This window comes from Balaenoptera acutorostrata, chromosome 15 (genome assembly GCF_949987535.1).
Source record: "Balaenoptera acutorostrata chromosome 15, mBalAcu1.1, whole genome shotgun sequence".
Classification (NCBI taxonomy): Eukaryota; Metazoa; Chordata; class Mammalia; order Artiodactyla; family Balaenopteridae; genus Balaenoptera; species Balaenoptera acutorostrata.
This window is the reverse complement of record NC_080078.1, coordinates 77,703,137-77,948,882: the sequence shown is the minus strand read 5'-3', so window position 1 is coordinate 77,948,882 and position 245,746 is coordinate 77,703,137. Positions and strand designations below refer to the sequence as shown.

Below are 245,746 nucleotides of genomic sequence, written 5' to 3'. Positions count from 1 at the left end.
TAAATAAATTTAAAAAAAATTTTTTTAAAAAGGTGATTTCTAGAACTTAGTAACAATGCAAGATACATCCTAAGTGATGTAAGAGTATTATCTCATTTAATTATCACAGCAGCCTCATAAGGTATCGATACTATTGCCTATCCCCTGTTTACATTGTAAGGAACCAAGGCACTGAGAGGTTAAATCACTTGCACAAGATGTCACAGTGCAGAAGTAGGCAAAGCTGGGATTCAAACCCAGCACCCTGGCTCCACATAGTCCAGACTCTCCTACACACACACACACACACACACACACACACACACACACAAACTTATATAGTGCCACCAAGTCCTTTCAGTTTTTAGGCAACTCTCAGAAAAGAAACCTCCTTCCCCCAGACTGGGTGTGTGGAGTCCCCACCCTCGGCCAGTCCCATCCCCATTGTCCTCACTGCATCCCAGCCAAATGCAAATCTGCATCCCTGGTGACAGCTGGAAGCTGTAGGCTGTCCAGTTGTCATGGCGATGGTCCCCAGCTCCTATAAACAGTCCTACCTCCTGGCTGCTGGGCTGGCTTACTCTTACCATACTTAGAAGCTGTTCCCTGGGCCTTGCTTCATACTTGACCCCTTCTGGGTGGCTGGGTGTGCCCGAAGGTCCACATGTCTATCCTGTTCCCGCCGGGGAGCCACAGGAAGCTTGGAAGCAGGGCACCTGGTTCCCACCTCCCTTCCTGCCCCTTCTTGGCTATGTGACCTTGAGCTGTCGCTTCCCCTCCTGTGCCTGCTTTACAGGGTGGCCATGAAGAGTTAATGAACTCAGTCATTCGTTTATGCAACAAATTATTACTGAGCACCTACCATGTGCCAGGCAATGGTGTAGGTACTGGGGGTACAGCAGTGACCAAGATAGACCAGGTCCTCTGGGATTCAGACAACAAAAAAGTTCTGGGAAGGAGATAATATAGCTGAATGTGTATGAGTGCAGGGATCAGGGCAGAGACTACTTAGGGTGGTTGGGGAAGGCCTCTCTCACGGGTGACACTTGAGCTAGACCAGAATAAGCAGATAGCCATGCAAATATATAGGGAAAGAGTGTTCCAGGAAGAGAGTGCAGCATGTACAAAGGCCCTGAGGCAGGGATGAACTGGACTCTTTAAGGAACAGAAGGCCCTTCCCTCAGAATGATGATTATAACGCTAGGAAGGCAGCTCCAAGATATGAACTCCAACACTGCAGGTTGAGGGGGAGAAAGTGAACATTGACAAGGGATGCTGCTCATGATGGCAGGATGAAGATGACCTCACAGCCAGCTGCTGCCAGTCCAGCTCCCAGCTCCTGGAGGGCAGCCCTCGGACTTGGAGTCTGAGCCTCTGCACCAGGTAAGAAGAGTAAAAGAACAGAAATAATACAACATATTCTAGATGCTTTACATATATTAACTAAGGGAGAGTTCACATCCCTAAGGGAGAGTTTACTGTTCTCATCATCTCCATTTTAGAGATGGAAAGCTCAGGCAAAGAGCTACTTGCCCAAGGTCAATGGCTGTTGACTGGCAAAGCTGAAAACATACCTGGCTTCAAAGCCCATGACCCCAACCACCATCCCAGATGCTCCATAAATGAGCAAAGGGACTCAGTTCAAAGCCTCCAGGAGTGGTGGGGACAGTGGTGAACTAAAGCATGTGCCCTTTGTAGAGGGTACCGCCACCCAGCTCCAGCCCATCTTTGGAGGCATGTGGGAATATAGACTCACTATGGCAAGACGTTCTAATTTTCCAAAATACATCAGATTTTTATGTGAACTCTCCAAATTTTAAAATGTGACTGAATTGTTTATTTTATTTTATTTTTTAATGTATTTATTTATTTATTCTTGGCTGTGTTGGGTCTTCGTTGCTGCATGCGCGGGCTTTCTCTAGTTGCGGCGAGCGGGGGCTACTCTTCGTTGTGGTGCGCGAGCTTCTCATTGCAGTGGCTTCTCTTGTTGCGGAGCACGGGCTCTAGGCACGCAGGCTTCAGTAGTTGTGGCTCACGGGCTCTAGAGCTCAGGCTTAGTAGTTGTGGCACACAGGCTTAGTTGCTTCATGGCATGTGAGATCTTCCCGGACCAGGGCTCGAACCCGTGTCCCCTGCACTGGCAGGCGAATTCTTAACCACTGCGCCACCAGGAAATTCCCATGAATTGTTTATTTTAAATATCAAGCAGTCCAATGAAACATAGCATCACTCTAGATATCCAGGTGGGACCATCAGGGACCAGTGCAAAATGATAACGCAGGGCCCCTTGTTCAAAAATGATTAAGAATCTCAAGACAGGGACTTCCCTGGTGGCGCAGTGATTAAGAATCCACCTGCCAGTGCAGGGGACACAGGTTTGAGCCCTGGTCCGGGAAGATCCCACATGCCATGGAGCAACTAAGCCCGTGCACCACAACTACTGAGCCCACGTGCCACCACTACTGAAGCCCGCGCGCCTAGAGCCCGTGCTCCGCAACAAGAGAAGCCACTACAATGAGAAGCCCGTGCACCGCAACGAAGAGTAGCCCATGCTTGCTGCAACTAGAGAAAGCCCGTGCGCAGCAACGAAGACCCAACACAGCCAAAAATAAATCTAAAAAAGTATATTTTTTTAAATTATATATATATATAAATATCTCAAGACAGCAACGATAGAGCAATAAGCCAAGTGCAGGGCCCTGTACAACCGGCCAAGTTGCACATCTATGAAGCCAGCCCTGCTTCTAAGGTAGGCACTTCCTAAATACTTGTTGAATCAAATGGAAGACAGGGGAAAAGGAAGGAAAACAGACATGTATTTGGCCCCTTGATGTATCAGACACAGCTTTATATAATAGCTCACACTTATCAAGCAGTCACTACGTGCCAGGCACTGTGTTAATGCATTTAAACCTCACAGCAGCACTATATTATTATTCCCGCTTTCCAGATGAGGAAATTGGGGCTTAGGGAGGTGAAGTCCTCTGGTTATCGTTAATACTTGATCAGTCGCAGGGTGAGGAAGAACAAATGGGGGGAAGGAAAAGTAAGAGAGAGAGAGAAAGGCAAGGGGAAGAGAAGCCACCGCGGGCCTGTCTCCCAAGCTGGGCTGCACTCAGGTCTCTGCCAAGACCGAGTGGAATCTGGGGAGGCCGCCGCACCCCAGATCACAGTGCCATCCGCCCCAGCTTGGCTCCTCTCCAGCGATCCAATTACTAAATGCAGCCGCATTCTTTAAAAATGTCTCTCCTCTTATGTAATGCAATAGTGACAAACGCCAAACAGATGGTGCTGTGACAAGCTTTTTGAAAGTTGATCAGGAGCTCATCTTTCACAATTAACGTACGGGCACTTAAACGAGCTTCAGTCAGCCACAAAACTCCATCGAGAGTCCATACAGGACTCGACGATCGGCCGTGCTCACCTCCTCACCGGCCGGGGGTTGATATGACAAGTGGTCACGTTGACTTGTGAGCAACAGTCAGAAGATACTTGGTTTGGACAGAGTGAAGAAATGCCTTGGGCCTCTCAAAGCCCCAAAAGCTGGAGCCTTCCTCAATCTATTACCAAGATTTTTTTCCCCAAACTTTAATGTCGTCTTCGAGAGAGCGGACTGTCTCTCTCAGAGGGAAACGGGTTAGTCACAAACAGTGTCAGATGCTGCCAGTGAGCTATTTTCCCTACCCCCACCCCCATCCATCTTCCTCAGTGTTCAGGGATGAGATCATTTCATTTGGAGCCAATTATAGATGGAGAACGCTGGGGATGTGCAAAGAAACCTCCTTGGAGCCCTTCCCTCCCACCAACACAGGCTGTACCCTGCCGGGATGAGCAGGAACAGGAGGCTGGATGTCCGGTCCCAAGTTCAATCTCAGGGTGTGTGAAGGCCACGCATTCCTAAGCCACAGAGCTTGGATCTGTCAAGCTAGGATGCTGGGCCGCTGGCTAAATGAAATCTTTTGGTCTCAGAAGTTCAGAGCTGGATGAGTCCAAGGAGATCATCACTGTACAGATGGGGAAACTGGGGCTCAGAGAGGGGAAGGGGCTTGCTCAAGTTCACACAGCTAGTTGGTGGCAAAGCCAGAGAGCTGGATGGTAGCTCCTCCACCTCCCATGAGGAAGAAGTCTGTCGTCTGGGACCTGTCCAGCCCACTTCCTGCTGCTTCTGATAGCAGCACCCTGAGTTTTCCTAGGGGAGCTACCCCTTCCCCTTGGTCCATGTGGTTAAAGTAGGACTAACCCCTCTCCTACCCCCAGGACTGACCCAGTCCCAGCCAATCAGAGCCCACTGCCCTACTGGTTCAGGGAAGAGCATGTACAATGAGCCAGGTCAATAAGCAGCAACCCCAGGACTTTAGCCAGAGCTACGGCCATTGGAAATGAGAAGCTCTCTTCCACTTGGCATTACTAAACTGGGAGGAAGAAAACCTAGAGATGCTGATGGCCATCTATGCCACCACAAGATGCCTGCTAAGAAAAACGCCAAACAGAGGAGAGCAGGGCCAAAAGGTAGCGATAAGACAGCTTCAACCTTGAAACCCCTGGATCTAGCCATACCCAGGAGATCTATCCTGAATATTTTAATTACATGTGTTATTGACATGTAATTATTGACATTAATTACATGTAATGTAATTTCCATTTTTGCTAAAGTTGGTTGAGTTCTGTCACTTACCCCTCAAAGGTCCTTGACTTGAAGTGCTTAGGTGTGGGGCAAGACTCCAGGAACATCACACTGCATGCTTCCCACCTCTGTCTCCAACACATTTCTGGACTTTTTTTTTTTTTGTATTGGCTGGATGGAGATACCTCCCCTTCCCCTAGCAGATTCCCTGACTCTGCAAAAACTCCACCTGAAACTGGGGGTAATGAGTCAAATCCATTTCACCTGCCTTCACTAATCAAGGCCTTCCATGTCCTCCAAGCAGCACGTAGCCTAAACAATAAGACGTTTGACCGAGTTGTTTTCCAGGAATTTGGAGGTGGCTGTGTCTAGTTCTAGCTGAGCCTGTTAAGACGGGACAGGACCACTGACCCTTCAACTGGGTATTAGTGAGTGTTCCTTTGGTGACTTTTTGACGTCAGAGGGTCGAAAACTCCACCCTCAGATGGTACTAAGTGCCTTCATTTTCTAACATACAGAGGCCTGTAGCTTGGTTGCACCTGCGCAGAACAACAGTGACTGCACCTTTTTCCAGTCACCTTTCCCTACGCTCCCCATGCCTCAGACCGCCCTGCTGCTTTATTGTTTATCCCATAAATACCCTGAGCTCCTTTGGGGAGGCAGATTTGAGACTTGTTCTCCTATTTCCACGAGGTTTGCAAACCTCGGTATCTCCGCGTTGTGGCTTGCTGTGAGTCAGGCAAAATGAAGCTGGTTCGGTGACACAGCAACACACTCCAGAAGGAGTACCCAAGGTAAATGTCCCATTTCATGTTACCCGTAACCCGATGTTTCCCACCGCAGCCTCTGCCTTCCTGTTCGGTCAAGAGCACAGGCTTTGGAGCCCAGTTCGAATCCCAGCTCCAGCATTTCCTGGTAATGAGAACTTGTACTGGTCCCTTGACTTTCCTAAGCCTCAGTTTTTCCTTCTGCAAATGGGAGAAAGATCATCCACCTTCCAGGATCCTTGAGGGGATTAAAACAGGCATCACTCCTTGGGGGCTGGTTTTTCAACGGTAGCTATGAGGGACTCCAAAAAGTTTATACTACAGAACCTGGGCATCTCAGACATTTAGTCTGCTTGGGAAGACAGCAGCTAAACACACATAAGATAATTTCCATGTAAAACGACCTCCTGCGGCCAAAACAAGTGTAGGGGCAGAGGCAGAGAAAGCCTGCCTCTAGGGAACCTGGCCTGGATGTGAATCGGGCAGCCCCCTCACTGGCCTCCTGACCAGTCAGCACCTCTTTCCCCTGCATTGCCCCAGCTCCTCACCCCAGACAGACACACACAGGTGCTGCTGAAATGCTTGCCCAGTGACTCATTCACACTCCCAGAGATGGGGAACAGACAGTGATTCCCAAGAGTGCCCAGAGTCCTGATTTAGGAAGGAGGATTGAGTAGCAGGAACATGTGGGCCAGTCCCTGCCCAGCCCCAAGGACAGCGGAAAGATACACCTCTCCCCCAACTCCATGCTCGGAGCTCCTGGGTCCAAAGGCTGGGAAAGCTGGGCCAGCACACTCGCATGAGGAGCGGGAGTGAGCCAGGACTCCCCCATAGTTCTTTATTCACTATCACCGTGCTCCCCAAAGTGAGGGACTCATAAATGAGATAGTTTTACACGAATTCAGGACAGGGCTTAAATAATTGACTACAAAATGAATGAACCTTGAAAACATTATGCTACGTGAAAGAAGCCAGACACAAAAGACCATTTGTATGATTCCATTTATATGAAATGTCCGGAATAGGCAAATCCATAGAAACGCAAAGTAGACTAGTGGTTGCTTAGGGCTGGAGGGGTCTGATGAATGAGCAGTAACGGCTAATGGGTTACAAGGCTTCTTCTAGGGCGACACAAAGAGTTCTAAATTAGACCGAGTTATACGATCTTACGAATATACTAAAAAAGACTGAATTGTACACTTTGAGGGAATGGTATAATATTGTGAATTCTATCTCAATAAAGGTGTTAAAATGCTTATTAATTACAGTTGACTCCCAAGGGGAGAAAATCCGCTCCCTTTCAAGTCCCTTGTAATTCCTCTAGTTTGTCAAGGGCCTAGTCTCTATTAGATACTAGTGTCCCTCACTCCCTCTCACACACATGCTAACGTCTTGTTTGAATAACGAGAGAGCAGGCTTCATGCTCGGCTCCTTGGGCAACAATACCTCACCAGACTTGTTTGGTTTCCATTGTGTTTGTTTTTCTGATTGCCTTCTAATGATGGCAACTGATCATTCACCTATTCATTTCATTTATTCAACAACTATTTATTGAGCATTATGGTGTGCCAGACACTATTCTAGGCACAGGGGACACAGCAGGGAACAAGACAGACCGAAAACCTTGCCCTCCTGGAGCTGATGTACTGCTAGTGCAGAAAATCTTAGCAGTAGGTGTAGCTCATGGGTTTCAAATCCCCACTCTGCCACTCACTAGCTGTGTGTCCTGGGGCAAGTAACTTAACCTCTCTGTGCCTCAGTTTCCGCCCATGTAAAACGGCGATAATAACTGCACCTAACTCAGGATCCAATGAGTCAGTATGTGTAAAGGGCCAGGACAGGGCTTGGCACACTGTAGGTACTTAATAAATGTTTGCTACTATTATTTATTTTCATTTCTAGTTGTGATTTTTTTTAAATTTCCTATTTATACACATATATGTAAGTATAAGCTTCCTTTTAAAACAATTTATTTAAGTAAATAAAAAAAGGATGAGGTGGGGTGTCAAAAAAAAAAAAAGGTACAGGTAAGGAAAATAGGGCAAAATGAAGAAGGGTGTATTTAGGAGATGAAATTTGGGAAGCCCTGAACTAGAGGGAGATGGCAGTTAAGGCTGTGACTCAGCTGGCACCCAGTGGAAACACAAAGCTATTTTCAGTGTCAGCATAAGGACAAGGCTTGTTCCTTCAGTCTCAAATGTGCAGGTTTCTCCCCACTCCCTCATCCTGGAGGATCCCAAGCCCTGGGGGTTTCCCTGCCACCCAGGGAGGCTTTGGAAAGAAGGGCTCTGGACAGACGGGGGTCACCGCTGCTAGAGGAAGACGAGGCTGTGGACCTCGGGGCAGGAACAGTCCCGGAGCTGCCCAAGCCTCTCCCAGGTCCCTCGGCACCGGGGGTGGCCGGCCGCTTGCCACAGCGACAGCTGGTGCCTGCAAGACATGGGGCTGCTTCAGCGGCGTCATGACTCTCCTGGGCGCCAGGGATATTTGTTTTCGGGGGCCCCTTCTCCATGCAAAAATATTTTAAATCAAAGTTTACAACTGCATTATAAAAAGATAAATATAATCCGGGCTGGAGTCAGTATCAGATCTTCACTACGATTACATCCTATTTCTTCTGATTTTAAGAGGTTAAAATTAAAGCATTTTTGTGGAGCCTGAACATGTGTGGGCACTGGGCCCTGCGTCTACTGTGCCTGATGAAGAAGTTGGGTTGGCCGCAGAACTGCTGACCCTAGAGGCCCCCCGGGGCAATCCAGACTTGTCTCTTAGGGTCTGGTGACACTAAGACATCCTTAACCTCCCTGCGCCCCCCCTTCCCTCCTGTTGGGAGGCAACAGAGTGGAGTGATTAAGAAAGGTTTGGGAATGGTGGGGTGGGGAGGTTCATGACCCAGCTCCTAGGAGCCTCTGGCTCTTCAATGAATAACAGATAAGTATAATCTCCGCCCCTCTGAAGTGTTGGGAGGGTTTGATGAGATGCTGTGTGCAGAGAAAGTAAAAATGATCCTGACAATAATAGCTAACTATTTCAGCAACAAGAATGAACGATCCAGTGCTACAAGGCAGCCACGTGCACGGACCTCGCAAACCGCATGTCGAGCAAAGGAAGCCGAATTCTAAAAGGTACATCCTGTACCACTTTATATATGTGAAGTTTGGGGGGGAAAATTTAAACTGTGGTGTTTAGGGATCTGCACCGAGTTGAGTAAAGCTATAAAGAAAACTGTACAGTGGATTACCGTAAAAGTCAGGATGGTGGTCTCCTCTATGGGGAGGGGAGGGGCTGTGGTTGGGGGCGGGACTGGGGGGCTAGCCAGGTTCTGTTCCTTGCCTGGGCGGTGACTGCCCAGATGTGTCCTCTTTGCAAACATTTATTGACCTGTTCATATATGTTTTAGCCAATTCTCTGTAGGTATAATTCACATCCTTTAAAAATGCAAATAATGGCAATAATAACACACACAGATTGTCTTATGTGCCAGGCACTGTTCTAAGCTTCTAAGCACAGTGCCTGGCACCTAATAGGCACTTCACAAATGATAGCATTTAAAGTTACCATTGTTATTGCCATCCTCAGTGTATAAAATGGAATGAATGTCCCTTGTCTCAACAGGGCTTGTGAGGCTTGAGTGGGAGCTCACATCTAAAGCACCCACTTGGTGCCCAGCACACAGTAGGTGCATGACTATAGCAGGTGTTCCTTCTGCTTGTCCCAAACTCAGAGACACTTCTCATGCTAAATAAACCGTCCTAAAATCCCCAACTGGCAGGCTAACCCTCCCCGGGGCTGGGCCCTTTGCATGCCCGCCCTCACCAGCTGCCCATGGAAAGAATCTGGCTGGCAGCTCATCTCCATCCTCCCTTTGATCCTCCTCCTCTGCCCAGTCCTGCCTGGTGAGCTCATGCCCCCAATCAGACCTTCCGTCACCTGTTCTGTGAGCCTGGCCTGGCTGGGGTGGGAGCAGGGAAAGATGCCCCTGCCTGGCACAGACCTGGCTCTACTTTCTATCCCCACCCATGCCTGGTAGAGGCAGCAGTGCCTGCGACCCTCATCTCAGCCTCACCCAAGTGCCATGTTCCTGGAGTATTTGCATCCAAAAAGAGAAGTTTGGGATTAATCAGAGTTTTAGGGCTAGAAAGGCTTATTCAAAGATGGATAAGTAAACTGAGGCTCTAATAAGTGAGCATCTAGTCCAAAGAATGAATCTCTAATGGTAGAATCTCAGGTCTAGGACGAGTAAGTGGTGGGGGGGAGAGGTTGGAGGAAGGTTGGCTGAGAGGGCCTCCCTATTGTCTGCCATTTATTTATTGGGCACCTACTATGTGCCAGGTTCATCACATTTATCACATGTCATTTTCACAAAGGACATATATTATTATACCCATTTTATAGGTTAAACATGACAAGAGCAGCTTCCACTACTAAGCATCTACGAGGAGCCAGGTGCTGTGCAAAGGGCTCAGGATCCTTCCCACCATCTGAGTGGTGGGGACTGTCAGGGTAAGAAGGGTTTGCCCAGAGTCACATACCTAGTAAGGGCCAGAAGTGGGGTTTGAACCCAGATCTGTGCAGTCCCAATGTCTCTCGTTCAGATACATCTGTCCCTAACACCCCAACAGGCACTGGCATTCCCTGCTCTAGGTTTACAGTGAGCAGGGCTGCTCAATTTTAAAAGTCAGGAAACTAACATCCTTAGACATGGCAGAACTCCCTGGAGAGACCCCAGAGAGAGCTCTTGTTCCTACAGTCTAATAATCCCTGCATGGAAAAGCACAGTCAGTGGGAAACAGTCTAGACTTGTCTTTAGAGCTTGGCCAAGGAGTCTGAGCAATTTAGGTTCAAAGCCTGTTTCTGCCACTCGCTAGGTGTGTGACCTCGGGCACCTCTTTGTGAATCAGTCTCCTCATCTAGAAGGAGAGGATCCTGAAAGTATCCACTTTGGGCTCTTGGAATGTTTCAAGGGCATCCTGTGTGTCAATGTGTCCTCACCTCCTTCCACGCTCCCCCTTGCTCATTCCATGCCAGCCTCAATGGTGGCACGCTCCCGCCTCAGGGCTTTTGCACTTGCTGTTCCCTCTGCCTGGAATACCCTTCCCCCAAACCTCCACATGTCTACCTCCCTCATTTCCTTCCGAACTCTGTTCAAATGTCACCTCCTTAGTGTCACCTTCCTTAAAAAAAAAAAAAAAAAAATCCCCAGAACTTCCCCGATTCTGCTTTCTTTCCCTAACACTTATCTCCCATCTGACAAATTACAGATTTACTTGCCTAATGTCTGTCTCCTCACAGCAGAATGTGTCTCCGTAAGAGAAGGACCACAGCTGCTTTGTTCACTGCATCTCCCCAGTACCCAAAACATTGTCTGGCACATGCTCAATAGTAAGTGCTCAACAAATATGTATTGAATGAATGCATGTAGAGCTTAGAATAATGCTTGGCACATAGTAGGCACTCAATAAATTTTAGCTACTCTTGTAATGCTAAGTGCTTTCCAAGACATCTGCCCTTGTGGGAGGAGTCTAGGGGGATGATAACAGCCAAATCTGGGTCAAATCCTGTGTGACCTTGACTAAGCCACAATGCCTCTCTGAGCCTCTGTTGCCCCATCTATGAAATGAGGGTAACCAAACTTGGCTTTTAAGGGAATTGTAAGGATTCAACAATAAAACCAGCTCCCTTTTCTTGAGTACTTTCTGGATGTCAGGAGCTATGCTAAGTCTTCAACTTGCACAATCTCACTTCACTTTCATTATTGCCCCATGAGGAGGTCCTCTTATTATCTGCATTTTCAGATAAGGAAATTGAGGTCCAGAGAGGTTATGAGATTGCCCAAGGTCACACAGCTGGAAATGGCAGGAGCTGCTCCTCCTCGGACACTGGGATCAGAACCCTCCTGCGCCCCGCCCTGGCCAGGAAACAGGCTCCCGCTCCCTGGGCACCTTCATCTCTCAGGCTGCAGAGAGGCCCCAGGCTCTACAGTCACACTTCCCCGTGCCCGAGTCCCACGGCTTACCCTCCGGCCCCTCCACCATCCCCGTAGCAGCGCCGGCTCCTGGCATCCTGGGCAGGCCACTCACACCTCACACAAACTGTGTGGCCCTGGGTCAGATACCTTGTCCACTGGGCATGGGGTGCCCTCACCTGCTGGCAGCTCCCTGGAACGGGCCCCAGCCGGAACTGGACACAGTACCTGCAGCCACACAGGAAAACACCACCCCAAACACCTGTGAGCACTTATGGAGCACCTACTGTGTACCTAGCCCTATGTAGGCTCAGGTTGATACAATTTCTCCCTGCTACAGAAGAAACCTTTTGGGCAACTCAATCTGTATCCATGAGACTTGGCTCCTGCTTTTTTAAGTTAACATCATTGAGGGCTTCCATGGGCCAGTTCTTCAAACACCTTATCCAAAAGATTATATTGTTTACTTCTCATCTCTCGCCCCCGCAGTAATGTCAGCTCCACAAAGGCAGGAATTTGTATCTGTTTTGTTCACTGTTGTGTCCAAGTCCTAGACTAGGACCTGGCTCGACAAAAATTTGCCAAATCATTTGGTCCAATGGACTAGGGAAACCCTGCAAGGTAGATCTTGGCCCCAGCTTACAGACTAGGAAACCGAGGAGCAGAAAGATAACTTGCCCAGAGTCGCACAGCTAATAAGTGGTAGTGCCTAAAATGGAACCGCCTAACCCCAAAAGCCTCAATAAGCACTCCACCACATTTTGTAAAAGATCCTATTTTACAGAAAAGATTCACTGCAAGAATTATTTAAACAACTGTCCCATTCTGGAGTATCTGAATTGAGACCCAATTTGCTAAAATTTTACTTCGACCCAACTTTTTCTACAAGTAGCGGTAAATGGCACCCCCTGCTGGAAGAGATGCAGCTGGTCAAGGACCCCAGGAGGTTATTGTGTGGGGCTGCTGCCCCCTGGTGGCTGCAGCCTCTGGGAAGCCCAAGGAGTGGACAGTTTTCTTCCAGGAACAGCCCAAAGCCAGCCCAGAGCCCTTTCCTCTCAGCTGCCCCCAGAACGCCTCAGGAACCTGTCCTTGCCAGAAGCCTGTGATAATTGGAATTTTCATCTTCCCAACGTTCTTTCTCTTGCCCTTTTGGTGGTTTATTTGGGGAACTCTTGTCCTCACCCTATGTGGTCTTGGAGGGGCAATCAATCAGGATGCCTGGTCCTGGCTCCCCATACCTGCCCCTAGAGTGGGCAGATAATTCATGCTGACCAATCAGAGGTCTCATCATCTGGGTCACAGTGATTGGTTCAGGGATGGGCCTAGGATCCAAGCAGGACCAATCAACCTCCTCCAGAAATTACACAATGAGACTGGGAGGAAGGACCCCGTCAGCTGGGGCTGCTAAGCTGGGAGGATCTGGGGCTGCTGGTGGGCATCTTGGCTACTACAGGGAGAGAGGCTGCTTGAGAATGAAGCCAGTATATGAAGGCAGAAAGGGGAGAGGGAGTCCTGATAATATTTGACCTCTTGGCTCCGGTTCATGCTTGAAGTTAGATTATTTCAAAACTTCCCTCTCAGTTATATGAACCAATAATTTTCCTTTTCACCTGAGCCAGTTTGATCTGAATTTCTGTGCCTTGCAGTGAAAGGAATCCTAACAAATAGAGCTCTCCTCTCCATCTCCCTTAGCACTGCCTTAGTTCAGACCTTATTCTTTCAATTAATATTTGTTGAGTATCTATCATGTGCCAGGCACTGTCCTAGAAGCTTGACCTCATCACCACCATCAGCAACACACTGTCTGACTCCAGTCCCTGAAATCCACCCTTCAAAGGCACAGGGCTACCACCCCGGTCCAAACCACCTTCATTTCTCATGTGGACCATTGCTGTAGCCCCCGCATTGTTCTCCCTGGTTCCTTCCTTGCCTCTCTACGATCCATTCTCCAAATAGCATCCAAAGGGACCCTGTGAAAACCTAAGTCAGATCCTGTCATTCCTCTGCCCAAAACCCTCCCATGACTCCATCTCATACAGAGAAAGTACCCAACTTCCCACCACAGCCTATAGACCCTGTGTGATCTGACCACCCCCCTCCCCCCAGTGTATCATATTTCCTACTCTCTCTCACTCTCCCTGAGTTCCAGCCTGAACTACTTGCTGATCCTTGAACACCGGGCATGCCCTGCCTCAGGACCTTTGCACTTGCTAGTCCCTCTGCCAATCATGCTCTTCCCCCAGATAACCTCTTCAATATCTTAGTTCCTCTAAACAAGGATGTCCCTGGCACACCCACCCTCTTCCCTGCTTCATTTTTCTCCATAGCACTTAGCATCATTTGACAGGCTATGTGTTTGTTTATTGTCTGCCTCCTGTGAGGCAGACTCCATGAGGACAAGTATTTCTGTCCTTTTTTGTTCCTTGCTGTAACCCCAAGGCCTAACCCATATAAACAACATAAACATACCTGTCCTATAAACAATAAACACTGAGTGAATGAGTAAGTGAATGAAGTTGAATAGAGACCAATCATTAAGGACTCAAAGTTCATGTTCATGAGTTTAGAAATGTAACAGGACAAGAAATGGGGAGATGTTAAAGCTATTAAAGGAAGAGAGAGACATGATGAAAGTCTAATCCAAGGAAAAATGTTCACAAATTTGAGTTTGACTTTGGGTTCATTTGCTTCCACTTACCCTATTATCTCCTGCTTCTTGGGGACACCTCGCTTTTCTCGTTCTTTCCCATAGCTGCCTGTGGTTATCAGAGCAGGGACTGTGGGCCAAGGAGAAAACAGAGTCAGGTAGCCCAGCACCCCCCCACCCCCGCAAGGCTATGACACCACAGGAAGCACGATTAGGTATTCCTGGTGTCAGAGTCATGTCTATGGTAGCCCTAAGGAGACTGTGGGGTCTTGTAACTGGGTAGATAGTCCCCACAAGTACCCCTTATGCAATGATGGAGGCAGGATCATATTTATCTCTTAGATTCAGGGCCTAGCACAGCGGGTTGTATAGTGAGTCTCAATAAAAAGTTCTTCAAATGAATGATTTTGATGAATGAATAAGTGAGTGAGTGAGAAAAAAAGAGATGAGTTAATAACTGAATGGATGGATGGGTGGCTGAAATGATATAAGAAAGGAAGAATGGATGGGTGATGAGTAAATGGGAAGATGGGAGGATGGAAAAAAGGAGAGACAGAGATGATAGAAGAGATGATGAATGGAAAGGATGGATGAAGACATGATAGGTAGATGGACAGATGAAGGGATAAAAGAACCAGACGGATAGATGAATGAATAGGTGGGAAAATGTAAGGATGGAAGAAAAGGGGGACAGAGGTATGGACAGATAAATGAATTAATAAAATTATCTTGTTGGGCCAACTTCCAAGCCTCTTCCTTCCTGGAGCAGACAGAGGAGAACACAGAGGAGAATTGAGGGTCAGTCCATGAGAGGTTGGTGATTCCTTAGGGAGAAAAAGAGCCAAAAGAAGTCCCTACCCCTGCCCATTCCCTGAGTGATGGGGCTGAATCAAAGATATGGTGTTGAACTAATTAATGCTTGTGATCTAGAGAAGGTAACACACTTAATACACAACTTCCCTTTTCTCTTCTCTTCCAACATCCAGTGCTGCTTTTGGTGTAGCCTAGAGCAGTGAGGAGAGCCCCAGAGAAGCCCAGGTTCTGGTTCCAGCTCTCCCTCTTACAGCTGAGTGATCTTGGTCCTTTCTGAGCCTCAGTCTCCTCGTCAGCAAAATGAGTATAATACCAGAACCTATATCATACAGTTATTGTCAGCATTGAATAAAATGATGCGCGATGAGCCATGTATCTTGGGCAGGTGTTGTGCCTCCCTGAGCCTTGGTTTCCCCTTCTGTAAAATGCATAGTAACACTGGCCTCACAGAGTCAAGTAATGTGGCCAAGTGCATGGCAGATAGTAGGGGCAGTCAGGAAAATCTTCCTGGAGAAAACTGACATCTACACAGGAAACGATGAACCAGGCAAGTTAGATGTGGGTGGCAAAGGAGAGGGAGGAGGATTTCAGGCAGAGGAAATGACATTCCTTCTTTCATCACCCCACTGCCACCATCCTGGTCCAGACACCTTCCTCTCTTGCCTGTACCACTGCAGTCACCTCTTCCCTGGCCTCCCCGCTGCCCTCTGACCCCTTTCAGTCTACTGTCCCCACAGTGGTCAGAATGATCCTTTAAAATGTAGACAGAAGAAGGAAGATGAGGTCAGAGGAGGTAAGAGCCAGAGCACTTGAGCTTGTAGACCATGATGAGGAGTTTGGGCTTCATGAGGGTGTGGGGTACCTATTGGAGAATTTAAAACAGGAGGGTGACACTGCAGTAAGGTTTGGTGAAACTAAGGACATTTGCTGAAACTAAGGGGAAAGAGGCCTTTTCTTCCAGCTGCTAAGCTGGATGCAGGGAAGCCTGGAGCTATCAAAGACCATTACAGGGGGAATGCCTACCTGAGAATGAGGCCAACTCATTAGAAAACAGAGCTGAGAGATGGAGAGAGGTTCCTGGCAACATTGCTTGAGCTCCTGGATCCAGCCATGCCTGAATGCAGATCCTGGGATCTTAGTTACATGAACCACACATTTTTGCTCAGGTCAGTTTAAAATGAGTTTCCTATCATCTTCATTTAAACAAAGCCCTGACTGATTCACAATGGGAGATGAGTAGAAAGAAGACATCGAGACGCCTAGAGGAAGTCAGAGCTTCTTACCTCATTCAGAGGGTGAGGAGGGGGATGAGGGAAAAGAAAGACAAAGTCCCACCCTAAACTCAGACCCCACATGGAAACTTATGGAGGGCCCTGCAGTCCAGCCAGGCTGTTCCCTCTGACAGCCACCCCCAGGGCCACCCCAACTCACGCAAGGACTGTTGGCACTCCACCCCCTGGTGGCTCCAGTACTCCACGCAGCCAGCCCGCTCTTCCAATGGGGGGCAGGGAGCACCCCCGTTCCTTGGCTCCTGCAGGACACGCCTTTGGCGGAGACGGTAAGAGACCTGGCAGGGCTTGACACAACGACTCCAGCCGCTCCACTCTGCCACGACGCAGGAGACCGCTGGAAGAGAAGGTGGCGTCTCCAAGGACAACTGCTATGGAATTTGGGCAGCGGCCAGGTCTTGTGCACCTTTCCCACAAGCCGAACCCCCCAAAACACCACAGTGAGCACCAGAACTTCTGCAAACCTGAATCCATGTGTGCCTTAAAAGTTTCTCTATGACAAATCTGTATACGTCTACCTAAACTTAGAATTCCACATTTTATTTACCCATCATCCTGTTGGCGATCATTCCAGTGGTTTCCATCACCCATTCCTCCAATTAACATTTCCTAAGCACTTATGGCAACTGATTTCACCTCCCTGTGCCTCAGTTTCTTCCACTGTCAAATGGGTATAAGAATAGTATTCACCTGATAGTGTGGCCTTGAGGATTCAACCAGATGTGACATATAAAGCGTTCACTCCTGACACACAGCAAGTGCTCGGTAAACACTAGCTATTCCTCTGCGGCAGTGAAACGAACCATGACTACACTAGCAACAACGTGGATGGAAAGAAGCCTCTTGCAGAAGCTATTTCTGGTGTGATACTATTTAGATACAGTCTTCAAAACTGCAAAAGAGCGCTATATAGTGTTTAAGAATTCATATAGGTAATATATACATTACATATATATGATACCATATATGTGTATATCACATATATATGATATTGTATTGATATACATACCTAAGTATATATATGTCAATCTTCACTATTCACAGATTTGGTATTTGTGAATTTACCTATTTGCTAAAAATTGATTTGTAACCCCCAAACCAATATTTGAGGTGCTTTTGTAGTCATGCACAGACATACGCAGAACAGCAAAAATTTTGAGTCACCCAACATGCACATTTGCAGCTGAGGTCAAACAAGGCCCCGATCTGCCTTCTTGGATGGAGGGAGCCAGTGGCGGTGTGGTGCAGTTCAAGGAGCTCCAGCTCCGGGACCGGGAGGACGGGGTTTGAATTTCAGCTCTGGCACCTGTTAGTGGGGCAGTCTCGGGCCAGTCACTTAACACCTCTGAATCTTGTTCTTCCCTTTTCTAAAAGAGAAGCTACGAGAAGGAGTTGTTTTTAGGATTTAAGATTATAACCTGTGTGAGATAGGTGTGTACATATTTCCCCTAGGAGCAATGGTTCAGTACTTGTCAATCCAGTGTTCATGGGGATTTTATAGACTATAACAACCATCCATCATGAGAACTGACTGTATATATTTTATATACATTGAATATATATATGTGTGTGTATATATATATACATATATACACACACACACGCACACCCCTCCGCAGGAATTATAAATACCAAATTCAGCATAGCGGTTACCTCTGAGGAGAAAGGGAAGGAATGCAGAAGCTCCAGTGGTATTCATCTAGGCTTATTTCTTAGCTTTGCATGAGGGTTTATTATATTGTTCTCTCTACATTGGGCTATGTCTGAAATATTTCATCAAAGAAAAAGAAGGCAGTTGCTAGGCGGCCATGTCCATGAGGTGCTCCCCTGTGCCCACCACAGTCAGGGGCCCAGTGAGTAGGTATTTTCTGATGATGTGGCATTTGAGACCTTCAGCTTCTTCACCCAAGTCCACAGTCCCAGACCAGGACTGGGCCAAACCAGACAGGGAGGGCCATCTGGCCAAAACGTGGGATCTTCGGACTTTCCCCAGGGAGAGAATTTCTTGACAAGAAATTGACAAGCCATTGACTTCCCTGGTGGTCCAGTGGGTAAGACTCTATGCTCCAAATGCAGGGGGCCCAGGTTTGATCCCTGGTCGGAGAACTAGATCCCGCATGCATGCTGCAACTAAGAGCTCTCATGCCACAACTAGAAGATCCCGCGTGCCGCAACTAAGACCCAGTGCAGCCAAACTAACTAAATAAATAAATTTTTTTAAAAAAAGAAATTGTCAAGCCTTTCTTGACAGGCCTTGACAGTCACTCTCCCCCTCTCTCTCTCTCTCTCTCTCTCTCACACACACACACACACACACAGACATTTGTGCACACACAGGGCACTACTGCTGTCAGAATTAGTTCACTCATCCCACAAACATTTACCGAGCATCTCCTGTGAGTCGGGCACTGTCCTAGGTGCTGGAGACACCGTGGGGAACAAGAAAGACCAGGTCTGTCCTCATGACAAACATTCACCAGCTATGAGACATATCCCAGTTCAGCAACTTGAAAATGCAAAGAAAAAAAAAAAAGGGTACATTCCTGAACTGAGGGAAGGAGGTGATTGTGTTGTAAAAACAGACAGTGTTGCTTCTGGCACCTCAGGAAGTCACATACTCCTTGCGTGGCTCTCAACTCTGAGCAGAGTTGAAATGCTCAGGGGAAGGAGGGAAGGAGGAAATAAAGTATGACAGCCTAACAATCATCTATTGCTTTCAACACCCACCTAATAACGATGTCAATTATGTCACTGCTGCTGGACCAGGCAAGTCAAGTCCCAGACTTCATGTAATCCTCACAACAACTTTAGAGTCCTTCTTTGTGCCCTGTGCCCCCCAGGGAAGCCTGTGCATCACAGAGGCCCCCTGGCCGCTGATTGAATTTAGCCAGTGAGGCACCCATGGGGAGGAGAGTGCAGCCCAGGTGTTTATCGCCCCTCCACCCACCTCACCCTCAGTCCTGCATGGAGGGGACCCTCAGCCATGGATCCTGCCCTCACCAGGCTCCTATAACACCACTTCCCCCTGCCCGCACCATAGCGAATGGAACCCTTGTCAAATTATGTTCCATTCAACTCTTCTGGGGGTACCACCTGTCACTCACCAGAACCCCAACTCCTACATATATATATATATATATATATATATATATATATGTGTGTGTGTGTGTGTGTGTGTGTTTGCGCTATTGTCAAATCCATCTCACAGAAGAGGCAAGTGGAGCTTAAGGAGACTGAATATCTGAGTCAAGCCAAGAAGCTGGAGTTGCACAAGCTTGGATTCCAGCTATAGTCTCACAGAATTGGTGCAATGACAGATGCGAAGCACTAGGAAGATAGTAAACACTCAATACAACAGGGCACTCTCTGCATTTATTCAACAACTATTTAGGGCCTACTACATGCCAAGCACTGGTCCGGGTGCCGGGAACACAGAGGAGCAAAGCAGAAAAAGCCCCTATCCTGGAGGAGCTGACATTCAGTAGGGGAAACAGACAAGAAACAATACAATATATGAGGTAATTTCAACTAGCGATCCATGCTCTGAGAAAATCCAAAGAAGGATAAGAGTAGCAGGTGCAGGGCGATAAGAAACTGTTTTAGATAGAGGGGTCAAGGAGGGCCTCCATGACAAAGGACATCTGAGAAGGTAAGGGAGGGAGCTGTGTAGGTATCTGAGGGAAGTGTTCCAGGCAGAGGGAACAGGCAGTGCAAAGGGCCTGAGGCAGAGTCCAGGCTAGATGCTGGAGGGACAGTGAGGAGGCCAGTGTGGCTAGAGCATAAAAAGCAGGAAGGAAAGTGGCAGGAAGTGATGTCAGAGACAGGCGGGCAGTGATAGCATACAGGGCCTTGATGACTATTGTAAGGAACTTGGACTTTATTCAAAGCATGAAGAAAAGCCACTGCCAAGTGCTGAGCAGAGGAGTGACATTATCACTATTAAGGTTTTAATAGGATGTCTCTAGCTGCCGGGTGGGGGTCAGGGCAGAATCAGGGAAACCAATAAAACAGCTACTGCAGTTGTCCAGGCGAGAGGGTATAATCTACAATAGAAAAATCTGCTAGTGGGGACTTCTCTGGTGGTGGAGTGGTTAAGACTCCGTGCTCCCAATGCAGGAGGCCTGGGTTCGATCCGTGGTCAAGGAACTAGGTCCCACATGCATGCTGTAACTAAGCAGCCCACCTGCTGCAACTAAGGAGCTAGCGAGCCGCAACTAAGACCAGGTGCAACCTGCTCTTAGTTAATAAATAAATAAATATTTTTTAAAAAGAAAAGAAAAAAATCTACTAGAAAAAGTGAGTTTAGTGTCACTGGACGTGTTCACAGAGTGGCTGGACAACTGACAAGGAGACGGCAGCCCAGATTCAGGCACTGGCTGGGCAGTCGGACCAAGGGAATTTCTAAAGTCCCACCATGATCCCCTGCCAGGCAGGTGAGAGATTTTGCAGAAAATTAGGCAGATGCCACCCTACGCATATTCTTTCCATGTCGCTGGCATCTGTGATGTCACCAAGCAGCATGCACAGCTGACACCCCCAGGGAACTGTCATCACATCTCACCTAGACCTAGGGTCACAACCTCGGTACCTTCATGTGATTATTCATATCTTGTCAGCCTCCTCAACTAGAATGTCAGCTCTGTGGAGGCAGGGGCCTCGTTCCCTGCTGAATTCCAGGACCAAACACAGTGCCTGACACATAGGGACCCAGTAAGTAACGAGTCAGTGAATTCTGAATGAGCAAATTGTGCCTTAGCGACCACAAAGGCAATGTGACCGCAAGTTGGCATTCCAGAAAGGTACCACCAGATGGCAGTGTTTCTCAAAACAAAGGCCATCCCACCCTTTTCTGAGTAACGGAGAAATTCTAGCTTATCAGTGCAGCTGAAAAAGGGAGATGGGAGGAGCTTTTAAAGTTGCTCTTCCAGCCCTGGGGACCCAGATAACATCATGTCAGCAGAGCCTGCTGGAGCCAGGCTGAATTTCCCACAGTCCCCTTGGATCCCTCTGCCCTGCCGCCAACAGGCCCAGGCTCAGCAGGAATTGCCTTTCTGGACAATTCAAACCGGACCTTTTTCTCTGAACCTCACTGCCCAGCCCCCTGACCGTCCATCCTCCTCACTGTCTAGCAAAAGGATTTTTCTGGAATGCAGTTCTGACCTGTCACCTGAAATCCTTTACTGGTTTCCATCTCCTGTTGAGGTGGTTTCACAAAAGTTCTTTTGTAAACACTAGTGGCTAAAAATGTGTTTCCCCAGTGCATCCACAGTCACCCCCCGCCTCCTCCTCCTCCTGTTTGATGTCTCAGCACGCTTTTACTTCGAGTTCCCTGAAATGCAGGGACCGCTACAGCTCAGAAGTGGGCAGCTGTCATTTCTGCCCTCCCAGCCTCCTTACCCCCATCTTCTGGTAACATCGCCTCGGTTTTCTTTTGAGGAACCAACCCTCCCCACTCTCAGTCCACATAGTTTGGGTAGGGCTGACCTCACCTTCTCATTCCTGGGATTGGGTACATATGTGACCCAGACATGACCAGTTGACATATTCCTTCTCCCTAGGCTCAGTGATTTATTGGATCATGAATGAGCATGCAACCCAAACTGGGCCTATGAGAACCATCCCTAGGAGTATGGCTGGAATAACTAGGAAAAGGATCTCTCATTCCCCTAGGGACACCAGTTTGGAGCTACTAGGTACTGTCTTTCTCAACACTCGGTGACAGCATGCCTGAGATTGAAACTAACACAAGCAGAGCTGAGAGGTGGAAAGAGAGTCCCAATGACATCCTTGGAGTCCCTGGATCCAGCCATGCCTGAAGTCAGAATCCATGGATTGTTCTTCAGTTACCTGTCCCAATACATCCCCTTATTAGCTTAAGTAATATGAGTTGTGTCACAACCCTCAGAGTACTGACTAGCACAATGAATACATAAGTGCATAAATAGGGACTTTGATCCCTACAGGGTTGAAGTAAGAATTAAGGAGCATAAAATACTTGAAAACATTCAGTAAGGAACTTGAAAAACATGAAGTAATGGTGTCCATCCTTTAAGGTTTTACTAGCCGTTCCAGACCCACCCTATTCCTGACCCCACCCCATCCTCACCAATCATTTCCAAGCCTCCTCTTGCTCTTACTGAGCAAGCCACCCTGTCTCCCAAAAGTAGAATATAAGCTTGAGGGGGACCAGAGTCCCATCTTTCTGGCCCCCAATGGTCCCAGCTGAGCTGGGCACATAGCAGGTGGCCAGCAATGTAATTGAACGGAAGGTGGGCAAGGTCAAGGGCTCCTGTTTCCCCTGAGGGCTCGAGCTTCCCTCCTGCGACATGCTTAAGTCCTCCCACCCTCAAGCAACGATATGGTATTGTGATCTGGAGCCAGACTGCTGGGGTTCAAATCCTAGATCTACTGCCTAATAGCTGGGCAAGTCAGAGTAGCTCACTACCTCTCCATGTCTCCATGCCTCATCTGTAAAATGGGCATGATAACACCATCTATTCCATCGGGCTGTTATGAGGCTTAAAGGAGACAATTTATTTAAAGCACCTAAAACAGTACCTCTCCAGCAGGTAATAAGTACTCAGTAAATGTTAGTGGTTTGTTTTTTTGTTTGTTTGTTTTTAAGCCATCCTCAACACCTCCCTCTACCACAATCAATTCCTGAAGTCAGTCAACTTTATCGCCTAAATCACTCATGAAAAAACATATCTTGCCTCCTAACTGGTCCCCATGTCCCCTTCTGCTCTGCTCCCCTGGGAGGTGGAAAAGTGAACTTTTCCCAGGTCTATTCATAAGACCTCAGCTCTGCCCAGCCTAGACAAGGGGCCAGATCCTAGACCTACTGCCTTTTTGACACCTTCCCAAAGGAGCAAAACAAAGAGGTGGGCAAAGCTTTTATGTAACCAGCCCAAGCTCTTTATGTAACAGGAACCCCTGGGGAGCTGATAACATCGTGTGATTCTGTCAGCGTGGATCAAACCGTGGGAAAGCATCACTGATCCCTCTGCCTGGTTCCCTTCCTGGGCCCCCACTCCTGCCCTGTGATAGGGAAGCCCCTGTGGGTGCAGCTGAACCAAGAACCTCAGCCCTACACTCTGAATGACCCCGCGGCTGCACGCACTCTCTGCACGGAAAGCAGATGAGTACAAAAGCATTCCCAAGATAGTCCTTCTGCAAGTTTAATCTGGGGGAGTCTCATCTGCTATGATTTGGGAAGACAGCACATCCAAAATTACTTTTTCCTCTCTGCTACCTGAATTTCCACCATTCGCCACTCAAAGTTGTGAGAAGCAGCAAGGGGCTAGAAGAAAGGGGATCGCCAGGTCCAAATCCTACTGGATCACCTTGGCTGGCCAAAGCCCGCTCCTCTCTGAGCCATGCTCTTCCCATCTGCTGAGCAGGGACATTATTATAGACCAGAGCCCCAGAGTGCTGTGAGACAGTAATCAGGTTGGATGAGACACCCAGCCCACAGAGTAGGTTGGTGATCAATAAATGTTGGATCCCTTCAATTTTGAATTTTTTAAAGCTGCCCTCATTTAAATATAAGTTCCTGAAGGAAGCTCCACTGATATCTCCAGGTAGAGGGGTCCAATCAATCACTCTTCTCCCTGACAAAGGTAAGTTAGATCATATCCACTTGACAAGGTGACAGAATTTAGATTTTTGGGTACAGTGGGTGTGAAAAGGTTATTCCTGGAATTTAAAAAGGATGGAGTCCTCCTCACTGGCGGCTCAACAAAAGTGGACCCTAATTTCAAAGCCTGGTGGATACCACTCTGGCGGGGGTCTCTATAGGGAATGACCTGGACCCTGGTCTGGTGGCCATGGCTGGCACGGGGACCAGTGCCCGGGCGTTACTTGCCCAGGGATCAGTACATCCCATCCCAACCCCTTCACCACCACCACCACCACCACCCCCCCACCCCCCCACCCCCGCCCATTCACCTAAGTTTTAACCTGTTCCCCACACACACCCAGTTCTTCCGCCCCTTCCGGACCACCCAGCCTGTTTCCTCTCTCTGCTCTCAGCGTCCCTCCACTCCAAACCCTCTCCAGGCTTCAGCCTTTCTCTCGGCTTCTCAACACCCCCTCCATTTGCCTTGTGACCTCCCTGCCCGCGATGTCGTGCGTGGTCCCGCTCCCCCCTCGAACTCCCTATGCCCCACGCCCTTCCGCCAGCTCAGGTTGCCAGATGAAATACAGGACGGCCAGTTAGATTTGAATTTCAGAAAAATAATAAGTTTTAATATAAGTGTGGCCCGTGCAATATTGAGGACATACGTATACTTTAAAAGTATTTGTTATTTATCTGAAATTTAAGTTTAACTGGGCATCTTGGATTTTTATTTGCTAAATCTGGCACCCTACCCCAACCCAAGCGCCCCCTGCGCCTTCGCAACCCCTCCACGCCTCACGAGCCCTGATGATCGCATACGCCCCCTCCTCCCTCTTACCCCTTCCAGCCGCGTGCGCCCCCTGCTCTCTCTCGCCCCCTCCTCTCTCGCACCCCTCAGTGCCCGCACAAGACTATTTCTGTTGGGGGCCCTGCGTCCCTCACCCGAGTGCCTGGCTCGCGCGCCTCTTCCACAAGCCCTCCATCCTCGCGCGGTCCTCCCAAGTCCCGCGCGAGGGGAGGACTCTCGCACCCTCTCCTCCCAAACGCCCCTCTACTCTCCTCGCATCCGTCTCCATTCCGCCCCCTCCCCGAGACTCGCGCAGCGGCGTCCATGGCCCGAGCATCTTTCTCCGCGCGCACCTATCCAGCCCCACTCTGCGCCTGGTGTCCTGAGTGTCCCCGTCCCCCTTGCTCCTGCGCCCCTCCAGGTCCAGAACCCCCTCCGAGGGCGGCTTCCTCTCTTCCTTGTACCGTCGCACCCCGGGACCCTGCTCCCCTCCGCGCTGGGAGCTCCGCCCAGGCCACGTGCTCCCGGGGGCGCACCTGGGCAGGCCCGCGCGTAGTCGGGGCAGCAGTCCCGGACCTCTCTGCACGCCTGATCGCAGAAGCAGCGAGGGGGCCCGCGGGCCGCGCAGGTCGGGTCACGGCCCGGGCAGCAGCGGCCCAGCGCGGCGCAGCCCTGCCGGAACCAGAGCGTGCCCGACGGTCCCCGTGCCCAGGACACCGCGGCCACGGCGGTCAGAGCGAGCGCCAGCGGCAGGATCGGCGCCGCGCCGCGCGGGGCCATAGCCGGGCTCAGGCTGGGGACCGGAGGCCGACCGGGACCGACCCTAAGCGGCCCGCCCCGTTGTGGGGCGGAGGCTCCTGGCCCGACCCCTCCCCAGACCCACCTCCTACCTGTCATGGAACTGTTATCCACTCCCATTCGTCCTATCCAAACTTTGCGCAGCTTGAGGCGGTGAAATATCAAGATAATAGTAATAATAACCGCAGCAACTTTGCAACGTTCCCCATTGCCCCCAGGTTCCAGGGAGTTAGAAGCGATACAGAGGTTCATCAAAACAATGCATTATAATAGATAACAATAGTGTATTGTTGTAGCAATAGTAACAGTAATAGCCGCTATGCCATAAATATAATAGCAATAAGACCAACAATAGCTGCCAATATTATTGAAATAGCAGTAACGGGCATTATAATTGCCAGGTAAGCAGCTTGAGAGCCAGGCTGTGTACCAGGCCCTTTGTGTATCGTCAGTATTGCCCAAAACTGAGTCCCTTGGATACACCTTCCTTTTTTGCTATATTCCTACCACTTTGACTATTATTTCCTGAATATTTATCCTTAAGTTGAACCATTTTTTAAATTTTTAAATGATTTATTTGTTACAAGCCTGTATCACTCAACAGGATGAGAAGAGGGACTTCCTTGGTGGTCCACTGGTTAAGAATCCGCCTTCCAATGCAGGGGATGCGGGTTCGACCCCTGGTGGGGGCACTAACATTCCACATGCTTGGGGCAACTAAGCCCACATGCCACAACTACTGAGCTCAGGTGCCTCACTGAGGCAGCCTGCGTGCCACAAACTACAGAGCCCACACGCCCTGGAGCCTGTGCCACAACTAGAGAAGAGAAAACCTGCACACCACCACTAGAAAGAAGCCCACACGCCACAAGGAAAGATCTTGTGTGCTGCAACTAAGACCCCACGCAGCCAAAAACAAAAAAGGAAAATAAAATAAATAAATAAAAGAAAAAAAGAAAAGTATAATAATAATAATAATAAAAGAGGATGAGAAGACAAGCCACAGGCTGGGAGAAAATATTTGCAAAAGACACATCTGATAATGGACTATTAGCCAAAACGTGCAAAGAACTCTCAAAACTCAACAAGAAAACAAACAATTGGATTAAAAAATGAGCCAAAGACCTAAACAGACACGCACCAAAGAGGAAATACAGATGGCAAATAAGCATATGAAGAGATGCTCCACATCACGTCATTAGGGAAATGCAAATTAAAACTATGAGCTACCACTACACACCTATTAGAATGGCCAATATCTGGAACACTGACAACACCAAATGCTGGTGAAGATGTGGAGCAAAAGGAACTCTCATACGTTGCTGACGGGAATGCAAAATGGTACAGCCACTATGGAAGACAGTTTTGGCAGTTTCTTACAAGACTAAATACACTCTTACAACACAAGCCAGCAATCATGCTTCTTGGTATTTACCCAAATGAGTTGAAAACTTATGTCCATACAAAAACCTGCACATGGATGTTTATAGCAGCTTTATCCATAATTGCCAAAACTTGGAAGCAACCAAGATGTCCCTCAGTGAGTGAATGGATAAACTGTGGTACATCCAGACAATGGAATATAAATCACCGCTAAAAAGAAATGAACTATCAAGCCATGAAAACACATGGAAGAAACTTAAATGCATATTACTAAGTGAAAGAAGTCAATCTGAAAAGACTACGTACTGTATGATTCCAACTATATGACATTCTGGAAAAGGCAAAACCATGGAGACAGTAAAAAGATCAGTGTTGCCAGGGATTAAGGGGGAAGGAGGGATGAATAGGTGGAGCACAGAGGATTTTTAGTAGAGTGAAAATACTGTGTATGGTACTATACTGATTGATACATGTTATTATACATTTGTCCAAACCCATAGAACTTACAACACCAAGAGCGAACCATAGAATAAACCATGGGCTGTGGGTGATAAGAGTGTGTGGATGTAGCTTCAATTTATCGCAACAAATGGATCACTCTGGTGGGGGATGTTGATGGGGGAGGGGCTGAGCAGGGGTGGGGAGCAGAGAGTTTATGAGAACTCTGTACTTTCTGCTCAATTTGACTGTGTCTAAAACTGCTCTTAAAAATAAAGTCTATTTAAAAAGAACACATATCACTACCCTAAGAGAAAGCCAATAATATTTTTTTTCATAAATAGAATGAGACGGAAGGAAGGTTGGAAAGAGAGAGGACATGTAAGACAGAGGATACTGTAAGTGAGCTAAATCCTCATTTATTGGAGCAAAAATCAATAGATAATGTCTAAAGCTGATAAATCAACAAATGTCCACATGAGTACATTATTTAAGTCTATGGAAATAACAACTAGAAGAAATAGCTACAAAGGCGAGACACAGTTGCCATGCCAACTAAGCATGTGAAGATAGTCAAACTTCCTAATAAGACATTTCAAATGTAAAAGTACACAGATACCATTTCTTACCAATTAGGGAAAATCAAAAATGTTGATTTCTATTTGAATAGAATTGGGGAGGGTATGGAGAAAGAGTATTGAGTATGAAGTTGGTGGACAAGTACATCAGCACAGTCTCTTTGGAAGACAGTCCATCAATATCTATCAAAATTAACAAAAGTGTGTATCTTTGGACTCAGGAATCCTTACAGGTAGAAGCATGTGTGCAGGAAAATGAGAGTACCAGGTTCTTTGCTGCTTCACTATAATATCAAAAAGTTGCCATCAACCTCACCATCCCTCATAGGGGCTGGTTAAATCTGTTACGATCCATCCCTACAATGGGGTATTGTGCAGTCTCCTAAAATAACAAAGCAGTTGTTTATGTACTGATACAGAAGATCTTGGAGATACATTATTAGGTGAAAAAGAAAGGTGCGTGACAGTGTTTGTAGCATGTTATCATCTCTGTTTTATTTTAAAGAATATTTATATTATATGCTGACATATGCATAGCATATCTCTGGAAGAAGATGTACTAAATTGTTAGGAGTAATTGCCTTTGGAGGGAGGAGCTGGGTGGTACCTTTTGAAATTTTTATGCCATGCCCTTATTACCTATTCAAATAAATGTGAAAAAAAAAAAAAGTTAAGTGATTGCCCCTAGAGAACTGAATAGGGGGTGGGAAGGGTAGAATGGGATGGTGGCTTTTAATTACATATATATAATAAAATATATATTATATGTATGTAACAATATTACATATATATAAAATATTGATTTACAAATGTTTTAACTACCAAGAAAAAAGAAAGAAAGGAAAAAAGAAGAAAGAGATACAGAAACAGAGAACGGTGGTCTCTATTGATGTAAGGGTCAGTTGGGGGCAGGCAACCACTCCTGACCATGGCATGTCCCCTTGACAAGGACCAGGAGCTTCCTGTAGTTTCCAGCCTCCTTTATCTGGTTTCTTTCTGTCCTGCCAGGTTTGAAGCATCCAAGTAACTGGTGACCCAGTTCCCAGAAAATCTCCCTTGTTGTCCTTTTGTAAGGGCCCTGGGGGCTGTGGGGCTCTTGGCAGATGCCACATCTGTGGACACAAAGGGAAGCTTATTCTCCTCTTAGCAGGGAGGGGGGACCCATCAGAATGCAGAGAGCCGTCCAGCTGAGGTGGAACACCCCTCTCTCCATGGGTCTGGGCTGAAGGCTACTGGGCTCTGGGTGGGGGCAGGGGGGCTTGTCAGTCTCCCTTCACTGCTCACGTCTGTCTCAGTTATCTGCTGCTGCATAACGAACCGGTCCAGAACTTAGAGGCTTAAAACAACAATTTATTATTATCACTCATAGTCCTGTGGGTTGGTTCGGTGGTTCACTTGGGGTCTCTCATGCAACTGCAGTCAGAAAGCAGCTGCTGCTGGGAATTCCCTGGTGGTCCCATTAGGACCCCGCACTTCCACTGCAGGGGTCCCGGGTTCAATCCCTGGTCAGGGAACTAAGATCCCACGAGCTGCTAAAATAAATAAATAAATAAATAAATAAATAAGCAGCTACTGCTGAAGTCATCTCAAGGCTTGATTGGGCCAGACATCCAAAACAGCTTCTTCACTCACCTGTCTGCTGTCTCGACTGAGATGGCTGGAACAACCAAGGACTAGTGGGCCATCTTGTCCATATTGTCTTTTCACGTGGCTAGCTTGGGCTTCCTCCCATCATGGTAGTCTCAGAGTCAAACTTCTTCGATGGCAACTAATTTATTCCAGAGCAATGTTCCAAAAGCCAAGGTGGAAGCTACAGGGCTTCTTACAACCTCAGAAGTCAGGCACGTCACTTCTACTCCATTCTGTTGGTTTTGCAGGGCCAGCCCAGAATGAAAGTGGGAGGGGCCACACCGGAGTGTGAGAGCAGAGTGTGTGGTTCTCTACGGGCCATCTTTGGAGACCAGCCACTATAGTGTTGCCTGCCAGGAAACACTTTCTTCTCTTCCTCCTCCTCTTACCTCACCAGCCACTCCTTCTTAGTTGCTTTGAGTGGTTTTTGCTCATCTTCTGGCTTCAGATTAATCGAGTGCCCCCAAACCCAGACCTGGCCTCTTCTCTGCCTACACACTCTCCCTTACTGATCTCATCTGGTCTCGTGACTCAAAACACCGATAAGCTGACAACTCCTGAATTTACATCACCAACCTGGACCTTTCCTCTAAAGTCTAGCCTCTAATCTCCAACTGCCTGGGACTTCCCTGGCGGTCCAGTGGTTAAGACCCTGTGCTTCCAACGCAGGGGGAGCAGGTTTGATCTAAGATCCCACATGGCGTGGCCAAAAAAAAAAAAAAAACTAACCATGCTACTGCCTAATTGACATCTGTGCTTGGGAATCACATGGGGACCTCAATGTTAGCAGCTCTAAAAACACCTTCAACCCCCTGCTCCCAGACACTTCACAAAAGAGTATATGTGAATAGCCAGTAATTGCACATAAATGGATCCGCCATAGCATTAGTCATTAGGGAAATGAAAATTAAAATCACAATGAGATACCACTGCACATCCATTAGAACACAGAAAATTACAAAGACTGATCATAACAAGTGTTGGTGAGGACAGGGCGCACATGGAGCCCTCATACGCTGCTGGGGGAATGCAAGATATGCTAAACCATTTCAGAAAATAGTTTCTTCAAATGTTAAACATGTACCCACCATGGGATACCATCCAGCCATTCCACTCCTATGCATTTACCCAAAGAAACAAAATATTTGTCCACACAAAGACTTGTACTTAAATGTTCAGAGCAGCTTTATTTGCAATCACCAAAAACTAGAAACAATCTAGAAAGTTCATCAACGGATGAATGGATAAACAAATCATGGAACATCCGTACATGGGATACTTCTCAGCAGTAAAAAAAAAGGAAAATTATTGATACCTATGACATCTCAAAATCATCACACTGAATAAAAGAAGCCAACCTCCATCACCTAAAAATGAGTACATACTCTGTGATTTCATTTACATAAATTCTAGAAAGTGCAAACTAATTTATAGTGACAGGAGTAGGTCAATGTTTGGGGGGCGGGGGGAGGAAGGGAGGGAGGATTGCAAAAGGGCACAAGGATGGATAACGGATTTGGGAGGTGATAGATATGTTCATTATCTTAATTGTGGTGAAGTTATTATGGGTTTGACATATAGCAAAAATAATCAGATAACACACTTTAAATATGTGTCATATAATGTATAATATAGTGTATTATACCTCAATAAAGTTGAATCAAAGGAAAAGAACAAAGGACCAAAAAAAAGACATGTGTTTGGATGAATACACACCAAAAGTTAATTATCGTTACCTTCAGGGAGTGGGAAGGGGGGGCAAGAACTATCACTTGTTACCTTACATGCACCCAGCTTCCTAGTTTAAATTTTTTCCAACACGCATGTATTAATTATGAGTTTAAGAAAAACAGCAATACATTTTTTGCCCCAAACCTCAGCCCAGCGCTCAGGAGGCCTGTGTCACATGCCCCCAGTGGACCAGGTTGTTCTGATAAACAGACACCTCCTGGAATTAAGCCAAGGGTTTCTGGGCCAAATTCCCATCTGGAGACAATGAAAAATGCTCTCCCTCAGAACAGGGACTTTATTTACACCTTATATCTACATTCCGGACTGAGGCCCACATGGGATGATTGCCCAGGAAGATAATGGGGTCATTAATCTCTGCCCAAGACTGGGCTCTCCCAGCCAACTTCCCATCTGAGTAATTAAACCAGCTGGCAGCCCGGTATCAGTCTCCACGGCATCTGCGGGGCAGAGGGACGGGGCACCTCTGGAGGCCGCACTTGACTTCTCCAGAGGGGCAGCTTCCTGGATGACTTTAGGACAAGCGAACTGAACAAAGGCTGGGGTCCTTGGTCTTGACTTGGCTAAGGCCAGGACTCAGGCAAACATGGACCTCTGGGCATGTCAGGGGTTTGGGAACAGCTGTCTGAGCTTCTGTATTTGTGACGTTGCCCATGTGTGTGCTTCTATTTTTCCTAACCTCACCCGAAACACTGGTTCCACTGAACGCCACAGGAGTGGGCTACCCCACAGCTAGTCTACCTCTCCCCCAACTTTCTCCCTTCCTCAATAACAGCATCAAGATGTTTCAGGAGACGGCAGCCTCCCCCTGCCCTCAGACCCAGAAGGTAAATCTTGATTCGGCTTGGCCCTCACTACCCAGAACAGAGTCCAGCATCCGCATCACCTGGGAGCTTGTCAGAAATGCAGAATCTCAGGCCCCATCCCAGACTTACGGACCCAGAATCTTCATTTTAAAAAATATTTATTTATTTATTTATTTGGCTATGTGGGGTCTTGGTTGCAGCAGGCAGGCTCCTTAGTTGCGGCTCACAGGCTCCTTAGTTGCAGCATATGGGATCCTTAGTTGTGGCATGCGAACTCTTAGTTGTGGCAGGCATGTGAGATCTACTTCCCTGACCAGGGATCGAACCCGGGCCCCCTGCATTGGGAGCGTGGAGTTTTATCCACTGCACCACCAGGGAAGTCCCCAGAATCTTCATTTTTTTTTAGCAAGATCTCAGGTGATTTGAACACATTAGTTGTCAAACCTAGCTGAACATTAGAAGCACCGGAGAGAGTTTTCCCAATACCAGTACCTGAGATTCTCAGTTGAGATTTTGATTCAGTTGATCTGGAATACAATTTGGACATCAGTATTTTTTACATTTAGTAGAGTTAAGTGCACTAACTTTAACTGGATAGATTGGTATTTTTACACACATGTACACCCATGTAGCCACCACCCAGATAATGACATAGAACATGTCCAGAAAGTTCCCTCCTGCCCCTTCAAGGTAGGATGACACACTGTCCTGATTTGTCCAAGACTGAGGGGTTTTTCTGGGATGTAGGACTTTCAGTACTAAAACAAAGAATGTCCAGGGCAAAGTGGGACAAGTTGGTCACACTTCTTGAAGGTCTATACCCCAGCCCACTTCCAGAGGTAACCACCATTCTGATTTCTATCCAGTGGTAATTTTAAGAGTTGCCCCAATGACTCCAGTGTGTAGCCCGGGCTCAATCCAGTGTGTACCAGAATCACTGGGAGACCCTGGGAAACCATTGCTGGGCCTCATCCCTAGCCTTTCTAATTCAGTAGGCCTGGGGTGGAACCCAAGAATTTGCATATCTAACAGGTTTCCCAGGTGATGCTGATCTTGCTGGTCTGAGTACCTTCCTTTAAGAACTAGCGGTCTAAGCCAATCCCAGTCATTCTATCTCCTTGCCAATGACGGTTTAGCCTTGACTGCAGGATGCTCTTCTGGCCACGGAGATGTGAGGAGAAGACCGCTGGGAGCTGAGGCAGCATTCCGGTAAAGTCTATTAAAGTGGTACCCCTGGGCTGTGTATATCAGTAGCCCTCGAGGGGCAGGGGGCTCTGGGAAAGACTTTCCCACTGATAGTGGGAAATGCACAGGAGGGGATGCTCTCCTCTTCCCTTGAAAGTTCAGTAGTGTGTGGGTGTCCCCTGGAGCTGTCCCATGACCTTGAGGCAACAAGCCTGAAGACTAAACGCCAACCACCCGGGATGGGGGACAGGAAAACGAGAGAGAGCCTGAGTCCTTAAAGAACTCGTTGAACTGCTGGATCAACCAACCCTGAACTGCCTCCTTGGGAACTTCTTTCCTTTTTATTTGTCACACATAATTGGCTTCTCTCTTATTTGTGTCCAAAGGTATGCAACACCCTGCTATTCAAAGTGTAGTCCTAGAACCAGCAGCATCGGTCTCTCTTGAAATCTTGCTTGTATCAAATGACAAAACTAAAACAATTTAGTAACGTGTTTGATGTCTTTATTGAAGGGCAAGCAATCCATGGAGTGGGGGAGTACAGCGCCTCCCAAGCAGTGGGACATTGTTCCTGAGGGGTTTGGGGCAAGAGCAAGTTTTATAGAGCATTAGAGGAGGCAATGTAAAACAAGGGGCACTTCCCTGGTGGCGCAGTGGTTAAGAATCCGCCTGCCAATACAGGGTACACGGGGTCGAGCCCTGGTCCAGGAAGATCCCACATGCCGCAGAGCAACTAAGCCCGTGTGTCACAACTACTGAGCCCACGTGCCACAACTACTGAAGCCCATGTGCCTAGAGCCCGTGCTCCTCAACAAGAGAAGCCACCGCAATGAGAAGCCCGCACACCGCAACGAAGAGTAGCCCCCGCTCGCCGCACGTGTGCAGCAACGAAGACCCAACGCAGCTAAAAATAAATAATATTTAAAAAAAATACAAAACAAGGAATGATGGGCTAGAAGGTCCTGCTTTCTAGGGTTAAGGTCAGCTCGTAAAGTTGGAGGATTGTGATTGTGTTAGGATTCCTTGACAGGTGTTCCCCACAAGTGCAGGCAGACTTAGGTTTGGATCTGTGACATGAGCCAGGCCACTAAAGCAGCCTTCACTTTGTGGGTCCTGATATACGAATTCACTTTATCACTAGAAATGCAGAATCTCGGGCCCCAGCACAGAATCTGCATTTGAACAATGCACATTGCCCCCACAGTAAGGCCTGAGAAACACTGCTCTAATCTACACAGCAGCACGTATGCTTTGGATTTTCTGGGCCTTTCGGTGGGCTGCCTGCCCCACCTAATAGCTGCATGAAATCATGTTATTGCAACCACGCAAGGGCTCCTGTGCCCTTGGTGCAGAAAGCCAAACTCTTGACAGCTGATGTTTGCAGCAAAGTAAGGGTTTATTGCAAGGCGCCAAGCAAGGGAGTGGGAGACAAGCCTCAGATGACTCCAACTTGCTCTTTGATTAGGTTTTTTTTTTTTCAAAGGGGAAGAACAAAGAGGTTGGGATTAATCATTATCTTGTGACATTTCTTAATCCTAGTTTCGAGAGTCAGAATGTCTCTGGTTTATGATTCTCCATCCAGGTGGTCCATGGCTTGGGGGTCTGTTAACTCACCTTGCCCTGAAGAAACAACCTGAGTTTGTACGTTAATGATGACATATCTATAACAGCGATTTTAGTACATTAACAATATTATTGACAACAGCAATTGTAGTCACCTGATTCTGGATGATGAGTGTTTGGTTAGCAGAGGATTGAGGTCAGAGGGGACAAGAAAGGGAATAAAGTTTTGGAGAGAGAGATTAATCATAAACTCAGTGAGGGAACTTGGTTTTAGGGAGACTCAGTGTCATGATTATTAATAATCATATGAAAAGATGCCATGGGCACTGCATCTAGAAACTCCCTGGACAAGTTTCCCTTGCATCTCATTGGTCAGAACTAAGCTGCGTGCCTTAATGCAAAGGAGGCTTGGAAGGTGAGTGGCTGGCTTCATCTGCCTCTAGAGTGGGAGACTCGTGACAGCAAGGACACGAGTCAAGGAAACAGCTGTTGAGTAGGAACCAGCAGTATCTACCACAAATAAATATTATTAATGACTTTTGCAGAGGTTGGACAAGGCTCAGAGGTGTGAAGTCACTTGCCTAAAGTCACAGAGCTAGAAAGTACTTGCCACTTTGTAGAAAACTGGTAAATTTTTATAAATGAAGGTGTCTGAGTCAGTGCCTAAGCTGGGCCTTGAATCCTGATGTCCAATATAGTGATCTAGCCACTTCCTCAAGCTGTCTTCTTCTCGCCCTTTGCGTGTGTTTATATCTTAAATAATATGCTTTTTAAGGACAGAGCTAACTCAGTGGGCAATATGTATCTATGTGACTTCCTGTACGGCTAGCCACACCCAGAGTGAACAGATGGATGCCTGATAAAACCGGAATTTTCCCAGCTGCTTTTGGATACCACCCAAGCCAAAATGCACATGGTCCCCTCAGACACCAGGAAAATGTTATTTTCACCATTTCCTGCCAAATGTCTAGCTGGCTCCACTGGTAAATGAGGAAGTTTAGGGTGGAGCCAGGTGCATGACCCTCTCTGGATGGTTAACTTTCCAGCTCAATTTCCCTCTCTGGCAGAGAGAGTCTGAGAAATTGGAGGCCCATTAGTTAGAGATGAGGAAAATTCCTCCGAAGCAAATGAAACACAAGTGTTTATAATGTCTGGAGTTTTCCATTTTTACTCCACGTTAACATGAGTCCAGATCTGATAAGTGGTATTTTTGTTTTATTTTGTTTTTTATAAAATTTTTTAAAATAAATTTACTTATTTATTTTTGGCTGTCTTGGGTCTTCATTGCTGCGCGTGGGCTTTCTCTTCCCGGGCCAGGGCTCCTACCGTGTCCCCTGCATTGGCAGGCAGATTCTTAACCACTGTGCCACCAGGGAAGCCCCTAAATTTATTTATTTTTTAGTGTATATTTTTGGCTGCATTGGGTCTTCGTTGCTCCACGTGGGTTTTCTCTAGTTGCGGCGAGTGGGGGCTACTCTTCGTTGTGGTGTGCGGGCTTCTCACTGTGGTGGCTTCTCTTGTTGCGGAGCATGGGCTCTAGGCACACGGGCTTCAGTAGTTGTGGCACGTGGGCTCAGTAGTTGCGGCTCATGGGCTCTAGAGCGTAGGCTCAGTAGTGTGGCTCACAGGCTTAGTTGCTCTGCGGCATGTGGGATCATTATGGTTTATCACAGGATATTGAATATAGCTCCCTGTCCTACACAGTAGGACCTCATTTATCCATTCTGTATATAATAGTTTGCATCTTCACACCCCAAACTCCTAACCCATCCCTCCTCCACGCCCCTCCCTCTTGGCAACCACAAGTCTGTTCTCTATGTCTGTGAGTCTGTTTCTGTTTCGTAGATAGGTTCATTTGTGTCATATTTTAGATTCCACATATAAGCAATATCATATGGTATTTGTCTTTCTCTTTCTGACTTACCTCACTTAGCATGTTAATCTCTAAGTCTATCCACGTGGCTGCAAATGGCATTATTTCATTCTTTTTTATGGCAGCATAGTATATCATTGTATATAGGTACCACATCTTCTTTATCCATTCATCTCTCAATGGAAACAACCTAAAAGTCCATGTCTTGGCTATTGTGAATAGTGTTGCTATGAACATAGGGGTGCATGTATCTTTTTGGATTATAGTTTTGTCTGGATATATGCCCAGGAGTGGGATTGCTGGATTTTGTGGCAACTCTAGTTTTTTGAGGAACCTCCATACTGTTTTCCATAGTGGCTGCACCAACTTACATTCCCACCAACAGTATAGGAGGGTCCCCTTTTCGCCACACCCTCTCCAGCTATTTGTTTTTTGTAGACTTTTTAATGATGGCCATTCTGACCAGTGTGAGGTGGTACCTTATTGTAGTTTTGATTCGCATTTCTCTAGTAATTAGCGATGTTGAGCATCTTTTCATGTGCCTTTTGGCCATCTGTATGTCTTCTTTGGAGAAATATCTACTTAGGTCTTCTGCCTATTCTTTTTTAAAGCATTTTGGGGTTTTGTTTGTTTGTTTATTTTTGGCTGTGTCGGGTCTTAGTGGCGGCGCGTGGTATCTTCATCACAGCACGCGGGTTGTTCGTTGTGGCGCGCGGGCTTCTATCTAGTTGTGGCGTGTGGGTTTTCTCTCTCTAGTTGTGGCACGCAGACTCCAGAGCACGTGCGCTCTGTAGTTTGAGGTGTGTGGGCTCAGTAGTTGCGGCACGCGGGCTTAGTTGCCCCGCAGCATGTGGGATCTTAGTTCCCGACCAGGGATCGAACCCGTGTCTCCTGCATTGCAAGGCAGATTCTTTACCACTGGACCACCAGGGAAGTCCCTCTTCTGACTATTTTTTGATTGGGTTGTTTTTTGTTGTTGTTGAGTTGTATGAGCTGTTTGTATATTTTGGAAATTAAGCACTTGTCGGTCACATCATTTGCAAATATTTTCTCCCAGTCTGTAGGTTGTCTTTTCGTTTTGTTTATGGTTTCCTTTGCTGTACAGAAGCTTGTAAGTTTGATTAGGTCCCATTTGTTTATTTTTGCTTTGATTTCTGTTGCCTTGGGAGACTGACCTAAGAAGACATTGGTACAATTTACGTCAGAGAATGTTTGGCCTATGTTCTCTTCTAGGAGGTTTATGGTATCATGTCTTTAAGTCTTTAAGCCATTTTGAGTTTATTTTTTGTGTATGGTATGAGGGTGTGTTCTAACTTCATTGATTTACATGCAGCTGTCCAACTTTCCCAACACCACTTGCTGAAGAGACTTTTATTTTTATTTTTTTAAACTTTTTAGCCACGCCACACAGCATGTGGGATCTTAGGTCCCTGACCAGGGGTCAAACCTGCACCACCCCCTCTGCATTGGAAGCCCAGAGTCTTAACCACTGGACCACCAGGGAAGTCCCCGAGACTGTCTTTTAAATGGAAGGTTTCTTCAAAAATGACATATTCTAATTTTTTTTTTGATGTGGACCATTTTTAAAGTCTTTATTGAACTTGTTACAATATTGCTTTTGTTTTTTGTTTTGGTTTTTTTGGCCCAGAGGCATGTGGGATCTTAGCTCTCTGACCAGGGATCAAACCTGCAGCCCCTGCACTGGAAGGTGAAGTCTTAACCACTGGACTGCCAGGGAAGTTCCAGAAAATGACATATTCTAATGATAAGTCCATTGCCAGCAGAAGTTCATATTCTAATGATATGTCCATCACCAGCATTGCCAGAGGAGAGTTCATTATTCCTCACTGAGAAAGGCCCTGGGCCAGATGTCAGGAGAAACTCACTATGTCCTTGAACAGAGCAAGCTCTCTCTTTGGGACTCAGTTTCCTCATCTATATAATGGGGATAGGGTTGGGGGAGGGCCCTTTTCCAACAGCTCTTACATCTCTGACAGCCAATGACTATAAGCTGTGATGCAAATACTCTTTTCCATAAGAGTCATAAGCTAGTAGACCCACAACAGTAAAAACCAGAGGGGACCAGCTCTAAGATGAGTTATTTGCATGGAACTATTTTACACCTATGTGGGTCATGGAAAGTTACCTTTTATGTTAACACCATGGCAGACACTGCTCCTTCCATATTACCAGAGTTTATTGTTGCCCTTGAACATTTTTTTCTATTTGTGGTAAAATACACATAACATAAAATGTACCATCTTAGCCATTTTTAAGTGTACAATTCAGTAGTGTTAAGTTGTGCAACCAATCTCCAGAACTTTCTCATCTTACAAAACGAACACTCTGTACCCAATAAATAACTCCCCATTGTCCCCTCTCCCCAGCTCCTGGCAAACACCCTTCTATTTTCTGTTTCTACGTGTTTGACTACTGTAGGTACCTCACATAAGTGAAATCATACATTTTTTTGTCTTTTCATAACTGGCTTATTTCAAGGATACTGTCTTCAAAGTTCATCCATGTTGTAGCATTGCCAGAATTTCCTTGTTAAAGTTGAGTAATATTCTGTTGTATGTATATACCACATTTTAAAAATCCATTCATCTGTGGATGGACATTTAGATTGCTTCCACATTTTGGCTATTGTGAAAATGCTGCTGTGAACATGTGTGTATAGCTATCTCTTTGAGACCTTTCTTTCAATTCTTTGAAGTATATACCCAGAAGTAGAATTGCTGTATCGTATGTCATATTTTTAATTTTTTGAGGAACCACCATACCATTTTCTAAAGCAGCTAAACCTTCCTACCAACAGTTTGCAAGGGTTCCAATTTCTCCATATCCTCACCAACACTTGTTATTTTCTGCTTTTTTTGTAGACATCCTCGTGTGTGTGACATGATATCTCATTGTGGTTTTGATTTGCATTGCGCAAATGATTAGTGATGCTGAGTATCACTTCATGTCCTTGTTAGCCATTCATATATCTTCTTTGGAGAAATGTCTATTCAAATTCTTTACCCTTTCTTTAAAAAAATAATTAATTAATTTTTGGCTGGTTGGGTCTTTGTTGCTGCATGCAGGCTTTCTCTAGTTGCAGCGAGCGGGGGCTACTCTTTGTTGCGGTGCACGGGCTTCTCATTGCAGTGGCTTCTCTTGTTGCGGAGCATGGGCGCTAGGCACGCAGGCTTCAGTAGCTGTGGCACACGGGCTCAGTAGTTGTGGCTCATGGGCTTAGCTGCTCTGCGGCATGTGGGATCTTCCCAGACCAGGGCTTGAACCCGTGTCCCCCTGCATTGGCAGGTGGATTCTTAACCACTGCGCCACCAGGAAAGTCCCAGGAAATGCTTCTTAAAATGATTCTCATTAAGAACTTGGGGGTAGGGTGAGGGTGGGTGTGCAAGACTTCACTAGGAGATTGTTCCTAAGAACAAGTCATGTCAAGCTAGCACTGTTTTTGATTTGTTTTTAATAGGGTCCATATACTAGCAGGCACAGAAAATGCACTTAGCAACATTTCCTGTAACTGTTGGAGAAAAGAATAGAAATGAGAGTAGATCATGGTCCAAGCCAGAATGAAAACACCGTGGCTGGCAGCAGCAAGCAGTTCTAGGATGCCATTAGCAAAGAGGTTATTTTGGAGTCCTTGTGTTCGAATCCCAGCTCTGCCTCTCTACCAGTCCTGGCCCACTGGAAATAGAATAACTCTAAGCAGAGTATAAGTCAAGAAGAATAGAGTGGTGCTCACAGAATATAAGGAAACCACAGGAGCTAGTGCAAAACCTTGGAGCTGGAAGTAGAGGGGGTACCCCTACATCTGAAGGGGCCAGGGAAGGAGCATCAGAGCCCAGAAGGAGAGTCAGGTAGAAGAACATCTGGAGAGGTGTCCCCACAGGGTGCGGCCAGGGGGATGCATAGGTCATCCTCACTCCCCAACCCCACCTCCATCTCCTGCTGAAGCTCCCACCACAGGGCTTAGCGCTGACGCTGATGTGTCCCTGCTCTAGGAGCGGTGAGCAAGGTGGACTGGGGTGAGGAGGGGACCTGGATGGACAAGGAAAGACATTGGTAGAGCCATTTACTAACTGTGTGACTTAGGTAAGTCACTTCCCCTTTCTAAACCTCAGTTTCCTCATCTGTAAAGTCAGGATGATAATATTACTGCCCTTGCAGAGTTGAGGTGAGGAATAAATTATTTTAAAATGTAAAGTACCCTAGATTAGAGGCTGGTAAGAAATTTCAATAAATGGCATCGCAGTTATTGTGCTGTTACTATTATGATTCAAGTAGGGAGAAATGGAGCTTAGAGAGGAATGTTTGGACTTGACCATACAGTGGGACAGTGAAATATTTGAGGCAGCCTAGCATTTACTATGATGAATACCACCACTCTCAGCAGGTAGCTCCTCTAGCTGTAAAAACACCAGGTCAACCTGGGCAGAGCCAAAAGTGACGACAAAGTCCCAGTCTGCACATTGCCACCATTTTAACACTGGAGCAAAAAAAGAAAAAAATGCTCTCACCCACCAGGACCACCCCCATCCCAAGCCCTCCCACCTGCAAACTGTGGCCCTGTGGTGCCAGTCTGTTTTAGCAAAAGGACCATTTGTTTAAATGAGCCTGCCAAGTGAAAGGATCCAGATTTCTCCTTTTCTCTCTTTTTAAAAAAGCCACAGATATAAATAAGCCCAAGATGGTCTGTTTCTGCCATGACTAACAGATAAAGGAAAAGACAGTTGCCTTCTAAACAAACCTGCAATTAATCAACATTGGGACCTTGGGAGAAACTAATCAGGGGACCAGCCCAAGGGACCACAGGACCTGCCAATTCTACCCATCCAGGCATTGAAGCCAAATTGTAAACTATCGGGAAATTTCATAAACCCCAATTCCCCGCCCCCCCCCCCCCGCCAAATAATCTGAGAGGAAAGTTCAAGTTGGCAGAGATACAAGTTACTCAGAAGGAATAAGGTCCATCAAGGCTTCATCTTAAAGAACAGATGCATCAGCCCAAGCCAGATGCTCCCTGGAATGAGGTTGCCAGATCTAGCAAATAAAAATACAGAACACCCAGTTACATTTGAATTTCAGATAAATAACGATTTTTTAGTGTAAGTATGTTCCATGCAATATTTGGGACATGGTTAAAATTATCTGAAATTCAAATGTATAATAACTGGGCATCATGTGTTTTATCTGCACCAGGAATGACAAGGGCGGTGCTGAAAGGGTCACAGCTCAAACTCCAGAGGTCTTACACTGGTGGCCTCTGGGCTATATGAGGCTCACACGTGTGCATTGTTCAGTCTTCACAGTTTATAAAATTGGAATCCGTTGCCAACATTTTAAGGCTTTCTGGCTTTCTTTAAAAATTGGAAGCTCCAACCATGTTGGTAGTAGCTGCCCCACTACAACGAGAACAGAAGGGAACATGGAAAAGTGAAAACTGATTACTGATATGTTAGATGAAGGAATCGTGGGTATATTTGTTTTTGGTTGGTTTCTTACACTGTGAGTGGTGGTCGCACGATCAGCAGCCCATGATTCAGGCCCAGGGAACTCGCCCTTTCTCAGGCTCCCCTGCGACAGCCAACCCCCAAAGTGCTGGCTGCAGGATCTGAAAATCTAGCCTAACTATGAAAACTCCCCTGTGGGCCATCTTCCTTCTTCCTAGCCGGAGAGTGGCAGCATCTCGCGCAGGCTGGAGAAACGTGTGTCCACAGCGCCCCCTGCAGACACAGGCTGGAGCTGCAAGTTCTGGAAGGGATAAAATGGGATAGTAACGAACAAGGGTGGGGTATGGATTAATGAAATAATAACACAATATGGCACATGGTAAGCACTCAATGAGCACACTCCTTACATCTCCCCAGCACAGATTTTCTCCCATCTCAATGTGGCAGGAAGATTTGTTTATTCACTAGATATGAATTGTGTCCCTATAATGTGCCAGGCCTGGGCTAAGTGCTTTACAGACTTGATTTTATTGAAGGCTTCAACTCTCTGAAGCAGGCATTATTACAAACCCCATTTCACAGATGAGGAAACTGAGGCTGATAGAGGTAAAGAATGTGCCCAAGATCCCTCAAGTAAGAGGACAAAGAAGTAGAACGAGTCTGAAGCATCAAATGTTTTGTGGGACTGAAGCTGGGGAGACAAGGTGCAAAGAATTTGAGCATCTGAGGCCTATCATTGCCTTTGGGGTTCAGGGAAGCAGTGATAGCAAAGCCTAGAGACTCAAGGTGGGTGGGAGCTCTTTAGGGAACTTCTCTGACCCCTGGCTGGTAGGCATGTGGGGCCACTTCTGACCTCAGAGGTGTCTCACCAACAAGGAAGTCAAAAGCATTGAACTGGACTTCCCTGGTGGCCCAGTGGTTGAGAATCCGCCTGCCAATGCAGGGGACACAGGTTCGATCCCTGGTCGGGGAAGATCCCACCTGCCGCGAAGCAACTAAACCGATGAGCCACAACTGCTGAAGCCTGCGCACCTAGAGCCTGTGCTCTGCAACAAGAGAAGCCACCGCAGTGAGAAGCCCGTGCACCACAACGAAGAGTAGCCCCCTCTTGCCACGACTAGAGAAAGCCCACGGGCAGCAACGAAGACCCAACGCAGCCAAAACATAAATAAATAAAATAACAAATAAATAAATAAAAGCATTTGAACTTTTCAGAACCGGAAATTGGCTCCCTCCTGTATCAGTCAGACTGCATTTCAGTAAGAGGCTGCAATTAAGCCAAGGGTTACAAACTCAAGAGCCAGACTGACAGGGTTCGAGTCCTGGCTCTACTACTTACTGACTGTGTGACTTTAGACAAGTCATTTTATCTCTCTGAGACTATTCCTTCAACTGTCAAATGAGGTTAAATAATACAATCTGCCTCATATGGTTGTTGGAAGAATAATGTTTTATTACATATGAAGAACTGCAATTAACACACAGTAAGGGCTCAATAAATGTCAGCCATTGTTAGTATTATTACTACAGGGGCTGGTATATTAAAGAGGGATATACACCATTGTGGGGAACTAGAAAGCACATGACCTGCCTAAAAACACATACATACATACATATTAATACATATATGCATAAAACGTTATTCAGCCACAGCTAATTATCAGGCAGGAAAATGGGTCTACTATAATCAGATCTTCCAATTTTCCATAAGAAGCCACAGTGACCTCCTTTCTATGCTCCAAACACAAAACCCAGCAAGCAGGTTTTCGCCTCAAAGCCTTTGCACTGGCCTGGAATGTTCATTTCCCACTGATACTCACACCACTCACTCCCTGATCTCATTCAGCTCTGTACTCAAATGTCCACCTTTACATTTCCATTTCTTTTCCGTTTCTATTCCTTTTCCTCACTTTAGTTTTCTCCATTGCACTTATTAAATAACATACTACAGTATATTATTTTTTATTGTTTCTCTCTCCACTAGCAATGTCATGTCCCATGTAGGCAAGAATTTTTTTTTTTTCACTATTGTATCCTCAGCACCTAGAACAGAGCCTGACACAGGGTAGATACTCGATAAATATTTATGGAATGAATCATGTCAATGCATTTTCTTTAAGAAACATTTTGTGGACTCAATATGTCTTCAAGTTACCAGGTTGAGTGCTGGTTCAAGGAATCATTTAGTCAGTTTTGCCTCTTTGAGCACCTACTATGTGCAAGGAACAGCTTTAGAAACTGCAGGGTATACAAAGAACTGAAAACACTTCTTGTTCTGGTAAAAGGCAGTTAAGTTGGAGAGAGAAAAGTCAATAAGTCAGAGTTTGTGACCTGATTCTGTCTCATATAGAGACTGAATTTCCTCATCTGTGCAATAAGAGTGAGAATCATGCTAGTTCTCACCTCACAAGGCTGTTGTGATGAGTAACAAAGTGTGCCAGTCAAGGGCTTCCCTGGCGGCACAGTGGTTAAGAATCCGCCTGCCAATGCAGGGGACACGGGTTCGAGCCCTGGTCTGGGAAGATCCTACATGCCACAGAGCAACTAAGCCCATGCGCCACAACTACTGAGACTGTGCTCTAGAGCCCGCGAGCCACAACTACTGAGCCCGCGTGCCACAACTGCTGAAGCCCGTGTGCCTAGAGCCTGTGCTCCACAACAAGCCACTTCAGTGAGAAGCCCGCACACTGCAACTAGAGAAAGCCCACACGCAGCAACGAAAACCCAACGTAGCCAAAAGAAAAAAAAAGAATAAATAAGATAAATTTTAAAAAAAGGTATGCCAGTCAAGTACCTTAGCAGTCCTGCCACAAGGCAAGTGTCTGATTCACTTTCTTTTTTTTCTTTTAATATTTATTTATTTATTTTGCTGGATCTTAGTTGCGGTACACTGGATCTTTGTTGCAGCATGCAGGATCTTTAGTTGCGGGATCGCAGCATGCAGGCTTCTTCATTGCGGCGTGAGGACTCTTAGCTGCGGCATGCATGTGGGGTCTAGTTCCCTGACCAGGGATCGAACCCAGGCCCCCTGCATTGGGAGCATGGAGTCTTACCCACTGGACCACCAGGGAAGTCCCAGATTCATTCTTTCATTTAATATTTATTGAATGGCCTACCACGTGCCAGGATCTGTGCCACGTGCCATGGAGGGGCCACAAAGGAGGGACAGCCGCTATCTACACTATCTATCTCTTGTGCTATCTACCATGGAGTCATGGTCTAATGTAGGGAGACAGATGACAAATATATATGCTACATAAACATACACATATAACGTATGTATACTGTATACACATAGGCACTATTTATTAGGCAGTGAAAAATAATATGAAGAAAAATATAAGGGAATAGAAAGTGATTGGGAAGATTGTTAGAAAGGTTCCCAGAGAAGGTGACATTTAAGTAAACCAAGGGAACCATGCAAAGATCTGGCAGGGCTAGGCCTGTTCATTCATTCCAGGTTGGAGTGCACCTAAAGTGATGGAGGACAGTTAGACCTGTGTGACTGAAAGAGAAGGGAGATGAGGTCAGAGGTTAATGGAGAGGAAGATGGTCCAGGCCATTGACTCCAGCTTTTACTGTGTGAGCTGGGGAGACACAGGCGGGTTGAGCAGGACACTGGTGTGGTCTCTGGTTTTCAAGGGCACTCTGGCTGCATATAGAGAATTAGATCACAGGGAGCAAAGGTGGAAGTACAGACCAGTAATCAAAGCTTGGATGATGGCTTGGATCCGGAAGATGGTAGCAATGGAGGTGGGAAAAGAGGTGAATGTCAGATGTATTTTAAAGGTAAACTGGGAATTCCCTGGGGGTCCAGTGGCTTCTGGGGTCCGGGTTCAATCCCTGGTTGGAGAACTAAGATCCCGCATGCTGCATGGCACAGCCAAAAAAAAAAAAAAAAAAAAAGGTAAACCAACGTGGGGAATGGAGCAAAACATCACGGATAACTAAGATTTCTGGCCTGAGCACCTAGACTGACAACTGACTGTGTTGCCGACACCTGGAATAGAAATGGTTGTGGGAGCTGCAGCCTTGGTGGGAGGGGGTCAGTTCGGGTTTGGACATGTTAAGTTGAATGCATGAAGGGAAGGAAAGAATGGAAATGTTGCATCCACACATAGAACTTTGAAGGTCCTGTCAAGAAATTGCTGTTAGTGATGCTCAAGGTGTCAAGGTCATTAGAGGGCTTTCGATTATGGTGTTCTGCATTATTTATTGCTGTGTAAATTACCACCAAAACTCAGTGACTTGAGGGAATTCCCTGGCGGTCCAGTGGTTAGGACTTGGCGCTCTCACTCCCGGGGCCCCAGGTTCAATTCCTGGTCAGGGAAGTAAGGTCCCACAAGACATGCAGCAGGGCCAAAAAAAAAACAAAAAAAAAACTTAGTGACTAGAAACACACTTAACCTCATTTTCTGTAGTTCATGAGCCCAGGCAGTTTAGGTGGGTGCCATTTCAGGGCCTCTCACAGGCATCATGGTGTCAGCAAGGTTTCTAGTCACCAAATACCAGGGAAGGATCTGCCCCCAAACTCAGTTGTTGGCAGGACTCAGTTCCCTGCACATTATTGGCTGGAAGCTAATCTCAATTCCTCACTAGCTTGTTTCACTGAAGTGAGCAAGCCAAGGAATAAGACAGGAAGGGAACTAGCAAGAGGATGTCAACAAGTCGTTAAGTCTTTTATAACCAAATATCAGAAGTAATACCCCTCTTGGACCTCCCTGGTACAGCAGTGGTTAAGACTCCGAGCTTCCACTGCAGGGGCATCAGGCCATGGTGTGCAGCAAAAAAAAAAAGTTAATACCCCTCTAGCTAGTTTTCTGTTCACCAGATGCACTAGGTCCACACACTCAAGGGACTTGGAGTCAACATCAGGAATCAGATTAGAAAGCACAAAGTCAAAAAAACCCACAATGGAATCCTATCTTCCTAAGATTAGTCAGATCAAGTATCTGGGGACAGAGTAGGGAAGTTAAAGTGAAACCAGATTAGCCCTATGTCACTAGTCTGTAACTTTCCATGTTTAAACATTAAAATTTTAAGTTTAATATTAAAAGATCTCTCTGCCCCTAGAGCTTTCTACCTCAAGTATCATTTGGTTCAAGGTCTCTATCTCCAATAACCAAATACAACCGTATTTTGATTCAAAGGGTTTTATTTTCTTTCTCCAAGTAGGAAGGCTACAAAGTTAGAAATTTTTCCCTAAGTTTAATATAATACTTGATTCTTCAAAACAGCCAGAGGCTTTCCAGCTCTGGACACTCAGGTTACACAGCAACCTCAGGAGACTGATTCAACCGGAACCTTCACACTTTCTCAGTGAAGAAGAGGGTCACCTTTTCCCAAGAGACCTTGCATTCCAACTCCACAGTTGAGAAACTCCTTAAAAGAAAATAGATACATCACCATCAGGACTTCATTCTGATGTAAACTGATATAAACAGCTACTTGTTTGGGATGTGGGAGCATCTAGACTTCAGGAACTAGGTGGATGTAGAATCAAGTACCAGACCAAGGAGACTTCCAACCTCTTGAGTCTGGCACCTCACTGAAGTCTGTGTTGTTCCTGATAACGTCAAAATGTACATCATCAATCTATAGCCTTTCTAGGTACAGTAAAGAAAGATAAGGGAGACAAACCCAGGACCACACCAAAAGTTATGTTGACTCTAGAGGGACTTAACACAAATGAAGCTCATGCAAAAGATACTTTAGGGACAAATGGGGGCATCTGAAATATAAAGTGGATAAGCAGACATTAGGGATACAAAGTGTTATTTGTTTAAAAAGAAAGGAGGCAGGAGATAGAGACTGCCTGTCTCCTTGGCTTGCTCACTGTGATGCAGCCATCTTCCTCAGTTCCTTACCCCATGGGTTGGCCCCATGGGGTAAGGAACTGAGGTTGGCCTCCAGCTAATAGTGTGAAGAATTCAACCTTTCAAAAATATTACAACCAATTTCAATCTCAACTCAAAAGATGACTTGGAGCTCCTCATCTCGTATTATCTGCCAAGGCAGAATTAACTTTTCATTTAATTTCTCCCCCTTTCTTAGGGAAAGACCTGGTAGTACCAATAGGTCAACAGTCCTGCCCAAGGACACGGTTTTCCCCTCCTGTTTTACCCAACTTGGAACTGGGTACTCAGGTTACTCCCAAATGGGCAAACCCAACACCTCTCTATCCTGAGCACATTCAGTTATCATTTTACTAAGGAGGGGTTAACACCTAGATAACAATTTGCAGAAACCTCACCTGCTACAGGACAGACTGAACCAAGCTGAGATCAGGCTGCAATCAACCTACTTACGCCCTGACGCACAAAGGGCTCTCGTCCTGTAGGAAGTTAACAGATGAAGCCAAGATAAATGACTTGAATGATGGAAGGGGGGAAAAACCCATAGGGCAAGCCCAATTCCCACTAAAAAAAACCCCCACAGAAAGTAGTCTGTTGGTGGTTAAGCGGAAAACACATAAACAGAAGTTATCTTTGTGGCCAATGCATCAGACAAAACTGGCTAATAGTTCAGTTAGATCAACAGGGTCGATCTGATGGGGAAAAAAGTTAAGTCATCAGCTGCAACGGCCATATGAGTCACAGAAAGTAGAAAACAATGGGGATAACCTCTTTAAAAGAAAAGCAGCTAATGGACGTGACTTACCAATTCTCTCCCAATCCTGGATCCATCATGGTCCATTCAAAGTCTGCTTTCTGCCAACAGTGAACCTGAGATGAAAACAGAAACATGACCACCAGTCAGCTAGATACCCAAAGGAGTGGGGGACAGAGGAGATGCTCAAGCTGGCATATCAGACAGAAACTGGCTTAGAGAAGTTAGATCAACATGGTCGATCTGTCGGGGAAAAAAGTTCAGTCATCATTTATGCCAGCAGTAAGCTTTTCGCCTCTACAGAAAGAACCCTGGGGACTTCCCTGGTGGTGCAGTAGTTAAGAATCTGCCTGCCAATGCAGGGGACATGGGTTCGAGCCCTGGTTCAGGAAGATCCCACATGTCGTGGAGCAACTAAGCCCATGTGCCACACCTACTGAGCCCTTGTGCCACAACCACTGAAGCCCACACACCTAGAGCCTGAGCACCACAACGAAGAGCAGCCCCCGCTTGCCCCAACTAGAGAAAGCCCGTGCGCAGCAACGCACACCCAAGAAAAAGAAAGAAAAGAAAGAAAGAAAGAAAGAAAGGAAGAAAGAAAGAAAGGAAGAAAGAAAAAAAGAAAGAACCCTGAACTAGGAATAAGATTTGGTTCATCTGTTTCTCTACCTGCGACTTCATGCAGTATTTCAGCACTTCTGTGTCCTGTTCTCGGCAATAAGATAGTAGCTAAGACAAACACCTCTGCCTTCTGTGCTTACATTTGATAGAGGCCAGCGTGGCTGGCAAGAATTGTGGGGAAATGGCTGGCTTTTACTTAGGTGACTGCAGGGTTTTGACTATGTGTTAGGATGTTACACTTTAATGCAAGATGTTATCACTTAAAACGCAACTTAACACTCTGGGACAGCAAGGTTTAAGGAACACTTCGTCCAAGAAGTCCCACCCTTTAAGCGGCATTTCTGGACTCAGTTAAGTTAGGGGGTTGGGAATTAAAGCAAATAGGCCAACAGAAACACATTTGGCTTTCCTTAAAAATGTCATCACACCTAAATGGGAAGGAAATCTAAAAAAGAGGGGATATATGTATACATGTAACTGATTCACTTTGCTGTACAGCAGAAACTAACACAACATTGTAAAGCAACTCTACACCAATAAAAATTTTTTAAAAATGTCATCACATTATCCATCCACTTGGAAACTTAAGTATAAAAGAAAGCTGTTTATTAAGAAACAAGTGAAGGAATGGCATCTGAAAATGTGCCTTAAGGAGCATAATAAAGACATTTAAAAATTAACACCTATTCACTTTCAAGAGATAATTCACTTATTGCACTTTGTAATAAGTCTAATAGGTATGTTTTTGTGAATTATAATAAAACCAAGCACCCAGAACACCTCAAAGAAAACCTAGTAACTAAAATATGCTAATTGGCTGCCCTTAATCATCTTTTCTTTTCCTCCAAGCTCGCCTAGCAAACTAAGAGGTTCCTCAGAGCAGGCATTTCCTACAATAGGCCAAAAGACAAATGCTTACTCCAGAGGTCAGGAGACTGAAGGTTGTTCATGTCTACACGTGGTTTCCTTGAAGGCCCAGCAGGGACCCCTTCCTCCAAGATCCATTCTGTACGCTGTGATCGCGCAAACCTGCGAACCAACAAAGAAAGGTCATCAAGCGCCATCTTCCCACAGTCGTTAGAGAACGTGGCAGCGCGCCTTTTGAGGCCGGTGTCTCAGAACTAACTGGCAAGTATTCAAAGACATCAGCATTGTCGATCTGATGGGGAAAAAAGTGAAGTCATCATTTACACCAGCCGAGGACTCCTCAGGCCCAAGCACAAGGTGCGGGCTTTTCCAGCTCTAACTGATCTCCCCAAAGGCGCTGAGGCCTATTTAGAGTCAGAGCAGAGGGAGCCACGAGGAGAGGGGGCCACCGGTAGGGGCGACGGCACAAAAAAGCGAAAAAGAGGCATAGAGATCTCGAAGCGAGGTTTCAACTCACCACATACAGTAGTAAACCCTGGTTGCCGGGATGGGACGACATGGGAGGAGAAACAGAGGAGCCCAAGTGAAGAAGAGACAGCGCCGAAAACGCAAAAGAACGAGCAGCACCAAAGCCTCCCTTATATAACCAGAGGGGACTCACGCCTGCGCACTGGACCCGAGGCGCTTCCTTCCGCCCCCCTCCTCCCCGACCTGCGCCGCGCGATGCCCTCTGGGAAATGTAGTCGCCGCACCGCCCAGGCGGAGACAACCTAATGGTTGTCAAGGCCACACTAGCCCCGCCCCTTCCCGGTACACACGAGGCCACCCGGGCTCGTCGGCCTCGCCGCCATGTCGCGCTTCACACGCACCAAGCTGTTCGCCGGGTCCCCGCTCCTTTGGGTACGGCTGAGGCCTGCAACGGCCTCGGGTGCCGTTAAGCCGCCCCCCGCAGTCCCCTCCCCTCAGCGGCGCCGGCCCGAGCCCGCCTGCCCCGCCGCCGCCGCAGGGAGCTGAGGTGACACCCGCGAGTCCGCCCGCCGCCGCGGGGAGCTGAGGCGACGCCCGCGAGTCCGCCCGCCCCTGCCGGCGGCCTAAGGGCGGGGGCGCCGGCTGCGCCTGGGCCCGGCCCCCTCGCTCGCCGCCCCAGGCCCCCTGCTGCTCCCCTCCCTTCTCCTCCGGGCCGGCCCCTCGCCCCGCCCAGTGTCTGAGGGGAAAGGAAACCGAAAGTACGCTGCGCCGGGCGGGGCCGCTGACCTACCTGGGCCAGAGTCCGAGCACCAGGCGGCGGCGGCGGCGGCGGCGGCAGAGAGAGGACGCGCCGGAGCCCGGTGAGCGACCCCCGCTCCGCGCCCCGGTCACGCATCTGCTCCCGCCCGCCGCGACCCCCGGCGCCCGCGCCGCCCCTCCACTGCCACTTCTGCCCCGACGCCCGCCTCAGCGCCCCCGCCACCTCCTCAGCCCCCCGCGCCCTCATCACCCGCTTCAGCACCCGTCTCCGCCTCAGTACCCGTCACCTTCTCAGCGCCCCCATCACCCACCTGAGTCCCTGGCCCCTCTCCTCAGCGCCCCTCTTAGCCCCCTCAGCGCCTCCATCACCACCTCCGCCTCATCACCCAGCTCTCCTCTGTCCCCCCATCTCCGCCCTCATTTTCTGCCACAGCTCCCCCTTCATCTTCCAGCGTCCTCACCTCCCATCATCACCTCATTCACACCCATCCTCTACAACCACCCTCCGCACCTAGACTCCCCATTTCCAGGCCCTCATCACTTTAGCAAACAGCCTCCAGCTGAGCTCCACCCCAGCCTCTCCTTGAGGCCCCCAAACCTCTTCCACTGCCCCCCACCTCCCCAGCGGCTCCCCGCTTCAGCTTTGCCCTGGCACCTTCTTCACGGCCGCACACAGCCCTGGCTCTCCCTTGACCCTGTAGTATCTCCATCAGGACCTGCTGGGCGCCTGGGTGCCAGGGACTCCCCCATGCTTTCTCATACTCTCTCAGGACCCTGGAGACTTCCCCCTGAAACCCAGCTCTAACCTCTTTCATCCCATCCTGGTAATTAATTTTCCTCTCTAATTTAACCACTACGCCAGCTTGACCATCACTGATTTTCTTCATCCTGCCCTTTTAGGCCTTGATTCCCAAAGAAACCCACTCTATTCTGCTTTTGTGGTAGCATTTCCTGTTCCTCTCTGCTCCTCCCTTTCCTTGCCTTTCTTTTTTCTTTTCTTCTGTTTCTTTTATCCCAGAAAATTTGTGAGTTTCTATTCAAGAGGAAGAAGGAATTTTCCTCTGAGCATTTTTTTCTAATTAAACAAACAAACAAAAAACCCTCTACATATTGAACCTGTGCCATGAGAGCTGGGTTTGATAAGATGAGGGATGAGATTCACCAAAAATATTCCCAGCAGGAAGGAAAGGGACTCCTTTCTCTGATGAGGGTAAAAGCTACTCCTCATGTAATGCCAGATCTATTCACAGTTTCCAACTGTGAATGTTTTAAAACTCAGTGAAAGGGACAGTCGAAAAAGTCCCTTTGCTGAGGACTCTCAGTTAGCCACTCTTTCCCTAGCCCCAGCCCACATGATGTGTATGAGTAGGATGGAGAAGTTTCCTTAAAAGGGGCTTCCTCTTCCTCTTACAGGACTACTGTTGAAAACCATCAAGATAGAAGAAAGAGGAGAAGGAAAGAACTGCAGATTTCTAGCTAGTCCTGAGGAAACAGCATCCTGTAGGTGCTAAGCCTCCTGGTTATTGAAACATGTAATTTCTTTCTCTTGATTCAGTAGAGCGGAGGGCTTAATCAGTTTGGCTGTGTTCCAAAGAGTAGTGTAGGGATAACTGCTCTCTAATTATTTATGTGCTATAGAGGACTGTAAGCTATAGAGTATTAAATAGTATAAATGCTGGATGGAATGGTAAATACATGGTTTGGGGGTTAATAAAAATGTACTTCTTTCTGTCCTGGCAACAATATTTGTTTGCTTTATAGGAGAGGAAGATGAAACCTAGCAACTGATTAAGTATCTTGGCTAAAGGCATAAACCAAACAGGAGTTTTGAATGAGAATTGATGACACTCCCTTAACCCCAAGAAAGTACAAGGATAAAGGGAAGGGGGAATTTGATCCTTTGAAATTTGATCCTAAATTGTGAATTTAGTGTTTTGTATCATAATTGGGCATTCACAGAGTTGAACACTTGTGCACATGATTAAAATCTATGTTTGACTCTTAATTAACGAATCATTAAGATGTAGAGATAGAAAGGATTAGCTTGATACTTTTTGGGTTTTTTTCCTGCTGGATGCTGTATTTCAAAAGGCACTGATAACTGTCAACCTGTGCAGACTTCCAGACACTGAAAGCAACGTGAACGTGGAGGAAATCAGGTGACTCAGACATGGAGGACCGAAGACCTTGTCCGGAGGCCAGGCCCAGGAATCCTCATATTAACCACAGAGGTGAGCGAGGGTTTCTACTTTCAGATGGTCCCAGACTGAGGATGGTTCCACTTACTATTTTTTGACTTTACAAGATGGTCCGAAAGCAATATGCATTCAGTAGAAACCATACTTCAGATTTTGAATTTTGAACTTTTCCTGGGCTAGCGATATGTGTGTGGTAAGATACTCTCTTGTGATGTTGGGCAGCGGCAGTGAGCCACAGCTCCCGGTCAGCCACTCTGTCCCAAAGGTAAACAACTAATACACTTACAACCATTCTGTACCCAGACAACTGTCCTGTGCTTTCAGTACATTATTCAGTAAATTACATGAGATATTCAACACTTTGTTATAAAATAAGCTTTGTGTTAGATGAGTTTGCCCAGCGGTAGGCTAATGTAAGTGTTCTGAGCACATGTTAAGGTAGGCTTGGCTAAGCTATGATGTTTGATAGATTAGGTGTATTAAATGCTTTTTCGACTTAATGTTTTCAACCTACAGTGGTTTTATCGGGAAGTAACCCAGTTGTAAGTTAAAGAAAATCTGTAATGGGAAGGAAATTGAGTTCCTTATGAATGAGCAGGCCCACCAAAATAGACTGCATCTCTCAAGTAAAGAATGGTTTATTCCTGGGAATTCCCAGATGGCCCAGTGGTTAGGACTCCATGCTTTCGCTGCCATGGCCCAGGTTCAGTCCCTGGTTGGGGAACTAAGGTCCTGCATGCCACACAGCATGGCCAAAAAAAAAAAAGAATGGTTTATTCCCTAGCTACAACATGAATGACTCTGAGACTAGACAACCGTCCCCTTTCCTTAAGAGAGCTTCTAAATGGGTGCAGTTCACTTTAGCAAAGGTAGTGTTGAGGTGTCAGAAATGGAAATAACTGTTTTTTGGGTTTTTTTAATATTTATTTATTTGGCTGCGCCAGGTCTTAGTTGCAGCATGTGGGATCTCGTTCCCTGACCAGGATCGAACCTGGGCCCCCTGCATTGGGAGCGCAGAGTCTTAGCCACTGGACCACCAGGGAAGTCCTCGGAAGTAACTGGTTTAGAGCAGCATTATCCAGTAGAAACATAATGCAAGCCAAAAACTTAATTTTTAATTTTCTAGTAGCATCATTAAAAACAAAAAAGGTGACATGCATTTTAAAAACTTAATACTAATTTAATAAAATTTGGTATTTGTCTTATTTAAGCCAATATATCCAAATAATATCATTTTATTATAATTGAATATATTTTACTATTATAGTACTTTTCTTGGAGTTTTTTTTCTTTCCAGTTTTATTGAAATATAATTGACATACAACACTGTGTAAGTTTAAGGTATACAGCATAAATGATTTGACTTACATGTACCATGAAATGATTACTGAAATAAGTTTAGTGAACATCTGTCATCTCATATAGATACAAAATTAAAGAAATAGAAAAAAATTTTTTCCTTGATGAGTATTCTTAGGATTTACTCTCTTAACAACTTTCCTATATAATATATAATGGTGTTAATTACATTTATCATGTTGTACCTTATATCCCTAGTACTTATCTATCTTATAACTGGAAGTTTGTACCTTTTGACTCCTTCATCCATTTCCCCCTCCCCCAACTCCTTGCCTCTGGAAACCACGAATCTGATCTCTTTTTCTATGACTTTGTTTTTGAAGTATAATTGACCTACAACATTATGTTAGTTCCTGTTACACAATATAATGATTCAGTATTTCTATATATTTCAAAATAATCACAATAAGTCTAGTTACACAATCTGTTACCATACAAAGATATAACATAATTATTGATTATATGCCCCACACTGTACATTTCATACCCATGACGCATTTATTTTGCAACTGTAAGTTTGTACCTCTTAATTTGCCTCACCTATTTATCTTCTCCCCCTACCTCCCTCCCCTCTGGTAACCACCTATTTATTTCTGTATCTATAACTCTGTTTCTGTTTTTTTGTGTTTGTTCATTTCTTTGGTTTTTTAGATTCCACATATAAGTAAAATCATACAGTATTTGTCTTTCTCTGTCTTATTTAGCATAATACCCTCTAGGTCCATCCATGTTGTTGCAGATGGTAAGATTTCATTCTTTTATGGATGAGTAGTGTTCCGTTTTTTATACATATGTATATACGTATGTGTATATACATGTGTGTGTGTGTGTGTGTGTGTGTACACCCCACATCATCTTTATTCATTCATCTGTTGATGGGCACTTAGGCTGCTTCTGTATCTTGGCTATTGTAAATAATGCCGCAATGAACATAGGGGTGCACATACCTTTTCTAATTAGTGTTCATAGTACTTTTTTTTTTAAATTTTTTTAAAAATTTATTTAATTAATTTATTTTTGGCTGCATTGGGTTTTCATTGCTGTGCACGGGCTTTCTCTAGTTGCAGCGAGTAAGGGCTACTGTTCATTGTGACACGCGGGTTTCTCATTGTGGTGGCTTCTCTTGTTGCGGAGCACGGGCTCTAGGCGCACGGGCTTCAGTAGTTGTGGCACACGGGCTCAGTAGTTGTGGCTCGCGGGCTCTAGAGCGCAGGCTCGGGTTGTGGTGCACGGGCTTAGTTGCTCTGCTACATGTGGGATCTTCCCGGACCAGGGCATGAACCTGTGTCCCCTGCATTGGCAGGCGGATTCTTAACCACTGCACCACCAGGGAAGCCCCAAAGTACTTTAATAATTTTAATATTTGTATTGACTCCCCCCAAATATTCAAATATTATCATTTTAAGATGTTATCAATATAAAAAATTTTAATGAGGTATTTAACGTTTTTTGCTGTTAAGCCTTTAAAATTCCATGTGTCATTTTACACGTCTTAATTCAGACTAGTCACATTTAAGATGCTTAATAACTACACATAGCTAGTCGCCGTGTATTTGATAGTACATGTCTAGAGTCCTAGGCACCAAAGCAAAGTTAGTTCCGAAAGCATCACTCTACTGTAGTGATTATTCTGTTTGCTCAGAACTTTCTAAAACGAAACTAAACTGAATGGATTCTTGCCTTTCCCTAAGTTTGCAACATGTCTTCTGAGTTTCAGTCATGGAACGAATGAGGAAGAACTGTAGAACTTTATTTTATGAGCTATGTGAATGTTGAAAGGATGAGAAATGATACAATTTTCCATTCTTCCAAAACACTGAGTCTTCTAATCAGATCAGATTATTAAAAGTAGCACTTTCTTATGATATCTTGGGAGTTTGAAAAGTAAATATAAAAGTAACAATTATAAAAATTTAAAGTTCAGTATTACAGTATTTATATTTTACCAAATTTTCCTTTATCTTGTCACATTAAAATTTTCTCTACAACGTACAAAACAAGGAAACATGTACATTAGTGGATTTAGGATCTGACGGCGTGAAATGGTACAATCATCTTGAATATGATGTGCATTTGAAACTTTCATAACATTTGTTATCATCCAATCATGGCGTACAGTCTTTTTGTTTATTTGTTTTTAAAATCTCCAAGTCATTCTGCTAAGTTGGGTCAGCTCTAGAATCAGTTTTAGAGAAAAGGAAAGTGAAAGAAGAAGGGCTTGGGTATGTTGGCCAAGGTCACTTATGAAATGTGTGGCAGATCAAGGAAGGCAAATTCAGCTTCAGCCACAGGATAATGTTAGCTTTCCTGTGTGTGCTGGGTATGTCTCCTCCCTCTCCCCACACCTCCTTGTGTGAGGGTTGGTAATAGATAAGTACTATGTCGATGAACTCGTGCTGCAGAAAGGAGGAAAAGTTAATTTTCATTTTTCAGTTTCCTGAATCAAAGTTTGAGTTTCATTTCTCAGTTTTCTGAAATAGAACTTGAGTTTTATGTTTCAGTTTCCTTCACAATCTATTATTTGGCTCAAAAACATCTTGGTAAGGGAAGCCCTATCTTCCCCTTTGCCGTCTGATGCTGAGGAAAGTTCAAAAAGCATTTCCCTTTATGGTTTTATCCCATTTGACATCTCTGTTGCCTATGACCTAATTGTTTACAGGCAGAACCAATGGCCCTAGAAATCAATAGGGTATTCCCAATAAAAAATTATTAGTATTTCTGCTAGTAATTAACATTAATGAGAGCTTTTTATGTGTCAGGTAGTATACTAAGCATTTTATAAACATTTACTCTTACCATCAGCAACCCAGATGGTGAAGCTTAGAGAAATTATGCAACTTACCCAAGGTTATACAGTAAGGAAGTACCTAGACCAAGGTTTGAACCCAGTCTGTTTAGCTGTGAAACTCATGCTCTCACTGTTGTTTGGTACTGGCAAGAGACTGAAAGCAATGAGATGACCTTTTTGAGCCTCTGAAATAATCCCAGCTTGTGAGGATTAAATGAGTAGTTATCCTCTATCATGTATTAGGCACTCAACAAATGTTTATTTTTTCTTTGCACCCTTTGAAAAAACAATATTTTCGTATTATATACAACAACCATTGTAAACTATTTTATATTTATCACGACTTGGTCAGAAACCTTTTTTCTCTCCAAATAAAACCTAAGCTCCTTAGTTGTTTTGGAAAATGAAAGTATGTTCATATCTTTGTGCTTACCCAAAATTCCCATTGTGTTTAGGGCCTGTGGATGGAGAATTACCACCAAGAGCTAGAAATCAGGCCAATAATCCACCAGCCAGTGATCTCAGAGGAGGAGCCAACCAGCCCGGAAGGCATCCTAGGGCCAACAACCATCCTGTTCCTCATCGGCAAAGAGAAGAGAGGTTTGGGGCTATTGGCAGGAACCCACATCAGGGAAGGAGGAACCAGGAGGGGCATGCCAATGATGAACCTAGAGGCCAAAGACATGGTCAGGAAAATGACACCAGGCGGAGAAATGGCAACCAGGAGGGAAGGAACCGCAGACCACCACGATCCGATGAAAACTTTCAGCAGTGGCGGAACCCCCACCAGAAGCCTGCAGAACAGCCACAGCAGGTGAAGAAACTGGGCTACAAGTTTCTAGAAAGTCTTCTGCAGAAAGATCCTTCTGAGGTGGTCATCACACTTGCCACAAGTTTAGGACTGAAGGAGCTCTTGTCTCATTCTTTTATGAAGTCCAGCTTCCTTGAGCTCATCTGTCAAGTTCTTCGGAAGGCTTGCAGTTCCAAAATGGACCGCCACAGCGTTCTCCATGTTCTGGGCATATTGAAGAATTCCAAATTCCTCAAAGTCTGCTTGCCAGCTTATGTGGTAGGGATGATCACTGAATCCACCCCCCATGTTCGAAACCAGTATCCAGAACACATTAGCAACATCATCTCCCTCCTCCAGGACCTTGTAAGTGTCTTCCCTGCCAGCTCTGTGCAGGAAACTTCCATGCTTATTTCTCTCCTGCCAGCTTCTCTTAATGCTTTGAGAGCCTCTGGTGTTGACATAGAAGAAGAGACAGAGAAGAACCTGGAAAAGGTCCAGACCATCATCGAACATCTGCAGGAAAAGAGACGAGAGGGCACTTTAAGAGTGGACACCTACACTCTTGTGCAGCCTGAGGCAGACGACCATGTTGAGAGCTACCGGACCATGCCCATTTACCCCACTTACAATGAAGTGCACTTGGACGAGAGGCCATTCCTTCGCCCCAACATCATTTCTGGAAAATACGACAGCACTGCTGTCTATCTGGATACCCACTTCCGACTTCTGCGAGAAGATTTTGTCAGACCCCTGCGAGAGGGCATTTTGGAACTTCTCCAAAGCTTTGAAGACCAAGGCCTGAGGAAGAGAAAGTTTGATGACATCCGAATCTACTTTGATACCAGGATTATCACCCCCGTGTGTTCGTCAACAGGCATTGTCTACAAGGTGCAATTTGACACAAAACCACTGAAGTTTGTTCGCTGGCAGAACTCCAAGCGATTGCTCTATGGGTCCTTGGTGTGCATGTCCAAGGACAACTTTGAGACATTTCTTTTTGCCACTGTGTCTAATCGGGAGCAGGAAGATCTCTGCCGAGGAATTGTCCAGCTCTGTTTCAATGAGCAGAGCCAACAGCTGCTAGCAGATGTCCAGCCCTCTGACTCTTTCCTCATGGTGGAGACAACCGCATACTTTGAGGCCTATAGGCACGTCCTAGAAGGACTCCAGGAAGTCCAAGAGGAAGACGTCCCCTTCCAGAGGAACATCGTGGAGTGTGACTCTTATGTGAAGGAGCCAAGGTACTTGCTAATGGGGGGCAGATATGATTTCACTCCCTTAATAAAGAATCCCTCGGCCACTGGAGAATCTCTGAGGAATACTGAGGGCTTGAGACATGCCAGAGTTAATGTCTTAGACCCCAGCCAGTGGCCCTCAAAAGAAACCCTGAAGCTGGATGACTCCCAAATGGAAGCCTTGCAGTTTGCTCTCACAAGAGAACTGGCTATTATTCAAGGACCTCCTGGAACAGGTAAGAGGAAATTTTTCAGAGCACATGACATCTGCCCTATGAGATAGGCAAGGGAGGCTTGACTCTAGGTTTATGGAATGTCTCAGTTTAAAACATTCCCCTGAAATGGGCATTGAACTTGTTTAAAAAGCAGCTTCTCATAGTGATTTTCCAGTGATTTTCCAGCATTGGTATGCGTAGTAAGACTGCTGAGGAGTCAGACTTAGGGAGATGCATTACTTCTGCTTCGTCGCAGGCTATATTAATTTGCTTGATCTTATATAAATTTAAGTTAAATAATATCAAGTATATAATAGCACTGGACACCAAATACTGCTGTATATGATTTGCATATGTTAACTCATTGCAACTCTGTGAGGTAGAAACCATTCCATTTTACAGATGAAAAAAACTAAGGCAAGGAGAGGTTGAATAATATGTTGAAGCTCACACAGATGACAAGTGACAGACCTAAGACTAGAACTCAGGCAGTCTAGAAGCCGGCTTCTGGCTTCTCTATCTACCACACTGAACTTGCTTCTCTTGGAAATATACCTCCCTACATCCTCCTCCCCATGTGCCACTCTCTAATCCTCCTCTGAGATGATAGCTACTATTAGCAGTTTGACGTGTCTTTTGAGATGTTTTCCAAAGTTAAAACTGATATATCTTTGTGTCTTTATGTGTATTTATATGTTTACATAGCACACTTTTCCTATGTTTTAAATAACAAAAACAAGATTATGCTCTATAGATTGGCCTACAATTTATATATATGTATATAACAACATGTTAGGGATATTTTTACATTCTTTACACTACAGTCACATTTAGAAATATACCTCACTCTTTTTTACCATGCCTGGTAAAACACACACACACACACACACACACACACACACACACACACACACACACACACACACACACACACACACACACCTACTAAGAAACAGCCTACCTGTGAGTTTGAGAGGGATGTGACAAAGGGGGTCATTTTTGAGGTGGAAATCCGGAAAAGTATCCATTCTACGGGGAAGGAAGCAGTAGGAGAGAATGGGGTAAATATTGAATTATAAAGATTTTCTTTCCTCTGGAGGACTCCTTAGCCATCTAGTCCGCCAAATTAGAAACATAGGAGTTATCCTTTTCTGTTCCCCACCCCAGCCAAACCATTAGCAAGTTCCAATCAAGTTTACCTCTGAAACTTCTCCACAGTCTGCCTACTTATCTCAACTGCTGGAGCCAGGCCTTGTCCTCACTCACTGGAAGATGTCAGGAACCTCCCAACCAGTCCATCCCTATTCCCCCTTGCCCGCTCTTACTCAGTTATCACTTTCCCAGGGAAGCCTCTTCTAATCTCATTGAGTAGGCCAGAATCCCAATTATTTGTTTTCTTGGTACCATGTATTTCTCATTTCCCACATTTGTGATTTTTACATTTGTTTGTGTGATGAATTATCTTTCTCTTCTGCAAGTCTGTCAGGTCCAGGAAGATAAGAACCATGGCTGTTTTGCTCACCATTGTATTTCTTGCACCTAACCCAGTGTCTAACACCTGTTTGGTACTCAATACATATTACATATTATTTGAAGAAAAAAAAGAAAGTAAGAAATTGTTATTTATCTATACTGAAAAGTATTCAGCTGTACTGAAATTTTTTATTTTCTTGTATTGCTCACTCAACACTGAGTATTTTTTAGGACAGTGGCTACCTTCTCAGCTTGACACAACGTAAGAATTTAGCTGTTTGTAAACAATTAATTATTGGCCATTTACTAATGAGCCCATAACTCTAACTCCAATGTTGATTTCTGTGAGTTTTTCACTCCTATCACAAAGGCAAGTCTACTGTGGTATAGTAAAAGCATTTCTAGGGCTTCCCTGGTGGCACAGTGGTTAAGAATCCACCTGCCAATGCAGGGGACACAGGTTCGAGCCCTGGTCCGGGAAGATCCCGCATGCCGCGGAGCAGGTAAACCCGTGCGCCACAACTACTGAACCTGTGCTCTAGAGCCCGCCAGCCACAACTACTGAGCCCACGTGACACAACTACTGAAGCCCGCGTGCCTAGAGCCTGTGCTCTGCAACAAGAGAAGCCCTACAATAAGAAGCCCACGCACCACAACAAAGAGCAACCCCCGCTCACCGCAACTAGAGAAAGCCCGCGTGCAGCAACGAAGACCCAACACAGACAAAAATAAATAAATAAAATAAATACATTTATTAAAAAAAAAAGCATTTCTAAATAATTTGCCATATGAGATTGGAAACAATGTATACGTCCATCAACAGAAAACTGGCTAAAAAAATGCCTTACAGCCCTGAAAAACAAAAAGAGGATTCTTTCTGTGTACTGATAGAGAACTACCTCCAAGATATATTAAGTGAAAAAAGCAAGATGTAGAACAGTGAAAATAGTCTGCTACTGTTTGTATTTTAAAAAGGAAGGGGGAAGGCTAGAAAAAGACTGTATATTCGTTTTTGTTTGTGCATAGAATGACTACCTCTGGAAAGTTACGCAAGAAACTAGTAACACTGGGTGCTTCCAAGAGGAACTAGGTGGCTGGGGACAGAAGAGTGAGGAGGACATAATACACCCATTTGTGCTTCTAGGATTTTAAACCATCTCAATATATTACCTTAAATTTTTAAATAATAATAATAATTTGCTGTATGTAATTACTCCTTTTAGAAAGTCTCTAAGTTTTTTAACTCTCCTTTTTCCTTGTTTTTTTAGGCAAAACCTATGTGGGTCTAAAAATTGTTCAGGCCCTTCTAACCAACGAGGCTGTTTGGCAAATTAGCCTCCAGAAGTTCCCCATCTTGGTTGTGTGTTACACTAATCATGCTTTGGACCAGTTTCTGGAAGGTAATATCTGTAGGCAAAATTGTTCTCTGTTGGGAGTTCCCTGGTGGCTTAGTGGTTAGGATTCTGGGCTTTCACTGCTGTGGCCCGGGTTCAATCCCTGGTCAGGGAACTGCGATCCTGCAAGCTGTACGATGTGGCCAAAAAAAAAAAGTTCTCTATTAAGACATTTGTAGTTGAACCGTCAGCAAGTTCAGTAGCTTTCTATTGCTCTTTGGATAAAGTCCACAACCTGAAAGGCTGTGTGTGGTTTGCTCCAGCCTAATTCTGAACCTCATCTCCTGCCTCTTCCCTTGTTCTCTCTAACTCCAGCAACCCTGACTGTCTACAGTTTCTTGACTTCCTCCAGCTTCTCCCTTGGCCCATGCTGTTCCCTCTGCCTAGCATGTACTTTTTCTTTCTCCTGCTGTCTCCATCTTGATGCATCCAGCCTGGATGGCTCCAGCTGATTCCTCAGGTCTCACTTCATGTGGACTTGCCCTCTTGGCCCCAGACAAGGTTAAGACTCCTTTTGTATTTTTTTCTTCAAATACTTAATTAGCATATATGTACCAATTTATTTGTATGTGTCTCTACCCTAGACTATAAACACTAAGTGGATTGGTCCTGTTTCTTGCTGTATTCACAGATCCTGGCACATACTAGACACTCAAACAATACTAATTGCATAAATGAATGAATAAGTATTTGTTTTTCCTTTGGAAAATAATGCTTAGACTATTATTTTCCACTCTTTCATATCCTCCTTTCACCTAGATTAAATCTTCCATATTCCTAGAGTACCAGTTTAAATTAGATCCTCAAAAATTAGATCTCTACCCCACCCAAACTAGTTAAGGTACCCTGTTATACACTTTTAGCATGTATTTATCGTATTAAGTTTTATTATGATAAAATGTTTAATATGTATTTTCTCTGGTAGACTGTGAGACATGAAAACAAATGAGGAACTGAGCCTGTGTTTTGACCACTGTATCTTCAGAAACTAACACATGCCTGGCACATAATAAGCAATCAGTAAATATCTGTAGAGTGAATAATAGAGAACATTTACTAATGCTTACTTTGGGCCAGGCCCTCCCTAGGAGCTATAAGGATACTCTCTCATTTATCCAGACTATAGCCCTATAAGGAAGGTATTAGTGTCTTCAAATCACAGACAAAGAAACTGAGGCTCAACTTAAGTAACCTGCCCCAGGTTACATAGCAGTAAGTGGTACAGATGAGACTTGTGTCCCCAAGTGTCTGATTCTAAAGCCTGTGCTCTTAAGCACCACACTTTACTTCTCTGCAGGTCACATCATCTCTGGGGCCTTCTTGTTCACTGGTGGGGTAGGTTCCCTGTAAGTACCAGTTTGTACCCTAAGGGACCAGCTGCAACAACATCCCAAACATATACAGCTCTCACCTGAGAGAATCCAGCATAGCTCCTCTTAACTGTGCCATGCTCTGCTTTGCTCCACAGGCATCTACAAGTGTCAAAAGACCAGCATTGTGCGGGTAGGTGGAAGGAGCAACAGTGAAATCCTGAAACAGTTCACCCTGAGGGAGCTGAGGAACAAGCGGGAATTCCGCCGCAACCTCCCCATGCACCTCCGAAGGGCCTACATGAGTGTAAGTCCCAGCTTTGGAGATCTGAGGTAGCTCAAGGGAGAACTAACCAAGATAGCAGTGGCTTTCTGGGTAGGCAGTCCAGGGGAGATAGGGAGGCTCCACAAAGCTGTGAAGGACCCTGGTTCCTTCCAGCATTCCATTCGGGTAATCCTACGGTGTGATCTTTGCCCTCATAATCCAAGATGGGGAAAGGACAGAAAAGGACACACCACCCCTCCCAGCCCCTGCCAGGGCCTTAAAGCTACTTCCCCAAAACCACCCATAGCACTTTCACTTACAGCCTGTTGACCAGGTAAGTATCATCTTCTAGCTCGGCAGCATTGTGCCCAACCAAAACTTTGAGTTCTTATTACTAAGGAAAAAAGAGAGAAGTCTCTACCACAGTATATTTGGCCTGTTTTTCTGTTGTATTATTTGTTTCCTTTTCTTACTAGTTGGTAGGAGGTTTTTAGACATTTTAGATATTAATCCTTTGGTTTTAAGACTGGCTGTTTCTGTGTTAGCTTTGTTTTCCCTCAAGGCAGAGACTGAGTTTGGGGCATGATGATACTTCTTCATCATTTCTTTCCCTCTGTTCTTGATAGATCATGACACAAATGAAAGAGTCAGAGCAAGAGCTGCATGAAGGGGCCCAGACTCTGGAGTGCACCATGCGTGGCGTACTACGGGAACAGCATCTGGAGAAGTACATCTCCCTCCAGCACTGGAAAAGCCTGATGAATGGACCGATACAGGTAGGGGCCATCTTGTGGGGCACAAGCATCTCTCTTGTCCCCATATTTGGCAGCACAAGTAGCAGTCCAAAGTATTAGCTATAATCTGCTAAGATGCTGCTGTGATGTGAAAAGTTCCTTTTCGTGAGAAAAAGGCAGCTGAATATACTAGTCAGAAACAAGACTCTGGAGCCAGTCTGCTGGATGTGAATACTGATTTTGCTCTAGGCAAGTTACTTAATTTTCCTGTTCCTGTTTCCTCTTTTATAAAGTGGGGATAGGGACTTCCCTGGAGGTCCAGTGGTTAAGACTCCAAGCTTCCACTGCAGGGGAGACGGGTTCGATCCCTGGTTGGGGAACTAAGATCCTGCAAGCCGTGAGGCGTGGCAAAAAAAAAAAAAAAAAAAAGTGCGGATAATAACATTAAGTTGAACCACGTGAAATTGCCAATATTTTTAAATTTAACTTGCAAAAATGGCAGTTTCTTACAGATCAACTTAATTCTTATAGGATTGTTATTGAATAAACAAGTCAATATTTGTAAACCTCGATTTAATAAGTGTGCTCTAAGTGCTTGTTAAATTAAACAAAATCATAACGAGGCAACCTAGCACATATAGAGGGCCTGGGACTTGACAGACTGGTCACACAGACTTGTGACTTGAGCCGGTGTGATCCTCAGGTCCCTCAGCAGTAAAGCAGGAATAATAATAATGCCTGCCTTCAAAGGATATTATAAGAAGTATCTGATACTATCTGTGTATTGTTTTTTTTTCTTTGTTGGCTGTACTGTGCGGCATGTGGGGATCTTAGTTCCCCAACCAGGGATCAAACCCGTGCCCCCTGAAGTGGAAGCACAGAGTCTAAACCACTGGACCACCAGGGAAGTCCCTGACATGATCTCTGTAAAGTGGTTGGCCAGGAATCCAGTGAGATGGTAGCTCTACTATCAATGGGTTGGTGATTTCCAGGGTTTCAAGCCCAAAAGCCTAAAAGGGTCAGTCAGAGTCCTATAAAGGACTGAAGCAGGCTAGATGTGAGGTGTTGGGAAGTAGCAAGGACTGAGGCAAATTGGAAAAGGGGTGGCAGCAGCCCACTTCAGCCATTTGTTGCCATTTAGGAATGCAGGCTCATTGCTCCCATAGCTCCTGATTTATTCAAAAGAGGCAGGAAATTTTTGTTTTTAAATCTATGCAAGTCATATTAAATGATCCAGTTGCCCAAACGTTGCATTTTTAAGAGAATTTTAAGGGAATTACCTCTTGATCCTTTGAGAAGACCTTTCCTTTCCTTCATGCTAGTTGTCATAGAATTCTCATGACTAATAATTCTTTCCTCAGGATAGCGAATGGGTTTGCTTCCAGGGCTGGAAGCGTTCCATGATGCTGGAGTGGCTGGGTCTGGGTGTTGGTTCTTTCACCCAAAGTGTTGCTCCAGCAGGACCTGAAAATACAGGTAAGAGGTGCATGTCTACCTAGAATCACATCTTAAGGTGGAATATGGTAAAGACTAGAAGAGCAGGACTTAAAAGTAATGCCCAGAATTTATAAAGAGCTATTATAATCAATCAGAAAAAGACAAATAATAGCTTAATAGGAAAACAGATAAAAGACTTTTAATAAGCACATCACAAAATAAATCCTCATGGTCAATAAACATGAAAAGTGCTCATTAGAAACGAGAGGAATTAAAACTACAGTGATATACTATTACACACCTACTATAGATTGGCAAAAATTAAAATGTTTGATATAATCCCACATTGAAAGAATGTGGAGCAGTGGGAACTCTGATATGAGGCTAATGGTGATATTAATTGGCAAAACCACTTTATGATAATAGGAAAGCAGAAGGAACTCAAATATCCATCCACATTTGTACACCAGATGGATAATTTACAATCTATTCAGATAATGGATACAACTGTGAAAAGGATTGAATTACAGCATATACAGCAATACGTGTGACTCTCAAAAACATGCTGAATGAAAAAAGCAAGTTATAGGAAAATATTGATATGTACAGTATGATTTCATTTATATAGAGGTCAGAAAAGTCAAAACTAGATGATGTGTTGTTGTTTGAAGATATATATACATTATGTATGTGGTACAGTTAAAAGGGAGGAATGACTAATATAGAATTCAGGTTAGTAGAGCCCACAAGGGTCTTCAAAGAAATTGGTAACTTTCTGCTTCTTAAGTTGGGTGCAAGGTACTTGGATGTTCATTTTATATATTTTTATAACCTTTATGTTGCACATTTACGTTGTATACTTTCCTTTGTATATGTATTTGACATAAGTAAAACCTTCCTTAAAAAGGCATACATTCATGTGATTTTTTAAATGTAGCAAAAATGTATGCAAGGAAACCTAAGTCTCTCTCCCCTCTCATTCCTCCCATTTCCCTACTCAGAGGTAACCACTTAAACCCCTAAAGAATGTCTTCATGCATCTAAGCTCTTATAGGTACCCTTTTTCGTCCTTTGACTTCAAGAGTCTCCATCCCTGTCCTGCCTGCTTTCCTCTTTTAGCCCAGGCAGAAGGGGATGAGGAGGAGGAAGAAGGGGAAGAGGAGGGTTCGCTGATTGAGATCGCAGAGGAGGCTGAACTGATTCAAGCAGACCGGATGATTGAGGAGGAAGAGGTGGTGAGGCCCCGGCGACGGAAGAAGGAAGAGAATGGGGCAGTACAGGAGTTGGCTAAAGTGCTTCTGGCCATGAGGCTAGACAACTATGGCCCCGGGACAGCAGCCAGGCAGGAGCAGGCTGCAGGAGAGTGGGAGGTAAACTCACTTCCTCGTAGCCCCTGAAAGTCCTAACAGAGTGGGAAAGGGGAGTTCAGTAATTACTGCCAGGTGGGTGTGGGTAACTCTCCTGAAACAGGCCTGAGAGCATCTGTTCTGACCAGAACCGCAGCCCCAGATTTTCACTCACTTCTGTTGCACTGTATTCACTTCATCCTCATAGTTAGCTTAATTTACCCTTTTACAACCTAATCTTAGTATAAGATAGGTCCAGTTTCCAAGAGTATAAAACTTGCGGCCTTTTAGAGGGGCCCTGGCAAGAAATGCTAACTTAGAAAGACAGGAAGCAGGTAGCCAAGTGCTGCTCTTGAACTTTTAGAGAAGCGCAGCACATGTGAGTCAGATCAAACACTTATGGTCTCAGTGCTTGGTGCTTTCATGAATATTCTCTTTTCAACTACAAACAAGTCTGTGCATTAAGATTTTAGAGGATTCAAGTAAAACAGAATGAAGTAAGCTATGTAGACTGGATGGACTATTCATCCTTCAGTCACTCTGAAATTTGATATTTCTCTTAGAGCCAGAATAGTATAAATGCTCAGACTTTCTGTCTGCTTTGGTAGAACCCAGTGGTCCTCAGAATTTACCGTGTCTTACTCTGACAATAGAGCACTGAACCCCACTGATGATTTAAGGGACTTCCAAGGGCAGCTTTGAATGCAGCTTTCTCCAGTCTGCTGGCTTTGAATCTGATCTCCTAGTTCAGTTCAACATCACTATGTGAGGGACAGAATCATGAGCCCAATACTTGGAAGCACGGATTGGGCATCTCTGCCATGTGGCCTGCGGAGGAGTTGAATTGTTTGGTTTTGAAGCGGAGGGGGGTCCATAGTATTGTTACATCTATCTGGCATGCCAGTCCTTCTGAAGACTCATGCAGAGCCAGGGGGGAGCACTTTCTCCAAAATGGTGCCTTCTACCCACTTGATAAAGGTACTATCTTGACATAACGGCATTAAGACCATCTTAGCAGGACCTGTATGGCATTTAACAAGAGAGACGCACCTCCACTACTGTCATGACATATGTTTTAGGAATGAGAAGCAGACTGTGGTCAAAGATGTTCAGTAAAAACTAGTGCCAGCACTCTGCTAAAGTGCTTTACATGTATTTACTCCTTCAGTCACTCCAGCAACTCTGTGAAGAGGTAGTATTATTATTCCCATTTTATAGAAGGGGATGCTTAGGCACATAGAGGTTCAGGTTCAGTAACTTACTCTAGGTCCCGCAACAAATAAGAGGTAGATGGGACTTTGAACCCAGACAAACTGGCTCCAGAGCCATCGTTTAGCAATGAAATATCTGTTGGGAGAGTGTGAGACACTTAGAGAAGTTCATCAGAGATGACAGCTCCTTTTTTAAATGTGCTCTGGCCCCCACCTCGGGCTTAGAACCAGGCCCACCTCTACTCAGTGACTCTGACTGGTATTGATATCTACAGACCCAGCGCAGCCAGAAAAAGAAAATGAAGAGGAAAGTGAAGGTTGAGCTTCGCAAGCTGAACACCATGACTGAGGCTGAGGCCAGTGAAATCCAGGATGTTTGGCAGCTGGACCTGAATTCTCGCTGGCAGCTTTATAGGTACTGTGCCCATCCACCCCCCACCTACCCCCAGCCCCAGCCAGCCCATGTAATTTCCCCAGGGGGTTCCTTTCCTGTTCCTAGAATATAAGCCCTTCAGATCTTCAACATTAGTGTTAACCGACGATTGATTGAGCACCCCACTGAGCTGAGTGCTAGATGCAGCCATGGGATAGAATAGACACGCTTGGTTCTACCCTCACGGGGTTTAGAGGCTATCCAGGAAGACAAATCAGTTAGTTCCACAAATAAAAAGTTACAAATAGGCATCAACACCAAGGAAGAAAAGAGCAAGGAGTGCTAAGAATATTAACATGGGAGCTGAGCTGATCTGAGATATCCAGGAAAGTGACATGGGAGGCAAGATCTGGAAGATGAGTAGGCATTAATAAGGCCAGTTGGGAAGGGGGAGCAGATGAGCTTGCAGGGACCACATGGGTAAAGGCCTCAAGGTGGGAGGGAGCATGTTTGAGAAATTGAAAGAAGGCAGCCAGCATGGCTGTGGCTCAGACAAATGGAAAGTGAGGTCAGAGAGGTGGGCAGGGGCCAGACTATGCAGGGCCTCTTAGGGCTGAAGAGTACCACTGGAAGGTTTTACAGCAGAGTGGTGACATGATCTGTTTTACTTGTGGAGAGTTACAAGTAATTCTCCACAATTACAAGTAATGTGAGGGGAGGAGTGGGGACTTGGGCAGGAATGGAGTAGGGACAGTTTGTGAGAAATTCTTCTTGAAGCTTTTAAAGTCCCTTGCTCTTGTCCAGGAATTAACCTCTGTTCTTTATCCCCCTCCTTCCTTAGCTCCTGACCACTTATATACATCTCCCTGCACATCATTTTGTTGGCCATTTTGGACTCTTGGGTCCCTGCACATCTGGGTCTCTCCTTTCTCTGTGGCTTGTAACTTCTCTAGGGTGTAGGTTCCACTTCATGCACAGGGCACACTGAAGGGGGTTCCTCCACCTTCTCAAAAAGCACATGGCTTCCTCTCCCTGGTTCTTCACATTCTCCAGGCTGTGGCTACAGATGTACCAGGCTGACACCCGCCGAAAGATCCTCAGCTATGAACGTCAGTACCGCACGTCAGCAGAGAGAATGGCTGAGCTGAGACTCCAGGAAGACCTGCACATCCTGAAAGATGCCCAAGTTGTAGGAATGACAACAACAGGTAGGAAAGCATAGAGTTCACTACTGATGCCAAATGCCTATCAGATTATCTAGGACAGGTAAAGAGAAACTTCTTTAGTAGGTTAGAGGAAAATACCATGAAAAGCTATTGAAAGCAAGCTGTGTTTAGGGTTCTCTTGGTGAAATTCACCCACTTGCTTCTACTGCATTTAGAACCTCAACAGCGACAACATGGGGATGGTGCTCTGGAGACCACCCAGCAGCACTCATTCTCATCCAGTGGTCACCGTGGCCCTGGGTCAATGTGAGGAATTGGTTGTAACTGACCCAGGCTCAGGGGTCACCAATCCAGAAGCCCAGTGGCACAGCGAGTCCAGTACATCCGCTCAGAGAAGTCTCTTTGTTCTCTTGACTCGAGGTGCTGCCAAGTACCGCCAGATCCTGCAGAAGGTGGAGCCTCGGATCGTCATCGTGGAAGAGGCTGCTGAAGTCCTTGAGGCCCACACCATTGCCACCCTGAGCAGAGCTTGCCAGCACCTCATTCTGATTGGGGACCACCAGCAGGTAGACCAGGGGCCCCTGGAAGATGGGCTGGCTCTCTGCAGGAGTGGAATCAGGAATCAGACAGGAAGACTCTGGTCTCTGCTTTACCAGTCCTCAAGCTTATTAGTGGCTTTCTGTGATACCTCTTTTCCTTACCTCCCATGTTCAATCTAAGAGCAGGTGCTCTTAGATTTGGGGCATGTTTTAGAGGTAGCATTATCCATTTCATCTGTTCCCTTTGCTACTTTTTACTCTACCGTGGCCTTTTAAGTGGACTGTTACAACAGCATGTTCCCCATCACACTGCTTCCATTTTTGCCATCCTCTAATCCATTCTTCATAAAGGAGCCAAAGTGAATCTTTTCAAAAAAGTAAATCAGGTCATGTTACTCCCCAGCTTAAAACCCTCCAGTGGTTTCCCTTTGCACTTAAAATAAAAATCAAGCTTCTGGGGCTTACCTGGTGTTGCAGTGGTTAAGAATCTGCCTGCCAATGCAGGGATCACGGGTTCGATCCCTGGTCCGGGGAGATCACACATGCCGCGGAGCAACTAAACCCATGCGCCACAACTACTGAGCCTGTGCTCTAGAGCCTGTGAGCCACAACTGCTGAGCCTGCGCCCTGCAACTACTGAAGCCAATGTGCCTAGAGCCCATGCTCCGCAACAAGAAAAGCCACCACAATGAGAAGCCCACGCACCGCAACGAAGGGTAGCCCCGCTCGCCGTAACTAGAGAAAGCCCGTGCACAGCAACGAAGACCCAGCGCAGCCAAAAATAAATAAATAATAAATAAATTTTAAAAAAAAAATCAAGTTTCTTAAAGTGGCCTACAAAGGCCAGTATTCTCAGGGTTCAGCCTGCTTCTCTGACCTCACCTCATACCACCATCTATCTCATTTCCTCACTGTGTTCCCACCCTCTGTTCTTTCTGCTCCCTCTTATGGCTTGCTCTTTGAATGACTGGTGTCTTCCTCCATGCTGGTGTCAACTCAGATGTCACTGTTCAGAGAGGCCTATGTAAAGAACCTCCACCCCTGGGCATTCTGTCACATCACCCTTATTTCTTGGCTTCATGGCCTTTGTCACTCTTTGTCCTTAGCCTGATAACACCTAAAGCAGTGCCTGGAACACAGAAGCCCCTTGAAAAACATTTGATAGGTGGGTAGGTGGATGGATGGTTAAAATACATTTTCAGTGGAGAATCCTCAGACGTGTTTCTCTTCTCAGCTGCGCCCCAGTGCCAATGTGTATGATCTGGCCAAGAATTTCAACCTTGAGGTGTCCCTCTTTGAACGGCTGGTGAAAGTAAACATTCCCTTTGTCCGTCTGAATTACCAGGTGAGAAGCTAGACCTTTGTTACTACCAAATGTCCAGGAGAAGGCTCCTGGGAGCCTGCCAAATGCCAACAAGAAAGCTTGGCATTTTTATTTCATTAAAATAATGCTAGTTTAGTAATGAAATGACTCTGTCAGATTTATTTTGTTTTTTTGTTTTAAAATACCACAAGTTCAGCCTGTGTTGAATTTGTGTCAGATGAAGGAGCTGTTTTATATTCTGCTCTTTTCTCCCTATTATTCTTTTCAAATGTTACCTCCCCAGATTTTCCACTAACAACTTAAGTCTTTAGAAAACTGTCCATTTTATTCTCTGCCCATGTTTTTAATGACATACATGTCTTGTTTCAGCACCGCATGTGCCCTGAAATTGCCCGGCTTTTGACACCCCACGTTTACCAGGATCTGGAGAACCATCCCTCTGTTCTCAAATACGAGAAGATTAAGGTGAATCTGCCCTACCTGATCTTTCTCTGATGCTGTCAGCAACCTAGGAGGTTATATTTTCCTCAGGACAAAAAAGGGCCTTCAGAAGGGAATACAGCCAGCTTTTTAAAAAGCTACCTATTGGGAATTCTCTGGCCGTCCAGTGGTTAGGACTTGGTGCTTTCACTGCCAGGGCCCGGATTCGATCTCTGGTTGAGAACTAAGATCCCCCAAGCCATGCGATGTGGCCAAAAACAAAAACAAAAAACAAAACAGTAAAAAGCTAGTTATTAAGAAGAGGAATAGTATAGAAGTTGAGAATACAAACCTGGGTTTTTGAATCCCAGCTCTGCCATTTAGTAGCTGTGTAACGTTTAGCAAATTATATACCAATTCTGAGGGTCAGGGTCTTCTTTTGTACATGAGAATAATGGTTGCTGCCTCATAATATTATTGTATTGAAGGAGATAAGGTATATAAAGCATTCAGCACAGTGGAATGCTCATAAGTTAAAGATTATGGTACAGAGTATACAGAAGCCTTCTAAGGTCCCTCCCTGGAACAGGGTCAGTGGCCAACGCACATGAAGATAGAAAAAACTACCATGAGTGAACCTTCTAACGTGTCTCTTCTTTTTCTTTCCAGGGGGTCTCTTCCAACCTTTTCTTTGTAGAACACAACTTTCCTGAACAGGAAATCCAAGAAGGCAAAAGCCACCAGAACCAGCACGAGGCTCGCTTTGTGGTGGAGCTGTGCAAGTACTTCCTGTGCCAGGAATACCTGCCCTCCCAGATCACCATCCTCACCACCTATACCGGGCAGCTCTTCTGCCTGCGCAAACTCATGCCTGCCAAGACATTTGCTGGTGTCAGGGTCCATGTGGTGGACAAATACCAAGGGGAGGAGAATGACATCGTCCTCCTCTCACTAGTGCGCAGCAACCAGGAAGGCAAGGTGGGTTTTCTGCAGATATCCAACCGCATCTGCGTGGCCTTGTCCCGTGCCAAGAAGGGAATGTATTGCATTGGAAACATGCAGATGCTGGCCAAGGTGCCCTTGTGGAGCAAGATCATCCATATCCTTCGAGAGAACAATCAAATAGGCTGCGCCCTCCAGCTGTGCTGCCAGAACCACCCTGTTACCCACACTTTAGTATCCAAAGCTTCTGACTTCCAGAAAGTGCCCGAAGGAGGCTGCAGCCTACCCTGTGAGTTCCGGCTGGGCTGTGGGCACGTCTGCACCCGTGCCTGCCACCCCTATGACTCCTTGCACAAGGAGTTCCAGTGCATGAAGCCATGCCAGAAGGTGATCTGCCAAGACGGGCATCGGTGCCCCCTTGTTTGCTTCCAGGAGTGTCAGCCTTGTCAGGTGAAGGTGCCCAAAGTCATTCTCCGGTGCGGCCATGAACAAATGGTCCCTTGTTCCACGCCTGAGTCAGATTTCTGCTGCCAAGAGCCTTGCCCCAAGGTCCTGAAATGTGGGCACAGGTGCAGCCACCCATGTGGTGAAGACTGTGTGCGGTTGTGCTCAGAAAAGGTCACTGTGAAACTCAAGTGTGGGCACAGCCAGAAGGTGAAGTGTGGCCATGTGGAGGACCTCAGGTATGACCTGCCAGTCAAATGCACCACCAGGTGTGGCGCCATCTTGGACTGCGGGCATCCGTGTCCCGGCTCCTGCCACAGCTGCTTCAAAGGGCGCTTCCATGAGCGCTGTCAAGAGCCCTGCAATCGCCTGCTCATCTGTTCACACAAGTGTCAGGAGCCGTGCATTGGCGAGTGCCCACCCTGCCAGCGGACCTGTCAGAACCGCTGCGTCCACAGCCAGTGCAAGAAGAAGTGTGGGGAACTGTGCAGTCCCTGCGTGGAACCCTGTGACTGGCGCTGCCAGCACTACCAGTGCACCAAACTCTGCTCTGAGCCCTGTGACCGACCCCCATGCTACGTGCCTTGTACTAAGCTGCTGGCTTGCGGCCACCCCTGCATTGGTTTGTGTGGGGAACCATGCCCCAAGAAGTGCCGTGTCTGCCACCAGGAAGAAGTCACCCAAATCTTCTTTGGCTTTGAGGATGAGCCAGATGCCCGCTTTGTACAGCTGGAAGACTGCAGCCACATCTTTGAGGTGCAAGCCCTGGACCGCTACATGAATGAGCAGAAGGATGACGAAGTTGCCATCAAGTTGAAGGTCTGCCCTATCTGCCAGGTGCCCATCCGCAAAAATCTGAGGTACGGAACCAGCATCAAACAGCGGCTGGAAGAGATTGAAGTTGTCAAGGAAAAGATCTTGGGCTCAGCAGGGGAAATTGCAATCAGCCAGGAACAACTTAAGGCCCTACTGGAGAGGAAGACTCTCCTCTACCAGCTGCTCCCTGAAGACTTCCTGATGTTGAAAGAGAAGCTGGCCCAGAAAAATCTGTCAGTGAAGGACCTGGGCCTTGTTGAGAATGACATCAGCTTCTATGACCACCTGGCTGGCCTATATGATTCCCTGAAAAAATTGCATGTCTTAGAGCAAAAGAAAGTGAGGACTCGATTAGACCAGGTCCATGAGTGGCTGGCCAGGAAGCGTTTGAGCTTCACCAGCCAGGAATTGGATGACCTCCAAAGTGAAATCCAGAGGCTCACATACCTGGTGAACCTGCTGACCCGCTGCAAGATAGCAGAGGGGAAGGTGAGAGGCAGCGTAGCAGAAGAGGTCTCCAGAGTCCAGAAGATCCTCGAGGGGACGTGTAAGTTCACCCGGGAGGATGAACAGCTTGTGCAGAGAAAGATGGAGGCTCTGAAAGCCACCCTTCCCTGCTCTGGCCTGGGCATCTCAGAGGAAGAACGAGTGCAGATCGTCAAAGCCATGGGTTACCCTCGTGGCCACTGGTTCAAGTGCCCCAATGGCCACATCTATGTGATTAGCGATTGTGGGGGAGCCATGCAGAGGGGCACGTGTCCTGACTGTAAGGAGGTGATTGGGGGCATAAACCATACTCTGGAAAGAAGCAATCAGCTTGCTTCTGAGATGGATGGGGCCCAGCACCCTGCCTGGTCTGACACGGCCAACAACCTGATGAACTTTGAGGAGATCCAGAGGATGGTGTAGGAAGATGACATACTGCTGCCTTTTGCCCCGGCCACCACATGGCTGGGGCCGGCTCCCCCATGAAAGAACCGAAGTTGGTTTTTTATTACTGTTCTTTTAGTCTTAGCACCTATTTAAGGATCCACTTTTAGGGCTTGCCCACATTTGTTTCTAGATTTACCCCTGCTCTAGAGTAAGCACTTTACCTCCAGAACTGAGAGCGAAGTTAACAGGTCTCTCCTCTTCTCTCTTGTGCAAGTTAGTGGACAGACTGTCTGGAGCACGTTTGGGGCTTCCACCTAGGGCTACCTAGTAGTATCTCTGGATCCTGACTCAGTCAGATGTTTTTTTCCGCAGTGCTCCAGAGGCAGATAGGAGCTCAGTGAAGCAGACTCATTCTAAATTGCCAGGACCTAACTTGCAGACTCACTTCCACTCTAATAAACAGAGGCCCAGAGGAGTTGTTTATGAACTGCTTATCCTTTCAAGGAGCACAAGAATTCCTCCTACCCTCCTCCTTGGGCACCCTCATTCCAGGAGACGGAGGCACGTGATAAGACAAAGACTTCACTGACTAATCCTGACGTTACATATTCACTGAGAGTGGGGGAAAGTGTGATAGACCACAGCTGGGGGCTTATGCAGCAGACCCAGGCCAACCAAGGAGTGATCCCTGTACCCTTCCTTGTGACTTGCACTTTGGGATGGTTGAGGTTTCTTTCCCTGCAGTAGGAGAGGCTCAGTAGCCGTGCTGGTTCCCCAGGGCCCTGAAAGGACTAAACTCTCATTTGGTACCAGCAGCGCCTATCCAAAGTGTGACCCTTTTGTCCCAACACCCTCTATTGCAGCTTTTGCCTGGGCAGGGTTAGCATGCCAGCAGCTTCTGTAGGTCCCAGGTCCATACCAGAAGCCAGCCCCCAGGCCCGCTGCCTGCATACATATTCCCTCAGTCCAGTGTTCCCTAGAACTGACACTTAGGCATCTCAGGTCTTTCTAATGTTGGCGAGAAAACATCCCTTTGCTATGTATTACATTTCCTTTTTTGTCTTTACTATGCACTTTAGCCTATAAAGCCAATTAATAAAACCGATTTAGAAAATCAGTGGTCTGTGTTTGTCCTCAACTGTTAAAAGCAGCTCAAGCAGCTTGAGACAGTGAGGATGGGAATGGAGGCAGTGCCTACGAGGAGGCCATACTTCTGTGTCTGTGGTATGGGGTTTTTCTTTTGGCTGGTAAGTCATTTTTACTCTTTGTGAAAAGAAATCTCTTCAACCTGTACCAAAAGGTATACTTGAAGTTTCCTTCCCCAGAGGCACTCCTATTAACAGCTTCATGAGTCCTCCCAGAGAAAATCGATCAATCTGTGCATATGCAATATCTAACCCTTAAAAGAGTACGTAGTTCTGCACTTGGCCTAATGCTCTAGCTTGGGGATCTTTCTGTAAGCACGTAAAAACGGTGAGTCTGGGACTGCCCTGGCGGTCCAGTGGTTAAGACTCCGTGCTTCCACTCCATGGGGCACGGGTTCAATCCCTGGTCTCCATCTTGTGTGTGTGCCATTATCTACTGAGCTGGAACCCTCTGTTGGCAACTTCTAGGTAAGCCTAAATGAATAGCATTAAACATACTCTTAATCTTGAGGGTATGTGCTACTGGATAATAATTTTTGAGCTGGAGGTAAAAGGTCTGTGTACTGCTTGAAATTATATATGACATAAACTACAATCACAATTTTCCCAAGGAGTGTCCTCTGGCTTTCAATCTAATTGTCAAAGGGACTTGTGATTCAGAAAAGGATGAGAACCACCATTCTACAGGGTACAACCTGTTTTTCTGCAACAAAGAGCTAATTTATCTGGTACCCTTTCTGGGTTGTTTTTTTTGTTTTTTTTGGCCGTGCCGCATGGCGTATGGGATCTTAGTTCCCCCTGCAGTGGAAGCGCAGAGTCTTAGCCACTGGACCACCAGGTAAGCCCCTATGTGGTACCCTTTCTGTCCCCTTTGAGCTTCCATCTCTCCAGTAGCACTTCCACACCATAGTAAAGAGGGTATGGGTTGAGGTATACTGTGATTTCGAAAACTTTAATTCCCAACTGTGCAATTTTGGAAAGTTACTCCATCTTTCTAAGCCTCTGTTTCTTTATCTGCAAAATGGGGATAACAGTACCTGCCTCATAGGGCTGTAGTGAACTGAATGAAACAGTGTTCAGTACACAGAAATGTCTGGCGCACGGCTGGTGCTCTATAAATGACAGCTTTTTGTTCTAGGACATTGACAGAACTTCTAGCACAAATATCCTTACTCCACATCCAGCTCCTCTACAAGCATAGAGATGCATACCAAGTATATATGGCAGTGCCAAGCTAGCAGATGACGTAGACTGTGCTATGGAGGGAAGAGACAGAAGAATAAGATATACAATTAAACTGGTCTCTTCAGCCTCCCAAAAATACTTCTTCCATTTGGTATTTTCTTTTTTTAATTTATTTATTTTTGGCTGCGTTGGGTCTTCATTGCTGCGCGCAGGCTTTCTCTAGTTGTGGCGAGTGAGGGCTACTCTGTTGTCGCATGCGGCTGCTCATCATGGTGGCTTCTCTTGTTGTGGAGCACAGGCTCTAGGCGTGCGGGCTTCAGCAGTTGTGGCACGCGGGCTCAGTAGTTGTGGCTCGCGGGTTCTAGAGCGTAGGCTCAGTAGTTGTGGCGCACAGGCTTAGTTGCTCCACGGCATATGGGATCTTCCTGGACCAGGGCCTGAACCTGTGTCTCCTGCATTGGCAGGCAGATTCTTAGCCACTGCGCCACCAGGGAAGTCCCTAGTATTTTCTTTACGTGAAAGCTAATCAAGAAAGGAGCCTTGGCTGACAAGGATGCTTAGGAAACAGCTATATACCACCACCACCCCCAACTTTTCCGTTTCTTTAATGTACAAATGACAAAGATGTATTAAAGTTTTAAAGAATTTTTTTTACAAACAGAGAAAAGAGAGACCAAACCAGGATGACTTCCCACAAAGAAGGGATCTAAGAGCCGCCCCATGAACTTCTTCAGGCCACCATGGCTACTTCCTTCTCTTGTACCTATGAAGAAAATGAGCAGGGTAAAGACCAACCCCAAGACCAGAAAGAGGAAAGAGAAGCTCCTTTCCCAGGAAAGCTTTCCTCTCCCACCCCACTCATAGCCTCTGGTCCTCCAGAACTGCAAACATTACCTGGATTTAGATTTAAAGTTTCCTCCTCGTCTCTGGTGGGGCAAGCCCAATTGTTTTCTTTCTTCAAAGGAGGGGCTGTGAATGAGAGAAGAAGGCAAAATGTTGGACAAGCAGGCAATGTTTCACCCCCCCATCCTACCAGCTCCCACACAAAGCAGCAGCACCACAGATGCGTCATTTTCAGGGCCTGAGGTTCTAAGTCTGTGTTCTTCCACCTGATAATATGGGTTTATGGAAGTCAGGGCCCAGCACTAAAACAAGACTGGAAGAGGCCCTTCCTTCTTGTGTATATAATAAAACTGCTTGGGTAACTTAGTTTACCCAGCCACCAACCCCAGCCCAGAGGATGTGGGGAGGAACAGCACATTCCCAAGAGCACACCAGAATCCTTTCTTTGGGGTTCTATCACTCCCCTGAGAGAAATCTCTATTTCTGAACCAAAAATGTGCTATTTCACCTCCAAGGCAGGAGGGCCTTAACACTTCTCTTACTCTCACCCTGGGAATCCACAGATGGGCTGGTGGGGGAGGGGGCAGACAGGAGCCCTTGAAATTATATACAGGCAGACCTCAAAGATATTGAGGGTTTGGCTCCAGACCACTGCAATAAAGTGAGTATCGCAATAAAGCAAGTCACACGGATTTTTTGGTTTCCCAATGCATGTAACAGTTACGTTTACACTATACTATAGTTTCTTAAAAAAGTGTGCAATAGCATTATGTCTAAAAAGAAAAACAATGCACATATGGTAATTTAAAAATACTCTATTGCTGGGAATTCCCTGGTGGTCCAGTGGTTAGGACTCCGCACTTTCACTGCTGGGACCCGGGTTCGATCCCTGGTTGGGGAACTAAGATCCTGCAAGTGTGTGGCGCGGCCAGAAAATAAATAAATAAAAATTAAAAAAATAAAAATACTCTATTGCTAAAAAAAGGCTAACCATCATCTGACAACGCAGGGTTGCCACAAACCTTCAATTTGTAAAAACTGCAATATCTGTGAAGTGAAATAAAGCAAAGTACAATAAAACGAGGCATGCCTGCATTATAAAGCTGTAGGTATATGAGAATTGGGAGTGGGGAAGGAAGGAGGGAGAAGATTCATAGCTTTCATCAGAATACCAAGAACTCCATGATGACTTAAAACCCTACCCAGCTCGATACTGTTTCAGAGCCTTCTTGCTTGTGTTGGTGAGTTCTTCATCAAATACAGATTTCTTCACCTGCTTTTGCTTCTTTGCTGTGCACAGAGAGAATGGGTTAGATATGGCCTTTTTGTCCCAAGCTCCTAAATCCCCTTAAGCTCAAGGTAATGGTTCCAAGTTCAGTGGATGCTCTGGCCTGATGTTTTATTGACATGGAAGCAAGACATCAGATCCCAGCAGAAAAGAGATAAGGAATCATAAGTACCAGGTGTGAAGAACCACTCCAAAGGATGCCTGCAGAGTCCAAAGGTGGAATGGACCACCTAAACATAAAATGGGCTGAAAACATCTTCCCCTCATTCTACCCTGACCCACTCCTCCAAGCAGCAGCTGGTAAGGATTTAGGCTCCAGAATCAGAAAGGCTTGAGTTCAAATCCTACTAACCACGGGGTCACTTCACCCCTTGGAGCCAATAAAGGACAGCTGTACACACCTACATACTCATTACTCAAAAAATGTGGGCTCTTATCATCATCCCTCCCCTTTGTCCCTGACCACAAGCACAGGTTTCAGGCAGAACCTTCCTACCAGCTCCTTCAGGCTCCCCATCTGCCTACCAGGGCCCCTTGCTGGCTCCTCCTCGGGCATTGCTCGGGCCCGCTTGGCTCTGCGGTTCCTCTTGGCCAGCCGCTCAGCAAACATCTGGGCCTTGAGGATTTCAAACTGGGACCTTTCGTCTGCCTGGGGAGAGGATGACATGTAAGTGTGGAACAGACCTGGCAGCCTTGACCCACATCCTCAGGCAGGGACCCAACTCCAAAGGGGAGGCTACTCACTGTCATCTCCCCCTTTTTCTTGACATCCTTCATAAACTTCTTCCTTTTCTTCTTTCCCCTTATGGCTAAGTCAAACTCCTGCAGAGCCTTGGCAACTGGGATGAGAAGAGAGCGTGAGAGTTCAGGTACCATTTTATAAAATCTTTTTTTAAACTTACAATAAGAAGTGTACATATTTAAAAGTGATACATTTAAGGGCTTAAAATGAAAAGCAGCAATCACTTCCTCTCCTGGTGGTTACCTCCATCTCACTAAATAACACGCTTGTTCCACTATTTCTTAATTAATCCACTTGAGACATTCATTATATATCTGCCTCGGATTATGAAAGATATACTTCCCACCCCTTCCCACAATATAGTTATAACTCTATTTATAACACAGAAACTTAACATACATACACCTTAATTTTTTGTCCCATCAAATATAGACAGTATTTCTTAAATGCTGGTACTACCTCTTTGGAGGGTAATTTTGCAATCCCTAACAAAATAATAAATACACATAGCCTCTGACCTACAATTGCACTTTTTGGAACTTACCTTGTAAATCAAATATGCTCGCTTAATTGTGCAAGGGCATCTGTATAGCTACCCACTACATCACTTGTTTATAATAGCAAAAGATTGGAAACAACCTCAATGTCCCTCAATGGGGAACTAATTAAAATAAACTATAATCCACCCATATGATGGAAGACCACACAGCCACTGAAAAAAAGGCAGCTATATATGTGCCTATATAAAATGATCTCCAAACTACAAAATTCATTGAAAAAAGCAAGGTGTAGACGATGTGAATTTGTTTGTTTGTTTTTTAAAGGGAGAGAAAAGGGTATATATCTAAATATCTTTCTGACTTACTTTTTTAAAATTGTGGCAAAATACATACAACATAAAGTTTGCCATTTTACCCATTCTTTAGTGTACAATTCAGTAGCATTAATGACATTCACAATATTGTACAATCATCACCATTATCTGTTTCTAAAACGTTTACATCATCCCAAACAGAAGCTCTATTACCATTAGGTAACAACTCCTTCCCCACAGCTCCTGGTAATCTCTATTCTACTTTCTGTGTCTATGTATTTGCCTATCTAGTACCTCATATAAGTGGAATCATAAAGATTTGTCCCTTTGTCTGGATTATTTCACTTAGCATGTTTCCAAGGTTCATCCTTTTGGCATGTACCAGAACTTCATTATGGCTGAATTAATATCCCATTGTATGTACCTACCACATTTTGTGTATCCATTCATCTGCTGAAGGACATGGTTGTTTCCACCCTTTGGCTATTGTGAATAATGCTTCAATTATTCAATTCAATTCAATTCAATTCAATTATGTATACTGGCATACAAGTATCTGTTTGAGTCCCTGTTTTCTATTCTTTGGGGTATAGACCTAGGAGTGGAATTGCTGGGCCTGATGGTAATTCTATGTTTAGCTTTTTGAGGAACCTCCCCAACATACTTTTTTCCTTCTTCCTCTCTTCTTTGGTCTGGAACCAGCTCCTTTCAGGCTCAGGGTTTGGTGCCCCCTTCCCTTTCTCCAGGAGTCGCTGTGCTGTGTTGATCTGTGGGGACAGCAAAAGGATGCCTGCCATGAAACCTACACCTGATAATACAGAACATGGCGGCTGCAGGAAGCCACTGCCTGTAAATGCTTGGGGCTCTGACGATACGTTTGGCAGACACAGCGTATCAGAAGGCAGACCAGCCGGGGCCCACGCAGTCTGCGTACTAAGCAGCCCTGCGGACCAGAGCCCTCCTCACAGCCTCACCTGGGCTTCTGACTTTTGCATCTCTTTTTCTTCAGCCTCTAACTGCAGAACTGCATACACATCCTTCTCCATTTTCTCAATCTTGTCCCGGAATTTGAGGATGACGTCTCAGGGGAAAAGAACAAAAAAGATTTTAAAATAAGGATGACTATGGTGTAGCTGATGCAAACAACGCAGATGGTTATTTTTTTTTAATTAATTTATTTATTTATTTTTGGCTGTGTTGGGGCTTCGTTGCTGTGTGCGGGCTTCTCATTGTGGTGGCTTCTCTTGCTGCAGAGCACGGACTCTAGGCGCACAGGCTTCGGTAGTCCTGGCATGCGGCCTCAGTAGTTGTGGCTCGCGGGCTCTAGAGTGCAGGCTCAGTAGTTGTGGCGCACAGGCTTAGTTGCTCCGCGGCATGTGGGATCTTCCCAGACCAGGGCTCGAACCCATGTCCCCTGCATTGGCAGATGGATTCTTAACCACTGCGCCACCAGGGAAGCCCTCAGATGGTTATTTAGTGACACAGAAAACTGGGTTGTTTTTTATTTTTTAAAGAGATTGGAGTTTATTTATTTACTTATTTATTTTTGGCTGTGTTGGGTCTTTGTTTCTGTGCAAGGGCTTTCTCTAGTTGTGGCAAGCAGGGGCCACTCTTCATCGCGGTGCGCGGGCCTCTCACTATCGCAGCCTCTTTTGCTGCGGAGCACAGGCTCCAGATGCACAGGCTCAGTAGTTGTGGCTCACGGGCCTAGTTGCTCCGTGGCATGTGGGATCTTCCCAGACCAGGGCTCGAACCCAGGTCCCCTGCATTGGCAGGCAGATTCTCAACCACTGTGCCACCAGGGAAGCCCTGTTTTGTTTTCTTTTTATGTGTGGCTTCTCTGCTTAACACCTCCCCAAAGGCTTCCTGATGCTCGTGGAATAAATTCCAAACTCCTCAGCGTGGCCCCTGCCTACCTCTCTGACCTCTGCCTACCCCTTGCTCAAAGGCCTCGGGCCTCTGGCCCTCCCTGTCTTCTACTCCCACATCAAGTGTGTTCCTGTCTCTGAGGTTTTGCCCTGGTTTTCCCTGCTTGGCACACTCTGTCCCCAGACCACCCACGGCCATCTCATTCTTGTCATCCGGGACTCGGCTCAAATGCCATCTGTCAGAGGCCTTTTCTCTGCAGCTTTTCTAAAGTAGGCACTTCTCCTGTCGTTCTCATTCACACCTACTATTAGCTTATTTATTGTGTCTTTTTCCCAACAGTGTCAGCTGTTTTGTTTCCTGCTGTATCGCCAATACTTAGAATACAATAAATAGCAATAGACTGAATGAATTAAATGAAAATTTTTTAAATGAAAGGAAATAAAAAGACCTATGAATGGAAAAAAAGGTCTTGAAAAGATGTGTATCTAAATGTTATGAGTGGTGAGCTCTTTCACACACAATTACATTTTTACTCTTATTTGATTTACTTTTTTCCAACACTGAATACATATTACTTTTGTAACTTAAAAAAAATTTTTTTTAATGATGTGCTTTATATGACCCCTACAGATGAGTAAAAAAGAAATGAAAGATATACAGAAAGAATAAGTACTGACCTCCTCCCCATCCTCGGCCCCCACCAAGAGGAAGTGGGGAAGGGTTAGTGGGGGTGGTGCCTTAAGAAGAGGCCTTCTCTTCCCAAAGGCTGGTGAATACCTATGACTAAGCACTTGGGGCACAAGTCTCTCCTCAGTCCCTTCCACACACGGAGAGAATGAAGCCCAGAGAGGCAAGGGGAGACCTGCCCAGGGCCCCTCAGCAAGGGAGTGGCAGAGCTGGGATTCAAATCTGGCCCCTAACTGCAAAGCGCCTGCTCTCACCCATTTCCCTCTGCCCGCTGCCCCGTCCTTCAGGGTCTCAGCTAGGATGCTCCCCCGCCCACCCGAACCGCCATGAGCCGCGGCACTGACGCCTGCTCACCCTGGGGCGGCGTCCGGGCCTTCACGGGGGCCTTGGCGGCCTTCACGATCTCCTTCAGCATCTTCCGCTCCTCCTCTCCCACCAGAGAGACTGAGCGCCCGGCCCGGCCGGCACGAGCTGTTCGCCCCACCCGGTGGACATAATGCTTGATGGTGTTGGGCATCGTGAAGTTGATGACCTGGAAGGCCAAAGTTAAGCATCAGTCAGACCTGGGAGTCGGCGGGAAGAGGGGGACATGAGGAGGCAAAAGGACTCCAGCAAAAGCTCAAGGAAGATGGGGCCCACTCACCGTTTTGACCCCCTCGATGTCAAGTCCACGGGCTGCTACATCTGTGGCCACGAGGATGTCAATCTGTTCATCCTTAAAGCGCCTGGAAACAGCCACAAACATGTTCCTGTGAATACCTGACCCTAATCAATACTCTGCAGAAGCCTGAGCCAGCGAAGAGAACACAAACCCTTCTGGAGTCAAGCAGCAGAGTACAGACCACCACAGTGGAGACAGATCCTAAATGTCAGCCTAATGACACTTACATGCCCCCCAAACATCCCACAACATAGAGCAAATGTAGTTTTGTGTATACCACTTTAAACAGCAATTCCTATAAATAGAGAAGCTTGGGAACCACAGAGCTAGACTATAACACGGAGCAGAGGCAAATGCCTCAGCATTCAAAACAGCCTTTAAGAAACAACTCTCAGCTGCCTGTGTGAATAAGGATCAGCGGAGAGTCCTAAAGGGTTCCTCCTTGCCTACCAAGCTGACTCGATTCTGCGAGAGTTAAACAAGAAATCACATGGAAAAGCACAGGGCCTGGCAAAGTAAGTGCTCAAGAAATACAAATGGATTTGCTTCAGGATCTCATTCTAGCAGACCCGGGTACGTCCCCTGCTCTGGACAGGCTGCAGAGATCAGAATGTGTGCTGCGTCATCCCAAGTCAATTTCCTGCTGTGACCCTGCTCAGCAGCTCCCACGCTCAAATCCTGGGGCAAGAGCATCATTTTCTACAAAGTCAAAGTTCTGACTATATCTAAGACATGACCTTAGAATGGTTAGGCTAAAATTTTTGAAGTGGGGAACTGTACTGTATCCCCTGGTATCCCTCAAACATGACCTCTGGATGGTACTTTCCGTCTTTGGAATGAAGAGAGCCCTCTCTGAAGGATGGGTGGGAGCCTCAGCCCCCGAAACTTTACCGGAGGGCCTCCAACCGCTGCGTCTGTGACAGGTTGCCGTGGAGCTCGCCCACCTGCAGCCCCATCAGCCCCAGGAGGATGTGCATGCGGTGGGCCTGCTTCTTGGTCTGGGTGAACAGCATCACGTGGTCGGTGAAGGTTCTCATCAACAGAGCTGCCAGGGAGAGAAGAGTGAGCGGGAGGCCGCCTCCAGCACGTCCTCCCTCCTCGCCTGCAAAGCGGCTACTGTGACTGGTTTGGGGGTGGCAGGTGAGACCCCTGCCTTGCGGAGCTCCCACTCCAGGGCAGAGCCGGAGAGGCCGAGTCCCACTTCTCGAGGGCGGTAAATGCCGTGAGAGAATGAAGAGAAGATGCGGCAGCTTCAGGGCTGGCCTGAGGAGGTGACAGTAGGCTGAATGACAAGACAGTCTCATCCACGAGAAGATTTGGGGGAAGATTCCAGGCAGAGGAAAGAGCAAAAGCTTGGGGGGTTTGAGAAAGCGAAAGCAGGCGGGTGTGGCTGGAGCACCATGAGCTAAGGCACCAAGGCCCGGGGCTCCGGGCAGGCAGGGGGCTCCGGGCAGGCCGGGGCAGGTCCAGGGGTCTTACAGGACTCGCCAGGGAGCATGGATTTCAGTCTAAGAGCAATGGAAGACACGAGAGGGTTTAAACAGCGAAGGAACAGGAGCGAATGCTTGTTTGTAAATGATCCTTTAAAATGGTCTGCAGTGTGGAGAAGGCACTTCCACAGGACAGAGTGGAAGCAGACGGCCAGGTCAGAGGCCGCTGCAACAATCCAGGTGACACAGTAGTGGCCTGGACGAAGGGCCAGAGGGGCAGCTGGAGGGAAGTGGCTAGGAGTTCAGCAGGACATAAAGAGGACTGGACGGTGGAAAGGAGGTGAAGCGATGAAGGAAAGGGAGGAAGAACTCGTGGTGAAAGTACGGAGCAGAGGAACAGCAGTACCACACACTGGGGTAGCGGAGACCGGATGGAGGAGTTGCCGGGGAAAACCCAACACTTCGGTGTGAAGCTCAGGGGAGTCGAGCAGCCCTCCCTGCTCAGTCCCACCCTGGGCTTTCACCTGCCACGATGGCTTCCCGGTCCCCTTCCCGGTTTGGCCGGATCCGGATGAACTCCTGCCGCAAGAAGGGGGCCACGTCCGTGTTGCTGTTCACAAATATCCGGACAGGATTCTTCAAGGAGACAGAAGCCAGATCTTTCACCTGCCAGGCACAAAGGCAGGGATGCTGACCAGCCTGTCAGGAGGCAGGGAGGGAGGCAAGCCGGTGCTCCAGCTCAGCCCGGGGTCCTCTGCGCCGCCCCTCTGTTCCCTACAGCCCACCTCATCCGTCATCGTGGCTGAGAAGAGCATGGTCTGGCGGTGGTGGGAACACATCCGGATGATCTCCTTCATCTGCTCCTCAAAGTACTCGTCCAGCATCCTGGCAAGCAGGGGCGGGGAGGAATCAAGACAAATGGACTGAGCTTGCATCTGTATCGACGAAGGACAGAACACACTGCACAGGCGATGTTTCGATACTGTCATTGGTTATGTTTCAGGCTCATTTATTTACTTATTTTATTAGTGTTATTTTACCCTTTTTTCCAAGATTCACCAAGAATTATCATTTGGCCATATTTGCTTAGTCTTTCTTTTTTCTTTTGCTGAATCATTTGCTATTAAGTTGCAGATATCATGACACCGGACCCCTAAATATTTCAGCATACATTCCCTAAGAACGGTGACTTTCTCCTACATAAACACAATGTCGTTATCACACCTGAGAAATTCAAGTGTCTGAATGATATCTAAAGTAAAGTACAATGTATATTCAGTTTTCCCTAACTGTCCCCAAAACGTCATTCTATAGCTGTCTTTTAATTTTTTTAGTCCAGGAATGACAGTTCCTACGTTGTACTTGGTTGTCACATCTCTTTAGTCTCCCTTAGTCTAGAAAGTCCTCTCATCCTTTTTCACACTCTGAATATGTCTAATTATTCCCCAGTGACTGGATTCAACAATCACTGCTGGGAGCGGGGTGGGGAGCAGCCATGCACCTCACTCTCACTCCATTCGGAGACAGACGGTCAGTTTGCTCCAGCATCGCAGTTTGGTCACTTGGTTGAAGTGGTGTCTACCAGTTCTCTCCACTAGGAAAGGAACCTCTTTCTCTTTGCAGATAATAGTCATCTGTGAGATTACTGTGACTCCAATTTTTTCAACCCACCCAATCCTTTACAGTATTTCTCGTCCAGTTCAGGCTGCAGTTGAGGAACAGGTATCACCTTTAGTTGTCGTGTCTCTTTGGTCTCAGTCTGAAACTTCCACAGCCTTTCTTGGTCTTTTGAGACACTGATATTTTTGATATTTAAAACCTAAATCAGATCATGTTCCCTTGGCTTAGAACGATCTCCTTTACCTCCTTCAGGCCTCAAGAATGCTCGGGGGAGGCAGTCGACCAGTTATTCAACACCTACTGTGCACCTGCTAGATTCTAGACACAGCCCTGGCACTGGGATGTGGCAGCAGGCAACACAAACACAAAGCCAGCCCTTCTTGAACATGAAGTTCTGGGGAGAAGAGGGACACAGCCACCACACGAGCATTCAGGTAACAATGCAGGAAGTCAAGGAGGCGTAGCACCTCAGAGAACATAAGGCAGGAAGGGAAGGACGAGGCGGGGGTGTGGGGGGAAGGGAGGAACTGGTTTTTTTCGTTTTTTTAAAAAAATATTTCATTTATTTATTTATTTATTTTGGGGGGCTGCATTGGGTCTTCGTTGCTGCGCACAGGCTTTTCTCTCTAGTTGCGGTGAACGGTGGCTACTCTTCATTGCGGTGCGTGGGCTTCTCATTGCAGTGGCTTCTCTTGTTGCAGAGCACAGGCCCTAGGCGCACGGGCTTCAGTAGTTGTGGCGTGCAGGCTCAGTAGTTGTGGCACACGGGCTTAGTTGCTCCGCGGCATGTGGGATCTTCCCGGACCAGGGATCGAACCCGTGTCCCCTGCACTGGCAAGCGGATTCTTAACCACTGGACCACCAGGGAAGTCCCAGTAACTGTTATAGAGTGGCCAGCAAAGTGACAGCTGGAGCAGAAACCTGAGAAGGTAAAGGAGGTCATTCCAAGCTGAGGGAACGACGATGCAGAAGAGAAGCCCCAAAGTGGGAGTGTGTGGATGGGATTTACCAATGGATATCCTGGGGGGTGAGGAAATGAGGAGACAAGAATGGCTCTGAGAATATGGCCTGAACAACTAGAAGGATGGAGTTGCCCTTCAGTGGGATGGGAAGCGGGGGAGGGGCACAGAGGATGAGAAACTTGGTTAAGGACCTGGTTAGTTTGGAGATGCTTCAGTTTGAGAGTAAACTTGAACAGCCTCGTTACCCTGCCACCTCCACAGCAGTCCAGTTCATTAAGGGTTCATTCTGTTGAGTCACGAAGGAAAGAGGTGAGCAGATGGGACACGAATGAGAGAAAGGAGGGAAGAGAGGGAGGGAAGGAAGAGGAGGAAGGGGGGAAGGAGGGGGAGCCTGCATCACAGTAATCGAGGCTATTGGTTGAATCCTCCCTATGCACTGGTACTTTACTGGAGTTACTCCTTGAATCCTCAACACCATGAGGTGGGTACTTATCCCCCACTTACAAACAAGAAAAGATTTGCTTTGAGAATCTAAGTAACGTTTCCCAATCTCAGGAAGCGGTAGAGCCAGAATTTAACTTGCCTTCCCTCTTAACCATCACATTACAGAAAAAGAGCAGGATAATCTGGGCTAAGATGGACAAAGGCTCAAACACGAACAGCTGAACTGGTCAGAGCCATGTAGGACCAGGCAGAGTGCAGGTTCCCGTCCCGGGGTGTGGCCCTGGGGACCCCACCATTTCAGGTGTACCTGTCAGCCTCATCCAGGATGAGCACCTCGATGCTGCTCAGGTGGAAGGAAGGGCAGTTGTGGAGGTGATCAATGAGCCGGCCCGGGGTGGCGATGAGGATGTCAGGGGCTGCCCGAAGGGCTACTTCCTGAGACTTCACGTCCAGGCCGCCTGGAAAAAGAAAAGCCCACCAGGCAGCCAGCTGAGTCATTCACCAGTACGGGCTGAGCCCTGCTACCTGCCAGCTCCCATGGCAGATGCAGAGCAAACGGCAGAGCACAAGACTGACCGAGGCCCCACTTGCGCAGATTTTACAATATGGTGGGAGAGACAGATTATTTAATCACAATTGTGCTAAGTGCAAAAATCAAAAAAGATGATGACACAAAGGCACTTCAGAATACAACAATTCAACCATCCACCAACTGAGAGACGCAGCTGCGAAACTGATAATCTTTCTAAATCACCTACAATTTCCTACCGCATAAGGAGGGTAAAATGAAGGTTAGATAACACTGTCATATAACATCATCAGAAAAATTCTGCCCCAATAAATATTTGATTCATTATTCATGCAAGACAAAATTATATCCTAAGTTTGTTCAGTATCAAGAAAAAATCTGTTTCATAATTTTGAAGTTTCATTTTGCAAGGCTGCTTAAGTCTCAGTCAAACCCCCTCCCCATCCCCCTCACTATCTACTATGAAAATGTTATCTGGTTTTTAAGTGGTTTCAATCACGTGAAGGCTTTCCTGCACCCGTCCCCCTCAGACAGTGGTGCACATCCACCCTCCACCATGTCACACCCTCTCAGAGGCAGCCAGCCCTCAGCCAGACACTCACCCACAGCCAGGCAGGTGGTGACGCTGCAGAACTGGGCCAGCTGCCTGGTGACGGAGTGTACCTGGATGCCCAGTTCCCGGGTGGGAACCAGCACCAGCACGCGGGTCACCGGAGCCTGGCGGGGTTTGTAGATCAGACGCTCCAAGACGGGCAGAGCAAAAGCTGCAGTTTTACCTGGAGGGAAGGGCAGCAGGAAAGCAAAATGAGAAGAGCTTCTGTCCTTCCCAGGTCCAGGTTTTCACCTGCACACAGAAAACCTACATATCTACTCAGAGGGAAATGAAGCAACTTATTTTTCATAAAACTTTTATTCTGGTTTTAAATCACATGGTCAGGGCTTCCCTGGTGGCGCAGTGGTTAAGAATCCACCTGCCAATGCAGGGGACACAGGTTTGAGCCCTGGTCCGGGAAGATCCCACATGCCGTGGAGCAACTAAGCCCGTGCGCCACAACTACTGAGCCTGCACTCTAGAGCCCGCAAGCCACAACTACTGAGCCCACATGCCACAACTACTGAAGCCCTCATGGCTAGAGCCCGTGCTCTGCAACAAGAGAAGCCACCGCAGTGAGAAGCCTGTGCGCCGCAACAAAGAGTAGCCCCCACTCGCCGCAACTAGAGAAAGCCCGCACACAGCAACGAAGAACCAACACAGCCAAAAATAAATAAATAAAATAAACTTAAAAAATCAATCAATCAATCAATCACATGGTCAATGTAAGAAATCTGGGAAATACAAAAAAACAACAAAAAAAACCGAAACAATAAAAATCACCCACAGTTCAGCCAACCAGAGGTAAGCATTACCAAAACAGTATCTATATCACCAATCTTTTTTTTAATGGACAAAAATACAAAAATATTAATTTTAATGCAATAAGACTATATATTGTTTAGTAACTTCCCTTTAAAAAAAACATATATTTTCCTATTTCTTTAAGTACTCTACTTTTTTTAAATGGTTGCATCGTATTTTATTACATGACTATTTCTATTCTATTCCATTACATGACTATATAATTAACTGCACTAATACACAATGTTGTGATAAACATCCCTTTTATAAAATCTTTACTCCTATGACAGGGGCCTATCATGGGAGTGATAGGAGGTCATGGTCACAGAGACACCCTGATAGGATTAAATAAAAATGACCTTCACCAGACCACCTGAAACCTGTAACCTGTGACTACCCTATTTTAAAAAAGTAAAGAGTTTCTATTTAAAAAAAAAATAGAAAAATGTATATTAATATTTTTTAAAAGGGAAGTTACTACACAGAATATAGAATGTTATTGCATTAAAATTTATATTTGCACATTTAGCAAAGTGGGCTTTTGGTAAGTCAACCCAGAGCCTATTCTATGTTGCACATCCTCCTTCCTCCTCCTCTCCCTCCCCCACCCTGGAGTCCCGATCCTTGTTACCTGTCCCAGTGGCTGCACAGGCACAGATGTCCTTCCCCAGCAGACCCACAGGTATGCATGCCTTCTGGATCGGTGTGGGCTCCTTGAAGCCCATGGCTGTGATGGCCTGAAGAGGAAGAAAAGATAGGGTCAGAGAGGAGAGGAGGGGGAGTCTCAGCACAAAACAAACTAGGCAGGTCTCCAAACAGGTTTCAATCCCTCCCAGTCATTCAATCCACCTACTGTATGTCACTTTTCTAGGCCCTGAGGATATAGTGATAAACAAAAGGAACAACCCTGCCCTTAGAATCCGGTAGAAAAAACAGGCCGAAAACAAACACGTGTCATATGAAGATAAATGCTATGGAGAAAGCTACAGCAGTCAAGGGGGCTGGCAAGGGCGGGGGGAGGGGATGATGAGTGCAATTTACAGAAGGGTTGTCAGGGAAGGTCTCATTGAGCAGGGGATACTGAGTAGAATCCTGAAAGAGGCGAAGAGCACCCCAACCAGATTTCTGGAACAATCTTCCAGGCAGTGGGAATAGCAAGCACAAAGGCCCTGAGGAAGAAGATGCCTGGCCTGTGCGAGGGCCAGTGAGGCCAGTGTGGCCAGAGCAGAATGGCTGCTGAGAGACGTCATCAGAGGGGCCCAGAAGGGGCAGGGTCATACAGGCCAAGATGGAAATCTTTGTGTAAGAGGGTTCTCTGGCAGCTGTGTGGACAACAGAGTTCAGGGAGGCCACGAGCCCGGTTTAGGGCAGACAGCCCAGTTACGGGGCGACTGCAAGAATCCCATGGTTGACAAAAGAAGCCACTACCTTCAGAAGCGGGCGGGAAAGGTTCATGTCCTGGAATGAGAGGTTTTCATCATACTGAGATGCATCTTCAAAAAATCCTCCTGCGTCCTACATCAGAAAATCAAAAGACAGAATGAGAATTCAGCCAAAAGGGAACTAAATGACCTTAAAGTTCTTTCTGGTTGTAAAACCAAGCTGCACACTGTTGTCCAAGCCCACGCTCACCTGTCCTTTCTTCTTCTTCTTCTGCTCCTTTACTTTGAGTGTATCTATGGAGACAAAGAGAGCTGATGATCAGGGCTCATACTTCCTGAGCACTCAGTCTGCTAGACACTGTCCTAAGCGCACTACGTGGACGGACACCTCACTGAATCCATGCAACAGCCTGAGGGAGCTCCTGTCACCAGCGTCGCCTCACAGAAGAGGAGGCTGTGCAGCTGTGCAGGTAAGTCACTCACCTGAGGTCAGACAAGAAACAAAGTCGGCAGGTTCCAGAGACAAGGCTCCCAACCACTGTGCTACATAAGGATGCTTTAGCACTCATTTCTGCAAGAAATGTTAATGGAGCACCTACTACGTGGCTGGACTCATCTGAGGTGGGGGACCTATCACCCCAAATAAGTTTGAGTCATAGAAGTGCCAACAGCTGTGTGGGGCTGGAGATGAGGAAAAGAGTGAACGTGGGAATTCCCTGGCGGTCCAGTGGCTAGGACTTGGCGCTTTCACTGCTGGCGCCTGGGTTTGATCCCTGCTCGGGGAACTAAGATCCCGCGAGCCTCGTGGCATGACCGAAAAAAAAAAAGGAAAAAGAAAAAGAGTGAACTTTGACTGCAAAGTACAACAACCCTAACAAAATCCCAAGGAAGAAGAGAAGCTAAAAGAAAAGAAGTCAGGACTTCCCTGGTGGCACAGTGGTTAAGAATCTGCCTGCCAATGCAGGGGACATGGGTTCGAGCCCTGGTCCGGGAAGGTCCCACATGCCACGGAACAGCTAAGCCTGTGTGCCACAACTACCGAGCCTGCGCGCCACAACTACTGAAGCCCATGCGCTCTAGGGCCTGTGCTCCGCAACAAGAGAAGCCACTGCAATGAGAAGCCCGTGCACCACAACGAAGAGTAGCCCCCGCTCACCGCAACTAGAGAAAGCCCGCGCACAGCAACGAAGACCCAACGCAGCCAATAAGTAAGTAAATAAATTTAAAAAAAGAAAGGAGGTCGACATGGAGATCTTAAATTTAACTGTGTAGAAGAGCATAGGATAACCTACAAAGTAAAAGCGAACACTCCAATTTCCAGTCCCCATTTCTGACAGTATCGCCTACCTGCTTTGGTGAGGACGTTCTCATCAGCTGACAAGTAGTCAGTCTCTGATTCTTCATCTTCTGTGGCTTCCTCATCTTTCCCTTCAAAGTCTTTCTGCTCCTCCGGTTCAGAGCCCTCCTTTGCTTCTTTCTCCTTCTCCGACTTCCCAGACTTGGCTTCTTTATCCTAGAAAAAGAAACTGTAATAAAGCAAGGCGACTACAAACTTCAGGAAATCCAGAACCTATGAAGAGCAATATTATGCTCTCAGGCCTGGGAGAAAACTATGCGGATTCTTCGTGACTATTAACCACAGACACACAGAGAAAGCCTGCCTGCACCAGCCGTACTGCAACCTAGGCTCCAAGAGAAATGGTGTGGTCACACTGAGAGTAAAGCTCAGGGCTCACCTACAAAGAGAAGTAACTGCTTTGCTTACTCACCTCTGTTTTCCTCTTCTTTCGAACTTTCTCAATCTTCTCATCTAATGTCGTGGCTGCCCTCTACAGATAAAAATAAAGAGATGAAAAAGAAACATACGTATGGGAAAGAGATAAAGCAAAGGGCTTCTTAAGGTAGGGTCTCAGATGTTAAATATAGAAAAAGCTCATCTGTACTTGGACAGATTAATCAATCCATAGATTATTCACAACAAAACAAACAAGCAAACAAAAAACCATTAAATAAATGGTCTTTTTGTGAAAAAACTTCAAATTACCTGGAACCAGTAAGAACACCCACATTGTAGAAGGTGTTTACTATTGAGAATGATACAGTTACCAAGAGATGTCACATTGTATCTGAATGCTACTTGGAAAAACTCTTCCCCTTGCCCATCGGACATAATTTAGCCTATCAAACTGTTGAAAGGCGAGCAAATTCAGGTAACACTGGATCTTGCTAAAACTTTCGAAAGGTGAGGTAATGGCAGGCCCCCTTGATGCACGCTCAAAGCACCCTGAACTGCTACAGCGCTTACCACAGCCATAAGGAATGGCTTAATTGTTTGTCTAGTCATTTTCTACCCTGCTAGAATGTAAGCGCTGTAAGACCAAGTCGGTAACTACATGAAGTACACATGAAAAGGAAAAAAAACCCCGCTCACGATGACTTTGAAAAGGCAATGCTGTTTTATTTGAAACAGAACAAGGACCAGCAGGGTCTGGATTAAACTGCCCTGAGCAGGCAGTATTTCCCTCGGAAGCACGTGAAATGGAAAACAACTTTTGAGCACCTTCTAGCTTGTTAACCAGATTCAAAGAAAAGCACAGGGTCTTGGCAAACAAGCAGATGACAGTGACATTCACAGCAGTTTGGGCTGTGATGTGTGGGAACCAGGGACCCTAAACAGAAAGGCCACATGAGATCACCTGGCAAGTGACAGAGAGTGATAGTATCTGTGGGGCAGAGTCAAGCCTTCAAAAACACCACTACCGAGGATGCCTGCTAGATTGTTCTTTGTTACAAACCAACATAAAAAAGGTTTCTTTCTAATATTCAAAACAAGGAGCGAATACCTAGAAAAGAGACGATTGTAACATAGCTATGTCCATTTTTTAAGCAATTTATATGTAACATTTGGCATTCCTAAACCACTGGACCCTGAAGCCCACTGTCCAACCCTAAAAGCCCACGGCCTGGAACTGCCTATCTGTGTCAGTCTCACCTTCTTCTTGAGCTGGCTCATGACGTCAGCCATGGCCCAGCTGCCATCGTACATCCCCTCCTTCTCAGTGAAAATAAAGTCAGGGTTGAAATCAGCACTGCGGTTCTTCTGCAAGGCTTTCTGCTTTCTGCCCAGCACAATGGGCCCCTGGGAAGAGGGAGAAGCAGGATGACTATGGGACTGAGATGAAAGAACACTGGAAAAAGAAGAAGGAAATGAGGGTACCCAATAAGAGAACAGAAAAAATATACAGGGCAAAAGCTGACAGATGACAAGAAGTAGAATAATCTACAATTGTCCTGGGAGATTTTAACACATCTCAATAATTGACAGATCAAGCAGACAAAAAAAATGAGTAAGTCCGTAGAAAATTTGAACAGCACAATTAATAAGCTTTATTCCAATGAACATATAGAGAACACTGCACTAGAGCATGTACATTCTTTCTAAGCACATGTGGAATAGTTGCAAAAACTGATCACATAGTATTCCTTTTAAGCAAATCTTCAGTAAGTTCAAAAAAATCAATATTATACAGACTCTGTTCTCTGACCACAATTCAATTAAGTTGGAAATAAATAACAACAACAAAAATTTTTTTAATTCATACATTTGGAAATGGGAAAGGAAGGAGAACTGGCTGAACTATGGCTTCAGGAGGATAAACAGAAGAAAAAACCCTGAGAACTAAAAAGTGCTATACTGATTTTTTTTTTCTTACTTGAGTTAAACAATTTCATAAGAACTCTGACCCTAAACTTTATTAGTAATGATTATATCTCATTTCTCCAGTACCTAGTTTAAATCGGTAATTGTATAGCACTTCAAGCTAAACTTGAAGTTTAGTATTATCATTTGCCATATTTCCTTCAGTCCTTTTCTATGACAAATTTTTAAAAAAATGTTATTGAAGTATGGTTGATTTACAATGTTGTGTTTAATTTCTGCTGTACAGCAAAGTGACTCAGTTATACATATATATTCTTCTTCATATTCTTTCCCGTTATGGTTTATCACAGGGTATTGAATATAGTTCCCTGTGCTCTACAGTAGGACCTTGTTGTTTACCCATCCTATACATAATAGTTTGCATCTGCTAACCCCACACTCCCAGTCTTTCCCTCACCCCACCCCCCCTTGGCAACCACAAGTCTGTTCCCTATATTTGTGAGTCTGTTTTTGTTCCGTAGATATGTTCATTTGTGTCGTATTTTAGATTCCACATATAAGTGATAATTTTTCTATGATAGTTTTCCATTCAAGAAACAAAAAGATTCTGGCTGCTAAGTGGAAAATACACTTGGGGGGAGGGAGGTGGCGACAAGAGAAACAGTTAGAGACCAGGTATGTTAGGATTGTAGGTATCCAGGTACAAGATGGCAGTGTGTCCTGGACTAGGGTGGAAGCAGTGTGGACTGAGGGGGGAAGAAGCTTAAGAGAGATTTGTGAGGTAGCCTGCAGAACACTGGAGGGGAGAGAGGCTGGATAACTCCAAGGTTTCTGGCTTGAGATGAAGCAGGTTGGGAGGGTGAGGGAGACCAGAGTTCAGCTTTGGAAAAGCTGAATTTGTAGAGGCCGAGGGATGCTCAAACCAGAGGTGTCAGTAAGCAGATGAGACCATAGAAGGGAAAACACTTGAGCTGGAGCTTTAAAGGGTGAGCACCTTTTCATGACACCGGTCCCTTTTTAACTGCCATGCTGCTTAATGTCTCTAACTCCGCACCACAACATAAGCTTCAGGAGAGCGGTGTTCCTTGCCCTTCTTGTTCACCGCTGTGTCCTGAATGCTTAACACTAGGTGTAGCACATATAAATATTCAATGAATACTGACTTAATGAACGCATGGATAACCATGGCTCCTTGACTAGGAACCAGGACTGACTCTGTCTCTGGATCTCTATGACACAGCGCCTGGATTAAATATCAGTTCAGTGAATGGGTACTGAGTTCACCAAGGCGACACAGAATAGCACGGGCACAGGCGCGGAGGTGAGGAAAAGCTAGTGGCGAGCAAACTGAGGAAGATCTGGGGGTCCGGGTGAGACCCAGGGACACTTGCCGGCCTGGCAGAGGATGCTGAGCCCTTGGGGGCAGGGACCTGAGGCACCACGGGGAAAGGAAGCAGTCAAGGACATCGGCTGCCAGTCGCCGCGCTCCCACCCCGATCGGCTCATACCTCCTCCTCCTGGTCTTCGGAGTCAGTCTCTGGCTCCACTGGCACCTCATCATCTTCGCCTATGGTCCCGATTAAACCCAGCTCCGCAAACATGTCGCCGCAGCAGCCACTTCCGGAAACCAGCGCGGCGCGCTAGGCGGCTCTCCAGTTTCCGCGACCTCAGCGTCCTCACTGCGCTTGCGCTTACGTCACTTCCGCTTGGAGGCCGCCCTGGCCCGCCCCCTCCCACAAACTCTCGCGGCGCGCGAGCGGCAACCTGGGGCGTGGTTTGTGTGACAAGGGCAAGGCACGGCGTTTGTGTTAAACAAATTTCGTTCTCTTGGTGCTCAGAAAACGGTGGGACGGTTGGAGGCGTGTGCGAGTTGCGGAGGAGAAAGTCTAAAGAGGTGCGTGGATGAGCTCCGTATATTTATGTACAAAAAAATTGTGGAAGAAAATACAATAAACACTTAGCAGTGATTGTCTCTGGGTGGTAGAATTTTAAGCGATTTTTAGTTTCGTCTTAGGTTTTTTCCACAGTAAACATTTATTTTCATAAAAAAAGAAAAAATTAAAAATAGGAATAGCTGGGACTTCCCTGGCGGTCCAGTGGTTAGGACTCCGCACTTCCATTGCCCAGGGCGCGGGTTCGATCCCTGGTCGGGGATCTAAGATTCCGCAAGCCACCAATGTGAGGCCAAAAAATAAGAATAGCTAACACTTATATAACATTTACTCTGTGCCAGGTACTGATCTAAGCACTTTTACATGTATTAACTAATTTAATCCTTACGGCAACCCTAGCAGAAGGTACCATTACTGTCGCCATTTTACAGATAAAGAAACTAAGGCGCAGAGAGGTTCCCAGGGTCACAGAGCCAGTTAATTACAGAGCCAAGATTGTAACCGAGGCAGTGGCTCCAGGGTCCTTAAGGAAAGTAGATCTCACAGCTTACCAGGAAGTTTTCATCTCTTCTCTGCTTGTGGAAATCTTACTGAATCTTAACTTCCTAAACACCACCTCCTACATGAAGTCTTCATGGACTACCCATCCTCCTTCATAGCTGTTTGCTCCTTACGTGTTAACACTTTCTACTTGCAGCAGAGTTGCAGTTGTGTCATAAAAGTAGGTTCAGTTGTCTTCTCTTTTTTTTTTTTTTGCTATCTTAACTATTTTTAAGTGTACAATTCATTGGCATTAATTATATTTACAGTGTTGTGCAACCATCACTGCTATGTGTTTCCAAAACTTTTTCATGAGCTCAAGCCAAAGCCTTGTAACCATTAAGGAACAGCTAACTCCCCATTCTTCTCTCTCCCGAGTCCTGGTAAACCTCTAACTTACTTTATCTCTCTATGAATTTGCGTGTTCTAAATATTTCATGTAAGTTGAATTATACAATATTTGTCCTTTTGTGTCTGGCTTATTATACTTAGCACAGTGTTTTCAAGGTTCATCCATGTTGTAGCATGTGTCAAGTTCAATATGGCTGAATAATGTTCTGTTGTATGGGTATACCAAGTTTTGTTTATCCATTCATCTGTCAATAGACACTTTGGTTGTTTCCACCTTTTGCCTATTGTGAATAATGCTGCAATGAACATTGGCATACGAGGATCTGTTTGAGTCCCAATTTTCAATTCTTTCAGGTGTATACCTAGGAGTGAAATTGCTGTCATATGGTAATTCTGTGTTTAGCTTTTTGAGGAACCACCAAAATATTTTCCACAGCGGCTGTACTTTTTTTTACATCAGTAATATATGAATATTCCAATTACTCCACTTTCCATCCTGTTCACTTTTGTATCCCTAGTGCTTAGTATATAGTAGGCATTCAGTAATTACTAGATGAATAAATGAGTGAATGAATGTCCTTATGTGTTTTTGAATCATTTTCAGATGTCCGTCAAGTCTATATGTCAATGTTTGCTCAATTCAAATAGGCCTTATGTCAACTCTGGCTCCCTCCACTCTTCTTCCCTGAGCTCTGGAGGGCCGGAACCATGTCCAAGTCATCCTTGTACCTTGGAGCACTTGTACCTGCAAGTGCACAATCTATAGTGAAGGACCAGCATTTTAAATTTCCAATCCATTGCAGACTGGTACTTCTGTAAAATACAATAAAAATGTGTGGCAAGATCAGCTTGCTAGAAAACTTTCTGAAAGCTTATTCTTAATTTCTATATTTATAGTGTCCTGAGCAGGTAATGAACAGTTTACAATTTAAGTCACACTGTCCATATTTTGAGTCACACTGCCTTGAGCTCTTAGAAAACCAAGACAGCATCACATGGGATTAAAGACAAAGATGGAGGTGAACAGACTTTGTTTACTACAAAACATCAGATAAATGCCAATTGTTAGATTAATACTGTCCATTGGAACTTTTTGCAGCATGAAAATGTTTTATATCTATGGTATCCAATATGATGGCCACTAGCCACAAGTGGCTATTGAGCACTTGTAATGTAGCAAGTTGAGGAATTGAATTTTCTGTTTTTATTTTAATTAAAATAGCCACGTGGCAGCGGGGGGAATAATTAGGAGTTTTGGATTAACATATACACACTACTATATATAAAATACATGGGGAATTCCCTGGTGGTTCAGTGGTTAGGACTCGGTGCTTTCACAGCACGGCTGAATAAATAAATAAAAATAAAAAGATTTATTCTCTTAGCAACTTTCAAATATACAATACAGTATAATTATCTGTTGTCACCATGCTATACGTTACATCTCCATGACTTACTTATTTTATAGCTGGACCTTTTGTACCACCTTCACCCATTTCACCCGCCTCTGGCAACCACCCACTGTTCTCTGATCTATGAGTTTCAGTGGGGGTTGCTTTTTTCTTTTTAGATTCCACATATAAGTGAGATAATACGGTATTTATCTTTGTCTGTTCTACTTATTTCACTTAGCATTATGCCCTCAAGGTCCATCCATGTTGTTGCATATGGCAAGATTTCCTTCTTTTTTATGGCTGAATAATATTTCATTATGTATAAATACCACATTTTCTTTATCCATTCATCCATTGATGGACACTTAGGTTGCTTCCATGTGTTGGCTATTGTTAATAATGCTGCTGTGAATATGGGGGGTTCAGATACAGTTTTGAGTTAGTGTTTTCATTTCCTTTGGATAGATACCCAGAAGTGGAATTGCTGGATCATATGGTAGTTGTATTTTTAATATCTTGAGGAATCTTTATACTGTTTTCCATAGTGACTGCACCAATTTACATTCCCACCAACAGTGCACAAGCGTTCCTTTTTCTCCACGTCTTCAGCAACACTTATTTCTTGCCTTCTTGATGATAGCCATTCTAACAGGTGTGAGGTGATATCAACTTTTGGTTTTGATTTGCATTTCCCTGATGATTATTGATGTTGAGCACCTTTTCATGTAACCATTGGCCATCTGTATGTCTTCTTTGGAAAAATGTCTATTCAGATCCTCTGCCCATTTTTAAAATCAGATTTTCTGGGGTTTTTGCTGTTGAATTGTATGAGTTCTCTATATATTTTGGATATTAATTAGTCCCTTATCGGATATGTGATTTGCAAATATTTTCTCACATTTGGTAGGTTGCTTTTTCATTTTGTTGATGTTTTTCTTTGCTGTGCAGAGGCTTTTTAGTTTGATGTAGTCCCACATGTTTATTTTTGCTTTTATTGCCTTTGCTTTTAGTGCCAAATCAAAAAATCATCACCAAGACTGATGTCAAGGAGCTTATTGCCTGTGTTTTCTTGCAGAGGTTTTATGGTTTCAGGTCTTACGTTCAAGCCTTTAATCCATTTTGAGTTAATATTTGTGTATGGTGTGAGATAGTGGTCCAGTTTCATTCTTCTGCATGTTGCTGTTCAGTTTTCCCAACACTGTTTATTGAAGAGACTGTCCCATCCCCACTGTATATTCTTGGCTCCATTGTCATAAATTAATTGACCATATATATGTCGGTTTATTTCTGGGCCCTCTATTCTGTTCCATTGATCTATGTGTCTTTTTAAAATATGAATACCATACTGGTTTGATTACTATACTTTGTAATATAGTTTAAAACCAGGAAGCATGATGCCTCCAACTTTGTTCTTCTTTCTCAAGATTGCTTTGGCTATTTGAGGGGTCTTAAACAATTCTTTACATTAAATTTTCTCTGTTAAAATAACTAGTATAGGACTTCCCTGGTGGTGTAGTGGTTAAGAATCCGCCTGCCAATCCAGGGAACACAGGTTTGAGCCCTGGTCCAGGAAGATTGCACATGCCGCGGAGCAGCTAAGCTCGTGCGCCACAACTACTGAGCCTGCACTCTAGAGCCCACGCGCCACAACTACTGAGCCCTCGTGCCACAACTGTTGAAGCCCACGAGCCTAGAGCCCATGCTCCGCAACAAGAGAAGCCACCACAATGAGAAGCCCGTGCACCACAACGAAGAGTAGTCCCCGCTCACTGCAACTAGAGAAAGCCCGCACGCAGCAACGAAGACCCCACGCAGCCAAAAATAAATTAATTAAATATATATATATATATATATTCAGACAAGTGTACACAATCATATGTACATCAAAACACTATTTACAATGGTAAAAAGTTGTAAATGACCCTACTGTGTAACAATAAAGAAATAGTTCACTCAATTGTGGTACGTTTTTACAAGGGAATACTGTAGCCATTAAAAATATGTAGCTCCATTTATGCTAACATAGAATAATATCTAAGATACAGTAAGAAAGCAGATTATAAAACAACATGTATGGTAAAATTCCATTTTTATGTCTGAAATATGGGGGAGTTATTAAGAAAACGGTTGGTATTTTGTGCTTTTTGCTGCTGTGGACTCACCAAGAGGGGGCAGTGGGATTTTAGGCCCACCAAGAAAGGCTAAACTGAAGAGAAACAGAGGAGAAAGCAATAGAGGTGTGTGGCTTCGGGGTTGTGAGAAGAGTGTGGCCTAATGTTTATGTTGGGTTATAGGTTTTCTAAAATGGGAAAGAGGTGGAAGCTCCTGCTTTGAGTTGAAGACGGACAACTAATCCAATCCCAGAAAGTTGTTTATTGGTCATTGTGATGGTTAACTATATGTGTCAACTTGACTGGGCCACAAGATGTCCAGATATCTGATCAAACATTCTAGGTGTTTCTGTGCGAGTGTTTTGGGGTGAGATTAAGGTAAATCACTAGATTGAGTAAAGCAGATTATCCTCCATAAGGAGCCTAATCCAATCAATTGAAGGTGTGAATAGAACAAAATACTGACCCCTGTGTGAGAGAGAATTCTTCCTGCCTCAGGGCATTTGTCAAACTGGAACTGGAATTCTTGTGATTCCAGAACAATTTGCAGCCTTCGGACTCAAACTGGGACATTGGCTCTACAGATTTTGGACTTGCCAGACACATAATTGCATGAACCAATTCCTTACAATCTCTATCTCTCCCTCTCCCATTCTTCCTCTGTCTCTGTCTCTTTCTGTATCTCTATAGCCATATAGGTATCTCTAGGTGGATGGGTGGATTGATAGAAAGGAAGGAAGGGAAGAAAGGAAGGAGGGAAAGAAGGAAGGAAAAGAAAGAAGGAAGGCAGGAAAGAAAAGAAAGAAAGAAAGAAGAAGGAAGGGAGGGAGGGAGGGAAGAAAAAGAAAAGAAAAATCTTCAGACCTGAAGGCTACATCCAGAAACAATGGCCAGGTTACTTTGTAAATCTCCTTTGACTGAGATACCACTGAAGCCACTGCTGGTTCCAGACATCATGATTTGTCCTCTGACTAAAGGACCAGAGGTCCCTGCTGCCTCCGAAGTTGAGAGTCTCTTCTGCCATGCTGGCTACAGTGGATTCTGACTGGCTGTCTGCTTCCCATGGAAGACGGGCACTGATCCTCTGATTGGCGGAGCTTAGGTCACAAGCCTGTACTCCAGATGCAGGGATCCTGAAAAAGTGATGATCTAGTCTCAATCGTAGATAGGCATGAGTTGATGAGGTGGGATACTCCCGAACATTGGGAGGGGAAGGAATCCAAGGATGTTGAGCAGCCATAAAGAATAACAGACATTCACTACAGGAAGGCTGGAAGGACAGAGAGTGGTGAATTTCTGAGTATTCAAGACCTACATCTCTCATGCTCCCAGTGCCCTGCAAAGCAGCAAGTTTCTTGATTGGGGTCTCTGCATGGCCACGCTTTGCACAGAGGAAGTGGATGTTGAGAGCAGAGCCATCTAACTTTTTTGGGACTTGGTCTGGACTTGATCTCTGAGCAAATCAGCAGTGATCATGAGCAGAAAACTAAATTGGGCCTTCCCCACTTTTCTTGTATTATGGGAACCTGGGCTGGTGTGTTGGTTGGTTGGTTGGTTGGTTGGTTTTGCATGATTCCAAGTGATGGGAAAGAGCCCCCCAAAAGAGCTGACATTGGATTTACTGACAAACTTGGTGAATGGAGACTGAATCAAATAAATTCAACACTGAGTTCTCTTTTGAATAAAAGGGCAAGTAAGGTGGTTTCACAAAGTCATCAGGAACCCAGGCTCCTTCCATCCTTTTGTTCCATATCATCATCACGTGGCTTCCACCACACTGTCCAAAATAGCTGCTGAACCTCCAGCCATCAGGCCTCATTCCAGCAAGCAGGAAGGAAGGGGCAGGGAAAGAAAAACACATATCCTACCCTTAATCACACTTCTAGGACTTCTGCTTCCATCCCATTGACCAGAACTTAGTCTGTGGGCATACCTACCTGCAAAGAAGCTGGGAAATATAGGTTTTATCCTGAGCAGCCATATGCCCAACTAAAATTCAGTGGAAGAAATGGATAACAGCTACTGGAGACAACAGGAAATCTGTCACAGTCAAGAGGTACATACACCAAAATTTATCTCTGGAAAGGTGGTAAAATTATGGGTGATTTTTAGTTACTTCTTTATAGTTTTCCATAATACTTGATTTTTTAAAAACTGACCATATATTTGTAATCAGAGGGGAGGGGGAAGCATTGTCACTCTTTTCAGTTTGAGGGGGAAATACAATATGAGTAAAAGAAATGGTAAAAATGGCACAGGAGGGAAGAGGCCAGGGCACAACCTTTAAAAGAATGACATAGCCATAGGACATGACAAAAACTGGTTAGAACTAACTAGGTCCAAGATGGTGGAAGATTTGACTTCCAGTAGACTTTGAGCCTCATTATATGCTCATTGTAATACATTCGCTAAATGACACACCCACCAGTGCCATGACAGTTCAGAGCTAACCATAAAAGGCCAAAAATTGGGTGGTGGCTGAATTCCTGGAAATCCCCACTTCCCCGCCACTCAAAAATAGTTGGACTAATCCTCCCACTCATTAGCCTATGAAATTACCCAGCCCATAAAAACTAAACACGCCATATTTCCGGGTCTCTCGCCTTCTGAGATGGCCCACACTCTGTCTATGGAGTATGTTTCTCTCTAAATAAATGCACTTCTTATCTATCTCTTTGTCTCTCACTGAATTCTCTCTGCGTCGAGACATCAAGATCCTGAGCTTCATTAAGTCCTGAGACCAGGTGTGTGACTTCAATTAAAAGACCGTGGGTTCAAGTCCCAATCAGGGTTGTGGCCGGGTTCAAATCCCGGCACATGGGTTCAAGTCCCAGCCTGAGTTGCGTGGTTTCAAAATGATACCAAGAGCTAAGGCAATTTTTAAAGAAACATGTTTGCTCTCTTGTGCAGTGTTCCCAAGGAAATAAAACTTCCCTGGAAATGCTGCTTCTTTTAGCAGCCCTACTTGGCTCTCTCCACCTACAGATAAGACCTCTTCCTCCCCAGAATGCCAGGATGATCTGTTAGGACTTGTCATGGCACGAGGAATGTTTTGTATTGATGTGTGTATACTTGCCTTGATTCTCCGGCCACCAGGCTGTGTTCCAGGAGTGCTATGCATTTCCCTGCACGTGGTACCCCACCGGCTTAAGCTTCGTTAACTATTTATTAGCCAAATCCAGGCTGCCTTCACATCTTAATTCCCTGAAATGATTTGCGATTGATAAGATCTGGGTAGATGTGGAAATCTTAACAACCTTGCCCAAGAATGAGCAAGTTCTCTGAAATCTTTGGAGGTCAAAGATGTTGGGAGCTTTGGAGATGTGCTGCACTTCCTTGTAAAATCCATCTTGACTCTCACTTCCACCCCTCCTCCTCACCATTCCCACTTAATTTCTTTTCTCCTCTCCAAACTGAAGTCTAAGAAGAACAGACTGGAAAAAAGGAAAAGAGATTGCTTATTTTTCTCCTTGGGGGTCTAACATCAGCCCCAGAACTTTATTTTTATTTATTTATTTTTGGCTGTGTTGGGTCTTTGTTGCTGCGCGTGGGCTTTTCTCTAGTTGCGGCGGGCGGGGGCTACTCTTCGTTGCGGTGCACGTGCTTCTCATTGCAGTGGCTTCTCTTGTTACAGAGCACAGGCTCTAGGCACGCGGGCTTCAGTAGTTGTGGTGCCCGGGCTTAGTTGCTCCGCGGCATGTAGAATCTTCCCAGACCAGGGATCGAACCCGTGTCCCCTGCATTGGCAGGTGGATTCTTAACCACTGCGCCACCAGGGAAGGTCCCCAGCCCCAGAACTTGAGCTGTATTTAGGAAAATCAAGTTTTCCCCCTCCAATTCAACGCAGAGAGTTTCCAACTGATTTCGTTCTCAGAGAGTCAAGGTGGATATTCTCAATAATTAGTGTTGAGCAATATTCTACTACTGAACAGTGGTACCAAACATTTTCATTAATTCCACAAGCATTTATTGAGCTCCCGCTTTGTTTCAGCCTCTGTTTTACACACTGGGGATATTGCCTTCTCATTCCTTCTCTCTCCTCTCGCCAGAGCCAACCATGCTCATGAGTTCGAAGTGTAACCTTCCTAATGGTGCTATCATATCCTCACTTTACAGGTGAAGAAACTGAGGCACAGGGAGATAAAGGAACTTGCCCAAGGTCACACCCTTGGTAGGTTGTAGAATCAGTACAAACGGAATAAGTGAAATGAAGAAAAGAAGGCAGGTTGATAAGAGGGACTGTTCCAAAGCTGAGAACTGAAAGTGGAGAAAGAGGCACCAAATGAAGATTTCTCAGAAATCCTCCCACACACCCCTCAGCCCTAGGCAATCACTAATCTACTTTTTGTTCCTATGGATTTGCCTCTTCTGGACAATCGTGTAATTGTGTAATATATTGACTGGCTTCCTTCACTTAGCATGTTTTCCAGGTTCATCCATGTTGTAGCATGTATCAGTACTTCATTCTTTTATACATGGCTGAATAATATTCCATTGTATGGATATGCCAGATTTCACTTATCAGTTGATGGGCATTTGGGTTGTTTCTATTTTTTGGCTGGCTGTCATGAATAATGCTGCTGTGAGCATACATGTACGAGTTTTTATGTGGACATACGTGTTCAGTTCTCTTGGGTACTAGGAGTGGAATTGTTGGGTATATGTTAACTCTATGTTTAAATTCTTAAGTAGCTGCCAAACTCATCAAAACAACATTGGGATCATCAGGTTGGGAACTCTGCTTACTGTAATCACCCGTGGGCCCAGGCTCACAAAGGCTTTATCTCAACATGGGATTTGATGATTACTGCAGCAGTGAGAAGGATATATGACAACGATTGAACTGCCTCTTAGATTTTTGTCCAGAAACAATACAAATCGCTTCTGTTCACATTTTACTGGTCAAATCAAGACATAGAGCCACACTCAACATCAAGGGGACAGGAAAGTACAGTCTTACCTAAAGCGCTGACAAGGAGAACTAGAGACATTTACAGAATGTTGTTAATAATGGCAGCTGCGGGACTTCCCTGGTGGTCCAGTGGTTAAGACTTCTCCTTCCAATGCAGAGGGTGCAGGTTTGATCCCTGTTTGGGGAGCTAAGATCCCACATGCCTTGCAGCCAAAATACCAAAACATAAAACAGAAACAATATTGTAACAAATTCAATAAAGACTTTAAAAATGGTCCACATCAAAAAAAAAAAAATCTTAAAAAAAAAAATAACAGCAGCTGCAGTGAATGTTACATAAAAGACGTAGGGAAGGCCTCTGAGAAGAGGACCTTTACTCTGAGACTTGAAAGGTCAGAAAGAGCCTGTTGGAGATGATGAGGGCAGAGAGATGCTCAGCGTCACTAATCATTAGGGAAATGTGAATAAAAGCCACAGGCACTGTCACTTCGCATCCACTAAGATGGCTATAATAAAAAGAGACACTGACAATAAGAACTGTTGGCAAGAGTGTGGAGAAACTGAAACCTTCATACATATTTGGTGGGAATGTAAAATGGTGCAGCCCCTTTGGAAAACAGTTTGGCAGTTCCTCACAAAGTTAAACACAGAGTTATCATATGGTCCAACAATTCCACTTCTAGATACATACCCAAGAGAATTAAAAACATCTATCCACACAAAAACCTGTATATGAATGTTCATTGAAGCCTTAATTCATAATAGCCCAAAATGGACACAACCCAAATGTCCATCACCTGATGAATAAATAAGCAAAATGTGGTAAATATATCCATACAATGGAATATTAGTCATCAACAAGAAGGAGTGAAGTACTGATACATGCTACAACATGGATGAACCTGGAAAACATTATGCTAAGTGAAAGAAGCCACCAAATATTTTATGATTCTGTTTGTATGAAAGGTCCAGAATAGGCAAATGCATAGAGACAGAAAGTAGATTAGTGTTTGCCAGTGGCTGGGAAGAGGGATGAACAGAGAGTGACTGCTAATGAGTACAGTGTTTGTTTTGGGGTGATGAAAATGTCTGGAATTAGAAAGGTATGAATATACTAAAAACTCCTGAATTGTACACTTTAGAAGTGTGAACTTTTTTAAAAAAGGTGAGTTTTATGGTATGTGAATTACATCTCAATTAAAAAAAGTAACAGGGACTTCCCTGGCAGTCCAGTGGTTAGGACTTGGCACTTCCATTGCTGGGGGCACAAGTTCGATCCCTGGTTGGGGAGCTAAGACCCCACATACTGCATGGCATGGCCAAAAAAAAAAAGAAAAGAAAAAGTAACAGATTAAACCCATTGAATAAAAGAGAAAAATAAAGAAATTGAAGTCTGTACAAACTACTGTTCATAAGATAAATAAGTTATAAGGATATATTGTACAGCACAGGGACTATAGCAAATATTTTATAATAACTATAAATGGAGTATAATCTTTAAAAATTGTGAATCACTGTGTTTCACACCTGAAACCTATAATATTGTACATCAACTATACCTCAATGGAAAAAAAAATTTTTTTAAAGAAATTGAAAGTCTGATGAGGAATAACATATTTACCTAATTTCAAAGTGCCTCTCCACAAAATACTTAATAAGAAGGAAAAAAGAGTAACTATATGGATGTGAAGCCCAGCAGATGCCACCTTAATCAAGTGATCAGAGCAAACACCATCAGCAAAGGGACTAATCGCAGTCACATGTCACCTGGTCAGATGCAATGAGAAAACACCATTACCAGTGTTTGATTTCCCTGCCAAAAACCTGAATCGAATCATGAGGAAACCTCAGTTAAACCCAAATGGAGGAACGTGCCCCAAATAGTTGCTCTGAAATCTTCAAAAGTGTCAAGGACGAGAAAGTTGAGGAAAGACTGGAGAACTGTTCCAGACTGAAAGAACAATCTGAATGCAAAGATCTTTTTGCTGGAAGTTACATTGTTGGGTGAATTGGCAAACCTGAAAGGGGTCTGAGGGTTAGATGATAGTCCTGTACCATAATTATTTTATTTGGATGTGTGTATCACATAGAAGAAAGTCCTTGTTGTAGGAAATACACACTGAAGTGTTTGGGGGTGACGAGGTATCAAGTCAGCATTTACTCTCAAATGGTTCAGGACAAAAAAAAAAAGATCCGAACCATATTCACAACTTTTTTTGCTTGTAAATCCTAGACTGTTTTTAAAAACTAATACACCGGGACTCCCCTGGTGGTGCAGTGGTTAAGAATCCGCCTGCCAATGAAGGGGATGCGGGTTCGAGCACTGGTCCAGGAAGATCCCACATGCCACGGAGCAACTAAGCCCGTGCGCCACAACTACTGAGCCTGCGCTCTAGAGCCCGTGAGCCACAACTACTGAGCCTGTGTGCCACAACTACTGAAGCCCGCGTGCCTAGAGCCCATGCTTTGCCACAAGAGAAGCCACTGCAATGAGAAGCCTGCACATCAATGAAGAGTAGCCCCCATTTGCCGCAACCAGAGAAGAACCCGCACGCGGCAACGAAGACCCAAAGCAGCCAAAAATAAATAAATAAATAAAATACATAAATTAAAAAAAAAAAAAGAATCCACCTGCCAATGCAGGGGACACAGGTTCGAGCCCTGGTCCCAGAAGATCCTACATGCCACGGAGCAACTAAGCCCGTGCGCTGTAACTACTGAACCTGTGCTCTAGAGCCAGCAAGCCACAACTACTGAGCCCTTATGCCAAAACTACTGAAGCCCACGCGCCTAGAGCTCGTGCTCTGCCACAAGAGAAGCCACTGCAATGAGAAGCCCGTGCGCCGCAACGAAGACCCAACGCAGCCAAAAATAAAAATAAATTTAAAAAAAAAACCCAATACACCAATTTCCAGTGAGGTTTCATACTTTCTCAATTAATTTAATTGTTTTTGGTTTTTTGTTTGTTTTCTGTTTTCTTTTGTTTTTGGCTGCGCCCTGCAGCATGTGGTATCTTAGTTCCCGGACCAGGGATCAAACCCGCACCCCCTGCATTGGAAGTGCGGAGTCTTAACCACTGGACCGCCAGGGAAGTCCCCTCAGTTGACTTACTTTAACGTTAATCTTTTCTGCACCTTACAATCTCTTATATCTCATTGAATATAAATAATATCTACCATTTATGTGGCACGAAATTCTTTATACACGTGTGACAACATGCATGAAAAACCTGTAATTTATTGTGTTGCTTAGAGTTCAGGTTTCTGAATGCTTTTTTCTGCTTGGCTAACTCAAGCAGGAAAAAGAATTTACTGGAAGGATATGGGGTATGGCAGGCTCTGTTGGAACTATTTCCTCCACTTAATGAAAGTGTGTTGATCTTGGGCAAATGACTTTACTCTGTGCCTCAGTTTCTGCATCTGTAAAATGGAGGAAATTATAGTACCTACCTCGTGAGATTGTTGTGGGGGTTAAATTAATTAATACATGTAAAGCACTTAAAAGAGTGCCTGACACATAGTCAGTGCTCCATAAGTGTTATTTGTGATCATTAACTGACTTGTCCAAAGAAGCCGTTGAGTGGCCAGTGCAGGATTTGAACCCAAGTCCACCGGAAACCAAAACCTGAACTTGCCAGCAACCCCTTATCACAACATTAACTGAGCCGTGATTCTCCCTCTTTTCTCCTAAACGTTGGTGAAAACTGAAGGATGAAAAAAACAAAAACAAAAACAAAAACTGAAGGATGATCCTTCTCCCACCCCACGAGCAGTTACTTCCTCTTGCATGCTTCTAGGGCTTATACACAAAAACTTGTCAAGCCGGCTCCACCCTTTCAGAAGCTCAGTTCTTGCCCACACCCTCCAAAAGCTTTTGCTTCACTGGTACACTTTGTTTGCCTTGGGTAATGTTATTCTTTTAAGTATGGAGGACATTTAATGTAAGTAATACTGTCCATGGTCTTTGACCTAGGCCTGCAACAGCTGCAGCTGTGAGTAACATGCTTGCTTCATGCATTGTCTATCTAAGCATTATCCTTCCTTCTCATATCTGATGGAAAGTATCAGGTCAGCATCTGAAAGAGTAATGCAGTTCCCTGGAAGGTGTAGTATTAATCATGTTTTAAATTTTCTGTATTTTCTGATGTTTTGACATCTTAAAAAGCTTGCTGGTAGGGAAGAGGCTGCTCCTCCCAGGGCTACTCAATCCTTAAGAGATAGCAGAGGGCTCAGCTCAGAGCACGTCTTTCATATACAAACCAACCAATCTCTAGTCTATAGCTCTAATCATCTCCTTATCTAACTCACTCATCAAGCCAGTATTTCCCTTGCCCTACATCATCCCAAGGCTAGGTACCAGGCAACTAGAGACCACCCCTATAGCCCAGAGCCCACTGGGATTATTCAGACTAACCAAACCTAAACGGTTTACCCCTAGTCCAATAAAGGCTCTGGCCCAGGCTTTCCCCTCTCTCCTGTCTTCTGCCACCTGACCAACCCCTGGTGCTTCCCCTGTGGTCCTGCATGGTATAGAGTGATCCCTTCTCTGGGGGACCTGTGAGTAAATAAACTTTTTCCTTGAAGAAGAGCCTCGTTCTCATTTCCACCAACTTTACCATGCTATTGCTAACATTTACATTCTTAGAACGTACTATGAATTGATTATTTTCTAAAAAATATGCTTGATTTATATATGTTGTTAAAACACTATTAATGTGTGTTAATTATACCCAAATAAAATATATATCGTACAAAACACTGTTACGGTATAAAGGAACTTAGAGAAAGAGAGAAGATAACACCTGTAATCTACCATTTCAACAAAACCATCACTTTCATTTTCCAGTCCACCTTCCAACTTTGCTCCATATGCATTCCTCTCTTTATATGAGTAACAAGAATCTATTAACGATTTCTGCTAATTACAGTGTTCAGGTTTGCAAAACACTTTCATCTATCTCATTTTGAGACCTTAAAAAGACAGAAAAGGGGACTTCCCTAGCAGTCCAGTGGTTAAGACTCTGCATTTCCAATGCAGGGGATGCAGGTTCGATCCCTGGTCGGGGAACTAAGATCCCACATGCCGCGGGGCAACTAAGCCCGCGCGCCACAACAAAGGGTCCCTCACGCTGGAACGAGTATCCCGCATGCTGCAACAAAGATCCTGCGTGCCGTAACTAAGACCCGACACAGCCAAATAAATAAATATTTTTTAAAAAAGAAAAGAATAGGAGTGATCAGAGAAATAGGATGAAAACTAGAAGAGAGTAGGGTCCAGAAGCCCAGGGAGAAGATTATTTCTAGAAGGAAGTGATGGACCACATCAAATGCCAGTGAAAGACCGAGCAACAAGAGATCTGAAAATGTCCATTGGATTTAGTGACCTCTTTTAATAAAGTATTGGCAAACCTTTCAAGAAGTTTGTCTGTGAAGGGAAAGAAGAAAATGGGATAGAGCTGGAGAGCAAATGGGACTAAGGCATTTTTTGTTTGTTTGTTTGTTATGTTTTTGTCCTTTAAATAAGAGAGACTTGAGAATGCTTAAATAAAGATTGGAAGAATCTAGTTGAGAGCTAATGCTTAGATATCCAGAAGAGAAAATGAATCATTGAAAGTGTGAGGTTTATATGAAGGAGAGGAGGAGATAAGGATTGGTTTGGATAGGAGAGACACCAACCACTCCTATGGCACCTGGGAAAAGATTGGTTCAAATGTAGGTAGGTTTTTGTTTTGTTTGGGGAAGATGAATGAGTTTTTCAGTATAGACATTGGCAAAGCAGATAGATGGGTTTTGACAGGTAAGTACGGCAAAATACAAATGGGCACCGGAGTTTAGGGTGTTGGAAAGAGTGTTCTTGAAATGATGGACCATAAAATCTTGCTGAATAAGGAAAGGCACGAAGAATGAAGAAAGCTGTTGGAAGGGGAGAAGCTAGATAGGTAAATAGACTAGAGTCCTGATGAGCTAGAAGAACAGTCTTAGTGGTCACTGAATATGGAAGCTGGAAGGGTTGTGGCCAGAATGTAGAATGATGTTTTGGATATGTTTATTTTTTATGTCAAGACCCAGTGTATGGCCATAGGATGAGTGACTGAGATGGGAGGGAGGAGATCGCTGGAAATGAGAAGGTCCTATAACTCAGTGACCAGGGTCTTTGATCGTATGTGTGTGTGAATGTCGAGGTCACTAGGATGGTGAGTGGAGGGGAATTATGTGAGCCAGGTACCAAAATGTGATGGATGAAGGCAGTGGGGAAGGGACAACCGGGCTATAGCTGAATTACGTCTCTCCTGAACTCCATTCTTGAATTTTCAGCTATCTATCCAATATCTCCACTTGGATGTCTAATAGATATATTCAACTTAACAGTGTGGCTAAGCCTCGAAGCAGAGGGGCCAGAAAATATAGTATTTTTTTTTTCCTGGGCACATAGTTCTTTCAAAAATAAAGTTAGGGTTCTATTGCAAAAAAATGAGAAAATGGATATCATTAGGCAACGAATGGTCTCTTCCACATTGTGTAACACTCAAATATTAACAGATATTACAACAGTGAAAATTCAGGTAGCCTCAAAAATTAAGAGAAATATCTAGAACACATAAAGAACTCTTCAAAACAAAAAGACAAATGACCCACTTAGAAAATGGGGAAAGAACTTGAATAGACATTTCTCCAAAGACGATATACAAACAGCCAAGAAGCCCATGAAAAGATGCTCAACATCATTAGACATTAGGAAAATGCAAATCAAAACCATAATGAGATGCCACTTCACACCCACTAGGATGGCTATAATTTAAAAAAAGGAAAATAACAATCATTGGAAAAGATGTAGAGAAATTACAACACTTGTACATTGCAGGTGGGAATGTAAAAGTGGTTCAGCTGCTGTGGAAAACAGCTTGGCAGTTCCTTGAAAAGTAAACATAGAATTACCATGTGACTTAGCAATTCCACTCCCACGTATATACCCAAAAGAACTGAAAACAGGTACTCAAAAAAAATCCTTGTACACAAATATTCATAACAGAATTATTCACAGTAGCCAAAGGTGAAAACAACCCAAACATCCACAAACAGATGAATGAATAAACAAATTGTGTTATATCCATACAACGGAAATTTGGCTGTAAAAAGGAATGAAGATCTACCTATACATGCTATAATGTAGATGAACCTTCAAAACTTTATGCTAAGTGGAAGATGTCAGACATTAAAGGTCACAAATTTTATGATTCCATTTATATGAAATATCCAGAATAGGTAAATCCATAGAAAGAGAATGCAGATTGGTGGTTGCCAGAGATTTGGGAGAGGGGAGAATGGGGAGTAACTGCCTAATGGGTACAAGGTTTCCTTTAGGAGTGATGAAAATGTTTTGGAACTAGATAGAGATGATGGTTGCTCAACATTTTGCATGTACTAAATGCCACTGAATTGTTCACTATAAAATGGTTAATTGTATGTTATATGAATTTCACCTCAATTAAAAGAGAAATTAAGGGGAAGCGTTGTAGTATTAGGAATGATAGAAAAGTCACTTATCAAGGTACAAGCAAATTTTTTAACTGAAAAAAGCAGTACATGATTGTATGTATCTTCTCACTACAGCAGTAATTCAAACACAGCGCAAAGTGTAAGTACCAAATTTCTTTTCTGCTATGTAAATACAAGTCTGTGGACTTCCCTTGTGGTCCAGAGGCTAAGACTCAGCACTCCCAATGCAGGAGGCCTGGGTTCGATCCCTGGTCAGAGAACTAGATCCCACATGCCGCAACTAAAGATCATGCATGCTGCAACAAAGATCCCACATGCCACAATGAAGATCCCACGTGCTGCAACTAAAAGCCAGCACAGCCAAATAAATAAATAAATAAATAAAAATAAATAAATAAAAATAAATAAATAAATACAAGTCTATGCTAGGAAGACAGTTGTGTGCTTTTTGACAGCTCTGGAGTTTGAAAACCCAGTGATGTAGAATTTTTCCCCACCACCATCAAGAAGAAGAAAGAGAAGGAGGGGGAGAGGAGGGGGAGGAAAAGAAAGAGTGACAGAGAGAGAAATACAGGGAAGAAATAAGAGAAAAGTTGGTTTCCCATCTAAGTGTAAAGTTCTAAGGAACAGATTTCCACCCCCCCATTCCCTCTGCCGGTATGAGATAGAAAACCTCTGTGTTCTGAAGGACAATGATCTCTAACCTAGAATTCTATACCCAGCCAAATTACCCATGAAATGAGAGGACAGAATGAAGATATTTCCAAATATGTAATCTCTCAAAATTTTCTGTTTCTCAGAAAGAGAATGGAGCATGAGGGAGAAAGCCATGAAAAAGGAACTTGTGGAATCCAGGAAACAGGAGTTCCAGCCCAGGAAAAAGGCAAAAGGAAGGGCTAGTGCTGCAGCTTCCAGCAGGTCTAGAGAGGAATCAGTCCCAATCAGAGCAGGAGACCAGAGAGCTATGGGGTAATGTCTCCAAGACAAAAAAGAAAGAAAGAGAGAGAGAAAGAGGAAAGAAGGAAGGAAAGAAGGAAGGAAGGAAGGATGGAAGGAAGGAAGGAAAGAAATAGGTTACCTATTTCTGATGTGTTTGAATTTATTGAGAGATTTCTATTCCTGTCAGAGACTTTGTGGGTCGACTGGTGATAAACACATAGAAAACGAAGTGTAGCCAATTTGTTGAACAGATGGGACCTATGGGGTGTAGGCAGAAAAGAAGTTTATTCTTGGATGTAAAGTTTATTCTTTGCATGTCAAATTGTCTCTGGGAAGCCAGTTAGTCCCTCATACCCTTGGATGAAGTCTAGGGCAAATCTCACTCTCAGGTAATAAAACCCTCTCCATTACGTAAAGCCCCCAAACAGTCTCAGTTCAGTAATTAAAAAGTCCACTCTTATGCGTTAAGCTGAATCACGTGAAATTGCCATTTTTGTGAGCATAGATGGTTGAATATTAACAACTTCATCTGATTCACTCTAATGAGTCAAAACTTCCAAATTTATTTAAAATAAAACCATCTCCCCTTCTGCCACTTTGTACTGGTTACCTGAGGTGAGAAGAAGAGGCCTGGGGGGCTTCTCTGTTTCCCCACCCAGGCCTTCCACCACCCTCCTCCACTCAGGAGTCAGCCTCTGTGGAGGCGGGGTGGGCACTCTCTGACCTTGGCAGGTGTTTCCAATGGACTCTACCTCTCTCAGGGTACTTTTGGCATCTGTGATGCTCAGAATTACTCCTCCACCTCTCAGCCCCCACTCTGCACTCCTCTTGATGGGTCAGGCCTCTGTCAACTTGAAGATCCCTTGATTTGATGACTGCTTACAATTCCACCTTTAGTCCCCAGGCATCCAGTCTCTTTTGACGGGGTCACCTCACACCATGGGGGAAACCTCTTAGACAAGATGCAAGCTGGTGTTTCCCCAGCACAGCCCAATCTGGTCCTCAAGACACTGTCCTGCACCCTTGAACACCACCACCCCTTCCCTCTGCCACTATCAAAGCAGCTAACCAGCCACAGTGCCTTTCGTTTATACCTCTCAGATGTGAGTCAGACACCACTTACTGTGTCACCTGAGCTTCCAGAGACACTTCAAGCTCTTCAAGAGGTCTGATGGAAGTGTCTTTCTTTAGGCTCAAAGAAAAAGCATCATTCTTTTCCCCTTCCCATAAATTGGGCAGACTTACTGTCACATCTCATCAGCAGCTCTCTCTCTCCAAACATTTTCTTTATAGTCTCTGGAAATTTCAAACTTAGCCCTTTTATGCTCTTGAATGGGTAAGGGACCAAAGATAACAAAATCAGTTTTTGTGTTTTTATTTTAGTAGATTTAATTTACTTCGTTTTTTTAGAGCAGTTTTAGGTTCACAGCAGAATTGACTAGAAGGTACAGAGATTTTCTGTACATCCTCTGACCCCACAGATGCACAGCCTCCTCCAGTGTCAGCTTCCCCCGCCAGAGTGGTACATTTGTTACAATCATGAACCTACACAGACACATTATTAACACCCAAAGTCCATAGTTTACTAGGGTTCGCTCTTGGTGTTTTATATTCTATAGGTTTGGAAAAATATATAATGGCATGTATCCACCATTATAGTGTCCTGTAGAATAGTTTCACTGCCTTAAAAATCCTCTGTGATCTGCCTGTTCATCCCTCCCTCCCCCGCAAACCCCTGGCAACCACTGATCCTCTTCTAACCATCTCCATAGTTTTGCCTTTTCCAGAATGTCATAGAGTTGGAATCACACAGTATGTAGCCTTTTAAGATTGGCTTTTTTCACTTAGTAATATGCATTTAAGTTTCCTTCATGTCTTTTCATGGACTGATAGCTCATTTCTTATTAGTGTGGAATAATATTCCATTGTCTGAATGTACCACAATTTATCCATTCACCTACTGGAGGACATCTTGATTGCTTCTATGCTTTGGCAATTATAAATCTTCTATAACCAGTTTTTAATCACCACTTTTACAAGTCCCACCTGGGTGGACTTTGGAATGGGAAAGCATCACTTGAAACTGAGATGGAAATAGTTCTCTGTTACATCCTGTTACACAAGAAAATGAAAAACCAAGGCAATTAATAACTTCAGGCAAGGACATTTATGTAAGAAATGAAATTTAACCATACTACTCTACATACTCAGTGGTGAATACTACTTGTACAATCTTAATAATGTAAATATTGATTGAATCAAGAATTGTGGTACAAACATATTGGAGGGATAGGAGAAGGGGAAATTTGTGTGTTGGAGTGAGTGGGAACAGGACTAAGAGAACAAAATTCTCATATACCAGAGTAAGCAAGCAACAGAAGAAGTCTAAATGGAAGAATCAAGGATTATCTGTTCAGGCATGTCCTTTAGAAACATGAAGGGAGATACCAGAAGCGCTGAAAGTGTTCAAAGTGAGTGGGTAGGGATGTTGTTTCATGATAAGCTTCTTAAAGCTATTTGACTCTTTAAACTATGAACACATTACTTTGATTAAGCAATTTAATTTAAAAAACTGTAATAAAACATAGAAATTATCTAGAGACTAGATAATATTTAAATATAACAAGAGCACTTGTGCTCTTTTTTTTTTTAACATCTTTATTGGAGTATAATTGCTTTACAATGGTGTGTTAGTTTCTGCTGTAAAACAAAGTGAATCACCTATACATATATCCCCATATCTCCTCCCTCTCGTGTCTCCCTCCCACCCCTCTAGGTGGACACAAAGCACCGAGCTGATCTCCCTAGCACTTACGCTCTTAACGACAAATGATTTGCATGAAGCCAAAAGTTATTTTGCGTGACCAAAATCTTTCTAATGTTACAGAGAAAATCACTCCCTTTAGCTTTCTGCTTCCAGTATAATATGAAAATACACCCTCCTATTTCCAGATAACCTTGAGATAAGCAGTGGATTCTCCTACAAGATCAGTATTTAAAAATTATATCGTGAGGGATTTGTTTTTCCCACTGGGTTACTTGGTATTAAATGTGAGAAATAACCAGGTCAGCTAAGCCAAGAGGGGCTACCTTGTCGATCTAGAACTAACCCATGATCACTACTTCTCACCTCACTTATCCTGGAGCCCTTAACATCCCGATGATGAAACCCTAAGATTTTTTAGGACAATGGGTGAGAAAAAAAGACCAGGAGAGAAAAACAGAGATATGTTCTTCATATAACCTCCACGAGGACAGGGGCCTGTCTTGTTCGTTTTATTTATTTATTTATTTATTTATTATTTTAAAAAACTTTTTGGCTGCGCTGCGCAGCATGCGGGATCTTAGTTCCCCGAACAGAGATCGAACCGGTGCCCCTTGCAGTGGAAGCGCGGAGTCTTAACCACTGAACCGCCAGGGAAATCCCCGTCTTGTTCATTTTAGTATTCTCAGTGTCTGGCACGTAGTTAATGCTCAGTAAGTATCTAAGAATCTATTGAATAAATAAATCAATGAGTGACCCTAACTCCCCACTTTTCTCAAAGTCTATGTGCATTGGAATAAAGTTATGTTATATTTACAGTTCATAGATCTGTAAAAATCAACAGGTAAGATAGCCCTTAGATAAGGATACCCCATTGGATGTTTTGTGAAACAGCCAATTACAAATACTGGAAATGTAAAATCTACCAAGTGCATGAGGAGATATGCAAAAATGTTGACAGTAATATTATTTATAATAACAAGAAATGGCACTAACCTAAATGTCCATCAATAGAAGCCTGGGTAAGTACAAGATGGTATACTCATTTCATGGCCTACTCTATAGCAGTGAAAATGAACAAGCTAGAGCTACACATACACATATAGATGAACTGCCCAAAAATGTAACGTTGAGGGAAAAAAGCAAGTCATAGAAGAATTCAAATATTAGTATGCCATTTATATAAAGTTTTAAAATATACAAAACAGTATTGTTTTAGGAAGACTTCATTTGCAGTGTAAGTATAAAAATGCATGGAAATAAGAAATACTAAATGTTTAATGAATGAATGAATATGCTTTTTAGAATTACCAGCCCCCAAATGAAGATGTTTTCTTTAAAAAAAAAAAAAGCATTTTATTTACTTTTAATAGGTGATTATATATGCACATTCAAAAGAATACTAAAAGGTATTTTCAGTATTTTTTCCACCTCGTCCCTAGCTACTCAGTCCTTCTCTCCAGAGGTAAATACTGTTATCACTTTTTTTTTTGGTCACACCGCACGGCATGTGGGATCTTAGCTCCCCAACCAGGGATCGAACCCATGCCCCCTTGCATTGGAAGCATGGAGTCTTAACCACTGGACCACCAGGGAAGTCCCCTGTTATCACTTTTTAATGTCTCATTCCAGACCTCTGGAATCCAGAGGTGGTCTCTGCATTAATAAACATATATGTGTTCTGCACCTACCACAAAACTTCTGGCTGTTTTTTCTTGATCAGTATGGCTAAAGATTTATCAATTTTATTGATATCTGCTTTTACCTTTATCATTTCTTTCCTTCTGCTTGCTTTGGGTTTAATTTGATCTTTTTTTTTTTAAATAAATTTATTTATTTATTTTTGGCTGTGTTGTATCTTTGTTGCTGTGCGTGGGCTTTCTCTAGTTGTGGCGCGAGGGCTTCTCATTACAGTGGCTTCTCTTGTTGTGGAGCACGGGCTCTAAGCGCGCGGGCTTCAGTAGTTGTGGCACGCGGGCTCTAGAGCACAGGCTCAGTAGTTGTGGCACACGGGCATAGTTGCTCCAAGGCATGTGGGATCTTCCTGGACCAGGGCTTGAACCCATGTCCCCTGAGTTGGCAGGCAGGTTCTTAACCACTGCGCCACCAGGGAAGCCCTTAACAACTTTTATTTATAAAGTGCAGCAGCATTAATCATCTTTATCATGTTGTACATTACATCCCTAGTACTTCCTTAAAATTAACTGAAAGTTTATACATATTGACCATCTTCATCTAATTCCCCTCCCCCCGTTTCTTAGGTCCTTTTAATGTGTTATGAAATTCGCCTTTTCCGTAATTGAGATGCAATTCTTTTTCCAGTTTGTCATTTGTCTTTTTACTTCACATGATTATTTTTTGTATTTTCATTGATCTTTTCCCCTAAGGCTCCTGAATTTTGTGTTATAGTTAAAAGGGTATTCTCCACTTCAGGGTTATAAAAGAATTCTCCCAGGGATTTTCCTGGTACTTTTATGGTTTCCTTCTTTCCATTTAGATCTTTGATCCTTTCGGCATTTTTCCAGGTATAAGATATGAAGTATGGATGTAACTCTGTTTTTTACTTGCAGAGGCTGCATATTTGTACCAAACCTCTTACTGAATGAAATCCATCTTATCTTAACCAATTTGAAATACCACCTTTGTTGAATATTAAATGTCTACATGTATTTGAGTCTATCTGGGAATTTTTCTTCTCTTCCACTGATTTGTGGAACTAATTAGGTACTAGTACCTAATAGTCGTAATTAATAAGGCTTTATAATATGTTCACTACGTGGTCAGGCGTTTTCAGAAATGTTTTCTTGTTAATTTTTCCAGAAGAATTTTAGACATGGCTCATCTAGTTCCAAAACAAAATACTGTTTGTGTTTTTCTTGGGCTCTCATTAAATGTCTTGATTAAATCTCATCAACTGTCTGATATCTTAGTGATATGGAGTCTTGCTAGCCAAGAACATAGCTTATATTTCTGTTTGTTCCAGTTTCTTCTGTGTCCTTCTGCGGAATCGAATTTTTTCTTCACATGGATTGTGAATCTTTACTCTAAAGTTTATTCCTGGGAAGTTAAAAAGATTTCTTTGGAAATGGAGTCTTCCATTATATCTTCTGTTATATCCCTAAGATTTCTGAAATAGCCCTAGGAGATCACACTATCTTAAATAATCCTGAGAATTACCTAGACTAGCAAGTAGTTCTCAACCTGTTTCCCCTTGCAACACATACTATAGGTGACCTTGACATATGCCAATCAATCCTACAGGTGTTCCTTGTTTTTTAGAGACTCCAACAGAGAGAGCCTGTGGTTCTTCAGCAGCTGATGGAAATTTATGTGTACCAGACACGCATTGAGGGTCAGGGACACCATGGTGACCAAGACAGCCTGAGTCCCTGCCCTCATGAAAGTTGATCACATAGTTCTAGCCAAACAGAGCAAACTCAGCAAATAATTGAATAATTATAAGGGTGCAAAGTTCTGCTAAGGGGCTATGAGATTGGAGCAGAGATAATTGTCAGGTGTTAACATCCATTAACATCCACACACAAGGCTTCAATTACCTCCCAAATGCTACTCACTCATACGTTGTGTCTCCAGTCCTGACTTTCCTCTAAACTCCGTTTCCACTTTCCCATCAGGAGGCAGAGTCTAATTCTGCTACCCTGATCTGGACTGGCTTGTGTTTTGCTTGTAGCCAATTAACTACAGTGGTAGTGTGAGATACGAGTCTAATTTCTTCCTTATGCTTGTGAATATTCAGTGTCCCACTAATTTACTGAAGAGAGGATCCTTTTCTCTTTGCATATGCCTGGCACTTTTGTCAAAGATCAATTGATTGTAAATATGTAGGTTTATTTCCTTCCATTGTTCTGTATGTCTGTTATGATGCGGCTCTATGTTACGTCCAAGGCTAGGTCACATAAGGTAGTGTAGCTCTGCCTTGCTCTATGGGATACACACGCTTGAAGCTTTCAGCTGTCATGTAAACAATTTGACAGCCCTGAGGCTGCCATGCTGTGAGGAAGCTCAAAGTAGCCCATTCAGAGACCACATGGATAGGCCCTAAGGCTTCCCGAAGAGAGAGAGGCCCAGCTAGCCCCCAGGCACTCTGTCCCCCTGTGGTCCACTCCACAGTAGAGACCCCCAAGTTAGAAGAACCTAGCCAAGCTCTTTCCAAATTCCAGACCCACAGATCTACTAGAGATAATACAATGATGGCTGTTCTTGCAAACTACTAAATTTTGGAGAGCTTGTTTTGTAGTATAGTAACTGGGACCTGGGCCACGTGCCCTACCACAGGGTTTTGCACATGCTTTCCCTCCTACTTGGAACACTTGCACTGCTTTTGCCTAGCTACCACCAACGTGTCTCTTCAGATCTTTGCTAAAGCTACAGTGCTTCTGGATGCTCCATCCTTAAACCCTGAAACCAGGGTTTCATAACGCCCTCATAACACCAGGTACCTTTACTTCCTATACTCACCACAGTTGTATTTGGAGATTCTTTCACTGTCTTTCTGACAGGTCTTCAGCTCCATAGACCAGCATTCAGTCCATGCAGTTGCACAGTAAGCCAGGCGTTGCAAACTCAAATATCAACAGGTACAGGAAAGTAACATAAATGAGAGATGCGGGCAGGGTGGGGACTGTGGTGAAATATAAGTACCCATCTCTAGGGCACAGGTGCCACTCAGCAGGCTCTGTGCAGCCTAATCTGCCTCATTTAAAAAAAATTTATTTTATTTTATTTTTTTTGGCTGCATTGGGTCTTCGTTGCTATGTGCAGGCTTTCTCTAGTTGTGGCTCAAGGGCTTCTCATTGCAGTGGCTTCTCTTGTTGCGGAGCACGGGCTCTAGGCGCGTGGGCTTCAGTAGTTGTGGCACGCGGGCTCAGTAGTTGTGGCTCACGGGCTTAGTTGCTCCACGGCATGTGGGATCTTCCTGGACCAGGGCTGGAACCTGTGTCTCCTGCATTAGCAGGCAGATTCTTAACCACTGCGCTACCAGGGAAGTCCCTGCCTCATTTTTAAGGAGATGACACAAACCCAGATTATTATGTGTGTGTTAAAGTGATAGCAACTAATTAAAACTAAAAACCCAGAAGAAAGAAAAGGAGAGAAAAGAAAAACAACAACCACCTGAAGATTTAATACTCCTTGTTTTCTGAGAACAACTCTGAACTCTCACTTTGTGTAACCAAGAAATTGTATTTAACTGAGGCATAGGTTAGCTGTGGGCTGGCTGGGGTTCAGGAGTGCGTCACTTGGATTTGTTTTTCTCTATTTGTACCTAGAGACCATCAGTCAAAATCTATTCCAAGGGCCAGAATGCTTCTAGACTCTTGCTTAATAATAAAATAATAATAATTATTTTTTAGGAATTATTTATTTTTCTTTAGGAAGCAGATGGAAGTAAGATATTGTGACCATTAAGTTACACTAAATCCTGTGTGTTCCTTGCCAGAAGATAAATTATATGTGTTTGTAATAAGGAATGGAACATGCAAAGCTCATAAAAACCCTGTGAGAAGTTGATTTTTATCTAAAGATTATGCTTCTTGTTAGTTAATGTGTCTGTTAAAAAACAGAAAAAGAAATGAGCTATCAAGCCATGAGAAGGCATGGAGGCAGGAGTTCCCTGGCGGTCCAGTGGTTAGGACTCGGCGCTCTCACTGCCATGGCCTGGGTTCAATCCCTGGTCAATGAACTGAGATCCCACAAACTGCGTCGCGGCCAAAAAAAAAAAAAAAAAAAAAAAGAAGAGAAAAGACATGAAGGCCACATACATGCAATGCATATTACTAAGTGAAACAAGCCAATCTGCCTGATTCCAACTATATGACATTCTGGGAAAGGCAAAACTGCGGGACAAAGTTAAAAGATCAGCGGTTACCGGAGAATGGGAGAGGGAGGGGAAGGCAGTGCTCTGAGAACAAGTGATTCCCTAGGATGATGGGTGATCAGTCACTAACAAGAGCAGGTAGGGAATTCCCTGGAGGTGCAGTGGTTGGAACTCCACGCTTCCACTGCAGGGGACACAGGTTCAATCCCTGGTCGGTGAACTATGATCCTGCGTGCTGCGAGGAGCAGCCAAAAACAAAAACCAAGAGCATGTAGTAGCCTTGGTTGCTCAGAGCAGCACACTTAGGAGTCCACTAAGGAGCGTCCTATCACTCTTTAGGTGGGGAAGTTGAGACAGGGTGTCATCGAACTCTACTGATTCTCATGACCCCTGGATAAAACAGGAAATTGTTGTTCCTGTTTAACTAAGAGGAAAACTAAGGCCCAGCTGTGTTGAGGCCCAAGTCACAGGATAAAATCCAAAGACTGGGTTAGAGAAGGAAAAGAGAGGTCTCCCCTCAATATATGGGAGGAGGGAAGAAAGTTGAGACTAGAAGTCATAGGTTCATCACTTGGGTGCCCAAGGGTGATAGTAAAATGGGTCAGAACACCCCCTTCTACCTTTAAACCTTTGAAGAGATTTTCTGATTGTGCAGGGACCTCAGCTTTGGGTTTAGGGAAACCCCTCTGTGTCTGCTCCTTTACCCAAGTGACTTATGGGATCCAGATTGCTTGGAAGTTAGAAAGAAAAAATTCACCTTTAGCAGAGGGCTGGACAATATCTGAATGTTGCTTAGTACTGTCTTAGACGGGCACTCAATGGACAGTGAAATTCCTTTGACTGTTTTTGGTGTCCTGAAATTCAGTCTCAATGTATTTTATAAGGAGCGAAGTAAGGAGGCCTGCCTGGTCCAGAGAAGGGAGTCCTCCATGGCTGGGGCAAGGTCCCAAAGCACTGTTTGGAGTGGCCCCGTCAGCCACAACATTTCATATCATGAACTTATGCACATTAAACTATATAGCCTTGGCAAGGAAGATTGAGCAGGAGTTAAATTGAGAGATATTGAGAGAGAGAGAGAGAAACTATCTTTAAATAGTGGGGAAGCAGTCCTAGAATGAGCAAGAGAGAGCTTGCCTGGACATCTTTAGTCCCTTCACTCACTGTTCCCTGAACCTACCACAACGCGTGTCTGATTCTTTGCTGAGTGTGATTCTAGAGGGTCAACACTCCCCACGCCCAAACCTCAATCTCTCATATAAAAGGGCTACAAAAAACTACTTAGTTTATCTACAACTGGGTGAAAGAAATAGCAATTTGGCACTTCTTGCCTTTTAACTCACTATAAAAGTTACTGATTTTATTGTGTTTCACCCTCACTAGAACCTAAGTTCCATGAGGGCAGGGATTTTTGTCTGATCACCACTATATTCTCAGCTCTTCGAGCAGTGCTTTGCAAGTAGCGGGCGTTTAATAAACACTTACGAAAGGAGGAATTGAGGGAAGGAGAGAAAGGAGGAACAAAGGCCGGAGAAGAGGAATAGGGAAAGGGAAAAAGGGAAGAACGAAGCGGAAGGAGAAAAGAAGGAAGCGCCAGCGTCCGCGTCTAACGGGCAGCCTGCAACTCCCAGTAGAACTACAACTCCCAGCAGGCCTCGGGGCCCAGGGCAGGCCTAGGAGGCTCAGGTGGGACCAGCGAGGGTCAGCCAGGCTCCCGGCGTGCCTTGCGAGCGCAGCGCCGCCGCAGGGCCCGCCGGGACTTGTAGTCCGAGCCGCGGGTGGGGCTGGGCATGGAGGCGGGCGGGGGCCGGGGGAGGGCGCAGGCCCCTCCCCCGTCACTTCCTGCCGGGCTGCGGGCGCCGGAGCGGCTCTTCAGTGTTTGTGCCGGTAGCGGCCGCGTCTGGCTCGGCTTCCCCCTTCCTCCAACCCCCGGCCCGGCGGCGCCCGCCTCCTCCGCGGCCACTCCGCCTTTTCCCTCCCGCCGTCCCTTCCTCCTCTTCCTTCCTCCTTTCCCTCCTCGCCGTCGCCTCCGCCGCCGCCCAGGACTGCCGGCCGGGAGACGAGTTCGGGGCAGCAGCCAGGTGAGGCGGCAGGGCCAGGCCTGGCGGGGCCCGCGCGGGCGCCGCGGCCGCTGGGAGGTGGGCGGCGGGTGGGGTTTAGGCCTCGGCGGGCCCGCGCGCTCGGCCTTTTTCCCCGGGCTTCTCTCCCGCCCTCGGGGCCTTACCGGAGGAGGCGGGTTCTCCCGCGCCTCCCGCCTCGGGGCGCCCCGCGGCCTGGACCTTGGGCGTCCCTAGCTCCTCCACCCCTTGCTGGGCCCAGAAACAGGTGCCACGCCGCCTTTCCTCATTCCTCTAATTGGGCGGCGATGCCGAAGTTATTCCCGGGGCGGGGGCGGGGGCGGGGGGATCCCCGGTTCAAGTCCCTGCGGGCCGGAGCACCTAAATCTCCCCAGCCGGGCCTGTAGCGTTATAGTTACGCGCACGGCCCAGGTGTCCAGCGCGGGTGCAAATCCCAGCGCTGTCCCCTTCGGCAAGTCACTTGAAGTCTTTGTGTTTTGGTTAGAAAAAGGGGCTAATGCCGTCCCTGCCTCTGAAGGCTGTTAAGGTTCAGTGAAATGGGGCGCATAAAGCGCTTATCAGAGTGCCAGACGCACAGCGTGTCCCAATAAACCGTCTGCATAATTTATTAGCATGATATTAAGGTATAACTTAATGGGTAGAGTGGACCAAAGTTGACCTACCTAGCCGTTTGGGTTTCTTTAGAGGCAGAAACGTTCAGCGTTGTGCCCACCGCCAGCGCCGGGGCATTGTTTTGGGTTGTTAACATCTGAAAGGGGCGTACGTTTAATTGGGATACTCTGTAAGTAGGCAGTCTGTAAAAGATAGTGTTGCTATTTCCACGTTCTCCGCTGAGTCAACTGCAGGATTTTCACCAGCTCCCTCCGTATGAGCAACCTGTCCATTTTCCTGCCATCATCCGCTTCTTGTTGTCTTTCCATTTCTGGGAAAGTTTCCTTGAGTTTAGCAAACCTTTCTGGAGCACTTGATGTGTGTCAGGCTCTGGAGGGAGGGTGTACGAAGCTGGAAAAGTTGTCCTTTTTTTGCCGCTGCATTTCTAACTTTTGACTTTTTCTCACGGCAGCTTTGCTTTTATTCCCTCCGTCCCCGTTGGCCGACTTTCCTTTTAAGCTCTTGCCCCACCTCCGTGTCGCAGTATTGCTTATGTGGAAGTTTTCTTCTGTTCGGGCGAAGATGTGTGCTTCAGTCTGTTCTGCCTCTGTTCTCTTGGTGTGGGGACGTTTTTAAGGTCACTCTTCTCTTCTGCTTGTAGCTTTAATTGTTTAGAGGGTGGTGGGAAAAGAGTTAGACCAGATTTTTGGTTGATTTTGGACTTTCAGGAATCAGTGTGCTTACCAAATGTATTCAGTAGATTACATTGCAGCTTGAAGTAAAAACTAAAAATACAGTGGGATTGTAGAGGGGGTAGTTACAGTCATCCTGGTGACAGGTGGGATTTTTAAAACAGCAACTTTATTTAAAGATACTGAGTTTCTTTTAATTCTGTTCTTAGTTGTATAGGTTTACCCTTCATTAAGGAAATTCAATTTATGGAGGTTCAAATTTACAAAAGAGGAAGGAGTGTGTGTTTGCTCTACTGACTGATCCTCCTGTGTCATAGCATTGTTTTAGGTAGTAAATTTCCTTACTGAACTTAAACTCTTTTGATTTACACCCATCTCTCAGTTAACACACAGGATGCAAAGTGGCCTCCCTGTTTTTGACATTTTCCTGGAATTTTCTGACACAGTCTTACCATCAAGAAATAGTTTAAAGTCTTTGTTTGGATGACTCTAAAAACACCGAAGTAAACAGCTGTAGAAGCAGTACAAAGCATGTCTTCTGCCATATCAAAAACAGTAGTGTTAGGAAAATGATGTTTTAACATTTCAGTCAATAATCTAATTTTGAACAACTTTCTATTATGGAAAACATACAAAAGTCGAATAGTATAGAGAACCCCCCTGAACTGGTCACTCAGATTTGATAATTATTAACTCATTGCCAAGGTCAATCTTGTTTCATGTAGTACTCCCTCCCCCAAACTGGGTTATTTTGACATAAATCCTGAATATCATATAATTTTATCAGATTGCCCCAGACTCTTAATCTGTCACAAAATTTACTTTTAGTGGAATCATAGTTCTCATTTTATTTGGTTTGTTGGGCTTCTTATCTCTGTTTATGCATAATTACAGCAGAAAAAAAAATCCTTATCCCCCTCAAAGTCATATCCAGGATGCTGCCTTGCTTCTTTGTGTACAAGAGCAACAATTTTTGAGCTATTAATGACTATAATTGAGGAGCAATCAGAAATACAGATATCCCTAATTCTGTTTTGGTGGAGGCCTACCTATGAAACCACTTTTGATGGAGAATAACTTTGTGTTAAAATAGTTAATAATTCATAATGAAACTTGCAAAGTTTCTTTACAGTAGTTGTATAAGTATACTGCTGTCACCTTAGGTTAAGAATTAAGCAAAAGATATTTGATTTCAAAACTGTTGTAGAACTATTTTCTAAAGACCGCCCCCCCAATCTGCTGTATTTACAAACCAATTTTGTAAATATGAATGAATTCACAGCATAAATGTTCATATTTTTCTTTCTCATCTAAGAAGAGATCTCTCCTAGAATGGAAGTTGACAGGAATATTATGTTTGTCATTGTTACTTTTGAAATTTCTTGTCATGAACAGTTTTCAACTTGTAGACCTGTAATGTCATTATTTCATTTGTGTAAGTTTACTTTTGAGCTTGATCAGTTACAGTTAACTTATGTTTTAGTTATTACAACTTGGGAGATGAGGAGGGATGTGGATACCTCTTAACATTAGGGGGAAAAAAAAACCCCAACCAATTTGGCATCTAAGAAAGGACACAATATGTACTTTATTTTAAAAAATGCTCAGTGCTTCCCAGTAGGCTTTCAGTAAAACTTTTAAGTATTTGGAATTGTTACCGTTAATATAGTTTGTTCAGACTAAAGTGCTCTCTTTTAAGATTCAGCCAGAAAGCCTATTTATATACAGATTATCTTAAGTTTAGAAATGAGCATGAGGCATGGAACTCCCCCCCCGCCCCCCTCCCAGTTCTTGAAGTCTAACCCATTAACGTTCTGGGTGTAATCATTAGGCATGGGGCTGCACTGTGCTTGCTTCATCCACAGCTTCTCCCCAATACGACAGTGACAATGTAAGGTGGCACAGAGTGGGTCTCAGCTTGTGGGACAGTTTTCTCTGATGCCCTTTTACTAGATGGAGTAAGAAAGAGTGAAATCTCACCAGCATAAAGATGGAACTTTCATGAAAAACGTATCTTTCTGTAGAATGTCATAAATCAAAATTCTAGGAGCCTTGTTTATGAACCTCCAAACTGGATCATACTTGATGTCATACTTAATGACAAAGATTTGCTCAATTTGGGGAAATATAAATTCTTCCCCCTCAGATGAGAGCTTTTGGAGTTGCTTTATTTCTCTCAGAATAGGATTTTGTGGCCTTCAAAAATGTTTAGAGAACTTTTGTTTCACTTATATATATGTATATATATTATATATGTGTGTGTTCGTTGGATTGTCATGTAAAATGTATTTTTTAGATCAAAAAAGTTTGCAGGCCACTGTAGTTAAGTTATACTGGCAAATAAAAGCACAAATTAACCTCAAAAAAATGTTTAGAGAATTTTATGACAGATTTTTGTTTCACACTAGACCTGCAACAGATTGTTTTAAATTAACTTCTTGTGACAGAGACCTTTGTGGTTAAAATGCTTCTGGTGTAATTTTCTGCATGAGCTTTTCCTTAAATGTTTGATTTTGACCAGGTTTTATTTATGCCATTCCAAAAATATAATTTGTAGGTTAGAGGTTGAACCATGAGAAGACATGTTATTTGCTATGGTTATTTTCCCCCAACATTTTGTTATGAAAAATTTCACACACATAAGAAAGTTTAAAGAATTTCAGTGCACACCTCTATGTTTACCACCTACTTTCTGCCATTATTTTACTGTATTTGCTTTATTACATGTCTATTCCATCTGTCCATCTCTTTTAATTCATTAATCCATTTTATTTTTCGATACATTTCCAAGTAAATTATAACATTAGCACACAGCATGCTATCTACCACAGTTAATTTTGTTTATTTTTTATAACTTTTTTAACATCCTTTTTTGAAATAATTAATTAATTAATTTTGGGCTGCATTGGGTCTTCGTTGCTGCGCGCGGGCTTCTCATTGCAGTGGCTTCTCTTGTTGCGGAGCACAGGCTCCAGGTGCGTCTGCTTCAGTAGTTGTGGCTCGTGGGCCCTAGAGCGCAGGCCCAGCAGCCATGGCAGACGGGCTTAGTTGCTCCGCGGCATGTGGGATCTTCCTGGACCAGGGCTCGAACCCATGTCCCCTGCATTGGCAGGCGGATTCTTAACCACTGTGTCACCAGGGAAGCCTGCACCACAGTTAATTTTAAATTGAGACATTTCTACAAAGTATTCCTAGATCTTTAAAAGCCAAGAGCTTTGTTGACTTTTGTTTCCAATTTTACTTTGATTACAGAACGCTTTGTGGTTTATTTTATTTTTTAAATTTTATTTATTTATCTATTTATCTATGTTTATTTATTTACCTATTTATTCATTTATTTATCTATCCGTTCATTCATTCATTCATTCATGCTGCATCCTGAGGCATGTGGAACTTCCCTGACTAGGGATCAAACCTGTGCCCCCTGCAGTGGAAGCACCGAGTCTTAACCACTGGACCACCAGGGAAGTCCCAGAACTCTTTGCCTTTTAAAGGAAATTGTTTAAAGAACTTTTTGCACCAAGCTGTGCTTACCTACGAATCACGTATTACGAAGTTTGAATAATGTTGATCAAATCCTTTCTTCTCACATAAGGAGATAATAAGATTATAAATATGCAGCTATGTTGATCTTAACAAATGCCACTAGATGGATGGCTTGGATATGTTTTGCTGACAGCTTAATGCTCTGAACTAAAAAACTTCACCAAAGAGAATTATTTATTTTAATAAAATGGTAAAATGAGGAAATTACTGCAAATAGCTTATTTATTTTTTTAAATATTTACATTCCTATAGTAGTGAATAAGGTTGATGTAAAGTGATTTATGTCACCAGATAAATGGAGGTAGAAACAAATTCTCTTCAGACTTAATTATATTTTCTGGAGTAACACATGTTCAATTATTTGTTAAAGGAGTATATTCAGGGGGCTCCCTCAAAGTAATTTACTGAAAGCAAAAGTAGAAAAATCTATCCAAGAATGTATTTGCTTTCAATTAAAAATTAGTCTTCTAAATATTAAATCTGTAGCCCATCTGCTTCTGTTTAATCTGGAGTCTAATTTGGAAAAATGTGATGATCTTGTGAGTTTATAACAGTAATGGAAGCAAAACAGATAATTGTATTATTATAATAGAGAGGTCATAATTGTCCTAGAGGCTTTTTGAAATGTCTGCTGGACTAAAAAGTCTAAGAAAATCTATTTAAGTGCCCTGGAGTCTTTTCCCAAAATGAAAATGGTTGCTCATCAGATTGTCTCTATATTTGAAGTAACGTTAGAACTGATTGCCCAGTGAGTGTGGGTTGATTTTAGTCAGCATGTCCTCTATTCCCATTTAAAATGTTTTCTTTACAAGTGGTGTGTAACTATAAGTTCATATTTGTAGATGTTTATGTGACTGAGGACAGGATCAGTGAATCTGCTGGATAATAATATTTGCTACTATTTATTAAACTCTTACCATGTGCCAGGTTAGGATTACAGGGTGAGTGTTATTTGATGGAGCAAAGGAATCTGAAAGGTCAAATTGAATTTATCTAATAATGTAAAAGCTGCTGTTCACTGAGCTCTTCCTTTGTGCCAGAGGTTGAAGTGGACGCTTTGTGTTGTGTTTCTGTTACTCCCCAACGTCTTTGCAAAGGAAGGGTCGTAATAGCTGAGGTGCTGAGGCCCATCTGGGAGGCCAAGTAACTGGAGTGGGGTCCTGAGCTCTTTCCACTGAAGCACAACGCGTCTCTAATTATTCTCAGGTGCTTTTTGTTTAGAGTAATTTATTCTGCGTGTCACCAGTGCTTTCTCCCCAGTTCTCCCACCCACCACAGTTAGGATGAATTTTGTTCACTAGGACTTCAGACCAATTTGGAAAAAAGTCTGACTCAGTAGTACTCAGTCTTTTAAATGAATGCTGTTCATCATTTCCTTGAAATAGTTTGAAGATTTTCAGTTTCCTTTTGTTTGTTGTGACAGATTACTATAGTCAAATTAAACTAAAACTTTTAAGCTGTTTCAGAGGTTGGGGGTGGGGCTTAGAGGTAAATGGGGATGATGATGTTTCATTAGCCTTTGTGTTGAAGGATGCTCTCCCCTAAATTATTGCTATAATCCTTCATGAAGTTTATTGAAAATGATTTATTAACTGTAGACAAGGTTGTTGCCAAGAAAATCAGTTTTTTTTAAATATATAAATTTATTTATTTAATTTATTTGGCTGCGTTGGGTCTTTGTTGCTGCGCGCGAGCTTCCTCTAGTTGCGGCGAGTGGGGGCTACTCTTCGTTGCAGTGCGTGGGCTTATTGCGGTGGTTTCTCTTCTTGCGGAGCATGGGCTCTAGGCGTGCAGGCTCAGTAGTTGTGGCTCACGGGCTCTAGAGCGCAGGCTCAGTAGTTGTGGCGCACCGGCTTAGTTGCTCCGCGGCATGTGGGATCTTCCCGGACCAGAGCTCGAACCCATGTCCCCTGCATTGGCAGGTGGATTCTTAGCCATTGCGCCACCAGGGAAGTCTGAAAATTAGTCTCTTTAGAATCATATTATTCTGCTTTACTGGAAATGAGTTAACTAAGCCTCTAATTAACTTTATAGGGTTGTTGCCCTCTTTGCTTCCCAGCCATTTTTAAAAATTTTTATTTATTTATTTTTGGCTGCGTTGGGTCTTTGTTGCTGTGCGCCGGCTTTCTCTAGTTGTGTCAGGAGGGGGCTACTCTTCATTGCGGTGCATGGGCTTCTCATTGTGGTGGCTCTAGGCACGCGGGCTTCAGTAGTTGCGGCACGTGGGCTCTGGGGTGCGTGGGCTTAGTTGCTCTGCGGCACGTGGCTCTTCCCCGACCAGGGATCAAACCTGTGTCCCTTGCATTGGCAGGCGGATTCTTAACTACTGCGCCACCAGGGCAACCATTATGGTTAGTCTTAAAAGGCTAGATCACTGAAATTAAATGTGCCTTTGGATTTGGGGTTATGAGTTTGGATTTGGTATATGAGTTTCCATTCTGTGTTTAACCTCAACCAAGTCATAAGTGTGTCTCATTAATCATGAAAAGGTGTTGGAAATGTGTCTTTTCTGGGAATGAAATGAGCAGATAATGCTTCTTAAGATGTTACTATATTAGCTCCTCTCAGGCATGAGCTTTATGATCTACCTAGATCTTGTCTGATTCTCGCACATTTTTGCTCTTTTGAAGTCCATGCTTTCTATAGATTAAAATTAACTAAGACATGAATTTTCTACCCTTGCAGATTCCATCCTGATACGAATAGGATCCTTGTCTGCCAGTGATTTGGTACAAAATGCAAGGCAGTCCTTTCCTCTGTTAGTAGATAATTTATATGTAATGATAAGTCTGATTATTCTTGGAGGCTTACGTTCTTTGTTGCACAGTTTAACCTGCTCATTGAGGCTCCATGACCCTTTACCTAGATGACAGTCAAATATAGTCAGGTAAATAAGTTTCCTTTTGGTTTGTAGTAGAGTGAACCTTTACAGTCTGGAACATTTAGAGGACGACTGCCAAAGAACTATTTTCCCTGTTAACTCAGAATTTATTAAGCACCAAACATAAAAAAGAATAAAGTAAAAAAAATTTTTTGGAGGGGACGAGGTTCTTTTTACGTTTGCTACATTTTTTTCTTTCTTAAATAGTGTGTTTTGAACATAATTTATTAATATTATTTTATAATATTGGTTATTGTGTACCCTAAGAAAGTGATGTTTATTAGCTAACTTTGTCGTAGTTTATAAGCATTTCACCTACATTGCCAGTTCATCCACCCAAGAATAATATGATTATTGTTTGTTAATCATATGAAATTGGTGGTGGTAACCCTATTGATATATTAAAAGGTTGAAGTCTACAGAGTAACTTGCTCAGGGTAGTTCAGCTGAGCACCTGAGTTGGCACCCAAACTCAGATCCCCAGTCCAGAGTTTTCTCTACCTCACCCAAACAGCCATGTCATAGCTTGTTTGCCCTTATCCTAAATCAGTGTCTTGCAGCCAGGGGGCCTTTTATGTTCTTTTGTGTCTTCTTTAGTTATGAGGTAATGTGTATTATAAATGATGTTACTACTAATTAAAATGCCACTGTGAATTACTTATTTAAGTTTGTGTTGGAGTCAGGGTTATTCCTATACAAATTTGAATTCCATGAGGACAGAGACTACATCTTATTTGTATACTCCTCTCTCCCTAGTGCCCAGAATAGTGCCTACTGTTTAGTAGGTGTTCAGTAATTATTTGTTGAGTGAATAAAGCAATGAATTTAATTCACTCTCTTGTGTTCTGGTGTGCTTCTTGAGTGGGAAAGAAAGGGAGTTGGGCTTATCCCATAGTCTTTCTTCTCTGCTGCTGCTTGGAGTAAGTAAGTGGTATAAAGATACACTGGTAATAATCAGGATGGCTTTGGAAATGGTTGGGGATTAAAAAAAAAAGTTTGCTCATGGAAGTGTGAATGTGTATATGAATCTCAGCTGTCACCTGTGTTTTGTTGAGATGTTTGAAATCCATGGGGTTGTAGACTGCTATTTTTCTCCTCCCTCCCCCTTTTTTTCTTTGCTGTTGTTAGCAGTTGTTTCTCACTGTTGTCTGATTCTAGCAACTCCTTTTTAACATTTTATTTATTTATTTTTTTTAAGGATTTTCTTTTTTTAATTAATTAATTTATTTATTTTTGTCTGTATTGGGTCTTCGGTTCGTGCGAGGGCTTTCTCCAGTTGCGGCAAGCGGGGGCCACTCTTCATCGCGGTGCGGGGACCGCTCTTCATCGCGGTGCGCGGGCCTTTCTCCATCGCGGCCCCTCCCGTTGCGGGGCACAGGCTCCAGACGCGCAGGCTCAGCAATTGTGGCTCACGGGCCCAGCTGCTCCGTGGCATGTGGGATCTTCCCAGACCAGGGCTCGAACCCGTGTCCCCTGCATTAGCAGGCAGATTCTCAACCACTGCGCCACCAGGGAAGCCCAACATTTTATTTTTTTAACTTCAGGTTTGGGCTAGAAAACTAGATAACCAAACCTACCACAAGCGTTCAGCATAGATTTAGATGAGCTTGAATTGAGGGAAGCCCGCATTGGCAGAAAGCATGGGCTCTATTAGGTGGTCTTAGACACTCGTTTGGGCTGTGCAGAGGCCTTTTCATTTTCCATTCATGGTAGTCTTTTGAATGGGTGAGACTGTGGAACAATAGGGTTCTAGATTGGAGAATTGTTAGTACAGTGTACTATTTACAGAAAGAAGTTGGGTTGTTAAAATACTGTAGAACCAGTTAAAGCTCATGATTTTATTTCTGAAATTATTTGGACAGTGAACAGCTACTTTTTATTGTTTACTAAGTCACAGTAGCAGTGTGAAATTGAAATGAGCAAAATTACTTTATGTTGTAAAAACGCAAAAAGCATCTCAAGGTAAGGAATTCTATTTGTTACTGACTACTGCCAGTTTACAGAAGGGGCGCCTCTAGATAAATGAGACCTGAGAGTTTGAGAGTTAAACTCTTATGTCATCTGAAATCCAGTTCTAAAGAATGATTATGATTTGGATTTACTAGAGGTAATGTGCTTTTTCATATTTTGCAGTTTACTATAAGAATATTTATGTACAAGTTCCTTTTTGTAAATTTTCCCATGTAATTGCATTTGCATCACCAAGCATATGGTAAGGACATTTATGAATAAAATATTTAATCGGGAGTTAAAGGCTGCAAATTTAAAAATCAGGCTTGTGTGATTGGACAGTATATGATGTCCAGTTCCTTATTTATTTATTTATTTATTTTTTTGGGCATGCCGTGCAGCTTGCAGGATCTTAGTTCCCCGACCAGGGATTGAACCAGAAGCAGAGAAAGCACAGAGTCCTAACCATTGGAACGCCGGGGAGTTCCCTCCAGTTCCTTTCTAAAAAATTAATTCCGAGGTATTCATAGTTCTCTTAGCAAGAAGTAATTAAAATTTAAAAAGGAAATTTTTACTGTCTCATATGTTTGTGTCTCTACAAAGCACTTTTTACCCAGTTAGTTCCCAGGCACTTGTTTCTTTTGTAGACTATACAGTGTGCTGCTTCAAGCCATGACATCATGCTTTCAGAAACTTCCTTCCCTACTTGTAAATTTTAGGTTTCCCCAAAACTTTAGCAATATGTATCTTCATTTTCAGAAAAAGATCTACTCTAGTAAACTACTGTTGTTTCTTATTTTCCAGGAGTTTCCCAACCACGTAACCTCTCTGAACCAAAACAACATTGTTGCTGGAGTACTTGTTTTTAAGGTACGCATAATTTGGCTCTGTAATTTCAGGCCTGTTCATAATCTGTAATGTTTTTGAATTCTTCAATGATTTGTGTGGAAAATGACTTTTACTTCTGGCTATAGTATTAGAGAAACAAGAAATTTTATGCAGTTTGATTTCTTTTTACTCTTGGGATTTAATTAGAAAGTCAATACAGGGAAAAAAAAAAAAAGTCAATACAGGGAAAATTGTTGGCAAGAATGTAAAACCTGCTAGCCAGCACTGCCATACACTTTAAATGTAGAGACCTGAAAATTTACCACTGAAATGTTGTTAAACATAACTCGGTCAATAGCATCTTGGTCATAGAAACTTTTGTAGTTTGCCTTTGATTTCACAGATTGCTTATGTTAAACTTGGTTTTCAAACTTGTGGAAATAATTCCACATTGTTTTCTGTTGTGAATGAAAACAAGTTCTGTTTACCACTGAGTGCTTGTGATCATCTCGACCAAAAAAGTTTTACTGTAAGAGTGTTGAGGATTTTACAGTCCTTTGTCAGGACACTGCAAGCATTGACACTGCTTTGTGTTCTTTAGCACTTTCCCTCTAAGGGCTGAAAGCACATGATCGTACCCTATCTCTGAGGTGGTAATTAATAGACAAGTTAACCCTTGCTTTCTTTGGGAATAAGGAAACTGATGCATGAGGAATTTAGAGAAGTTATACAAAGCTCAGGGAATGGATTTGCACTCATCACACTGAATTTGTATAATGCTTTTCTTTTCAAAGAACTGAGTAGCTGTTACCAGTGCCTCAGGATTCCTTCAGTGTTTTAGCTCTCAGATTGCTACAACTGAGGCTTTGTCAAAGAGCCTATTACAGAGTGCTTTGGGGAAACTGAGGCAGCAAGCAGTGGATTGGCAAGAGTTGGGCGTATAATTGCTATCTGAGTTGGGAGTAGAACTGAAAGCCACAACTCAGAAGTTTGACCTGATTTAACATTGTTTGTTGCTACTTAGCAGCAAGGCTGGTTTCTACATAGATGGCACATGGCTACAGACTACAATTTTTTTTCTTTGAAAGAAAAGACAGTTAAGTGTATTGAACCAAGCCCCTTCTTATTCAAGAATATGTTACACAGTATTACTCTTAACAGTCACCAGCAGATCACAAACAGGTATTCATTTTGATTTAAAAACACTTCCATTTTGGGAATTCTCTGGCGGTCCAGTGGTTAGAACTCTGCGCTTTCACTACCGAGGGTCTGGGTTCAATCCCTGCTTGGGTACCTGAGATCCCACAAGCTGCACGGCATGGCCAAAAAAAAAAAAAAACACCCAAACTTCCATGTTTACAAAAATAATAAGTGTTTGTGTTGAGTTACTTTTAAGAAGTTCTCCTAGGGAAGGGAGGAGGGGAACTTAATGATGTTTCAAACCTAGAAAAGAAAATAAGGTTTGCAGCTTGTTAGGCTGCAGAGGTAAAATTTTTTTTTTTTTTCCCTTTAGTGCACAGTATGGTGTGATGGTTTTTCTATGATGAACAATTAATAATGAATTCTCTTTTAGGAAATATTTCTTTAAATGGACCACCTAATGGTTACATCTGTGTGGAAAGAAAATCCTCCATTGCCCACTTGGCATTGGGCCAAGTGTGAGGGGGGCTGCAGTCAGTCACTTGTATTGGATGCAAAGGTCTTGAACAGTCTGGGTTGTTTCCAGGCATTATCTTTGGCTCATTTTATTGTCTTGTGAGTGATTGTGCCTCATCATGGCTGTTTGTCCTGTGTCTTTCTCTTGAGCACCAAGTACGTTGTGGTCTTTTTTTTTTTTCTTTTAAGTAATTTGGTCATATTTCTTTTCAAGAACCTTTTATTATTGCGTGATTTGATATATGGGCCTGCTGTTGGACATTATTTGCTTGACGTTGACATTGTCTTTTTGGAAATGATTATGTAGGATGATAGTGATTGCCATGTTTCTGTACTTGTGGTTGCCCTGCCTGCAGGTGTTTGGATAACATTTGGAGTCAGTGAATTGCTCTTTCCAGGGGGCAGGGGATGGTGGATGCTGGTAGGGGGAGGTGAAGGTAGGGTGGTATGGTGGTGGGGGAGTGAGTTCACTTGCAGAAAACATAACCACATTGCAGCTAGAAAGATGTATTGGACAGGGATCTTGGAAGTAAGTGTTGGATGTAAGGGAATGATGTGGGTATTTTAGGTATATTTCAAGGCTTTTATAGGAAAAGTGGTTTATTCCTTAACTTTTTGTAGTTGACAAAATTTCTCTGAGAGTGAAGCCTCTCAGAAGCTATAGAGAACAGATTAATAGACGTACAGTTGGTTGCTTAAAGAGCTCTTCTTGTGTCTTTGAGGAAAAGTTTAACAAGTAGTTTCTAGCACTTGAGAATGTACAATCTGCCATAAAAGGGTTCACATGTAGTAGATGCTTAATAAATTTTTGTTGAATAGTGAATAAATATATCCTAAAATTGCTGTTGGTACTGTTAATGTTCTGTCATGGTGAGGAACTGGAATATTCCTTTGTATCTGTGTACCCATACTATATAAGATATAATAAAGAAGAGAAAGGGAGATATTTCGTGCAATGTTTTGGCTATCTTAAAAGCTTGTCCAGAATTGGGATGACTTTCTTCCCTCCCTCCCTCCTTTCCTTCCTTCCTGTTTTTTAAAAAACACATCTTGTTTGGAAACATCACTTATTACAAAGGGGAATGATGTGTTGATTGCACAAAAGTATAGATACTTCATTATGTCATGTGTAAATCCTGATAAAAAATTGGGTATTAAAAATGATCTTCCCTAACTGCTGAAGTAGGTATTTCATACTGCAACAATTTAACAATCTGTTAGTTGAAAGCGATTAGGACTAAGTAGTAGTGTAGGTGTTTCTGTAAACTGTTTCTAGAAGGATCTGCCTTTTTGTGTATTAAATCTCTCAGACTGTGCACTCAGTATGGCCCAGTCTTGGTAGGTTCACTGCTGAGTTAGGAATATGCATTTTGTGCCTGATCACTTTTTAGCACAACATGTACAATTAAAAAAATGCTTTTATAGAGGTACCCATAATTGTCATCTCACCCCTTATAATGTCGTAGTTCTTATATGTACTCCACAAATTTAGGATTTGAGAACAGGATGAAAATGTTTTCTTTAGTTGGTTTCTCAAGCTCTTCAAATAGGAAAAAACCCAGGAGATTAAAGGTTCTCGTCTGTGCTGGAGGCAGGGAAATAGCACAACACGGGCTTAACAGTCAAGGTGTTTCCAACGCTGGGGAAAGCTGGAGTCTCTGTGTTTCAAACTTTTCAACCTAATTTTACTGTGTGTGAAATATTGTTCTTCTGTAAGAAGATTCTAATAAAGCATTTTAATCTCTTTTAAGTCCCTAATTTATCTGATGGAAAACAATCCTTAAAGACAGGTGTAAAGGAAAAGATAAGTTTTCATTTAAGGATTTAATCTCAGTATGGAGCACTGTTGAGCTACAGGTTCTAAATTTATACAGAAGTAATATCTCTGAAATTCTGTGATTCCCCTGAATGCTTCTGTGAACTATATAGATAGCAGTAATGAAAAACTTTATTTGTTCTTTGAATTATGTAAGTAAACCGTATATTTCCCCCCATTCATAGCTATGATAGCTGCCCGGCTTCTCTTAGGGGAGGAGCATCTGTTTGGGTAAAATATTAGCATCAGTGTTTTAGAGCCTTTTGAGATGAAAAGGGGGTTTTCTTTTCCTGTATGAGAATATAAGCTGCTTAATACATTAGTAAGATTTTATTTTGTGGATTCGTATTATATATGTACTAGAAATAGCATGCTTGCCCTTCTACCCACTAGGTACTAATAGGTTCTGCCATCCCCCAAATATGACAACCAAATAATGGCTCCAGGTATTGTCAAATGTCCTTGGGGAGCAAAATTGCCCCCTCTTTAGAACTACTGCTTCAGATTCTCTTTTCAGGCTTAACGACACATAGAAATGTTAAATTAGTAAATGACTAAAAATGAGTACTGTTTGTCGAATTTTTATTGGTCATATTGGAAATTTAAAAATTTGTAAAATGCAGAGCCTTATTAGGAGGGTTTAAAATTTTTTTTATTTGCACTTCTGAGCTACTGTTTTCAACCAGTTGTTTTAAAGACATAACTCCTCCAGGTGTACCTGGGGTTAACATTTTTGGGGCAGTTTTAATTAATAACTTGTTTGTTCCCTTTCTCACCTTCTAGAAAACCTATGAATTTATGTCTGTGGCTGGAAATGCTGGCAGTGGGCCTGCTGTAGAGAACATTAGCCAAAAGAGATCCCTTTGGGCCCCACCCTTTCTAAATTTAGTTCATTCAGTCTGAGACTCTGAGAGCCACCCAGGGCAGAGTTGGGTTGCTCCTTCTGGATGCAGGTAGACTCTGGAGCAAACACTTTGCTTTTGGCTTATGTTTTGACCTGTGACCTATGGTTGGTGTTGTGAAGTTGTGAGTATACTCTTTAGAAAAATGCCCTCAAGACAGAGTTTAGAAAGAGAGGGAGAGAGTGAATAAGAGAAGGAGGGGGAAGATTAAGAGAGAAATGTTTATATTTTGGCAGCTGAATGAAATAAGAACAATGAAACAAGATCATAGCTGACTTCTGAAAGGTTCTGGACTTATTTCTTGACACTGGCAACTTGTCTGCTAAGACCATTACCTAGATCTTCAGTACATCTCCTCTGTTATTTTGTTCTGATTTCAAAAGTAAGCAAGGAACAACTGCAATATTGGAGAATTTTGTTGTATAAGGTAATGTTTATGCCTCTATTAACCAAAGTCATAGTTTAGCTGAGGTTTGTTTTTGTTTTTTGTCTTGTTTTGAACTTTGTAGTCCTTTTTGCTCTCAGCAAGAGAGGGTGTGCCAGGGCTCCTCCAGTAACTTAATTGCTCTGGTCATTCATCTCTTTCTAGAGGTCCAGCGTTAATTTAAAATCATTTTGAGACTTAAAAAAAAATAAAGTAACAAAAATTACTCTATAATAGAACTTCTAATTTGTTAGCTTGCTAGTTTCTGCTTTGGTTGGCTTTTTCTATTCCTTGTTGCTTACTGGTTATTTTTGAGTACTTTTGATTTGCTTAAACATTTTCAGCTTTTTGAACTATGACTATGAAAATGAGCAGAACTGTCCTTATTTTTGACTTGTGAAGAAATTTAAATGTATTTAGGATTAGTGCCTTTGGAACTTACAAGATGCAATAAACAATCTCCCCTCGTAAAATCGTCAGTCTGAAATCTGTTCCTCTCTTCTTCATCTTCTCCGCTTTTGCTTTTAATGGTAGAAATACTATAGAATGTTCTTTGGCTATTCAAATAATTTCTCAGGATCATGAGCATTGATGTGGGTGCAGCAATTCTTGTTTGGGATCTGTAAGTAAATGAGACTATCTCAAACAAACCTTGTAGGAAAACAAAGAGATCTTTTACCATCATAAGGAAAAAGAAACAGGAAAAGTGAGGAATTCTTCTCTTTCTTCAGTCAATGTAAAGGAAAGCTCTAAGGTTGCCAATCTGAGCATATGGCCCTAAAATGGAAGCGGTGTTTACATTCACCTGTTAATGGTTTTACAAACGCAGTTTGCTTTCAGTTTCTTATCATTTTGAAACCAGAAACCTTTACCATATCCCATACACAATGGAAAACCTCTTCATATTTTTTAATTTACATTTTTGAATATAAGCTATAGTTTATAATTCTTAATATTCAACAATAAATATTATACCATGCCAATTCTCTTTGTAAAATGAACACGCAGGGCATGTGGGTATTGTAAGTCATTTAAAAACACTTTGAGAAATTCACAAGGCTAGTGAACCTTACTGTATACCAAGGAGAGACACATTTCTAATCAACATAGCTACGTACTAAACGGGGCTATTATCATACTTGAGTAGGTGACACCAATTTTGACTGAATATTGGCAATTACATATCTCCTCTATAATTTATCTTTTTATTTTCTTTCCCTTACAACTTTCAGGTAGAACTTTAGACTTCATAGCACTGAATTAACCTGCACTGAAAGCTGTTTACCTGCAGTTGTTCACTTTTGTTGAAAGTGACCATGTCTCAAGTTCAAGTGCAAGTTCAGAACCCATCTGCCGCTCTCTCAGGGAGCCAAATACTGAACAAGAACCAGTCTCTTCTCTCACAGCCTTTGATGAGTATTCCTTCTACTACTAGCTCTCTGCCCTCTGAAAATGCAGGTAGACCTATTCAAAACTCTGCTTTACCCTCTGCATCTATTACATCCACCAGTGCAGCTGCAGGTAAGCGTATGACTCCAAGTGTCTTCTGTTTCAAATGTTTTCTTAGCCTGTTTTCTGATCTGATAAGTAGATTGCAGATGTAGGGAACTCTCACACATATTTACCTTCAAGAAGCAGAAGAAAGTATACCACCCACGCTTCTTTATCCCAGATATAGAACACACTTGGTTGTATATTGGGTTGATGGAGGCCTTTGACAGACCATTTCAAAGTGTAAGAAAGAAAATTGGAAACTAAACTATAAAGCCTTGTCTATTATAAAGTGGTAGCTGGCAGAAAGAATTGAACAGTAAATACCACTTTGGATATTCATTGTTATATGGGAAAATTCTGCTTTTATAATTATTTCCCAGAATTGATTTGTAGGTGTAAGCCTCCTTTTTGGATGTCTATAAGATTTTTCCCAAGCAAGGGGGCAGGCAGCTTTATTGGAAAGCAAAAGAGTGTGTTGGCATTTGATAATTTTATTTTGAATAAGTAAGTTTAAATTGAGATTCCAGAAGTGGCTAAGAAATCATAGTGAGGACCAATTAGAAATTGAACAAAGAAGCAGAGATTTTTAAAAAAGAAATGTTTAGAAGCATTCAAATTTAAATATTAGGAAAATAAAAATGAAATAAATGTGCTCATTGATCAAGAAAGACTTGAAACCCCTGGGGAAAAAACCCTAAAAACAATATTCTGCTCCCCAAACTTCCCCTTCCCCCAAGTTGCAAAACCAATTAAATGGTGTCAGCATAGGTGTCTCTATACTAGAGTCACCTTATAACAAATTCTTTTCAACCTTAAGCCTGACAGTTTCCCTTGCATTTCCTCCTCTTCCTTCATCGTCTCGTTTCCTTTACTTTGTAAATCTGTTCTTAGAGTGTTAGGTTATCCCACTCTCAGCAGCACGGCCTCTATCATGCTGCTACCTCTAGACTTCCTTGGACCGGCTCACCAAATAGCATTCTTGACTTGTCATGGTCCCCTAGAGATTCAGTGTTCCCCATATTTGCCATTTGAATACCATCTTAATAGGAAATGGCACAGACTATTTCAGTCCTCTGGGATTTATTGCTTTTTCTTCTAATGTGTTCTTATATCCACATTTTATTGACTTTATAAAGCTCCCGCCCACCAAGGCCATTTTATTTTACTCATAATTATCAGAAATAGATATGGTCTGAGGATGGCAGCCTCTGGAGATAAGACTAGAGGACGCCCTAGGAATGAGAAGTTAGCTGTGTGGAAAAGGACAGTCGTTGTTTGAGAAATGGTATTGGCATATTGAGTTTTTATGAAATAACGAACAGGGTACAGCTGACAGCTGTTGCGGTAACCAGTGTGTGTGTCTCTGCTCAAAAGACCTCCTTGTTATTCCCTTGGTTATAATAGCAGTGCTTCATCTGATTTCAAATCTTGTGTGCTTGCCATGGTTTAGTTATTCCTCTGACTTCTATTCTCTCTCTTTTGAAGACACACCCCCTCCTAGGTTACCTGGCTTCAACTGGTTCAGAAAGGATCCCAGCTGTGTCTTCAGATATGTGCCCCCATTGTGGTTTGCAGTATTGCATCACTGCTGCTTTAAATCCTTAGACCTTCAGCTTGTTTTCCCTCTTTTTTCATATCCCTGGGAGAGCTGCAGTCTTAAATACTGCTAGCTGACTTCAATGCTCTTACGTTATTTTTCAGTTCCTTCTAACATGGCACACCCCAAAGAGAAAACCCCAGTGTGTCTTGTGACTGAGTTAGCCCGTTTCAACAAGATTCAACCTGAGTGTAAGCTTTTGCGTGAGCAAGGTCCAGCTCACTGTAAGGTAAATATTGTCCATACTCCTTGTGCATTTATAACCCACTAGGAATGTTTTGTTTCTTTTTATACAGTTGCAAGTGGTTCTGTGATGCAAAATACATATTTTCAAACTGCTGAGGTTGTCTTAAAGAGATGCAAAAGTACAGATTGTTGGCGAGTCGCTTCTTTTTTCATCCTTGCAGAATGGGTCAAAGAAAAGATGTGCTTCTTTGGGGGATATTTGGCTTTTAAAACTCCAATTAGTGTGTGGTTGTTTAGCATTCTGAATAGAGACAATTCCCAAGCACCTGTGAATGATTTCCTGTGAGTTTTCCAGGCTCTGGGCCTCCTGGCTTCTGCCTACCTCTGGCTCCTTTCCTGCTTGTTTGAAAGTGCATGTGTACCTTAGACTGGGCAGGGAGAGGAGGTGAATGGGAAATCAGTTTTGCCACTTGTTAGCAATCAGATAACAAGGTTTGAATATGAGAGGTAAAATTAGTCTCCCAGTGAGTATTTTGGATTAGCTCTGATTTCAGGTACCCTTCTCATTCCCCTCATCTTAGAGGATGAAAGACTGACTGTAATTTGAATTTTTCCTATTTGTTATTCAGGAGTTTAGTCTTTTAAGCTTGTTTGATATCTGTGCTAATGTATCAATACATCTTGGAACTTAAATGTTTGCATATCTGGCTTTATCTTTTGCAGCTGTAGTATGAGACATAAGGAATTGGGCCTCCTGTTTCTGATCCTAGCCTTGCAGTAAGATAATATACTTTTATAAGGATGAGTTATTTGTCTCTTTATGCCTCATTTTTCTTGACATGCAAACCTCAAACCTTGAATGATACCAGGTTTCTCTTTTCATTTGACTAAAAGTAACATCAACCACAATCATAAGTAGGCACCATAGGATAGCACAGTTAGGTGAGTTGCCTTTGGAGTCAGACGGATCTGGGTTTGAATCTTAGCTTCTTACTAGCTGTGTGACCTTGGGCAAGTTGCTACTTTTTTTGAACCTCAGTTTTCTCATCTGTAAAATGGGGATAATAATACCTACCAAATAAGTCTATTGTGAGATATATTAAAGTGTGGAGCACAATGTCTGGCACATAGTAAATGCTTGAGAAATGGTACCTATTATTATTAGGCAATTATGCATTTAAGAAAAACAGAAATTTCCCACTCACATGAAGCTAGTTTTAATATTATTCTAAAGCATAATTATATTTGAAATGTTTCTTTACTTTTAGAAGGCAATTAGCCATTTTTTATAACTGTTCTGTTTCTTCTACAGGATTTTTTTTGCAGATCTTAACTTTGGGATTCCCTTTATTAACTGTTTTTGATATTTTTGGAAATATGTACTTTCTCACTTGAACTTTAGTACTTTAGGTAATTTGGCTGTGTGTTCAATCTGTAACTGCATTTTTTTTTTTTTACCTGCAAGTTGTTCAGAGAGGAAAAGTTATTCCCTCCTAGATGATTATTAGACTATTTAAAAAGTCAGAGGTCTGGTGTACTTTTAATTCTCTCTGAACCAAGATCTAACCTCACTACCAACCCTCCACACAGAAGGCAGCAGAGTGGCAGCAGCGCCGACGGGGACAGTCCTGGAGAAAGGCAAGACTGATCATGAAATTAACTCTTTTCTATCTTTTAGCATTTTCCCCTTCAATGTCTTTCCATGAAAGGATCACAAAAATGACTCAGGGATTGCACAGGATTGCAGGCTTCTTCTGCCATTTGACTTTTCATGCCAGCCAGGGTTTTGAGTTCATGCTATTGGTGCTTAAATGAGTAGCTTTATGAACTGCAGCATAAATATAGGAGACCCCTAATATTACAAGGGGGATGAAGGATTCTTTAATTTTTCCCCTTTAGTGGAAGCTGTGCACTGAGGGAATCCTGAAGTTAAGACCTATAAGAAAAATCAGCTGTAAGGCAAGTTGGCCCCATCCCTTTAGGCACCAAATTTAAATGACCTAGGCATACTCAAATTACCATTTCTCATGTGAATTATTTGTCAATGAAATAAAGTGATATTCGGTGATAAAGAAGATCAGAAGAATAAAAGCTCCAGAGTAGTGAGTTTCAAACGTTGAAGTGCATCAGAATCACTTTGGGAGCTTGTTAAAAATACACATGCTTGGGTCTCCCCTCATGCTGTTCAGTCGAAATCCCTGGGCGTGTGTATCTTACCAAGCTTCCCAGGTTATTCTTCAGATGCTCACCAAAGTTAAAGAATCACTGAGCTGTGATGAGTCATGGTTTTTTTTTTTGATAGAGTATTAGTCCAGTTCTGATTGGATTAACGTAACCTAATTTTACAAATGGAGTGTGCACGTGAGTTACCTTTATACCTAAAAAGGAAAAAAGAGGCTTGCCATTGTCAGTATTTGTTGAGGACAAAATTAGCTGTTTTGGATGCCTCCTTAGAATTGAGTTCAGAAACGTTTTTAGATCTTTGCTTGCTATGAATCTGATTTGCTTCTGCAAGTGGAGGCAGTGTCTGACTAGTGCAGTCTTAGGAAAGTAAAAGGCAACATTTTCGAACCTGGCTGACATTCCCAAATTTATTCGAGTTTTCGTCCTAATGGGGTTGTGTTTTCAGACAAGCGTCCACAAACAAATTACAACATCAAAACAAATATTGTCTTCATTTGTATGAGGTACTACTGTGTGTCTAAATCAAGTTTGCTAAGTTTCTTCCATGAGAAATAACAGGAAGACAATTTTCTATTTGGATGGCTTCCAAATCATCAGCATTTAATATTTTAATATATAAGAGAACATTTTTTAATCTCTGTACTTACCCCCATCTTTCAAAGCGTAGTTTTTTCACGGAGTGCTATGCAGTACAAGTCAGTGATATGTGTATCTTTTTGTGTTTATAAAAACAACGAAAAAGGGGATGAAGGGATAAATTATCAAGATAATGACCAGGCCTTTTAAACCATGACCATAAATTATGTTCAAGGACCAAGTGACATATTATAGTCAACATCAGGTTTCATGAATTGAGAGCTCACAATTTTCATTTGTAGGTGTTTACAGTACAGCTAACCCTTGGAGATCAGCACTGGGAAGCTGAAGGAACTAGTATTAAAAAAGCCCAACACACAGCTGCTGCCAAAGCTTTGGAAGGAACAAAATTTCCTAAACCTATAGTCCGCCCTTTTCGTAGCGAAGGAAGGAATCCAGGTATTATGCGTGGGCCAAGACAGGTTCCTTTCAAAAGTGTGTCTAGAGGTATCCGTTTAGTATGTATATGAATTCTTTCTTAACTAACTTGTTGGTTTTGAAAGCACAGAGTCTGCACTACCAGTGGCAAATGCTTACCTTTTCAGGTCTTAGCCTTACTCTAAAGCAGTGGTTCCCAGGCTCCAGTCCCTCTACTGCTGGTCTGGAGAGGTGGTCGTGGGAGGTGAGGGATGTCGCCAGATGATTTCTGAGATTTTTAGAAAAGCCTAATGAAATACATGTTTTCTTTTGATAAGGTTGTATACATGCCAAGAATGTGGGTTTTAGCTAAAATCACTTCAACTCCGTGTGGTTATATTGATTATAACATGTTGATCATACCCCTGATTATCAGTTTTATGTTTCCTGATCATTAACAAGAATGAGAAAATATTTTAAATATTTGTTTCTTAAATACAAATCAGTGGGTAATATCTCTTCAAGCAAGGGCCCAACGGGGGAGAATACTGATAAAGAGGAGTGTCTGGCGAGAGCTTGGGAACCACTGACCTGGAGGCTGTAGGTAGAAGTGGCTGTTTTAGGAGAGTTACCCCTCCAGTACATGAAGTCATCCCAGGCCCTTTGCACTCGGGAATGATCTGGGAAGATCTCAAAAGATCTCGGTCACACCTTTCTTGTTGCTTTTGATTGCTTTGTGGTATTCTTTCTTTAAATTTATTCTCTACTGCAGGTAAATTTTGTGGGTCAGAACTGCTCTTACTTAAAATGCAACTATTTGAATTGTGTAAAAAATACAATTCTGATGTTAGCTAGAGAGAGGTTGGTTATTCTTGTGACCCTCTGACTTTGCAAACTCAAAGATATTCTTATAAATTTGATTTATGCACTAAATTTAGTCAAACCAGTTATGGTACAGAATCGAGTCATTTTTATTTTCCTCTACATACATCCTAAAGAGGCATTTTAAAGTGGATTTTTGTGTGCATTTAAATCGAACTTTGCCATTGCTAGTGTTGTTCTGTGTTTGATATTAAAGTGTTGTTTTCAAATGTGATTGTGCACCTACACTAATCTTTCCAGGCTGGTTTTCTTTTTAAATGATTTTTAAAGGTTTATGAATTGGATGAAATGAGAGGGGAAAAAAAGGAAGATAAATAATGAGTATTTTCTAAAGTTGCTATATCTGAGATAACCCAAGATATACTTGCTCCTGTTGTATACGGCAACAGAACTCATTTTTCTAACAAGTATTACCACAAGTCAGATCCCATTATAAGTATCAAGAATGAAACATCCAGTGCTTCCCTGGTTGTCCAGTGGTTAAGACTCCGTGCTTCCACTGCTGAGGGCGCAGGTTCAATCCCTGATCGGGGAAGTTCCACGTGCTGTGAGGTGCAGCACCCCCCAAAAAAAAATTAAGAATGGAAACATCTAAATATTTTGTGGGTCTCATCTGACTTCTCCAGATAGAATTTACTTGTCTCCTCCTCAGTGATACTGCACCTTTCCTTAGAGCACACATAATGTTGTATTGTAGTTCTTTGAGTGTGTTTTGTGTTCTTTGAACTCTTCTGGGGCAAGAATTGTGTTCAAGCTTAGCACAGTACTTTGCCTCCAGTTAGTACTGAATAAATGCATTGTTCTGTGAAATAGTGTGTACAAACATCCTTCTAAGTGTAAGCCAGTCAGTCAGTACAACCAAAGTTATGTTGGTTGAGTATTCCCAAACAATGAAATGATTTGGATGGTCCTATGGGATTTTTTTTTTTTTTTTTTTTTTTTTTTTATAGCTACTTTATTTATTTATTTATTTATTTTTGGCTGTGTTGGGTCTTCGGTTCGTGCGAGGGCTTTCTCTAGTTGCAGCAAGCGGGGGCCACTCTTCATCGCGGTGCGGAGACCGCTCTTCATCGCGGTGCGCGGGCCTCTCACTATCACGGCCCCTCCCGTTGCGGGGCACAGGCTCCAGACGCGCAGGCTCAGTAGTTGTGGCTCACGGGCCCAGCCGCTCCGCGGCATGTGGGATCTTCCCAGACCAGGGCTCGAACCCGTGTCCCCTGCATTAGCAGGCAGATTCTCAACCACTGCGCCACCAGGGAAGCCCCCTATGGGATTTTTTAATCATGGAATTTGATGTGTATTGGAAGTTATTTCTGACAACTGGCTTTCACTGCTAACATCTTGTGTTACACTGATGCTCCCCTAACAGCCGTTGCAGTATATTTTGTGCGGCTGACTGTGTATTAATACCTAGAAATCACAGCAGATTCTTGGATTTCCTGACCTGATGCCTAGCAGTGAAGTACTTAGATCTTTTCCTGAAATACATCATGAATCCAGTTAGTAGAAAGCATGCTATTCTTTTTGATTTTAGTGAGTGTCATTCTCATATCAGAAAAAAACAATTCTTTGTGTTGATTCTGTGTTGCAGAAAGCATAACCCCTACTGTAGAGCTAAATGCACTGTGCATGAAACTTGGAAAAAAACCAATGTATAAGCCTGTCGACCCTTACTCTCGGATGCAGTCCACCTATAACTACAACATGAGAGGAGGTGCTTATCCCCCAAGGTATGTGTTTGTTTTGTTTTCAATACAGGTGAAGATATATTTGATCTTTTACATAGAATAATAAGATCTTTAGATTGTAGAGCGCATAATGGTTTGGTCCTCTTTGGCCTGCCAAATGCTAAAGTCAGTCTTAATTGTCTTGGTGTCATTGGAACTGTATCTTGATGCTCTTTTAGCTCCTGTCATTGGAAAGGGCCTGAGCACATTCCTCATGAGCAGTACGGCTCGTGCCCCAAGCTATCTGCTTAAAGCTGTCACCATTCTAACTGCTTTGTGCAACTGAGTCATATGTTTATTTTTTAAACAAAGATGGCCTAATGATTTTATTTTATTTTTTAAAAGATTTATTAATTTTTTTTTGGCTGTGTTGGGTCTTCGTTGCTATGCGCGGGCTTTCTCTAGTTGCGGCGAGCGGGGGCTACTCTTCGTTGCGGTGCGCGGGCTTCTCATTGCAGTGGCTTCTCTTGTCACGGAGCACGGGCTCTAGGGCATGTGGGCTTCAGTAGTTGTGGCGCGTGGGCTCTAGAGGGCAGGCTCAATAGTTGTGGCGCACAGACTTAGTCGCTCCGTGGCATGTGGGATCTTCCTGGACCAGGGCTCAAACCCATGTCCCCTGCATTGGCAGGCGGATTCTTAACCACTGTGCCACCAGGAAAGTCCCAAACTGAGTCATATTTGAACATGATTCCTGCAACACCACAATTCTCAGCATTCACAGATTTCCTGATTATTGTTTATTGGGTACTTTTTGTTGAACTTACATATGTGTTTGTAAATAGCCTTGGTATACAGATGCAGTAAAATATTAATTGAAACCTGAAAATGCTATGCGTTGAAAACCTTCTGCTTGTGGTCATAAGACACTAGTGGATAGATTGATGATCAAACTGGAGGTCTTCATTTCCCTGCCCTACTTTGGGGTAGGAGGGAGGTGGAGGCCAAAGCCATTTTAAAAATAGAAACCAGCTTCTGCCAGGCTATAGGATATTGGGATTTCCAGAAATGAGGGTCCTTTCTAAAAGACGTCTGTTAAAAAATTTCCATCCTTTTCTGGAGACACGGAAGCGTGAATCTCAGGTACGAGAAAGTAGAGCAAGTTAAGTTTTCTGTCTCAGCCAAAGGCTAATCTATTTTAGATTCTGTAAATATGGGTTAGCTTTATAAATTGAACTCATATAATTTGTAAGGCAGTATATTTTGTGGAACATAAACAGTATGTGCTGATACCGTGTGGCAATTCTAATGCAGCATAAACATGGGAAATCTCTGGATGTACTGATGAGGAGTCATTATTGGCACGCAAACGCTGATGTGACCAGGACCTGTGATGAAGGAAATACCTGGAATTTGTCAGAGAACGTATGGTGACTTACCTGAGACTAATTGTCCTTACCCCCCTCTATTTTTAGGTACTTCTACCCATTTCCAGTGCCACCTTTACTTTATCAAGTTGAACTTTCTGTGGGAGGACAGCAATTTAACGGGAAAGGAAAGACGAGACAGGCTGCGAAACACGATGCTGCTGCAAAAGCTTTGAGGACCCTGCAGAACGAGCCCCCACCCGACAGGCTGGAGGTGAGGAGAGAGCAGAGCTGGGGCTCCTTGACGCTTTGGGTGTAGCAGGAAGGTGGTAGGGAAGACACCATCTCAAGTTGCTTTCTCTAAGAGGATGTATAGAGAGTTGTCCATAATGTCTGTTATTTGATAGCTTACAAGTTTTTATACCCTGTAGCTCTCTTGCCTTTCTTCCCCCTTAAAAAAAAATGTCTTAGCAAGAAAGTCAGGTGTCTTCTTTTGTGCTCAATGGCATAGTTTTGAGTGAACATGTTAGAAAGATTGTGGACTCACTTGAGTTGTGAAGAACATGCATGGCTGAATTCTTTGGTGCTGAAGATTATGTTTGTCAGAATCTGTGTTTTATGGTACCAGGTTAGAGGATTTTCTAAAGCCATTTTGACCAGTCTTTCTTTCTTTATTATCTTGAAGTGCCAGTTACCCATTGCTGCTTAACACACTATCACAAAAATTAGTGGCTTAAACACCTACAGGCCTTTATTTTGCTCACAAGCCTGCAGTTCAGGCAGGGCTTGGCACGGGGAGCTTGTCTCTGCTACACGTAGCTCGGGCTGAGGCAGCTCTGCAGGGGCTGGAGGATCTCTGTCAAGATGGCTCCTTCACGTGGCTGCTGAGTTGTTGCTGGCTGTCGCCTGGGAACTGAGAGGGGGCTTTGGTCCGGGGACCTCAGTTCCTCTCCTAGTTAACCTATGCAGAGATTGTTTACACATCCTCACAGTGTGGTGGCTAGGTTCCAAAGGTGAGCATTCTAGAAGACAGGAAATGGAAGCAGTTGCCAGTTTCTTAGGACCTAGGCCCAGAAGTCAGCACAGCGTCACTTCTGCCATATTCTGTAGGTCAAGCAGGCACAGAGCCCAGATTCAAAAAGAGGAGATACAGAATCTCACTTTTTTTTTGTACTGAGGTAAAATTCACATAACAATTTCACAATTTTAACCATTTTAAGTGTATAATTCAGTGACTTTTAGTGCGTTCACAATGCTGAGAACCCCACTTCTGGATGAGAGGAGTATCAAAGAATTTGGGGGCTGTTTTATTTTTTATTTTTTGGCCACACCACGCGGCTTGTGAGATTTTAGTTCCCCAACCAGGGATTGAACCCAGGCCCTCGGCAGTGAGAGTGTGGAGCCCTAATCACTGGGCTGCCAGGGAATTCCCTTGGGGGCTGTGTTTTAAAATTATCACAGTAGGTAAAGGATTTGAACTCTTTGTGACTAAATAGGAATATGGGTCTTAGAAAATCAGTGATTCCATGCCATTGAGGGTCCAGAGTTCCAGGAGAAACCCACTGAGTTAGAAAACATTGAGATTTCATGATTCTGTTTAATCATAGTATGAAATGTCTCCTGAATACATCCCTGGGAAGCATTTGACTCTTCTTCCTCAAGAAACAAGTCCTCAAAGAATAAGAAGATCTTGCACAGAACATTGGGCTAAATGGGTGATGATAGGTATGAAGTTGAAGGGACCCTTGGCAGGGTGCTTGCTGAGGTCCATTGTGTCCAGCTGTCCCCCAGGGTGACCCAGCTCAGGGTGGTGCTCTGTGGCTTCACGGCTGCTGTGCAGGAAGGTTTTGTTTTTCTTTTGTTGCAGTGCATTTCCATCTTGAGGGTCATCACGCATTTTAACAGAGATGATCTGTTTCCTGGGTCCACTGAGGACCAAATAAAGGAGAATGGACTATAACTTAGCAGAGGAGAATTTAGTGAAGTGAAAGGATGACGTCCTCAGTGGTGAGATTTGTTAAAAACACCGAAGGTAGTGAAATCTGAATTATTTTTGGAGGCTTCGTTTTTTGAGTTGACTTTGGTGCTAACATAATTGGAGTCAGATGGAGTAGGTATTTCTTGGTTCCTTCTAGCCAGCAGTTGTTAAACGGTCGCTGAACAGTGGTGTGTGGGTTGTCTGCTTCAGAATCACTTGAGAAGTTTAAAAAAAAAAAAAAAAATTTCCTTGGCCTAACCCACATGAATCTAGATTCTAATGCAGTGGGTCTAGCCAGGAGTCTGGCTTTTTCTTTTTTTCCTTTTTTTTTTTTCTGGCTGTGCTGCGTGGCATGTGGGATCTTTAGCGCCCTGACCAGGGATCGAACCCACGCTGCCTTCAGTGGGAGTGTGGAGTCTTAACCACTGGACCACCAGGGAAGTCCCGCTTTTTTTTCTTTTTTAACATGCTCTTAGAGTACCTCTAAAGCACAGTCAGGGTTTGGGAATCCCAGGTCCTAAGTATTTTCAGTGCTTCCCACGCAGTTTTCCCCCTTGGAATCCTCCTTGGAAGTATGTACTCACCATATTGCTGCAAAGGGAAAGTGCCCGTCAGTGACTCAGAGTGACTCACGGAGCGGTTGGTTGGCTCGGGTCTTGAGGTCAGGGGCTGTAGTGGACACCCTCTCCTTGGCTCATCTGACGTTCTGTAAGCAGCTTGGCTGGGAGTCATGATCATCACTTGTGCCCCTTGTTTCCTCCTCTTTGCCCCTTTTCTAATTCTATATGGTTTGAAGTAGAGACTTCAGAAATGAGGATCATTAACTAGGATATGACCTTTTCTTTGAGTTAATAAGTGAAACACTTGGCTTCCCACGTAAATGAGCTGCCCCTGGTCTACCAGGCCCCCTGGAGGGTGGGCAGCAGGGGAGAAAGACATTTTTAAAAGACAGCTGGGGCTTCCCTGGTGGCGCAGTGGTTGAGAATCTGCCTGCTAATGCAGGAGACACGGGTTCGAGCCCTGGTCTGGGAAGATCCCACATGCCACGGAGCAGTTGGGCCCGTGAGCCACAGCTGCTGAGCCTGCGCGTCTGGAGCCTGTGCCCCGCAACGGGAGGGGCCGCGATAGTGAAAGGCCCGCGCACCGCGATGAAGAGCGGTCCCCGCACCGCGATGAAGAGTGGCCCCCACTTGCCGCAACTAGAGAAAGCCCTCGTACGAACCGAAGACCCAGCACAGCCAAAAATAAAAAAAAAAAAAAAAGACAGCTGTAATTTTTTTTCTTATAAGTGATGCCTGTGAACTATGAAAATTTTTAAACTCAAAAAAAAAACAAAAAACAAATGCTGTATAAATTTACCACTTGTAGATCGTCACTGTAAACATTTTTGTGGATGTACATATAAGTAAGTACATGCACCTGTTTCACAAAAATGGGATGATATTGTACAGTAACCACCTTTTTTTCACTGAAGTGCTCATTATGAATATGTTGTCATGCCATTTACTTACAATTCCATGGAGGACTCAAATTCAGCATGGTTCTAAGCACTTTTTTTTTTTTGGCCACACTGCATAGCATGTGGGATCTTAGTTCCCCGACCAGGGTTCGAACCCACACCCCTTGCACTGGAAGTGCAGAATCTCAACCACTGGACCGCCGGGATATCCCTTAAGCACTTGTTAATGACTGCACAGTGTTCCATTGTGTGAGCATACCAGTTTATTTTTTCAACAACAGAGGCTTGGTTTTTAGGTTGTTTGCAGTTTTTCCTGTTATAAAAATAGGTAGTGAAGAACATTGTTGTAGTTAAATCTTTGTGTATGTCCGTGATTATTTTTATGAGCCACAGTCCTAGAAGTGGAATTTCATGGTAACGTATATGGCCAAGTTCCCCACCAGGAAGATGGTACCATTTTAGGCCTCTGCCAACAGGGTCTGAGCAGCCTGTTTGCCCACAGCCTGCCAGCACTGGAAATTATCATTTTAAACAAAGTGTCCATTTTGCTATTGAAAATTTTTAGCTCATGTAATCGTGTGGTGGATCAATTCACCTTCTCTAAAACATAGCCAATAAAGCTGGCGGTTTCTGTCTAAGACAGGTGTGGTCTGGTCCATTGATGACAGGCACTGTGCTCAGCTGGCCCTAAAGCAGCACTGCCCCTCCCCATGTGGAGCTTGGTTGAGTGGAATATCATCAAAAAGTGCAGTGCTAGGATGGAAGTAGCAAGTATCATGAGAGCATAAAATGTCTTGTTTAGGTAGGAGTACTGATGGTGCATTGAGGAAGAGTCATTTAAGCTCAGACTGAAGATGAGCAGAAGAGCAGGGGAAGTACATTCCCAGCAGAGGGAGCAGCTTGAGCAGAGGTCCTGAGTTGGGAAAGCACCTCTATTCTGTTCTATTCTGTTCTGTTCTTGTCCTGTCCATGGCTTGTGCTAATAAAGGATGACTTATTCAGTGTTGAGGTGTTAGCAGTAAGATGGTCATAACTACAGTATCTGTAATAGAGAAAAACAGGAGCTAGCCTAATATGTCCATTAGTAGGGAAATGGTTAAATAAATGAATACATTTATCCCAGGAGTATCAGAGTGTGGTAGATCTGTTTACGTGAATGTGAAAGGAGGCCCATAATGTATTGAATGGGGGGGGGGAATCGTGATCCAGAGCTGTTACTACGTGTATAGTGTGATTGTGTTAAGTAATCAAAAGCACCAACTGTGTGTGTATGTATCTGTATATATTTGCACGTGCATAGTTTCTATCTTGAAGGTTATAGCAAACTTTAAAAGTAGTTTTCTCTTGGTGGTAGTGGTAGAGGACAGACTTTTTTTAAATTGTATTGTTTGAAGTTTTCTTTTTTTAAATACTACTTCTGAAAAAATAAATAAATGCAGTTCTTCCTGGTCTTGAGTTCTTATCTTCACTTGAGCCAGGGACATGTTTAAGTAGGACTAAAACTAAAATTGGAGACCTTAATCTTCATTATACTATCAGGGTCCATGGGACCCAATTTTCATTTTTGAGCTTTCTCTAGCTCTGTAAGAATTGATACTACATGACTTCTATTCTTTTTCTAGAGGTTTTAAAAAGAACAAAGAGAAAACATACTTATTTTTGAAAGTAGAATAATGATTTCTGTCTTAAAATGATCATGTGGGTCCTTTGGATCCTTTTATAAGTCTTTACATTATGGAATCTTAATTTTCCTATGCTTTGAAACATTTTGCTGCTGTCCTCCTACATATCATTTCAGCACTCTTCATCATATTTTCCCAAATATGCAATAAACAAGACTAAAATAATAAGAAAGTGGAAGAATGATGAAATCCCTGGGTGGATGATACAGTAGTGAAATAATTGTCATTATTGCATCATCCTTTAATGCTCTTATTGCATTGCCTAATGTATCACATTATCTTTCAAGAAGATACAAAAGAAGACTGGAGACACCATCTTTTTACTCTACTTTTAGCTTTTGTTGAACCCAGGAGAGAATTAAGAATTTTTCTTTTTCCATCCGTACTGGCAAAGAGAAGAAAATTGATGGAGGAAGACATTTTCATTATTAGACAAATCAGAAGATGAATGCAGAGAGACAAACAGCAGCATTCTAGACTCTAACGGTGATGGTGAGATTTGAGTGTTGACGTGACTCAGACTGGGAGTCTTCAGATGATACCTTAGATAAGTTTTCCCAGACTCGAAGAGTCGGCAAGTGAACTATGTATTTCTGTGGTGTATGAAAAAGAAATGTGCATTCTCTTCTGGTCAGTCATTCAACAGGAAGGACTTCGCTGCACAATATTTTGCAACAGGAACTGGACCAACCTGTTTTGTTTTTCTAAAAAATTTGTGTGGCAACATTCTCTCATCTTATATGATGTTTGGCCACCAGAGTTTTCTCACCACTTAATGTCCACAAAATAACTGGATACATGTAGAAAGAGGTGTATGTATTAGAAGGAAATTGATGATACAACAATGAAAAAAAATCATTAGATCCTTCTTTTGGTGTTTATAAATCTAGAAATGAAAGCATTTTGTATTGGGTTGGCCAAACAGTTCGTTCGGTTAGTGAATCCGTTCAATAATGTTCTTCGTGAAAATGAAAAATGTGTCTTTATTTTTACTTAAAACCGAACAAACTGTTTGGCCAACCCAGTAGTTATGGAGCAAAGAAGATGGCTTTCCTCCCTTCAACAAAGTTATGAGTCAGTTTCAAAAGTAATGTGTTTTGACAATACCAGTACAAGAAGAATCAGAATCATGATAAGCTAGAACCCATTGGAGGTGGATTTGAAATCTGGCATCATTACTGTGGGCTGTGCTCAAAGTTCAGGCGTGACAGCTGGTGAGCAGTTAGTTGCATTTAATGACCTTGCCCATTTTGGATATATGTTCCTTCCTTCCTGACTACAAACCTGGAATAAAAACTTAGGTTTGTTATTTTAATTTTTTATTAAAGTCTCTAATGAAATGATTTTTGTTGTCCTTTTATTCTGTATGTTATTTGTAAAATGTCTTTAAATATAGAAAAATAAAGAGGGCCTGTTGGAGCCAGATGGTAAATGGTGATGACTATTTTTCCCTGGCATATTGAGGGTTAAGCATGGTTCAGAGTGTTTTTTTCTTTTCTTAATGTTGCCTAGATTTTATTGCTGAACCATACACTATGGGATTGATGTTAACAGTAATTCCCACTTCATGAAGGTAAGACTGAGGGCCCGCTACACTTTCCTCATCTCACTGGGAATGGTATTTGTGGATTTGTTTTGAGTCATTTGCTGCTTCCCCCATTGCAACATTTTGTCCAGTCCAGATAATAATAAAATTATTTATGTAAAAGAGCAACATAATCTCACGTCCAGATAAATGTATATCTTTGTTTCCTGTTTTGCATTTTTATTTTACTGGCTGCTTTGTCCCTTTTGCAATTCCTTTAGAAGAATACCTTCGAGCAGTGAATCTCAACTCTGTTTGCTAGTAAAATCACCTGGGGACTTAAAAAAAAAAATCAAATACTATATATAAAACAGATATCCTGGGACTTCCCTGGTGGCGCAGTGGTTAAGAATCCAATGCAGGGGACACGGGTTCGAACCCTGGTCCAGGAAGATCCCACATGCTGTAGAGCAAATAAGCCCGTGTGCCACAACTATTGAGCCTGTGTTCTAGAGCCTGCGAGCCACAACTACTGAAGCCTGCGTGCCTAGAGCCCATGCTCTGCAACAAGAGAAGCCACCGCAATGAGAAGCCCACGCATCGCAACAAAGAGTAGCCCCTGCTCGCCACAACTAGAGAAAGCCCGTGCGCAGCAACGAAGACCCAACGCAGCCAAAAAAAAAAAAATATCCAGGCCCTATCTGCAAAAATTTGAGTTCACTTATCTGGAGCAGGGCTCTGGCATCTGTATTTGTAAAGCTCCCAAGTGATTCTAATGCTGCTATGGTTGAGAACTACTGGCTGAGAGTTTAAAATTTAGTAGTAGACCATTGTTTTTTATCAGACTTACGTGGAACCTCAGTATGCAAAATAGAAAAATAACATTTCATTAGTAAAACTTATAAGTTTGAACTTTAGAATATTTATAAAAGGCAATCAATGAGAATGATTTATGTGAATTTTCACAACACAAAATTGTACTATATATTGTTTTGGTCCATTTGAAAAAAAAAAAGCCACAAGGCTGGGAAAGATCCAGTCCCATTTGAGAATAGCAGTTAACTCTTCTATGGGAAGAAGAGTGAGAAGGGCTTCACTCATTGTTTTCCTTATAAAAGCAAAAAAAAAATTGATGTCAGTAGTGTCTAGTGTTGGCATTTGTTAAATCCAGCACAATTGCCTGTTACATTATTATCTGTACTTTTCTGTATGTTTGAAATAGGTCATAACTAAAAATAAAAGTTAAAAGGAATTGAGCTGATATAGTGAACAAAAAAATGAAAATTGGGGTACATGCATGGCAATTGAAGTATTATCATCCTCAGCACCTGGTTTATTTCCAAATTTGGTTCTTGTTGCACCTAAGGAAAACATTCTCATTGACAGAGTTAGTTATCATGAGAGTGGACCATTTTTTTTTTTTTTTTTTTTTTATAGAAAGTCTTTATTTATTTATTTATTTATTTATTTATGGCTGTGTTGGGTCTTCGTTTCTGTGCGAGGGCTTTCTCTAGCTGTGGCAAGTGGGGGCCATCTCTTCATCGCGGTGCGCGGGCCTCTCACTATCACGGCCTCTCTTGTTGCGGAGCACAGGCTCCAGACGCGCAGGCTCAGTAATCGTGGCTCACGGGCCCAGTTGCTCCGCGGCACGTGGGATCCTCCCAGACCAGGGCCCGAACCCGCATCCCCTGCATTGGCAGGCAGATTCTCAACCACTGCGCCACCAGGGAAGCCCGACCATTTTTTAAAATACCTCATTTATTTAAAAAATCTGTGGATACTCTTCAAATAAACAGCTGTCAGAAAACTTGTTTGTGTACAAAAATGAGTTAACCTGTTAGCACAAGTTAATGTGTTGATGGTCTCTAGTGTGTTACTGTTTGGTATGAAACATACTTTTCTTTGTTGCTTTTCAAAAAATTAAGATAAAATATATAGATAATATAAAGGACGCCATTTTAACCATTTTTAAAGTGTATAGTCTTATGACATCAAATATATTCTCAATGTTATGTAACTATCACCACTGTCCATTTTCAAAACGTTTTCATCATCTCACACAGAAACTCTTGTACACATTAAACAAAACTCCACCTTCCCCCCGTCCTCATCCCCTGTAAACCTCTGTCCTGCTTCTGTCTCTGCACTTGCCTGTTCTGGATACCGTGTATAAGTGAATATTTGTCTTTTGTGTCTGGCTTATTTCATTTATCCTAATGTTTTCGAGGTTCATCCATGTTGTAGCTTGTTTCACAATTCCATTCCTTTTTAAGACTGAGTAATATTCCACTGTATCAGTATTCCACATTTTGTTTATCCTTTCATCTGTTGATGGATGTTTGGGTGGTTATCATCTTTTGGCTATTGTGAGTAATGCTGTTATGAACACTGATGTACAATTATCTGTCCCTACTGAGTATATATTTAGCAGTGAAGTTGCTGGATCATATTGTAATTCTATGTTTAACTTTTTGAGGAACCACCATACCGTTCTCTACAGAGGTTATACCATTTTACATTCTCACCAGCAGTGTACAAAGATTCCAATTTCTGCACATTCTTGACAACACTTGCTATTGTCTGTGGCTGTCCTTATGGGTGTGAAGTGGTATCCCATTGTAGTTTTGATTTGCATTTCTCTGATTAGAGATGTTGAGCATTTGTATATCTTCTTTGGAGAAATGTCTATTCGGATTCTTTCTCCATTTCTGAATTGCATTGTTTGTTGTTGTAGTTCTTTATATATACTGGACATTAATTCTTTATCAGATACATGATTTGCAAATATTTTCTTCCATTCTGTGGGTTGTCTTTGCTCTCTTAATTGTGTCCTTCAATGTACTGAAGTTTTTTTGGTTTCTTTTTGTACTAAAGTTTTAAATTTTGAGTCCAATTTATCTGTTGGTTTTCTTTTCTTAAAATTTATTTATTTATTTATTTATTTGTTGGCTGTGTTTGGTCTTTGTTGCTACGTGTGAGCTTTCTCTAGTTGCGGCGAGTGGGGGCTGCTCTTCATTGCGGTGCACGGCCTTCTCATTGCGGTGGCTTCTCTTGTTGCAGAGCATGGGCTCTAGGCACGTGGGCTCTAGAGCGCAGGCTCAGTAGTTGTGGCACACGGGCTTAGTTGCTCCGCGGCATGTGGGATCTTCCCGGACCAGGGCTCGAACCCGTGTCCCCTGCATTGGCAGGCAGATTCATAACCACTGTGCCACCAGGGAAGTCCTATTGGTTTTCTTTTGTTGCCTGTGCTTTTGGTGTCATATCCAAGAAATCATTCCCAAATCCAGTGTCATGAAGCTTTTCCCCTGTATTTTCTTCTAAAAGCTTTATACTCTTAGCCCTTATGCTTAGGTCTTTGATCCATTTTGAGTTAATTTGTGTATGTGGTATGAGGTAAGAGTCCAACTTCATTTTTTGTGTGTGTGGTATCTGGTTTTCCCAGCATTTTTGTTGAACATGCTTACTTTTTAAAATACTGTATTTTTTTGTTGTTGTTCTTGTTTAAACCTATTTAAAAAATAAATTTCAAACCAAACCTCTTTGGAACTCTAGCCTTCTAAGACACCTTGCTTGAAGATTTCTGACTTTAAGGACTCACTCATAAAAAGGCAGACCCTCTTTCTCCTTATGATTTAAACAACAAGCATAAAAGTGTGTTTGGCTTAATTTATCACCAGAAGTTGCTATGCAAACAGTTTTGACCAGGTAGTGAGTGAAGTGAAACCAGATTGGAAAGAAAACATTATCATCATGGAAGGAGAGAAAGAATTACAGTGTCTGGTTAAATTTACTTATACAGGATTATATTCTTAATTATATTAATTTTTTTAATTTAGAGTTTTCTTTCTTTTAATTATAGCTTGAAATATGGATCCTGTGTTAGGGTTAGGATCTACCTGATAAACCTAAGGAAATGCACAACAAATGAAATCCTGGATGGTGCTGCATCTTGCCTAGTCAGTGATTTCAGCCATGGGTTCCTGTCATATAGTTCTGATCTGGATTATAGTTCTGAAATAGGATTTTACAAATTCTTTGACAAAAGAATCCCAATAATAAGAAAAACACAGCTGTCTTGCCATGTTTTGGGGTCACTTTGCTATTACTGAGCTTATCTCATTTCTTGTATTATCACTGCCACACAGTATAGACTCCATGTGGTCTGTGTGCACAGAGAAGATCTCTGCCCTTCTGTAGTCCCAGCCTGTGGAGGACTGTAAATGAACTTTGTTACAAAGCTGGAGTCAACTTTTGTTCAAGGTTCTTTATTAGTTTGCACCTTGCATTTTTGCCAGCAGCAGTTAAGTATAAGACACGTGGCGGTTTTGTAATTGTTCCACTGCATCTTTTTTTAAAAAGTGGTTTCCAGGGATTTTTTTGTCCAAATAAGAAACCCACATACCTAGGTGGAGAGACTTACATTTGTCCTTGCCATGCCCCACATAGACTGTACTTGGACTTTTTCCAGAATGTGGCTTGCCAGTCCTTGAGGGGGCTTCGGGAGTCCCTCTTCCTGAGCGGCCGTGGCTCACTACAACGCGATTAGGCTGATCCATATCCAAAGGCCTGTTATGTGTGGACTGTTTATGTTGGATTTATGAGGTAGAAACTAGCCAAAGTTTGATAGGACACTTTTTTTTAACCTTTTAATTTCAGTGACACATGGAACACATGTGGCTCTGTTCACGGGGTTACTGCTGCATCCATAAAGCCTAGTTTCAGTGCTTTTAAGGTTTATCATCACAGCTGGGATCTTGACCGCTTTAACAAGCGTTCACTACTAACCAATTATTCTTCCTGTAGGTGAATGGAAGAGAATCAGAAGAAGAAAATCTCAATAAATCTGAAATAAGTCAAGTATTTGAGATTGCACTTAAACGGAACTTGCCTGTGAATTTTGAGGTAAGCTTATTTTACACATCTATTATACTGTTGGTGTTCATCATCAGAATAGTATTTTTCGTAAATAACATTGGAATGATAATCATATATATGTGAATCTTCAAATTTAAGATTCAAACTTTATTTATTTATTTTTAAGTAATCATGTTAACAGAAGAATATATACATTTATTTTGAATTTTATTTTTTTATACAGCAGGTTCTTATTATCCATTTTATACACATCAGTGTATACATGTCAATCCCAATCTCCCAATTCATCCCCCCCGCCGCTTTCCCCCCTTGGTGTCCATACGTTTGTTCTCTACATCTGTGTCTCAATTTCTGCCCTGCAAACTGGTTCATCTGTACCATTTTTTTAGGTTTCACATATATGCATTAATATACGATATTTGTTCTTCTCTTTCTGATTTACTTCACTCTGTATAACAGTCTCTAGATCCATCCACGTCTCTACAAATGACCCAATTTCCTTCCTTTTTATGGCTGAGTAATATTCCATTGTATATATGTACCACATCTTCTTTATCTATTCGTCTGTCGATGGGCATTTACGTTGCTTCCATGACCTGGCTATTGTAAACAGTGCTGCAGTGAGCATTGGGGTGCATGTGTCTTTTTGAATTATGGTTTTCTCTGGGTATATGCCCAGTAGTCGGATTGCTGGATCATATGGTAATTCTATTTTTAGTTTTTTAAGGAACCTCCATACTGTTCTCCATAGTGACTGTATCAATTTACATTCCCACCAACAGTGCAAGAGGGTTCTCTTTCTCCACATCCCAACAAAAACAACAGCATTTGTTGTTTGTAGATTTTCTGATGATACCCATTCTAACTGGTGTGAGGTGATACCTCATTGTAGTTTTGATTTGCATTTCTCTAATAATTAGTGATGTTGAGCAGCTTTTCATGTGCTTCTTGGCCATCCGTATGTCTTCTTTGGAGAACTGTCTATTTAGGTCTTCTGCCCATTTTTGGACTGGGTTTGTTTTTTTAATATTGAGTTGCATGAGCTGTTTATATATTTTGGAGATTAATCCTTTGTCCGTTGATTTGTTTGCAAATATTTTCTCCCATTCTGAGGGTTGTCTTTTGGTCTTGTTTATGGTTTCCTTTGCTGTGCAAAAGCTTTGAAGTTTCATTAGGTCCCATTTGTTTATTTTTGTTTTTATTTCCATTACTCTAGGAGGTGGATCAAAAAAGATCTTGCTGTGATTTATGTCAAAGAGTGTTCTTCCTATGTTTTCCTCTAAGAGTTGTATAGTGTCCGGTCTTACATTTAGGTCTCTAATCCACTTTGAGTTTATTCTTGTGTATGGTGTTAGGGAGTGTTCTAATTTCATTCTTTTACATGTAGCTGTCCAGTTTTCCCAGCACCATTTATTGAAGAGACTGTCTTTCCTCCAATACAAGGATTGTATATCCTTGCTTCCTGTGTCATAGATTAGTTGACCATAGGTGTGTGGTTTATCTCTGGGCTTTCTATCTTGTTCCATTGATCTGTGTTTCTGTTTTTGTGCCAGTACCATATCATCTTGATTACTGTAGCTTTGTAGTATAGTCTGAAGTCAGGGAGTCTGATTCCTCCAGCTCCGTTCTTTTCCCTCAAGACTACTTTGGCTATTCGGGGTCTTTAGTGTCTCCATACAAATTTTAAGATATTTTTGTTCTAGTTCCATAAAAAATGCCATTGGTAATTTGATAGGGATTGCATTGAATCTGTAGATTGCTTTGGGTAGTAGAGTCATTTTCACAATACTGATTCTTCCAATCCAAGAACATGGTATATCTCTACATCTGTTTGTGTAATCTTTAATTTCTTTCATCAGTGTCTTATAGTTTTATGAATACAGGTCTTTTGTCTCCTTAGGTAGGTTTATTCCTAGGTATTTTATTCTTTTTGTTGCAATGGTAAATGGGAGTGTTTCCATAATTTCTCTTTCAGATTTTTCATCATTAGTGTATAGGAATGCAAGAGATTTCTGTGCATTAATTTTGTATCCTGCAACTTTATCAAATTCATTGATTAGCTCTAGTAGTTTTCTGGTGGCATCTTTAAGATTCTCTATGTATAGTATCATGTCATCTGCAAACAGTGACAGTTTTACTTCTTCTTTTCCAATTTGTATTCCTTTTATTTCTTTTTCTTCTCTGATTGCTGTGGTTAGGACTTCCAAAACTATGTTGAAGAATAGTGGTGAGAGTGGACATCCTTGTCTCGTTCCTGATCTTAGAGGAAATGCTTTCAGTTTTTCACCATTGAGAATGATGTTTGCTGTGGGTTTGTCATATATGGCCTTTATTATGTTGAGGTAGGTTCCCTCTATGCCCACTTTCTGGAGAGTTTTTATCATAAATGGGTGTTGAATTTTGTCCAAAGCTTTTTCTGCATCTATTGAGATGATCATATGGTTTTTCTTCTTCAATTTGTTAATATGGTGTATCACATTGATTGATTTGCATATATTGAAGAATCCTTGCATCCCTGGGATAAATCCCACTGGTGTATGATCCTTTTAATATGTTGTTGGATTCTGTTTGCTAGTATTTTGTTGAGGACTTTTGCATCTATATTCATCAGTGATATTGGTCTGTAATTTTCTTTTTTTGTAGTATCTCTGTCTGGTTTTGGTATCAGGGTGATGGTGGCCTCCTAGAATGAGTTTGGGAGTGTTCCTTCCTCTGCAATTTTTTGGAAGAGTTTGAGAAGGATGGGTGTTAGCTCTTCTCTAAATGTTTGATAGAATTCACCTGTGAAGCCATCTGGTCCTGGACTTTTGTTTGTTGGAAGGTTTTTTTTTTTTTTTTTTTTTTTATAGCTACTTTATTTATTTATTTATTTATTTATTTATTTTTGGCTGTGTTGGGTCTTCGGTTCGTGCGAGGGCTTTCTCTAGTTGCGGCAAGCGGGGGCCACGCTTCATCGCGGTGCGGGAACCGCTCTTCATCGCGGTGCGCGGGCCTTTCACTATCGCGGCCCCTCCCGTTGCGGGGCACAGGCTCCAGACGCGCAGGCTCAGTAACTGTGGCTCACGGGCCCAGCTGCTCCGTGGCATGTGGGATCTTCCCAGACCAGGGCTCGAACCCGTGTCCCCTGCATTAGCAGGCAGATTCTCAACCACTGCGCCACCAGGGAAGCCCCTGTTGGAAGGTTTTTAATCACAGTTTCTATTTCATTACTTGTGATTGGTCTGTTCATATTTTCTATTTCTTCCTGGTTCAGTCTTGGAAGGTTATACCTTTGTAAGAATTTGTCCATTTCTTCCAGGTTGTCCATTTTATTGGCATAGAGTTGCTTGTAGTAGTCTCTTAGGATGCTTTGTATTTCTGCGGTGTCTGTTGTAACTTCTCCTTTTTCATTTCTAATTTCATTGATTTGAGTCCTCTCCCTCTTTTTCTTGATGAGTCTGGCTAATGGTTTATCAATTTTGTTTATCTTCTCAAAGAACCAGCTTTTAGTTTTATTGATCTTTGCTATTGTTTTCTTTGTTTCTATTTCATTTATTTCTGCTCTGATCTTTATGATTTCTTTCCTTTTGCTAACTTTGGGTTTTGTTTGTTCTTCTTTCTCTAGTTCTTTTAGATGTAAGGTTAGATTGTTTACTTGAGATTTTTCTTGTTTCTTGAGGTAGGCTTGTATAGCTATAAACTTCCCTCTTAGAACTGCTTTTGCTGCATCCCATAGGTTTTGGATCGTCGTGTTTTCACTGTCATTTGTCTCTAGGTATTTTTTGATTTCCTCTTTGATTTCTTCAGTGATCTCTTGGTTATTTAGTAATGTATTGTTTAGGCTTCATGTGTTTGTGTTTTTTACGTATTTTTCCCTGTAATTCATTTCTAATCGCATAGCATTTTGGTCAGAAAAGATGCTTGATGTGATTTCAATTTTCTTAAATTTACTGAGCCTTGATTTGTGACCCAAGGTATGATCTATCCTGGAGAATGTTCCGTGAGCACTTGAGAAGAATGTGTAACCTGCTGTTTTTGGATGGAATGTCCTACAAATATCAATTAAATCTACCTGGTCTATTGTGTCATTTAAAGCTTCTGTTTCCTTATTAATTTTCTGTTTGAATGATCTGTCCATTGGTGTAAGTGAGGTGTTAAAATCTCCCACTATTATTGTGTTACTGTCGATTTCCTCTTTTATAGCTGTTAGCAGTTGCCTTATGTATTGAGGTCCTCCAAATTGGGTGCATATATATTTATAATTGTTATATCTTCTATTTGGATTGATCCCTTGATCATTATGTAGTGTCCTTCCTTGTCTCTTGTAACATTCTTTATTTTAAAGTCTATTTTATCTGATATGAGTATTGCTACTCCAGCTTTCTTTTGATTTCCATTTGCATGGAATATCTTTTTCCATCCCCTCAACTTTCAGTCTGTATGTGTCCCTAGGTCTGAAGTGGGTCTCTTGTAGACAGCATATATATGGGTCTTGTTTTTGTATCCATTCAGCAAGCCTGTGTCTTTTGGTTGGAGCATTTAATCCATTCACTTTTAAGGTAATTATCGATATGTATGTTCCTATGACCATTTTCTTAATTGTTTTGGGTTTGTTTTTGGAGGTCCTTTTCTTCTCTTGTGTTTCCCACTTAGAGAAGTTCCTTTACCATTTGTTGTAGAGCTGGTTTGGTGGTGCTGAATTCTCTTAGCTTTTGCTTGTCTGTAAAGCTTTTGATTTCTCCATCGAAGATTCAAACTTTATATTTATTTAGCAAAGCAGTATTTTTTCCTAGGGCAGCCATGGATCTCTAGATGGTCCACAGATGGCCTCTGTAGGTCCATGAACCTCCTAAAATGGTCTGAAGGGGATCCTGTTGATGTTCACATGTGTTTTCTTCTGGCAGGAGGGTCCGTTGCCTTCATAAGAGTCTCAGAAGCATCTGCTACCCTCCAAATATTAAGAATCTCCTTAAGTGGTCCCTAAAAATGTCAGAGTAATTGTTAAAAAGACATAAGTTTCGTCATTGTCTAGTGTGTGCCTCCCAGTTCACCCATTTAATAACCTCATTTGTTGTTGGAGACTGTGGTCTAAAAACAACAATTAATGATTGTTAGTTCAAAATGGAAAATAAAGTACATTTAGTATGTGTTTCCTTCAAAGACACAGTGAGTCCAAATAGATTATGCAGGTAAGGGGGAATTTTTTTTAAAGTTTCCCTAATTTTCAAAAATTCTTTGCAAATTCTTTCTTTTGATTTCTGTGCTTGGTTATGCAAGGTTGTGTTTTAATAGATTTCTTTATCAACTATTTGGTCTTTCAAAGTTATAAAGAGTATAGGTTTAGTCTTCCAAAGAGCTTTAAAACTCAACATATTTGTTACTTCAGGCAGATGTAATTTGAGGTGGGACATCTGCTTAAAACAATTTTAAGTGGTTCATAAACTTCTTTTGGCCTATTTCTTTTTTAAAAAGTCTACCTGAAGTTTATTGTCCTGTAAAATACTTTAATTTTGTAGTTAGGTGATCCCCAAATTTCATGTCTGACTCTCATGAAATATATACCTTCTTCTATTATGTGCTAGTGCCCTAAACTGGCTCCTGAGTTCAATCCTTATGCCATCAACTGACTGATGGTGATTTCTGACCTCCAAACTCATCTGTTGCCATGAGGCACAGGTGGGGGTAGGGAGTAGCACTTGGCTCACAGGGCCATCCCACACCCCCCACACCACCCCCCCACACCCATCCCTGCCCCTTCCTGGCAGGCAGGACCAGTTTATATTGTCCCCTTTCCAGAGTGCAGCGCACCAGATGGCTCTCGGGCTGCCATCTTACCTGGCCCTGCATCCCTTCCAGCCTTTCTGCCTCTGTTCTGGGTGGGAGGTGGTGGCCAGGGAGGCGATGAGACAGGGGACACACAGAATAACAGGGCTAGTTGTTGAGTGGGAACTAGGTGGGAGCTTCACCCGGAGAAGCCACAAGGTCTCCCTGGGAACCTGTTGCGGGAAAGGGAGGAAATGCTTCTTTCCCTCCTGCTGAGGGATTAGTGTGGCACAAGAATGGATGTTTAAAGATTGGAGGGAGGGGTACAAAGATTGTGGGAATGGGAGATGCCTGGCTTCTCGGGTCACCTAAGGGTTACAGAGGTGACTGCTGGGGCCAGGGCCCTAGATCCTGTGAAGCTTGTCACCTGCCCACACCAATTGCTGCTTTGCCTGAGAGTCACAGAGCTTTCTGGACCCTAGTGAGGGATTGCCATTTTATATTTTTGCTCTTTGGGATTTGGGGACCAGATTGCCTCTGTCCCACCTATGCTTTTGTTTAGGTTTTAGATTTGGCTTTCATACTTCTGTTCAGGAATATGTAACACTTAGCAGGGTATTGTCCGGTAGTCACAAAAGAAATTGTGGGAGTGCCCTGTGGTGGTGAATATCTCTTAAAGTAATAATTTGAAACATGACAGTTTGTGTGTAGGTAGTGTCATTGAGTTTGTTAATATGAGTGCTTATATTAAAAGTTCATATTAGCTTCCATTATTAGGTTGAGCAAAGCTTTCATTTTTTCCCCACAGTTCTATCTCTGGCACCTGGAAGATTCCCTGGCCTATATTGGATGCTCGGGAAATACTTATTGAATAAATGAATAGAATAGTTTTTTTTTGTTTTTTTTTTGACAGATAGTAAGATATGTCGTGTTGGAAGCTGAGTTAAGTGTGCAATAGAGGAGACAGGAGCCATTCATAGCTTTTCAGAAAAATGTATACAGCTAGATTTTTGATAAAATACATAGTTTTAGTTAGAAAATGTTACGGTGCTGATTGATATAGTCACTGGGAGGCAGTTGTGACTTGATCCCACTAAATACATTCTAGGTTACATTGCAGATGTAGATTGGTGGGATTATGATGTGAGCAGACAATGAAAATGGTTGCTGAGGGACCAGGATGGACTGTGAATCTGAAGTGAGCCATCAGGGTGGCTACTCCTACTTTTCGAGTCTCATCTGAGGACGCGGAGAGCACTGTTCGAGGAGGGAGCATTTGGAGTATAGGCTGTCGGTGTGGGAGGGTATCCGGGGGGCTCTCTACGGTCAGTCTGCAGGCGCCTGTGCGAGCGGGGCTCTTCCCAACAAACCTCTTCCTTTGTAGGGCAGTGAGGCTGCTCTCTGAGATGCCTCCCTTTCTCACCTTTGAGCACAGCACAGCCAGTTCTTGGGCTCACACAGTTTTCCTAGCCATCTTTTCAACTTTTTATTTTGAAACATTTCAAACCAATGGAAAAGTTGCAAGCATAGGGCAGTGAATGTATCCTTCACATCGATTCACCAGTGGTTAACATTTTAGCACATTTGCTTTTTTTTTCTCTGTAAATGTACATATTTTTCTATTTTTTATTCTGCTGAATCATTTGAGAGCAAGTGGCAGACATCATGCCCTTTGACTCCTAATATTTCAGTATGTGTCTCTTAAGAACAAGGACATTATCTTAAAATAACTATAATCTGATTGTCAGTACAGGAAATTTAGCATTGCTGTAATACTGTCACCTAATATACATCCTAGATTCACGTATTGCCAGTTGTTCCCATGATGTCCTTTAGAGAAAGTATTTTCCTGGTCTTGAGTCTGGTACAGGATCACACGTTGCGTTTAGCTGATGCACCTCTTTAGTCTCCTTTGATCTGTAACAGTTCCTCAGCGTTTTTTTTTTTTTTTTTTTTTTGTCTTTTATGATATTGGTATTTTTTTTTCAACATCTTTATTGGAGTATAATTGCTTTACAGTGGTGTGTTAGTTTCTGCTTTATAACAAAGTGAATCAGTTATACATATACATATGTTCCCATATCTCTTCCCTCTTGCATCTCCCTCCCTCCCACCCTCCCTATCCCACCCCTCTAGGTGGTCACAAAGCACCGAGCTGATCTCCCTGTGCTATGCGGCTGCTTCCCACTAGCTATCTATTTTACATTTGGTAGTGTAGATATGTCCATGCCACTCTCTCACTTTGTGCCAGCTTACCCTTCCCCCTCCCCGTGTCCTCAAGTCCATTCTCTAGTAGGTCTGCGTCTTTATTCCCGTCTTGCCCCTAGGTTCTTCATGACCATTTTTTTTTTTTTAGATTCCATATATATGTGTTAGCATACTGTATTTGTTTTTCTCTTTCTGACATACCTCACTCTGTATGACAGTCTCTAGGTCCATCCACCTCACTACAAATAACTCAATTTCGTTTCTTTTTATGGCTGAGTAATATTCCATTGTATATATGTGCCACATCTTCTTTATCCATTCATCTGTCGATGGACACTTAGGTTGCTTCCATGTCCTGGCTATTGTAAATAGAGCTGCAATGAACATTTTGGTACATGACTCTTTTTGAATTATGGTTTCCTCAGGGTATATGCCCAGTAGTGGGATTGCTGGGTCGTATGGTAGTTCTATTTTTAGTTTTTTAAGGAACCTCCATACTGTTCTCCATAGTGGCTGTATCAATTTACATTCCCACCAACAGTGCAAGAGGGTTCCCTTTTCTCCACACCCTCTCCAGCATTTACTGTTTCTAGATTTTTTGATGATGGCCATTCTCACCGGTGTGAGATGATATCTCATTGTAGTTTTGATATGCATTTCTCTAATGATTAATGATGTTGAGCATTCTCTCATGTGTTTGTTGGCAATCTGTATATATGATATTGGTATTTTTAAAAGTCAGTTATTTTGTAGAATGGCCCTCAATTTGGGTTTGTCGGATTGTTTCCTCATGATTAGTTTCAGGTTATGCATTTTTTGGCAGGGAACACTACAGAAGTAATGTTGGTTCTTCTCAGCAGCACATGATGTCATTTTTTCCGAGTGTTAGTGATATTAGTTTCATTGCCTACACCAGATGTGTGCCACTCTGTGGAGACTTCCTTTCCATTTATAGTTAATCCATAACCTATGGGGAGATGCTTGAAGGCTATGCCCTTACAGAGTTCCCCAGTGTTTCTAGCAGTCATTGATGATTCTTCCCAGCACCAATTATTACTGTGGTGGATGTCAAACATTGATTTTCTGCATGTCCAAAGAAAATCTCCTCCTGCCTTATATTAATTTATATTAGTATAGATGCATGCAAAGTGTTACTCCATTATTGTTGCTAATCATTTTGATGTTCAAATTGCCATTCAGGCTAGCTCCTGTATCCTTTGATATGCCTTTATCAGCTTTTCTTTGGGGGGGGTGGGTGGGGGGATGAGCGGTCCGATTTCTTGAGGTATAATTTACGTAAAGTAAAATTCATCCTATTTAAGTATGTAATTTGATGTGTTTTGATGGTATGGTTGTGTAACTATCACCACAATTAAGATAAAGAACATCTTGCACCCCATAAAGTTTCCCCTGTGTCCCCTTGCAGTCAATCCCGTCCCTCCATCCTCAGCCTTGGGCAACCATTGATCTCATGTCTGTCCCTACAGTTTTGCTCTTTTTCAAAATATTACATACATGGAATTATAGAATTTATTGTCTTTTTTTTTTTCCCCTTTTGGGCTTTCCCTTTATCTATTTATTTAACAGGATGAGTAATAACATTTTGAGAAGCCTGGAGGGAGCACATAAAAATATAAAGCCATCTTAGAAAACACAACCCAGACATGACTTTTCCATAATTGTAAATCATGATAACAAAGGCCAAAGTTCCTTGTACTGTTCCTTCCCTCAGGCCTCTCACCTTTTAACAAATGGCCAACCAGATACAGTGCGTTCAATGTTGTCCATTTGGAAATTTGTGATCTTTCCAGATTACAAGATTACAGATCTACTGGCAAGAGTATATTGCCTTTTGTGTGGCTTTTTAACTTAACATATGGACTCAAAATCTGCATTATGTTATACCTATCAGTAGTTCATTTCTTTTTATTTCTGAATAATGTTCCATTGTATGGATGTACCACAACTTATTCATGCATTTACCAGTTGAAGAACATTTTCTTTTTTTTTTTAATTAAAAAAAATTTTTTTTTAATTTTTGGCTGCGTTGGGTCTTCATTGCTGCGCGGGCTTTCTCTACTTGCAGCAGGCTACTCTTCGTTGCGGTGTGAGGGCTTCTCATTGCAGTGGCTTCTCTTGTTGCGGAGCATGGGCTCTAGGCGCGTGGACTTAAGTAGTTGCAGCGTGTAGGCTCAGTAGTTGTGGCGCACGGGCTTAGTTGCTCTGCGGCATGTGGGATCTTCCCAGACCAGGGCTCGAACCCGTGTCCCCTGCATTGGCAGGTGGATTCTTAACTATTACACCACCAAGGAAGTCCAAGTTTAAGTTATCTTTGCAGTTCTTTTTATCTTTACACTGAATGTGTATATTCAGAGCATTGTTTTCCTAACTTGCTTGGATTATTTTTTCCCTATGCTAGCAGTCTATTATACCGTAATGTATGTATCTTAAGTGCACAGCCCATTAAATTTTAACATGTGTAAAAACCCATGATTCACTACCCAGATCAAGATACAGAACATTATCATAACCTCCATAAGTCCCTGTGCTCCTTTCCAGCCAGAAGAAGCTGCTTTCTGTAATCACTATAGATTTTGTTTTCTGTGTTCTTAGACTTCGTATAAATAAAAAGATATAATGTGACTTACTTCACTCTGTATAACAGACTCTAGGTCCATCCACCTCACTACAGATAGTTCAATTTCATTTCTTTTTATGGCTGAGTAATATTCCATTGTATATATGTGCCACATCTTCGTTATCCATTCATCTGTTGATGGACACTTAGGTTGCTTCCATGTCCTGGCTATTGTAAATAGAGCAGCAGTGAACATTGTGGTACATGTCTCTTTTTGAATTATGGTTTTCTCAGGGTATATGCCCAGTAGTGGGATTGCTGGGTCATATGGAAGTCAGAAAGAGAAAACAAATACAGTATGTTAACACATATGTATGGAATCTTAAAAAAACACAAAACAAAACTGGTTCTGATGAACCTAGGGGCAGGACAGGAATAAAGATGCAGACGTAGAGAATGGACTTGAGGACACGGGGAGGGGGAAGTGTAAGCTGGGATGAAGTGAAAGAGTAGCATTGACACATATACACTACCAAACATAAAATAGATAGCTAGTGGGAAGCAGCTGCATAGCACAGGGAGATCAGCTCGGTGCTTTGTGACCACCTAGAGGGGTGGGATAGGGAGGGTGGGAGGGAGATGCAAGAGGGAGGGGATATGGGGATATATGTATACGTATAGCCGATTCACTTTGTTATACAGCAGAAACTAATACAAGGTTGTAAAGCAATTATACTCCAATAAAGATGTTAAAAAAAAAAAGATATAATATGGATTGTTGGATGTTGAGTTTCTTATCCTTAACAGAATGCTTTTAAGTCTTATCCATGTGTATCAGTAGTTTAATGCTGAGTGGTATTCCAGTGTATGAATATAAAACTCTAATTTATCCATTGTCCTATTGATAGATATTGGATAGTTGGGAACCATTATAAGTAAGGTTGATAAGTCTTCTTGAGTGCATGTGCACTCAGAATTGCTAAGTCAAAGGGTAGGTGTTTATAAAAATTCTCAAAACTATTTCCCAAAGTGATTGTACCAATTTATACTCCCACCACTTGCTCCACATCCTTGCCAAAAGTACCTGTTGAAGTATTTTTTTAATTGAATATTTGTCTTTTTATTATTGACTTGTAGGTATTCTTTAAATGTTCTGGATATAATTCCTTTGTTTGGTACATATATTGCAAATATTCTCTCCCATTCTATGAGTTCCCTTTTTAATTTTTAAATGTTGTCTTTTGATGAGCAGTTTTTAATTTTGAGGACTTCTAATTTGTGTTTTTTGTGTTCAGGAATTCTTTGCCAACCTCATGGTCATGAAGTTTTCTCCTGTGTTTTCTTCTGAAAGCTTTATAGTTTTAGCTTTCATGTTTGGGTCTGTGTTCTAGCTTCAGTTAATTTTTGTTTTTGGTTGAGTTTAGGATCTTGGTTCAGTTTTTTCCCCACGTGGATATCCAGTTGCTCCAATGTCATTTAAAAAAAAAGACTTTGGATTTGCTTTGGTGTGTTTGCCAAAAATCAAAAGACTGTCTATGTGCAAGTCTATTTCTACATTCTGTTCTGTTTTATTGATCTTTTGGTTTATCCTTAAACAATACCACGATGTTGTAGGTGCTGTAACTTTACAGAAAGTCTTGAAATCCGGCAGTGTAAGTCTGCTAACTCAGTTGTTCTTTTCAAGGGTATCTTGGCTCATGTAGGTTGGATTTGATTATTATTTTCCTTCTGCGTGATTATGTAATCACTTTAATTACAGTTAGGTTTCTGTTCATATTCCATTTTAGTATTTTCCCCCATCTCTGTTGACTTATTCTTATATATTTAATATGTGTAATACTAAATGGTTCTAAGAGTCAAAGCTACACAAAAAGATATATTCAGAAGTGTCATCTCGTCCCCTTTCTACCCCAATCCCTCCCGCCTGCTGTAGGAAACTGATTCCATTGGTTTCTTCTTTATCCTTCCTGAGTTTCTTTTTGCAAAAATAAGCATATAAACACACACACTTGTGTGTCTATTTATATGTGTGTGTATATGTATACATAGATTTAACATCCCCCCCACCCTTTGTACACTCTTTTGCGGTTTGCTTTTTTCAGTTACTATGTACTGGAAATCACTTTATGTGCTTGGAGATTTTCTTATTCCTTTTTACAGCTGTAGAGCAGCCAGTATTTAATAAGCTCAATCTTGGCTGGCAGCTCAGCGCAAATATTAAACTTGAACTCTGTGTGCTGCATTTATTTCTGGGCTTTGCTGGGCCAGTTTCCTTTCTGCCATTTACAGGGGAGCTCACTAAACTCAGGACAGTCTGTGACCCTGGGTGGGCGGGAGTAGAACATGTTTCCCTATTCCATGTCTGTTTTGGACTCATCAGACCTGAGAACATTAACAAGTTTGGGGGAAAAAAAAGAAGTGGGAAGAGAAAGCGTTCAGGATGATCAATGTTTACACTCCCTTCATTTAATGAGTCTTGTCCTCAATTCCCCTTTTCCTGTGTTTCATGTGAAGTAGTGTGCTAACCAGTGTGCCGTGCAGCTGGTAATGAGTGTCTGTCACACTTTCACTCAGTCTTTCCCTCTAAAACAGGTTGCCCGGGAGAGTGGCCCACCCCACATGAAGAGCTTTGTGACCAGGGTGTCGGTTGGGGAGTTTGTGGGGGAAGGTGAAGGGAAGAGCAAGAAGATTTCAAAGAAAAATGCTGCTATAGCTGTTCTTGAGGAGCTGAAGAAGTTACCGCCCCTGCCTACAGTTGAGCGAGTGAAGCCCAGAATCAAAAAGAAAACAAAATCCATAGTCAGGGTAAGGACTTTCCTGAATGAAGAGGGCGTTTTCATGGCCCAGAGGCAGCTGGGGGGTTAGAAGGCTGGTGAAAGAGGGCGGGAGCTGGCAGGCACAGGCCCGGCCTCGGAGAGCCTTTACGGGGGCCACCTTGTGCTGCCCTCACAGGAGTCCCGGGTTAGGCAACCACAGGGACACTGTGCCGGCTTCAGTGGAGGCCTCTGCAGGCGGCCACGCCCGTCTGGGTGCGATCACAGGGAGGAGCTGTGTGTTGGCCGCCGCGCTGCCCATCTGCGGGGAGAATAGTTAAACTGCGCTGCCTCCGTCTCATTGCCCAGTGCGCGGTTCTGAACGCGCAGGAGATTCCTGGGCGGGGAGATGTCTGGGGCAGGCGTAGGAGTCAGACGTATACACCTTCTTCTTATTTTTGAGTCACGCTAAAGGACCTATCAAAAATTATTCTATCCCTCACCCTCCCAAAGAAGGGACAGGGGTCCATTCGGGGACATTTATGAATGCCAGGATCCGTTCTGATTGTCAGTATAGTTTCATGTTGTATCAAAATCCAAGTTTTTCTCACACACAAGTTAGCATTCTGTATGTGTGAAAGTTAGCATACTCTGGCAGTTCCCTTTTTCCACTTAAAGTATCCTCGAAATCGGTAAGTGGGTAAGGATTCACTGGCACGGAAGGTGGCCACCAGGAAGTAACTGTGGGATTTTTAGGTTCTTTCCACATGGCAATAGCTTGAATGTATTTTTTTTAATGGTTTCTGGATTTTGAGTCATTGTTAAGAAAGCTGGGAACCCATCCTTATAATGTAGACTTTTGGGAAGTTTTAGAAAGAGTTTGTTATATTTTTTCTACCTCTTCATTTACTATCATATGTTGACATTTATTGTTCAAAAGGAGACATTACAATGATGCTTGCCTACTAGTAGTGAATGTTGATGTTGGTTTGCTAAGAAGACCTTAAAATCACCTCAGAGCGATCATAGAAAATCATTAGGCATCTTTCAATTAAAAAAAGGTTTAAGAAAGATCTGATTAATTCTGAGCCGTTAGAACAACATAGAAGTAATCAACTGTCATGTCCTGGTCTCTGAATTGGCAAGGTCCTTTCTATGACTAACGTGGCACATGGTTTCTACATTCATTGTTCCTCAGCTACAAAGCAGCCCGGAATACGGCCAGGGGATGAACCCGATTAGCAGACTGGCCCAGATCCAGCAGGCAAAAAAGGAGAAGGAGCCAGAGTACCTCCTCCTCACTGAGCGAGGCCTCCCGCGCCGCAGGGAGTTTGTGATGCAGGTGGGTCAGCCGGCTTGTGGGCGGCCCTTCTCTGACTGCCTCCTGTCTCAGAGCCTGAGGTAGTCCAGGGGCCGGACGCCTTTCCCCAGGAGGCCAGGTCCAGTGGGCACTCCCTGCCACCAAATGTTACTGTTATTAGACCATGTTGCCTGCACTAATCTGATGCCTTAAAACGTGCTTGTCTGCACAGCACACATGCTGCTGTATCGACAGGTAGGAGCCTGGACTCACTGCGCCTGTTTAGAGGAGTGGGGGAATCGCGGGTAACTTTTTTTCTTTGTTACTTCTTGAAGGTTAATATTGTTCTTTTCAGAAGTTTTATAAATTATATAAAGGATCTATTTCTGCTCCTCCTCATCCTTCTGTAGAATCTGGAGTCTGGGGTTGGGTTTACACTTTAGATTTGTACAGAGTGTTTTTCCATGCACTTAGCTTATTAAACAGTTATTCACATGGGCAGCTGAATTTGTAATTTGAATTTAACAGTGTTTTCTGGTGAAAAACAGAATACTTCACTCTGCATAGCAGTTTACAGCTTTATAAACCACCATCAGTTAGCCTGGTGTGTTTCACCTCTGCAGTCAGAGGGCAGGAAGAGTAGTGATCCTTCCATGTACAAGAGAAAATTGCAGCTTGTTGAGAGGCTCAGTAATTTGCCTAGGATCAAACGGCTGGTAGATGCCCAGTTGGGATTCAACCTCAGGCCCCTCTTCACAGGCCAGGGAGGGTTTCCTTGACTCTTCTGTGACACAGGGCTTTTGGTTTTCGTCTGCGGTCAAGACCAGCTTGGAAGGGGATGGTAAGCAGTGATGTGTGCTGGAGTATGTTTAACAGCCAACTCTTAGGGGAAGGCAGTGTGTGCGGAGACTATACACGCATAGGCACACGTATTATATGTACATATGTGTATATTATAAATTTTACTAATAGGAAGCGTAGCATACAATTTACAAAAAATATGTAATACTCTTGTAAATTTCATACATCTGTAACTTCAGTGTGACAGTCACCAATAGCAGCGTTACAGAATGAGACTCAGGTGAATTCTTTATTCCTCTCAGGTTCAGCAAGGAGGTTTGCTCCTGTCATTGTTGAATAACTGTGGTACTAGCATGAGTACTGGTTGATATTTTTATTTACATTAACAACAAAGACATGTCAGAACTTCACTCATTTAAACAATATGAATGGCTTCTTTGCTGAATCAGATAATAATTTTCCAAGACTGGAAGTTTCAGCTTTTTGTATTAGTTATGTCATGGCTGCAGACTTGACAACAATTTAAAGCTTAATCTGCGTTATTAACCTTTTCTCCATCACTGAAGCTTAAGAATAGACAACAGTATAACTTAATCCTTGATAAGTAGTAGTTGCAGATTTCTGTGGTGTAAGTACTCTCACTGTGGCCATTTTCCGTCTGAGTTGGAAAGAGATGTGTAGCTGCATATTGACACCACACACACACAAGTGTAAAGAACCTCAAAAGCATAGACAATTGTAAAATGGAGTACAGTTAGGAAGTGATGAATTTGAAGTATTCATTACCTCTGTTTGTTAAAATAATTTGTTTAATTATAAGCTTATATACTTTAGTGTATAATAATAGCTACCTTTAACACCACCTCTCCAAATTCCTCAGGATTTCATAATGGGCTCTCACAGGCTGGTCCAAGCCAGCTCCAGGGCACCACTGTTAAGCCATCCATCTTCTGACCATTCTGAGTTCTTTTCAGTTCCTGACCAGTCTTTATTCTAAAGGGTTAAGCCCTGATCTGAGTTCTGCCTTCTTTACGCAGGTGAAGGTGGGAAACCACACTGCAGAAGGATCAGGCACCAATAAGAAGGTGGCCAAACGCAATGCAGCCGAGAACATGCTGGAAATCCTTGGTTTCAAAGTCCCACAGGCTCAGCCCACCAAACCAGCCCTCAAATCAGAGGAGAAGGTGACTGCTCAGGGCTCTGTGTCCTTGCTCTCTAATTGCAAGATGACCTTCTCACCTCAGGACTCTGACTCCTCCAGGGCTAAGCTTCCGGACAAGGCTTCATCCTCCTGGCAGTAAAGCAGCCCTGCTGAGCAGGGTCCTAGCATTTGCTTCATTATAATGTGGTCAGAAGGGGAGTTGCATGTCCATGGCTCCAAGCGTGGTGCTGGGTTAAGTCGTTACTGTTTCAGTATCTTTGTGGTCTGGGATGCTTGGTGGAGGGCAGCTCGCTCCTCTCCTTTTGTGGGATGACGGGTAATTAATTGGACTTGAAATTAATGAGTGTGTGATTCTATCATTTGTGCTCTTAGAGTGAGTCCTGCATAAAAGACTCATCAGCCTTAGGCTGTTGTTAGTTGTGGAACATGCTTGGGACACTGAGACAGTGTGATATTAGAGTCAGGGCCAAATCCATAGTTTCGATTTGGGATTTCTATCTCTTTATGAATTGAACATTAGACAAAAATGATCCCATATTGAAAATTGCACTTCTGCTGAGGTTGGTAAGCAGTACCCTCAATGAAAGCCTTGGCCGACCTTGTTTCCAGTCACTGGATGGTCCTTTCAGGATAAACTTGAAAACACCAGGACTGATTCAGTCGTGTCTGTCAGTCCTGTCAGCAGAGAGAAATGGCAGCAGCTGTGACCACATAGTTAATAACTGGGATCCCAGACACTCATCAGAGAATCTGTAGAGATCCTGGACTTGGCTTTGGGGGTTTTCATTCCAAAATCTTACAGAGCATCATAGGCACCTTTGCCTTCTCAGAAGGGAGACCTTTGTGTTTGGCAAAATTTTTATCTAGTAACATTTTCCCCCTACATTTGTTATCTTTGGATATGTCACCTTATCTTTTAGTCGGACATGTGCTCCAGGAAATATTCTTTGTTTATTTAATTATTTAGCATCAACCTAAAAGTTTCCTTCTTGGTCAGCTCTGTCAATCTAACATCTTCAGGCTCCTTCTGGTTAAACGTTCCCCGCTCTTCTTGTGAGCACAGAGCAGAGGCCCCATCCCTTAGATGCTGTTCGCAGACAGGCTGACGTGGCTGAGAGTGTGCTTTGGGAGAAAGCAGGGGGGCTCTGCTGTGGGCACATTGGCGGCACAAGCAGACCAGTGGGGGGGCCTTGGGAGAGGGCCTTTCTGCTAGTGCCCTCATAGTTTAAAAGTTTATAAACCAAGATTAGTGCTGGTTGGAGTTTGTTTAGTTTTGGACAGAAGGAACTAATTTTTCAACAGTTTGATTGATGCTCATGGCCTTTTTTTTTTTTTTTTTTTTAAAGACACCCATAAAGAAACCAGGGGATGGAAGAAAAGTAACGTTTTTTGAACCTGGCTCTGGGGATGAAAATGGGACTAGTAAGTGTGATGTTAATATTGTCTTGATCTGACTGTGATTCTGGGCTTTGCATGGTTCCTGGTAATAGCAGGTACCTAGGTAATGAGTTAGTGTTCAGTGCTTGGTTCTGCATTACCCCTGTGCTGTTGTGTGTGCTGGGGGAGGGCCAGCGTGGGGTTTTACAACATCTCTCCACGCGGCACGTGTGGACTTGAGTTGATTGGTCTGCATGTCCCTCCCCAGGCAATAAAGAGGATGAGTTCAGGATGCCTTATCTTAGTCATCAGCAGCTGCCTGCTGGAATTCTTCCCATGGTGCCCGAGGTTGCCCAGGCCGTAGGAGTCAGTCAAGGGCATCACACCAGAGAGTTCACCAGGGTCGCTCCGAACCCTGCCAAGGCCACGGTAACTGCCATGATAGCCCGTGAATTGCTGTATGGGGGCACCTCGCCTACAGCCGAGGCCATTTTAAAGAATGACATCTCTTCAGGCCACGTACCCCATGGACCTCTCACGAGACCCTCTGAGCAGCTGGACTATCTTTCCAGAGTCCAGGGATTCCAGGTAACTGTTGGGTCTGAGCCGTGTGGTCTGTACCTCAGTGCGGTCATCTCTGGTTTCTCTCAGTACTAAGTACCTTGTTTTTTAAATCAAGTTCTTTGTCTAGGGGGATGGTTGGGGGAAGCATGGTAAAGAGTGGTCCTGAGGAAGGGAGGAGACACGGGAAGTATTAGAACCCTGGATGGTAAGAGAATATCCTCAACCTTTGGTAATTTTTAAAAATCCAGGCCAACTGTAATAACAAAGCCTCGAATCCAGTGATAGTTACAAATTTAGACTTCAGTGAGAACAGATTCATTGTGCTGGCCCTTTTTCTACCTGCTAGGAAAGGACATGGCTTCTTCCAGACCAGGGTTTCTGAGTAGACATTTAGGTTCCTGGAAGATTCTGGAAGCTGGGGCCCTGGCATCCTGCCTGCAGCCCTCAGTGCCCCTTAGCAGCAGACCCCACTGTGAGTCTCTTGTGCGTGTTGAGTAGGAGTTGGTGTAGACAAGTCAGGCTGGGACCAGGGAGAGGTGTCATCTCTGTTCACTGGGCCCAGAGCCGCCGCCCTGTGCCCCGCTCGTACTCCCCGCCTTCCTATCCTTGCCTCAGTTTTCTTTTCCCCTTTAGGTTGAATACAAAGACTTCCCCAGGAACAACAAGAACGAATTTGTATCTCTTATCAATTGCTCCTCTCAGCCGCCCCTGATCAGCCATGGTATCGGAAAGGATGTGGAGTCCTGCCACGATATGGTATGTTACCCCGCACGGTGGGCCTGGCTCCAGCTTGTTGCTGGCCTCAGAAAGACAGGAAAAGGATTCTCCTGTAGACTTCGAGAACAGTTGATTGTTTTATAGGTTTCATATTTCTGAAGACTTTTCTTAGATTACTGGCTTGATTTCTCATTCTGTTGATCAGAACTCATGGGCTTTGGCCAACCCCTCTCCTCTCTTCCCTTGCTGACCTGAGAGGCGGACTTGGATCCTGGAACGCCTCCAGATCTGTATTCAGTTCATCTCTGACCAGAACAAGGAATTGCAGGCCCAAGTTCTGGCAACTTAGAAAGCCCCTTGTTTTGGTGTTCTGTTCAGATGAAATTATTATTGTAAGAAATACTAAAACGAAGAAAATGAATTGATTAAATTAATTGACATAAACTGTGGTATATTCACCTGATGTAATATAATGTCCCCATCATATTAATGTCACCGAGGGTAATGTATTCTAATTCTAACATGGAAACATGATAAGGTTTTATTTTAAAGCGGGATATAAAATTTGTACAGTCTGGTGACCACAGGTTAAAAATATTAGAAGGCAATATATAATAAAATTAACAGAGGTTGTGATTCAGTGAGGTAACCATGGATAACATTTTTTAATTTATATTTTTAATTAAAACTTCAAACATGAAAGGGTTATTTAGTGGGACCACTTGTTTTGTTGGGCAGTAGGAGAAGCCCTCGACTCGCTATTCAGTGTCGTATACTGTGCTCCTGAGCGGTGGCCATGGTTTGACTTCCCTTTTCATTCCTGCTAGGCTGCACTGAACATTTTAAAGTTGCTGTCTGAGTTGGACCAACAAAATACAGAGATGCCAAGAACAGGAAATGGACCAATGTCTGTGTGAGTGAGCTGATCTACATGGAAAGGCAGTTCTGTTCCTCATTTGCGTTAAATTCAAATTGTCTGCTCAACTTAGTAGTGAAATACTGTCTTAGTCACTTTCTGTCCCTTTGCCCTGAAAGGTTTCCAAGGTTTGGGCAGAGAGCTCTACTTTTTTTTTTTTTTAAGCTTTCAATAGGTAATACATTCACATGGTGCAAACGTCAAAATTATTTTAAAAGGTGTCCACAGTGATACGTCTTGCCCTCGTGCGTCCTCATCCATACCATTCTCTTCACCCCACCCAGAGGTCACACTTGTATTAGTTTCTTGTGTACCTTTCCTGTATGTTTCTTTATGCAGATACATTTCTTTCCTTATTTTCTTCCTTTTCCTCCTAGAGATAACATACTACATACCCATTCTCCTCTTTGCTGTTTTCACTTGATGGTGTATTCTGGGAAGACCTTAATCCAGTTATCATAAACTGGGGCCTGAACTATTGGACTTCTCGATGTCTGCTAGTTTCATTTTTAACATGGCTTAATTGTCTTAAATTTCAAAACTTGGGTCATTTTTGGTTTTTTTCTTCCTTAAAGGTGTGGGAGGTGCTGAACCTTATCTGGCCATGAACCATTGAAAAATCCCAACATATATACTGAAAATACTGAAACTGCTTTGAAAATTTGGAACTTCTGATACCTCCAGTGGGCCGAGAGACACGATGGGTGAAGGACTGGAGACAGCAGTGGTGAAGAAGGCGGGGCCCCGAGGAGGCAGCGGCATGGCCGCTGGCCTGTGCTATGGCTTCTCCTCACGCGGCAGCAGCTGCTGGGGGCCGGGCGGGCCTGCCAGGCACCCCAGCGCCACTGGGAAACCAGCGGGTCCACGCCCCAGGCACCCTAGCGCTTGGTTAGGGTGGGGGGTTATTTTTTGGTTTTGTTTTTTGGGGGTGGTTTTTTTGTTGTTGTTGTTTTTTCTTCTTGCTGTGTGAAAGAAGAAACAGAAAGCACGACCCCTTCTCAAACTGGCTCACTCAAACACTTTGGGACAAACCCTGGACACCACGCTGGAGAGAGGCCTTAGTCTGGCCCCAGAGCTGAAAGCACCAGAGAAAATCAAATGCTTCCTACTCAGCCTGAGCTGACCTTCTTGGCGTGCTCTGGCCCACACCTACCGCGGTACCCACACCGTCACCACTGCTCTCTTCCAAAAGAGATACGTATTCTTAGTTTCATTATTTTCTTTTGATTGAAATGACACTATATAAAATTTTCATTTGAGAGTTTCTCAGTTGTATTTAGTTACATAGCACAGTTTAGAAACTTGTCTGAGACTGACTTTATCAGTAATCTAACCGGCAAACATCATATCCGTGTGTATGTGGTTATACATTTTTATTTCATTGGACTAACCCAGGACCATTTCAGTGATGCAAATTGTGTGCCCTCTGGTTTAGCTGAAACAGTCCTGCACTTCTCAGAAACCTTGATGAAGTCTCCCATAGTTGTATAAATTGGACAATTTAGGAATTTTAAACTTTAAACGATCATTTGGTTCCTTTTCTATTTTATTTTTGTTAATGCAACAGGACTTAAAACAAATGAAGTTTGATCTTTGTTTTAAAGATTATTGTGTGTGTATATATATGTGTATATATATATACATACATATATATATATATATATATATATATATATATATATATATATATATATATATATGACTCTTGAAGACACATAGCTTTCACTACACTACAGGATATGATCTCCATGTAGCACATCTACAACTGCAGATTGATTTTCCTTGAGTGCTTTATACTGTTGATTACATCTCCATGTAGGGCTGAAAAGAATGACCCATGTTTATCTCTATAACTGTGTTGCTTTTGATGTCGTGTTGCTGTGCACAGAAAGGTGTGCAGCGAGGTCCTGCATATGGTCCAGATGAAAAGCACGGTAGCCTTGCGAGTTAAGTACTGCTTCGATTCATTGTTTACGCTGGAATTTTTTCTCCCCATGGAATGTAAGTAAAACTTAGTGTTTGTCACCAATAAATAGTAATACTAAATTTTTTTTGTTAATTTATTCTTAAATGCCACTACTGCTAGGTTGGTCCCTCCCAACCTGCCCCCTATCCTTTTTTTATTTTTAAGAAAAAAACTTTGTAATGCTTGTGATTCCATTTGGGCAAAATTCTGAAGCTCTGAAATAACTTTATATCAAACCATTGATCAATAAACAGCTACTAATGAATTTTTGGTCCTGTTGAGCAGTAACTGAAGCAGTAAGGGAAGATGTGAGGGCATGGAAGCATGGCGTGGGGGGCACTGCTGCCAGTGAGGGGCCAGTGGGTGCCCGGGTGAAGGGAGGCGCCTCTCATCTGAACCTGACATTGTCACCCAAAGAAATGACCGAGAGGAGGAGAGAGGCTTCCTGGTCACTTCCCTCAGGCGGGCTCGCGCTCGGAGGAGTAAAGGTGAGGTGTTGCCTTCTAGTCTGGCTGAGGAGTGGGCTGGTGGTTTTCTATTTTTTAATTTTAGAATATGCTCATAAAGGTGGTTCACTATAAAACCAGCCTGTGGATTGGACTGCAAGAAGCACCGAAAGTGAGCAGGTTATGGAAAAATGCTACAGGGTAGAAGGGGACTCGGCATGGCAGGGATAAAAGCAGTGAAAGGAAAGGCATTTTTCCCTTTCCAATCCTGGACTCAGCATTTCTGCAAGAAGCCTGGATCCTCTTTAGTGATAGATGACGTTTAGAAACCAAGATCTGGGTGCTCTGAGACCTCGCTGCTAGGGCTGTGTTGTGTCTGGGCCCTCTGAGTGGACAGCTAGGAAGTGTATCTGTATACACACACATCTGCCCATTTGTGTATCTATTTAAAAGCCATGTGTTGGTCCTGATACCTCTGGCACCTCAGGGTTCTTCACAGCCTTCCCTGCTGTTTTTAGCACCTTTTCCAGCATCGAGATTGTAGCCAATCTCCCAGCCTTGCCAGCCACTCCCTCCTCTCCTGCCCTGTGATCTTGCTGCCTCTGCCCAGCTCTCGCCTCCTTGCCTCACAGTGTGTCCAATTGGCGACCCTCCATGCTGTGAAGGGAAGATGGAAAGGGCTCGACAGTACAGTCTTAGAAGTAATTCATGACTTCTAATTGGCAGTCCAGTTGGCCCTCATTGACAGCACTCCAAGAAGGGGAAATTTCCTCTTAATATCTGGGGTATTGTTAGGAAGGATCTACAGGTTTCTTTGACAGGTTTTTTTGAAGGTGATGTATTTCTGGTTGCTTTGGAAAGCTGTACAGATGGGAGGTCCTTGACTATTCTTACACTGTAAACTCTCAAACTAGCCTTGCCTCTGTGAAGGCCCTGTAGCTGTCATCGCCTGCTGAGGACTCACTCACCTGCAGTATCTCTGTCTCAACAGGCTTTGAGAGAGCTGCCTGGGAATCGGGTTTGCACTAAGTTTTATCCCAACATGATCTCTAAGAGTTGCAAGAACTTTGACTCAAAACTAGCCCTTGGGACCATATGCAGTCCTGGTTTCCAGACTACAGGCAGGAAAGCAGACAGCACGGCACCTGAGAGGCAGGTCTGAAAAAATGAGAGCTGCGAGTCAGCCACGGTAAGACTAGTGGGTCTTAGGATTTGAGGAGCATCGATCCGCAAAGGTGGAGCAGCTCCTGTTGTCCTTGGGGAAGACAGACTTGGGATTCGGTCACCCCACAACAGGTGCACTGACATTAAGTCAATTTCATTAACTTCCTCTTATCACAGGGAGATATTAATGAGTAAGGATGATTTCCCCATAGCAGGGTTTTGTTCTGGTTTGTATGGTTTTTAAAGGCCTTCTTGAGCTGAGGAATGTGAACTGCAGCTCTTAAAAATGTGTCATTTCTCAATCTAGGTTTTGTTCCACAGTTCACTGAGCTAATGTGCACGGCTTTGCAGGGTGAACGCCCAGTGACGGAGACCTTGGCCTGGGTCCCAAGGTCTGTAGAGTCTGGGGTTCTTGTGACCCATGGGAAAAGATACCCGGCCATTCCCAAGAAGCAGTATGCTGCTGCTTGCTCTCTAGGAGCTAATAGGAGCTCAGTAGAATACGACCACCAGGAAATAAACCTGAGGATGGAGATGTGTAGCTGTGTTTGTATGAAACGTAACTCAGAGACTTCTGACATTACCGTCTCTGGTTTAAGTGCTTAAATGTCTGTGTGCCCTTAAAAACAGACAAGAAAAACTTAGTTAAAATTTCTAAATCCATAAATAATGGATTGTTGAGCACTTAAGCATTGCTGGATTGGCAGGGAGGAGTTAGCCAATTTTCTGAAATGGGCTTTTAAAGAGATGTGTGTTAAGATGCAAGGCTAACTCATAGACTGGAGGGGGGGGTGGTTTCTAGTCATCAAAGCAGCAGAGCTGTTTTCTTGGTATTTGGCACTGTGTGCTTGCAGTGGTGTGTTTAATGTATATATACAATGTATATATAGAATATACATAGGAAATTAATTTTTACAACTCCATATTCTAATCAGACTTCTTGGCATACCAATTATTAGGAAAAAGTATACGTAATTTGGGGAATTGGTACTGCTTTGCTTAACATGTGCTTAATAACTTGTTGAATATTTTAAAAGTAATTTCCTTTGTACATTCTTTTACAAATATTTTCATCAAAATCTACTTTGTTGGAAGTAGGCCTGCAATGACAAACTGTAAAGCAGTCTTTGTGTAGTGGTAATTTTAAAAAGGACTTCTAAAAGTAAACTGAAAAATTTTTAAGTTATCCCTAAAAGCCCTCTATCCAAACACAGATCCTATCATTTATTTCCACCCCCTTTCACACGCACTTCTTTCATGATTGTGTCTGCAGTGCACATGCAGTGGTGCCACCCATTGTAAAGCTGGACAATCTGGAGCTCGGTGGGCCCAGAGAGGATCAGGTATGCCCGTCCCCTGCTGCCCTCCTACAGAGCCAGCTGGATCCAGCCTTCAGCTCACTGTGGCTGTCCTCACTTCTTTAGGCTGCAGTAGAAGCAGTGATAGGGGTGTCTCTCTCTGACCTCTGACACTGCTGAGCCTGGATTCAGTAGTGGGCAGTTGGTGCCACTTTGGAATGAGAGCTAACAGAATCCTGTGTCACTCCCTCAGACTGTTCTTGCCTGCCTTTTTAATCGTGTATTGGCTCCAGCTGCCAAAAGCCTTCCCCAGGAAATGGCCTGAGATTCCCTTTTGGGCCTCTGTTTTACTGTGCAAATATCGCCGCCTCCCCACAGGTCTGTCTGCCTGGTGTCTCCGTCCTGTATGCTGAGCATATGCTCACCTGGTAGATTCAGAACGCATATCTGAAAATGCTCCTCTGGGCCCTAATAGCTTACTTTCCTCTCTGATTGGCTCCTTGGGTTCATGGACAAGAACAGTGTAAACCAGGTCGAATCCAGCTAAGAAAACTGGAGATGCTCAGACCTTCCCAAGCCCAGGGACCATGATATCTGGACATGTCGTATGGCTGTGTGTGGGGAGTTACGGCCTAGAGTGTTTGTTGGCAACCAGTGTGTCCTCTGAATCCCCAAAGCCTGAGCGGCCCCAGACCTGGCCCAACTCTTTCTAAGGTGGTTTGACCACCTTTGTCATTGTTCCCCTTGGCCAGGTAACATTTTCCCAAGGCCCCGAACGAGGAGCAGCCTGGTAGACGGTGGATTGGGTGTGGATAAGGCTTCTGTGCTGTGAAGAGCGCCTGTAAATAGATCACCTCACGAAGGGCCAGGATGCTGTAACGTAGGCGGGTGAATACCGACATGTAAGTAGCTGCTCAGAGACTGCAGTGCGGTCACTGCAGAAGTCAGTACCTTCTGTTGTTCTTGGAGCCCCGAGACAGACTCTGAAGCCGCTTGCTCCCAGGTGGTCTCTAGAGCCCCACAGCGCGGGGTGCCCGATGGAGAGGCGTCGGCCCGCTTCCCCGCTGGAGGCGTCCGGAGCCCTCCTCTTCCCCAGGCATCCTGCCTCCTGCCCCCTGCCCAGCCGTCAGGGCTCTCCTCCCTGGGCTGCAGACCCTAGTCCACCTCCAAGTCTCTCCCCAGACAAAGTGTGGAGACAGACGCCACGAGAACAGGAGTTCATGCCTGTCTCAGCTACAGCTGGAGGGCGTGGTTGAGTTCTGGAAGAGGCCCGCGAAGGCTGTGGCTCTTCTGGGCCCTAAAGCTGCCACAGCCGTCTTCCGCCTGCCACCCTTTGTTAATTTCCTATCTCTACAGTACGATCGCTTCGGACTTCTGAGGCCATGAACAGTGTTCACAGCTTCTGCCGTGCCTGCGTGTCTTTCTGACTGATGCGGTTTTTCTTGGCTTGTTCACCAGCTTGAGCATGAGCGTCAGCTCGTGGGAGGGCTTTTATAAGGCTGCTGGGTCCCTTTCCCAGATGTGCTGATGCCGTAGGTCTGGGGTCAAGAACGTGCACTTCTAATAAAGTCCCAGGTGATGTAGGTGTACTTTGAGAACAACTGTCCTCAAGCAGTGACACCCATGAAGTTGCTAGTGATTTTTTTTCTAATACAAAACATACAACTGTAAATGATACATGTTCCTTTGGATGGGCACCCCCAAATCCTTCGAATCATGCTGAGAAATGCTGCCTTTGGCTAAACAGAGGGCAGCTTTGGCCTCCCTGTTTTAGGCTCTGCACTGTGCTGTCCCAGCCCAGAGTCAGTCTGTCCGGGGACTACAGGCAGTGTCCTCAACAGCCTGTTAGGATGGGGGTTTGGAATGCTCAACCTGCAGCCGTTGGCTTAGTTCGTTGCCGCCACCCTGCTTCTCCTTGGGAAGGTTTCTCTGCAGGCACCATCGCAGAGACTTCTTCCAGCCTGAGATCCACAGTCACGACAGAGGCAGCCCTCTGTGTGGGGCTGGCTCCAGCTCAACTTTGGCTCTCAGGAGTGGGACTGTACGGCCTGCCTAGGACACTAAGCCCTGCTCTATCTGAGAGTGGCAGGACCTGGTGGGTGCTAGGTTCCTCCCCACTGCCCTACGGACCCACGAGGAGACAGTTTAGGATGTCTTCTCAGCCGACGTCTGCTGAGAAATCCAGTTTCCTGAGAGTAGCATTTCCCTCTCTAGACTCAGGAGGATTGATTCTTAACTGCTTGCCAAGGAGATGGACCATCTTTCTGACGCAAGGTAAACAAACCTCTCATTTTGCTTTCCACTTCTCCGGTCATCCTCCTTTTGCATCAGGTCTGAGAAACTTTCCCCTGACCTGTCTGCGGTGGCTCTTTCTTCCACGTTGTCAAGTTCTTCTCTCACATCATCCACTTTATAAGGGAGAAAGCAGACTTCTCCAACCACATGTGAGCTTTTAAAAAAGTCTTTATTACCTGTCATGCAGGAACCCCAGAGAAAGGTTGGTGGATGATGGCGGTTCTTCATAGTGTTTACCTCACAGTCATGCCCTTATTAACTGATTACCTGTTCCTAACTTTTGCAAAGCCATGGCATACTGGCCAAGTCCTGTGCTCCGGACGCCATGCTGCCTGGGTTTGAATCCCAGTTCCACCCAGCTGTGTGAGCTAGTAATTTCCTCCACCTCTCAGGAAGAAGGATTTGGACCTGTCACATTCTCAGACCAAAGACTCACATCTGGTTCTCAAGTTTCCATGAAACACTGGAAGAGGGAGGCTCAGCTGGGAGTCCTAGCAATCAACCTAAAGAAGCTGCGTGGCCCACGAGAGCCAGTGAGCTGTACAAAGAACATCTCAGAGAAGAGTGGAAGGGATCCCATGTAACACTCAGAATGAAGAAAGCTAAAAAAGACCAGTCAGGATCCAAATGTATCACAAGATAAAATGGGGCATGGTTTGCTCTGAGCAACTGACAGAATAGAGGGGAAAAACCAATCCATTTGACCTCGACTCTAAGAACATTCTCTTCTGATGGATGCAAAAGTCAAACCTTGAGAGGAAGAAATATAATCGCTACACACTGCCAGCTCCAGCTCTGAATACTATTCACACCATTGTAACAGTTCACATACTGTTTATCCGTTTTCACCTTTTAAAAGATACCTATGGATGAAGCACAGAAAAGGACTACTGCACAGGATGAAAAGCCATCTGCTGTGACAGTGTGAAAATGAAGGCAGAGGTGGAGGGTGGGAGACGTCCCGTTGTCAGTACAGAGGACCTGACACGAGGGCCACAGTTGATGGGACTATAGTTAGGGTTATTATTAAAGATGAAGAGAACTGTAAAAGGTAGGCTGGAAGCAGCAGTGTGAGCCAAGTTCTGATTTGTCACAGCGGGGAGTTAGTTATGAGGTCTTACAGTTGATGTATCAAGAAGATGAAGAATTAAGTGGTAAAGAATTAAAAGATTATAGGCAGTACTAGTTGAAAGGTGTTGCCTCTGGGTGGGCAGAGACTTGTTGCTCAGATACAAGCCCTATTTACTAATTAATTAGACTTTTACCACACGCAGCTAATAGTCTGACTGAATGCCACATTCATTATGCCCCACAAATAAATGAAATAACGAAGTAAGGCCCAGTGTGGGTAGGGATGTGCTACAGAAACCGGCACAACCTTTCCGACAGGGTAATTGGCCCAATAATTCCACCTTCAGGAAACAGACGTAGACAAAGATTGGCATATATAGGATGTCCACGTCAAGAATTATTTATAAAATAAAAAAATCTCTACATGTCCAACAATGATTGTATAGTTTGGTAGTGATCTATCCAAATGATAAACGATGTATAACCACTGAAAAATATATTTGCCCAGTAAGTGTTTTAAATGTTAAAAGGTTTTTAAAAAAGCATATAAAATTGTATTTACAGGGACTTCCCTGGTGGTCCAGTGGTAAAGAATCCGCCTTCCAATGCTGGGGACTCGGGTTTGATCCCTGGTGGGGGAACTAAGATCCGACATGCCCCGGGGCAACTAAGCCCACACGCCACAACTACTGAGCTTGCACGCCTCAACTAGAGAGCCAGCCTGCCACAAACTACAGAGCCACGCACCACAACTAGAAAAGAGAAAACCTGCACGCCACAACGAAGATCCTGCATGCCGCAACTAAGGCCTGACACAGTCAAAAAAAATAAAATTTTTTTAAAAAAGAATACATTATTCGAATAATCTAAACTTTGCTTAGGCAGGAAAGAAGAAAATTAATCAGAATGATTAAACAAGGTAGGAGTATGGATGATTTTTTATTTTCAAATCTTTTCCTGTATTTTCCACAAGGAAAATACACATAAAAGAGGAGATACGATCAAACAGCAGGGAGAGTCAGTGGATCCGACACAAGACTCTCATGAGGAACTTTGCAATGACATTTGCCCCATGTCTAAAAGTGTCCTGAGAGTGAGGGCCTTGCCTAGGCCAGGACTCCTCCAGAGTCTTCCCACCTACCAGGGCTGCTACGTAGGCTGGTAACACAGGGCGGTGTTCTATACTGCTCTGTAACAAACACTTCCTCCCCACCAGGTCCCCACCCCCCCCAACTTAATTAAACTAAGTACTTTATGTTGTTTTATTCTTAAAACTATCGTGAAGTTTAGTAGTACCCTCATTTTTCATAAGAGTAAATAAAAGCGTAGCGGTCATGGCATTTGTTCAAGGCCTCAGTCAGTGGCAGAGGTGGAATTCAAACCCAGTTTGGCCTGGTCCCAAAGTATGAGCCCAGCTCCTCTTGCACACGAAGAATTGGCACCACCATTGAGGAACAGTCACTGAGACTTCGCAAAACACACCACAGCAGCTTCAGCCTGCCATCTCTTAAAATCTTTACAAGCTAGATATAAAAACTGTCTTAGGTGGAATAAGAAATCTCACTTTAGAACATTTTAAAAAACCATTAACAAAATATTCATGAATTATGCTAGAGTAAAAGTATAGAAGTGCCAGCCTTCCTGTTCAGAAACTATTTAAAAAGGTGCACTTACAAAGAGAAACCATCTTCCGTTCAACTGTTTTAACTGAGGAAGGAAAAAATGCAGAACTTACAAGACTGATCAAGATGCTGAAACAAGGGTCCTCCAGAACAGTAACTATCCCTGCATTTACTTAACTGTTAACCAACAGCTTTAGCAAGTACAGAGCCAAATACATAGATAGTTCAAGAGCTTATCTGAGCGCCAAACATAAACCATCACCAATTCTGTTTGCCATTTCAGACTTTTCACCTGTATTAAATTATGTTCACAGTTGAAAAATGGATCTTAATGCTATCTCAATATCTGCCTGCCAATGACCGCTTTTAAGCCATGTAGTAATTATATGATTTAATACTTCCATTACTATGTCAAAACAAAAATAATTACTAGGTTGGTGCAGGTACACTAGATTAAGCTGGAAATCTCTCAAGCAACACGACACAACCAACATGTGAAGAAAATAAAGCATTCAAGTCAGGTGCCTGAGATTTGAAAAAAAAAAAAAAAAATCCACATAATCTGCGCAGAATGAGATTCCAGTCTAACTGCACTAAGTGGACAGTTCCAGCATACACAGAAACTGTGCCTCTCCAGATGTCGACAGTCTGATTCTTCACCTGCTAAAGATAAAGGCCGTGGAACCCCTGGGCCCAGTGCAGGGAGCAGCCAGACTGGCAGCCTTTGCCAAGATGGACTGACACCTGTAGGCTCCTCCTAGGCCGCAGGTTCCAAGATGCCACCGCTTGAAAAGTTCCTTGTAACCTGTGATCTTCAGAGAAGACAGACATTGTAAAAAAAAAAAAAAAAAAAAAAAAAGAGCAAACACCTGCACTGTCTAAAGCAGTCCCAACAGCCTCGTGAAGCCAGGCAGAGCATTTCTTTGCCAGTTCACAGAGGAAACCATCTACCTGAAGTTCATGCTGCTGCCCAGGAACTGGTCTAGCTAGAAAGTTCTAACAGATGAGCCCCAAGCCTGCAGTAATTGTTCCCTTTCCCTTGTGAAAAAGACTAAGTAACTTGAGTTTGAGTTATTTAGAAATTAGGATTTTATGGAGTCCGGGAGAGGAAAAATTAAATTCTTCATTATAAAAATAGCAGCACCAAAAGCCTGTCCTTACGATGTTCTTAGATACATATTTTAGGGCTCTTTTTTTTTTTTTTTTTATTGCTGATTACAGATTTAAAACTATGAAATGTGCATTTCTTGGCAAGTTACACAAGTGATTTCTTTGCTTACTGACATTTCCAATAAAAGCTTAAGGAAATAGACAAAAACACAAAGGACAAGAGAAATACGAACAGCCTCAAAAGAATTTAGTAACAGAAAAAAAATCTCCACAGTTAAGTGTCTGTCAAAATTTTAGAATTATCAAAACTGTGCAAATGCTCAAATCAATGTCATACACTAAGCTAGTAAAACTTGTCTTTGTAGCTGCAAACTGAAAAGTCACCCACTTATATTTGTGATCACACAAACCACCTAATTTTCTCAAGGTTCAGCTTAAAGCAACATTTAAGAGACAAGTTCAAAAGGAACACTTGCTTTAACACAGCTGTGCTCAGACGTCTCCACGATGTCCTCAGAAACCATCCTGGACTAAATAAGCCAATTCGAAAAATACAGTTCAGAGCAGCGTCACACTAGCCGCCTGAAGGTATCCTTGGAGATACTGGAGCGCTTCTGCGTTGAGGCTGGTGCTCACCATTGAGGGAACCTACAGAAGATGGGCAGCACACATACAGCTGTTAGAGATCCCAACATACAAACGCAACGCCCCCGCCCCCTCCCGCCCTTCTACGGGGGAGCTGCCACAGCTCTGAGAAGGGCAGTCCATCACCAATAATTGTTTAAGGGATCCCCAAGTAACTCAACTGCTTTCATGCCTTCAAAAATGGGAAGATGAATGACAGAGTTCTTTGACAACAAAGACACTTACCCTTCCTGGACAGGCAGTAGACAATTTGTGAAGCGACTGTGCCAGGTGAATTCTGGGGTTGTTCACCATTTGACCTACAGGATCATGCTCTTTTTTCCCAGCGAATGCCAACTGTGAGAAGGCAGTCTGGTATCCTGGTGTATCTTCTATGTCAACAAAATGTTCTTCATCAGGAATAGTAGTATCTTCAGGTAACTCAAATAGGCCAATCAGAGACTGTAATAAAGGAGTCCTGGATTGGAAGATGACAAAAGACTGAAGTAACTACTTTGAAGTTTAAACAATAAGGAGCAACTTCCTCAGAGACATAAAACTGTAGACTCATAGTCTCAAGAGTAATAAGGGACCTTTGAAATTACGAATGACACAGTGCTTATGCCTAACCAGAAACCATTCTTCAATTCTTTCGGCCATAGCACCCCAATGTCTCTTTCCCCAGAACTGCCAAAGCTGGCTGTATGACCCAGGCCTGGCTAATTAGAAGGCCATATGGTGCCAAGCGAAACCAAGGCGATCCGATGCTTCTTAGTCAGTCAGAAGAAATAAGCTTCAAGTTGTCACATCACTTGATGGGAAGGCTACCTGAGTGAAACCATAGTAAGGGAGAGGCAAAAGGTCAAGAAAAGCTAGGTCTGCACATCGAGCTAGACATCAAGCACAAGCACATAAGTCTTCTCTTGGCCTATTCAGTTTCTCCTCTTAAGGACTTAGGCCGGTTTAGTCGAGTGACTGTCATAAAAATCTTAGAGATCACCTAAACCAGGGACTTTCACCAGGCTTTTCAAAGGGGTCCATGAATTCCCCCACAAAAAAAAGTTAATCAGGGGACTTCCCTGGAGGTCCAGTGGTTAAGACTCTACACTTCCACTGCCAGGGGCATGGGTTTGATCCCTGGTCGGGGAAACTAGGATCTCACATGCTGTGCAGCACAGCCAAAAAAAAAAAAAAAAAAACAAAAGTTATTCAGGAAACAAGATCTTTCTAGGTAGGCTCAGAAGAACCCGCAAGTCATGTCTTGGATCTCATGGTTGCTAGTGGGGAGGCTGAGGTCAGAACCAAATTCTCTTGGCTCCCAAGAGAATAAGCTTAGTTAATTTTGTAGTCATAGGGGAAAGAAACTGTAATTTCCAAAAAACTTTAGAATGGAGTACTTACCATAGCTTGGTATACTCTGTATCCATCATTGGGGGACATTCTGTTAGTAATTTGGTTATGCCAACCGCACAAATCTTTTTCTCTACATTTCCAGATACTTTCTGCATTTCAGGAATAATGATTTTTTCCAAAACCATTCCAAACATTCTATGAATCAATGCAAAATAAATTCATTCAATATTTCATTATAGTGGTAGTCTAATTTAACAGTGAGATGCTTACATTATTTATGCTCAGTGACTCCTTATGAATATAATAAAATACAAAATAAGGCTGTTAATTTTGGTCAACTGAATGGAAGACCTAAAAATGACAAAACAAAAAACATCAAACCTCTATTCTGTGACCAACTGCCATCATCTTTTGTGAATACTACCTTAAGCCTATGCTCAAGGAAAATCTTTATAGCCATTTTTTTGGTCTTGCATGTTTTTTCAAATTACTCATGAAATCTTTGAAAAATTAGAAATCAGAAAACAGATAAGCAAGAAGAAAAAAAGAATTACCATCACCCCACCATCCAGCATTAACTAGTTTTAACATTTTTGGATTATAAACTTCCCAACTTTCTATGCTTACATACCTTTAAGTATGTAAATGTTAATGGCTGTATTTTAAAAAAATGATTTGGCCTATGATTGTTGTTGCAAACATCCTAGAAGTAAAGTTTTTTATAATTCTAAATGGTGTAAAATTCTCAATTTATACTCTCATTATTTTATTAAGAATTTATTATATTAAATTCTTTCAAGTGGATATAGTAGATATCAAAGAGCATGGACATTTTGATGCTCTAGATAACAAGTGCAGATTTTTTGCTCTACAGAAAGACCATACCAACTTAGGCGCCACCAGCACTGAATGAAACTGCTGATTTCCTCACGATTTCCTATAGCTCGAAAAGCATATTTTCTGGTACTTTTCAGGTTAATTCATTTTTTTACATTTCAGTCAATCTGGAATTATTTTTGGTACAATACAGATGCAGAAAGTTTTTCTCCAAGGAGTTGTCCTCTATCATTCCTTTCCATCCTTCCTTTCCCTACTACATGGGAAATGCTGCCTAACTACATTCTTAAGCATATATACTAAGCCAAAAGCAAAACTTCACTGATCCAAACTATTTTCATTTGAAAAATCAGTTAGCCCTAACAGAGGCAGGCTCCCGGAGACAATGCCAGCTGTCTAACACAACATAGAGCACTGGCTGTAGGGAATGCCGGTGGATGGGGCAGAGGGCGGGGGGGAGACCTTCGGGAATTAGGAAAATGTTTGCAGGTATTTCCTTCTTTACAACCCAACCCCCCAAGAATATTTTGGAAACCACAAAGATAACTATCACTGTGCATCAAGAACTATAAAGTCATTTATAAAATAGAGACTAAGAGGTCAAATGTTTTGCTTTTAAAAACAGGATAATAAATAATGAAAACAGACTTACTTTGGTTGTATACCATCAAATATTTCTTGTAGTGCTAGCGCCCCGTATTTTATGCAATACAAATTAATAAAGACTAAGAAACCTGTTGAAAGGAGGTGCAGAGTATCAATACAGAGGACTCACTGCATTAAATAAGTGATTTAGTGAAAGTCTGCCAAATGAAATATTCACAAATCATTAAAACCCAATGACTAACTTTGGCATCAATACTGGCCTTTTAATACAATTTAACATACAGAATCTCTGCCTTTATAGTACAGTCATAAAAAAGCTTTACATACAGTCTCTGATTTATATTTCTTTATGATACTTCTATTAAAAATGTTTTGATATTTAAACTTACAAACCTCTGGAACACAATATATTGAAACTGATTTAGTGCTTGAAGAATACAAGCATCTTAAAATATTTTATATATAAAATTTATAACTGTTAAAAGGTTTATATGTACATATAAAGTCTAAGGGTTTTTAGCCTCTTTCCTTCATTATTTCTGTAGGAACACCCAAATGATTTTACTTACTCTTGATAAACTTTGTTGTTTTGGAATTCTGAAGTCTTTGGAATAGTAGAATGAAGATCTGCTTCCTATATTGGTCAACTGACTCACTAAAGAAGTGAATAAAAAAGCAACAATATAAATTCAGCATTTTTCTGAGTACTTAACAGAATCCTCAATTAAATGTACAATGAGGTTATATTCATACTCACGGAGGCATGTGCTCTATTATACTATTTAGAAGATAAAAACCTTGGTGGTCATTGGCTTTGGATGCAATCAGCTTCTGGAAGACACCTAATAAGCCAGGCTACAACAAATTAGATTAAATAATTAGTTAAAGAAGCAAGGATTAATTGTTCCAAAAGTTAAACAGGTGATATATTTTGGAAAAGGGTGCATGCTGTAATAATCTAACACTTTCTCTTTTTCTTACTTCTGAAGTGTAGAGGGAAAAAAACCCCACCACAATAAGCCTTTAAAGTTAAGTTCCTGAAATTAACCTATTTGGCTCTTCTTCTTTTAGTTTCTACCAGAGATAAATATGACTAAAGGATACCTAGTTCTAATAAAATATACATTAATGTTTTCTACTAATTAATTCTGTTTCATTTTCTAATTCCCTTTTTATTAAGTTTAAGAAATTAAAAAAATTTTAAATTAAAAAGAATCTGCCATCCCTAGTTTCTCTCAGTTACCTTAGAAAATTACAGTTACATCAAAATCTGACTCACAATTTTATCAGCTGCAGCACTTGCTATTGTATTTGAACCTCGTTCTAAGAATGCTTGGAGAAGCCTCACTAGAGCAGGAATATTTCCTGTTCTTTCCCAAAGCACTGGCTGAAGGAGATGAGGAAATAAGGCCATATAGGAAGACGGGATGTCAGTTTTGTGTGTTTCCAGAAGCAAAGACATCACTTGAAAGACATATGGAATAAATTCTGTTGATAAAAGTAAAAACAGGGCTGTCAGCTTCAGAATTAATGCTCTGACACAAAAGGCACATATCTCTTAGGCAGACTGCATTTTATAATCACTTGAATAATTTTATTCAACTACAAAGAAAATAACTTTCTTTTACTTACCTTGTACATCATTTTGTAAAATTTCAGTAAACACCAGAAACAAAGCCTCCTCAAAATTTACAACAGCAGCAGGGTTAGCCTTGCAAGTTATTCTTATGGATAAACATATTGCTTCAAACATATAGTGATTAAAGTGAGGTTTGCTTGGGTTCTGAAATTAAAAAAAAAAAAGCTTATGACTCTAATAATCCAATTGACTATATTAAAAATAACCTAAAACACATTTAACCTTACTAAAAACACATTAAAAGAGATGCCATTTTTTAAAAACAAATCAATATTTAAAAAAAACCCACAAATTACACTAAAAAGCCTGCATATATGTTAAAATTTTACAGTGACTTTAAAATTCAGAAAATGAAGTAATACTAATACCTGTTTGGATTTTTTTTTTTTTTTTTTAATGAGCAAAAGTCTACTTATGAAAAAATACTTCAGAATCACGGGGAGGTGACTACACAAGCCCAAGCTCCCAGTGCTCGCAAGGAGCTTTCTTAAACCTGTGTGCTCTCCTACAGCCGTCACTGTGAACAGCGGTGGGAGAAACGAGCAGGGACATAAAAGGCCTGACTCTGCCACTAGCCGTGTGTGGGACCTCAGGCAAACCTTAACCTCTGTGGGCCTCAGTATGTCTGTATCTGCACAATGACAATCCTTCATATCAGTGGTTTTCAATTTTCTTTTTCAAACAAAATCCTTCTTGGAAGGCGACCATATGATGCTGATGAACTCAGAAGCTGAGTGTGTATGTACAGGGGCAGGTGAAAGTGGAGAGGCCCTACTTCTCTTTTCTCTCAATTCCCCAAAACCCAAGTAGGCCCAAGGCCCTTACCCAGAATTCGGTGGAAATAGGATCACTATTCTCAAAGTCTCTCTATTACTTCCTATGACTTCATCTCCTTTTCATAGAGTAATTAAGAATAAGCGTCTACAAAGGAATTTTATTGGCCTTAAACTGATTTTTTTAATTTTCTAAAACTTGGTATTAATATTTAAATAAGGATCAAAATATCTAAAATCTTTGATCAAAGAAAGAGTGAATTTTATTTTTGGGGAAATGAGTCAGGAAGAACAAACACAAGGACTTCAGTCATCATTCTGTATTAGTCTGAATAGCTTCTTTTGTGTCCATTTGGTGCAAAGCCTACTTCTTCCATCTAAGATCATTTCAGATTGTTTGTACTTTCTCAATTCTCTTCAATGAACCCGTTACTTTTTAAAGCAAGAATAAAATGTTTTAAAGTCTCTGAGCTTACACTTAAGGGAGAGTGCTGCCAAGGCCCCCGTCTCTGTCGCCCCCACTTTCAGAATCACACATTAACTGCTGGTCGGGAAGAAGTCACAGAGATCTCCCTGTCCGACCGACTGCCAGGGAGTTCTGAGGCTCAAACAGTTGGAAGCATTTAGGTTAAAAAGCAACTGCACTTTCAAAACTGGTTCTGTTACCTTACTAACAGCTAATAGCTTCTGTGTAAGCTGAGTGATGAGAGTAGGGATGTAGGGGATTATGGCTTCTTGTAGGAGGGAAAAACTTCTCATGATAGCTGTAAAATATAAAAAGAGCAAAAACAAATAGTTTAGTTAAACTTCAGAATAAAACAGTGATTAGGGGGAGAAAAAAGTCCACTGATTCATAAACTAAAATCTTAAGACTCTTAAACAACCCCCAGATAGCTCTCTACATTTAAAAATAATCTAAATTTCCCTCCCTTTTAAAATTAGGCCAACAATTGGCAACAAAATTTAGCTGGGAAGTGTCATTTCCAGAAGGCTTAAGGGACAATAAAAAATAATGAAGTGGCTAAAGAAGCAGACAGGAGGAGGCAGGTGAAGTAGTGGACGGACACGGGGGAGCAGCAGGTGGAAGGGGGCCTGTTTTGAGTCTCCTTTACTTAGAAATCAGTGGCATGAAATTTTACCGCTAGCCTACTGGAAGTATGATCACAGCCTACCAGAAGCTGAAAGAAAAGGCCACTTGCCCATCTCCCCCCAAAAGAGAGACTAGGAGCCTGAGAAAAATCCAAAAATAAACATAAAGCTATGGAAGGCCCATATTACAGAATTAACTGCTCATTAACAGACACCTAAAAACATTGGGCATAGGAGAGAAATACATTATTAAGCTAAAAATATACGATGGCTATTTTTGCACAAACAGAATAGATGTTAACTAAGTAGAGCACCTACTATATGCTAGGCACACAGGATAGAAAGTTACCCTTTCTTGCCTCCTAAACTTTGCAGTGATGCCGAAGACTCACCCTCCAAGTAGCTAACTGCTACCTATCCTGCACCTCAGCTTAGATACCACTTGCTAGAGAAAGCGGAGGGTTACAGCATGGATCGGCGCCCCTCCTCTGGGCTGGCACAGAATCCTCACATTCATTCACACAACAGTATTTATTGGGAAGCTGTTACATACTGGGCGCTCCTGCAAACCCTAGGAGCACAGCGATGAAGACCACGGACCAGTCAGCCACCTCACAGAAATGGACCTTAAACAAGAGTACTCACACATCACTGCTGGAGAAATACAGTGCTGAAAACATACACACACACCTAGATAGACAGACACACACACCCATGGGTCCTGACTGACACACACACACACACACACACACACACACACACACACACACACACACACACACACACACACACACACACACACACACACACACACACACACACACACACACACACACACACACACACACACACGTCCTGACCAAGCCAGAGACAGTTTCTTTAAAAAGCATTTCCTATGAGTCATCCACCATGCTAGACTCTTGGAATGCAACCGCGAGTAAGACTAAGATTGTCCCAGAGCTGTTCCCAAGACACTCTCCTGATGGAGCACCTGGCAGATTGTTACAGCTGCCTGTGTCCTTGGCAGTAATTCTATGAAGGCAGGATCTGTGCGGGGTCTATCAAATACACCCAGGTTTCACACCAAGACCTAGCAGAACATGCTGTCAATAAATGTTGTCTGAGCTCATCTTTGCCCTCAAGAATTTCAACCTATGAAAAGAAAAAAGGAGTCTGCTACCTTTTCTTCAGTAAGAGGAGTTCTACATCAGGTTAGGGTAACATTTTTTCTGAAAACACTTACCAACAAACTAAACTATTTTTCATTTAAAAATATCGAAACCTACCTAATTCTTGACAAACAGTATCTGGTTCCTAGACTACATAACCTGAAGTACAACTCAAGAGTGTTTACCACCCCTGTAGTCTGAGATTAGATACTTATAGTCTATACACCAGGGAAACGGCCTACCTTTCATAATATATTCATTTTCTGAAGAGCCAGGAAGTGTGAGAGCTTTGAAAAGGTTTGTTAGCAGAATCTCAACAAACGGTGCGATTTCTGCAGCTGTAAAGCTATAGATGAAAAAACAGCTTTCAGTCACTGCCAACGCTTGAGCTTGTCACTTTGGAACACCCTTCGCAACTACTAAATCACACTTCTTGGCATAAAAGTGAGCCATCTCCCACCACTGACAGTCGGCAGACAGCTTAGGAAAATATTGCTTTAAAAGTGCTCATGTTAAGTTCCTAAGAAGGCATATCTGGGGCCAAACACAATTAAACAAACCCCAAACCAGGCAAACCCAACATTGTCTACGGCTGTTGAGGTCATCCCTGGTTCACATCTGTCACCATCGAGAACAGAGCCCGGACTCTCAGTCAGCTAGCTTTCCTGGAGGTGGAGCAAGTTTGGAACCATTCTCTGCATAAATTCTGGGCCTGAAGACAGGTACTGGCTTAACTCGCCTAAAGGATAACCTTTCAACCCTTAATTGGCCACTGAGCATATCTGTACTTCAAGTTCTTGATGAAGAAAAGAACCTAAAATGTTTTCCATCTCTTACCCAAAGCTCAGTTTCAAGAAATAACACTGTTGAAGAAAAGGCCTGAAAGACATGCAGACCACCCAATCCTCTGCATTTTATCCTTGCATCAGGCCACAACAGCTACTGCCTTGGACCCTAGAGAATTACTTTCACTCAGCTGTGTCATGTCTCAGCACACAAAAACAGCCAGGTGAAAATAACTCTGTTGCATGATGGTGCTATGAACAGGGCTACTACACAGTATTCCCTTAACGAAGGCCCACTTCTGAGGTGCCTTCTGAATAACTTTTAATTTTAATCTCATGGACATTATGGACATTTTAACTCACCAAGTCTCTCTCTTTGCCTTGGCCACTAGAGGACTCCACATAAAATCCACAAGTTTCTTTAACTACTGTACAGGATCCTCTGACACACTTCTGTTTATTAACCTCACACCCCAGTTATTTTCCTTTGCTCCAATTTCCTCCATTTAACTTTATTGTCATAATGTGTCTACTCTGGCATGCAGTCTCAAATCCTTTTGGAATGAGGCATAGTATAAATGAGTAGAATATACACATTTATTTTTCTAACTACTAATGAAATTATATATACTGAGATATATACTGAATATACTGAGATATCTTTGACCAGTACAGAATGGTCTTCAACCCAAGATGAAAAAATATATTGCATCAAATACTTACAGAGTGGCATTGTTAGGCCCTCTCATAGTAAACAGTCTCTCAAGAGCATGTGCTGCGTAAGTATGAACAACAATACTTTCAGCTTGAAGATGATTAATTAAGAGAGGAATAGAGACTAAAAGATGCTCTTTTGGTACCTGAAAAAAACAACAATATACATGCTGTAACTCACTGATGCTATCTTGAGTAAAAGACAGCTGTAAGAGAGTGACTTGCTGATTCTAAAAAGTGTGTTTTTTTTTCAGCCACTATTACAATGGAGATGATACAGGTGAAAAAAATCAAAACTTCTACCTTCACATAATGGTTCAACTCACACTCACTTTTCCAATTCTCTTTCTCTGAGCATAAAACTATGGTTAGGGTAAAATAATAATATCACGGAGAAGCAGAGATTTCATTAATCTTAGAACCATACTTTTCACTAGCAAGTATTTCTTAGAAAAGTCATTCAAGCTCTTTGTGCCTCATTTTCTCTTCTTAAAAAAGGGGAGGGATGGCATAAACATAAGCATACTAATCTTCACTAAAAACCTCTAGAACGTTAGCGTATCCTTTAATCTTTAAAACAGAACAGCTTCACAAGGTTGCATGTAACCCTGGTAGATACCTGTCAAAGACACATAAAAAGTATAAATCAAGAAACTGAAGAATCATCCACAGGAAATAAACTGTGGCATATTCTTATGATAGAATACTACACAGCTATGAAAAATGAACTCTAACACATCTACTAAAAACAACGTTAAGCACAAAAGAAAACTAGATATGTAGACCAATACCTGTAGTATGGTATTTAAATAAATAAAAAACTTAAACCTATGTAATACTATAGAATTTTTGTGGAAACAAACATGTAAAGCCATAAATAATCACTTACACTAAATTCATTCATTATCTCTGGGGAGAAAGAGAATAGAATGGGAATGGGGAGGGCGTACCCTGGGTGCCTCCACTGTGTGTGTAGGTTTAAGTAATTATGGCCTGGAGTTAAGATTTGTGGTGGTTATGTATCATTAAATTATTCTCTATTCCTGCTTGTGTGTTTAAAATAATTTACAAGATGGCTGCAGGGTAATTTGGTGGAGGTATTGGAGGGAATAAGACGAACTGTGCTGTTTTGTTTTCTGTCTCACTAAAATTAAAGTGACTTACAGTGTTAAGAACCAGGAGGATTATATAACTAAACAGCAAAAAACAATCCAATTAAAAACTCAGCAGAGGAGCTGAATAATATTTTCCTTTCTTATTTTTTTTGGCCACACCGCATGGCTTGCAGGATCTTAGTTCCCTGACCAGGGACTGAACCCAGGCCCCAGCAGTGAAAGCGCTAAATCCTAACCACTGGATCACCAGGGAATTCCCCTGAATATTTTCCCAAAGAAGACACAGAGATGGCTACAGGCACATGAAGTGCTCAACATCACTAATCATCAGGGAAATACAAATAAAAACCAAAATGTGGTATCACTTCACACCTGTTACAATGGCTAGTCTCAGAAAGACAAGAAAACCCCGGTGCTCTGCTGGTGGGAACATATATTGATGCAGCCAGTATGGAAAGAAGTATGGAGGTCCCTCAAAAAATTAAAAATAGAGTTACCATATGGTCCAGCAATTCCACTTCTGGGTATTTATCCAAAGGAAACAAAAACACTAACTCAAAAAGATATCCACACCCCCAAGTTCATAGGCAGCATTAACAATGGCCAAGATTTGGAAGCAACTTAAGTGTCCATCAGTGGATGAATGGATAAAGAAAGTGTGGAGTGCGCACGTGCACACACACACACACACACACACAGATGGAATGTTATTCAGCCATAAAAAAAGAAAATCTTGCCATTTGCGACAACATGTGTGGACCTTGAGGGCATTATACTAAGTGAAATACAGAAAGACAAACACCGTATATCTCACATGTGGAACCTTAAAAAACAAAACAGGAAAAAGAAAAACAAAACACCAGAAAAACGAACTCCTACGGAGAAGAGATTGGTGGTTGCCAGAGGCGGGGAGTGGGTGAAATGGGTGACAGGAGTCAAAAGGTAAAAACTTCCAGTTACAAAACAAGTCATGAGGATGCAATATACAGTGACTACAGCTAATACTATACTGCATACAGAGAACAGATCTCAGAAGTTCTCATCAACAGAAAAAAAATTCTGTCAATGTGTATAGTGACATGCTAACTAGATTTACTGTTATCATTTCACAATACATACAAATATGAATCATTATGTTGTATACCTGAAATTAATGTCAATTATTTCTCAATTAAAAAAAAAAAAAGACGAGGCTCACTGAGGGAAGAGTAGATTGGAGTCTCCCCACTCTGGGGGGTGTCTGCTCATTGACAGGCACTAGGTGGTGGAATTTTTCTCTTTCATTCTCTTTGCTGAGGCCCAATAACTGAATGTGTATAAGTCAAATGAGGTGGGATTCCATCATAAGCATTAGCACTGTACTTGACAAACAGTAAAAACTTAGTAAATGTAAGCTACACTCTTTCTCCATCACAGCTAACTGTCAAAATGGTATTCAGCCCTGAAGCAGATAGAACTAATAGAATTCATCTGTCTTCCCTGGGGGGTGGCTGTTAATAAATTTCTATGTTGTGATCTTCAAACAGACAATAACAGATAACGTAATGGTGGAATAATCGGTGGTTTAAAGATGCCCACTGTGTTTCCAACATAGGAAACGGAGTACTCCTGCACAAGGGGCAGCCAGAGGTGTGGGTCTGTTTCCCTTTCTCTGGTCGAGGGTGCTACAACTGGCTGGAGCCTGAATGTGATTGATCAAAATGGGGAATGATATGAAGATAAAGTTTTATAAAGGAGATTTATGTTGTAAAACTAAATACTTCAGGATCCACAAATTCTTATTCAGGGTTCAAACTATTTGGAAAATATATGAATCAAGAAATGAAAAATGTGAAGGGTATTTTGATTCTGAACATGTCTGGGGAGTTGTTGTGACGAGCTTTAACAAGGAAAGGGTTGTGACCAGCAGACTCCATCAGTGACTTGATGGGGTGGATCCAGAGTCTCTGTGTACTTGTTGGACTGACTTTTAGCTTTTACTGGTCCAGTGGAATCAATAAAATTGATCGTGATTGAGAACTTATATAGCTAGATGAAATAATGTCTTCTACCATTAAAAAATAATAATAATCAGAAGGAAATTACATGTTTTCTAAAAATTAAGACCAACAATCAGATGGAAATATGGACAAAAAATATGAATAGATAGTTCGCAGAAATGAAAATGGCCCTTTAAATGGAAAGATGGCGGGGAGATAAATCGGAAGACTGGCACTGACATATACACACTACTATATAAAACATAGATAACTAATAAGGAACTCCTGTATAGCACAGGGAACTCTACTCAATACTCTGTAATGGCTTATATGGGAAAAGAATCTAAAGGATGGATATATGTATAACTGATTCACTCTGCTGTACACCTGAAACTTAACACAACATTGTAAATCAACTACACTCCAATAAAAACTAAGAATACATAAATAAACGGCAAGATAAGCTTTCAAACTCTAAGAAAAATACAACGTAAAACTACAATAAGATACCATTTCACATCTTTGAGTTTGGCAAAATTCCAACATCTTTGGGGAAATAGGCGCTATCTTTTTTTAAAAAAATGCAACATGATACAACCCCTGTGGAGATCTGGCAAGATCTGGCAAAATTACATATAAGTTTACCCTCTAATCTAGTAACGTCACTTCTAGGAATCTATCTCGAAGTTATAATGGCAAAACACTATGTGGCACGTACAAAGCTATTGTTTCAAATAATTAGCATTATTTAAAATAGTGAAAGTTAGAAAACACCCAGAACATCTACCTCTTGGGGGACTGGTTGAGTAAACCACAGGAGAGCCACCCAGAGTACTATGCTATTTAAATTTTAAAAAAAGAGGGAACTGTGTAAATACTACCATGGAATGACATCCAGGATTTACTAAGTGAAAAAAAGCAAGGTGTCAGAATTCCCTGGTGGTCCAGTGGTTAGGACTCCAAGTTTTCACTGCCATGGGCCTGGGTTCAATCCCTAGTCAGGGAACTAAGATCCTGTAAACCACATGGTACGGCCAAAAAAGAAAAAAAACCAAAGTGAAAAATAGCATGTTTAGCATACTCTCTTCTGTGTAGGAGGAGGGGAAATACATAAATATATCTAGGACAATATTAGGTTATATTTTCAAAATTAACCAATGGAAACATAAACCAAAACTTGGTAAAAAATGGTTACTTTTAGGAAGAGAGAAGGAACAGGGAGGAAAGCTAGACCTTTCTGAATGTACCACGCCTGACTTTGGAGGTATGTAAAGTAACCTTTCTCATGTTCCCCCCCGAATAAAACAAAACCCCACAAACAGATGAATCTAATTATTTATCAAGTTAATGGCAAAAATACACAAAGAATAATTTCAAGTTGCTTTAAACATAGTATTTCTTGACTATACATGCCTAATAGGATAATATACAAAGGATATAAAAAACACAAAGAAATCAAACAGCATTCAGCACTATTACTTTAATAATAATATTGGTATTATTTATTTTCTGGCTCCCTCCTATGAAAAAGCCTAAAACCAATTTCCCTACCACCTAGATTATGGTCTCTAAATAAAATTTCCCACCTTCAAGTGTGGCTAGTTCAGGTCTGGGGCAGGAAATGTACAAGATGAACATGGAATATTCTGTCATATATGAAAGAAGGGAAGCTGTTAAAGGCTACTAAGTGTATGTCAAGAGGACACAGGAACCTACATAATGGGGCTCCTATTGGCCAAAGAAGGAACAAGTAGAGAGTCAAAAAATCCCTCATTTGTCCTCTGGAGGCTGGTAAGGCACTTAAACTCATTACTCTGAACTGACACAGGGGAAAAACACACAAACATCTATCCTGTTTTTCCCATTCAAGTTGGTAATTAAATAATCTATGAGGCAGTGGTGTTGGTTGTACAAAATAATAAACATACTAAAACCCACACAAGTATACACTTAAAAATGGTGACTATTATATTAGGTTACCTATATCTCAATTAAAAAATGTGTCAATGATCGCATGAGACAGAATCAACCGTAAGCAACGTGTAGACCTTGTTTGGATCCCAAATTTTAATGAAATCACTGTAAAACAGTATTTTTGAGAAACTGAGGAAAATTAATCATGGTCTGGCATCCTAATTTTTTATTTTTTTGAATTTCATTTTTTTATACAGCAGGTTCTTATTAGTTATCTATTTTATACATATTAGTGTATATATGTCAATCTCAATCTCCCAGTTCATCCCACCCACCCCACCCCTGCTTTCCCCCCTTGGTGTCCATACACATTTGTTCTCTACATCTGTGTCTCTATTTCTGCCCTGCAAACCGGTTCATCTGTACCATTTTTCTAGATTCCACATTTATGCGTTAATATACAATATTTGTTTTTCTCTTTCTGACTTACTTCACTCTATATGACAGTCTCTACTGGCATCCTAAGTTCAAGGAGTTATTGTTAATTTTGTTAGATGTGGATATCGAATATGATTGCACAGTAGAAGGAAAGAGAAGCCAGTATACAATAAAACTCTTAAGAGATTAAGTGGCATATAACATATAAATGAAAAGCTACTTACTTGATTCCTAAAAATCATAACGTATTTGATACCATCAGCTTTAAGAACAGGAAATTCATTCACTATAAAAAAAAAATTAAAAAGTCACAGTTATTTTAGTGCTAAGGACTGTTAACTCCCAAATCAGTGACAACATTATCAGATTTTAAAAACATGGTTCTGGTAAACAAAATGTCAAGTAATTAAAGCTTATTTAATTATATAATGATCTACTACACAGCTATTAATACTGGTAAGTTTATAAATAATTTTATTTTTCCCCCTTACCTTTAAGTTTCATTACAAATGAACGTGTGTTACTTATGTAATTGAACAAAAATGATTTGGACCATGAAATAACGACAGTATCTTCTTCCAAAATTGAAGCTATTCTGAATCAAGAGCAAGTCTCTCTAGATGAGCTTGCACTAGTAGTGGGAAGTAAGTTAGTGAAAGGGCTAAAATATCAGCCAATTGTTAAAAGCTCCTGAAGCTGAATGATAGTAACATGGAAGTTCTTTATAATATTATCCCTACCTATTTAAATTTTCCACAAAATTTTAGAAGAATATCTCTTGATCAACATATTTTTGTAAACATGAAAGTATCCTTAGTATTTATTAGTTTCAAGTACTTTAAATTTACTTCAATTTTTTAGAGTTCATTTTTTTTTAGTATTGGGTTGGCCAAAAAGTTCGTTCGTCCCTTAACATCTTCTGGACAAACCCAAACGAACTTTTTGGCCAACCCAATATTTTATTTTTCGCCATGCAGCTTGTGGGATCTTAGTTCCCTGACCAGGGATTGAACCCCGGCAGTGAAGCATGGAGTCCCAACCACAGGACTGCCAGGGAATTCCCAAGAGTTCATTTTTTAAAAAATAATTAATTAATTAATTAATTTTGGCTGCATTGGGTCTTTTTTGCTGCGCCCAGGCATCCTCTAGTTGCGGCAAGCGGGGGCTACTCTTCGTTGAGGTGCATGGGTTTCTCACTGTGGTGGCTTCTCTTGTTGCGGAGCATGGGCTCTAGGCATGCGGGCTTCAGTAGTTGTGGCTCGTGGGCTCTAGAGCACAGGCTCAGTAGTTGTGGCGCATGGGCTTAGCTGCTCCGAGGCATATGGGATCTTCCCGGGTGAGGGCTCGAACCCGTGTCCCCTGCATTGACAGGCAGATTCTTAACCACTGAACCACCAGGGAAGTCCCCCAAGAGTTCATTTTTTAAATGAGAAGGAAAACAAAAACCAAAGTATAACTTCTAGTGCATTATTATATGTACACTAGAAATATACAGTGACAATTTAGTCTCACTTGTTCCTGTTTTCCTTCTACATAAGAGACATTTTCTTTATGGAAAGTTAATTTCACCTGGGCAAGATCTGGGGCAACCATTTGAGATTTTATCCAATAAAGTAACTGCAATAAGGATAGGAGCCACAGTTTTCAGTATCATGGTGATATAGAGCCATAACGGTACTCATTTTGTAGTTTAAAATAAAAATACAAATAAAAATTGCAGGTATAGGGACTTCCCTAGTGGTCCAGTGGCTAAGACTCCACGCTCCCAATGCAGGGGATCCAGGTTCCATCCCTGGTCAGGGAACTAGATCCCACATGCCACAACTAAAAGATCCCGCGTGCTGCAACTAAGACCCGGTGCAGACAAATAAATAAATAAATGTATTTTTAAAAAATTGCAGGTATAGTGTAAGCTGTACTAAAAACGTTTCACAAAACTCACCATTAGCTGCTTTTAAATCAGGGAGAATGTGATTCACAAAGAACTCAGTCAGGTTTACAAGTTCATTCGCTTGTGTAATTCCATGCTAAAAAACAAATTCATAACAGTGAAATAACATGAAAAATCTGTAATTATTTATCACACTGGAAATTTAGGCAGCTTTAGAAAACCAGGTTAAAGATGGAAATGAATACTTCAAAACACAAACTACTTACATATAAAATAAGACTATTTTAATAGATAATAAAGAAACTTCCCTAAATTAATGAACAGCTAAATTTAAGTTTAGCACGTTTTATATACTGAGTCTCAGCTAAGGAAGCAAGTGCGGCATCTGTTGATTTTTTGGTACATAAGAAACTTAAGTGCTTAATACATCAGTATAAAGCCATCTTTGGAGACCATATGAATTCTAATCAGAACTAACACATTATCTAGCAGAGTAGGCTATATAACCAGAAATATATCACTTCTTTTTGACTTCTGTGGTACCAACAACTATGTTTTAGAAATAAAAATATACCGAAAGGATTCACCTTCTGGGTTTGGGCTTTTGATGCCAAAGACGTCACCAGGTAAATGGCTGCATCTTTGTGTTTCCAGTTGACAGATGGATTTTTTGCATATTCCTGCAGCATGGAATTAACATAACCAGAGAAGATTCCTGTCACGGGTCCCTCAAAAAACTTGCATAATCCTCGTACTAGATCACAAGCAGCCCTGCGTCTAGTATCAATATCTACAAAATCAAAGGGAAATACATTATGGGAGAAAGAAACCACCAACAACCAACTGACCAAGTTTATAAGAAAACAAATTGCCATCTGAGAGCTAACAGTAACAAAAACAATGAAAAAAAAATTCCCCCCACAAATGTAAAATGAGAATGAAACTGAAAGATCATAGTAGTATGATAAACACTAAAAGTATATAAAAAAGAGAAGACAAGTAATTCAACATCTGAAACTTTGATATAGCTCATATAAAGAGCTGCTTTTTACCATGTACAAGTTAAAGAAGGAAAACAGTTCTTCAGTGAAAGCCAGCTGAAATGACATACTTAACAGGACTCCCTCACCTCCCCATATTTATTAGAAAGAGAGCAACTTTAAAACTGGCTTGCTAAGAGACCAACAGCTAAAAACCAAAATACACACCAGATCCTTCCAAATCTCTTCTTATATACTCCTCAGAATTATCTTCAAAGGCTTCTTCATCAGCAGCTACAAAGCAAGCAAGATGACATTTCAGATCACCTCTTGAAAGATGTGGCAAGTCATTCTACCTTTACAGTTGAGTATGCAGAAGAGTATGTGGAATTGCCATGTTTTACAGCAAAGTGTTCTTTCCCAACAAATGAGTACTTCATATACTCTTAATCATTACTTAGAGCAGCAAACGTTACCCTGAAAGATTAGGTAATAGGTAATTCATACAGCTGTGAGATAGGCTCACTTGTTCTAATGTGAACATCCACAGAACTGGACTTCATCACCAACCTTCAAAAGTGTTGGAGACCAATCTAGGGATGCCAACTCGTTATTCTGCCAGATAAGGACATTAAACAAACAACCTAACAACTACCATCACCATTATTTCATAAACAGTCATTTCACCACCAAAACAAGTAGGACAGACAGTATCAGATTAAAGATCTGTCCTTTACATATAGTTTTATGAAAAAAGAAAAGGAAATAAAACCCCACGTTACACTGTCTTTTATTTCCTCATTTTGTTCCTGACTGAATGATCTAATGACTGCTCTTCCCAACTGTCAGAAAGACATTTTGTACAAATACAGACTCTTAGGGCTATTTTAACCTTAAGCACAAACTAGGTGGGCTTCAACTCTGTATTTAAAAGTTATCAATCACTTCTTGTCTCAAGTCAACTGTTCAAAAATAACTTCTGCCTTGGTGAAATACTAAATCCAACAAAACTTGGACTGAATATGTTACAAAAAGCAACACAGAGAAGACTTCTTAAATTCTTAAATTTATACTAACATACTCTTTTAAAAAACAAGCTTTGAATTAATCTCCTGAAAAAGCTTTACACTTTGCCACAATTACCTCTAAATTCCATGTTAGGCACAATAACCTTTTCACAGATACTTGTCAGCGTGTTCTGGTCCTCAAATAGATTCTTATAGTGAGGTCTCTCACAAACTGAAGCCAGAAACTGAATTGCATTACTTACCAACTGGAATAAAACACAAAAATAAGCATATTTTTAAGAGCAAACTGAACCATTTATTTCATGGGGGGAGGGGATGTCTTAATTATTTGTCTCCACCATCACCTTACCAAGTCATATTTAACCTCTTGACCTGTTGTAACTAGTAAATTCCAGATGGCTGTGACAAAACGAGGCAGGTACCGCTGAAACTCTTCATCATATTTTTGTGCATAGAGTGCAGCATTATCACAAATCTGGGATTTTAAGAGCTCCAATAAGCCTGCTTCCTCTTCATCCTCACATAAGAGAAAACGGAAAACTCAAACATACAACTTCAACGCTATCATAAACACGGAGAGTAGCTGTAATTCCTGAACTCTTTAAAAATTTTACATCAAAGCCAAGCGCTGTGAACTACATCTATGCCACTGTAAATTTATTCACCTGATCTATCAAATAAATACAAGATGAAATGCTTCTTATTAATCAATGAGAGCAGTTCTCAAAAGTTTTCAAGTTAAATAAACCCTTTTCAGGACTTCCCTGGTGGTCCAGTGGGTAAGACTCCACGCTCCCAGTGCAGGGGGCCTGGGTTTGATCCCCGGTTGGGGAACTAGATCCCGTGTGCATGCCGCAACCAAGAAGTCCATGTGCCTCAACTAAGACCTGGCACTGCATGCATGCATGCATAAATATTTTAAATAAATAAAGCTTTTTCTTCTGGTTGCTGAATTATAAAATATTTACATACTGAATTGAAAATAATATATTCCTACAAAAACCTGAGTAATAAAAATCATATCACATTTTCCTTTGTAACATAGTCTTGCTATCTCCCAAAAGGTTCTCATTTCAAATATATTAAAATGTGTTCTCTTCCCAATAAGCTAAAGCTATAACATTCTCACAAATAATATTCTGGTTATAAAATGTTGAACAACCTAAAGCAGGGGTTAACCTGCTGCCTAATTTCTGAAGTAAAGTTTTATTAAAACCCAGCCACACACATTCTTTGTTTTCATTTATACAATTTATCATATTGCCTATGGCTGCTTTCAACTACAACTGCAGAGTTGAGTATATAGCCCACAAAGCCAAAAATATTTTTACTACCCAGACCTTTATAGGAAAAGTTTGCCAACCCCACCTGAGACCATGACAGTGACCGGCATAATGATGCTTACTGCATATAACCGCGACCCACAAACACTTTTGAGCTACATTATGTGCCAAAGAACTCAAACTGAGAAGAGATAAAAGAGCAGCTCCTCAAGGCGTGAATATAAGGGATGCCACACAGTGAGACGACACATTTAAATGGGCAAACAATTCCCTTAAGAATCCTATGTGAAAAACTTCCTTTAGACTTAAGTGTAAAGACAAGCTTTGTTTTCTGAGGGAGTGGTTTCTTCCTAGTGGACTGAAGGAATTATTTTATTGGAACTCTATTTTTTTTTGGTTGCTCTTGTTGCGTATAAATCTCAGAGACAAAATTTGCTGTACACCCACAGTAATGATTCTCCCTCTGCATGCCACCCAAACAGATCGGCATCACCAACTGTAATTTTTATCTGGTGTTGAAGTATTCTTAATATTTTACTTTTTACGTTTTTTGTTTTTTGAGAAAGAGGTTAAATCATAAATATATTAATAAACAAGCAAATGAATAACACAGAGTAAGTGCTACATGTTGAAAGTACATATTACAAAACTCAGATCAGAAACTTTTACACATTACAAACTTTCATGTCCCCTCTTTCCCACACTGTAGAGGACTTTTTCAAAAGAGGCTATTATTACAGAGGTTTAAGTTTTCTTAGTATCTTCAATGACAAATGATTTTCTATTTCATAAAATGTTCACAATGTGACTACTGCTGAGGCCTTACTTCCAATAATGTAATAAAATAGCCTTATCTATGAATTGTGACTTAAGTCAGGACTCCAAGAAGGGTAATTCTGCACATTACAATTATCCTCCCTCCAATGTTCTCAGAGGGCACTCAAATAATTTTTTTAACATCAAAAAAAATTGAGATATAATTGACATTTAACAATATTATTTCAAATAATTCTTAATTTAAAAAAAAAAGCCTATTTGGGAAATATTTTAAATAATACTTACATCAGTTTGTAGAAGCTTATTATCTAATGTCAAGAGGGTATGAAAATTGTTCATCCAAGTTTCCATATTATCTTCAAAAAATTCAGGGAGATCCTAAAGAATAAATGGTGACTTGAGACTTTTGGTTGAAGTAATTATTATATTTTAATAAGTTTTCCCCACCACGCCAAATGTTTTCCACATGCCTATAGACTCAAGCCCACGTTTCTCAGCTGAGTCAACAGATACCTATTTTGACAAGAATTCTCTGCTCCAGCTAGGTCTGGCAGATGAGTAAACCATTCTGACTCTGTCTCGGTAAGTTTTCAACCACAAATGATGCCACCTGCTCCTGTCCCAATATAAATCTATTTATTCCTTTAAGGTCCAGCTAAGACTGAAAACTTTCCTTATAAAACTCAGTGCTTACCAATACATTCCTTTTCCTTTCTGAACTACTGCATTTACTGTAAGATGACCACCACGTCAGGCTTACTGTCTTATACAGTTACTGATTCCTGTGGCACAATACTGCCCTCTTAATGAGGGATAATCCCCCAAGGGTAAAGATTATGCCTCCTTCCTAGTCAGGCTTCTGTGACTAACAAGTTATTAATCACCTCATTCTAGGAAGTAGAATTCAAAAGAATGTATACAAAAACCCAGTGGTATCCTTTAAGAATTTCTCAAATTGCTGTCTAGCTGAACACTGAAGGTATGCCATTTTGGGCTGTTCATCTCCTATTCATTCTACCTATTCCTTTTGAGGAATGCTCTCCCTACCACTGTCAGTACAGTCACGTTGGGAGGATTAAGTCCAAGTACTTGGCTCTGGCTAGAGGCAACGAAAAGGCTACATCCTTTCTCTTGCCTCTCAGTATAGGAGTCTGTACCAGTAAGACTCCCTTCTCATTCCTGGACCCCTGAATCTTAAAGTAATGACTCAAGAACAGAAAGAATGACTGGAGGCCACCACCTCAGTAGCAACGGGATGACCAGGCATTTTCTGCTATAAGATTGTGGCTGTGTTTCCTCTCAAATGCCACTGGTTCTTACACCTTCCCAAGTCTGTTTCTTCAGCCTTTTGTCTCCCAGATATGCTTCCACTGAAAGCTATAAGCTTTGCTTCCATGACCTGGCTATTGTAAATAGTGCTGCAGTGAACACTGGGGTGCATGTGTCTTTTTGAATTATGGTCTTCTCTGGGTATATGCCCAGTAGTGGGATTGCTGGATCATATGGTAATTCTATTTTTAGTTTTTTAAGGAACCTCCATACTGTTCTCCATAGTGGCTGTATCAATTTACATTCCCACCAACAGTGCAAGAGTGTTCCCTTTTCTCCACACGCTCTCCAGCATTTGTTTGTTTTTTTTTAAATTTATTTTTAATTTATTTTTTATTTTTGGCTGTGTTGGGTCTTCGTTTCTGTGCGAGGGCTTTCTCTAGTTGCGGCAAGCGGGGGCCACTCTTCATCACAGTGCGCGGGCCTCTCACTATCGTGGCCTCTCTTGTTGCAGAGCACAGGCTCCAGACATGCAGGCTCAGTAGTTGTGGCTCACGGGCCTAGTTGCTCCGCGGCATGTGGGATCTTCCCAGACCAGGGCTCAAACCCGTGTCCCCTGCATTAGCAGGAAGATTCTCAACCACTGCACCACCAGGGAAGCCCCAGCACTTGTTGTTTGTAGATTTTCTGATGATGCCCATTCTAACTGGTGTGAGGTGATACCTCATTGTAGTTTTGATGTGCATTTCTCTAATAATTAGTGATGTTGAGCAGCTTTTCATGCGCTTCTTGGCCATCTGTATGTCTTCTTTGGAGAAATGTCTATTTAGGTCTTCTGCCCATTTTTGGACTGGGTTGTTTCTTTAACATTAAGCTGCATGAGTTGTTTATATATTTTGGAGATTAATCCTTTGTCCAATGATTCGTTTGCAAATATTTTTCTCCCATTCTGAGGGTTGTCTTTTGGTCTTGTTTATGGTTTCCTTTGCTGTGCAAAAGCTTTGAAGTTTCATTAGGTCCCATTTGTTTATTTTTGTTTTTATTTCCATTACTCTAGGAGGTGGGTCAAAAAAGACCTTGCTGTGATTTATGTCAAAAAGTGTTCTTCCTGTGTTTTCCTCTAAGAGTTTTATAGTGTCCAGTCTTACATTTAGGTCTCGAATCCATTTTGAGTTTTTGTGTATGGTGTTAGGGAGTGTTCTAATTTCATTCTTTTACATGTAGCTGTCCAGTTTTCCCAGCACCACTTACTGAAGAGACTGTCTTTTCTCCATTGTATATCTTTGCCACCTTTGTCATAGATTAGTTGACCAAAGGTGCGTGGGTTTATCTCTGGGCTTTCTATCTTGTTCCACTGATCTATCTTTCTGTTTTTGTGCCAGTACCATATTGTCTTGATTACTGTAGCTTTGTAGTATAGTCTGAAGTCAGGGAGTCTGATTTCCCATCGACAGACGAATGGATAAAGAAGTTGTGGTACATATATACAATGGAATATTACTCAGCCATAAAAAGGAACGAAACTGAGTCATTTGTTGAGACGTGGATGGATCTAGAGACTGTCATACAGAGTCAAGTAAGTCAGAAAGAGAAAAACAAATATCGTATATTAACGCATGTATGTGGAACCTAGAAAAATGGTACAGATGAACTGGTTTGCAGGGCAGAAGTTGAGACACAGATGTAGAGAACAAATGTATGGACACCAAGTGGGGAAAACCGCGGTGGGGTGGGGATGGTGGTGTGCTGAATTGGGCGATTGGGACTGACATGTATACACTGATGTGTATAAAACTGATGACTAATAAGAACCTGCAGTATAAAAAAATAAATAAAAAAACAACTAATACTAAACTTTCTTTGGGTTATTTGTATGGAAATATGTTAATATAAATGTTTCAGATATTACATGAAATTTCTAATAATCTTATGTTCTGGTATAATGTTATCAGTCATAATTCTAGTTATTACTTTAAAATGTGCATCTCAGAAATAACTAAATTTCCTTGTCAACTGCATTATTATGAACTTCCATCAAATCTTTAACCATGGTCATTTTTAAGTCTTTTATCATTTACAGACAGTTCTGGGTGTACTCTGATGCTTTTGCAAAAATGTTCCTATAAAAGGGTTTCATCTTCAAGGAATTCATGGAAAAGACTCTGACAAGTACAGGTTTCTGGTAACTGACTGTACTGCTGAACTGAATGAATAAGCATTTTCAGAACTCTAATGAAAAACTGATGAACTCATAAAAGTGCTAACAAAAGATCAAGATAAAAAAAAATTAATTACATGGCACTGAGTGAACTGGTGAGGATGATTATAATTTTTGTGACTTCCTGTTTGAAAAAAAAAAAAAATCCCACAAGGACTCAGAGGCAAAAAATATACAAATCAATTTTCACTGCAAAGTAAAGGAGCTGTTACAGTGGAGGATTACTGGACTGAATGTCAATATTATGACATAGTATGAGTGTGTTTCGTGTTTGGTAATTGTAATCACTGTTGCTTTTGTTGTGGTCATCCATTTACAATGCTTGGTGTCAGTTTATTTATCTCTTGTCAAAAACAAAACAAAACAAAAGAATGGGGGGAATCAGAAAACAAGCAACTAATGTCTGTTTTTTCATGGGGGGGAAAAAAAAATCAATGCTAGCAAAGAAGTCTTCATCAAGTGAAAAACTTTATATTTGACATCAAAGCGTAAGAATCAAAAGCAAGAAATAAAACGAAACTTACCTGAAAGTTTAAACTGTAGAACAGTTTTGAGATTAGGATCAGGGAAGAAAAAAGAATCCTCAGGGCAGAGGCATCATTTGCGTGGGTGCTGCAGAGTTCAATAGTGGCCTTGGAAAGAAATTTAGGAAGACGGTTTTAGTGTATTGTAAACCTTAGTGAAAAAGCCTTGTACTAGGCTGAAACTATTCATACATCTTCTCCACAATTTGGCTTTTAAATAGTAGTATACAGTCATTTAGGATTTTTGAAAAAACACGTTAAAGTATATATTTTTAAGTTGTCCATCACAGCACTACTGTAAAGTCCAATATTAATATTTTGGACTAGATCTTTCTACTCTCCTCTGTGCATGTATATAATACATTACACAAAACTGTCTTTATATGCACTCATTAAATAATTCCCTGCCACCTGGCCTGTAGGTTGTTTGCAATTGTTTGTTATTCTAACTGCAATAAACAAGCTTATGTATAAAACTTTGGGCACACTTCTAGTTTTCTGAGTTTGAGATTCTAGAATTGGATTACCAGTGCAGAACAGCATGCTATGAGTAAGAGTTTTGGAAGCCAGACAGATCTGGATACAACCCAGACACTGTTACTCATAATAAGCATGACTCTGAGTAAGTTATTTTACTGAGCCCCCATCTCCTTATCTGCCTGTAATTAAGAATGATGCCTACCTCATAAAATATGAGAATAAAATGAGAAAATATACATAAAAGGTCCTCGTAATTTGTGCACACCTACAATGTAAAAGACACTCAACATATGTTGCTAACTATATCCTGGAGTTAGAAAATATGAATATTATGGTTTTCTCAATGAAATGTCAAACTCCAGAAAGCTAGTACCATTTATAATCCAATGGACAGGACACTAGTGTTCATTTCACTGGACTGTGGCTAAAACATTTTTCTCCCACCCGTCCCTCCCTGCTCCTGGCTAAAACTTTTAATGTCATTAAAAAGAAATAAAAATCTTTGCTAGTCCAATAGGTGAAAAATATTGACATTTTGTCCAATTTTATTTTTAAAAATAAAAATGTACTATCAGTAAGATATCCTAGCCATGAAAAATCCTGTGCATACTCTGTAATTTAGAAAGTTGTGATTATCACACAACTTTCCTTTCTGAAAACAGGAAATGAGCAGCTTTTCTCAAGTTAGCAAAACTAGGTTTGAGGCCTGGCTCTCTTTTTATTAGCTGTGTGATACCAAACCCTCCACTTTCCTTATCTGGAAAAAAAGGTTAACAATGCTTCTCTTTCAATCTTAAATGAGTTTCAGAAAGATATTTAGGAAAGTTGCTTATGTAATATAAGATGATGTACAGAATTACATCATCATCATTACATGATCATTTAATTATATAAATTAAACTCCATGAACAGTCAAATCAAAATACGGATCTATTCCTTTAGAGACACATACTCAAATACTTGAGTGAAATAATATGACGCCTGGGATTTGCTTTTAACTATTCGTACGAAATCAAAGGGACAGAACAAATTTAAAAGAAATAAAATTCTAGTAACCGTTAAACTTGTGTAGTCAATACATGGGATTTCATTCTACCAGCTTCTCTATTTTGGTGTAGATTTGAAATTTTTCAAAAGAAATGCTGCTCTAAACCATTACCTATCAAATATGCTTTCAAAGCAATCTCTTAAACAAAATTTATACAAATATTCAAGCACTTTAAAATATTAAGTAATTAAAAAATACCAGCAAGGTGTTATCACATACCTTAAATAGATTAGTCAAAGGCAAAGCAAAGGCATCCAGAACAAGTTTAATTTCAGTCCATAACTCATTTGACTTAAATTCATGGCGATATCTAGAAAATTAAGGTAAAAGAGGTAAATTTACAAATTTTTGTTAACTGACTTTAGGTCTTCAAGGCTAGATTAGAGAAAAATCTATGGCTAGATAGCTTTCTGAAATAAAAAGGGAATTCAAGCACAGTTTATCAAGACCAGGTATTTCACCAGTAATAGGGCAATATGAAATAAACATCCTACACTTAAGAAGAAACAAACACCATAATGAGAGGCTTATGCTCTTATTCTAGAATTATCATAAAAGAATGACATAATCACAAAAATATACACAAGCAAAAATATTTGAAAAAAGTATTTTAAAAATATGAATTTATATATCAGTACCTTTTAAATAAAGAATGTGCTGTACGAAGGACTCCATTAATAACATGGAAATCTCCACTCTGAAAGCGATTCACCATTTCTGTCAACAAGTCAGGCCATTTCTGAGGGAAATCTTCTCTGCCAATAATGCTAATGGCATCACTTAACTGTGGGGAGGAAAGAGACTAATTAGATGAAAGCTCTATAAACAATCCCACCTAACAAGCAGGGCCTCACATACCTGCTTCTGAATTTGCTCTGGGCTGCTAAGCATCAAGTGCACTATGTTAGCTTTAATGGCTACTCGGTCGGCTTCGCAAATTTTATTTGGTTCATCTTCAACCTAAAAGCAAAACATTAATGAGCAAGTAACATAAATTCATATCCATGATTGTATGGGTTTGTAGATAAAATAGAACCATTTCTCATTTCCTGGTTTCCTAAGAAAAACAGAGGAAGGTAGGGCCTTCCTTCTACATAAATGGGTCACAGATTCCTTTAATAATCTGATGAAAACGTTTTTCTGCAGAAAAATGTACCTTCCTTCCCAAATGCAAATATTTTACATACAAATTAAGGAGCTTCTCTGACTCCCTGATGCCAATTAAGAATCTCAGTTCTGTAAGTAAACTAATCAGAACATGTGGTTAAAAATCTTTATACATATATGCTACTCAGCCGATATGCATCTTCAAAACCTTCAATTTGACCGTTACCTTAAGTCAAAGAAAGGTCTTTTCAATGAAAACTTCTTGACCATTACCAGTTTGAATGCATCCTGGACTACATCGCCCAAAGAGATTCTGGAAGTCTCACTAGTTTTACAAATCAAGACAGAGGGATAGGGCTTGCATGTCTACAAGTAGATGAATGGATTTTTAAACATTCTAAAATTCACCAAGTCATTTCTTCACCACATGTGAGAACGCTTGACTATACAAGCTTAAAAACAATATTTACTATTTTTGAATTCTTCTATGGAAAAAAGGTTCTAAATAAATATTTAACCATATTTAAAGCTGATTTTTTAGAAAAACTGACCATTTCTGTCAACTTTAATACTTTCTAAGTATCATTACTGCTATTACTAAAAACATTTCTCACTTTTTTCTTTATCCTAACCCAGAGTTACCTCAACCCCGGCATTACTGACATTTTGGGTCAGATAAATCTTTGTTGTGGGGATCTTTCTTGCGCACTGTAGGATGGTTCCCAGCGCCCTCAGCTTCTACCCACTAGATGCCAGACACCCTCCCCACCCCACCCCCAGCGTGGACAACCAGAATGTCTCTAAATATCCCCAGGTTGGCAAAACTACCCCCAATTTAGAACCACTGTCATAAGCTAAGGTAGGGAAAATAACCGTTTCTCAATATGTAACTACACTGATCATTAAACTTGCAGCATAATAAGATTCACCTTATGATTAGAAAATATTTCCACATCCCACAAGACACAGGACAAATACCTTATCAAAAACTTCAAATCTAAATTATTTTGCATTCTACACATATATATGTGTAGAATGCATATATATATATATATAAAAAATGTGGTTTTTTCCAGCTTTATATAATTTTTCCTTGTTCACAATAGAAATTGCTTCAATTACTCATTTAGACTGTATCTTCCCATGTAATGTCTCTTCAGTAGACAGTAAGCTAAAGTTAAATTTCAACCAAACTGGATGTTAAAACAAAGTCTCACACTCTCTAGCAACCTGGGTTATAACGCTGACTTAATCGATATGAATTTAAATAAAACAGCAACTTGGAAAAACGTCCTGTTTAACTTTTGTCAATTCTTTTGCATTCTCTACATGGACAATCATATCATCTGAGAACATAGACAGTTTTATGTCTTTCCAAATGGTATATTTCCTTTTCTTACTGCATTATCAAGGACATCCCTGGCGGTCCAGTGGTTAAGACTCCGTGCTTCCAATGCAGGGGGCACAGGTTCAATCCCTGGTCTAGGAACTAAGGTCCCACATGCCATGGCAAAAGAATATATATAAAATAAAAAATAAAAAAGACTTCCAACACAATGTTGAAAAGGAGTGGTAAGAGGGGACACCCTTGCTTTGTAACTGATCTTGGTGGGAAAGCTTCAAGTTTCTCACCATTAAGTATGATGTTAGTTATAGGTTTTCACAGTCTTTACATTGCCGAGAAAATTCCTCTCTATTCCAAATTTACTGAGTTTTTACCATGAATGGGTGTTGGACTTTGACAAATGCTTTTTCTGCACCTAATGATATAATAATATGATTTATCTTTTCTTAGTCGATAGGTTTTTGAATGTTGAACCAGCCTTGCATATCTGGGATAAATCCCACTTGGTCATGGTATTTTTATACTTCTGATACATTTTTGGATTTGACTTTTTAATATTTTGTTGAGGAGGGTCCTGCTTTTATCTTTAATCTGTGCCTGAATCGTTCAGGAACACTGCATATATCAATCTTAGGAACATGCAGGGTCTTAAACTATGTACTCACAAAATACTTACAATTCTCCAGTTTCTTTTAATATAGTTCTTGAATGTTACTGAGGCACACACTTTGATAACATTATCCTGAGACTTCTCCAGTAATGTTAACAGCAACAGTGGGTAATTCTGATTTCCTTCCACAGATTCAAGAAACTTCTCAGCTGTAAAACAATTTCCATGTTAGAAGATTTGTTATTACAAACAAATCTTAAGACTTCATGAATATGTGAACTATGTTTATCTCTGATTGAAGCATCATGGAAAGATTAGGATATTTTTTCCCTTAGGGAACCTATCACTTTTAGTGCCTCACTTCTCTTATCTATTAAATGAACTATATATGATGTTACATTAAATTTATATAATACCTCGGTTTTCAGATCACTTTACCATCCGTTAACTCACCCGATTCTCACAAACCTATAAGTTGGCCTGATCAGGTGATCACCCCATGTGAAGGACAATCTGCTTCTCAGAGAGATTAAGTGACCTTAGGGCAAAATTCATACACCTTGTCTTGTTCCAGAAGGATTACTATTAGTACTATTAGTAATGGTAGTAATATTTCCTTTATAGTACTGTGATTAAGATTAAATGAGGGGACTTCCCTGGTGGCGCAGTGGTTGAGAATCTGCCTGCCAATGCAGGGGACAGGGGTTCAAGCCCTGGTCCGGGAAGATCCCACATGCCGTGGAGCAACTAAGCCCGTGCGCCACAACTACTGAGCCTGCACTCTAGAGCCCGCGAGCCACAACTACTGAAGCCCACGTGCCACAACTACTGAGCCCGTGTGCCTAGAGCCTGTGCTCCGCAACAAGAGAAGCCACCGCAGTGGGAAGCCCGCGCACTGCAACAAAGAGTAGCCCCCGCTCTCCGCAACTAGAGAAAGCCCGTGCGCATCAATGAAGACCCAACGCAGCCAAAAATAAATAAATAAATTTATTAAAAAAAAAAAAGATTAAATGAGTTAATTTATGCTAATACATATTATTATTAACCGTATGCGTCTGGTGCTTTACTCACATATGCTAAGTTGTCACTACTACCCAGAGAGGTAGGTAGTATTATCCTCATTTTAAAGACAAGGCCACTCACATATATACAATGGAATATTACTCAGCCATAAAAAGAAACGAAATTGAGTTATCCGTAGTGAGGGAGATGGACCTAGAGTCTGTCATACAGAGTGAAGTAAGTCAGAAAGAGAAAAACAAATATTGTATGATAACACATATATACGGAATCTAAAAAAAAAAAAAAACGGTTCTAATGAACCTAGGGGCAGGACAGGAATAAAGACACAAACGTAGAGAATGGACTTGAGGACATGGGGAGGGGGAAGGGTAAGCTGGGACGAAGTGAGAGAGCAGCAATGACATATACACACTACCAAATGTAAAACAGATAGCTAGTGGGAAGCAGCTGCATAGCACAGGGAGATCAGCTCAGTGCTTTGCGACCACCTAGAGGGGTGGGATAAGGAGGGTGGGATAAGGAGGGTGGGAGGGAGGCACAAGAGGGAGGGGATATGGGGATATATGTATATGTATAGCTGATTCACTTTGTTATACAGCAGAAACTAACACAACGCTGTAAAGCAATTATACTCCAATAAAGATGTTAAAAAGAAAATAAAGACAAGGCCACTGAGGTTAAGTAAGATCACACAGCTAGAAGATTTCATTACTGAAAACGTTTTAGTCCAGTCCTTATTCTACCATACTAGCCCTCAGTTTTCTTCTTGAATTAAACATTTCTAATATCAGCAATAAATTTATACAAAAATTTTACCCATACGTTTTAAACTCATACTACATTTAGGGATAATAAATCTCCTAGGTTTACAGATCACACCATGAAGGTTTATAGCACTTCTAATTTTTCCTGTCTTAAGCTTCATAAGGCAACATCCATTCCAAGGTTCCGATATTTATTGAAAAGGTCTGCTGTTAGCATGTATTATCTTCTACGATTTAATATGATTTAACACCTTTCTTCTTTCCGAATTGAGTCCCAAGAGTTTAACTTCCACCCTCAAAGCCCCCCTGCTTTGTGTCTACCATGTGTTCCTTGGAAGATGAAGAATGCTGAACTGAAAAATATTTTTCAGGACGGGACACACTATGGTTCTGTATGGTTTGTGTGGTTTTACAGAAGGCTTTGGTTGCGTCAATATTTGGTTGGTCAGTATTTCATACCCAGCAACCCCTGGGAAATGCTCTGTTCTTAACTCTTCTCAGAAACATCAATTTATTCCCACATTGTATCCCTGATTCATAAGACAACAGCACCTCAACCTTACAAAGACACAATTATTAAAAATAATTTTTAGTAGACAGTGCTGGCAGAGGCTTTCTGGGAAAGTCTAAGACTAGAGCCATTAATTTCCTTTTATCCAAGAACAAATTACTTCTTTAAGCACTAACAGGAAAATCACAATTTTCCCTCACAGAAATCAAAAGGCCTTTCTAGACTAGGATGCATGCATTAACATGTGTACAATTCTATGTACTATATATAACATATAAACATAACATATATGTGCATGCATTCATCTGGGTCTTCATGGGGTGCTTCCAAAATCCTCTTTATGAGAATGCACATCAGTAAATTCCGAAGCAGCAGATTAAGAGCATTTCTGGTTAATACGGCTTACAAGAAGGATCATCAACTTACTACCCACAAGACACATGTGGCCCCCGGAAATTTGTTTGGTTTGCATGGTGTTTCAAAAATTTTTGAAGTTAATTGCTATCATTTAAAAATGAGAGGGACGGGCTTCCCTGGTGGCTCAGTGGTTGAGAATCCGCCTGCCAAGGCAGGGGACACGGGTTCGAGCCCTGGTCTGGGAAGATCCCACCTGCCGTGGAGCAGCTAAGCCCATGCGCCACAACTACTGAGCCTGTGCACTAGAGCCTGCGAGCCACAACTACTGAGCCAGCATGCTACAACTACTGAAGCCCGCAAGCCTAGAGCCCGTGCTCCACAACAAGAGAAGCCACCGTAATGAGAAGCCTGCTCGCCACGACTAGAGACAGCCCACACAGCAAGGAAGACCCAATGCAGCCAAAAATGAATGAATGAATGAATGAATTTTTTTTAAAAATGAGAGGGACTTCCCTGGTGGCACAGTGGTTAAGAATCCGCCTGCCAATGCAGGGGACACGGGTTCGATCCCTGGTCCGGGAAGATCCCACATGCCATGGAGCAACTAAGCCCCTGCGCCACAACTACTGAGCCTGCGCTCTAGAGCTCACGACTCACAACTACTTAGCCCGCATGCCTAGAGCCTGTGCTCTGCAACAAGAGAAGCCACCGCAATGAGAAGCCCGTGCACCGCAACCAAGAGTAGCCCCCGCTCGTCGCAACTAGAGAAAGCCTGCGTGCAGCAACAAAGACGCAACTCAGCCAAAAATAAATAAACAAATAAAATTAAAAAAAAAAAAAAAAAAAAGATGAGAACACTTCATATAAATATCCTTATTTTTCAAGCCAAGCTGGAAATCTCATCCTGCAAGACTGGTGTGAATCCCCCAGAGTTAGCTGGTTCCAAATAATATTTGCCCCTTAACCAAGGCACTTAACCCCCTTGGCCTGCCTCCTTCATTTACCTTTACGTGTGACTCCTGTGGGCATCGGAGTTTATAATTCTAAGCGTATACTAAATCTCTAATGAAAACTGGTCAAATTTGGGAAGGGGGAGAGAGGAGGAGGAACCCTAGATCTTAAAATATATTAATTAAATCAAACCCAACATGGTGATTTAAGAGACAGTGTCTGATTACCTAGTTTCATTCACTTAATCACTTTTTAGGCAATTAACTCTTACCTCTCTGCCCTAATTATTATGTCTCTAAAACAGGCAGGTGTATAGCGATTTTCAGAAAGGTCAAGGGACAAAGCATCCTAAACTTACTAGTCCTTTTTACCCCAGAAGGGATAAAAGTTATTTTACTCAAAAAATAAACCAAAAACAAAAAAACCCCACACCACCATATGTTATAGCAGCTATAAGCAGCCAACTAAAGACTTTATGGCTAGAGAATGAAAAATAAACTATGCCTAAGAATTCAAGTGTAAATCTTTTTTTTTTAATTTTATTTACAAACAGGCATATTGCACAAATGTTTCCCTCACCTGTCCTTTAAGAATAAATCAATCACAAAACAGTATTTATTTTCTTTACCTGGACGTCTGATGGCAGGATCAGGATCAAGAGTCTTCTTTAAATATTCTGTTAGCGTTTGCAAATTTGCATCGCTGAGCTCCATTGCCACAGAACCTAAAACAAAAAATGAGGTTTGGGTAATTGGTCACATGGGGACACAGTGATTTACATAAAAGAATCATTTTATATTACGGGTGTCCCCCTCTCTGAAAGTCATCTACTTGTTACATTTTATGTGTGGGCCATAAGCCTTGCTTACTCTTAGCTGAGACAAGGTTCCAGAAGATAAGGTGGGCTTTTTTGAAACAGTAGTGGGATAATTTTGAGACAAAGAAGAAAAAACACACCATAAACTAGGGTTAAAAACACAAATCACTAGGTTTATTTTTTTAAAGCCCCACAATAAAAAATTAAAATTTTAAGCATCCTTAACTCTAAGGATCCCAAAGAGTTCTGAGATAAAAAACCAGAATAAATTCCTTTGTGTACAACATGCAACCATAGCTATTGACAACAAACTACATACTGAGAATCTGCACCTGGGAAGATAATTTTGGGGTTCATAAGATGACAGCTGTGATTATAATTAAAAAGCAATTTTCCACACCAAAAGCAAAGTCAACAAAAGCAAAAATAAACAAGTCAGACTACATCAAACTAAAAAGTGTCTGCACAGCAAAAGGAAACATCAACAAAACGAAAAGACAACATATCAAATGGGAGAAAATATTTGCAAATCATATCTGATAAAAAGGTTAATTTCCAAAACATATATAAAAAAAAACTCATACAACTTGGAAAAAAAATCCAATTGAAAAATGGGCAGAAGAGCTGAACAGACATTTTTCCAAAGAAAACATACAGTTGGCCAACAGGTACATGAAAAGGAGCTCAACATCATTAAACATGAGGGAATGCAAATCAAAAGTACAATGAGATTAACACCACACACCTGTTAGAACGGCGATCATCAAAAAGACAAGGAGGACTTCCCTGGTGGCGCAGTGGTTAAGAATCCACCTGCCAATGCAGGGGACATGGGTTCGAGCCCTGGTCCAGGAAGATCCCATATGCAATGGAGCAACTAAGCCCATGCGCCACAACTAGAGAGAAGCCTGTGCGCCACAACAAAAGATCCTGAGTGCCGCAACTAAGACCCGACACAGCCAAAAAAAAAAAAAAAAAAAAGCCTAGTTGGAAGACAAGATAAAACTGAAATACCAACTACAGACCTATAATCCCTTTCCTGCAGTTTTGAGATCCAAACATCTATAAACTGAGTTTTTTTAAACAAGTTTGTGGCAAACTCACTTGGCAACAAAACCTGGCCTGAACTGTCTGAGGCTGTAAATATAAATATCTCACTTAGTATGTAAATTTGTTTCACTAAATAATGTATTCGATTGCGGGGCGATATCCCATGCCCCACTGGGGATGCTGCATAATCTACAGCAAGTGCATTTCAAAAAAAAAAAATCTGAATTCTGAAACACTTTTGAGTGTAAGTACCAAATGAAGCACACAGACAGCAACTTAACTGCTAGGTTAAGAAGAGAGTCACTGGAGTATTTGTGGTCCAAGACTTCCCAGAGGCTGTGAGCTTGAAGGATATATAGATTTGGATAGGCCAAGTGAAATGAGGACCCATCTCATACAGGCAATAGTGTGAGCAAAGTACAGAGATGGGAAGAATCCATAGCTCCTTTGGGGAACAGTGGACTTGGAGGCTGAGCTCAGATCATATAGGTTCCCCAATACTTAGCTGAAGAATTTCATGATTTAATGTACAAAAGAGGAAGGCACTCAAGGTTTTTTGAAATGGGTAAAAACTTAATGAAAGTGGAATATATGTACTTTGGGCTGGTAATGGTTTGCAGATTGGAGTCGAGGAAGAGAACAGAAGATCTATTAGGACACTTTTGTAAAATGGGGGAAGGGTCACAAACATGAACCAGGCACAGTGCTAGATGATACGCTTCACATCATTTCACACAATAACCATTTTACAATCAAGGAAGGCAACTCTGAGAGATTAACTAACTTTCCCCAAGCACACAATTAATAAAGATTAGATTCAAATCAGTCTGACCCTATAGGTCTACCCTATTCCTACTACCCAAGGCTGTCTCTCAAGTGGAAATAATGACCGAGGGCTGAACTAGAGCGAGAGCACCAGCGACAGCAACAGAAAGAACGATGTGAAAAGAGACAGCCAGATTAGAAGTAGGGGGAGGCAGAAGTCAAAGATGACTGAGATTTTGAACAAGACTGATCCAAACAAAAAAAGCCATAACGCTTCATCTCGTCACTAAGCTAGAAAGATTTTATAAAGGGCTATGGCTAATGCTGTGCTTGTGCGGAGTACTCCTCCACAGCCAGAAACCACAACCTGCTAAGGAGACTGATATGTTTGAAACTATCTGTATTCTCCTCAGTACCGTCGTTTTTATCATAAGGGAAGCCAATATGCTGAATGATTTAGTAGATTCCCCCACCTATATATTCACCTCCTTTGACCCTGGGCATGAATATCAAGTCCTGCTTAACCACACACAGAATTTATCAAGAGGCTACTCTTTCTGGTTTTTATACCAAAAGTTCGGAAAATGCTACGCATCACATTCCCCCTCTTTTGGAGATTCACTTTAAAGGCTTCAGGAACTCAAAGAGTAAGTTATCCATTTAACGTTCTTTAATCGAGTTCCTCCCATCACTTGGCCACCGAACCACTTTATTATGGAATACAAGTTGGAAAGCAGTGATTTAATTCATTTCCCATTCTTTTTTCTGTGTTGCAATGCTGAATCTGTTATGAAATCATGAAAGTTTGCTGTTGCCAAGCAAAACCATTTACATCAGTATATCAGAGCTAAAAAAAAAAAACTTACTTTGCCACATGCAAATTATTCTACCTTTTGGGATTTATGCAAGGCAACATGTTAGAAACTGTGTGTGTGTGCTGAGGGGATTATAGATGTTAACTGAATCTATTTTGTTGAGTTTTTAAAGACACTCCTCAATAAATCTGCATTTTACTAACTTTCTTCATGACAGAGTCCCATGCAATCTGGCACCTGTCAACCTCGTCTCCTACCTTCTTCTTGCCCCTATGTTCCAGCCCCCAAAGCCTTCTTTATGTTCCTCAAACCAGACGAAGACAGTTCTCTCTGCCTGTAATAATGCCCTTCCTTCTAATTTGATACCAGGTATCATCCAGCTGTCAGCCCACTGTCAAATCCTCAAAAGAGCCTTCCATGACTATCATCTACCTCATCCCTATTGTACTGTTAATAGCATCTATCCTCATCTGATATCTTTGACTTGTTATCTCTTATTTGTAAGCTCCTTAGGGCAGGGACTTTGTAGGTCTTGTTCCTCTCTGTATACCCAGGACCTTCAACACTGCCTGGCACACAGTAGACATTCATTAAGCATTTGCTGCATGAACTAATGGATAAGGCAATATGTCAGCGAACCAGCTAAAACATGGATCCAGTTTGGATTGGAGACTATTCTCTGAGGGTCAGTTACTAGCAGGCCCGACATAATGTAGGAACTCAGTTACACCTGCCAGATAAACAGTGACCAAATTACTGCCATTAGTTTCTGTTCATTCAAAAATGCTTGAAGAAAGATGTGAATTTGAAATCTGTCCTGTATTATTGTTCATATCTGACAGTGCTAGCACTTTTGTTTCGGAGGCTTGCACTTACTGTCCCGTCTGCCTGGATATCTCTGCCCCTGGAGAGCTTTGTGGCTCACTGCCCGCTTCATTCAGGTCTCTTTGCAAATGTCATCTCTTTTGAGAGACACTGTCCTGGACCATCGCATCTAAAAGAGCACCCACCTCAGCCACTCTCCATTCTCTTACTGTTTTTCCAAGTCAATTTTATCAGGCATATGAATTGCTTTCTTCTTTACTATGCTTTTCCCTCCATTAGACTGTAAGCTCCATGTGAGCAGGGACTTTGTGTTTTGTTCACTGCAATCTCCCTAGACCCTTAAAACAGTGATGGGTACCTACGACATATTTGTTGTACGATTTTCAAAGGCTACATACCCTTTATTGATTTTTTTCCCCATCAAAAAGCACTATCATTCTTCACATTTATTTTGGTCAATTGACTGTGACAACCAGGAAGAGCTGGAGACAACTGATTCTAAGAGCACATGACAGAGTGACCCCATAAAACAACAAAGTTGAAGTGCTAGGGTGGAACTATTTTTAAATTAAAAAAAAAAAAAGTGTGTAGGGGGAAAAACTGTGTGAGGCGTGGGGGGAGGAGGATATAAATATGCATGCTACAACCCTGAAAGTTAAAATACTATGTAAGTCCTATATTTTTAATGTTAGTTAAGGGACTAAATGTCAACAAATCCTTTTTCTATCTCCTCAGTGACAATGTCTACAGACCCAATTTATAAGCTTAGCCTAGATTTGGGAAAGTATGACAAATCAGGTAATTTTAGAGAATACTCCACAGATTTTCACAATATATCAGCAAGCTCAAGGTCTAATTAAATTATCTTATTTGCCACAGGTGAAGGTGCTTTGACACTTGGAAATGTTAGCAATATATAAATGTAAAAAGTGTTATTGACTTTAAAGACTCAAACTAGACATGAAAAAATTCACTCTTTTGCCTTTAAATAAGGGGTGATACTTTACTTCTCCACTGAGCTATTTTTGGAAATCCCTACCAATACACAAAAAATAAAAAATATGTACCACAATAAATCAATTATGACAGACTTATCTAAATCCCAAGTTCTTCTTGTTGAAAGAATGGCTGGGCCTAAGTCTAGCCTCTTCTCACAGGCCCTCAATTACAGATGAAAATTTTTGGAATAAAAGCTTTGCTTTCCAAGGCCATCTCACAGACATCTGCGACATAAGTTGATCCAACATGTGTGCCTTTTCCTTAGATATTTCCTCCACATTAGAGAACCATTCCTGAGGCCTTACATTTGGGGAAAGGGAGAGAGATCCAATAAATGAAAACTATCTGGCGCACACACACATCAAGAACATATCCCAACACCTCAATCCACCCTCTGCTTTTTTTTTTTTTTTTAATAAATTTATTTATTTATTTTTGGCCGCGTTGGGTCTTTGTTGCTTGGCGCGGGCTTTCTCTAGTTGCAGACAGCAGAGGCTACTCTTCGTTACAGTGTGCGGGCTTCTCACTGCAGTGGCTTCTCCTGTTGCGGAGCATGGGCTCTAGGCACGCAGGCTTCAGCAGCTGTGGCACGTGGGTTCAGTAGTTGTGGTGCACAGGCTTAGTGGGCATGTGGGATCTTCCCGGACCAGGACTCGAACCCGCATCCCCTGCACTGGCTGGCGGATTCTTAACCACTGCACCACCAGGGAAGCCCCACCCTCTGCTTTCTAATCACAAGAACATACCAATGAGATGGAAATCCAAACTTTTTACATTGTCTGCAAAGCCCTATGTGATCTGGCCCCTGGATACCTCTCCCTTCATATACTACTCTGTGCAAGCTGGATTTTCCTCAAATATTCCAGGCTTGTTCCTGTCCCGAGCCCTTTGTACTTTCTATTCTCTTTGCCTGGAATGTTCTGTTCCCTCATCTTTCCATAGCTGGTCTCAGCTCAAATGCCACCTCCTCAGAGAAGTCGCCTTCGTCTGTCACTATCTGAAATTATCTAGGTCATTTATTTGTATTCTTGTTTCTTTCTCTCACTAAAATATAAGCTTCCCAAGGGAAGGGACTTCGTCCATTTTTATTTCTTCACTGTATTCACAGAGATTAAGTGGATGCTCAATCAAGTTATTAAATGAATAAAGGAACAATACCAAAGGTAGAGCACTGCCCCCGAAACCCATCTAATACTATACAGGAAATGGTTTCCCCCTATCCCAGTCCCCAACCAGCAGAAATCAAAGTAAACAGAAGGGGAGAGAGAAGTCTCTTGCACTGATGTAAAGAAATGAAAGATTAAGGGTCTTAAGAGGGAAGAGGCTGGGTAGATCAAGTCCCAAGAATTATGCAAAAAATGGAGACACACCAAAAAGGGCCAAAAATTTGACTATGGGGGCCCAAGTGGAGGAGAAAAAGAGCACTGTTAGGATCCAAGAGTAAAAAGCCCCTTTCTGTGCATTATTATTCCAAGGAATAATACTTGCGCATCTACCACGTGGCAAGCAAAAGCTATCTGCGTACAGCAGTAATGAGACAGGGGAGGTCCTTGCTTTTTTACATCCTAGCAGTTGAGGAAGACAATAAACAAGTAAACTACACGAGATTCTAGCATATGATAAAAGCTGTGAAGTAACTAAAACTCGGGTGATGTGATGAAGAGTTGAAGGAAAGAGATCCTTTGAGAGGTTTGTCAAAAAAGGCGTACGGAGAAAAAAAAAAGGCGTACGGGGAGTGAAACTCGAAGGACAGGGAACCAGCAAAGACCTGATGTTGGTAATTTCCAAGCAGAGGAAAGGTGCGTCCAAACGCTTTATGGAGGACATGAGCTCGGAACATTTAAGAAAAAGAAAGGTCAGCAGTATGGCTACAGTGGCTAAGGAGGAAAAGAGACAGATGGGAGAGGCGGACAATGGTCACCACCGACGGGACTTTGTAAACCACGGCAGTAACTCAGTGGATCCTCAGCCACTTTATGAAGTAGATGTTTTCAACCCCACTTTGCAAATAAGGAAGTGGAGGCCGGAGAGATGAAGAGACCAGCCCTATGTTACACCCCTAGGGAGAGGCTAAATCTGGAACGGACCCAGGCCTTCTCATTCCAAAGCTGAATTCCATGCTCCAAACGGTATACCACGCCATAGCGTCTCCCCCAAGAGGCGGACCCGTGTTACCGCGCAGGTGCGTGGACCCCCCGGTGCACGGACTACAAGCTAATCTTCACGAGCAACTCACCAAAGTGAGATCACGAAGCCCGTGTTACAGTCGCGGAGACTGAAGCACTGGGAGGTGCTGCTCCACCGCCTCCTTAATGAGAAAGTGAGGCCAGGGGAAGAGGTGGTCGGGGCGGCTGCCCGCAAGCCCGCTCCGCCGCCGGACAGGCCTGGCTGCCGCACTACGCTCGCGTTGCGGGTGGCCCAGAGCGCCGAGAACGGACGCGCGGGCGCCACCAATGAGAGGCGGCCTTCCCGAGCGGCGCGGCCAATCAGCGCGGCGCTGGAGGGGAAGAGGCGGGCGCTGGGGCCGCTCTGGTTAGGCCGCGCCTGGGCTGCCCTCGCCCCTCGCAGGCTCGGGGGCCGCCGGGCCTGGGCCTCAGACCTGGGACGCCAAGAGGGGAAGCGAGACCCGTCGGCGAAGACCCTGCCCGGGACACGGGCCCAAATTCCGCTCTCGCCCAGAAGTGCGGTCCTTGCTTCCCAGCGTTCGGAAGTGCCGGGAGCGCCTCATCCCTCACGCAGCCGGGTCCCAAGAGGCCACTGTGCCAGGCCGTGCACGCCCGCGCCTTACCTCGTGGGGTACGGGTACGGAGAAGGGAACCTCAGCCGCGGACCGTAGCCGGCAATACCCACCCCTGCTGCCGCTCCACCGCACATTCAAACCCCGGCAAAATGGCGCGGCGGCGAGGCTGTGGTCGAGGCGCATGCGTGAGCGGGGCCGAGGCAAGGGGCGGGGCCGAGGGCGCTCGGCTCCACCCAGGCTGGACTCGCCAATCGCGGCCCCGTTCTGTGTGCTGACGTCACAAGCGACAATGCCCTTTGGCTTTGAACGCTCCGTTGGGCATCGCAATGCCCATTCTGAGACGAGCACAGATTGGGCGCGTGGCCGCTGCATTGTGGCCTATTTTGATGTCAGGCATCTAGTAGGTCTTATATAACTGTTGAACGAACTGCCCAAAGTCATGTCCAAAGCGTCTCCAATCGAAGAGAACTGTCTGCCCCTCATGGAGCTTCTGTTTTAGAGGGAGGAACGGAATAAACAAGATAATTTCAAATTTGATAAGTGCTATGAGTCTTCTCATAGGATTTAAAAACAGAATGATGTGGCAGCAGTGACGTAGACTGTCAATGGGATGGCCAGAGGAGGCCTCTAAACCAGTGACAATTGACTTGAATTTCAACAAGGAGACAGCTGTGGATCAGCCTGCAGACCGTTCCAGGAGGAGGGGATGCTGATAGCAAAGGCTCTGAGGCAGGACTGTGCTAGGCTGGGGCTTAAAAAATAAAGTGGAGCATGGCAGGAGATGAAGTTAGGTCAGCAGGGGCCAGATGATGTAGGCCTCTTAAGCCAGTGTTATGTCTTAAGTGCACCCATTACAGGATGACCACCGAATTTATATTTTAAAAGGTCCACCAGTTGCTGCTTGGACTGTATGAGGGGAAGACCTTGAAGCAGGGAGACCAGTGAGGAAGCTGCTGGAGGCATCCAGGAAAGAGACGTTAGGCCTGGACTAGGGTGGGTAGCAGTGTGTGTGGAGAGAAGTGGACAGCTTCAGGATATATTTTAGAGGTAGAGCCCATAGGATCTTATGACACACTGAGTGCGGGAAAGAGAAACCGATGGTGACTTATGGAAATTCCAACCCTCAGTTTTGGCCACCTCCTCCGCCTCCCTCAACAGGCTCAGCTGTCTCCCCTCAGAGCCCATCCCTTGGAATTGCTAGCTTGCTACTCCTGGGACTGACAGGCATGCTATTTGGTCATCATTCGAGGAAACAAATATAGGAACAAAAGGATATAGGCACTGAGGATAGCAGAGCTCTCAGCCCGTGGTGACTCCGTCCAAACCTCTACACTAAGCGCTGACCAATCTCAAACATGGCTTCTAGCAACACAAGGCTGTGTCCCTAGGATGACCCCAGTGTCCTCACCCCCTCACGACTGCCTGAGAAAACTCAGTGCCACTAAGAGAATTTACTGTTTTTTTCTAACCAAGATCTGAGGATGAGCTCCAACCTCCCTTTCTTAAAGCATTTACTGAAAAGGGCTTACAATTGTGAACTCCTTCCTCTGTCCCTTTGAGAGGTAGGTATATGTATCTCCTACACTTCAGGAATGTCTTTCTTAAGGACCTGAAAGCCCTTCCTTTGAAATGTAATCATCAGGAAGGTAGGGTCTCTGTCTCCCAGTCTCTATGGGAGGCTAGAAGCCTAACTTTGGTAATTCCCAGCTAGCAGACACTGCTGGCCTCATCACATTTACACTGACCAACTCTCTAACTTTTCACTTGAGCCCCTGTTCTTTCCTTACTCCCTCATTCTCCTTTTAAAACATCCAATCACCTCCGCACAAGTCCCGAATGAGCTCAGCTCTTTCCCCATCAGTAATCACCAGTAATTACAGAATAAAATCTGTTTTCACCACTTTAACAATGTCTGGCTGTGTTTGTTTATCTATCTTTGACTGCACCCTTGCTACAGACATGTAAAAGCAACTCCTATGTGTAAAATGTAAGAAGTTGCTCTGTTTGAGTAGAAGGGTTGTAGTTATAAGTTTTTGGTAAAATTACTCAACCTCTCTCATCATAGCCCACAAACCCTACAAGATCTGGCTCCTGCCAACCCGTCTGACTCATCACCTTCCTCTCTGCTTCCCTCCACCCTCACTCAGCTCAGCCACCCCACCTGCCCTTCTGCTCTTCCAAGCTCCAAGCTTATTCCTACCTCATTCCTACGTGCTCTTCCCTCTTTGTCTGGAAGGCTCTTCTAGATCCTTCTAGATCTAGAAAGACTGGCTTTTCTGCACCTTCAGATTCCAGCTCAAATGTCACCTCCTCAAAGAGGCCTTCCACTTTTTTCCAAACAAAATTGCCCACTCCTCACCACCCAATAACGAGACATTTAGGGTTGCCAGATTTAGCAAATGAAATACAGGACACCCGGTGCAACGTGAATTTCAGAAAAGCAATGCATGATTTTTTAGTATAAATATCGCATGGGACGTAGTTACACTAAAAAAATTATAGTGTTTATCTGAAATTCACATTGAACCAAGTGTCCTGTATTTTATCTGACAGCCCTACCTCCATTATATCATCTTCTTCACATCTTATCACTCCCTGTAATTGTCTCCTTTTTTTTTTTTTGGCCGCGCCGTGAAGCATGCGGGATCTTAGTTCCCCGACCAGGGACCGAACCTGTGCCCCTTGCATTGAGAGGCTGGAGTCTTAACCACTGGACTGCCGGGAAGTCCCCAATTGTCTCTTTTTCAATTGTCCCCCCCGCACCTGCCTAAGGACGCTATTAAAACAAGGACTTTCTCTTATTTACAGCTATACCCCCAGCACCTAGCACAGCATAGCTGTTCAATAAATATTTGTTGAATGTTGAATTAAATGCCGTATATAAATAGGTGAAGACCATTGAGAAAGGTGTACATTATTAGGACACTGGTGGAAAAGATGTATTTTTACCATTGCAGCAATAGTATAAGCAATCATCTTGATCATACTAGTCTGCTTTCCTGGACATTTTCCTCTAGTCCTGGTGAGAGCAACCCTGATGACTTAACGGTTTTTCATCCCCGAGAGCCAATCAGGAAGGAAGCTGGCTGGCATCTTGTCTGTCTAGCATCACTGCCCGTTTCTGTAGGAAGCCCTCAAGATGTACCAAGGTTATCACGTCTGTGGACGTGTCTCCAGCGGGGCGCTCTCCCCTTACCCGTAGCAGCCTCAAGAACTACAGGGGTGAGGGCCACAGAAAGGCTTGTGGGTCCTCTCCATCCTCCGTGGGGCGTGGGTGATCCATGAAGATTCCCTGGGGATCCCCATCCTCCCTGCCCCCACGTACACACACTCTCAGGTTTGCCACAACTGCTGTTGTGCTGGAAACCAAGGAAAGTAATTCAGCCATTTTCAGGAGCTAGAACTGAGTATGCATGTAGTTTTCTTTCTTTCCAAACCCTGATAAAACAATGCATATACTGTATGGAAAGATTTCCTGAAAAAAGGAAGATACTCTTACATTTTACTTGGATTCAGAAGGGCATGGACACATCTGGCTGTGCTTGGAAAGAAGAAGTCTTCTTTTGGTTCTATCTTACTTTTTTTTTTTTTTTTAAAGGAATTCCTTTATTTTTATTTTTTATTTATTTTTGGCTGTGTTGGGTCTTCGTTTCTGTGCGAGAGCTTTCTCTAGTTGCGGTGAGCGGGGGCCACTCTTCATCGCGGTGCGCGGGCCTCTCACTGTCGCGGCCTCTCTTGTTGTGGAGCACAGGCTCCAGACGCGCAGACTCAGTAATTGTGGCTCACGGGCCTAGTTGCTCCGCGGCATGTGGGATCTTCCCAGACCAGGGCTCGAACCCGTGTCCCCTGCATTGGCAGGCGGACTCTCAACCACTGCGCCACCAGGGAAGCCCCCTATCTCACTTTTAAAGCCCAGCTGAGATGCAGAAAAGTGTTGACAGCTACAATTGAGACGTGTCAGATTGCTGTTTCTTACCTTTTTTTAAATGGAGGCACCTTTCTTTCTTGTGCACATGGTAGAAAATTCACATGGTACAAACAGCTTTTGGTCTTTCACTAATTAGGACATTAGCTGTAGATAATATATTGAATATTTAAGCCCTTTATGTTCTTATTTTTTAAATGTTCTTTATCTGATGTTCTCTGAGAGGCGTGTGAGTCTCCCATCGTGGTTCTGGCTTTGTCGTTGTTAAAGGGTACTTCAGTCAGCTTTTGATTTATAGTTTGAAGCTGTTAGGTGGATAAAGGGTTCCTGCCCTTTCTTCCTGATGAAGTCTACCATTTGATAATGTGAAATATTCCTCTTTGGCCCTTTCAAAGCTTTCCTCTTCCAATTCTTGTCTGATATCAGTACGGTTGGACCTACTTTCTTTCTGTTAACAATTTCCTGGCTCTTCCCCTCCCCCAGTTTTATTGAGATATAATTTTTTAAAATAAATTTATTCATTCATTTATTTATTTTTGGCTGCGTTGGGTTTTCGTTGCTGCGCGCGGGCTTTCTCTAGTTGCGGCGAGCAGGGTCTACTCTTCGTTGCGGTGCACGGGCTTCTCATTGCGGTGGCTTCTCTTGTTGCGGAGCACAGGCTCTAGGCATGCGGGCTCAGTAGTTGTGACTCGCGGGCTCTAGAGCACCGGCTCAGCAGTTGTGGTGCGCGGGCTTACTTGCTCCGTGGAATGTGGGTCTTCCCGGACCTGGGCTCAAACCCGTGTCCCCAGCAGTGGCAGGCGAATTCTTAACCACTGCGCCACCAGGGAAGTCCTTGAGATATAACTGACATATCTTTCAGCATCCCTTTATTGCCAGAATTCTTTCATCCTTTTGTATCATGCTAGTTAAGTGTGTGGATTTGAGCCAGACTACCGAGGTTAAGACCCCAATGCCATCTGTGTGACACTGGGCAAGTTACTTATAACTTGGTTGCCTAATCTCTAAAATATGGGTAATAATATTATTTTGCATCAGGGTGGTAGTGAGGATCAAAGAGCCAATATATATGAAGCCCACAAAAGGGCACCTGGGAAACAGCGCCCAACAGTGTTAGCTGTTATGACCATTTGTTATGACCGGTGGGAGTACGTTCTTGACGCCCTCCCATTGTCCCCAGTCCTCCGTTTTCCCAGGTGTGCTACTTTAGAGCTGCGCAAGCCTTCGGACCTTGGCCACTGTGCCTTAGAGGGCTCCACGCTGGCCCTCCTCCAGCCACTCCCTGCCCACAGGCAAGGGGTCCACAGGCCAAGTGGGTGCCCTTCCGTGCTCACCCGAACCTGTGCCACCTCCTTTCAGACCACGTTCCAGTCGTGCAGGACCCTGGAAGTCCCCACCCTTAGGCCCTGAGCTCTCTTCCAGGGTCTCTGGAAATCTCTTGCCTGGGTTACTTCTGAGAGCAAATGCACAGCCGGCGTGAGCGCCTGTAATCTGGAAGTGTGACTGGGAGGCAGACGTGTTCGCAGCTGGTTTATTTAAAAAATAAATTTATTTATTTTACTTTTGGCTGCATTGGGTCTTCATTGCTGCACGCGGGCTTTCTCTAGTTGTGGCGAGTGGGGGCTCCTCCTCCTTGCGGTGCATGGGCTCTAGGTACACGGGCCTAGTTGCTCCGCGGCATGTAGGATCTTCCCGGACCAGGGCTCGAACCTGTGTCTCCTGCACTGGCAGGTGGATTCTTAACCACTGTGCCACCAGGGAAGCCCCTGCAGCGGGTCTGGACAGAGCTTGATATCCACACACACATTCAAAGCCCTGTGGTGCAAGTTGAGCCTTGAGTGGGGAGAAGAAAGGGTGCAGGACAAAGGCCAATTCTCCCCCCGCTGCTCTGTTCTGGCATGGGGAACTCTGGGGAGCCTGAGAATTCAACTTTTGAACCTGGACTTGCAGGTATTACAAAGGTATTTATCAAGGAAGGAGGTTAGGGTCTGTTTTATTCAAAAGCTTATAGCTTGACATATAACTTTGAAATATGTAGACTTACTGCATGTGAGCCCACGGTTGTATTTCTGCCCCACAGCCAGCAGATGTCAGTAGTGGGCTGTGCTCTCTGACCTCTGGAGCCAGTGCCACAACGATCTATCAATACATCCATCTGTCTGGTCTCCAGCACATTAAATAGCCCTTCCCTTGTGTGAGATCCCTCCTTAGGGAGGGACTGAAGGGAGCATCAACGATGCAGTGGAGGGAATTCCCTGGGAGTCCAGTAGTTAGGACTCTGAGCTTCCACTGCCAAGGGCCCAGGGTTCGATCCCTGGTCAGGGAACTAGGATCCCGCAAGCCACATGGCCCCCCGCCCCCTCCCAAAAAAAAGGTGTAGTGGAGGAGAGGGATGGGGACAGGAGCTGACGGCTCTCACAAGCACTGATAGGTGGTGTGGGGCAAGGGTTAAGAGGCAGGCTCTAGAGCCAGACTGCAGGGCGTCAAATCTAGCTGTGTGGCCTTAGGCAAGTTCCTTGAACTCTCTGAGCCCCATGTTAAAAAATGGGGTGTGATGGGAATTCCCTGGCGGCCCAGTGGTTAGAACTCTGTGCTTCCTCTGCAGGGGGCATGGGTTTGATCCCTGGTTGGGGAACTAAGATCCCACAAGCTGCACAGCCAAAAAAAAAAAATGGGGTGTGACGATGGTAGCTATCTTATGTCCTTATGGAGTGGTTGTGAGGATTAAAGGGGATAATATATGCAGAACAAATGCCTCGCACATTAAAAATCCAGTAAATGATCATTATTTGATCACTGCTCTGGTGCTATCAAAGAAATGGAAAAAACAAAAACAAAAAACGCTGAACAATGGCTGAAATGGCAAAAAGCATATGAAATGATCAAAGGGAAGCCTAACAGAAGAAATGAAGTTCTCTTTCTCACCTCCTCTGGTGGAGGGGAAGGGGGAAGTGAGGCCAGCAAGAATCCAGGGAATGTGGAGTTTCAAACCGGAGCCCTTTGGGCACCTTTGGAGTTGAGGACTGAGCATCTTCCTGAATGCTCTCAGGGGAAGCAGGTGCCTAGTGCTAATTTCCACCATGGCAGGTATAGAGGGCAAGTGGAGTCTTTGGGTGGCAGCTTCCTCTTCAAGCTGAGCAAGGCAAATGGAGAGTGGAATTGCCAGCAACTCAAGAAAGCAGGGAAATTACCAAATTCCCCTGAGTTTGTGAACTGTCCCATGATCACCCTAGAATTTTCACTTAAAAAAAAAAATCCCTGGGCTTCCCTGGTGGCACAGTGGTTAAGAATCTGCCTACCAATGCAGGGGGCACGGGTTCAAGCCCTGGTCTAGGAAGATCCCCCATGCCGCGGAGCAACTAAGCCCGTGCGCCACATCTACTGAGCCTGCGCTCTAGAGCCCGTGAGCCACAACTACTGAGCCTGCATGCCTAGAGCCTGTGCTCCGCAACAAGAGAAGCCACTTCAATGAGAAGCCCAAGCACCACAACGAAGAGTAGCCCCCGCTCACCGCAACTAGAGAAAGCCCGCACGCAGCAACAAAGACCCAACACAGCCAAAAATAAATAAAATAAATAAATTAAAAATAAATAAATAAAAGAACTAAAAAAAACATTAAAAAAAAAAAACCCTGGATTCTTTCACCAAAAGTTCACTGAGTGAATTTTATATCTGGTACTGTGTTCTGGTTGGTGAGACTGTCATAAACAAAACAGCCCTGGTTCCTGCCCCGACTCCATTCCCCCATTTCAATGCGGGGAGACATATCAAACAGATCATTACAGATGGTGGTGAGCTCTGAGGAGGACACCAAGAAGGCACAAGGAGTTAGTGTTTCGGTTGAACCCGGGAGGAGGAACTAGCCATGAAGCGATCTAGAGAAAGTGCCTTCCAGGCAGAGGAACAGCATGGGCAAAGGCCCTGAGGCAGGAGCAAGTGTGGGACTCTAAAGAAGTCACGAATTCGCGCCTTTTTTTTTTTTAATTGGAGTATAGTTGATTTACAATGTTGTTAGTTTCAGGTGTACAGCAAAGTGATTCAGATATCTATATCTATAAATATCTATATCTATATAATATCTTTTTCATGTTCTTTTCCATTATCGGTTATTACAAGATCTTGAATATAGTCCCCTGTGTTATACAGTAGGTCCTTATTGTTTATCTGTTTTACATATAGTAGTGTATATCTGTTAATCCCAAACTCCTAAATTATCCCTCCCTCCCCACCCCACCTTTCCCCTTTGATAACCGTAAGTTTGTTTTCTATGTCTGTGGGTCTATTTCTCTATTGTAAATAAGTTCATTTGTATAATTTTTTTTAGATTCCACATATAAGCGATATCATATGATATTTGCCTTTTTCTGTGTGACTTACTTCACTTGGTATGATAATCTCTAGGTTCATCCATGTTGCTGCAAATGGCATTATTTCATTCCTTTTTATGGCTAATATTCCTACACACACACACACACACACACACACACACACACCCCACGTCTTCTTTATCCATTCCTCTGTTGATAGACACTTAGGTTGCTTCCATGTCTTGGCTATTGTAAATAGGGCTGCTATAAACATTGGGGGTGCATGTATCTTTTTGAATTAGAGGTTTTGTCTTTTCTGGATATATGTCCAGGAGTGGGATTGCTGGATCACATGGTAACTCTGTCTTAAGTTTTTTAAGGAACCTCCATACTGTTCTCCATAGTGGCTGCACCAATTTACATTCCTACCAACAACATAAGGAGGTTCCTTTTTCTCCACACCCTGTTCAGCATTTACAAATTGGTGACTTTTGAGGTGTGTATTAAAGTGGAAAAATGAAGGCACAAACCACAAGCGCTTACTGGCCCAACCTCGGCATCTGCTCGCTTCCTCTTACATCTTCTCTGCCAGACACCGTTCCTTTCCTCGACTTCTGAATGTCTGTGCTAGTCTGGAAAGGGTCTGAGGGTATAGCCCTACCAAGGTAGAGTAAGAGATCTGATAACGAATGTTTCTAACTCAGGTGTTTGCAATATCCAAGCAGCTCAACTTACAAACAGGGGCCTTGGAACATCAGCTCCTCAGAGACCAGGACTGTGTTCTGCTGGATGCCCTGCTGGGTTTCCCACCTCATCCACCAGATCAACCGGCGCAGTGAGATGCAGTGTGGTTGGTGTGTGTGTGTTCTGAAGACAGAGCCTCGGTCAGAATCCCAGCTCTGCCACTTCCCAACGGTGTGATTTCCCCCTCGGTGGGCCTCTTGGGTCTCAGTGTCCTCATCTAATGCTGCGACCTTCATCATATGGTTCTGGTGAAGTTTAAAGGACTTCCTGTAGGCAAAGCACTTAGTAAGGTGTCTGGAGTGCCATAAACATCAATAAATGTTAATGATGTTGGGACGTCCCTGGCGGCACAGTGGTTAAGAATCCGCCTGCCAATGCAGGGGACATGGGTTCGAGCCC

The 245,746-nt window shown here is 42.9% G+C and overlaps 6 protein-coding genes, 1 long non-coding RNA gene and 3 other non-coding genes across 36 annotated transcripts; 3 read left to right on the top strand and 7 right to left on the bottom strand.

Moving 5' to 3' along the window:
- Positions 1 to 6,429: 6,429 nt before the first annotated feature.
- LOC103002397 (somatomedin-B and thrombospondin type-1 domain-containing protein-like) lies at positions 6,430 to 25,269 on the bottom strand. Its single transcript, XM_057529725.1, has 5 exons — positions 25,026 to 25,269; positions 16,227 to 16,421; positions 14,034 to 14,112; positions 11,387 to 11,563; positions 6,430 to 7,800 (listed from the first exon to the last, which is right to left on the bottom strand). The coding sequence occupies exons 1-5, from the start codon at positions 25,267 to 25,269 to the stop codon at positions 7,683 to 7,685; spliced, it is 813 nt and encodes a 270-aa protein (XP_057385708.1). The 3' UTR covers positions 6,430 to 7,682.
- A 21,807-nt stretch (positions 25,270 to 47,076) lies between these two features.
- On the bottom strand, positions 47,077 to 50,742 carry LOC103002584 (uncharacterized). The gene is made up of 5 exons (XR_451290.3): positions 50,565 to 50,742; positions 50,100 to 50,209; positions 48,611 to 48,675; positions 48,204 to 48,284; positions 47,077 to 47,332 (listed from the first exon to the last, which is right to left on the bottom strand). It is a non-coding gene; the product is annotated as an uncharacterized LOC103002584 (long non-coding RNA).
- LOC114238286 (small nucleolar SNORD12/SNORD106) lies at positions 48,444 to 48,535 on the bottom strand. Its single transcript, XR_003623682.1, has one exon. It is a non-coding gene; the product is annotated as a small nucleolar SNORD12/SNORD106 (small nucleolar RNA).
- On the bottom strand, positions 48,750 to 48,840 carry LOC114238290 (small nucleolar SNORD12/SNORD106). Its single transcript, XR_003623685.1, has one exon. It is a non-coding gene; the product is annotated as a small nucleolar SNORD12/SNORD106 (small nucleolar RNA).
- LOC114238291 (small nucleolar SNORD12/SNORD106) lies at positions 50,287 to 50,377 on the bottom strand. The gene has a single exon (XR_003623686.1). It is a non-coding gene; the product is annotated as a small nucleolar SNORD12/SNORD106 (small nucleolar RNA).
- A 137-nt stretch (positions 50,743 to 50,879) lies between the features above and the next one.
- ZNFX1 (zinc finger NFX1-type containing 1) lies at positions 50,880 to 77,046 on the top strand. 3 transcript variants are annotated; one of them, XM_057528732.1, is made up of 15 exons: positions 50,880 to 51,375; positions 52,688 to 52,774; positions 53,392 to 53,505; positions 58,075 to 59,883; positions 62,604 to 62,735; positions 64,198 to 64,346; positions 64,931 to 65,080; positions 66,400 to 66,514; positions 67,595 to 67,845; positions 69,308 to 69,447; positions 70,459 to 70,613; positions 70,992 to 71,137; positions 72,345 to 72,455; positions 72,804 to 72,899; positions 73,524 to 77,046. In XM_057528732.1, exons 3-15 carry the CDS (start codon positions 53,445 to 53,447, stop codon positions 75,963 to 75,965), a joined length of 5,757 nt encoding a protein of 1,918 aa, XP_057384715.1. In that variant the 5' UTR covers positions 50,880 to 51,375; positions 52,688 to 52,774; positions 53,392 to 53,444; the 3' UTR covers positions 75,966 to 77,046. The 3 variants fall into 3 exon arrangements, with proteins under 3 accessions (XP_057384715.1, XP_057384717.1, XP_057384716.1); XM_057528734.1 differs by having other exon boundaries at positions 52,688 to 52,806; XM_057528733.1 differs by lacking the exon at positions 52,688 to 52,774.
- Positions 77,047 to 78,888: 1,842 nt separating this feature from the next.
- On the bottom strand, positions 78,889 to 98,258 carry DDX27 (DEAD-box helicase 27). Its single transcript, XM_007185323.3, has 21 exons — positions 98,096 to 98,258; positions 95,919 to 96,065; positions 94,696 to 94,755; positions 94,274 to 94,439; positions 93,177 to 93,220; positions 92,973 to 93,059; positions 92,176 to 92,281; positions 90,751 to 90,924; positions 89,927 to 90,077; positions 87,379 to 87,478; positions 87,118 to 87,259; positions 86,055 to 86,208; positions 85,146 to 85,227; positions 84,857 to 85,034; positions 82,921 to 83,027; positions 82,611 to 82,713; positions 81,135 to 81,229; positions 80,916 to 81,039; positions 80,305 to 80,392; positions 79,154 to 79,228; positions 78,889 to 79,022 (listed from the first exon to the last, which is right to left on the bottom strand). Exons 1-21 carry the CDS (start codon positions 98,186 to 98,188, stop codon positions 79,004 to 79,006), a joined length of 2,295 nt encoding a protein of 764 aa, XP_007185385.2. The 5' UTR covers positions 98,189 to 98,258; the 3' UTR covers positions 78,889 to 79,003.
- Positions 98,259 to 98,375: 117 nt separating this feature from the next.
- Positions 98,376 to 185,325, top strand: STAU1 (staufen double-stranded RNA binding protein 1). Of its 24 annotated transcripts, none has more exons than XM_057529735.1 (17): positions 98,376 to 98,481; positions 137,362 to 137,427; positions 143,416 to 143,704; positions 145,379 to 145,503; positions 147,051 to 147,098; positions 148,523 to 148,727; positions 151,111 to 151,249; positions 152,659 to 152,824; positions 163,998 to 164,096; positions 177,172 to 177,402; positions 178,549 to 178,692; positions 180,489 to 180,635; positions 181,960 to 182,035; positions 182,259 to 182,578; positions 183,188 to 183,310; positions 184,099 to 184,184; positions 184,763 to 185,325. In XM_057529735.1, the coding sequence occupies exons 3-17, from the start codon at positions 143,500 to 143,502 to the stop codon at positions 184,776 to 184,778; spliced, it is 2,130 nt and encodes a 709-aa protein (XP_057385718.1). In that variant the 5' UTR covers positions 98,376 to 98,481; positions 137,362 to 137,427; positions 143,416 to 143,499; the 3' UTR covers positions 184,779 to 185,325. The 24 variants fall into 24 exon arrangements, with proteins under 24 accessions (XP_057385718.1, XP_057385726.1, XP_007185398.2 ...); XM_057529737.1 differs by lacking the exon at positions 98,376 to 98,481 and adding an exon at positions 126,650 to 126,900 and having other exon boundaries at positions 148,523 to 148,679; XM_057529736.1 differs by lacking the exon at positions 98,376 to 98,481 and adding an exon at positions 126,650 to 126,900 and having other exon boundaries at positions 177,190 to 177,402.
- A 5,372-nt stretch (positions 185,326 to 190,697) lies between these two features.
- Positions 190,698 to 192,036, top strand: LOC130704931 (uncharacterized). Its single transcript, XM_057529753.1, has 2 exons — positions 190,698 to 191,335; positions 191,749 to 192,036. The coding sequence occupies exons 1-2, from the start codon at positions 190,912 to 190,914 to the stop codon at positions 191,997 to 191,999; spliced, it is 675 nt and encodes a 224-aa protein (XP_057385736.1). The 5' UTR covers positions 190,698 to 190,911; the 3' UTR covers positions 192,000 to 192,036.
- Positions 192,037 to 195,154: 3,118 nt separating this feature from the next.
- On the bottom strand, positions 195,155 to 236,561 carry CSE1L (chromosome segregation 1 like). Of its 2 annotated transcripts, none has more exons than XM_007185337.2 (25): positions 236,420 to 236,561; positions 228,989 to 229,084; positions 224,821 to 224,963; positions 222,551 to 222,652; positions 222,331 to 222,476; positions 221,912 to 222,002; positions 220,165 to 220,272; positions 216,439 to 216,531; positions 214,443 to 214,610; positions 214,209 to 214,338; positions 213,294 to 213,359; positions 212,673 to 212,875; positions 212,137 to 212,221; positions 210,419 to 210,480; positions 204,758 to 204,894; positions 203,492 to 203,595; positions 201,658 to 201,755; positions 200,212 to 200,362; positions 199,859 to 200,067; positions 199,337 to 199,434; positions 199,149 to 199,234; positions 198,626 to 198,707; positions 197,185 to 197,331; positions 196,030 to 196,261; positions 195,155 to 195,807 (listed from the first exon to the last, which is right to left on the bottom strand). In XM_007185337.2, exons 2-25 carry the CDS (start codon positions 229,071 to 229,073, stop codon positions 195,718 to 195,720), a joined length of 2,916 nt encoding a protein of 971 aa, XP_007185399.1. In that variant the 5' UTR covers positions 229,074 to 229,084; positions 236,420 to 236,561; the 3' UTR covers positions 195,155 to 195,717. The 2 variants fall into 2 exon arrangements, with proteins under 2 accessions (XP_007185399.1, XP_057385716.1); XM_057529733.1 differs by lacking the exon at positions 236,420 to 236,561 and adding an exon at positions 235,868 to 236,043.
- Positions 236,562 to 245,746: the final 9,185 nt, after the last annotated feature.

Bases quoted from the DNA above. Each gene is read 5' to 3' on its own strand.
- CSE1L (XM_007185337.2), bottom strand. From the start codon at position 229,073: ATGGAGCTCAGCGATGCAAATTTGCAAACGCTAACAGAATATTTAAAG. The intron at 220,273-221,911 runs GTATGTGATAAC...TTTCTTTCCAAG, and splicing joins CTTTGACTAATCTATTTAAG to GCCACTATTGAACTCTGCAG. The intron at 197,332-198,625 runs GTAAGTCTGTTT...ATTGATTCATAG, and splicing joins TTTGATGGTATACAACCAAA to AATGTTTGGAATGGTTTTGG.
- ZNFX1 (XM_057528733.1), top strand. From the start codon at position 53,445: ATGGAGGACCGAAGACCTTGTCCGGAGGCCAGGCCCAGGAATCCTCAT. The intron at 71,138-72,344 runs GTAGACCAGGGG...TTCTCTTCTCAG, and splicing joins TGATTGGGGACCACCAGCAG to CTGCGCCCCAGTGCCAATGT. The intron at 72,456-72,803 runs GTGAGAAGCTAG...GTCTTGTTTCAG, and splicing joins TTGTCCGTCTGAATTACCAG to CACCGCATGTGCCCTGAAAT.
- DDX27 (XM_007185323.3), bottom strand. From the start codon at position 98,188: ATGTTTGCGGAGCTGGGTTTAATCGGGACCATAGGCGAAGATGATGAG. The intron at 83,028-84,856 runs GTGAGCAGGCGT...TTTTCCCCTGAG, and splicing joins GGCCCGGACGCCGCCCCAGG to ACGTCATCCTCAAATTCCGG. The intron at 81,230-82,610 runs GTATGTTGGGGA...TTCTCATCCCAG, and splicing joins AGAGAGGAAGAAGGAAAAAA to TTGCCAAGGCTCTGCAGGAG.
- LOC103002397 (XM_057529725.1), bottom strand. From the start codon at position 25,269: ATGGCCCCGCGCGGCGCGGCGCCGATCCTGCCGCTGGCGCTCGCTCTG. The intron at 14,113-16,226 runs GTGAGTTGGGGT...CTTGGCCCACAG, and splicing joins GGAGTGCCAACAGTCCTTGC to TCCCTGCTCTGATAACCACA. The intron at 7,801-11,386 runs GTAAGCCGTGGG...CATGTCTTGCAG, and splicing joins GATGGTGGAGGGGCCGGAGG to GCACCAGCTGTCGCTGTGGC.
- LOC130704931 (XM_057529753.1), top strand. From the start codon at position 190,912: ATGGGGGTTTGGAATGCTCAACCTGCAGCCGTTGGCTTAGTTCGTTGC. The intron at 191,336-191,748 runs GTAAACAAACCT...TCCACCTCTCAG, and splicing joins GACCATCTTTCTGACGCAAG to GAAGAAGGATTTGGACCTGT.
- STAU1 (XM_057529735.1), top strand. From the start codon at position 143,500: ATGTCTCAAGTTCAAGTGCAAGTTCAGAACCCATCTGCCGCTCTCTCA. The intron at 151,250-152,658 runs GTATGTGTTTGT...CTCTATTTTTAG, and splicing joins GGAGGTGCTTATCCCCCAAG to GTACTTCTACCCATTTCCAG. The intron at 182,036-182,258 runs GTAAGTGTGATG...GTCCCTCCCCAG, and splicing joins TGGGGATGAAAATGGGACTA to GCAATAAAGAGGATGAGTTC.